The sequence below is a fragment of the Bos indicus genome, chromosome 2 (assembly GCF_029378745.1).
Source record: "Bos indicus isolate NIAB-ARS_2022 breed Sahiwal x Tharparkar chromosome 2, NIAB-ARS_B.indTharparkar_mat_pri_1.0, whole genome shotgun sequence".
In the NCBI taxonomy this organism is placed as follows: domain Eukaryota; kingdom Metazoa; phylum Chordata; class Mammalia; order Artiodactyla; family Bovidae; genus Bos; species Bos indicus.
Window position 1 is genome coordinate 46,266,892 of NC_091761.1, and position 260,409 is coordinate 46,527,300.

Sequence of the window (260,409 nt, forward strand, 5' to 3'; positions counted from 1 at the left end):
TCTTCTGCTTCTGTTAGGTCCATACCATTTCTGTCCTTTATTGTGCCCATCTTTGCATGAAATGTTCCTTTGGTATCTCTGATTTTCTTGAAGAGATCTCTAGTCTTTCCCATTCTGTTGTTTTCCTCTATTTCTTTGCATTGATCGCTTAAGAAGGCTTTCTTATCTCTTCTTGCTATTCTTTGGAACTCTGCATTCAGATGCTTATATCTTTCCTTTGCTCCTTTGCTTTTCGCTTCTCTTCTTTTCTCAGCTATTTGTAAGGCCTCCCCAGACAGCCATCTTGCTTTTTTACATTTCTTTTCCATGGGGGTGGTCTTGATCCCTGTCTCCTGTACAATGTCACGAACCTCATTCCATAGCTCATCAGGCACTCTATCTATCAGATCTAGGCCCTTAAATCTATTTTTCACTTCCACTTTATAATCATAAGGGATTTGATTTAGGTCATGCCTGAATAGTCTAGTGGTTTTCCCTACTTTCTTCAATTTAAGTCTGATTTTGGCAATAAGAAGTTCATGGTCTGAGCCACAGTCAGCTCCTGGTCTTGTTTTTGCTGACTGTATAGAGGTTCTCCATCTTTGGCTGCAAAGAACATAATCAATCTGATTTTGGTGTTGGCCATCTGGTGATGTCCATGTGTAGAGTCTTCTCTTGTGTTGTTGGAAGAGGGTGTTTGCTATGACCAGTGTGTTCTCTTGGGAAAACTCTATTAGTCTTTGCCCTGCTTCATTCTGTATTCCAAGGCTAAATTTGCCTGTTACTCCAGGTGTTTCTTGACTTCATATTTTTGCATTCCAGTCCCTTATAATGAAAAGGACATCTTTTCTGGGTGTTAGTTCTAAAAGGTCTTGTAGGTCTTCATAGAACCGTTCAACTTCAGCTTCTTCAGCGTTACTGGTTGGGGCACAGACTTGGATTACTGTGATATTGAATGTTTTGCCTTGGAAACAGACAGAGATCATTCTGTTGTGTTTGAGATTGCATCCAAGCACTGCATTTCGGACTCTTTTGTTGACCATGATGGCTACTCCATTTCTTCTGAGGGATTCCTGCCCGCAGTAGTAGATATAATGGTCATCTGAGTTAAATTCACACATTCCAGTCCATTTCAGTTCGCTGATTCCTAGAATGTCGACATTCACTCTTGCCAGCTCTTGTTTGACCACTTCCAATTTGCCTTGATTCATGGACCTGACATTCCAGGTTCCTATGCAATATTGCTCTTTACAGCATTGGACCTTGGTTCTATCACCAGTCACATCCATAGCTGGGTATTGTTTTTGCTTTGGCTCCATCCCTTCATTCTTTCTGGAGTTATTTGTCCACTGATCTCCAGTAGCGTATTGGGCACCTACCTACCTGGGGAGTTTCTCTTTCAGTATCCTATCATTTTGCCTGTTCATACTGTTCATGGGGTTCTCAAGGCAAGAATACTGAAGAGGTTTGCCATTCCCTTCTTCAGTGGACCACATTCTGTCAGATCTCTCCACCTGGACCCGCCCATCTTGGGTTGCCCCATGGGCATGGCTTAGTTTCATTGAGTTAGACAAGGCTGTGGTCCTAGTGTGATTAGATTGACTAGTTTCCTGTGAGTATGGTTTCAGTGTGCCTGCCCTCTTGCAACACCTACCGTCTTATTTGGGTTTCTCTTACCTTGGGCGTGGGATATCTCTTCACGGCTGCTCCAGCAAAGCGCAGCCAATGCTCCTTACCTTGGACAAGGGGATCTCCTCACCACTGCCCTTCCTGACCTTCAACGTGGGATAGCTCCTCTAGGCCCTCCTGTGCCCGCGCAGCCACGGTGTGGGGTTGGTCCTCCCAGCCACCACCCCTGGCCTCTGGCGTGGGTGCATGGGGTAGCTCCTCCGGCCCACTGCCCCTGGCCTCAGGCTTACCTGTATTATTATTATTTCTCAACATTACATTTTAAAATGCATTGATATTGGTATATTGATTCATTTATTTTTATTGCTTATAATTTTTGTGGTATGAATGAGTTCAGTGATTTTTAACAAAATAATCATGTATCCACCACCACACACAAAACATAGAACATTTCCAACACCCTGAAAAGCTTTCTCATGTCCTTTTACAGCCAGTTCCCTCCTCCACGCACAGACCTGAGCAAACGTTGATCTGCTGCCATTATAATTTTGTCTTTTCTAGAATTTCACAGAAACAAAATCATATAGTATGTTGTCTTTTATGTCTGCCTTATTTCGCCTAGCATGATGCTCTTTATATCCACCCAACACTGTCACATGTGCTGGTAGTTTGCTCCTTTCTATCTCTAAGTTGTATTTCACTGTAGGAATATATTTGAGATCTGTTTATCCATTGAGCAGTTCTTGGACAATATTTGCTGTAATTTTAATTTGCATTTTCCTGATTATTGACAGGATTGTTTAACAGTCATTTATCTATCTTCTAAGTGCTTGTCCAAGATTCTGGCCCAACATTCTATTAGGCAGAAATTCTTATTCATTTGAAGGAGTTCTTTACATATTCTGAATATAAGATCTTTGTTATCATTTTGATTGCCTTCTTTTTTCATTTCTTAATGGCATCTTTTGATGAATAGAAATCATCATTTTTTTTAAGTCAAATACATTGATCATTTCCCTTTTGGTTGATATGTTTGTATCCTGTTTAAAATATCTTTTCTGATCCCAACAACATTAAAATGCATTCCTTTGTTATCCTACACAAGCTGCATTGGTTCGTGTTTCATATTTAGATCTTTATGAACCTTAAAGTAATTTTTGTGTACAGTATGAGATAGGGGTTAACTATTTTCCTTTTTTTCCTTTATATTTGTATATTTATTTGGAAAAATATCTAGATAAACTAATATCACTTTTTGAAAAGCTTATCCTTCCCCAGCAGCTTATATGTCATGTATCATAAATTAAGTGTCCATACATACATTGTCCTTTCCAGACTTCATACTGAATCTTCTTATACATAAACTTTATGTGTCCTTCCATTTTTAAAGTTTCCTTAAGTTTCTCTCAGTAATATATAAATAGACATACACTGCCAAAGCCTTTGACTGTGTGGATCACAATAAACTGTATAAAATTCTGAAAGAGATGGGAATACCCTGATCTGCCTCTTGAGAAATCTGTATGCAGGTCAGGAAGCAATAGTTAGAACTGGACATGGAACAACAGACTGGTTCCAAATAGGAAAAGGAGTTCGTCAAGCCTGTATATTGTCACCCTGTTTATTTAACTTATATGCAGAGTACGTCATGAGAAACGCTGGACTGGAAGAAACACAAACTAGAATCAAGATTGCTGGGAGAAATATCAATAACCTCAGATATGCAGATGACACTACCCTTATGGCAGAAAGTGAGGAAGAACTAAAAAGCCTCTTGATGAAGGTGAAAGTGGAGAGTGAAAAAGTTGGCTTAAAGCTCAACATTCAGAAAACGAAGATCATGGCATTTGGTCTCACCACTTCATGGGAAATAGATGGGGAAACAGTGGAAACAGTGTCAGACTGTATTTTTATGGGCTCCAAAATTACTACAGATGGTGACTGCAGTCATGAAATTAAAAGATGCTTACTCCTTGGAAGGAAAGTTATGACCAACCTAGATAGCATATTCAAAAGCAGAGACATTACTTTGCCAACAAAGGTTCGTCTAGTCAAGGCTATGGTTTTTCCTGTGGTCATGTATGGATGTGAGAGTTGGACTGTGAAGAAGGCTGAGCAGCGAAGAATTGATGCTTTTGAACTGTGGTGTTGGAGAAGACTCTTGAGAGTCCCTTGCACTGCAAGGAGATCCAACCAGTCCATTCTAAAGGAGATCAGCCCTGGGAGTTCTTTGGAAGGAATGATGCTAAAGCTGAAACTCCAGTACTTTGGCCACCTCATGCGAAGAGTTGACTCATTGGAAAAGACTCTGATGCTGGGAGGGATTGGGGGCAGGAGGAGAAGGGGACGACAGAGGATGAGATGGCTGGATGGCATCACTGACTCGATGGATGTGAGTCTGAGTGAACTCCGGGAGTTGGTGAGGGACAGGGAGGCCTGGCGTGCTGCGATTCATGGGGTCGCAAAGAGTCGGACATGACTGAGCGACTGATATGATCTGATACATACACACATATGTATAGGGAATCTTTTACATTAATAATATGAATTAATATCATTTTGTGTAATAAAATTTTATGTAATAAAATTATATTAATTTGAATATAATAATTATGCTGCTGCTGCTGCTGCTGCTAAGTCGCTTCAGTCGTGTTTGACTGTGTGCAACCCCATAGATGGCAGCCCACCAGGCTCCCCCATCCCTGAGATTCTCCAGGCAAGAATACTGGAGTGGGTTGCCATTTCCTTCTCCATGCATGAAAGTGAAAAGTGAAAGTGAAGTCACTCAGTCATTTCCAACTCTTAGCAACCCCATGGACTGCAGCCCACCAGGCTTCTCCATCCATGGGATTTTCTAGGCAAGAGTACTGGAGTGGGGTGCCATTGCCTTCTCTGATAATAAATATATAATGATATATTATATATTTATATATATATAATGATAATATAATAAAAACCAAATAGTCTCATAGTAATTCATATTAATTAATCTTTCATAAGTTAAAATTACTAGGCAACTGGGTTGACTATTGTAAAGGTATTTAATTTCTTTTTTTTTTTAATTTTATTTTATTTTTAAACTTTACATAACTGTATTAGTTTTGCCAAATATCAAAATGAATCCGCCACAGGTATACATGTGTTCCCCATCCTGAACCTTCCTCCCTCCTCCTTCCCCATACCATCCCTCTGGGTCGTCCCAGTGCACTAGCCCCAAGCATCCAGTATCGTGCATCGAACCTGGACTGGCATCTCGTTTCATACATGATATTTTACATGTTTCAATGCCAGTCTCCCAAATCTTCCCACCCTCTCCCTCTCCCATAGAGTCCATAAGACTGTTCTATACATCAATGTCTCTTTTGCTGTCTCGTACACAGGGTTATTGTTACCATCTTTCTAAATTCCATATATATGTGTTATTATACTGTATTGGTGTTTTTCTTTCTGGCTTACTTCACTCTGTATAATAGGCTCCAGTTTCATCCACCTCATTAGAACTGATTCAAATGTATTCTTTTTAATGGCTGAGTAATACTCCATTGTGTATATGTACCACTGCTTTCTTATCCATTCATCTGCTGATGGACATCTAGGTTGCTTCCATGTCCTGGCTATTATAAACAGAGCTGCGATGAACATTGGGGTACACGTGTCTCTTTCCCTTCTGGTTTCCTCAGTGTGTATGCCCAGCAGTGGGATTGCTGGGTTGTATGGCAGTTCTATTTCCAGTTTTTTAAGGAATCTCCACACTGTTCTCCATAGTGGCTGTACTAGTTTGCATTCCCACCAACCGTGTAAGAGGGTTCCCTTTTCTCCACACCCTCTCCAGCATTGATTATTTGTAGACTTTTGGATCGCAGCCATTCTGACTGGTGTGAAATGGTACCTCATAGTGGTTTTGATTTGCACTTCTCTGATAATGAGTGATGTTGAGCATCTTTTCATGTGTTTGTTAGCCATCTGTATGTCTTCTTTGGAGAAATGTCTATTTAGTTCTTTGGCCCATTTTTTGATTGGGTCATTTATTTTTCTGGAGTTGAGGAAGGTAAACTTCCAAACTCATTCTATGAGGCCACCATCACCCTAATACCAAAACCTGACAAAGATCCCACAAAAAAAAAGAAAACTATAGGCCAATATCACTGATGAACATAGATGCAAAAATCCTTAACAAAATTCTAGCAATCAGAATCCAACAACACATTTAAAAGATCATACACCATGACCAAGTGGGCTTTATCCCAGGGATGCAAGGATTCTTCAATATTCGCAAATCAATCAATGTAATATACCACATTAACAAACTGAAAAATAAAAACCATATGATTATATCAATAGATGCAGAGAAAGCCTTTGACAAAATTCAACACCCATTTATGATAAAAACTCTCCAGAAAGCAGGAATAGAAGGAACATACGTCAACATAATAAAAGCTATATATGACAAACCCACAGCAAACATTATCCTCAATGGTAAAAAACTGAAAGCATTTCCTCTAAAGTCAGGAACAAGACAAGGGTGACCACTTTCACCATTACTATTCAACATAGTTTTGGAAGTTTTGGCCACAGCAATCAGAGCAGAAAAAGAAATAAAAGGAATCCAAATTGGAAAAGAAGAGGTATTTAATTTCTTTTGAGTTTCTTGCTTTTATATGGAAATAATTCATTTTTATACATTGACATTGACACATCAACATTGCTAAATTCATTTATATTCCAATAATTCATGTGTAGATATTTTGGCTTTCCTAATTATGTGGCCAGATCAAATACAAATATCAGTATGCTTAACTTATGCTCTAAATGCTATATACTTTATTTCTTTTTATTAGCTGGTTGAATTGCCAATACTTTGTTGAATAGAAGTTGTATGCCTATCTAAGAGAAAGCTTGCAACATTTCACCATTAAATATGTTTGCTTTAAGTATTTTGTAAACATTATTTATTAGACTAATTAATTTTTTTTCTATTCTTGATACAGTAAGAATTATTCATTTTGAACCATAAATGGATGCTGATTTCTATCAAATGGTATGTTGGAATGTCTATTGAGATGAATATATATCATTTCTCTTCTTTATTGTGTTAATTTGATGGATAACAATGACTGACTCTTGAATATTAAATCACCCTTGCATTACTGGAATAAGCCTAAATTGCTTGTGATATATTACACTTTTCATATGCTGCAGGATTTGGTTCATGAGTCAGACTGCCTGATTATTGTTCTTTTCTGTAATATCTTTGTTAGGTTTTGGAACCAGGGTTATGTTAACTTCATAATAAAAGTTGGGAAGACATTCTTTTTCTATGGAAAAGTTTGTGTAAGATTGATATTATTTATTCCTTAAATATTTGGTAAAATTCATGAGTGAAGTCAACTAAGCCTATAACTTCCTTTGGGGGCATAATTTTAATTACAAAATAAATATATTTAATGGTTAACAACAATTCAATCAGTTATTTCTTCTTGATTAAACTTTTGTTTTTTTTTCCCTAAAAATTTCTACATTTCATCCTAAATTTGCTCATAATACTCCCTTACTGTGGTTCTAATGTTTATAGGATTTATAGTGATGTCTCCACTTATGTCTGTTATTGTTCATTTTTGCCTTCTTTCATTTGTCTTCCTCAATCACATGAGGCATTTACAATTTTATAACCTTTTAAATGAATAATTTTTTCAGTTTTCTCAATGGTAGGCTTGTTCTCTTTTACTAGTTTCTTGTTTTATCTATTTTTCCCTTCATCTTGCTTTCTTTAGATTAAATTTGCTATTATCTTTCTGTAGTCTTGCTCCAAATATTTGAGGAGAAAAGGAAAGATATACCCATCAAATGTAGAGTTCCAAAGAATAGCAAGGAGAAATAAGAAAGTTTTCCTAAGTGAACAATGCAAAGAAATAGAGGAAAACAATAGAATGGGAAAGACTAGAGATCTCTGCAAGAAAATTAGAGATACCAACAGAACATTTCATGCAAAGATGGGCTCGATAAAGGACAGAAGGAGTATGAACCTAACAGAAGCAGAAAATATTAAAAAGAGGTGGCAAGAATATACAGAAGAACTAAATAAAAAAGATCTTCAAGACCAGATAACCACAATGGTGTGATCCCTCACCTAGAGCCAGACATCCTGGAGTATGAAGTCAAGTGGCCCCATCACTACAAACAAAGCTAGTGGAGGTGATGGAATTCCAGTTGAGCTATTTCAAATTCTAAAAGATGATGCTGTGAAAGTGCTGCATGCAATATGTCAGCAAATTTGGAAAACTCAGCAGTGGCCACAGGACTGGAAAAGGTCAGTTTTCATTCCAATTCCAAAGAAGGGCAGTATCAAAAAATGTTCAAACTAGTACACAATTGCACTCATTTCACATGCTAGCAAAGTAATGCTCAAAATTCTCCAAGCCAGGCTTCCTTCAACAGTAAGTGAACTGAGAACTTCCAGATGTTCAAGTTGGATTTAGCAAAAGCAGAGGCACCAGAGATCAAATTGCCAGCATTCATTGGATCATAGAAAAACTAAGAGAGTTCCAGAAAAACATCTACTTCTGCTTCATTGACTATGCCAAAGCCTTTGACTGTATAGATCACAACAAACTGGAAAATTCTTAAAGAGATGGGAATATCAGACCATCTCACCTGACTTCTGTCCTGTATGCAGGTCAAGAAGCAACAGTTAGACTAGAACATGGAATAACAGACTGGTTCCAAATTGGGAAAGGATTATATCAAGGCTGCATACTGTTACCCTGTTTATGTAACTAATATGCAGAATACATCATACAAAATGCCAGACTGGATGAAGCACAAGCTGAAATCAAGATTGCTGGGAGATATATCAATAACCTCAGATACGCAGATGACACCCCCTTATGGCAGACAGTGAAGTGGAACTAAAGAGCCTCTTGACGAAATTGAAAGAGGAGAGTGAAAAAGGTGGCTTGGGTTCAGGATGGGGAACACATGTATACCTGTGGCAGATTCATTTTGATATTTGGCAAAACTAAAACAATTTGTAAAGTTTAAAAATAAAATAAAATTAAAAATAAATAAATTAATTAATTAAAAAAAAAAAAAACTAAGATCATGATCATGGCATCCAGTCCCATCACTTCATGTCAAACAATGGCAATAGAGACAGACTTTATTTTCTTGGGCTCCAAAATCACTGCAGATGGTGACTGCAGCCGTGAAATTAAAAGACCCTTGTTCCTTGGAAGAAAAGCTATGACCAACCTAGACAGCACATTAAAAAGAAGAGACATTACTTTGCCAACAAAGGTCCACCTAGTCAAAGCTATGGTTTTTCCAGTAGACATGTATGGATGCAAAAGTTGGACCATAAGAATGCTGAACGCCGAAGAATGAATGTTTTTGAGCTGTGGTATTGGAGAAGACTCTTGAGAGTCCCTTAGACTTTAAGGAGATTAAACTAGTGAATCCTAAAGGAAATCAATCCTGACTATTCATTAGAAGGACTGATGTTGAAACTGAAGCTCAAATACTTTGGCTACCTGATGCTAGGAACCAACTTATTAGAAAAGACCCTGAAGCTGGGAAAGATTGAAGGCAGGAGGAGAAGGAGACGAAGAGTACGAGTTTGTTGGATAGCATCACTGACTCAATGGACATGAGTTTGAGCAAGCTCTGTGAGATGGTGAAGGACAGGGAAGCCATCATGCTGCAGTCCATGGAGTTGCAAAGAGTTGGAAAAGATTGAGCTACTGAACAACAACAAATATTTCAAAGTGCTACATATTTAAAACTTGCAAGTCACAAATAGTTATTGATGGAAATATACTACTTAGGAAAATTATATCTCTAAAATAATAATATTGGGTTAGCCAAAACATTCATTTGGGTTTTTCTATGATCTTATAGAACCAAATATTTTAGAATATTTATAAATCTGTGAGTTTTATATGACTGAAATTTACTAAAATATAAAGATGCCTAAATTAAAATATCATTGCATATATTTGGGTATGTGTTGGAATGAGAGTGTTTGAATAGATAAAAAATAAAATAAGGTCTAAATCATAATTATTATACATTTTCCAGAAAAATTAATTTTTACTTCTTTTCAGTACAATCATTAATTATATTGATATAATTAAGAAGTTATATAATTTATTTTCTACTCACAAATTTAAAGTTTTTATTGAAATATTATAGTTCTTAGGTGATTTTGAATTAATTTCAATTTGGAGAATTACTCTACTGAGACTAAGGCAACTGGAATTATTAATTGTCAGATTTAACCAAGAATTTTATATACACGTACATATATGTGTGTATATATATCATCTTTGAGTATTGCAATGAAGTTATATTCAATAGTTACTATTATAGCAAAAAAACATTAAATGTCATAATGTAAACATTATCACATAATTTGCAGAGTAAACTCAAGCTTCTTCCATCTTTTGCCCTATCCAGGCTTTCACCAGATTGGATGATGCTCACCCACACTGGGGAAGGTCACCTACTTTACTCATTCCACCAATTCAAATGGTAGTCCCTTGCTGAAACACTCTTACAGACAAATCCAGAAACAATATTTAACTAGCTATCTTGGCATCCCACAGTCCAATCAAGTTGACACACAAAATTAAGGATCATACTCTTATTGTACACATTCCTGGGGAAGAGTTGCGCAAAACCCTGCCCTCACTATTCAAGAAATGCAAGCATTCTCTAAGCCAATTAGGCTTCCTGCTTTGAATCTTTCAATCTTGATTAGTAGGATGCAAATTGTACATCGGGAGGGGTGAAAAGTGGGCCTGATTCACCCAAGCAATGATATTTGGAAATGACTTGACAGTGATCAGTTCATATTATTTACATGAATACTTACAGTCATTTACTTCATGTTCTCCTAATAATGGTTTTTGTTGCTTGAAATAAAAAGCAAACCACCAAACAGTAACAACAGTACTTATTCACAAATTAAAAGACTATTATTCAATGTACAGTGTTCCTTTAAACCGTCAGACTACATCAAAGAAAAAGAATCTGTTTAATGATGACATAAGTTTAAAACTCCTCTACCACATCACCAATTCAATGGACATGAATTTGAGCAAACTCTGGGAGATAGTGCAGGACAGAGGAGCCTGGAGTGCTGTAGTCCATGGGGACGCAGAGTCAGACACGACTTAGTGACTGAACAACAACAGCTGCTTCTTTATTTCCTTTTCTGGCAAGAACATAAAGGTGAGGCCTCAAACTTAGAATTCACCACAAACAATAGTATATACTGCTAGAATTTAATGGAATTGTTATTATATTTCCTTTTATACTTCTTTCTGTCTATATCAGGTATTAATGGTTTTCCATTTATGATATGTCACATAAAATTGCTTTAAAGAAATTCAAATAAAAAGATTAAATAAAAAGACTGAGCAGTTTGAAGGGTGATATGGAAAAAATCAAGGACATGTTTTGAGAATGACTGAAGTTTGGAAACACAGCCCAACTGAAGGGATCTGGGCAGTGGCCAGTTCAGTGGTTAGTCTAACCTAATCTTTATCACAGTCCTACGACTAACTTTCCCTACTTTCCAAATTTCCCTTCAAAAAACCTCAGTTTCTTTTATTAAAGCTTGTTGCCTTACTTTCATAAATTGCTTTCCCGATTTATCTGCTTTGGAGTTCTGTTAGACTTTGTCTAAGTTCTACGCATATCAAAGGCTGACTTTGTATATAACATAGCAAATTCTGCTATAGAATTGTTAGAAGTACAGACTCTCCAAAGTCACTCCCCAAAAGCAGACCCTTCTAAGGCAGTTTATTTTTAATGTATAAATTAGTCAAAGAAAAAATGATTTTAAGTGGTTTTGTGTGCATAAGGCCACCCTGTGATGCTAGATGAATCCCATCGTCCAGAAATAGCTTAGCTGCATCCCGGTCATTGTGAAACTCTCAAGCTTCATTTTAAGACAGGCACTAGGCTTTGAATGCACAGAAATTTTTGAAATGCAAGTGACTGCAGCCTCTATTTTTCCTAGTTACAAAAAGTTCTTCTGAAAGTGGCGCTTCTTTATACCCCTTGTATACAGTTTCTCCACATTCCTTCCACTCCCTCCCCACTTTTTTTTTTTTTTTGCTATGTTTTTATTGGATCTTACGTTCCTTATAGTCCTTCTGTTTTTCATTTGTGGTGATGAAATCAATAATTAGACTAGGATGTGAATCCAAATAAAGCTGTCTTCTTTTTAAATCTGAGAATAAAACCAACACTTTGTTTTCATTCCTATTCCTCAGCAGTCTTTAATTGCATTTCATCAGTGAAATTTTATCAGAATATTCAATGCTGATAACATGGCCAATCTTATTTTCAAAGTCAGGGCTTTTCATCTGGGCTGTGCTTGGCACTGCACTCTGCCTGATTTGGATTTTATTTAATTGATTTGGCTTCAACTGACACTGAGAGGCAAAGAAAAACAGCAATCAGCCTGCCATGAATTTGCCATGGGACCACATGCTGCTGCAGAAACAGCCATATAAACGTGCTAAAGGAAGACAAATTCACAGCAGGCAGATTACAGTGTGGTCCCCACGCACTATGGGCTTCCCGGGGAAAGGAAGCCGGAAGCAGGAGCATAGAATGAAGAAGGTGCCAGAGAGGGGTATGTGCATTCTTCCTGAGGTAATCCTCTTAAAAAAGCAGGACCCACTGCCCTTGTCTCACTAAAGGAAGGAAGGCAGCCTGACAAGGGAAACACAGTCCTGAGCTAGAAGGCATGAAGACTGGATCTGAGACCAAGTTCTGCCCCTGAATACAGTGTGTGGTTTAGAGTAAGGCAGGCAACACCCCTGAACCTTAGTTTCCTTTTCTCCAAATGGGAATAACAACTATGGCCATGAATAATTCTTAGCACATTGTGAAGATCAAATATAAAAATGTTTATGAGAATTGCCTTATGAAATATAAAACTTAACAAGAATATAAAATGGTCCAATTAATCATTATCTTAAAGTTATTATTAATAATAATAATAACAGTAAACACCTTCTCCTGAGTTGAGAAGTAGCAGTTAGTATTTAAGCAGTAGAAGTACAAAGATAAATGTATATGGCATTTAAATCTCAGAGGATCTTTTGGCACTTTCATTTTCAAATAGGGTTTCTTCATGATGGATCATTATTAGAGAGTTTCTCAGGGGAAAAACAATATTATTCATGGGAGAGATTGCCCAGGAGTAAGCTGATTTTAACATGCAAAATGGCTGTTTTTATGTATGGTTATAAAGACTCTTTAGTTCCTTCTCTAGATGTTCAGTGAATATTCCTCTTCCCAGAGATCCATTTACTTTCTGCATTTTAATAACAGTGCAGTTTTCTGAATAGTTTTACGATACCAGGAGTGTTAAGTACAAAATCAATAGAGGCATTTATGAAATCTAGACATGGATACCAATAAAACAGGAAAAAACAAGCAAGCTTAAAACAATAGGATATATACTATTCCCCAAAGGTTGTTGAACACTTAGTCCATAGGGCAGGTAGAAACAGAACCAGACAATAAAAGAAAACAAAACAAAACAAAACCATCTGTATAGAATAAACTAGGTTAGAGTGTTAGAAAACAGTTATGAGATGAACCACAATAATGCAGTACTGGTTTTTAAGTTACTTAAAAATTAAGTTGATGTTCAACTCATATAACATGATGTGTGTGTGTGTGTGTGTATGGAGAGAGAGAGACATGGTTGTATTCCATCTTTAGTGAGGCATTAATTGTTGCTTTTTTTTATGTCAGTCATAGTAATATTACAGTCTGGCTAATTTTAAAACACCAGAAAAAGTGAAAGTGTTAGTTGCTCAGTTGTGTCAGACTGTTTGCAACTCCATGGACTGTAGCCAACCAGACTCCTCTGTCCATGAAATTCTCCAGGCAATAATACTGGAGTGGGTAGACATTCCCTTCTCCAGGGGATCTTTCTGACCCAGGGATCAAACCTGGGTCTCCTGCATTGCAGGCAGATTCTTTAAAACAGACAAATACCCAAAAGAACAGATCCCTAAAACCATATGATTATTCATAAGCAGTATTTGCTTCAACCATTTTTACATAATAATATAGTTGTACCACCCTTCTTTAGTTACTGAGTCCATCCTTTCACAGTCAAATTTTCTGTATCCTAATGTTTTTAAAATACCGCTTGTAAACAAGTTTTGGCTTAAAAAACCAAAAATCTAGTCGGGTAATTTTTGTTTTATAATTGGAGCATTTAATCTACTTCATTTAATATAATTATTGATAAATGTGTACAGTTTTTTAACTTTACACTTTGAAATAATTATAGATTCATAAGATGTTGCAAAGACAGTACAGAAAGGATTCTTGTACATTTCATTCAGTTTGTAGCTTATATAATTAAACTATAAAGCCAAAGCAGGAACTTTACATTGGTGCAATGTGTGTACACAATATATAGTTTTATCACCTGTATAGGTTTATGTAACCAGTTGCAAACAAAACAGAACTGTCCCATGACCACAAAGGTTTCCTTCTCGCTACTCCTTTACAGTCACAGCCACCTTAAACCATGGCAAACACTAATCTACTTTCCGTCTTTATACATTTGTCATTTTGAGAATGTCATATAAGTGGAATCATGTACTGTGTAACCCTTATGAGATCTTATTTCAACAAGCATAATCCCCTTGATTCATGCAAATTATTACATGTATCAATAGTTTCTTCTTTTTATTGCTGAGTAGGACTCCATGGTTCACATATTGCTGAGGCCTGGCTTGGAGAATTTTGAGCATTACTTTACTAGCGTGTGAGATGAGTGCAATTGTGCGGTAGTTTGAGCATTCTTTGGCATTGCCTTTCTTTGGGATTGGAATGAAAACTGACCTTTTCCAGTCCTGTGGCCACTGCTGAGTTTTCCAAATTTGCTGACATATTGAATGCAGCACTTTCACAGCATCATCTTTCAGGATTTGAAAGAGCTCAACTGGAATTCCATCACCTCCACTAGCTTTGTTCGTAGTGATGCTTTCTAAGGCCCACTTGACTTCTCATTCCAGGATGTCTGGCTCTAGGTCAGTGATCACACCATCGTGATTATCTGGGTCATGAAGATCTTTTTTGTACACTTCTTCTGTGTGTTCTTGCCATCTCTTCTTAATATCTTCTGCTTCTGTTAGGTCTATACCATTTCTGTCCTTTATTGTGCCCATCTTCGCATGAAATGTTCCCTTGGTATCTCTAATTTTCTTGAAGAGATCTCTAGCCTTTCCCATTCTGTTGTTTTCCTCTATTTCTTTGCATTGATCACTTAAGAAGGCTTTCTTATCTCTTCTTGCTATTCTTTGGAACTCTGCATTCAGATGTTTATATCTTTCCTTTGCTCTTTTGCTTTTCACTTCTCTTCTTTTCACAGCTATTTGTAAGGCCTCCCCTGACAGCCGTCTTGCTTTTTTGCATTTCTTATCCACGGGGATGGTCTTGATCCCTGTCTCCTATACAATGTCACAAACCTCATTCCATAGCTCATCAGGCACTCTATCTAGCAGATCTAGACCCTTAAATCTATTTTTCACTTCCACTGTATAATCATAAGGGATTTGATTTAGGTCATACCTGAATGGTCTAGTCGTTTTCCCTACTTTCTTCAATTTAAGTCTGAATTTGGCAATAAGGAGTTCATGGTCTGAGCCACAGTCAGCTCCTGGTCTTGTTTTTGCTGACTGTATAGAGCTTCTCCATCTTTGGCTGCAAAGAATATAATCAATCTGAATTCGGTGTTGCCCATCTGGTGATGTCCATGTGTAGTCTTCTCTTGTGTTGTTGGAAGAGGGTGTTTGCTATGACCAGTGTGTTTTCTTGGCAAAACTCTATTAGTCTTTGCCCTGCTTCATTCTGTATTCCAAGGCCAAATTTGCCTGTTATTCCAGGTGTTTCTTGACTTCCTACTTTTGCATTCCAGTCCCCTATAATGAAAAGGACATCTTTTCTGGGTGTTAGTTCTAAAAGGTCTTGTAGGTCTTCATAGAACTGTTCAACTTCAGCTTCTTCAGCATTACTGGTTGGGGCACAGACTTGGATTACTGTGATATTGAATGGTTTGCCTTGGAAACAAACAGAGATCATTCTGTCGTTTTTGAGATTGCATCCAAGCACTGCATTTCGGACTCTTTTGTTGACCATGATGGCTACTCCATTTCTTCTGAGGGATTCCTGCCCGCAGTAGTAGATATAATGGTCATCTGAGTTAAATTCACCCATTCCAGTCCATTTGAGTTCGCTGATTCCTAGAATGTCGACGTTCACTCTTGCCATTTCCTGTTTGACCACTTCCAATTTGCCTTGATTCATGGACCTGACATTCCAGGTTCCTATGCAATATTGCTCTTTACAGCATCGGACCTTGCTTCTATCACCAGTCACATCCACAGCTGGGTATTGTTTTTGCTTTGGCTCCATCCCTTCATTCTTTCTGGAGTTATTTCTCCACTGATCTCCAGTAGCATATTGGGCACCTACTGACCTGGGGAGTTCCTCTTTCAGTATCCTATCATTTTGCCCTCAGCAATATATGAACCATGAACTTCCTGATGTTCAAGCTGGTTTTAGAAAAGGCAGAGGAACCAGAGATCAAATTGCCAATATCCGCTGGATCATGGAAAAAGCAAGAGAGTTCCAGAAAAACATCTATTTCTGCTTTATTGACTATGCCAAAGCCTTTGACTGTGTGGATCACAATAAACTGTGGCAAATTCTTCAAGAAATGGGAATACCAGACCACCTGATCTGCCTCTTGAGAAATCGTATGCAGGTCAGAAAGCAACAGTCAGAACTGGACATGGAACAACAGACTGGTTCCAAAATAGGAAAAGGAGTACGTCAAGGCTGTATATTGTCACCCTACTTATTTAACTTATACGCAGAGTACATCATGAGAAATGCTGGACTGGAAGAAACACAAGCTGGAATCAAGATTGCCAGGAGAAATATCAATAACCTCAGACATGCAGATGACACCACCCTTACGGCAGAAAGTGAAGAGGAACTAAAAAGCCTCTTGATGAAAGTGAAAGAGGAGAGTGAAAAAGTTGGCTTAAAGCTCAACATTCAGAAAACGAAGATCATGGCATCCGGTCCCATCACTTCACAGGAAATAGATGGGGAAACAGTGGAAACAGTGTCAGACTTTATTTTTCTGGGCTCCAAAATCACTGCAGATGGTGACTGCAGCCATGAAATTAAAAGACGCTTACTCCTTGGAAGGAAAGTTATGACCAACCTAGATAGCATATTCAAAAGCAGAGACATTACTTTGCCAACAAAGGTTCGTCTAGTCAAGGCTATGGTTTTTCCTGTGGTCATGTATGGATGTGAGAGTTGGACTGTGAAGAAGGCTGAGCGCCGAAGAATTGATGCTTTTGAACTGTGGTGTTGGAGAAGACTCTTGAGAATCTCTTGGACTGCAAGGAGATCCAACCAGTCCATTCTGAAGGAGATCAGCCCTGGGATTTCTTTGGAAGGAATGATGCTAAAGCTGAAACTCCAGTACTTTGGCCACCTCATGCGAAGAGTTGACTCATTGACAAAGACTCTGATGCTGGGAGGGATTGGGGGCAGGAGGAGAAGGGGACGACAGAGGATGAGATGGCTGGATGGCATCACCGACTCGATGGACGTGAGTCTGGGTGAACTCCAGGAGTTGGTGATGGACAGGGAGGCCTGGTGTGCTGCGATTCACGGGTCGCAAAGAGTCGGACACAACTGAGCAACTGAACTGATCTGAACTGAATGTCCAGTCATGTTGAACATCTTTTCATATGCTCACTTGCTATTCATATATCCTCTTGGTGAAAATGCCTCTTCATATCTATTGCCCATTTTCTAATTAGATTGTTTTACAGTTGAGTTTCCAGAGTTCTTCTGTATTCTAGATATGAGTTCTTTGTAAGATACATGGTTTGCAAATAGTTCTTCCCAGTCAGCAGCTTGTCTTTGCATCCTCTTCATGTTGTCTTTTGCATAGCAAAAGTTTTTAATTGTGATGAAAGGTAACGATTTTTGCCTTTTTTTCTTTTATGACCTTTTGGTGTCATGTCTAAGAACTCTTCCCAAGGCTCTAACTCCTAAATATTTTATCCTATGTTAACATCTACCCTCTATATTGTTTTATGTTTACGTTTAAACCTGTGATCAATCGCGTTAACTTCTGTATAAGGTTTAGGTTCATTTTTATTGGAGTGGGGGTGGACATATAATCCAACTGATTTAGCACCATTTGTTAAAAAAATAGGCTTCAAGTACTGAATTGCTTCTGTGTCTTTGTTAAACATCAATTGCCTGTATTTGTGTGGTCTCTAGATTCTCTATTCTATTTAATTGATATAAATATCAGCCCTATGCCCATACCAGACAGTCTTGATTATTCTAGCTATATAGTAAGTCTTGAAATCAGGTGGACTAATTTCTCTCACTTTATTCTTTATCAAAATTGTTCTAGTTGTTCAACTTTACCTGTCCAAGTAAAATTTGAAGCTACTGTATTACTTGCTTTTTACTATTTATCCTATCTGTTCGCATGTCTTTGTTTTATTTAGTTATTTATTTGCTTCTTTCCTTCTTCTTGGATTATTTTCTATTACTTTATCATCTCTCTCCATTAGCTTGGAAGTTATATGTATTTTTACTTCTTTTTCAGTGCTTACCCTAGAGACTTATAAAATACATTAATTGGTATTTTACCCTCTCCTTAGATAATAATGTGAGACTCTTAAAACACTTTACTTCATTCTCTCAGTTTACATGACATTGTTATAATTTAATTCTTTCTCTATATATTAAGTGACATAAAAGTATTACTTTTACACAGATAACACTAATTTATTGAATGATATATTTACCATTTTTGTTTCTCTTGGGAGTTTCTCCGAGCTTCCAGGTGGAGTCATTTTTCTTCTGTCTAAAGAAGAATACTCACTAATATTTCTTTCATTGTGGATCTGCTGGTGGAAAAGTATTTTTATTTTTGCTTAACTAAAAATGTTTTCACTTCACTTTAATTTTCTAAGCATAGCTTCTACAAGGTTGGTAGTTTATTTATTGGTTGTTAGTTTTTTTTTTTTTATTCAATCAGATATCAAGACTTTGAAGATTCTGTTATATGCTCTCAGCACTACTGTTGATCCTTTATGTTTACTTTGCTTTCTCACAACTGACAAGAATCTTGCCCTCACTTGATGTAAAGTTTGTTTGCCTTTTCTAATCAACAATTTTATTATTATGTAAAAAGATAATCCTTCTTTGTATTTATGCTGCCCAGGATTTTCAGGGCTATGTGATGTCTCTTTCATCAGTTTTCAAAAGCTATTCTCTTTTCAAATACTGTTCTTGCCCTGTTTTTGCTCTCCTTTTCTTTTGAGATTTCAATTACATATTTTTAACTTTCTTACTGTTTCTTCTCTTATTCTCTTTTCTGTTTATTCCATTCATTATTCTCTCCATGAGTCATTCTGTATAATTTATTCTGACTTATATTCCATCTCACCAATTCCTCCTTTGTTGCATCTAATCTGCAAATAAACCCATTCATTAAGTTCCAAATTTGAGTTACTGTATTTTGAAACTTAGAACTTCAATATGATTACTTTTCAAAGTTCCTATTTTTTTCCTGCCAGAATCCTCAGTCTTCTCTCTTTTCTCCTTGAACAATAAAAAGGGTAGTTATTTTTTTAAATTTATTTATTTTAATTGGAGGCCAATTACTTTACAGTATTGTAGTGGTTTTTGCCATACATTGACATGAATCAGCCATGGGTGTACATGTGTTCCCCATCCTGAACCCCAGTCGCACCTCCCTCCCCATCCCATCCCTCTGGGTCATTCCAGTGCACCAGCCCTGAGCACCCTGTCTCATGCTTTGAACCTGGACTGGTGATCTGTTTCACATATAATAATGTACATGTTTCAGTGCTATTCTCTCATATCATTTCACCCTTGCCTTCTCCCTGTCTCTGTCTTCTCTCTGTCTTCTCCTCTCTCTATCTTTGGACAGAGTCTAAAAGACTTTTCTCTACATCTGAGTTTCTTTTACTGTCTCGCATATAGGCTTATCATTACCATCTTTCTCAATTCCATATGTATGCATTAGTATACTGTATTGGTGTTTTTCTTTCTGACTTACTTCACTCTGTATAATAGGCTCCAGTTTCATCCACCTCATTAGAACTGATTCAAATGTGCTCTTTATAATGGCTAATATTCCATTGTGTTATGTATCACAGCTTTCTTATCCATTTGTCTGCTGATGGTATATCTAGGTTGCTTCCATGTCCTGGCTATTATAAACAGTGCTGTGATGAACACTGGGGTACACGTGTCTCTTTCAATTCTGGTTAAGGATAGTTATTTTAAATACCTATATCTGATAACATCAATATCTGGAATCCTGAAGATCTGTTTCTCTTATTTGGTATTTTCATTCACTTCTATTAAGGTTATCTTGTCTCTGCATATGTATTGATACTTTTTACTATGTACAAGACATTTTATTTGTAATATTGTTTGTATAAATAAATTGAGGACTAGGATGGTGTTACCTTCTATCAGAAAGTATTTGTGTTCACTTGTCAGTTGCCTGTTATCACCAGAATTCTGGGATCACGCTCAAAGGGATCTTAAAATGAGCTGCAGTTCCTCTGAGAACCTATTTATATTTAGTTTACCCTTTTTCTTAGGGTGCAGCCCTTTGGGCTTCCAAATAAGCAAGATCCATCCCGATTTGCCCCTCAACAGAACTTGGACTCTTTGCACTTTTAGCCTTTTAAACCTATCTAATGTGCCATTCAGCCTCTTACTTGCCCACGTAAACCATCAAAAATGGCCATAAACACTGGTTTCTATTCTCCACACATTCTTGACCTTATCTATTTTTACCCCTGGCTCATTGTCTACCTCCCTCTTAGAACTTCTAAGGTGCTGACCTTTCTCTCTGCACCGGTTATGATTCACACTCTCCCCTCTCTTTATGCTGATTATGGATGTTAAGGGGGAGGGGTCTCAACTTTTCTTGCCTCATATTTCTATGAGGAACTTCCTCCTCTTTTTCCCTGGGCCTCTCTCCTGAGTCCTTTCCTACACTCCCCTCTGGGAGGATGAGTGAGTCAGTGTGATGTGAGTTTGGGAGAAGCCTCCTGTGGGCTGTGCTCCCTTACCGAGCTGGCTGACTGTACAGAGAGGGCATTGTATTTTGCTCTCAGCCATGTGGGCTGTCCCCATCCCCGCAAAAGGAATTCCAGCAGTTTTGAGTGCTAGATTAAATCCATTATGGAAAGTAAAGAAAATATTAAATGCCCATTTGGCCACACAGTGAATTGTATTCTCTGATGCAACTTTGTTACAGAAAAAATTGTATTTTGGTCTCTTTTTTTTGTTTGGCTTCTATCTTCTTTTTCAATAGGTTCCAATCTCAGGAGGGGAAAAAATGGAGTGTTACTTATTGATTCCTTAAAAGCCTCTTAATGGCTATTCACCAAAAATCTCTCTCTTCTAACTCCTTTTGCAGTGGAAGATCTGCATCCTGATCTCCATCAGTGTGTGTCATCACCCCAGGGTCATGCCTGCAGCTTGAAGCATGATATTGAGACATCTAGCCATATGCTTTTCCCCTCCCATTGCCATATTCTGTTCACAGTCTGAGATTAATGACATGTTTAGAGTCACAGCAAACTGGAAACAATGAATGTGAAGGTATTTCCCCAAAGACACAGAGACTAGCAACATAAAATGGAACGAAAGCAACCTGACAACCTGTGTGTCCTGCCCACAGCTACAATATCAGAGTTTACCTTCTCTGAACAAAGTAACCAAATTATTAACTATAAATGACTTTTTTCTTTAACAGTATGTGGGTTTTTTAAAATAAAATAGCACACAGCCACCAGTGAGACCCGATGTCATCAAAGCCAAGGGACGTGTTTCCCCAACCCAGCCTGAACAATATGAACAGTAGTGCAGACTTCGTCTTTAAATCTGCAAACTGTGTTTATATAGACATAACCATAGGTGCAATTCCATTTATCTTAAAACTTTTCATAAGCTTTAATTTCTACCACCCACCCCCAACTTTTTTTTGCAAACGTCTGCTTGTTTGCAACTATTTCTGAGCCATAGCAGCATTCCAACAGAGTGCTTTGGCAACAGCCTCCATTGTGGTCAGCAGCTCTGTCTGCAGGTGGGATTTCTTAAAAGGAGTAGCATTTGCCTTATAGTGCTCCAGCAGCAAACAATGAAAACTTCCATGGGAATCAGATGGTCACAGAGCTTCATCCCTCTCTCTCCCTTCCCTTCCTCCATGCAATCAGGGAAGTCAAAGTCACTGATACACATTTCAGCAAGTATGTTACTCATAGCATGGCTAATACATAGATACAATCCCAATCACTAGGCCCTGAAACAGATTGTGAGAAACTCCACTGATTAAAGTGACTTCAGGACTAATAACCTGGGTGTTTTGAGTTGGAAGATTTGTTACAGGTTAAAACTATATCTCCCTGAAGTAGAGACATGCTTCAGGGCCATCATCTATGTATATGCATGTTTGGTGGAGTTCAGCTACAGAATTTGCCCAAAGACAACAAAGACATGGAAAAAATAAACATCTATCATTGCCTTAACTATAGTCAATGAAACAAAGCAAAACCAAACAAAAACAACCAAAAACTAAAACATAATCTTTTGGCAAAGCAGTAATTTCTGAATTAGGAGTCAGAGATAAGTAAGCAAAGAAGAACTAAACAGCCTCTTGATGAAAGTGAAAGGAGGAGCATTAAACAGTTGGCTTAAAATTCAACATTCAAAAAACTAATAAGCAAACTAGTACAGCCACTATGGAGAACAGTGTGGAGATTCCTTAAAAAACTGGAAATAGAACTGCCATACAACCCAGCAATCCCACTGCTGGGCATACACACTGAGGAAACCAGAAGGGAAAGAGACACATGTACCCCAATGTTCATCGCAGCACTGTTTATAATAGCCAGGACATGGAAGCAACCTAGATGTCCATCAGCAGATGAATGGATAAGAAAGCTGTGGTACATATACACAATGGAGTATCACTCAGCCATTAAAAAGAATACATTTGAATCAGTTCTAATGAGGTGGATGAAACTGGAGCCTATTATACAGAGTGAAGTAAGCCAGAAGGAAAAACACCAATACAGTATACTAACGTATAAATATGGAATTTAGAAAGATGGTAACAATAATCCGGTGTACGAGACAGCAAAAGAGACACTGATGTATAGAACAGTTTTATGGACTCTGTGGGAGAGGGAGAGGGTGGGAAGATTTGGGAGAATGACATTGAAACATGTAAAATATCATGTAAGAAACAAGTTGCCAGTCCATGTTCGATGCACGATACTGGATGCTTGGGGCTAGTGCACTGGGACGACCCAGAGGGATGGTATGGGGAGGGAGGAGGGAGAAGGGTTCAGGATGGGGAACACATGTATACCTGTGGCGGATTCATTTTGATATTTGGCAAAACTAATACAATTATGTAAAGTTTAAAAATAAAATAAAATTAAAAAAAAAACTAATAAGATCATGGCATCTGGTCCCATCACTTCATGGCAAATAGATGGGGAAACAATGGAAACAGTGACAGGCTTTATAACTGCAAGCACAAAATTAAAAGACACTTGCTCCTTGGAAGAAAAGCTATGACCAACCTAGATGGCATATTAAAACGCAGAGACATTACTTTGTCAACAAAGGTCCATCTAGTCAAAGCTATGGTTTTTCCAGTAGTCATGTATGGATGTGAGAAGTGGACTATAAGAAAGCTGAGCTCTGATGAATTGATGCTTTTGAACTGTGGTGTTGGAGAAGTCCCTTGGATTGCAGGGAGATCAAATCAATCAATCCTAAAGGAAATCAGTCATGGATATTCATTGGAAGCATTTATGCTGAAGCTGAAACTCCAACACTGTGGCCACCTGATGCAAAGAACTGACTCATTGGAAAAGACCCTGATGCTGGGAAAGAGTGAAGGCAGGAGGAGAAGGGGACAACAGAGGATGAGATGTTTGAATGGCATCACCGACTCGATGGACGTGAGTTTGAGCAAGCTCCAGGAGTTGGTGATCGACAGGGAGGCCTGGCGTGTTGTGGTCCATAGGGTCGCAGAGTTGGACACGGCTGAGCGACTGAATTGAATGCACATAAGAAAACAGAGGTAAAGAGACTTACAAGGTAAAAGTCATAATGAGCATTCTAAAATGTGAAATCTTGTCTGGCTAATCCAGGTTGAACAAAGTCACAATAAGAAATCAACCTAAATATCAAAAGAATTCTGTGTGAGTTAAGAAAATGAGATTATGGGGAAAAACTAGATGACTGACTAAAATTTAACATAACATCTCAAGATGTTGTCATCTTCAAACAACCTTCAAACACTAAAACAACCGAAGATGCTTCACTGAGTCAACATAAGTTTAAATAATTATCACACTGGAATCAAAAAGATGGAAAAGTCTGTGAAAATAGTGAAAACATGGGCCATGGGCTTTTTGTTTCTTCTTCAAAAAAAGTATTCTTTTATTAAGGATATTTTTACGTGAATCTAAAATACTTTTTGCAGTGTCAACCTCTCACTGCAAACATCTGTTTTCACTTTGAGGAACTGGGGACATTACCACCACCAGTGTACTCCAATGAAGGTCAAAGACTTCTACTTTAGATGAGCCACAGCTTTTAAAACTCACTTTAGGCAAAAGGGCATTTCTCAGAAGAAAAACATGCTGTTAGTTCTGACAAAGGCCTGTTTGTGAGGCTGCCTCCTGTTTGAATTGCCCCATAGTAAGACAGATGCTGGAAAGGGAAGTTCAAGAACCATTCTAATCCAGATCCACTTTTGGTTACTTCCTCTGCTTGCTTCCAGCACAGCTGCACAGAATAAAACAAAAAGAGGAAATGGGGACACCCAGACTGAATATTATTGCCTTCAGCAAAAGCCTTTAGAAAACCCCCTGAGGAACTTATGACATCACAGAGATGTGTCATCTTCCGTATGGAACTTTACTCCAAAAGCAGGATTTATGCAATTTCTTAATGAAGACACTTGTTGAAATACAGCTATCATGAAAGGCATTAACCTAAGAAAAAGGCAGCACTCAGGCAAAGTCCTTTCAAGAGTTAAAATGTTATTAACCAATTTTTCTTTTAACCAACCAAATAAACAATGGCAACTATAATCCCTTAACCTGTTCAAAGACTTCATCCCCATGGTATACTAAAAGGTACATTTAGTTTATCTCCTATTATTGAGAAAGAAATATAACCTCATACTGAATACCGCTCTGAATATGACAGTGCTCCAGACAATCAGGCCTTGAGGCCCAGAAAAATGTATTAAGGGCACAGTGCTATGGAAACAATTGCAGCCTTGAAACTGTGTCCCAGGGGTGTTACTGCTGTGGTTGTAATTAGTCTCAGGGAGGTGATAAGATCTTGAGTTTCTAGAAACTATAGAAAGGATACTTCTAAGAGATAAGAGAAAAATGGTGCAGAGGATGCTACGAGGCCACAAGAAAGTTAACTTTCCTGGGTCTCAACTTTCTGTTCTGAAAATGTGGGGAACCCAATTAATGACATGGTGACCTCTCCTCCAATCTGTAGAAAAATTTGCAGCAATGATTCCAGAACTAAGTGTGCACTTCTGTCGGATGAAGGCTTAGGTGGTCATACTTCAGTTGTCTGGTTTGCTTAAGACAGTCATAGGTTATGCAAGCTGTCTTAATATAATTATTTTTAAAATGCCTCCTTACACCTTTTGAAATGCCCCACTTTGGATGATTAATTATCCAATAGCTGTAGTAATAATAACTGTACTATAGGTTTTAATTTTTTCCCTAAAAATCATTAGGAATTATGAACATGTCTGGTTTTTCCTAAATTCACTGATTAAGGAAAAGATGGGAGTTGGGAGTTGGATTGGAAAACTTTTAAAATCTCCTTAAAAACAAGTGTTTTTTTTTTTGTAATTTTCAATCTTTTAATATAAATCAAAGATTCATACAGTCTTTTAAAAATAATGTTCAGGTTTCATTTACTTTGATTTAAGTTTATACAATCCCAGTGGGGGCTCTCTCTTTTTTCAAAGAATATTCTTATTGCACTCCTCTACGGAAAGCTTCCTTGTTTAGGGAATTGAGCAAAATACATACATCATTTTACCATCTGTAGGGTTGATAGCATTTAATTAGGAAAGCCATGCGTACCAAAGGACATTTTCAAAGCGGCACCTCAGGTAAAAGACCCCCTCCCCACCTCTGCCGCAACTAATGGTTCTGCTCATTTTATGCTCATTGCATTACAGAATTTCCCCTAGAGAATACTAAATTCAAATCGGATGCACAGATGCTCACAAATCAAGGTACTCCATGTACATACCTACAGCAATCATGAAGTAGTAAGTAGAAAGGAAACAAAGGAAGAAACACATGAGAAACTTAGAAAGCATTCATTTCTTGTCTCTCTTTCCCCTTTTCTCTTCTCATCTCCTTGGTCCTCTCATCTCCCCTCTGCCATTACTGCTGCCCATCACTATATTATTTTTCCTGTAACCTCTCAGTTGCCATAGACAGAGAGCTCTGCTCTCTGGCAGACAATCACAATTGAGTTAGTGAGGGACATGTATTTTCAGAGGCCAAAAGTCAATCTCTTTCTCTCTTCCTCTCTTTACAGTCATGGAACTTGCTCTCAGTAGACTGAGAAACAGAGCTCATAAACACCAAACATTGCTTTTTGGGGGCTATGGTTCAGCTAACAGAGAAATCGGCTTTATCTCTGGACAGAAGGGTTTCCTTTACAACACTGGTCCCCAGTTCCTTGCTCTTTGGACTTTTTCTCTCCAGATCACAGGCGTTGACCCAGGCTTGTTAGCCGAGGACCATTTAGGCTCATCTTCACCCAAATCCTAGGTCCCAACCACTGATTCCCAATCTTGACCCCAGTGAAAATGTGCTCACCTGCTTCTGCATCCCACCAAGCATCTAATTTCCTCCCAGGAATAGGAAATAAGCTATCCAGGCTGATGTGCCCGATAAGGACATTTACACCTTATCTACATTTATATTTTGATTAATAAAAAACCTTCCTTTCACAGAAGTTAGTCCTTCTTAAGTGAGAAATACTGCAAATATCTCAAGCAAATACACCTTTGAAAATTTTCCATCTCTCTGTATATTAGAGTGGATGTCACTATCTCATGAAAAACAGCCACAGTTCACCAACACTCTAATGAATGCTTTTTTTGGGGGAGGGCATATTATATTTCCTTCCATTCTCATTTCCCAGTTGAATTTTAAAAGACTTATTTGTTTTTATAAAACAAAATGATTTGCCTGTCATCTTTTTTTATGCAGCTTATAGAGAAATTATAAAAACCCATGTTTGTCCTCCATCATTCTTCACATTACATTATTTTACTCGTTAAGCAATACTTTAAAACATCCTAGATTTACTTTTTCTACTCCAGTTACAGCTAAGCATTTGTCTCAAGAGAGCCATTCTTCAGCTGCCTTATCTGTTTCTGAGACCCTTACTAGTAGATTCGGCTGTGTGGCCACACAAGGTAAGGTCATTCAAGCTCATCTTGTCAAACTTGTTATGACCCTGAGCTCTCACATCACAGAATTTCCTTTCGTGCATTCTTAGCAATTCCACACAACAGGGGATTTTAGCATCTGCTATGCAACATCATAGTCTCTAAATTGAGTGGGAGTTTCAACAGAATTTCCAGCATTGTAAAATTGTGGAGCATAATAATAAACAGACAAAGAAAACAGTGGCTCACCTCACTTATTCTACCTCAAGGCGGAAAATTCATAGCAAAAGGAAATAAAATCTTTTCTACCCATGGTAGGGGGTTGGTGACAGGAGTGTGTGAGACGGCATAAAAGCCACATTTCCTCTAGCCATTCAGAAAACATCTTTGTTTACCACTGTAGTGTTGCCAAGGAAACAGCAACTACTCATGACATCACGTCGAGATGGCTATCACAGATACGATAGCACTGCTGTTTAAATGTTACACTGATTCTTGTCTGTCTCTGTCTTTCCCATTCCCTAACAGAAAGGCAGAAGGATCACCAGTAGCCAAAGACTACAATAAAGGAGGAAAACCAGATTGTTGCCTATATTCAGCTACATGTGTACTTGTATATATATTTCTTTTTAGATCAATAGTGATGAATCAATTGTGCTTTGAGATAACAGTCAAAGTTCCTCACCTGCCATGACTTTCTGAAAAATCTCAAATAGGAAATAGTGGATTCTGTTGTCAATGCTAAAGAAGAAAGGGAAACATCCTGATCCTTTTATGAATCACCTCAAACCAGCCGGTCATATCTTTGTACAGTTTAGTTTAGTTCAGCCGCTCAGTCATGTCAGACTCTTTGCGACTCCATGGACTGCAACATGCCAGACTTCCCTGTTCATCACCAACTCCTGGAGCTTGCTCAAACTCATGTCCATTGAGTTGGTGATGCCATTCAAACATTTCATCCTCTGTTGTCCCCTTCTCCTCCCACCTTCAATCTTTCCTAGCATCAGGGTCTTTTTCAATGAGTCAGTTCTTCGCATCAGGTGGTCAAAGTGTTGGAGTTTCAGCTTCAGCATCAGTCCTTTCAATGAATATCCATGATTGATTTCCTTTAGGATTGACTGATTTGATCTCCTTGCAGTCTAAGGGACTCTCAGGAGTCTTATCCAACACCACAGTTCAAAAGCATCAATTCATCAGTGCTCAGCTTTCTTATAGTCCAGCTCTCACATCCATACATGACTACTGGAAAAACCATAGCTTTGACTAGATGGACCTTTGTCAGCAAAGTAATCTCTGCTTTTTAATATACTGTCTAGGTTTTTCATAGCTTTACTTCCAAGGAGCAAGCGTCTTTGAATTTTGTGGCTGCAGTCACCAACTGCAGTGATTTTGGAGCCCAAGAAAATAAAGTCTCTCACTGTTTCCACTGTTTCCCCATCTATTTGCTATGAAGAGATGGGACTGAATGCCATGAAGTGATGGAAGCAGATGCCATGATCTTAGATTTTTGAATGTTGAGTTTTAAGCCAGCTGTTTCACTCTCCTCTTTCACCTTCATCAAGAGGCTCTTTAGTTCCTCTTCGCTCTCTGCCAAAAGGGGTGGTGTTATCTGCATATCTCAGGTTATTGATATTTCTCCTAGCACTCAGTCTTGATTCCAGCTTGTGCTTCATTCAGCCCAGCATTTTGCACGATGTACTCTGCATATAAATTAAATAAGCAGGGTGACAATATGCAGCCTTGATGTACTCCTTTCTCAATTTTGAACCAGTCCATTGTTCCATGTCCAGTGTTAACTGTTGCCTCTTGACCTGCATACAGGTTTCTCACGAGGCAGGTGAGATGGTCTGATATTCCCATCTCTTTAAGAATCCTCCACAGTTTGTTGTGATCCACACAGTCAAAGGCTTTGGAATAATCAATGAAGCAGAAATAGATGTTTTTCTGGAATTCTCTGGGTTTTTCTATGATCCAACAAATGTTTCCAATTTGATCTTGGTTCCTCTGCCTTTTCTAAATCCAGCTTTAACATCTGGAAGTTGTTCATTTACTGTTGAAACCTGGCTGGGAGCATTTTGAGCATTACTTTGCTAGCATGTGAAATGAATACAATTGTGCAGTAGTTTGAATATTCCTTGGCACTGCCCTTTTTTGGGATTGGAATGAAAACTGACCTTTTCTAGGCCTGTGGCCTCTGCTGAATTTTCCAAATTTGCTGACATATTGAGTGCAGCACTTTCACAGCATCATCTTTTAGGATTTGAAATAGCTCAACTGGAATTCCATCACCTCCACTAGCTTTGTTTGTAGTGATGCTTCCTAAGGGCCACTTGACTTCATACTCCAGGATGTCTGGCTCTAGGTGAGGGATCACACCATACGGTTATCTGAATCATTGAAATCTTTTTTGTCTAGTTTTTCTGTGTATTCTTGCCACTTTTTCTTAATCTTCTGCTTCTGTTAGGTCCATCCCATTTCTGTCCTTTATTGTACCCATCTTTGCATGAAATGTTCCCTTGGTTTTTCTTGAAGAGATCTCTAGTCTTTCCTATTCTATTGTTTTCCTCTATTTCTTTGTACTGATCAGTTAGGAACATTTTATCTCTCCTCGCTATTTTTTGGAACTCTGTATTTAGATGGGTATATCTTTCCTTTACTTTAACAATATAAGTCCTTTAGCATTGACATATTTCAATCAAGTGTTCCTTTAGTTTATTTATTGATGGGTGACCATCTGCAAGCATCGATAAATAAATGTAGGTGCTGTGGATGTGGAAGCCTGGCTGGTGCATGGAGATTAGATGGCAGGGGATCATGGACAGGGCAGGGATACCAGTTTGTAGGCTATTACGATAACAGCTTTTGTGAAAGGTAATTGTGAACTAGGAGAATAAGTAAGGTGGAGTGTTAGTTGAATTTAGATATATTTCTTTTAGAACTCACAGAATATCCTTATGGATGGGATGTTGAATGTAAGAAAAAGAAAGAAGTCAAGGGAATTTCCAGACAACTTAGTGGTTAGTACTCCCTGCTTCCACTGCAGGAGGCACAGTTCCCATCCCTGCTCAGGGAACTAAGATCCCACATGCTGTATGGTACAGCCAAAGAAAAAAGAAAGAAAGAAAGAATTTCATTTAAAAATAACTTTTTAAAAAAGAATTTCATTAAAAAAGAAAGATTTTTTAAAGATCAAAATGACCTCAGGATCGTATTTGTATTTTAGCCCAAAAAACTAGAAGAGTGAAGTTGTCCTGTATATTGCAGGGAAAGACTAAGGGAGAATAGACTTGGAATAGGAAAGAAGACAAGTGTGTTTTGTGGGCATGATAATTTTGAGATGAGTATTCTATTTCAAAGTGGAGGTGTGTAAGTATTCCAAGCGGATAACTGAGGTGGCGTCCCATGGAGGGATCAGAACTGGAAAAGTCATCAGCTTATAAATAGAATCTTATAGCATCAGACTGGTACCCAAAGGTCTAATTTTAGCTGGCATCTCTTGAATCTTTACTGTGTGCCAGCAACTGTTCTGAGTGCCTTGCATGCATTGATTCATTTAACTCTAACAGCAATTCAATCCAATCAGGCAAATAAATACTTTTATTATCATTCTTTATAAATAAACTGAGAGCGAAGAGAGACTACGTAATGTGTCCCAAGCTGCATTGCTAGTAAATGTCAAAGCAGAATTTGAACCCCAGCACTCTTAATCCACAGTCTTGCTATTAACCATTATGCTACTCAAATATGTGATATGTTCCTGCTGAAAAGAATCTTACAACTTACAGAAATAAAAGTAGCACACATGAAAACACACTAAAGATTAATTAGGTACTAACCTATTTTGGCACTGACTATGAGGCAAAGGAGTTGAGAATATGTGTGAACTTCCAAGGCAATGGAACACAGCAGTAATTAGCTGCTTCATTCTGATTAAATTACACAATGGTGATCTGAAAGAATTTTGCAGGTTCCATAGATATCCAGTTTATAGTCATAGATTAGCTTCAGATCAGATCAGATCAGTCGTTCAGTTGTGTCCGACTCTTTGCGACTCCATGAATCGCAGCACACCAGGCCTCCCTGTCTATCACCAACTCCCGGAGTCCACTCAGACTCACGTCCATCGAGTCAGTGATGCCATCCAGCCATCTCATCCTCTGTCGTCCCCTTCTCCTCTTGCCCCCAGTCCCTCCCAGCATCAGAGTCTTTCCCAATGAGTCAACCCTTCGCATGAGCTGGCCAAAGTACTGGAATTTCAGCTTTAGCATCATTCCTTCCAAAGAAATCCCAGGACTGATCTCCTTCAGAATGGACTGGTTGGATCTCCTTGCAGTCCAAGGGACTCTCAAGAGTCTTCTCCAACACCACAGTTCAAAAGCATCAATTCTTCGGCGCTCAGCCTTCTTCACAGTCCAACTCTCACATCCATACATGACCACAGGAAAAACCATAGCCTTGACTAGACGAACTTTGTTGGCAAAGTAATGTCTCTGCTTTTGAATATACTATCTAGCTTAGTCACAGGTATTAACAAGCTTGTAATAGCTAATCATTTAGATATTGTGTACACCTTGTCATACTGCCTAACAGTTTTGTAAAATTTCCGTTATTTAAGTCTTTTGTAATCACCCTTCATAAATAGCAATGAAGAGTGCTACTTAAAGGTTCATTGTATTAACCCCTTTTCCTCTAAATAGACACTTATAGGCTATGTTCACTTCATTCTACATAATAAGCGAGAACTTAGGAGCTTCACAGGAATTTCAATTAACTCAACAGATATTTATGGAGCACCAAATTGAGACTGGTAATGTACTTAGCCCTGTGAGAATATCTTTGCCCCAAGATTTTGCAAGCTCTGTACCAACTTGTGCTGATTAATTTCTTTCCTTTGAATATAAAGCAGAGGTCTCTAAATTTCTGATGAGGAAACATTTCTATTTTCCTATGCAAAGATGACTAACTTCTAGACATCTGCTGTTTAATATTGCCTTTGCGAACAGTGCTGGAAGTTTGTGTTGTAAGAATAGACTCCCTAGAAACATTTTCTAGCTCAAAGAATTACTTGAACAGAGTAGTGTCAACAGTAGCAATGACTGTTTCTTTTGTATTCTAGGTCAGTGCTTAACATGGTCCATGGATCAATCCAGCCCATCACTTGTTGTTGCCTGGCCCACAAGCTAAAACTGGTTTTTCCATGTCTAAATAGTTGAAAAAATAGAAAGAAGAATATTTCATGATGTGGGAAAATTATATGAAATTCACATTTCAATATCCAAAAATAAAGTTTTATTGGGACATGCTCATCCATTTATTTACACATTGCCTATGGCTACGTTTGTACTATTCAGCAGTAGAGTAGAGTATTCGTGACAGAGATCATATGCCCTGCAGATGCTGGTCCTTTACAGAAAAAGTTTTTGCTAACCCCTGCTCTATATACTTGAAGAAAGAGTCAGAACATAATTTGGAATATAAAACAGTCATTCATTATTGTATTAATACTTCTGTCCTTGAAGATCATAACCCTATGTAGCAAAACCTAGTCAAAAGTACGAGGACTGTCTTTATCAATGAGCTAGAAAACAGAACAACATTGAAACAAACCAACAAATCGTCACATAGAAAAATTAATTTGATACAGTTCTGAGAGATGGCTTCCCCGGTAGCTCAGACAGTAAAGAATCCACCTACAGTGTGGGAAACCTGGGTTTGATCCCTGGGTTGGGAAGATCCCCTGGAGAAGGGAATGGCAACCCACTCCAGTATTCTAGCTGGGAGAATTCCATGGACAGAGAAGCCTGGCAAGCTACAGTCCATGGAGTTGCAAAGAGTCGAACATGACCAAGCGACTTTCACTTCACTTCTGACAGAGAGCCAAATTAGAGTTACCATGGCTGCTTTTTAATGACTTTTTATGTGTCTATTAAGAAGGCTCATTTCTAAAAATTTCCAGATGGAAAATTCCAGGTCTGAACACATATATTCATACTTGATATTTTTTTTCTGTAGAAGAATGTGGAGAAGAAGACTTTATGGTCTAAGGACAGAGCCCTTGGACTTAAAACAAAAGCAAGACGATTATTTTACGATTACATAAGGCTTTGACTTATCAAAATATTTTAAAATTTAACTATCTCATCATACACACAACTAAAGTTGGCAAATTAATTATAATTATCTTTTAGTTTGTTTGAAATGAGGAAACTGAGGCCCAGAGCATCATTGTTGTATAATTTTTTAAAAGCCATTGAAGTTAGAGTCAAAATCCCCTATCTTTTTCCCACTCAAGACTCCAAGCAACAGTGTCCCTTATCTGGAAACAGAAGTGAGAATCCCTGACCAAGCTAATCTCACTGGAATGTTTGTTGTAAGATCAAATTATATATATATATATATATATATAGGGCTGGGTTCGAGCCCTGGGTTGGGAAGATCCCCTGGAGAAGGAAATGGCAATCCACTCCAGTACTATTGCCTGGAAAATCGCATGGACAGAGGAGCCTGGTAGGCTACAGTCTATGGGGTCACAAAGAGTTGGACATGACTGAGCACACTCTGAAAACTCTGTAACATACTTTATAAAACGAAGTAGAAAAGAAAGAGAAGAAAAGAAAGTACTTTGCTTAGCTCATGTAACTCTTGGATAAGTGGGGGTATTCACCTATTTTCCAGTCTGTGTTTATCCCATTAGCCAAGGTTAATGGAGGTGAAAATAAAAATCATTTGCTATAGGAACCGATACTTTTGGTCATCAAATATTTTAAGCTTAGTTGGGATGAATTCCACACCAGAAGGACCTTTGCTTCACAACTGCATTGCTCTCATCTCTTTCCTCTAATAAGTAGAAAAACAAAAGCTTTATACCCACTTTAACAAATGCCAGCAATTCAAGATTTCCTTTTACAGCACATACATATGCTAATATCATGAGTGTTAACACCACAGTGTTCCAGATGCCACTCAATCTATGTATTATCTAATAAATTGCAAGTGTACTCTACTGAATAATATAATTGATAAAATCACCTTATCTTTGGACTACAGTGAATTGTTTGTGTGATGGTGTTGTTCTTCATTACATGCCTGAATGCACTCGTTAAGTTCAGAGTGAACAATAAGCCTAAAAAAGCACAAAGATGGTGCACCTGAACCAGCAGGAAGTCTACATTTCAACCACCCCAGAATCTGGCAGGTCTAACCCCTGAAAAGGAGCATGTTCCAAGCATTGTACCTACATTTCGTGCTCAAGAGGTGATTTAACTTTTTGGTTTTCAAAAAGTGAGGAGTGAGAGCTGAATATCCTTAATTATAAACATAAACCTAAGATGGGAAGGTTCTTAAATTCACAAGCTCATTTTCAAATTCATTTTCCCTCAAGCTGTGCATACACTTGCCTTAAAATAGCACCACATTCCTGGGAACTTCTGAGGCTCTTTCATTCTCTCTTTGCTGTCTGATAGTAAAGGATGTACCCAGCTAGTCTGACAAAGGGTCTGCACAAGGGTTGTGCAGCTTCATCCCTGTTGGAAAGAATTTCTGAGCCAGATTTGGCTGATGTAAAGGGTTTATTTTTCTGGGTTACCAAGTTTTAAACAAAATCCATTCACTAATTCATTCATCAAATACAAATTAAGCACCGGAATATCCCAGGCTCTGGGGATAAAAAGAGACAAATAGAATAGACCAGGTCTCTGTTCCCCTGATTCTCACATTAGTGGGAGTAGAAGGGGAAAGATAAACAATAAACAGAACATCTAGTATAATAGGTTTCATTATAATGAAATATAATATGGTATGATAAAGTGCTAGGGTGAAAACATGATGTGATAAGAGAGCAGGGTAGTTGGTGGAGCTGGAAATACCATGTTACATAGAGTGCTCCAGTCAACATTAATAACGTTCCCCAGTACTGCTGGTTGCCCTCTTTTTCCAGGAACACTAGAATGTTACACTTGCTCAGATTTCAAAAATTGACGATATGACTTACTTTGGCCCAAGAAATATGACTAGAAATGACATGTCACTGTCAGGCTGAAGATCTGGGGAGCCAGCGTGCAGTTCTCTGAGGTGTTTCCCCCTGCTGTGGCTGTGCTTTAGGTCTCATGTTGAAAGTGGCATTACAACTTCTAGTTTCGGGTCTCATATCTAAGAACTTTGGAAGCCACCAGTCCTTTCCACGCAAGAAAACAAGTTGGAAAAAATGAAAAATCAACAACTTTTCTTAGATCTAACAGAGAATTCAGGTCACAGGAAAAAAAAAAATTGCCCCCAAAGTTGGAGAGACAGACACGTGGATAGAATCACAACTTATGAGAATAAAAACCTGCAAGTAGAAACATCCACAGGAACCAATATTAGGATCATTTTCTGAGGCATGTCTTACTTTTTGCAACCCCTTATAGCCTGCCAGTCTTCTCTATCCATGGAATTATCCAGGGGAGAATACCGGAGTCAGCTGAGAAAACCTAAATAGTAATTGATGGAATTGCTCAATATGGACAAATGAAAAAGTCCAGGTTTAGTCTTAGGAGGATGACCCCTATACCTCTAGGAGCCCTACCAGCTTCTCACAGTGAAAATCACAGAAAAATTCCCTGATGCTTCCAGCAGGGGAAGAGGGAAAAGTAACTATTTTGAAGTAAACCCAGAGTACTCCGTTTTTATTAGCAAGACATGTCCTCAAGAGAAGCCATTTTACTAATAGTTTAATTATTAGTAAAAACTATTTTAACTCATAGTTAATCAACTTGAGTTTATCAGAACCTAACTGAGCTGGAATAAAGGAAATGCCCAATTCCAGCTCCCTCTAGCCTTTCTGCCTAAATTAATGGTGATGGGGATTGAAAAGCACTAGTGAAGGTCACAGCCCAAGGGCACAGGCTCAGACTCATTAAAACCTGGAAGTCAGAGTATAGAGCGATTGTATGCTTTTTCTCCCCCTGCCCCCACCACAATATCAATAGGGTTCCTGGGTAATAGGTAGATACTATGGAAAGAACTACGGGCCTCCGAATCTATTTAAGAAAAAGTCCCCAGTGAAACCCAAAGACAACAGGAGAGACTAAAACAAGGGCAACAGAGGAAATTTTAGCTTCTGACACCAACAGCTAGAGCAAACAAGAGACAGTCCAGCTTTTAAACAGCTACACACAAAACTCACAGTAAAAGCTATTTACCTCAGGACCTTTTATCTAGTACATCATGTCTGGTTTACAAGAGAAAATCATAGGGCATACTAAAAGACAAAAAATATATATAGTTTGAAGAGACAAAGAAAGCATCAGAACAGAAACAGACATGGCAGAAATGTTGGAATATTAGACCAGAGTTTAAAGCAGCTATTATTAAAATGTTAAAGGAATTGTGATATTAGAGAAGACTCTCTTGAGAGTCTTGGACAGCAAGCAGATCAAACCAGTCAATCCTAAAGGAAATCAACCCTGAATATTCATTGGGAGGACTGACGATGAAGCTGAAGCGCCAATACTTTGGCCACCTGATGTGAAACTCTTTGGAAAAGACCCTAATGCTGGGAATGATTGAAGTCAAAAGGAGAAGAGGGCGGTAGAGGATGAGATGGTTAGACAGCATCACTGACTCAATGGTTATAAATTTGAGCAAACTTCAGGAGATAATGAAGGACAGGAAAGCCTGGCATGCTGCAGTTCATGGGGTTGAAAAGATCAGACATGACTTAGTGACTGAACAACAATAAGGGAAGTATAATACAAAAATTCTACAATATGCAAGAACAGATGTATACTGTAAGCAGAGAGATGGAAGGAAATAAATGCTAGAAATCCCATCCTATTTACAATCCTGCTCATATTCAAGGGCTTATTCTTCCAAATAATCATACAGAGTGTACACATGAGGAGGTAAGACTTTGGGGGGCCAGCTCTGAATTCTGCCTACCACAGGGAGCAATTTGATGATGATTTGAAGCAGAGAAGGGAGAAGGACACTATCTGACTTATGTTTTACTCTTGTTTTTCAAACTTTAAACTTTTTATTTTGTATTGGGGTATAGCTGATTAACAATGTTGTGATAATTTCAGGTTAGCAAATGAGATGATAATATGCACGCCTGCGTATTAAGTCACTTCAGTTGTGACCGACTCTTCCCGACCCTATGGACTGTAGCCTGCCAGGCTTCTACGTCCATGAAATTCTCTAGGCAAGAATATTGACGTCCCCTCAGGTGGCACAGCTGGAAGGGGCGGAGCTGAGGCGGCAGTGGCTGAGAAGCCAGCGGTGGTGGTGGCGACAACCATGGTGGCTCTGGAGGCCGCAGTCCCAGTCCTCGCTTTGGCCCCATCCCCATCATGGTGACACTCGCTGAGCTGCTGGTGCTCCTGGCCACCCTCCTGGCCACGGCCTTGGGCTACTTCGTCAGCATTGACACGCATGCAGAGGAATGCTTCCTCAAGCAGGTTGCCTCGGGCACTAAGATGGGTCTCATCTTTGAGGTGGCCAAGGGCGGCTTCCTGAACATCGACATGGAGATTACAGAGCCTGATAATAAAGTAATTTATAAAGGAGACAGGGAGTCCAGTGGGAAATACACATTTGCTGCTTACATGGACGGAACATACAAGTTTTCTTTTAGCAATAGGATGTCCACCATGACTCCCAAAGATAGTGATGTTTACCACTGATATTGGGGAAGACCCCAAAGGACAAGACATGGAAACAGTAGCTCACAAGAACAAGCTAGAAGAAATGATTAATGAGCTGGCAGTGGAGATGACACTGTGAAGCATGAACAGGAATCCATGGAAGTTGGAGAGAGAATACACAGAGCAATCAATGACAACACAAGCTACAGAGTGGTCCTTTGGTCCTTCTTTGAAGTTCTTGTTCTAGTTACCACGACACTGGGACACATCTGCTACCTGAAAAGAGTCTTTGAAGTCTGGAGGGTTGTTTAAAAGCCTTTTCCCCATAATCCCAAATTCATAATTCACTGTTTACCAAACATCTTGGTCATAATAATGTCATTAGTTTCTGTGTTTTTATTTTCTGAACTGTATCTTCACAGCTTTTGTTTCTTTGTGATTAATAGATACTGGGGGAAAACACTTTTTTAGGAAAGCTATAGTGAAAATTTGACATTTGTTTGGCATAAATTCATATTTGAATTCTGCCTCCATTATTCAGGCCCTTCCAAAACTCAAACACTGTAAGCTGAATATAAGTGTAGAGTCCTTAGTTTTCTTTCCTTTTGTTTTCATGATAAAATGCAGTTTGTTCAGGATAGTACTTTACTGATAGTACTTTACTAAAATGACTGCATTCTTGGGATCCCTTATCCTGCAGTTCAAGTCATTAGAAAGATTCATTCTGTTGAGAAACAACAATCCGAATCTTGACATTTTCTACCCAGCTTGATGGCAGAGCTCTGTGAACTAGAGTATGTGACCAAATTGGTACTTTTACATTTTGTCTCTCTTGTTTTTGCCTTAAAGATAAGACTTAAACCAGCAACCTTTACCCCCCACCCCCAAAGTTTCACTTTGAACCTTAGAACTCAATCATCTCCACTTAAAATTGTGGCCACAAGCAACTAATAACCATTTTTTGGTTTCTGCCTAACCTTATAAGAAGTCTATTAAAGCCAGTTCTCTGCATGTTTCAGCAAATGGCAGCTCTTTTTGTTTCTATGCTGGCGCATCCACTTTCTCTACTCTTGGCATGTAGAAGATATGCATTCACGTAATTGGAAAAATCTGGATTTCCAATGCCTAAGGGTTAAAGCCTCTTGGATTTCTTTGCAGTGATATACAGCCACTATTTATTTTTGATCAGTGGCATTTTGGTCACTGTTTAATTAGGGTACTGAATATCACTGTCAGTACTAGGGTTTTTGTTTTTGTTTTTCTTGGGTCTTTCTTTTTTGGCACATGTGAATTTTGTTTTGTATAAAATGAAATGACTTTCTTTTGGTCTCTGATGATGGGTTTAAAATTCAAGAAGCATCTGGTTTTGGTGTGGGGATGATCCAGGATTATGTTGTGACTGATATATACTGGTTATTTGTACTTTTCTTTTTTTTTTTTTAATCTTTGCAAGGGGAAAACTATAAGTAACGAGTTTTGTATAATTAATTTAAACTTGTTACAGGTTTTCATGTTCAGGATAAACAATTTTTCAACCTTGGGTCAAAATATTTGCAAGTTTAAGGTGACTGGACTTTACCCTAGGACAATGGTTGCATGCCAATTGTGTGCATGTGTGTGTCCAAACACTTCAAAACTGAGTTAAAATATGCAAATTTAAAATTGGTTGTGTATCTGATCTGCCCCAGGTTCAGTAAATAAACAGTTCTTTTTAAAAACAACAACAGAAAAAAGAATATTGGAGTGGGTTGTCATGCCTTCTTCCAGCGGTCTTTTTGACCTAGGGGTCAAACCCACGTCTTATGTCTCCTGCATTGGCAGGAGTGTTCTTTACCACTGGTGCCACTTGGGAAGCCCACTAAATAATCAGTTCAACAATATATGCTCTAATTTTAACATAATGTCAAATAAAGACTGTATTTGTGTAGTTTTTAATGCTAAAATTTCACCATTTCAACTGTCTAGCCCAATAACCCCATTGGGCTATGACTATTTCCATCTAAAAGATAAAGGCTAAGGGGTCAAAAGGCAAAGATAGTACATCCCCACATGCCCAAGCACGTCCCCAAGTCTCCTTTCTCCTTTACAGTGGAACCCACAGAGACTTTAAACTTTTTAATAAGGGATATAGAGGGAGGATGTTGTCATAGGCTGGTTTCAAAGAAAACAAAACAAAAGTGTGATATTACCAGATGAAAACCCCCTTGCCTCCTTTTCCTGTGAAAATATCATGGAGATAGGAAGATCTGGGAGTTTGGTGCCAAACAGCTTATACCTATCAATAGCATAAACAACCTGATGGATCCTAAAGTAGTTTGCTCATTTCATCCATAATTGTCCAAATATTTGACCATTTTTTTCTTTACATCTATTAAAATTCCATATATTATGGGAAATTCTTCAAATTATTTATTTCCATTATGCTTTTGCTGGGTGATTTTTATGTGCCATGCTCTTAGGTACTTGTTTAGGTAATGTAGACTATAGTTGGAGCTAAAAACAGCTGGAAACATTTCTGGAATTGAGGAATTCCTTTAATTCTGAACAGCTACAAGAGAAATTATCTGTCTAGGAAGGAGAAAATGGAGCCTAATAAAGCTAAAAAACAAACACAAATATGTCTACCCAGAATGAAAGGAAGATTTCCATTGGGAAAATGCTCTCATAACTGGAAATTAGCCTTCTCTTTTTGACAGCTAACTACTGTACTTCAAAACATTTTCTTTAAGATGACTGGAATAATTATGGCTACAGCATCCTTCTGTAGGGAAATGGCTCATGGAGAGATAAAGACCGAGAGTAAGCAGGCTGAAATAGTCCTATCTAATTAAAACCTGTCATCTAATTAAACACATTCTCAGCAATAGGAGGGTCTCAAGCTAGTTTTCTGATAGGGAAATGGTGTTCCAAATCATGAGTCACACAATCAAATGTTCTCAGTAAACACCACCAATTAGCCTATATTTAGGCACAATTTCTCTTTTTATGGAAACAAGGACACCAATGTTTCTATATGCAAATTAAACAGAACACTATTCCTCTTACATAGAATGTCCCCTGAAAAATATGTTATTCCCTTTTCTTGTTGAATACATCCTGATGATCTTTGCAATATGTGAACATCAAATTATAAATGTAGGCAATAATGATCTATTTTTCCATGCTTTCTCCTTTTTGCCATTGTAAGAATGACTTCATTCTAGGACAATACCATGCAGCTCAAATTTTTAAACTTCCAAGTTCTGAAGACAACTGTGCTTCAATTTTGGCTTGTCGCACTGCAGCAGTCAAATCAAGTTTAAAATGTATGTACGTATAAGCAGCTTTGACATCAAGATATCATTTGACTATTACATTCATAGCACTGTGTTTTTCTAAGCATTGCCTATGTATCCACATATAAGGCACCAGGATTCAAACTCTGTTGAAAACAAACATTCTGAGATCATTTCCCACCACCAGCATCACTCCCATTATAATCTCCACTTCCCCCAAGGTTAATATGGGCTACTCCAAAGTGCAAGGCCCTGTGCTGTTCCTCTCATTGCCCCTCTCTTAATTACATGGTATCCTAGGCCCGCTTAACTTGTCCAAGTGTTTGCTATATTTTCTTTGCTGCAAGTGGCCCTAGCTACAAAGCTCTACCAAAAAGCACATAGGGGAACTAAATTCCAAATTCCAAAGCAATTATTCCTTCTTTGTGACTAAACAAAAGGCTACGACGTTAGTTACACAGAATTTTCCACTTGAGAAAGTGAAATTGAGCTTTTAACCTCCACTGGCCTGAGGGCCTAGCTTTGTAACCAGTCTGCTCCCATTGATGTTATGTTGCCTAGAGACAAATCAATCATATATGTTTGCATGTGTGCAAGAGGGAGATGGTCCTTAATGCTGTGGAATGTCAGCACTCCTGACTTTCCAGGAAAATGGTTGTATTCTCTGGTTCCATCAGAATCACATTCATGTAAAAATCTCAAATGTCTCCCCTTGTCAGAAAATGAGCTTATTACACCCCCCTCAGTGTTTCTCTCCTTTAGCAAGTAGAAAAATCTCAAAAGAAACCTTTTGGCTATATCCAAATCCCAATTTGCCTCATTTGTATTTTTGTCCATCGATACAAGGTGATGAAACTGAACTCTAGAACATATCTTGCATAAGGCCACGTTTTAGTTTGTGTCTATACTGTCTTTTCTTTATCCTACAAGTCGGTGTCCTTCCTCTTAGAAAGGAAGATCAAGCAAAGCTTAGCATAACACCTTTAATAAAGGATAAACTTACCCTACAGGGTGATTATGCAATGCCTTCTCCTGTATAAACAAAAACAACAATAAATATGTATCTATATATCTAGATAGATAGACAAATACAGACATCAATATATATCTGATTTACCCAGAGTTTACCTTAGATCTTTACCTATTATTTGGCTACATAGGCAAGAACTCTTGTTATTAAAATATCTAAATTGTCTACTTTTATTGATAAGAATCTTAAGGGATTGGCCTAAAATCCCATAACAGAGTAAGAATAAAGCAGGATTGGAAAGTAATTTTTACTATAGTTTATGTAATATTTGTCTTGCTGATCAATCTCACTTGTCAGGAGTTAATCAAGTACCTACCGTAAGAGCAAATAAATAATTGAATATGGAAAAAGATCACCTTAATTTAGAAAAAATAGTCATAGAAATTTAGCTATTATTTTGGTGATGAACACACACATAGATATGATAGATGGATAAGTAGATAGAGACAAACAGATAAAAGTATAAATCATATGATTGCTATAACATGCTATAATTAATTCCCTGCCTCTTTAGGAGATAAGATCCATTAGACAGAGAGATGGCCTACTAGAAGCCGAGGAATTTAGCAGAAACTCTTTTTCAGCCCCAAGATGATTCTCTAAATTAAACTTCCACAATAGACTGCATGGTTTGCTTTGCAACAGTTCACTAAGAAGCACAAGTAATAAAGACAGAACCAGTGGTCAAATCACAAGTGACAATGAGATGCTGTATCATTTCAAAGCAAATTTGTGCTGTTTTTAACATTTTTCCAGTCACACTTCTTGGTTTAATCTCTTGAATTCAGACACATCATGTTGACAATTCCACAAACCTTGTTCAGGTAGTAGATAATCTTATTGAACAGCAGATATTTTGTTTTCTGCATTTGATCTTCTAGTTTAATGAAGTGTGACATATTATCTGAGTGATGTCAAGTCTGTGAAATGTAAGGTGATATTTTTCTATTTAATGGCAAATGAAGTGGCATTATGTGATTGTTTACCTGCAACTTTTCCCCCTCCAAACAAGATTACTGGCTTGCTTACTCAAGGGTGGTAATGCTGTTTTAAAGACATCCTGATCGAGATTATGTACAAGGAGAACTGACCTTCAGTAAAGCATCAGAGCAGGCTCTGCACAGAAGAGACACAAACAAACATTCCACTGGAGAAGTTTGGGGAAATGACACCACTTTTTCCCATCTTTTAGTATCCACAGATTTGCCCCTGTAACTATGCTGTACTCTCCTTCTCCTTTGACCAATCCATCGCACATGGAGGCTTGGAATGGACTTGTTGCATGTGGTCTTGCCCCTTGTTCTTTAGTATTTCCATTGACTAGCCTGATGGTCCCAGAAGGAACATCAAAATCTTATGAAACAGAGCTAGTTTTCCAGTACATTAATGAGCTGCTGACATGCAGGCAACTATGTGGGCCTAGCTCAACCCCCCAAACAGGAGTAAGCACAGGTAAGATCACTAGAGATGCCTGGCCTATCCCTCTTGATTCCAAAAAACATGAAGAACAGATGGTTATTGTTGTATGCCACTCTGTGGTTATTTATTACACAGCACTGATTGTGGCAAGAGTTGAGTGATCCACCTGTGTATCTCTCAGTCCCTCCATATCCTTTAATAATTCATATCCTGGGCCTCACTCTGAGAGATCTTGTAATCAAACAAGAAAAAGAAATGTTCTTCAGCAGTGGCCATGCTCCCAGGATTGTGGGAAGATACACAGGAAAAACAACACATGGTCCATGTCCTCAGGAGTCTACAATGTCACTGAGAAATAAAATTCACATACTTACAACAAGAGATAATTATGATCAGTGCATCCTGACTGGGGACTTATATCAGTTTCACTGTACACCTTTATCAGAATGTGCAGGTTTTGGTGCACAGTTTATTGTGATCCACACAGTCAAAGGCATAGGCTTTGGCATAGTCAATAAAGCAGAAATCGATGTTTTTCTGGAACTCTCTTGCTTTTTCCATGATCCAGGGGATGTTGGCAACTTGATCTCTGGTTCCTCTGCCTTTTCTAAAACCAGCTTGAACATCTGGAAGTTCACAGTTCACGTATTGCTGAAGCCTGGCTTGGAGATTTTGAGCATTCCTTTACTAGTGTGTGAGATGAATGCAATTGTGTGATAGTTTGGGCATTCTTTGGTATTGCCTTTCTTTGGGATTGGAATGAAAACTGACCTTTTCCAATCCTGTGGCCACTGCTGAGTTTTCCAAATTTTCTGGTATATTGAGTGCAGCACTTTCACAGCATCATCTTTTAGGATTTGAAATAGCTCAAGTGGAATTCCATCACCTCCACTAGCTTTGTTTGTAGTGATACTTCGTAAGGCCCACTTGACTTCACATTCCAGGATGTCTGGCTCAGGTGAGTGATAACACAATCGTGATTATCTGTGTCATGAAGATCTTTTTTGTACAGTTCTTCTGTGTATTCTCGCCACCTCTTCTTAATATCTTCTGCTTCTGTTAGGTAGATACCATTTCTGCCCTTTAGTGAGCCCATCTTTGCATGAAATGTTCCCTTGGTATCTCTCATTTTCTTGAGGAGATCTCTAGTCTTTCCTATTCTATTGTTTTCCTCTATTTCCTTGCAGTGATCACTGAGGAAGGCTTTCTTATCTCTCCTTGCTATTCTTTGGAACTCTGCATTCAGATGCTTATATCTTTCCTTTTCTCCTTTGCTTTTCGCTTCTTTTCTTTTCACAGCTATTTGTAATGTCTCCCCAGACAGCCATTTTGCTTTTTTGCATTATTTTTCTTGGGGATGGTCTTGATCCCTGTCTCCTGTACAATGTCACGAACCTCCGTCCATAGTTCACCAGGCACTCTGTCTATCAGTTCTAGTCCCTTAAGTCTATTTCTCATGTTCACTGTATAATCATAACAGATTTGATTTGGGTCATACCTGAATGGTCTAGTGGTTTTCCCCACTGTCTTCATTTTAAGTCTGAATTTGGCAATAAGGAGTTCATGATCTGAGCCACAGTCAGCTCCCAGTCTTGTTTTTGTTGACTGTATAGAGCTTCTCCATCTTTGGCTGCAAAGAATAGAATCAATCTGATTTCAGTGTTGACCATCTGGTGATGTCCATGTGTAGAGCCTTCTCTTGTGTTGTTGGAAGAGGGTGTTTGCTATGACCAGTGTGTTCTCTTGGAAAAACTCTATTAGTCTTTGCCCTGTTTCATTCCATATTTCAAGGCCAAATTTGCCTGTTACTCCAGGTATTTCTTGACTTCCTACTTTCACATTCCAGTCCCCTATAATGAAAAGGACATCCTTTTTTGGGCATTAGTTCTAAAAGATCTTGTAGGTCCTCATAGAACCATTCAACTTCAGCTTCTTCGGTGTTACTGGTCAGGGCATAGACATGGATTACTGTGATACTGAATTGTTTGCCTTGGAAATAAACAGAGATCATTCTGTCGTTTTTGAGATTGCATCCAAGTACTGCATTTTGGACTCTTTTGTTGACTATGATGGCTACTCCATTTCTTCTAAGGGAATCCTGCCCACAGTAGTAGATATAATGGTCATCTGAGTTAAATTCACCCATTCCAGTCCATTTTAATTCGCTGATTCCTAGAATGTCGACATTCACTCTTGCCATCTCCTGTTTGACCACTTCCAATTTGCCTTGATTCATGGACCTAACATTCCAGGTTCCTATACAATATTGCTCTTTACAGCATCAGACCTTGCTTCTATCACCAGTCACATCCACAACTGGGTGTTGTTTTTGCTTTGGCTCCATCCCTTCATTCTTTCTGGAGTTATTTCTCCACTGATCTCCAGTAGCATAATTGGGCACCTACCAACCTGGGGAGTTCATGTTTCAGTGTCCTATCTTTTTGCCTTTTCATACTGTTCATGGGGTTCTCAAGGCAAGAATACTGAAATGGTTTGCATTCCCTTCTCCAGTGAACCACATTCTGTCAGACCTCTCCACTGTGACCTGTCCATCTTGGGTGGCCCCACACGGCATGGCTTAGTTAGACAAGCTTTGGTCCATGTGATCAGATTGGCTAGTTATCTGTGGTTTCAGTCTGTCTGCCCTCTGATGTCCTCTCTCAGCACCTATTTTCTTACTTAGGTTTCTCTTACTTTGGACATGGGGTATCTCTTCACGGCTGCTCCAGCAAAGCACAGCCACTGCTCCTTACCTTGGACATGGGGTAGCTCCTCTCGGCCGATGCCCCGACCTTGGACGTGGAGTAGCTCCTGCGCCATCTAGTCAAGGCTATGGTTTTTCCAGTGGTCATGTATGGATGTGAGAGTTGGACTATAAAGAAAACTGAGTGCCGAAGAATTGATGCTTTTGAACTGTGGTGTTGGAGAAGACTCTTGAGAGTCCCTTGGACTGCAAGGAGATCCAACGAGTCCATTCTAAAGCAGATCAGTCCTGGTGTTCATTGGAAAGAGTGATGTTGAAACTGAAACTCCAATATTTTGGCCACCTGATATGAAGAGCTGATTCATTTGAAAAGACCCTGATGTTGGGAAAGATTGACAGCAGGAGGATATGGGGACGACAGAGGATGAGGTGGTTGAAATGGACATGAGTTTGGGTAAACTCCAGGAGTTGGTGATGGAGAGGGAGGCCTGGCTTGCTGCGGTTCATGGGGTCGCAAAGAGTTGGAGACGACTGAGAGACTGAACTGAACTGACTAGATGAACCTTTGTTGGCAAAGTAATGTCTCTGCTTTTTAATATGCTGTCTAGGTTGGTCATAACTTTTCTTCCAAGAAGTAAGCATCTTTTAACTTCATGGCTGCAATCACCATCTGCAGTGATTTTGGAGCCCAAAAACGTCTACCACTGTTTCCACTGTTTCCCCATCTATTTGCCATAAAGTTATGGGACCAGATGTCATGATCTTCATTTTCTGAATGTTGAGCTTTAAGCCAACTTTTTCACTCTCCTCTTTCACTTTCATCAAAAGGCTCTTTAGTTCTACTTCATTTTCTACCATAAGTGTGGTGTCATCTGCACACCTGAGGTTATTGATATTTCTCCCGGCAATCTTGATTCCAGTTTGTCTTTCATTGAGCCCGACATTTTGCATGATGTATTCTGCATCATGCAGAATACATCATGAACCAGTCTGTTGTTCCATGTCCAGTTCTGTTGCTTCCTGTCCTGCATACACGTTTCTGAAGAGGCAGGTCAGGCGGTCTGGTACTCCCATCTCTTTCAGAAAGAGGGGTGCAAATCCAAGCAGAGAGAATGTTATGCACTCTAGAATGGAAATAGAAATTAATATACCATAGAAAGAATAGGGACTGATTGAGTGACCAAGGACTTCTTTAGTATTTACCATGTGCCAAATGCTAGTCTGAGTTCTTTATAAATATGAACAGTTATAGCAACATTATGAGAGATACTATCATCATTCTCTTTGCATAGTACAATCTGACCACAATGGAAGAATTTCAATACCCTCTAGTAAAGGATCTTGCATGAGACTAGTATTCAATAGAAAAAGTCTAAATGTCAAGAATAACTTTTCTTTGCAAAGAAATCTATAGTTACCAAAGTTGTTGTCCACTACCTTTAAATTAGACATTTTTTTTTTCTTGAGTGGCTATGGGTTGCAAAAAGGAAGATGGAAAAAATGTAAGAATGAAAGAGTATTATCTTTCCTTTATTCTAAATAAACCACTTTTTTTGTAATAAACCACTGTATTCTGTCAATTGTGGTTGGAATTTTGCTTTAATATAATATTAGTAAACTAGCTTGATTCTAATAAAATACATCTGTCATCTGGGAGAATGTATTCGTGCTTTATTCAATTTTTAAAGGCATGAGGGCATAATCTTCTCTTAGTAAGTGAGAACAATCTGGGGATTCTATTTTGAACCAAATTCCTAAGCCAGTTATAATAGTTATCTAAAGAGAAAATTGTTGCATGTGTTCCAAAGCTTTGCATTGAATTTCATGACATTCACCCATAGTTCAATGTCAATCAACGGAATTTTACCAAAACTCTACATATTACAAATACTCTGTAGGATGTAACTTTTCTTTCTAATGTAGTAGGTAGTATTTTTCCTCTATAAATAAACTCTCAAAATCATTCTAACTCCCTACTTTCCATTCTGAAAATCTCCAGACATGAATAGATACTTAATGCTCTGCTACACCATATTAAAGTTTGCATATTTAAAGTTTGCAAATTCAGACAGGTTTTATATATTTCTCTATTTTTACACAGTATGTTGTAATTCCAATCTCTTTGGGGGTGTAGGTTTGGACCCCACTACTGCCAAAGTCAGCTTTGCCTACTCTTTGACTAAGTAACTAAGGTTACTTTGAATAAGTAACCTATTCCCAAAAAGGACTTGAGATAGTCCATAATAAAGGCACAGGACCATTAGAACAAAAGACAATAAAATGTATCTAAATCAAGATGTAAATATGGTGGTTAAGGAATAAAGAGATAGAAGGTTTGAAAATTATAAATTAAATGTTTTCTGTGTGCAATTAAAATTTTTCCCCCAGGCATTTCCTGAGTCTGTATAGTTAGTGACTATCTCTTATAAATTATTTAAATACAAATTTCAGAACAATGTTAAATGAGAGTATATTGATGGAGCAAGGGGCTTTGGGCAGTCAGAGAAGCAGATCTCTTCTTGATAGTACTGGTGTTCCAGGCTTGCCTGGGCCAAAGTATATCACACATGCTTCCATCATGTACACTGCACAAATACAAGTCATAAATTCAACCCCCTCCCTGAAGAACACTCAGGTTTATAAGCAAATTCCATTTCTTTCTCTTCTTCTCAAGAAGGTTTATAATATATAATAATTAATAAGATTATTATAAAGATAACCTTGAATCCTTTCTAATTAATTTTAAAATTTAAATAATTCCAATTTTTAGATATTTTATTTTAGTAAAATAATTAGTTGCAGCAGAGCTAACAACTAATCAAAGATTTATATTATAATGTAACATATGGATATTTATGGCTTAAGCTAATTTCATGAACCATATAATTGTCAGAGTTGTCACCTCACTTTGAACACACAGACATAATATGTATACTTTTTAACCATTATCCTAAAAAATAGACTAGAATGAACAATATATTATATACCAATTACCATGGTCACATGTACTCTAAACAGTAACATCATCTGGAAATGGAATAAACATATGGTTGTCATGCTCTACAAGCTGTCAAATGTTGTCTCTCATTTGAGACCTGGAACAAATTAGTCATATTAACTATATAAGGGTGCCCACTTTCACCATTACTATTCAACATAGTTTTGGAAGTTTTGGCCACAGCAATCAGAGCAGAAAAAGAAATAAAAGGAATCCAAATTGGAAAAGAAGAAGTAAAACTCTCACTGTTTGCAGATGACATGATCCTCTACATAGAAAACCCTAAAGACTCCACCAGAAAATTACTAGAACTAATTAATGAATATAGTACAGTTGCAGGATATAAAATCAACACACAGAAATCCCTTGCATTCCTATACACTAATAATGAGAAAATAGAAAGAGAAATTAAGGAAACAATTCCATTCACCATTGAAACAAAAAGAATAAAATACTTAGGAATGTATCTACCTAAAGAAACTAAAGACCTATGTATAGAAAACTATAAAACACTGGTGAAAGAAATCAAAGAGGACACTAATAGATGGAGAAATATATCATGTTCATGGATTGGAAGAATCAATATAGTGAAAATGAGTATACTACCCAAAGCAATTTATAGATTGAATGCAATCCCTATCAAGCTACCAATGGTATTCTTCACAGAGCTAGAACAAATAATTTCACAATTTGTATGGAAATACAAAAAACCTCGAATAGCCAAAGCTATCTTGAGAAAGAAGAATGGAACTGGAGGAATCAACCTGCCTGACTTCAGGCTCTACTACAAAGCCATAGTCATCAAGACAGTATGGTACTGGCACAAAGACAGAAATATAGATCAATGGAACAAAATAGAAAGCCCAGAGATAAATCCACGCACATATGGACACCATATCTTTGACAAAGGAGGCAAGAATATACAATGGATTAAAGACAATCTCTTTAACAAGTGGTGCTGGGAAAACTGGTCAACCACTTGTAAAAGAATGAAACTAGAGCACCTTCTAACACCATACACAAAAATAAACTCAAAATGGATTAAAGATCTAAACCTAAGACCAGAAACTATAAAACTCCCAGAGGAGAACATAGGTAAAACACTCCGACAAACATCACAGCAGGATCCTCTATGACCCACCTCCCAGAATATTGGAAATAAAAGCAAAAATAAACAAATGGGACCTAATTAAACGCTTCTGCACAACAAAGGAAACTATAAGCAAGATGAAAAGACAGCCTTCAGAATGGGAGAAAATAATAGCAAATGAAGCAACAGACAAACAACTAATCTCAAAAATATACAAGCAACTCCTACAGCTCAATTCCAGAAAAATAAATGACCCAATCAAAAAATGGGCCAAAGAACTAGACATTTCTCCAAAGAAGACATACAGATGGCTAACAAACACATGAAAAGATGCTCAACATCACTCATTATCAAATAAATGCAAATCAAAACCACTATGAGGTACCATTTCACACCAGTCAGAATGGCTGCGACCAAAAGTCTACAAGCAATAAATGCTGGAGAGGGTGTGGAGAAAAGGGAACCCTCTTACACTGTTGGTAGGAATGCAAACTAGTACAGCCACTATGGAGAACGGTGTGGAGATTCCTTAAAAAACTGGAAATAGAACTGCCATACAACCCAGCAATCCCACTGCTGGGCATACACACTGAGGAAACCAGAACTGAAAGAGACACGTGTACCCCAGTGTTCATCACAGCCCTGTTTATAATAGCCAGGACATGGAAGCAACCTAGATGTCCATCAGCAGATGAATGGATAAGAAAGCAGTGGTACATATACACAATGGAGTATTACTCAGCCATTAAAAAGAATACATTTGAATCAGTTCTAATGAAGTGGATGAAACTGGAGCCTATTATACAGAGTGAAGTAAGCCAGAAAGAAAAACACCAATACAGTATACTAATGCATATATATGGAATTTAGAAAGATGGTAACAATAACCCTGTGTACAAGACAGCAAAAGAGACACTGATGTATAGAACAGTCTTTTGGACTCTGTGGGAGAGGGAGAGGGTGGGATGATTTGGGAGAATGGCATTGAAACATGTATAATATCATATATGAAACGAGTCGCCAGTCCAGGTTCAATGCACGATACTGGATGCTTGCGGCTGGTGCACTGGGACGACCCAGAGGGATGGTATGGGGAGGGATGAGGGAGGAGGGTTCAGGATGGGGAACACATGTATACCTGTGGCAGATTCATTTTGATATATGGCAAAACCAATACAATATTATCAAGTTAAATAAAATAAAATTTAAAAAAATAAATTAAAAATAAATAAAATAAATAAAATTAATAAGTTTAAAAAACAAAAAAATAAAAATAAAAAAATAAAAAGTTCCATATTTATTAGTAAGAATATCCACATTGAATGGGTGCAAAGTCATTGACTGTATCTTCTTAAAAGCTACGAAGTGAATTTTTAAAAAGCAAGCTGATATAGCTTTGCAGGACTCATGATTATGAATCTTCAGTAAATTCTAAGTTCTACAAGGCCACGAAAGGAGTTTATCTAATATTGCAACTGAGCACCTTAAGCATCAGAACCAATACAGTCACTAACATAAGTTAAATCTTTTTTAAGTAAATTAACATTATCGTAGGGCCCAACATTAAACAAAGTCTGCACCTGTCTAAAAAATGTTATCAAAGTAAATCAGAAACTAAGATGGTGCATGGATCAATACTAGCATATTTGATCAAATCCTCAAAATATTTTGAATGCGTGACCTGCTAAGAGTTACCCCAAAGTTTTCCTTTTCTAACAGAAAGCATGACATTAAAACGATGGTTCCCATGATTTTGTATTCATTATAGTGAAAAGTTTCAGTTCCATGAAAGTAGAAATATGTTTATTTCACTCACTTTTCCCATAAATACCTGCATCTGGTCCTTACCAGATGCTCAATAAATACCTGTTGAATTAATGATTATATAAATGAATAAAATCCACCCTTATTCTAATTTGAATGTCTCAGGTGTCTAATGATTATGATAAATCACTGATTTTGATCATTTTAAATTAGAATATAAGAATTAAAGTCAAGTCAAATCTAATCAGAGATCATGAAAAACATTGAATACAAAATGCCTATCTCACTTCTGGCATGATTTTTTTATTTTTACTTCTTTATAGTTGATAAGTTTATTTCTAGTCTTTTCTTTGCACATATACTTTGCATGTACACATATGGGATCTTGCAATCCAAACTGTTTAGTAACTTGATTTCTCATTTAACACTATTTTGTGTGTCTCCACTCCCTGGGCCCTTTTTAAATTTTTTTATTGAAATATAGTTGATTCACAATGTTGTGTGGAATGATTTTTCCCACTATCCAGTATACAACAGTGGGGACAGTTAGATCTTCCAATTGTGGAAGAGACTGTTTTCCATTTGTTGGATCTTGGGATATATATCTTTTCAGTCGCCCTCTCAAGAGTTTATTCCTTGTACCATGAAGAGCTTACAGATGCCAATATTATAAAAACAAGTTTAATAATTTCCATGGGGGGACATCTCTTTTGGCAATTTACAATAGAGACTTAATAATCCATGAGACTTGGCTAACCAAACTTTCCTGGAAACAGTCATCAAATATAATAGAAAACTGACTTATTCTTGCCAGTTCCATTCCGTTCCAGGAATAAACTCAAAAGTAAATTTTAAGTAAAGGTTCCCCAGTGGTATCCACTAACAATTAATCTAATTCTCTTTCATAAATAATGGAGAAATATCAGTCCCATAATCTTTTAAAAAGGTGAATATAGAACCAGAATCATAAAAACATAACAATTCTTAAAACGTGCCCAAATCCTAAACTTCTGTATTTTTTCCTTCCATCCTAATAGTCACCTGATTTCTATTCAAATATCTGGTAGGGAACCATAGCCAAACAAATCACTTTAGTTGTTTTTTTTTTTTTTTTTTTTCTTACTAATTATTCTAATTAAAGCACCAATGTGACAGCAGCAAAATAGATCTAAAAACAATGCTGTTACATGGACAGGGTTTCAAAGCACTAAAATATGTTTAATCCAAGGATTTGCATGTGGTCCCCCTTCCATCTGCTGCAAAAAATGAGTCCTCTGGTTGGAAATGACTCTGATAGAATAAATATCATTTGAGGCTCTGCCAGTACTGCAAACAATTACAAATTCTATCATGTGCTCTTCCTCCTTTCTCTCCAACCATGAGAGAAACTAGGATAGAAAGCAGGAAACACCCAACTGGGCTCCCTGTGAGGACACCTCTCCTTCTAGAATCAGACTAACAGCGACCGGCTCTGGCTACTGGGACATCAAACGTGAAGACACTGCTGTTGTGCAGAAAATAAATAAGCAGACATCAAAGATTTGTAGAAAATTTGATTAAGAAACATTCTCAGTCTTGCCACACAGCAGACACTGAACTACTGAAATGTATTGTGGCTAGAATCAAATACACAGACTTATTTTGCCTCTGAAATCTGTTACGTTGATACATACCCATCAATTTGGACACTGTAATGAAAAATTAACAAAACAATGACCCTTGCATGAACCTAGTCTTTGAATCAGAAACCTCATTCATATAAGAATTTCAAAGTATTTTTGTATTCAAGATACACATTTTGTATTAGAGTGAAAATTTAAATTCCTTAAAGAATTGAGAAGCAAATAAATGCCTAATCAAAAATAATTTGGGTCTGGTGAAATATCAAGGCAAATTGCTTCCTTACCCAAGAACATCATACTATAATTACTACATAATAAGAGTGTGAGGCAGGGGAAACAATAACTGTGCCTCATTCTTTCAACCATTCATTTAAGTTTGAAGATATTATCAGTGGGTGACCGAACTTCAAAAATACAGAAAAATACTCAACAATATTAGACTTGTATAGGCAAGTATCCAATAAAAGCCACTTGGATAAAAATATATTAAATACTTAAAACTGTAAAATCATTCGATGGAAAAGAAAAATCCATTCAGAAAATGAAGAACTTGAATAATTTATGTAATTTGGCCAAATACTACATTATTGCTCCAATTTCCACTTTGCTGGGGCTAATCTCTCTTGTCAGATTCTCTTGTCTCCCAGCATAGCTGTCATCATCACTCTCAAGTCTCTTGATCTTATCTAACAGAACAAGTAGAAAATATATTATACTATGTTCCTGGAAGCCTACAAGACCTTGAAGAATGGTATATTTCAGAGAAGAGACTGTTTAAAAAGGGGTCTTCATCCTAATTCTAACCTTGATTATCTAATTGTTACTAAAAACGACATTCACGATTTTCCCCCTACATTCTTTATTTACCTGTTACAAGTCACCAGCCACCTGGTATACAAGTCTAATATCAACCAGAAAACAGAGGCAATTAAGATAAGTGATCATAGCCCCCAGTTCTAATTAACCTGCCAATGTCACAAAGTCCAAATGCCAAATTTCCCCTTGGAAAACTCTGTAGAAATTTCGAAAGACTGAGTAGCTCAAGAGTCCTCTCTCTAGCCAATATCTGTTTTTTGTTTTGTTTTGTTTTGTTTTTCCTGATCAGCCAACCTTTTAACAACACAAGAGTGGTCACCAATAAATCTCAGATTGTAATTATTCACCAGCATTTCATAAGCCCTGGTTACTCCTTTCATACCATCAGATTCTTTGAAGTTTCGTGAGGGTCCATTTTTAATTTAGATGAAAGATTTCATTCTGTAGGTTTCTGAAACACACTGAGGAGAAGGACGTGTTCATTTACTCCTAGAGCCATTCCTCACTCACTTCTTTGTTTTGCAGGTGGTATTTAAATCACAGTATTTCTAGCTCTAAAGCAAGAGCAAGAAAAAAATCTCACCTGCTTCTATGCCTATAATTCAGAATCTGACTCATTTGAGTACCTACAGTACAGAGGGGTAGATCCTAGTATTAATTAGAGCCAACAACAACAAAATCAATCACACTAAGAGGACTCAAAATATGAACCCAAAGAAGTCAACTAGGCTCTGGGAAAAAAAGGACATCCCATAAAGCAGAGACGGTGACCTTCAGCCAACATCAATAGCACATCAACAGACAAGGGCGGTCCTAAGGGACATTGTTAAGATTAGCTGAGTGCTAAAACAGAATTTCTTGTTTCAATGTGGGCAGTTTTCTAACTCCTCTGGACCTTGACTCTGAATCTGCAACAGTTTCCCACTGGCTAATTCAGCCTTTGGGTCTCAGCTTACACATAACTTCTTTAATGAAATCTTTCCCCTCCCTCCAAACTTGATTAGCTCTTGTGTTATATGTTGCTATACTATTCCTGACTTCTTCATAATGTTCATTACAATTGAAATTATTTATAAAATTATCTGCTTAATTACTAGCTCTTCTGTTGGATTTAACATTCCAGAAGGTAGGACAAGGTCTATTTTGTTCCCTGACATACAGATGTCCAATATTTATTTATTTAATAATCAGCATTTGGAGACAGTATCAAGACTTACATACATAAAAACCTAGAATATTAGGCCTAGATCAGATTTTAAGTTGTAGCTGGTCCAACCTCTATTGCAACATGGGAATCCTCTCTCAAAGTGTATACTGATGATCAATATGCTTTACTCCTTAAACAATTCCATGAAGGTCAGTAAGTAACATGTGAGACATGGTATTCTACCACTTCTACTTACTAGAAATCACTCCTCAAGTGCTTCCTAAATTTTCCATTTGTCATTTCCAGTCTCAGAAGTAATTCAGAATAAAATCCATTCCTTTCTTTACACAAGAGTGCTTTAAATGTGGCAAAATAGCAAAAATGTGTTTCAATCAGTCTTCCTTCTTCCAGGCATAACTTTGGTTCTTCTAAATATTCCTAATACTATCTGATTTTGATTCTCTTCACAGTTCTTTTTCCTTTATACAGCTTGTGCCCCAATTTGACCAGATCCCACAACATTCCAAATGTGGTATGACCCAGGCAAAGAACAATGAAATCATTGTCTTCCTTGATCTGGACCCTATAATTTTATTAGTGCAGCTTAATTTTTGCATTGCTAGTGGTATCCTACTAACCATATTTTTAAAAAGTGAATTTTACTCAGCTCTTTACCAACTGAGCCATCAGGGGAGCCCTCTACTCAGCTCAGTACTGGCTTAACAAAACTGTAATATCGCTTAGTAAATTTAAGAGTTACTTTTCTTTGACATATGTGTCAGTATTGTATTAAATTCCCATTGCCTTGGGGAAGATTTATTATATAAGAGTATGTGGAAGTGTCTTAAGGCTTATCCCATAACAAGCATACATATATATATATGCATCTCCTTTTCCTTTTTTTGCCTCAAGACTCCACCAAACAAAACCAGGTCTTTCTGTGACAGTTGGTAATCACCCCAAATTGTTGAATCCTAAAGAACTGCCATGGTCTGCAAAAGGCAGCAATTGTTTTCATTTCAGTGTTGACACATTTTCCAGGCTTTTGAAAACCAAGTTGAAAAAGGATACACTGCATCAAGTCTCTGAGTCATCAGTGTCTATGGCTCCTTTAACTAGAGGAACCCTGGTGGTATCTCTGCCTTTCCACTCAACAAGAATCCTTCACACAGACCTACTCCTGCTCCCCATAAAGGCCACAGTGCTGTGAGCACAAAGAAACTGCCATATTCATGGTTTACTTCCTATTTCTTATCCACTCTCAAATTGCACTATTGTTAATTGCTCCAGAAAAATAGTGGGCTAAGAAAAAGTTCCTTCAAAGTTTTTCCATAAGATGTTATGCAAAAACTGCATGAATGATATTTTTGGCCAACCCAATATATTACCTTTCCTCTAACTTATTAAATGTCCATGTCTGTATACTTGCAACTATTGTGATGCATTTTTTTTAAACTGGATTCATATGGTTTTATATTATTATTTATTTTACAGTGTTCTAGGATAGAAATTATTTTCTATCAGGATTTTTGCACAGCGCTCTACTGTTTTCTAGGTTTCAATGTTTCTGTTGAAAAAATGCTAATACTTGAATTATATGATATTATTAGGTGATTAGAATAGGAAAAAGGAGTCCAGAATGGCAGTGGCTAAAAGGCAAAGAAGGGAAAAGCCCACAAAAATAGAACAAAGGAAAGTCTGAGGACCAGAGTGAGGACCTCAGGTAAAATAACAGCCCTCCTGGCTAGCCAATTTACGAGGGCAGGCTCAGGGAGAGGAGGAAGAAACAAAAAGAGGAGCCAAAATTGAGCGGGGGGCTTCTCTTCTTGTCTCTTGCGTCGGCCCGTCCTCATGCCTGCAGGATGTTGTTTCCTTTGCTTGCCAATAAAATTGAGCCATAACACCGGTCCACCTGTCACTTCCACTTTTTGCTGTGGTGAGACGGAACCAAGGAAATTATAAACTCCCCAGACACAATCATTCATGTTCAAACAATGCTCCCTTGTGAATGTACCCTGTTCTTGTTTCAAATGCAATACCTTATCTTACTAAGAACTTTACTTGTAGCTCTTTTGTATTTTAAGTTGTATTCTCTTTCTTTTATCAGATTTGCTTTCTCCAAGTCTCCATTTTCTACTTGTTCTTCTTGGTCTTTGCCTTCTACATTGGAGATTTTCAATGTTTGGTTTCCCATGGCCAGCAATTTATATTTAAGAGTAATAGCTTAACACTCTGGGAAAAAAAAAAAAAGCTGTGGATTGATGGCTTTTACCATGAGTGGTAAAGTGGAGACCATGCTATTTCACTTGAGAAGACCTAATGAGAGTTTTGTAAATCTCTTGTTTTGAACCAGTCTTTTGAGCCCAGAAAAGGAACTCCCTACATTACTTTTATTGATAAATTGTGCTGCCATCAGCATTCTGAGAGCCAAAAAGGAAAAAAGAGCTGGAAGACTCCCAGTACAGAATACAGACTTTCACTTAATCTTGTTCCCTATGTAGGGCCACACCCTGTGCTTAGTTTTGCTTGCTCTCCCTGAGTTAAGAGTCTCCCTACATGAGATCTGCCAAAAACAAAAACTTCATTTCCTCTGCTGAATGGGACTTGGGATTTAGCCTGGTCCTTAAATAGAACTTTCCACCAATCTTCATCAGAGAAGGCAATGGCACCCCACTCCAGTACTCTTGCCTGGAAAATCCCATGGGCGGAGGAGCCTGGTAGGCTGCAGTCCATGGGGTCACAAAGAGTCGGACACGACTGAGGGACTTCACTTTCACTTTCGTGCATTGGAGAAGGAAATGGCAACCCACTCCAGTGTTCTTGCCTGGAGAATCCCAGGGACGGGGGAGCCTGGTGGGCTGCCGTCTGTGGGGTCACACAGAGTTGGACACGACTGAAGTGACTTACCTTACCAATCTTCATGATTTGGGCCTCATCTCCTAAACCCAATGTAGACGTATCTGGTACCCCAAGCCCCTAACACTGGGATTATGTAGGTAAACTGGTTGTCCTGGTTTTGTATCTCCTCAATAAATCCCTCCTTTTCACATCTAGTTAATAAAATACTTACCGAGCTTTCCATTTTCCAAATGAATACTTTTTCCATATAAATGTTTCATACAGAGTTGGACATATTTTACTAAAAACATTAGCTGTTTATCTAAAATTCAAATTTAAACTGGGTATATTATATTTTATCCAGTAACCAAACATGGTGGAAAGAAGAGTAAAGAAGTGTTCGGAGTCCTGAATTTCCCACCTCACACTATGGAGAATCAAGAGATGGTATTTTGAATTTGATAGAACAGAAAGTTTTTAATATAATATTTAGAGTTAAGTAGTGTGAATAAAATCTTCAGCTAGTATAGCAGAAAAATGCTAATCATCTCTAAAGTTGGGAAATAAGAAAGGAAGTCAAACATTATGGCAACCACCAAAAGACCTAAAAGCAGGAATGATTGAATATGGTGGACACGACTGAAGCGACTTAGCAGCAGCTTAGCAGAAGGCTCAGGGAAGGTGGCTGCAATGACACATGGAGAAGATTATGGGTTTTCAATATCAGTCTTGTAGTACCTTTTGCTTTCTAATGCATGTTTTACTTAAATTTAAAAATTCAATTTGTTTTAAGAAATACATAAAGTGAATATGTATGCTTCTAATATAGATGCCTATAATAAATATCTACAGCGTTGACTTATGAACACTTTTAAATACATCTTAAATTGTGAAAAGTCAGAGTCAGAATAGCTAAAGTTTCAAAGAAAGAAGTCTATTGGAGAAATTAGATTTTCCCTTTTCCTAGTAAGAAGAGACATTTTCTTTCCCTAGGGAAAATGTTGACTATGAAAGCAAAATGCCCGGCAGGTGATAATAATCTTGCTTTCATGAAAGAGCAGTCAAGGAGAACACATTCATTTGTCTACTTCCACAGTTTGCTGCATTTACTGTCAGATATCTGAGCACTGTTCCCATTTTTAATAATGATTAAATAAGTAATTGTTTCATTAGTCTTCATCTTGGGGTTTACTACAATCTAGGTTTCATGAGTAAGCATACTAATTTGTCTGATTAATTTCCATCTAGCAGTAATTTTAGTTAATAAGAGTGATAAAGGCAATACACAGAAAATATAACATTTATGTAATTACTAACTAAAGTTATGAATATAAAATATGCAATTTCCAAAATAGAGAAGGATAAAAAATAATAATAATATATTTGCATAGCAACATTTAACAAACTTGATATATAATGTCTGGTCAGTGAATCTACTTTGAGTTAAACTGGTTGACCTCACACACACAAAATGCTGTTGTAACCTTCATGTTCAATACTGTAGGGTCTCTGATTGAGTTTCTCTGGTAATAAAATAAAATTACTCCATACGTTTGATGCTTGGGTTGGGAAGATCCCCTGGGGAAGGGAATGGCTACCCACTCTAGTACTCCGGCCTGGAGAATTCCATGGACTGTATAGTCCATGGGGTCACAAAGAGTCGGACAGGACTGTGCGACTTTCACTTGCCCTATACATCATGATCTTACAAATAATTGGCACGTTCTAGAGATAAAAAATTATTTTTATAGTCATCTAAATCTCTGGTTATTGAGGGCAGGAGGAAAAGGGGACGACAGAGGATGAGATGGCTGGATGGCATCACAGACTCGATGGACATGAGGTTGAGTGAACTCCAGGAGTTGGTGATGGACAGGGATGCCTGGCGTGCAGCGATTCATGGGATCACAAAGAGTCGGATATGACTGAGCGACTGACCTGAGCCTGAAATCTACGGTGGGGCTTCCTAGGTTGCGCTAGTGGCAAAGAATCTGCCGGCCAATGTAGGAAACATAAAAGACCCAGGTTCGATCCCTGGGTCAGGAATATCCCATGGAGGAGGGCATGACAACCCACTCCAATATTCTTGCCTGGAAAATCCTATGAACAGGGGAGCCTAGTGAGCTATAGTCTATAGGGTCACAGAGTCAGACACGACTGAAGCAACTAAGCTCAAATCTATGGTGAAAGTCACGCCTACAAAATATTGCAGCCAATTACCACAGAGTACACATAAAATCCACCCTAGTTCCATGCTGAATGCTTACTCTTCTCAGTTGTATTTACAAAAGTACGCCTCACCGAAAGAAAAGGAAATGATAGCAGTGCTGAACCTAAAACAAAAGTCAAGATTTGCATGAATTATTTATGATTAAGGTTATTTTCTACTTAAGATTCATAATATACTTTACCTTATTTTACAACAGAAAGAGAAATTATGGCTCAATTTACTAAAATAATTATAATCATAATCACATCTGCTCTTGAAGACTGTCAAATATCTCCAAAGTGCACTGCATACATTTCCTTTACTGGATTCCCTCTTTTATGAGTTAATTAAACAATTTCACAGCATTATTGTACAACTATTCTGCATGGCACACTGTTTGTACAGAACATTCCCTTTAATAGCCCTATTCTTCAAACAGATGTTCATTTAAAAATTTTTACAGATTTTGTTGGAAGAACAATTAGTGCATTTATCCTACTATGTTGTCACCTTTCTTTGGATTTTGAAGCACATCTATGTCTCTTATGGAAAACCCGATGTGATCAGCAATTTTAAAGGGAGGGACAAAAAACACCCTTTAGCAAATGTCTAGGGTCAGTGAGAGAAGGCAATGGCACCCCACTCCAGTACTCTTGCCTGGAAAATCCCATGGATGGAGGAGCCTGGTAGGCTGCAGTCCATGGGGTCGCTAAGAGTCGGACACGACTGAGCGACTTCACTTTCACTTTTCACTTTCATGCATTGGAGAAGGAAATGGCAACCCACTCCAGTGTTCTTGCCTGGAGAATCCCAGGGACGGGGAAGCCTGGTGGGCTGCCGTCTATGGGGTCGCACAGGGTCAGACACGACTGAAGTGACTTAGCAGCAGCAGCAGCAGGGTCAGTGAACAAGGGTATCAAAGCAAAGTACCCCCAAATGATGGCTATTCAAAGTTACCTTGGTATTAGAGAACAAAGTCATGAAGAACTTCTCTCAAAGGCATGGAAAAATAAAAATACATAATGGCACACTTCTCCAGTCTACTCATTTTGTTTTTATGAAATTTTACTTAGGCCCCCCAAGCAGACGGAATTCATTATAAACCAGAGTTAAAAGGACAGATTAAAGAAAAAGAAATGGATACAAGACCTCTGTAAATTTGTTTATCAAAAGACAACTAAATCAGTAATTCCTTAAGACTTGTTAAGACTTGTTTTCCTGCACAGTGTTATGAATTGGCTTATCTTACCTAAGGGCTTCCCTGATAGCTCAGTTGGTAAAGAATCCACCTACAATGTGGGAGATCTCGGTTCAATCCCTGGGTTGGGAGGATCCCCTGGAGAAGGGAAAGGCTACTCACTCTAGTATTCTGGCCTGGAGAATTCCATAGACTATATAGTCCATTGGGTCGCAAAAAGTCGGACATGACTGAGCAACTTGCAGTTTCAATTTCACTTTCATCTTACTTAAATATTTTAAAGGAAAGAGATGTCATCTACCATGTATTTTGAGGAGAAAATTTCCTTCCTTGCTTGACTCAAATCTAGTTTTACTGGCTTTGAGTTCTCTGGCCAGGTTTGCTTTATGCAATTTTTCTCAATGAATGCCTCCTCTCTGTCTTAACTGTTGCAAACAGTCAACTGTGTTCACCAGTGTAGATGCTGCATCTCATGTGAAAAAGGACTATTTTGTTTTCCTTCTGAGAGTAATCTTGCTGCATCATGTCAGAATCACACTCTTTTCACAGTAGTTTAAATAAACATTGGCACAGAAACATATTTTATCCTTTCTTTTGAACTATGGATTAATGTATTATGAACATCTATTTACCACTGTAAAAGTATAATGTGAATTCACTTAGGTGGAAATATAGTGTCAAGTAAAATGAGAGATCATTATATTTGCAGAGCTCTTCTTCTGTCTCTCTCTTTTTTTTTAACTAGAATTTGGTCCTATTGGAATAAGAAAACCTGGAAAGTTGAGGCATCACTAGGAATTTAAAATATGCTCACAAAATGAGCACCTCATTTTTAGGTTAAAAATGTGCAAAATATTAATTACTGGAAAGTTTTAGAATTGCTCCATAATATCCCAGTCTCCTCAGCAAATAAAGCAGAGTTTAAGTAATGAGTTTTGAATTGTTTATCTAGACCTAAGATCTCTATTAGAGACAGAACAACAAAAACAAAGATCTCTAAACAGGAATGGTCTCTAGGAACATTATTTTAAATCTTATGAGGTGCCATTTTGGGAAAGTAGAGTGGAATGATTAAGATCTGTGGATACAATGGGAGGGCATTTCTCACTGCCATGTTAGTTTGGGGCATTGAGTGATAGCGGAACATCATGTATATGGCACATTGCCAGAAGTGGTGTACTCCAGTCACTGCAAAGGGAGTCCATGTAGGCACTGTTTAGAATGACTGCAATTTGAAAACCACCTAAGATGTTCAAATTTTCATATAGCTATGTAATAAAATGCTCTTTGTACATGAAAATGATTATGTGTTTTTGCTTAGTAGCATTGAAGAATGATTACAATGTAAATCCTTAAGAGAAAAAAAATAAGTTTAGAAAAACCCATATGGATATCATGAACTCAGATCTATTTACACCCTAGTGGCTCAGATGGTAAAGAATCTCCCTCAATGCAGGAGACTCACGTTCAATCTCTGGATCGGGAAAAACCCCTGGAGAAAGGAATGGCAACCCACTCCATTCGTCTTGCCTGGAGAATTCCATGGCCAGAGGAGCCTGGAGGGCTACAGTCCATGAGGCTGCAAAGAATAGGACATGACTGAGTGACTAACACTTATGAACACCTGTTGTTCATACTAAGCAACTTAGTTCTCATCTAATCTCTCCCCTTACTTTCTACTAAACAAGATATTTTTGACACTACAGTGGTCACAAAGGTAATCTGCAGACATATACATAGACACGAACACTGAGCTTGTAGGTCAAGTATCAGGCTACATTATTACATTGCTTGTGTGTGTGTGTTTCATCTGAAATCCTTTTTGAAGTATAAACATTCATCCAGAAGGATTCAGTAAACATATGAATATGGTGATGAATTTTGATGAACTCTGGTGAGATAGTTACTATCTCAGTAACTATCACCCACATCAAAAAAGAAAATTTCCAACCTCATTCCTGCTGCCTCTCAGTCATTTCTACTTCCACTCAAGCTTAACCACTATCTGATTTAGAATACTTTGTCTTGCATCTTTTGCTCAATACTATTTTTTGTGACATTCTTCTGTGTTCTTGTATATAGTTCATTTATCTTTACAGCTATATAACATTTCATTTTATAAACATACCACCATTTATATACCCATTCTTCTACTAATGGACATGTGGGTTGTTTCTAGTATGTAACTTTTAAAAATAGTGCTGCTATGAACATAATTGTGACACAGACTGGTATCTCAAAGTTAAGCCACTCTTAAATGACTACTTAAATGGAACTTTACTAAGTCTCATTAAAAATTGGAGATATATATATGTATATGTGTGTTGTCATGGATTATGGATGATATGGATATATAATCTGTATTATTTTTCCTAATTTTAAGGGACATTCACATCTGTTTGGTTACTAATTTTTCTTTTTTGTAGTGTCCTAATCAGATTTTGGTATTAAAGTTGTTCTGGGTTCATATGTTAAGAAATCTTCCTCTCTATACTCTAGAGTCATTTTTTACAAGCTCATTCTTATTATAAATATTAATAAGTATTTATGAGGAAGTCATTTTGTCTTGAAGTTTTCTTGTGGGAAGTTTTAGTAACAATATATTCAATTTCTTCAAAACACATATGATCATTTACACTGTATCACTTCTGGTAAGTTGTTTTTCATAAAACTTTTCCATTTATTCTACATGGTAGATGCCTAAAGTTTTCTCAATATTGCCTTTCTAAATGTTTTAGTATCTATATTATCGACCATCTTTGTAATCTCTAACATTGGTAATATTTTTTCCTTTCGGTCAGCTTTGGTAAAGATTTATTGCTTTTATTAGTACTTTCAATAAATCAAATTTGGTTTGTTGATTTTTCTCTATTTTAAGTTTGTTTCCTTTTTCATTGATTTCTGATCTTATTTTTAGAATTTCCTTCTTTTCCTTTCTTTGGTTTGGATTTGCACTTTCCTGTGTTCTTCAGATGGAAGTTTGCATAATTCTTTTTCAGCCTTACTTCAAATACAAATATAAATACTGCTTTTCTTTTTATGTAATTTGTGTTTATGTTGGAGTTTAGCTAGTAAATCTTAACTACAAAAAAATTAGAATATTAACATTAGGTGCCATAATAGCTGATATTGCATTAAGTTATGCAACAAGTGTTTACTGAATGTCTGCTACACGCCAGGCGATAGGGACATGGTGGTGAATAACACACAGTGATACCACACCCTCATGGAGCTTATATTAACGGGGGATAGCAGGTAATAGTCACATAAACAAATATTCATTATCTGCCAGCTACTTTTAAATGGTTGTGACTTTCAAAAGTAAAAAGGATCAGGACAAACAGTAGGATGACAAAAGAAAAAAAAGATACCGTTAAGTATGTCAGAAGACAGGCATTATCATCTTACATAGAAGACAGTTAAATCACAAAGACCGTGTGAACACGTTTATAACCAACAGATGGATGGAGTCTCCAAATACGATATTTTTTCCACTTTATCAAGATTTTTTTCAGAGAGCCAGGCACTCTCTTAAGGGCTTCCTTCATTTATTTTAGGCACATATAGTCTAGGACTCAAAGATAGTTATAAACAGCAGATAACAGCAGGTATTTTCAATGAAGGTTTTAATAATTCAACTGGTCTTTTGGTAATGAGGCTAACATTCAAGGTTTGATTTGCAGAATCAAATGGTTATTACTGGAGGACATTCAGAGATTGTTTTATTTGAACTTATTATTTATAGATTGATCACAAGCAGGATGGAAGACAAATGTGTAAATGGTCAGTGTAAAGCTACAAGAGAAACAAAGGGAACACAATGTATATGCCTTAGAAAGCAACTGTATCTTTGCAGAAAAACTCACAGTATATAAATGAGCATTTCTCTCAGCCTTAAAATTGAAAATGCTGTTATCAGACATCCCTTTTCCTCGGTTTCTTAAATGGTTACTTACTTCAAGTTCCTTTTTATGCATTCCCTAAGTAAAGTCTCACAAATAAACAAAAGACACTGTATGAGCTCCATCTACAAACAAGCTCCAAGCAGGAATTTCAGCTGCTCTGTTGTTTGTTTCCCTTTGCTTCACTGCTCCTGGCTGACCCAAAGCCAGCCAGCCAGCCCCGCTTTGCCTTCAGCAGAAGAGACTGAACAAAGAAATCCCAGGACCCAAACTGTTCAAAAGATTTTCTGCATGTACTTCAGGGCCAGTGAATTTTCAAAAGCTGTGCTTTCGGCTTTTAAAACTAAGAAGGGCCGGGATGAGCACCAAACTGGATACTGTTGGGTTGCGAGAGAATGACAGTGACTGAAGGGAGAAAGCCTCCTCCAGAGACGTTCTGAAATGCGGAGAGGAAGACCTCCACCATAAGGAACATTTGCTGAAGGAAAAGTCAGATTTGGTGCTGGAAGGGTACACAACATGCTCACCTCTGTCAGATTCCGATTCCAGAGGTAACTAACCTGATCTGACAAACCACACCAATGGCCACAATCCCAGTTTCTGCTCTGACCGTTTGAGTTTCCGTTTGGTGAATGTTGTTTAAAAACCATCAACCCGACAGAAGAACTGTGCCTAATTAACACTCCCCTAATACCCCAGCAAACAGCAAACCTGCTGCGGGGGAAAAACGCATTCACACGTCCTTATCAAATTAAGGCCCCTAAAACGCTCCTAATTAGCTAAGATCAATTGATGTGACAGCAAAATGAATGTGTTTATACTGTCAGCTAAAGGTACAGTCAGAGAAGTGTCTAACGTATAAAGAAGCTGCTGGAGTCTTAAAGCAGTTAATAAAGGTTTGGGGCTGAGTGGATTTTATCAGTGACATGCAAAATCTGATGAAGATTTACCTTCGAAGCAGTAGACATCTCGGGGCATTGGAGTCCTTCTAATTATGATTATTCATTAAAACCTGAGTGGGGGAAATATATAGTTAATCAATAATGATCATGTAGACCTTGGTGCTTATTTGCAACCACACAGAAAAATGCACACACACTTCCAACAAAAGATGTGCTTCAGGCTGTCATTAGCAGGCTCTGTATGAGTTAGCTACATTTTCCGTGAAGCTTCCATGGGTCATGACTCTTCAGCAAACTTTTCTTTTTTTTCCTCTTTTAGGATTATGCTCAGTTGAGAACTTGAGACAAAAAAGTGGTACTTGCCAAATAACCCAGGTTGGAAGTCTGTGAATTAATTACCTGGTTTCCATTTCTCTCCAGTATTCTTATTTTGATTCTAAGAATACTGGGCAAGTTAGAACTGTCTTACTGATAACATAATGGATTATTAAGAGAGAAATGCCCACTTTGTGACAATCAGTAAAATGCAGTTTAAAGGAACAACAATTATACATACCATGACCTCCTTCAATTCTAGAACAAGTATCTTTCTTTTGTAATCGAGTTTTGGACAAGCTATACAGCAAAGACCAGCAGCTCCTCTGATTACAGCTGACCCTGGCTGAAACCATCTTCTGCAAAGATTCCACCTGATTTCTCCCCATGTCAGTGGACACAATGGGTACCATGGGCTCCCATGTGCGGATGGTGCGTTTGTTTACTTAGTGAAGTGTCTGGAGGCCTCTACTGGTGTTTAGGAAAACATCAACTGAGACAGAACAGTAACCCGAAAAGGATTCTAAGCAGATGAACCTCCTTTTCATGTCTAAAACTTCATTTCTATATTTTTTAGCACTCTTTCATTACTGAAAACACTGGTAAGCTGATTAGTATCATTTCCCAACATCACCTTTTCCAAGAGCGCTGTGTGGCTGTACAGCCTGTGTTCTCCTCTCTCTGGCAAATGCCATCATGTCCTGCCCATCCTGGCCGCACTAACTTATCTGCCTGAAGATTACTTTTTCACCCTCTGTCACTTTATATCATGTCTGAACTCCCTGTTCTCTGGAGATCAGGGCAGATTTTCCATCAAGCCAGCTGTTTGTCTTTTTTTTTAAAAAAAAAGCAAAACAATGTCTTTATAAATTAATGATATCCACGTAAGATGGGAGTAAAAAAAATCAGGTTCTGTTTTCATATCTGTTGTACGTCCAGTCTGGTAAAATGACAACTACATAAAAAACACAGTGAGAAGCTGCCAGAAAAGTGATTATAAAATTATTTATAAAACATATAGAAAGAAAGGAGGAGATTATCATTAATTGTGACTAGGCTATATGTCATGCTCTTTTAGGAATTTCCCCAAATATACCAATAATAAGAACATTTTCTTTCCACATTCAACAGCTTATGAAATTCTTTGTAATTTTTATGATACATAACCACAGTATTCTTCCACCAGTGAAAGAAGAGCACAGAAAAAGGGAAAAATTGAATCAAATAACACAAGCAGCAATCTTAATCACTATAAAGGACCTATGTATTTCAAAATTGAACCCAGGCAATTTGAAATATAGGAAAGGGAGATAATTCTATAGGTTAAATTGCCACATGTCTTATGTCTAGTTCTCTAAACAACAGAGCCTAATAGTAAGATTTTTCTGGAAGTTATTTTTTTAAGGGAGTACTCTTGGGAGTGACCAGCAGAAGAGATAGGAATAAGATGAAAAGCGAGATGCTAAACAAGGGATTGACTTCTGGTACACCCAGTCTCATTCTGATTTGGTAAGATCATACCAGGCTGCTATCTCCCACCTGGAGGCAAGATAGTGGGTATCTGGTACCTCTACCATTTGTGAAATGGCTATGGAACCCACAAGCCCTTCTGGATGAGGTGGCTCCGGGTGCCGAAAGGTTTTCAATACTGAGTCACTGTCATCAGTAACCACAGCAGCCTTCAAAGGGCTCCCCAGAGAACTGAGAGAGACATCCATAGAGTCTGCTACACTATGTGATGCTTTTGCAGCATTTATTGAGAACCAGTGTTCAGTCTTACATTAAACAGAGTTTTGTGACAGCCTGGTAAACCTAAAGGCTAATCAGATCTTTTAGGGAATGAAGACAGGGAAGGGGGTCAGAACAAGTCTCTCCAAAATGTGTTAGCTTTGGCACATGGACTATTTTGAGCTGAAGACAATCAAGACCCAGCAGATTCAGGAAAAACTTTTACATCTCCCGTAATTGCCTAAAAGGTGGCCTGGTCCAGGAAGAGAACTATCACCGGAAATAATTACAAAGACTCTGGGCTAGGTGTGGTAAGCTGGGGGAGCTGGGGAAGCTCAGCTGGGCCTGGAGATCAGATTCCTTTCTGTGTCCATTGTCTCTGCATGACAGGGCTACCGTTTACTCACCAAACATTTGTTCTTCCCATCTCCCTGTCTTCCTCTTCTTTGAAGTCCCAGATCCCTGCTCCCTCTCCTGAACTCAGAGCAACATACAAGCTTCAGTCGCCTGACTGACTGTGGGTCACATATTCTCATGAGAACCCAATATGTACATAACTAAATTTGTTTTCCTCCTGTTAATCTGTCCTTTGTTAATCTGATTAATAGGACAGCCTAAGAACAAATGGTAGAGGAAAAATTTTTTTTCTTCCTCTACAATATGCATGAAGATAAACTGTAATTATCTTGACAATTTCACCAACATATCTACAATTCCATTTTTCTATAAGATGATGAGTAACAAAGTTGATCTTTCTCATAAGAAATAACGGTAAGATTTTCTTTTAACAAAGAACATAAAACAGAATCTTCTAAAAAAAGTATAAAAAATAAAAAATTCTATCCATTAATGTTAGCTATACATCTATACTTTTAGCTAAGCAAGGGATTTTTAAGTTGTAGATATTTGGGGCAGCTTTTACTCTTTTGTAAAGATTTCAGAATATTCTAATTCCAATCTAATTTTACTGTCTTTATGTGTCAAAAAGTGAAAATATTAATATTATTTTTTATGGAAATTTAAGGTTTATAGAATTCATGGAATTTTAATTTGGTGCAAAAAGAAAGCTGAGACTTCACTTCTATCACTAATGTTTTGATAAGCAGATTTGCTAACTCATAGAAGCAGAAAAATGATATTCATTTCATAGTCACTTATTTATCTGCCATGATTGAACATGTATCACTTTAGATAACGCTGTAAAGGGTTTACGAATACACCCTCACAGTGTCTTAAATGCTGCATGAATCTGCACTCTTCTGAGCATGATGTTCACCTCTGTAGACCATTCTTCTAAACAGACACTAGACTATCCTGACTGTAGTTCACGACAAGATCATGGGTTGTCATGGATGTCTATAGCATTCATGGTGGATTCAAGAACACCTAGAATTCAGAACATATTCTATCAACTAGCTGTGTGATCTTGAATATGACACTTAATTCCTCCCAGGTGGAATTTCATTCATCCTCTATTTTTTTTTAAATTATATATGGATAACATCCAGAGTTATTGCAAAGATTAAAGTGTATATCTGATAAAATAGTACATATAACACCTTATCTTCTGCTCAAACACCATGAAAAGACATAAAATATACTTTCTAAAGGTCCAAAAATTATTTGAAAACAAAGAGTTTAATTGGTAAGCCCAAAGTTCTGAACAACTTTTGAAAAACAGAAAGTTCTTAGAGTTATCTTGAAAATCCAGTTTGAGGGAACACCAAGAGTTAGCAGATGGAAGGTACAGGAAATGTCCTGAGTAAAAGTTCCTCCTCTTGGCTTTACTATTAAAATATTTGAGGGCTTCCCTGGTGATTCAGTGGCAAAGTATCGGCCTGCCCTTGTGGGAGATGGTCTAGGAAGATCCCACATGCCTCAAGGCAATTAAGCCCCTGCTCCACAACTACAGATCCCATGCTCTAGAGTCTGGGAATCTCAATTACTGAGCCTATGCACCAACTCAACTTGCCTCAACCAGAGAAAAGCCCGAGAAGCAGTGAAGACTGAGCTCAGCCAAAAATAAATAAAATTATTAAAAAAAAATTTTTTTAATCTTGAGAAGGGTCATAGAGTGCAAAGTTTCAATAGTAGCTTATTTTGTAATAATGCTCCTATTCAGGTTATACTGTCACTTAACTTTGCACAAGAGCATCTGAGATCCTACTAAACATCTGATGCATTTCAGGACGTAGGATGGAGATAGAAACCACAGTGCTTGAGAGAAGGAAACATTTCAAATAAGGCTGTTTCAGAAAAGAGTAGCCCTGAAAATATTAATACAATTAAAATTACCTAAAAATTTAAAAATTTGCATTAATTTTTTTAGAAGCAAAGGAAAACAATTTTAAAATTTGAAATGCATGGAAGATTCAAGTTCTATTTATCAGAGAATGTAATAACTATTTTTTAAACAAATATTAGTTTGCAGTGATTACCTGTTTTAAATACCAAATTTAAGGTGTTATTGCATTCAGGGAATGAGGGACTGCATTGTGTGAAAATTGTCCAAGAGAAAGAGATGGCAGAGTCTCCTTGTGGTACCAGAGCCGGGTCAAAGACATTATTTGCATTCTTTTGTTCTTCAAACCCCATATTTCTTCAAATAATAGGGACTTACTTCCTCTTTTTCCATCCCCCTTAGAGAAACTAACCATTTAATAACCATCCTTTGTAAAAAGCTTTCACTTATAGGAAGAGGCAAATTAATTATTGCCACTTTGCATAACTGGTTCACCAAAGTTTAGGAAAGTTCAACCAGCAGGGGAAAAAAAGGAACAGGCTTAAGTATGTATCATGTTTGCATTCTTTATGATCTCTAAAGTTTTCCAATGGGGGAAAAAAGACCTTTTAAAATTGGTGTGGGAATAATAAAAAATTTTCTATAAAAGTTTTTGTTTTTATACTCAATGAAGGCTGAGCATAGAAGAACTGAAGCTTTTGAAGTGTGGTGCTGAAAAACACCCTTGAGAGTCCCTGGACAGCAAAGAGATCAAACCAGTCAATTCTAAAGGAAATCAAACCTGAATATTCATTGGAAGGACTGATGCTGAAGCTGAAGTTTCAATACTTTGGCCACCTGATGCGAACTGACTTACTGGGAAAGACCCTGACTCAGGAAAGATTGAGGGCAAGAGGAGAAGGGGGTGGCAGAGGATGAGATGCTTAGATAACATCACTGACTCAATGGACAAGAGTTTGAGCAAACTTCGGGAGATAGTGAAGGACAGGGAAGCCTAGTGTGCTTAAGTTCATAGCATCTTCAAGTTGGACATGACTTAACTACTGAACAACAAAAAAGGAAAAGAATCTGAAAAAGAACAGATATATACATACGTATAACAGAATCACTTTGCCATACGCCTGAAAGTAACACAACATTGTAAATCAACTATACCTCAATTAAAAAAAAAAATTTGTTTAATTTCAAGTTTTTTATTTAAATGAACTACTTGAATATTCATCCTTAAAGATCTGATCACAGTTTAATGCTGTAACATTTAATTACCTTCATTTTTGGGCCACTATAAATCAAGAGATTGTAATTCAAATGTATACTAATTTATTCTTGACCTTGAAGTTAATTACTACCATCAGAGGCTTTAATTATTGTTGGCAAAGTGGGAATATATCAAAAGAAGACTTGCTGAAACAAGAAATAGAAATGAGGTTTCTGGGCACTCAGAAGGTCTAGAAAAGTTGGTAAATGTATAGCCAAGTAATACTAAGGAAAACCTGACAAAGAAATAATAAGAAAAAATAAACTGTAGACCAATATCCATAATGAAAATGCATGCAAAAAATCTAAATAAAATTTTAGCAAGTTTAATCCAATAAATATAAAAAGTGTAATTCATTATGACTAAGTGAGATTTGGGCTAGACATGCAAAAATTAATCAAAGTACTTCATCAGATTAATAAACTTAGAAAAAACATACTATCATTTCACAAATGTATGAAAAACACTTGACAAAATCCAACACACATGACTAATTAAAAATTCCCAACAAACAATAAATAGAAAGGAACTTCCTAAACCTGACATAAAGCGTTTATGAAAAATCAGCAGCTAACATCTTATTTGGAGCTTCCTCGGTGGCTCAGCAGTAAAGAATCATCTGCAAAGCAGAAGCCGCAGGTTCAATCCCCAGGTCGGGAAGATCCCCTGAAGGAGGACATGGCAACTCAATCCAGTATTCTTGCCTGAAGAATCCCATGGACAGAGGAACCTGGCAGGCTACAGTCTATTGGGTTACAAAGAGTCGGGCATTACTGTCAGCAAATTAGCACGCATGCATGCAACATTTTATTTAGTTTGAGATTATGACTCATGAAAGAAAAAGGAAATGGTAACTTGGATCTCACAAAATTTTAAAACGAAGGCTCTTCAAAAGATATAGTTGGTTATTTTCAGTATTGTCCAAGATGAATTGGTCTCTTTCTTTCTGATCCAATCTCTTATTATCCACATAACACGAAAGATACCTCTACATGGTCTCTGAAAGGCAGGAAGAAAAAGACAGATTGTAGAGGTACCCTGGGGTTTGAGATTGGCTACCTGCATTTCTCACTGCCTTCAGTATATCTCAGAAAGGGCCCTGCAGAAGCCTCCAACCCAGAACTGCTAACAGGTACAGACCCTCCACTACACACACAAAATTCTCAAGAAAAGCCTATTCCTCCTAGTCAAAATACCAGAAAAAGTGTGGCATAACAGAACAAAAATGTTTGGCAATATCTACCCTGCTCAAGCCAAGCACACCAAAGGAAAATCCACTCCCCCTCGCACCATACACACACACACACACACACACACACACACACACACACACTTCCACACTTTCAGTTAGATCAAGAAGGGGGCTGATCTTTAATCCCCATATCCTCGACTACTTCACTTCCCTCACCCCAACACAAAGACTTCGAACAATGGTAGTTCAATTTCCCCACCCAGTGGTGCCAGCAGGGCCAAGCAAGGGGAGATCCTTCCAACTCTCACCTGGCTAAAACAGGCAAAATTTCTGATTCTCTTGCCAGACTGATGTCTGCACAGCTTTGTGGGGAGTTGATATTCACCTCTTGCCCAACAAAAGCAGAGGGTGCTTTGACTGCCCTGCCCAGGTGGTATCACTGAGGTCTAAATTTATTGGGAAGTAAGTCTCATTATCACTCTGCTTCACATCCCCACTCGACTGTCAATGGGTCCAACAGAGAACTGACATCAATAGGTGGAAAGAAGTGATGGGGAGAAGGTACGACTAGTCCCCTGCTGTCAGCTGGGATCTCTCAGAGGAAAACCTCAGTCTGAGCTAATGCCCCACCTGCACTGGTAAGGTGTCAGGGGGCCTGACGAAACTGCACTTCCACCCCACCCATCTGTCACAAAGCTTTGTGAATCAGTGTCCCACGTTTGCACAGTGCTAAACTGAATATGGAAAATAGATGGGGAAACAGTGGAAACAGTGTCAAACTTTATTTTGGGGGGCTCCAAAATCACTGCAGATGGTGACTGCAGCCATGATATTAAAAGATGCTTACTCCTTGGAAGGAAAGTTATGACCAACCTAGATAGCATATTCAAAAGCAGAGACATTACTTTGCCAACAAATGTCCGTCTAGTCAAGGCTATGGTTTTTCCAGTGGTCAGGTATGGATGTGAAAGTTGGACTGTGAAGAAAGCTGAGCACCAAAGAATTGATGCTTTTGAACTGTGGTGTTGGAGAAGACTCTTGAGAGTCCCTTGGACTGCAAGGAAATCCAACCAGTCCATCCTAAAGGAGATCAGTCCTGGGATTTCTTTGGAAGGAATGATGCTAAAGCTGAAACTCCAGTACTTTGGCCACCTCATGTGAAGAGTTGACTCATTGGAAAAGACTCTGATGCTGGGAGGGATTGGGAGCAGGAGGAGAAGGGGACAACAGAGGGTGAGATGGCTGGATGGCATCACCAACTCGATGGACATGAGTTTTGGTGAACTCTGGGATTTGGCGATGGACAGGGAGGCCTGGAATGCTGCAATTCATGGGGTCGCAAAGAGTTGAACACGACTGAGTGACTGAACTGAAATGAACTGAATGAACTGAATATATACACTCACTCAGCCCTTTTGCTACACCTCAGTGGAAGAATGCATACCAAAAAAGATGAAATAGAATTCAGAGTTTTATAATATACTATCCAAAATATCCAGGATACTCAAATGTCACTCATTCCACTGAGAACCAGAACAATCACAACCAGAATGAAAAAAGCCAACCAACAGATGCCAACATGAGATGAATCAGATGTTGGGATTATCTGGTAAGTATTTTAAAGCCATAAATATAAAAATACTTCAAAAACCATTGTGGAATTCTTCTGAAAGAAATGAAAAAAAAAAAACAGAATATCTTAACAATAAATAAAGATGCTATTAAGAAGCACCAAATGAAAATTTTAGAACTATAAAATATAGTAACTGATTTTTGTTTTTATCTTGCTGGATTCACTCAATATTAGAGTGCAGATGACAGATATAGAATCAATAAACTTGAGGACAGAACAATAAAACTTACCTAACTTAAATGTAAATTAGTACAGCGACTATGATGAACACTATGGAGGCTCCTAAATAAACTAAAAATAGAGCTACCATATGGCCCTGCAATCCCACGTCTGGGCATATATCCAGAGAAAAACATAAGCAGAAAGGATACTTGCACCCCTATGTTCATTGCAACACTGTTTACAATAAGCCAAGACATGGAAGCAACCTCAATGTCCATCAACAGAAGAATGGATAAAGAAGATGTGGTACATATATACAATGGAATATCACTCAGTCATTAAAAATGAAATAATGCCATTTGCAGCAACAAGGATGGCCCTAGAGATTGTCACACTGAGTGAAGTAAGTCAGAGGGAGAAAGGGAAATATTGTATGACACCCCTTATATGTGGAATCTAAAAATAAATGATACAAATGAACTTCTTACAAAACAGAAAGAGGAAAAATTATAACACCATTTCATGGGGTGCTTGATATATAGAGAAAACCTTTAAAAAATTCTTTAAAAAGTAGGGAAGTAAATGGAAGTAACATCTATACTTCACTTGAAGTAGTAAAACACTGATAAATGTTGACTATTTTAAGTTATGTATGTACACTACAATACCTAGAAAATCTACTAAAAAGCTACACAATATGTTATACTTTAAAACACAAGTGAAGCACCTAGGAAGGCAATAAAAGAGAATAGAGGAATAAGAGACAGAAGAAACAAAGATAAAACAAAGATATTGAAAGAAAGAAAGCAGATATAAAAATATGCATACAATATGAGTCAATTTATATGAATCACAGAATATACATATTTAAGGTATTTTCTGGATTCCCTGGTGGCTCAGGCCATAAAGAGTCAGCCTGCAATGCAGGAGGCCCAGGTTCGATCCCTGGGTCAGGAAGATTCCCCTGGAGAAGGAAATGGCAACCCACTCCAGTATTCTTGCCTGGAAAATCCCATGGAGAGTCGGACTTCACTTTCTTTCTTTCTTTTCTTCTAAGGTATTTTCTTACTCTCAAGACTAAGAAAAACTCATCTATTGTGATAGTTATCAGAATACTGGTTACATTTGTGGGGAGAGCACTGTATGGACTAGGAAGGGCTAAGAGAGACCCTTCCTGGGTAAATAGAATGTTCTATAAATTCATCTGAGTACAGTTTCTGTGTGTGTGTGTGTGTGTGTAAATTCATTGAGGCATAGACTTAAACTTCATCCACCTTACTTCATGTAGGGTGTAATACATTAAAAATATAACAAATTTAAAAGATGCAAAAATTTTTAAAGTTAAATAACTTGCCACAGTTTGTATCTTATCAAGAGATAGAAAGCACAGTGATTTAAACAGGAAAGTTTAATAGGAAGGATATTTACACTATAAAAGAATCACTATAAAATATAATAAAAATTTAAATGGTACCCTAGGACTGAGGAACATTATCAAGGAAAGACAATATTGAAAGAGGACCATCTCCCCAGGGTTGAGATTCTCCCCAAGGATGGGTTTTAATGACATCATTAGAGAAGGTATAGCTAAATCCACTGGATGGCAGAAAAGTGGTTTGCCAGGCCAGAGATGGTTTGCTGTCCTGAGCAAGCAGGAAGCACCCCTCTGGAGCCCAAGCAGGTACACGAGACACAGCTGGTGGCCAGCGTGTGGGCACAAGGTAGAGTGGAGCACCTGTGAGGTAGGTGGTCTGTGGCATGAGGTGTCCCTGACAGGAAGCCCACAAGAGACAAAGAGGGTAGTGTGTGAGCCACGAGAATTATGGTACTAGGGTGGGCAAGAGGACTGCATAGCAAGTGCCCATATTGAGAAGACTATGTGAAGGCGGTCACTGGCCACACTGGGGCTACACTGCGAGACCACCAAGAAGCCACGTGCATTCTGAACACAGGGCTAAACAGACAACCACTGGATGTCCTCACACCCACACCAGTGACCCCTGTGCTACAGCATGGAAACAGGGGACCTCGTTCTCCTGCCAAGTTCTATCACCCCCTACTAAGAATCCTTAACCTCATGCTCACTCTAAAGCAGAAATGGTTAGAGGAGCTCCATCTATCACTAAAGAACAAATATTGAAGAGTGAATTTGGAGCTGAGAGGCAATAAGCTGATAACTGATACAATATATATCATAAAAATAAATGAAATCTAGAATGAAAAAAGTAAATGAGATAATGCACGCAAAGCACTTGGCACCAGGCCAAGCATCACAGTGTATATACTGCATAAACTCTTATTATTATTAATGTTGCTCTGATGGTTATGACAATTTAATTTCAAATACATTTCAATTTGGGAAACAGGATAGAAGTAAACCAATAACAAAAAGTTTTCCTTTCATCCTATATATTGTGTATCATTAATTGTTAAAGTAACAAATACCCATTTTAAAAATTTTAAATTAGGTAGAAATGTATTGAGTGGAAAATACAGAATCTTTTACATTCCATCATCAATCGTTCAGAGCAAGATCACAGAGTAGAAGGACATGCACTCATCTTCTCCTGTAAGAACTCCAAAATAACAACTCACTGCTGAACAACTGTTGACTGGAGAATGTTGGATCCCATCAAAAAAAGATACCCCACATCCAAAGGCAAAGGAGAAGCCCCAGCAAGATGGTAGGAGGGGCAGAATCACATTCAGAATCAAACCCCATACCTTCCAGAGATGCTCAAAGGGCTCAAACAAAACCTTGTGTGCACCAGGACCCAGAGACGCTACAGAGACTGAGCCAGACCTGTGTTTGAGTCTGCTCAGAGGTATGGGTCAGCAGTGTTCTGCTGTAGGGGCAGGGGCTCTGTGTGCAGCTACCCGGTCACACAGCCTGTGGTATAAGCCCTCTTGGAGGTCACCATTAACTCCACCATAGAGCTGCCAAGCAGACATCCCAAAAACTGCGTAACAATTATACCAAAGAAATTCTTGCACTGTTAAGAAAGTTCTAGGACCCACAACAGATTTCCCAACTAGGGAATCTGGCAAAGAAACCCCCCAGGGAATTTGACTTTGGAAGCCAGTGAGATTTGGTTGGAGAAGGCAATGGCACCCCACTCCAGTACTCTTGCCGGGAGAATCCCATGGACGGAGGAGCCTGGTAGGCTGCAGTCCATGGGGTCATGAAGAGTCAGACACGACTGAGTGACTTCACTTTCACTTTTCACTTTCATGCATTGGAGAAGGAAATGGCAACCCACTCCAGTGTTCTTGCCTGGAGAATGCCAGGGATGGGGGAGCCTGGTGTGCTGCTGTCTATGGGGTTGCACAGAGTCAGACATGACTGAAGTGACTTAGCAGCAGCAGCAGGGATTTGGTTACAGAACTAACACAGGACTAGGGAAACAGACTCTTGGAGGGCACACACAAAACCTTGTGTGCACCAGGACCCAGAAGAAAGGAGCAGTTACCCCAGAAGAGACTGGGCCAGACTTGCGTGTGACTGTCCAGGAGTCTCCGGTGGAGGCGTGTGCCACTGGTGGCATGCTGCAGGGTCAGGGACACTGAGTGTGTCAGTGTGTGCATGGAGCCTTTTGAAGGAGGTCGCCATTATCTTCATTACCTCCACCATAGTTTGGTCTCAGGTCAAACAATAGGGACGAACAGAGCCCTGCCCATCAACAGAAAATTGGATTAAAGATTTACTGAGCATGGCCCTGCCCATCAGAACAAGACCCAGTTTCCTCCACAGTCAGTCTCTTCCATCAGGAAGCTTTGATAAGCCTCTTATCCTTATCCATAATAGGGAAGACAGAATGAAAACCACAATCACAGAAAACTAATCAAACTGATCACACGGACCAGAGGCTTGTCTAACTCAATGAAACTATGAGCCATGCTGTGTAGGGCCACCCAAGAAGAATGGGTCATGATGAAGAGTTCTGACAAAATGCAGTCCACTGGAGAAGGGAAAGGCAAACCACTTCAGTATTCTTGCCTTGAGATCCCCATGAACACTATGAAAAGGCAAAAAGATAGGACACTGAAACGTGAACTCCTCAGGTCGGTAGGTGCCCAATATGCTATTTGAGAAGAGTGGAGAAATAACTCCAGAAAGAATGAAGAGATGGAGCCAAAGCTAAAACAATGCCCAGTTGTGGATGTGACTGGGGATGGAAGTAAAGTCCGATGCTGTAAAGACTAATATTGCATAGGAACATGGAATGTTAGATCCATGAATCAAGGTATTAGAAGTGGTCAAAGAGGAGATGACAAGAGTGAACGTCAACATTTTAGGAATCAGCGAACTAAAATGGACTGGAATGGGCAAATTATATCTATATAATGGTACCATTATATCTACGGCTGTGGGCAAGAATCCCTTAGAAGAAATGGAGTAACCTTCCTAGTCAATAAAAGAGTCTGAAATGCAGATCTAAAAATTGACAGAATGATCTCTGTTCATTTCCAAGGCAAACCATTCAATATTACAGTAATCCAAGTCTATGCCCCAACCAGTAATGCTGAAGAAGCTGAAATTGAATGGTTCTATGAAGACCTACAAGACCTTCAAGAACTGACACTCAAAAAAGATGTCCTTTTCATCATAGGGGAGTGGAATGCAAAAGTAGGAAGTCAAGAGATGCCTGGAATAACAGGCAAATTTGGCCTTGGAGTACATAATGAAGCAAGAGAATGCACTGGTCATAGCAAACACTCTCTTCCAACAACAAAGAGAAAACTCTACACATGGACATCACCAGATGGCCAACACTGAAATCAGATTGCTTATATTCTTTGTGCCAAAGATGGAGATGCTCTATACAGTCAGCAAAAACAAGACTGGGAGCTGACTGTGGCTCAGATCATGAACTCCTTACTGCCAAATTCAAACTTAAATTGAAGAAAGTAAGGAAAACCACTAGACCATTCAGGTATGACCTAAATCAAATCCCTTAAATTATATAGTGGAAGTAACAAATAGATTCAAGGGATTAGACCTGAGAGTCAGAGTGCCTCAGGAACAATTGATGGAGGTTCGTGACATTGTAAAAGAGGCAGGGATCAAGACCATCCCCAAGAAAAAGAAATGCAAAAAGGCAAAATGGCTGTCTGAGGAGGCCTTACAAATAGCTGAGAGAAGATGAGAAGCTAAAGGCAAAGGGGAAGAGCAAAGATATACCCATTTGAATGCAGAGTTCAAAAGAATAGCAAGGAGAAATAAGAAAGCCTTTCTCAGTGATCAATGCAAAGAAGTAGATGAAAACAACAGAATGGGAAAGACTAGAGATCTCTTCAAGAAAATTAGAGACACCAAGGGAACATTTCATGCAAAGATGGGTACAATAAAGGACAGAAATGGCATGGACCTAACAGAAGCAGAAGATGTTAAGAAGAGGTGGCAAGAATACACTAAGGAACTATACAAAAAAGATCTTCATGACCCAGATAACCACCATGGCATGCTCACTCACCTAGACATCCAGGAATGCAAAGTCAAATGGGTATTAGGAAGCATCACTATGAACAAAGCTAGTGGAGGTGATGGCATTCCAGCTGAGCTATTTGAAATCCTAAAAGATGATGCTGTGATAATGCTACACTCAATATGCCAGCAAATCTGGAAAACTCAGCAGTGGCCACAGGACTGGAAAAGGTCAGTTTTCACTGCAATCCCAAAGATGGACAATGCCAAAGAATGTTCAAACTATGGCATGATTGCACTCATCTCACACGCTAGCAAAGTAATGCTCAAAATTATCCAAGCCAGGCTTCAACAGTACATGAACCATGAACTTCTAGATGTTCAAACTGGATTTAGAAAAGGCAGAGAAACCAGAGATCAAATTACCAACATCTATTGTATCATCAAAAAACCTAGAGAACTCCAGAAAAACATCTACTTCCACTTTATTGATTACACCAAAGCCTTTGAGTGTGTAGATCATAACAAACTGTGGAAAACTCTGTAAGAGATGGGAATACCAGACCACCTGACCTGCCTCCTGAGAAATCTGTATGCAGGTCAAGAAGCAACAGTTAGAACTGAACATGGAATAACAGACTGTTTCCAAAATGGGAAAGGAGTACATCAAGGCTGTATATTGTAACCCTGCTTATTTAACTTACATGCAGAATACATCATGGTCATGTGAAATGCTGGGCTGGGTGAAGCACAAGCTAGAATCAAGATTGCTGGGAGAAATATCAATAACCTCAGATATGCAGATGACACCACTCTTATGGCAGAAAGTGAAGAGGAACTAAAGAGCCTCCTGATAAAAGTGAAAGAAGAGAGTGAAAAAGTTGGCTTAAAGCTCAACATTCAGAAAACAAAGATCATGACATCCAGTCCCATCACTTCATGGCAAATAGATGGGGAAACAGTGGAAACAGTGTCAGACTTTATTTTTTTGGGCTCCAAAATCACTGTAGATGGTGACTGCAGCCATGAAATTAAAAGACGCTTACTCCTTAAAGGAAAGTTATGACCAACCTCGATAGCATATTCAAAAGCAGAGACATTACTTTGCTAACAAAGGTTCGTCTAGTCAAGGCTATGGTTTTTCCTGTGGTCATGTATGGATGTGAGAGTTGGACTGTGAAGAAGGCTGAGCGCCGAAGAATTGATGCTTTTGAACTGTGGTGTTGGAGAAGACTCTTGAGAGTCCTTTGGACTGCAAGGAGATCCAACCAGTCCATTCTGAAGGAGATCAGTCCTGGGATTTCTTTGGAAGGAATGATGCTAAAGCTGAAACTCCAGTACTTTGGCCACCTCATGCGAAGAGTTGACTCATTGGAAAAGACTCTGATGCTTGGAGGGATTGGGGGCAGGAGGAGAAGGGGACGACAGAGGATGAGATGGCTGGATGGCATCACTGACTCGATGGACGTGAGTCTAAGTGAACTCTGGGAGTTGGTGATGGGCAGGGAGGCCTGGCATGCTTCGACTCATGAGGTCGCAAAGAGTCAGACACGACTGAGCGACTGAACTGAACAGCAGATTGACAGTAAATTTTAGGTCCACTGAGTCAAATTACACAAAATTAGGGCTTGCATTTTTATATCTATTTTTCACATTTTTAAATTTTATTTTTTGGTAATTTTTTTTCGTTTTACAGGTTTTGGTCCATTATGGATTCAAAGTTTCTTTTATTTTTATTGGTTGCTTGATCGGCTTTTTTAATGATCTTTCACCATGGATAGTCTTGTGATAGTTGAGGATCCTGTTAAGATACAAGTTTTTATTCAGAAGTTCTGGAGCAGGGTCTGAGATTCTAATAAGAAAACTCTCAGGTTTTGCTGATGCTTCCAGTCCAAGGAGTAGCAGATATAGTAATTACTCTAGGGCAGGTTTGAGAATAGACAGTAGGAGAGTTAAGGGAGAAGCAGGGAAACTCAGGCAAGAGATGACGGAGCTTTAGATTAGAGTAGCAACCATAGTGGTGGTCAGAAGTGGTCAGATTGTAAGTTTCTATCTGAAAAGTAGAGCCCACAACATTTCCGGATGCATATAGGATGTGGAGTGTGAGAAGAGGTTAGAAGACAGGGATAACTATAAGGCTTGTGGCACAAACAAAGGAAGGAATTGGGTCACGCAGAGGTGGAGGGGCTGACAAAAGAGTCTAGGCTGGTAACTTTCATCTCAGCCACTTTCTAAAAATGGTCCACAGTCGTGGAAAATACTTAGAAGACAGATTTACCTCTTGGGTCCTTCTCTCTACAAAAACAAACACAGTAAGCCATGACATGTACAACTACTGTTTCAATTCCCCCAATCAACAGCAGTAGCAGCAGCAACAAGGGACTTGAAAAATCACTAAAATCAAAGATGTAAGGACAAAATAAATGCTGCAATTGAATGAGACACAGTGACCTGTTAACTCAGCTGCTTAATCAGAAAGGCAAGTGAACCAAATAATCCTGGCCTGAATCATCCGAGTCTCTCTCTCAGGTCTCATCAGTTTTCTCTGTGAGGGAGATGGTTAATTAGATTTTACAGTAAAAGATATGAATGAATCAACACTGTACTGAAACCTTATTAATGAATAATGAGGTCTGATTGAATGACATATGTTGTGCCAGGTGTGTGTGTGTGTGTGTGTGTGTGTGTGTGTGTGTTTATGAGGGCTAGGAAAAATGATGCCTGGAATGTCACACACTATTAACAAAGGTGACCTCTGGGGGAAAGGAGTGAAGTTGACAGGGAGGATGGGATAGGAAGGTGGGAATGGGCATCCTCTTTCTGAGATTCACCTTTGATTTATTTGAATTTTTCTATAACATACTACTTCTATAAGTTTCTGGACAAGATAAAGAAAGGACGGCCCAGAGGGATGGTATGGGGAGGGAGGAGGGAGGAGGGTTCGGGATGGGGAACACATGTATACCTGTGGCGGATTCATTTTGATATTTGGCAAAACTAATACAATTATGCAAAGTTTAAAAATAAAATAAAATTAGAGAAAAAAAAAAAAAAAGAAAATATTTGTCAGTCTCTCTACCTTCCTACCTCAACTTAAGAAAAATATAACAAGAACTTCTCTAACTCTAAATCTAACAATTTCCTAAAACATTTTGCTTACAGATATCCCTACAGGAATTTCCTTGAGCAATACACTGCTGAACAGATTAAACCACTAAAATGCTTGCAAATATATGCAATGTGTCCCTCTTTTCTTCATCTTATCTTTATCTCTACCAGACATCAACTCCCAAAATAATGAATACAAAAAGGCAAAAGGAACTTGAGGTTAAAATGGTACTTAAGGTTAAAATGGTTAAAAGATTTCTTCATGCAGCAAAAATAAGGAAGCTGAATGCATTTATGAACAACCATTAAGTCATTGTGTTGTAGTATTTTCACCAAACTCAACCTATACTTTACTGTAATAAATCTTTGTGCTGCATCACCAAATACTCTCTCCAACTATCTAGTTTTTAAAGCTTCTCAATATTCTTCCTCTCTTCTTAGGTACCTCTAAGGAGTATGCCTCACAATTTGCTCCATGGATTCAGGGAAGACCTTTACTTGGCTAAGATCAAAGCACTATGAACTAAGGAGTTTGATTCCCGTAGGTATCTGATTGCAAGCTGCATGTATAATCCTGCACTTTATAAATATAATGATCTTATAATAGACCTGCTGAGCATAAGTGGGCAGCTTAATGCACATGGCCTATGAATCTTCATATTAATTAATTTTGCTCCCAAACTGTGTGCAGTGGAAAGAACCAGATGGAGGTTAGAGTCTTAGCTCTACGGCTTACTGGGAGGACTTCAACAGTCACTTAACCTCTTTGTCAGTTTTCTTATCTATAAAGTGAGGATTAAAATATTTACTTCACAAAGTTGCCTTTGAGGCTTAGTGACATATAAAGAAACTTGTGAAACTTCTTACTCAATGCCAAGCACATAATAAGCCCACGGTAAATGCTTATTAATTTTAAACTGTGATCCAGAAAGGAAAGGCCTGTGAGATAACAGATCGTACTTTTGAGACTGCAAATAAGACAAACACTGGCCTTCCATGCAGGAAGAATAGAGTTGGCAACTACTTCTGTAGAGTGGGATGTGGGAAAGATTTTATGGTGCCTCTTGGCCTCCTTAAGAAACATCCTCTTTAGCTGGGCTCAATCAATGTGTCCCCTGGTAAAGATGAGTTATTAACTAGGTAACAAGTGAACAGAAGCTAGGTTTTTCTCCATAATGAATCCGCTCCACTTGCTGTGGCCTATGTTGAACTAAGAGTTGTGGTAGACAAAGGGCAGGAAAAGGCAATGGGCATGGAAGGATGAGTGGAAAGCAACTGAAAAAGCACTGGGCAAAGAAGGACATGGTTGAAAGCAACTGAAGCCAGGGGAAGAGAAACAAAAGAGGAAATTTGGGCTCATTTATCAGCCCCACTTAAGGACAAGCTGTGTCTATATTGTAACACCTGTAAGTCTGCATGCCAGGAATTCCACATGCAAAGAGGCCTGTTTGGGGTTTGGGGCATTCTGGCTCTGGCTCTCAGCCCTGCAAAGTCCGATAAAGTGCACCTGGCAACGTATGAGTTCTAGTCAAGGCAGGCGCAGGTGTGCTGCACTTAAACACGGTCCTGGAAATTTGCACTGAATTTGCCAAACTTCATCAGTTTGCAAGTTGGAACTGCTTTATCTTGCATAATGTTGATTCAAAAATGATAATTAATAGGCCTGGTTCTGCAGTGAAAAGAGGGGGAAAAAAGTTGAGAGAATAAACTCTGTCTTAAAGGAAGGATTCGAATAAGGCAATGGCAACTCACTCCAGTACTCTTGTCTGGAAAATCCCATGGGCGGAGGAGCCTGGTAGGCTGCAAGGGGTCGTGAAGGGTCAGACACGACTGAGCAACTTCACTTTCACTTTTCACTTTCATGCACTGGAGAAGGAAATGGCAACCCACTCCAGTGTTCTTGCCTGGAGAATCCCAGGGACGGGGGAGCCTGGTTGGCTGCCGTCTATGGGGTCGCACAGAATCAGACACAGCTGAAGCAACTTAGCAGCAGCAGCAGCAGCAAAGGAAGGATTAACTCTTTCCTGGAACTAGCTTTCCTGCCAGGCAGCAGCAGGGAATCATGTAAATAGGATCCAAATAGCATAGCATGAATGCACACTTAACTTTTACCATATGATTTTTACCTTAGATTCTCCTTGAGGTAATTTTGATATCATTAAATATCAAAAATCAAGGTAAGGGAAAGCTTACTCATAATCTGTTTACGTGGTACTAACTAGACACCAAGAATTGAAATAATAACTTCTGGATTTGGAGTATTTATTATCAACTCAGGGATTTGGCATAAATATCAGTAATAACAAAATAAGTATAATCCTGCCTATTAGGGTTGTTACAAAATTTCGATAGATAATGTTCCTAAGAGCTCCTAGTGCATTCCCCAACAGAGTATCAATTTTGCTTATTTTATGGCTAGAGTCAGGACTCATATAATAGTTTAGATGGATCATATGGTTCACTAACAATCAAATGATGTTCAAGTTCAGTGTATTTGCCCAACGGCAATGGGATTCCAAGGTGGCACCATGGTAAGAACCTGCTTGCCAATGCAGGAGACACAAAAGAAGTGGGTTTGATCCCTGACACAGGAAGATCCCCTGGAGAAGGAAATGGCAACCCACTTCAGTATTCTTCCCTGGAAAATCCTATGGACAGAGGAGCCTGGAGGGCTACAGTCGGGGGGGTGGGGGGTGGTGGCCAGTCACAAAAAGTAGGATGCAACTGAACATAAAAACACAGCAAGAGCAATATATAAATATTTTGGAAGAGCCGATGAGGAAAAAGGAATGGGGCTATCTGCTCTTAGCAGATAGAAAACGTGTGTCACAGGTCAATGCAGACTTCCATACCTACAAAGTATACTACAACTTCACTTAGAATACTTGCCATTAGTTACTAGGCGGAGAGATGACTCCCAATTCATGTAACAAGACACATATTTATTTCACTTGTAGAACACAGAACAAGGTACAATCAAAATAAACACATTAGATGTCCTCTTTCAGTCAAAATGAAATAACAAGGACTGGCTTTATATGTCAGCCTCAAACAAACAAACAAGAAACACAATATATAAACAATGGTTTTCAGACATTGGACCTTAGGATGCACAATGTAATTATCTCTGTGAAGGGGGAAATAAAAGGAGTAGCCCTATAAATACCCTAACATACTGCCTGAAAAGAGTTTCCAGGCTGCAGTGGAGGCAGAGGAGACCCAAATAGTCACCCTTAGTTGAGAGGACAACGTTGGGAGTCCAGAGAGACCAAGACACTGTAATTCACAGAGAAGAGTACTAGGGAAAAAAAAGTTACAGAGACTTAGCTCCAGACATCTGGAGAGGGTCCCTCTTAAGTCTTGAACTAAATACTGATCAGTGCATGCATATAAGGAAAGTACCTATAGCCAGGGAGAGAAGCACCCAGAAGGAGAGGGAAATCACTGAAGTACACCCAGGGATGGGACTTGTTTGCATTCCAGTTTATATTTCCACCAGGCAGAATAAGAAAATTTTGTAATCCATGGTAAAGGACTCAGAAGGGTTTTGTCTCAGTTGTTGCACAAAATTAGATTAAAGGCTACCTCAGTCTTACCTAACAAAGATTAAAAGCAAGAATCAGTGCCTTGGAAGGATCAAATGCTTCTCAACAATTTATCTGTGTCCTAGAATGAAATTCAAGGTTATTTGTAGGAATACAGAAAGATCTAGTTCCCAAAAAGAAACACTTACAATGTGTGACGTCCTGGAAAATATTATCAGGCGTGAAAAAGAAGCAAGAAAATAGCACCACAATGAAGAAAAAGACCAGCCAATTGAAACTGATGAAGGAATAACATAAATGACAGAATTTGTAGGTAAAGTGCAAGTCACTCAGTCATGTCTGACTCTTTGTGACTCCATGGACTGTATAGTCTGTGAAATTCTCCAGGCCAGAATTCTAGAGTAGGCAGGTGTTCCCTTCTCCAGGGGATCTTCCCAACCCAGGGATTGAACCGAGGTCTCCCACATTACAGGTGGATTCTTTACCAGCTGAGCCACCAGAAAAGTCACCAAGAAAATAGTTAAAGGTCAAATATTTATTATAATTCCATTCCATATATTCAGGAAGGCAGAGGAAAGCTTGAGATTATGGAAACATGGAAAATATTTTTTAAAACAGATCCAAATTGAACTTATACAGATAAAAACTGCACATAATTTATTGTTAAAATATCACACATTTAGCTAATAAGGCACAAGTAATGAACTGAAGGAGAAGGCAATGGCACCCCACTCCAGTACTCTTGCCTGGAAAATCCCATGGGTGGAGATGCCTGGTGGGCTGCAGTCCACGGGGTCGCTAAGAGTCGGACACTACTGAGCGACTTCACTTTCACTTTCACTTTTCACTTTCATGCATTGGAGAAGGAAATGGCAACCCACTCCAGTGTTCTTGGCTGGATAATCCCAGGGACAGGGGAGCCTGGTGGGCTGCTGTCTATGGGGTCGCACAGGGTCAGACACGACTGAAGCGACTTAGCAGCAGCAGCAGCAATGAACTGAAGGAACACATTACTATTGCTTTCTGGCTCATTTAAGTGTATATTTGCAGGTTCATTTTTCCATGACTTTCTCAGATCCCTCCTTGTACTGCAGAATGCTCCGAGGAAATCATTTAACTTTTTTTGAGTCTCACTTTCTTCATTTATACAATGGTGATAACACTGATCAAACAAAACACTGTGAGAGTCAGAAATAATCCATATAAGTTGTTGAACAGTAGTCTTAACAAAGATGTGTTTGTTGCTTCCTTTGCTTTTACATTAAAATCATAAGCAAAAATACAGTAAAACATGGAAACTACAAGGAATCAAAAATTGTCATTTATGTATTTTGAAAGATGTAAAACTATCTTTACTGTGGCATTTAAATTGTTATTGTAAATCATGATATATTCATGGAAAAGAATACAAAAATAAATATTTCACTCAATAAATTTTCATAAATTAAACACTAATGTACATACTATTCTGGCCAAAGAAATAGGAAATTGTAGACACCACAGAAAAGTTTCCCTAATAGCCCATACGTCTTGTCTTTATTCTTTCATCTTTCTCAAAAGTAATCACTATCTATCATTATCAGTTAGAATCACTGATTTCTAACATTATAATTTAATTTTGCCTGTATCTGAGTGTTACATAAACGGAACCTTACAATATATATTCCTTTATAACTGGTATTTTTCCATCAACACTGTGTTTAGGAAATGCATGCTTTACTTTGAGAAGTGTATGCCTAAGGCAGTATGGATGTGGAAAAAGAAAATAAGGCAAGAAAATAAATAAGAAATGGAATGAAATGTGTTACCATATTTCATCAAGCTACCAAGAAACATAATAGGCTGCTCAGCAGCTGAGTTAAGTTTCTGGCTTTATACCTTCTGTATAGGAATTGTAAGAATGAATCACACCTAGAACTGTTCAATGGAAGAAAGAACAGAGGGGGAATTTACCTTCTTAGATACTTTCCATTTCTTACTGTTCTAAGTTTTATTCATGAGCAACTAATTCTCCAGCACTAGTAAACTGTATTATCTGACCCTTTGACGGTCACTCAGGAAACCAGATAATGCCTAGGGATACAATATGTAGAACCTGAAGCTAAGGATTGATGTTTTTAACTAGTTTTAGAAAATTCCCAGACATTACTTCAGTATTGCTTCTGCACTATTCTCTATTTCTAGAATTCTAATGACATGCATGTGAGATCTTCTTAGTGTCTACTCTATGTCTTTGCCCATCTCTTCTTTTTCACACATTCTTTTGTTTCTCTGAGTCTCATTCTAGATATTTTATTCTGGCCTGTCCTCCAGTTACTATTTTTTTTCTTCAGCTGAATCTAATCTGCTTTTACTCTCACATGTTGAGTTCTCAATTTCGAATACATCTTCCAATTTTATAATTCTTAAAATTCTTAGAATTGTAAGAGTTACTAGGCTCTCCCCAAATCCACAATCTGGTCTTCGATCTCCTTGAAAGGATAGTTATTTTAATCACTATGTCTGACTGCTCAATTATTTGAGGCCATGAGGGTCTTTTCCTGTCGTCTATTTTTTTGTTGTTGTCTTATCATTTCATATGACTTGTAGCTTTAATTGAGGGTTGTGTATTGCACATAAAAATTTAAAAATTCTAGACCTATTAAGATGCCAATATACAGCAGACAGCAACCTATAAGCTGCTTAAAAATAAAATCTGGAGAGCAAATTAGAAAAAAAAACTCACAAAACCAGTACACTCTTATGAGGAAAACAAAACCATAGGCTCACTGAATGAACAGTTACTCTGGTACATTTTGTTTAATGCATCAGAGTAACACCCCTCCATTCAACTGTCCCTGGTAAGGTCTCTTGAAATCCCACTTTGTTGTATACCTTGGGCAGCTCTGTGCCAGCCTGTGCTCTTTTAACTAGACATTCTCCTCCAAATTCAGGCCCCCATAACTAAAATTACAGGGGAATTTACAGCACTATATTCCTCTTCTCATGTGGTGGGAGGGTAAGAGTTTCTTCATCCCCTTTTAAAAGATGATTTAAACTCTTTCATGCCATTTATTGGACAATTTATGGAAAGTTTTGAAGAGGTTCAGCGAATTCCATTAAATGAAACTTAAATCCAAAAGAATTCCTTCCCCCTAAAGGAGTTCCATAATATTTATTTGATTCTCACATCAATTAGTCTGTGAGTCACTACTTTTAAGAGGCAGTTTGGTTAGACATCTTATTTGGCCTTAATTTAATATCTTAACAGTAGGCTGTTGAGCTCAGTAATTACTACCTCAGTGGGATATACTTCTCCTTTGACTGCTCTAGATCATTCACAATAAGCAGGGTTGAAGGTCTGCATGCTGCTGTATCTACTGGTCTTAGATTCTCAGGCTTCATTTTACTGAAGGTTTGCATACTTTCCAAGAACACTGTTGTATTTGAGGTCTGAATAACTGAGTAAGAAGGCATTTCAGGGTGATATTCACGATAGTCAGAACCTAAATAAAAGAATTCAAGTGACTGGAAAGGCACAAAGGAACTAGATGAAGAAAAACCCCAAGTTTGAGAAAGGTTGGAATGTCACCATAATCTGGAAAACAAGTATGTCATACATCCTGATTCTTGGAATTAAGTCATTTTTTATGTGGACTATAAGCTGATCTCACGTATTTCACAGGTGAAGGTAAAATTAAGGAATGCTTAAAATGTGTGACTTGACTGTGTTAAAGCTGGTTTTTCTTGGCCCTTTTCCTAGTATCTTCAGTGCTGAGGCTAATGACTAAGGGAACACAGGGTGAGGGGGTAGTGAATAAGAGCTTGTAAAAGGAACTAAAGCTGAGAAATCTCCCAGTGAAAAACATGAACATCTTCAAGGAAGTACTGAATATCCTCCACATACCTACATCCTCTCAGGCATGACATTACCAACCATATCACAGAGGAGAGAGAAGTGTGAAAAAGGAGCAGAAACAACCCCCAAATATGTAGCCACTCCCTCGGGTCCTGGGTAGCTGATAAAACACAGTAACTACCAAACAAACTGCATTTTGCCACATTTCCAGCACCTAAAGGCTAACATCACACCATCTTCAGAAATAGAGAAACAAATTTAAATAATGAAAACAAGAAAGCTGTAACTATATCATGTACAATTCCTCTTGCTTTTCTTTGAAGTGTTTCCTCCATATATAAAATTTATGTAACTGTCAGTGGGGAAAATGCAACAGCAAAAGAACTCATAAACAAATGTTCATAGTGTTATAGGCTTATTCATAATATTTCCAAATTGGAAAAATCCTATACTTCAACAAGTAAATGGATAAACACATCATGTAGTACATTCACAAAATGGAATACTATGTAACAAAAAAGAGAGGAGGGAAGCATAAACTACAGATTTGTACCATGATATGTATGAATCTTAAAATTGGTACATGGAGTGAAATAAGCCAGAATAAAAGAGTACAAATGAGCTATCATTTATATAAAATTGTAGGAAAGGGAAAAAAATCCACATCTATACTGAGACAAAGAGATCAATGGCTACCTGGGACTAGAGTGGGGAGGCTTATAGAGATATATATATATATACACACACACACATATAGATTGTGGTGGTGGCTGTAAAAGTGTATGTGTGTTGTGTGCTAAGTCACTTCAGCTGTGTCCAACTCTGTGTGACCCCACGGATTATAGCCCACCAGGCTCTTCTGTCCATGGGATTCTCCAGGCAAGAATACTGGAGTGGGTTGCCAGGTTGTCCTTCTCCAATAAAAGTGTATCAGATCAGATCAGATCAGATCAGTTGCTCAGTCATGTTCGACTCTTTGCGGCCCCATGAATCGCAGCACACCAGGCCTCCTTGTCCATCACCAACTCCTGGAGTTCTCTGAGATTCACGTCCATCGAGTCAGTGATGCCATCCAGCCATCTCATCCTCTGTCGTCGCCTTCTCCTCCTGCCCCCAATCCCTCCCAGCATCAGAGTCTTTTCCAATGAGTCAAGTCTTCACATGAGGTGGCCAAAGTACTGGAGTTTCAGCTTTAGCATCATTCCTTCCAAAGAAATCCCAGGGCTGATCTCCTTCAGAATGGACTGGTTGGAAGTGTATACATTTGTTAAAACTCATTAAACTTCACATTTCAAAAAGGTATGAAAGTATATCTCAATAAAGTTGCTTTTATATTCAACTCAGATAAAACAAGGTTAAAACTTGAGTATTCTCTTTAAAATTTATTGACATATCAATAGGAATAGTTAAAAAAAAGTGCAGATCTAGTTAAAATATTTGTTGTGTAAAGCTACTGGGATGTTGTTTTACATGGAATTTTAATCCAAAGGTAAGGGGGAAATACCTTCTCCCTGCCAGACTCTACATGGATGAACAGTTCTTCCAAAAGGTAAGGAAAAAAAGACTCAGAACTCAAAGGAATAGTTATCAGAGAGACCGCCCTTCATTGTATACTAAAGATATTATTAAGCAATAATCAGATATTCACTCATTAGTTTCTCAGCCTTCTTCTAAGAAGGTCTCTTCCTCAAACTATTAAACATACTAGGCAACACTGAACACCAGCCCCACTTCCCATCTTAAAGGGGTGAACCAAACAGGTGCATCCAATCAGCTCTACAGACATTCATATACATATAGATATATATATATATATATATATAAAACATCTCTATAACACATTCATTCCTTTCACAAGGCTATAGCTTCTTTTGTTAGCGTAAGATAATTGCCAGCATGACATTCAAATGTAAAATTTTTCTTCACCAACTGGGACTTTGGGAGGTAAGTTTCTCCTGTTATCTGATAAAGATACTACCAAGTGGTAATATGAAAAAATTATCTCTAGCACAAAATATAAAGACTGCAATATCTCATTCTTTCATCACTCCTCTAGTTTAAATTTAAATAAATTACCTGGCAAGAATAGAACAGAGTAGGCCTTGCTGTACTGTGCTATTCCTTGTGGTCAGAGTTAGCAAACCACTTCAGTATTCCTGCCTTGAGAACCCCATGAACAGTATGAAAAGGCAAAATGATAGGACACTGAAAGAGGAAATCCCAAGGTCAGTAGGGGCCAATATGCTACTGGAGGTAAGTGGAGAAATAACTCTAGAAAGAATGAAGGGATGGAGCCAAAGCAAAAACAATACCAAGTTGTGGATGTGACTGGTGACAGCAGCAAGGTCCGATGCTGTAAAGAGCAATATCGCATAGGAACCTGGAATGTCAGGTCCATGAATCAAGGCAAATTGGAAGTGGTCAAACAGGAGATGGCAAGAGTGAACATCGACATTCTAGGAATCAGCGAACTCAAATGGACTGGAATGGGTGAACTTAACTCAGATGACCATTATATCTACTACTGTGGCAGGAATCCCTTAGAAGAAATGGAGTAGCCATCATGGTCAACAAAAGAGTCCGAAGTGCAGTACTTGGATGCAATCTCAAAAACGACAGAATGATCTCTGTCTGTTTCCAAGGCAAACCATTCAATATCACAGTAATTCAACCCTATGCCCCAACCGCTGAAGAAGCTGAAGTTGAACAGTTCTATGAAGACCTAAAAGACCTTTTAGAACTAACACCCAAAAAATATGTCCTTTTCATTATAGGGGACTGGAATGCAAAAGTAGGAAGTCAAGAAACACCTGGAGTAAAAGGCAAATTTGGCCTTGGAATATGGAATGAAGCAGGGCAAAGACTAATAGATTTTTGCCAAGAAAATGCACTGGTCATAGCAAACACCCTCTTTCAACAACACAAGAGAAGACTCTATACATGGACATCACCAGATGGTCGACACCGAAATCAGACTGATTATATTCTTTGCAGCCAGAGATGGAGAAGCTCTATACAGTCAACAAAAACAAGACCAGGAGCTGACTGTGGCTCAGTTCATGAAATTCTTATTGCCAAATTCAGACTGAAATTGAAGAAAGTAGGGAAAACCACTAGACCATTCAGGTATGACCTAAATCAAATCCCTTATGATTATACAGTGAAAGTGAGAAATATATTTAAGGGACTAGATTTGATAGACAGAGTGCCTGATGAACTATGGACAGAGGTTCATGACACTGTACAGGAGACAGGGATCAAGACCATCCCCATGGAAAAGAAATGCAAAAAAGCAAAATGGCTGTGTGGGGAGGCCTTACAAATAGCTGTGAAAAGAAGAGAAGCAAAAAGCAAAGGAGAAAAGGAAAGATATAAGCACCTGAATTCAGAGTTCCAAAGAATAGCAAGAAGAGATAAGAAAGCCTTCCTCAGCGACCAATGCCAAGAAATAGAGGAAAACAACAGAATGGGAAAGACTAGAGATCTCTTCAAGAAAATTAGAGATACCAAGGGAACATTTCATGCAAAGATGGGCTCGAAAAAGGACAGAAATGGTATGGACCTAACAGAAGCAGTAGATATTAAGAAGAGGTGGCAGGAATACACAGAAGAACTGTACAAAAAAAGATTTTCATGACCAAGATAATCATGATGGTGTGATCACTCAACTAGAGCCAGACATCCTGGAATGTGAAGTCAAGTGGGCCTTAGAAAGCATCACTACGAACAAAGCTAGTGGAGGTGATGGAATTCCAGTGGAGCTCTTTCAAATCCTGAAAAATGATGCTGTGAAAGTACTGCCCTCAATATGCCAGCAAACATCGAAAACTCAGCAGTGGCCACAGGACTGGAAAAGGTCAGTTTTCATTCCAATCCCAAAGAAAGGCAATGCCAAAGAATGTTCAAACTGCCGCACAATTGCACTCATCTCACAAGCTAGTAAAGTAATGCTCAAAATTCTCCAAGCCAGGCTTCAACAATACATGAACCGTGAACTTCCAGATGTTCAAGCTGGTTTTAGAAAAGGCAGAGGAACCAGAGATCAAATTGCCAACATCCTCTGGATCATGGAAAAAGCAAGAGAGTTCCAGAAAAACATCTATTTCTGCTTTATTGACTATGCCAAAGCCTTTGACTGTGTGGATCACAAGAAACTGTGGAAAATTCTGAAAGAGATGGGAATACCAGACCACCTGACCTGCCTCTTGAAAAACCTGTATGCAGGTCAGGAAGCAACAGTTAGAACTGGACATGGAACAACAGACTGGTTCCAAATAGGAAAAGGAATATATCAAGGCTGTATATTGTCACCCTGCTTATTTAACTTGTATGCAGAGTACATCATGAGAAAAGCTGGGCTTGCAGAAGCACAAGCTGGAATCAAGATTGCCAGGAGAAATATCAATAACCTCAGATATGCAGATGACACCACCCTTATGGCAGAAAGTGAAGAGGAACTCAAAAGCCTCTTGATGAAAGTGAAATTGGAGAGTGAAAAAGTTGGCTTAAAGCTCAATATTCAGAAAACGAAGATCTGGCATCTGGTCCCATCACTTCATGAGAAATAGATGGGGAAACAGTGGAAAAAGTGTCAGACTTTATTTTTGGGGGCTCCAAAATCACTGCAGATTGTGACTGCAGCCATGAAATTAAAAGACACTTACTTCTTGGAAGGAAAGTTATGACCAACCTAGATAGCATATTCAAAAGCAGAGACATTACTTTGCCAACAAAGGTTCGTCTAGTCAAGGCTATGGTTTTTCCTGTGGTCATGTATGGATGTGAGAGTTGGACTGTGAAGAAGGCTGAGCACCGAAGAATTGATGCTTTTGAACTGTGGTGTTGGAGAAGACTCTTGAGAGTCCCTTGGACTGCAAGGAGATCCAACCAGTCCCTTCTGAAGGAGATCAGCCCTGGGATTTCTTTGGAAGGAATGATGCTAAAGCTGAAACTCCAGTACTTTGGCCACCTCATGCGAAGAGTTGACTCATTGGAAAAGACTCTGATGCTGGGAGGGATTGTGGGCAGGAGGAGAAGGGGACGACAGAGGATGAGATGGCTGGATGGCATCACCGAGTTGATGGACATGAGTCTGAGTGAACTCCGGGAGTTGGTAATGGACAGGGAGGCCTCGCGTGCTGCAATTCATGGGGTAGCAAAGAGTCGGACACGACTGAGCGACTGAACTGAACTGAACTGAATATCAACTGAATGCTTTCTACACACCAATCAGTGTTCAACATACTCTACATCCACTAATACCTTTTGTATGCACAACCATAAGAAATTCTATTACAGTCAGTATTTTGTACAAGTTGAAAGCGGGATACAAAGAGGTGAAGTAAAATAACTTAACCTGAAGCTATACAATGGCTAAAGGAGGGATTCAAAATTAGGTAGTCTGTCTTCTGTTTCCACATTTTTAACCTCCACATGATACACTGCATTGTAATTAGTCAAATGGACAAGGCTCCTATCTGCCATTCAAGGGTGTCTCCATTCCTGCCATCTGTCTTTTTTTTTCTTTGTTTTTGTAGAATATGTGCTACCCCTAACTCAAAGGGCATGGCGCTCAGAAGCATAGTGATAACATATGAGTCTTCCAGGGCAGAAAGCTCACTGTCAATAAGAATCTCCAGACATAGTTCTGAAGGGGCCATTTTTCTTTTACTGCTAAGAGTTTCCAAAGAAAGACATTCTAGGTGATATAGTTATTTCTCTTTCTTTCCTTATAATCATAAATAAAAGGCTAAAGTGTGCAGATCTAATAGTGTGCTAAGTGTAACACTTTCATACTCTAGTTATTATAACATTTATTGCCTATTTTAGATGAAGAAATACATTTTGGAAGGCAAAAGAAGCTCTTCAGTATCTACTAAGTGGTAGAGCTCAGGTTTAAGACAATTTCTGTCTGAATCCAAAGCGCACACCTCTAACCACTAATCTGAAAAGGTGCAACAACATAACGTAATTCACTTCACAGAGAATTGTGACCCTATATGGGGATGACTCTAGGAGAATTTTAGGAGGAGGAGAGCACTTTGAATCTGGCTCATATTGCCATTTTTCCTACTTCAAAGAGCAAAAATCTCTGAGGTAATTATGAAGTGTCTCTCTCTCTTTTTTTTTTTTTTTAACAAATCCTTGATGACTATGATATTTAGAAAATGCTAGGATTAGGTACCTATTCCAGAACTTTCCCTACCTGAAAAGAAAGCACAAACAAATACCTGAAAAATATACTTGAGAATATTTAGCCAAAAGGATTTTTAGGCAGAAAGATGCTATATCTTTCTGCCCTCATATGCTCTCCACTGTCACTTACAAGATACTAGAATATTTTTTTATAAATATTAAATGAAAAAAGAATATAATTTTATTTGGCTCTAAATACTGACCAAAAAGGTTTTTGTTGCCAGATTGCTTTTCTTCCCTCATGATGTTTGATATATATATCAAGAAAAATACTATTTTACTTTAAAGACTATTACACATTTAAATAATAGAATTAAGTGAACAAATATTTATTATGAACACATCCTAATGACTTGTGTAGCTAAAAGAAAAATATTTTATCAATGGATATGAATGTAAAATATGGAGCATTTGATCCTTGAAAAATTTTGGCTTTGAGATAACTAAGATAGTTCATATCTTCAAAAATCTTTACATAGCCTTCATGACAGGGCAAAGTTTTTTTATCTTCCATTTCTGGCAATCTGTGATAAAATCATTCAAACTTTGAATCAATAACTATTTCACAGAGGAAAAACAAAAATCAAACGAACAATCTAATGAAGCAACTTAGAACACCAATGGGCACACGCAACAAAGTCTCAAAAAATTCCTGCCCTTTCTAGTAAAAAGACCAGGAAATGACTAGCAATACAGAAAACGTTTATGCAATAATTATCGTACTCAAACTAAAGACTACAAGAAAACCTAATCCCAACCCCAACCCACCAACACAAGATAACTGGGGAGCCTAGATTTTTACCTCATGTGGTTGTAACTAGGAATGGCTCCAACTCCCAGGGTTCTGATTCTGAGAAGCCTAAGTGGTAAGCAGGGCCCTTCATTCCCATCAACTGGTAACAAGTTCCCTTCTACTTGTGGTGTCAGTAGAAACCAAGTGAGGTAGAAGACCTGTGCTTCCCCCACACCAGTCAATAATCAGGTACACTTCTCAATGGGCTGGTGTCAAAGGAGGCCTAGTAGAAAATCAGGAATTCTACTACCACTAATTGCAATGAGGCCAACCTATCTCTGGTATCACCCACTGCTCTATGGTGTCAGTGTCAATGGAAACCAACAGTAAGCAGTAATAAAGTATCTTTGCCCTCCCCAGCCAGCGTGATATCATGAAAACCTAGTATAGAGTCAGAACTTCCAACCCTGTCCTGCAGTAATGAAGAATTTTTCCCCTGCTAGAGTGTCAAAAGAGGTTAGATGGGGAATTGGACTTCCACTCCCACTTGACAGTAATGAGGTAGCACCCCTCTTTCCCCACCAGCCCAGTGTTAAATGAAGTCAGCTAAAGCACACATTTAACTAAGATCCAGAGTCTCACAACATAATACTCAAAACATACAGTTATACTTAAAAATCATTTGGTATAATCAGAACCAGAAAAACTCAATTTGAATGAGAAATGGCAATCAACAGACACCAACACCAAGATGACACAGATGTTGTAATTATCTCACTAGGACTGTAAAGCAGCCATCATAAATATGCTTCAATAAGTAATTACAAACATGCTTGAAACAAATGAAAAAATATAATACCTTGGCAAAGAAATAGAAGACATTAAGAAGAATCAGTAACTAAACTAAAAAAAAGCACTAGATGAGCTCAATAGCAGAATGGAAATGACAAAGAAAAAAATCAGTGAGCTTGAAAATAAAACAATAGAAGTCCCCCAATCTGAACAACAGAGAGAAATGGACTGAAACAACAAGTGATCAAAACTTTAAAATGTATAGAGGTGAAGAAGACAGTAGTCGTTGCCAGGGATTAGGAATGTATGGGAGGTAGGGATGTGACTATAAAGAGGTTGTAACATGAGGAAGATCTTAGAAGTGATAGGATACTTCTATATCTTTATCGCATTGGTGGTTCCATGGAGCTACATGTGTGATAAGATGTCACAGAACTACACACACACACCACTATCAATTTACTAAATTTAATACTTTTCATTACTGTTCTTATTTATTTTTTCAGTAAAAAATTTCACAAGTGTAGTGGCCTTAAGCAATGGAATTTATTATCACACAGTTCTGGGTCACAAGTCTGGGCACAGCATGGCTCAGCTGATTTTTTACTCCTGGTTTCATGGAGCCTAAATCATGGTGCTGGCAGGTTGCATTCCTTCGAGAGGTTTTGGGTTAACTCCACTTTCAATCTCATGCAGGTTATTGGTAGAATTCAGTTCCTTGTGGTTGTAAGATGAAAACCTCTGCTTCCCTACTGGGTATTGGTAGGGGTCATTATTAATTTCCAGAGGTTACCTGTATTTCTTGGCTCATGGACTCCTTTCTTCATCGTCAAAGCCAGCAGTTGCAGGTCAAGTACTTCTCACTCTCCAAATGTCTCTGACCTTTCTCTCTGCTTTCATTTATCCTCTGTTTTCTTCTTTCCACCACATCTGATTTCAATTGGAGAAATTTTCTCTGCATTCAAGGGCTCAAGTGATTAGATTATGTCAAACTGGACAATCCAGGATAAATGTCCTTATTTTAAGATCCATAAACTTATGGCATTGGTATATTTCCTTCAAAGCAGTACCTGGGTTAGTGTTCAAATAATCAGGAGATGGGAATCTTGAGGAGACATTGCTAAAATTCTGCTTATCACAATTATGCAAAATATAACCATGGGAGGAAACTGGATAAAGGTTATATCGAATCTCTATGCCATTTTGGCAACTTTTTGTGAATTTATAATTACTTCAAAATGAAAAGTTTTTAAAATGCATAGAAGAAAACTAAAAGCAAAATAAATATATTTTCTATCAAAAAATATTTTCCACCACCAGAGGACCTACAGTGAAAGAAATACTAGGGAAGATCCTTAAAGTAGGAAAATTTTTATCTCAGTTGGAGATATGGAATTGCAGGAAACAAAGACACTTAAAAGGGTAAATATGTGAGGAAAATCTAAGTTAATATTAATTTTATAATACAGTAAAAATGACAGGCTAGGTTTAAAATATATATAGAATTGAAATGCACATCAAGAATAGCATAAAGAGAAGGAAGGACTTAAATGGAGTTCAAGTGTTTTAATATATTTACTTTTATATAATATATTTACTTATATATACTTTTATATAATTTTAATATATTGTTAGGAAGTTTAAAATGATTAAACTGAAGATGACACTAGAAAAGTTAAGGATGTATATTATAGTCTTTAGTGTAACCACTAAATGGGTGATGAAAGATTGTATTAACAAGCCGACAGAGACAAAGAAGTGGGAAAATAAAAGATTCTGCCACATTCACCCAAAAGATAACTAGAAAGGAGAAACCAGCAATGAATATTAGGTGGGACAAAGAGAAGATTCAAATATATCAACAAATACATTAAATGTAAGCAGGCCACATCTTCCAATTAAAAGGCAAAGACTGTAAGAACAGATAACAAAAAACTACACGCTGCTTAGAAGAAACACATTTAACGTAAAGAGACAAGTTGAAAGTAAAGGATGGAAAAAAAAATGCACATAAAGCTACTCTTCCACAAAAAAGACACCCTAATATAGCTATGTTAAAATCACACAAAAAAAGAGATTAAATAAAACTGATAGAGATATTTTATGATGTTGAAAGTGCCAATCTTCCCAGAAGATATAATTCTTAACATGTAGGTACTAATAGCATAACAAAATATGTTAAGTAAAAACTGGCAGAATTAATAAAATTTGGCAAATTCACAAGTGTGGTTAGAGATTTTATTAAGCATTTCTCAGTAACAAAATAGATTAAAATAAATCAGGAAGGATATAAAATATTTGAATTAGCACAACTAATAAACTTTATCTAATTCACATATGTATAATAACATTTAAGAACATTCATTTTAATGCCCACAGAACATTTTAAAAAATTGTACATATAAACCAAGCAGCTAGTCTTAAACTGCAAAAGATTGAAATCATACAATGTTCTTTTATTACAGTGGAATTAAGACTGAAATCTATAACAACATTAAAAATTAACTAGAAGATGGTTAAATGTTTGGAAACTAAGTAATACATTTGTAAAGAACACATGGGTCAAAAAAAGAAATTCCAATGAAAATTAGAAAATGTTTGGAAGTGAAAAAATAACTGAAATATGGTATATCAAAATTCACAGAGTACAGCAAAAACTTGTGCTTGAAGGAAAATTTATAGCTTTATTTGTATATATTAGGGGAAAATGTCAGGCTAAAAATCCAATAACATTTCTAGAGAAGTTAGAAATAGAAGAGTAAATGTTATCCTGCCTTTTTTTATTTGCAAATGTTTTAAATCCTTGAGTTTTCAAGCTAGAGCTTTCTAAATCCATATATTCTTTGAAGAGATGTCGTAATTGTTGGATTTAAAATGATAGGTGCCTCTAGGAGGAACTCACCATTAGTCAGTTTAGAGGGTTTAATCAAAACCCCTAATTTGTATTTGAAATTGTTGCTGCCATATTGTGAACCTGTTAACAGCATCTATATCTTAATGGAGATTTAATGTGGCTGTATTTTCTAGTTTGAAATGCTATTGTAAGTATTAATACATGTTTTTAAAGCTCTTATAAATCTGTAGATGAAAAGATCAATATAAATGCAAAAGCTTGGTTTTTCAAACCATTTACAATGTTCAGAATAAAAGAAAGAAGAGAAAAATTGAAATGTGAACTGAACCACAAAATTGGAGTGTTTTCTTTCCTCTCTTCATTTTTAAAACAAGCAAGGCTCAGAGTAATAAAAGATAAAGGTAGCTATAGAATTGGTTTTCCAACTCATGAACAGTAGTTCTAAAAATAAGCTAACTGGCTGAAGAAAGACATAGGAAGCTCTTAAATAAAACAAGTAACTAGTATTTTTCAATTTGATAATAATGAGAAAGTAGGTATCAAATTTGACCAAACTTTTCAGTGGATTTCTTATTATTCACTCACCAACTCATTCATTCAACCACACATAAATCCAAGAGATACTTGTTAACTCTGACAGGCACTGTAATAGTGCAGGAGATATAATGGTGAGCAGAGACGCGCTTTCTTTCCTCTTGGTTAGGAGAGAACGACATTAAAACAGTCAAATAAATAAATAAATAAGTACAGACTGAGATTCTCTCCTATGACAGAGAGGCACAGGGCATTTTGTGAGATTAACAGGACATTTGGTGTAGAGGGTATGAGAAAGCTCGCGCTAGAAGGTCTTATATGAGCATCAGTTTGTAAGATAGAGGTTGGTTAATTAGGTCAAAGAGAGAAGTGAAGGGGAAGAGCCTTCTGGGCAGAAGAAATAATACAAACAAAGGCTTCTGGTTGGTGTAAGGAACTGAATCAAGGCCAGTGCAGCCAAACAAAGAACATGAGGGGAGAGAAGGAAAGGGGGAAGCTGAACAGAGAGTGAAGAAGGTGGGATGGAAGTGTGGAGGTCAGCAGAGATTCCTGGAGTCTCAAAGGCCATCTTCAAGGTTTTTTCTCTCTCCTAATAGCAAAGCAAAACTGGGAATGGTTTTTACTTTCTTCAGATTGGCCAGGGCTTTAGCTTCCAAGGGGAGGCAATGTCCTTCCAAACATTGTTCCAAGCTCCAACCTACCATCTTCTCACATAAATGATGCAGAAGATCCCCATTGATCTCCTGGAACGGGGGAAGTGACACCTGTTAAAAAATACTGTACTAAACATATCATTTCCTTGCTAAAACCTGTCACTTCTCTTTGCCAAATCTACTTTTAATGATTCCTGCTTCTGCCAACCCATTATATGTACCGTCGCCTACACAAATCGTTCCTACTTTCTTCCACTTTTGGTCATGTTGCTCTTTGCTCCATGAATGTCATATGCAGCTTTCACCTAAACTGCAACTATCTTACACAACAAGCTCGAAGTTGCATCTCCCTTTTCTTTTGGACATTCCCACCCACAGCCAGGTCCTTCTGGCCTGCATTGCACACTCACTAAGCACACCCCATAAGCAAAGAAAGCTCTCAGGAAATTTGCAGAGCTGGAAGTGAGAAGCCACCAACGTGCATTGGAAAACGATGTTCCTGTAGGATGTGGTAGGAGTACTTTCAGCAGCTGCCACAACCATTTCATACTTTTGCTGTTGCACGTATTTCTACTTGTAATTCTTTTCTTCCAATTTTTATATTTTAAAAAGCTTACCCAGAGATTTTGCCTCTCCACAAGGACTTTCCTAATTGCACCAACGTAATGTGGTCTTTTCAGGCTGGAAGTTTCTGTGATTCTTATTGTGCATCATATTACAGTCTGCCTTGGATTATATTTATTTATATGTGGATTTCAATGATTGACTCCTGAAATTTGTGATCCCCACATTTCTTTTTTTTTTTTTCCTGCAAGGCCTAACAATATTTTGCCCATAGTAAGTGCTCAATAAATACTGGTTGGATTAAATTGTGTTCCACATTAAAAATGACTAAGCACAAAATGTACTTATGTTCTCCACCATGCAAGTGTTATAGTCAGCCTCTTGGGAAATGTTTGCTGGAACATCTCTTCTCCTTCTTTAATGAATTTTGATCTTACATCACATTTCAATGCCTTGGAGATACAAAAGACAAATATATCCTCATGTAATTTAAATGACAATCAGCGGGCTATTTTTTCCTTATTAATATACAGAATGTTGGTGGTCACAGCAGGTAACTGATGAGACTGATGTCAACGTCCTGATAATTGTCTGCCTGATTGCTCCCAGTCTGGGAGGCTGCATAATCACAGAAACAACAAGTGATTTGATCAGGACCGGGATAGTTCATCGATTGTCCTCAAGTGAGCTGGGTGTTGGCATTGGATGAGCTAACTGTGATATATCAGGGGAGCCCCTCAGGAAGAAATCAATATTAAGATTTCAAAATATTATAGAAAGGAACTACAGGAAGCTTCTATGAGATGCAATCCTAGGAGTACTTGGTGTCATGGAAGGAGACTTGATGCGATCAGTCATCACATCAGACTCTATTAATTGGGACTCCAGCCAAAGGCATTTAAAAAGGTTTGAGGATCCTAACAGATGACTCAGCCATTTGATTACTTTGACTTCCATGCTTCTCAACAGTTTTCTAAACAGTCTGAACTATATATTAACCAACTGTTAACAAAAATATTCTCCAAACAAAATCATTGTTTCTCCAATGGAATCATTGTTCATTCCATTCTCCAATGGAAATCATTGTTTCCATTACAGGATAGGGAAATATGCAGGTGACAAGGCCTTAGTAGTGATTAAAGGACATATTACTTTTGACAATGACTTTTAATACATAAAAATGTTGCACATATGTTGAAATTTTATCCTTCACTTGACAGCATTTTTAGATAAGCGACATTCGCACAATTAGGTAATCTACCTTGTGGGTTGAATATTCCCAAACTTTGGCATACAGGCTTTCCTTGCTCCAAGCTATTGCCATTCCTGTCTGGTTCTTTGGAGTCAATTTTACTTTTAATTTAAAACCTTTCAGTAGCCAGGTTTCTCCCCTTCCTTATACATTATGCTCACTGATTTATGACATCTAGGAGTTCAAGGAAAGCAAAAGGATACAGCAAAGTTCATACCTAACTGGTACTGCTGTGCTGATTTGGCACAAGAGCTTTCTGAACTTGGTAAGTGCTGAAAACTAATTTGTCCTCTGTGAAGCACCTTTATGAGTTCTTTGTAGTCCCCAATCTCTGAGGATCTCCAACATGCTATTCTTTCCCTAAAGATTAACACATTTCTACCCTTTTTCAGACTTTAAGAATACAGCAATACCATTAGCTTCTCTCAGCCAAAGTCCATTTGTTCTTCTAGATGGTCTTCTGAGTTAAGACTTCTTTTGCAAAAACACCAGGGAAAACTCACACATTCTCCCAACTAAGTCTGTAAGTACAATTATTTTCCAAAGGGTAGACACAGAAGCCAGCTTCTCATTTTACATATTTCTCACAGAAAGCAGAAGGCAGAGCCCAGTCCACAGTGTCTCCACCAAAATACATTAAGCTTTTCTAACAATTTCCTTTGACCAAGGGCTTGCAATTGTCCATTACCCACTGAACTATGGCTTGACAAGTCTTTGGTCAGGCTTCTCTCTTCCCTATATGTCCCTAAACTCTGGCTTACTTTGAAAGATTACTTAAGTACATGTGCTTTAACAGATCATTCTGAGAATCAGCTGATCATTTAGAGAAATATTTCCTGTTAAACTTCCCTGATTATGCTTTCTTCTCACCCCTACCAGTTACCCTGTCCCCCATAGAGTTCCTGCTAGTCCTGTTTTGTTGTTGTTCAGTGGCTAAATCGTGTCTGACTCATCGTGACTCCATAGACTGAGGGTTCCCTGCCCTTCACTATCTTCTGGAATTTGCTCAAACTCATGTCCATTAATTTGGTGATGCCATCCAACCACCTCATTCTTTCTTAACTCCCTCTCCTCCTGCCTTCAATCTTTCTCAGCATCAGGGTCATTTCCAATGAGTTGGCTCTTCCCATCAGGTGGCCAAAGTATTGGAGCTTCAACTTTAGTATCAGTCTTTCCAATGAAAGGTTGAATATTGATTGATGGTTTGATTTTCTTGCATCCAAGGGACTCTCAAGAGTCTTCTCCAGTACCACAGTTTGAAAGTATCAATTCTTTGGTGCTCAGCCTTCTTTATAGGCCAACTCTCATGTCTGTACATGACTACTGGAAAAACCACAGCTTTGACTATAAGGACCTTTGTCAGCAAAGCAATGTCTCTGCTTTTAGTACACTGTCTAGGTTTCTCATAGCTTTTCTTCCAAGGAGCAAACGTCTTCTAATTTCATGGTTGAAGTCAATGTCTGCAGTGATTTTGGAGCCCAAGAAAAGAAAATCTGTCACTGTTTCCACTTTTTCCCCATCTATTTGCCATGAAGTGATGGGGCCGTTGTTGAGTTTTAAGTCAGCTTTTTCATTCTCCTCTTTCACCTTCATCAAGAGGCTCTTCAGTTCCTCTTCACTCTCTGCCAATAGGGTGGTTTCATCTGTATATCTGAGATTATTGATATTTATCCCTGCAATCTTGATTCCAGCTTGTGATTCATCCAGACCAGCATTTCACATGATGTACTCTGCACATAAATTAAGTAAGCAGGGTGACAATATACAGTCTTAAAGTACTCCTTTCCCAATTTTGAACCAGTCTGTTGTTCCATGTCCAGTTCTAACTGTTGCTTCTTGATCTTCATACAGGTTTCTCAGGAGACAGGTAAGGTGGTCTGGTATTCCCATCTCTTTAAGAATTTTCCAGTTTGTTGTGATCCATACAGTTAAAGGCTTTTGAGTAGTCAATGAAACAGAAGTAGTGTTTTTATTTATTTATTTTTTTCCTTTCTGGAATTACCTTGTTTTCTCAATGATCCAGTGGATCTTTGAGATTTTGGCAATTTGATCTTTGGTTCCTCTGACTTTTCTAAATCCAGATTATACATTTGGAAGTTCTCAGTTCACATACTGAAATTTGCTCAAACTCATGTCCATTTAGTTGGTGATGCCATCCAACCATCTCATTCTCTGTCACCTTATCCTCCTGCCTTCAATCTTTCCCAACATCAGGGTCTTTTCCAATGAATCAGCTCTTCACATCAGGTGGCCAAAGTATTGGCACTTCAGCTTCAGCATCAGTTCTTCCAATGAATGTTCAGGGTTGATTTCCTTTACAATTGACTGGTTTGATCTCCTTGCAGTTCAAGGGACTCTCGAGAGTCTTCTCCAGCACCACAGTTCAAAAGTTTCAATTCTTTGGAGCTCAGCCTTCTTTATGGTCCAACTCTCACATCCATACATGACTGCTGGAAAAACCAGAGCACCACCTGGGAAGCCCAATTTGTAGGGTGCATCACTTCTTTTAAAGGAAGGACTTGATATGTATGTTTGGCTTAGTCAGTTCAGTCAGTTTAGTTCAGTCGCTCAGTTGTGTCAGACTCTGCGACCCCATGAATCGCAGCACACCAGGCCTTCCTGTCCATCACCAATTCCCAGAGTTCACTCAGACTCACGTCCATTGAGTCAGTGATGCCATCCAGCCATCTCACCCTCTGTCGTCCCCTTCTCCTCCTGCCCCCAATCCCTCCCAGCATCAATGGGAAATAGATGGGGAAACAGTAGAAACAGTGTCAGACTTTATTTTGGGGGGCTCCAAAATCACTACAGATGGTGACTGCAGCCATGAAATTAAAAGACGCTTACTCCTTGGAAGGAAAGTTATGACCAACCTAGATAGCATATTCAAAAGCAGAGACATTACTTTGCTAACAAAGGTCCATCTAGTCAAGGCTATGGTTTTTCCAGTGGTCATGTATGGATGTGAGAGTTGGACTGTGAAGAAAGCTGAAGAATTGATGCTTTTGAACTGTGGTGTTGGAGAAGACTCTTGAGTGTCCCTTGGACTGCAAGGAGATCCAACCAGTCCATTCTAAAGGAGATCAGCCCTGGGATTTCTTTGGAAGGAATGATGCTAAAGCTGAAACTCCAGTACTTTGGCCACCTCATGCAGTTAGTACATTGAAACATTATGATTTTACATATCATAAATTATGATTTTACATAATCATAAAAATTGTGATTTTACAACTGTGAGTTTTCCAGTTATAGGGCAGTGCATGGGGCAAACGTTGGAAGTAAAAAACTGTTCGAGAAAAAAAAGTGTGATTTTTTTTTCAGTTAAATCTTTGAAAAGTTCTAAGCATATGAATGCAAATTTCCCCATTATGTCTGATAGCACAGATTATTATATTAAGGAGAACATTTTTAGCTAAGTAATGTATACCCATCTTGTAATGTCCTTTTCAAAACTAAAATATCCCACCTAGTTAGGCAAAGGGCAGGTTATACAGAGCCCTAAACTCCAGGGTGAGAAGTCTGCATTTTATTCCCAGTGAGATGGAAGGTTTTGGATGATTTCCAACAAGGAATCCTCATAATTTACACTTTTAAAAGCTCCCTCTTGGCTCTTAGGGTGGAGAAAGAATGCTAGAAGGACAGGAATAGCAGTTAGGAATACAGTCTAGATAAAAGATGATGGCTATTTGGACACAGTGCAGCTACCAAGCAACTCAGAATGAATCTTTCGGGGGCCGAGGCTGAAGAAACTGTCAAGTCACACAAAAGGGCATACTTAAGTAGGGTGCATGCTTTTTGTTTTCTCTCACCTTTTTTGCTTTCACAGGGCACATATTCACCCATCTTCACCACATATTACCCCCAACTCCTGCCCTGGCTGTGGTCACCTTAGACTTCTTTCTCTCTTCAACAATTTTAATCTTGGCAACTGAGAAGACATTAACTTTGAGTATCAAGTACTCAAAAACTTTAGGTATAAAACACCGATCACCCTTTAACTTCAGAGAAAGTAGGCGAAAAGCACTACCACCTAGTGGTCATTGCACTGTTTGATATCTACCCTTCCTGGGTTCAAATTCTAGATCCAGTGATAATCAACTATGATCTCGGACAAGCTGCTGAAATCCTCTGTGCCTCAATCGCCTTATATGTAAAACAGGAATACCAACAGTACATATCTCACATGATTGTTACAAAGATTCCATGAGTTGACATTTACAAAGTGCTTAGAACTCTACCTAACACGTAATAATGCTACTTGGGTATTTGCTCTTATCATTTCTTACCTTTTACAGCTGCATGAGAAATAGATAAATAATGCCTGAAAAGCACTCAGCACAGGGGCTCACACATATAAAGTGAGCATCCAATGAATGCTCAACTATTATTACTTTGCTCAAATATGACACAAACCTTAGCAATGATCCTTTTTTTTTTTTTTTTTAACCTATCTTGCAGTTTCTATTTTCTTTTTCAGCCCCTATGAGGTCATCTATGCCTGTGCCTGTGTCTGCAATGAGTATATTTAACCTTGGAGCCAAGACAAAAGATACTGGAAAAGAGGCAGAAGACACAGGCTCATTTCCCAGTTTTTCTGCTTTATTTAAAAAATAGATAAAACTGCTTCTCTTAAGAGTTAGGTACCACATTTTTGAGACTCCAGCTGAGGTAAATTCGTTGAATAGGTCATTAATTTTAGCACTCTTACATGAAATGAAAGCAGTTTTAGAAAGTGTGCCTTTGTCTGGGTTAATTAGTAAATGAGAATATTGGGACTTTAGTGCATTTTTTTGCTTCAGCAATTCCTGTAATTATTTTTTTAGGTTCATGTTCCATATAAACTGTATTACAAAGATACTTTTAATACCCATTTTGTGATACAGGAATATTAGTAGTGTTCAAGATACATCAGGGGACGGAGGACAGTATAAGGGCTGTGTTGCTTAAAGAAAAGAAAGAAACTAAAGAGAAAGGAATTGAGGAAAAGAGATGAGGCTGTCAAAACGAGAAAGGACACAGTGAAGAGAGAACAGCACCAAAAGGAGGCTCCCTTAAGAGCCTGTTCCATTTTGCCATCTGACTCCCTGGATCCAAACCTCATTTTTATCATCTTAATGTTTATATTGTTAGTGACATCCTTGACTTCTGTAACTTCTGCAAGCCTCTTAAGGAATCTCTCCAATTATTGGAGTTTTTCACAGATCTTTAAAAGTATCTGGCAGCAAGATTATGTTACATGACAGTAAACAGATGCTTAGTCATGGAATGATGAGTACAGGTGCTAGGTGCTGCCTGAATCAGTGCAGAGTATATTTTTTTCCCTTCCTTTTGGTTTCAACCAATTTATTAGAATAAAATTGGCATCAGATGCCCAGATTAACATGTATACTGCCTCCTTTATTTGGCTGTAAAAAAAAAAAATTAGAGAATCCCTTCCGCTCACATCCCCATATTGTCTGCTGCTCCAGGTTAAACTGTAGTGTGATATGTATCCAACCTGCCTGGATGAGGGGAAGGCTCATTCTTGTGCGCAGTGTAGTGATGACTGTGCAAAATTACAAGAAGGTCAAGAAGAAACCTGGAAAGCACCCGAGGAAGATAGAGTTTTATAAAACTATATAAGGTCATTGAGTCAGAAGCAGTTTTCCTTGTTCCAGGACTATCTGGCTAGTTTGGGAATTAAGGTTTAGAGAGTAACAAAATCTGTATCAGATAATTTACATAGTCATTTTATCCATCCTTTGCTACCATGTTATAAAGTATCAAAAGCCCTATTTTACAGATTGGAAAACTGGTTCAGAGGAGTAAAATAACCAGCCTAAGGTGATGCTGCATGTTGGAGTATTTATAAAATTAAATACTCAAGACAAGTTTGAGTCTAAGATTATCCCTATACCTGTGTGATCAGCAAAGTGATTCCTGGTCTTAAGCACAGGCTTCAGAGAACCAGAACAGGTAGTATTACTCAGGCTGGTGGAATGTAACACAGAGAAAATGACATCACAGATGTTCCTATGTGTCACACACACTAGCTATTTAAGTGTTTGTAACAGAATCCTACTCCAATAGGATTTTAGATGCACATGGCAAAAGAAATCTAATCCTGCCTGGGGCCCAGAACTCCCTGGCAGCTGAGGGTGCAGGGGTTCTCCCCTAGGATCCTGGTGATGGACACAGTGCCTTGTCCTAGGATCCTTGAGGATCCTGAAGCAAAGATTGCTCTTGATTCCAAGAGTCTCCATATCCTACATCTGACCACCCTAGATGGTAAAAAGTGCTCTCTCACCAATCAATGTATCAACCAATCTCATACACACACATACATACACACAAACACACACACATCTCTCCTTCACATCTCTCTTAAGATTTCTTTGCTTCCTAATGTGCTGTGCTGTGCTTAGTCGATCAGTCATGTCTGACTCTTTGTGACCCCATGGACTGTAGCCCACCAGGCTCCTCTGTCCATGGGGATTTTCCAGGCAAGAATACTGGAATGGGTTGCCATGTCCTCCTCCAGGGAATCTTCCCAACCCAGGGATTGAACCCAGGTCTCCAGCATTGTAGGTGGATTCTTTACCATCTGAGCCACCAGGGAAGCCCTTCCTAATAGATTCTCTCAAGAGACTCCATGGAAGCTGGGATGGCTCCAGATCCATAGAACTATGCAGAGACATTTTTGATTATCACAACGACTCATGGGCACTTCTGATCTTTACTCTCATTTACTTCTGGCATAAGGATCAGAGATGCTAAATGTCCCCCAGTCTGTATAAACCCAAACCACACTCCCTGAGCAACAGTCCCTCTGAAGGAGCCCTGCACCCACATCTCCCTACCTTCCCTTCTTCCCACTTTTTAAATCAGTGCCCCATCCCCACCCAACAGCTCATTCCAGCAAGAGCCTTAAGGAAGAGGAGGGGAAATGGATTAACTTATCACCCAAGAAGATAACCTACTGTTCTGAGTTCTGACCTCTGCCGACCCAGGTTCTCCACTTTCTTGGTTCACAGAGAACTTTGCTTTTTGCTTAGCTTGCTGAATACTCTTTATTGGCAGCTACTCAGAAGGCCCCCATTTGAAAGTCCCAGCCTGTGGGGTTGATTTTTGCTGCCAAAAACAGCAGTTGTTGAAGTCAGCTACATATTGCTGGGTCATCCATAAGGGTTTTGCCTTTTTTTCCTATGTGGAAAACATGTGTTCTGCCAAAGTCATGCCTACCCCCAGCATGGGAGCTGACAGGATTCCATTTGCTTCTAGCATAGGGAGAACTGACCCCTATAAATTACATTCTTCAATAATGGCCTGGCCCAGAGAAATCTGGCATCACCCCCAAATCTTTCTCTTTCCAGACTCTTGTAAGCTAGACAAGAGGAAGGGGGAAGGAAGGAGAGCAGTCAGGAACAACTTCTCAGACTCTGACTCGAGCCCCTGGGTGGATGTGATGCTCCTTAGTATCATCCTTAGTAAGATGTGGAAAACTGCCTGGGAAAAATCTGGAGACAGGAACATCAGGGGTTCAGTGCTGACCTTGTTAAGTCTGAGAGGCCTGTTAGACTTACTTAAATGGAGATGTTCGATGGCAGTTTGGTCCGTGAGTTAGACTCCAGGGAGTGGCCAAGATTGAGATATACATTCGGGAGAGATGCACAGTTCTAAGTCTGTGGACTGAAGATGACCTAAAGAGAGAAACAAAAAGACATCTCAGTCTTAGCTGCAAGGTTTAGAACCACTGAGTACAAAATCATTACCGGGTTCTGAGTCTGGCAAATATTACTAACAGACTGTCTAGTTATGATGTCTAGTGTATGAAATTAACTACTGGAGTGTCAGTTTTACATATACCATTGCTGTTTCACAACCCTGAAGTAAAGAGTGAGATGGATATGATGGTGAGGTCATGGATGATTTTTAGTTTCTTTCTATATTGTTCAAATTCTCTACAATGAATGTGCAACAATTCTACTATGAGAAAAACACAATAAATATTTTAAACAGTAATAGCCTATATGTGGTGCACAGTGTACTGCAGTCGGTGATCATAAATTCATGCAAACTCCACCACATTATCAGGTGAACACCAGTGTAAGGGTGGGCATTCCTCCTGTAATTTTAAATGAATTATGTATATAAACGTTTATGATTTTAATGATCTAGAATAATGATGCCTTGGTAAAAGTGGTAAGACCAAGATGTCAGCACGATACTTTGGACATAATAAAAGCACATTTATTGAATAGACAAAAGGTCACAACTAAAAGTCACCCTACATGAGTCTATTAGCTTGAGGAGTTCACAGGCGTGTTCCTTACATTTCTCTGTATCTTTTCCAACTCTCCAAATGCAAAGGGATAGCAAAAATGTAATCAGGGAAAAAATTCTTGGCCACAACTCACATTCCAAAGGAAAAAATAACAACAACAAAATACCCAAGCAAAACCATCAAACCACATCCTGGTAAAAACTTCTCATGTGCCGCGAGGGCATCATCTGGTCCCCATCATTACCAGCTGTGACTTGAACAACCGGAAAAGGCCAGAATGTAGCAAGAGGAGCTAAAATGAAAGGCCCGTGACAAGGCTTTGAAGCTGAGTGTGTTCAGCAGCATTTGTAACTAAGGTGGCGACTAGAGAATTAAAGAAGGAACAGGAGGGCTCAGCCTAAGACGGAGTCACTAGAGCCTATTAATAAAGATGGGAGGAGTCTTTTCAGATCCAAATAAGAATGGCAATTTTCAGATCTATCACAAGAATGTTCTAGTTTTCATTCTGTTGATGTGAATTAATAGCCCACTTGGAGCAGTGTACATGCAGGTACTCAGGGAAATGGGACAGCAAAACTGAAGGACTTTATACCAAGTTGGAAAGAAATGACTCAATACTCTGAAACTGATATCAGCAAACTTAACCCTAACACCAATTTATCACTGCTATATCCTGGAGGCCAGTCCACAGAATCACAACTCCTAAGGATATAAATGTGTGATCAGATAAGTTAATCAAGATAAGCTTCTTACAGCAGAAACTTACATGCAGAGACTTACATGCTATGAGTCTCCCAGAGGGGTAAAACAGAACTGACATTTCCCTCAGTTCTTTGTTTATAAAAACTCTTACCCAGAGCATCCTAGACGAGTGATGTTCCAAAAAACACACTTGATAAATCCTTCTGAGCAGACATTAGGGTCACATAGGATTGATCAGGAAGAACTTTGTGGAAGTTGAAGCAGAGTTTCTAAACAGAGAGGTAAATAATTTGATGGAGAAATAAGAAGATAATTTAAACTGAAGAACCATACAATAGTTCAAAAATTAAATGTGTTTCTGAGGATGAGAACAAGCTATGTCCATGAAAGAGACATGGATTCCAAACTAGGTGTGGCTGAGACAGCTTTCTCTAAGAACTGCGCTGGTGCTGTTCAGTCACTAAGTTCATGTCTGACTCTGCAACCCCATGGACTGTAGCCCCCAAGGCTCCTCTGTCTGTGGGATTTCCCAGGCAGGAATACTAGAGTAGGGTGCCATTTCCTTCTCTGGGAGATCTTCCCAACCCAGGGATCAAACCGCCTCTTCTGCATTGCACAAATCCTAACAAATCAAGTAACTGGAAAAAGTCAACCAGCACTTTGAATTATAAAGAGGTCAAAAGTCAACCAGCACTTTGAATTATAAAGAGGTCAATGAGAAATGGAGGGTGAAGATTGAAGAATCTACTAATCTTATAGATAACATACCACAGAAGAGAATTCTTAATTTTAATAATTTTAAATTATTGTTTTGAATAATTTAAGAGTTGTCACAAATTTATAATGATCTACATATTTCAGAGCTAGTACATATTTAACTAGTTTTTATCAATTTGTCTCTTCTATAAGTTAGATTTGTCCCTTGGAAGACTGCATGCTTTATAAGACAAATTCACAGTACTGTTTAATGCATTTGTTCTTTCGAGAATTCAGAATTATCAACCTTAAGGCAGAAATCCTGCCAGTTATAATCCTATCCTCACAAGACATCATCAAAATGCTGATTCATACTTGACTAAATAAGCTGCATATTAATTACTCATTTCAGTGTCAGAGTATTCATTATATATTGCTTTTTCCAAAGGAGGGAAAGATAAGGAGATGCTGATGCTTCCAGGGCATTTCATTAAAATGCACAATGCAGCAAAAATAAGTTACTTTTGCCCTTTAAATGAATTATGTAGAACAAATCTGTGAAAGTAATAGTGAAACAAAAGGCTTCATCATTTGGAGCCAAAAGGATATTTTTAGTCTCCTCTCTTAAATGCTTTTGGTGGCTCAAATCTATACAAGCTATGCTATAGTTTCTCCAGTCTATACCTCATGTGGAACTATTATCTATGCCTCTAGTTCCTCAGTACATATCTCCTCTCACTTGTATGCTGCTGCTGCTGCTAAGTCGCTTCAGTCGTGTCCGACTCTGTGCGACCCCATAGACGGCAGCCCACCAGGCTCCGCCGTCCCTGGGATTCTCCAGGCAAGAACACTGGAGTGGGTTGCCATTTCCTTCTCCAATGCATGAAAGTGAAAAATGAAAGTGAAGTCACTCAGTCGTGCCCAACTCTTAGTGACCCCATGGACTGAAGCTTAGCAGGCTCCACCATCCATGGGATTTTCCAGGCAAGAGTACTGGAGTGGGGTGCCATTGCCTTCTCCTCTCACTTGTATAGTAGGTTTTAATAAAGTCTGAGGCTACAGGGTGAACCTGACATAGTGGAAACTCATCCTGGACTTGGTCTCTGCTCCCCTGCCGTGTTTCAGGTCTGCCAGAGCAAGTCTTATGTAAGAATGCAAATCATGCTCCATCTGGTTAAATAGTGCTGCATACAGCAGTGCTGTGTGGGCTTCTCTTGTGGCTCAGCTGATAAATAATCTGCCTGCAATGCAGGGGACCTGGGTTCAATCCCTGGGTTGGGAAGATCCCCTGAAGAAGGGAAAGGCTACCCACTCCAGTATTCTGACCTGCAGAATTCCATAGACTGTATAATCCATGAGGTCACAAAGAGTCGGACACGACTGAGCAACTTTAACACAGCATCCAGCTTGTCAGAAGCACTAAAATGGTAGACATTAGGCTGAGGATGGTTATAATTACAAGACTGAAGGGGAAAATGAGAATGAAGCTAATACTGTTTCTTTTTGGAGAACTAGAAAGACAGTACTCACCAAAGTTTCTCACCTTGATGTCAAGAATCCCTTAGAACCAGAACTCAAGCCACACTCCCTTGTAGGGTTTAGGCACAAATGGATATAGTGATATAATTTGATGGCCCAACGGTTTTCTGGATGCAGGCTGAAAAGTCTACTTGTAGGAAGCTTATGCTAAGGGAAAGGGTGAAGATGACCTGATCCTGTTACAAACGCTTAGTTATCAAAATGGAGGAGGTATCCTGGGTACATCCTGGCAAACACATTTCAGACCTGTCCCTGCTCTAGCCTTCTGGATACATGTATACATCCAAGAAAGCAAGATGGAGCTATAAGTGCTCATTAATTATTTATACTAATTTGTATAATACATCTATTGTGATCATACCCTGCCAGAACATTAGGCAAAGGGGTGAAAAATATCACCTTCCTCACTTCCTACGCCTCCACATTCTTCTGACACCAAACTGGTAGGTTTGGTGTTATGGAGTCTCATGTGTTCTTGGTGAATCAGCCCACCAGCTAACTGTGCAGAGCAGAGCACAGGGAGGGACTCGAATGGCCACTGAAGGAGTGTGGAGAAAGGGGACCCCCATGCCAGCAGAGGACATGCAGAGCTGTTTCAGGGAGGCACCATACACAGAACAGCAATTGGAGGACAAAACTGTCCAGTGTTACTGGGTGTGACCAGGGTGAAACTGCTGGGAGCCCATTTAAGATACCCCACAGAGAGTCCTGGAAATACTAGTGGGTGGGCAGGCAGGGAGCTGAAAATCCTCTGTCAACAGATGAGGAAGGCCAGCGAAACTAGTGAAATTTTAGCTTTTGCTATGAATGTGACCTCAAGGGTTTTTTCTAGCTGATGAGTCCTGGGAGAAATATGTGGCATGTGTGAATCTGAGAGGTTCCCTTGCTCATTTTCTAACATAGAATAGAGGTCTGCTAACTGCCATTCTAGGAGAATCAGTTTAAGAACTCAAAATAGCTGGTCAGATATACCAAATTTCTTGTTTTCTTTCATTTTTCAGACATAGGAAAGCATGGGAGTGGTGTGATCATCTTGGGCCAGAAAACAAGATGGAAGAAGAGAAGCAGAGAGGGAGAGAGGCAGCCCAGGAGTCGATGAGCAACCGTCTTGTATTAGGCTCTTGGCTGGGTTTCACTCATGGCCATTGTTTTAGTTGATTGTCCAACAAACAAACACACAAATCTGAATCAACTGTTACTATCAACATTTTACAGCAAATAACCATCTGGGTTGCAGGGGATAAAGTAACTTGTCCAAGATCACATAACTTTTAAGTGTTAAGAGTAAAAATTTGAATAAATGTCAATATGACATCAAAGTCCAGACCTGCACCCCCAAATATGAGCAAAGCAGCTTGATAGAAAAGACATTAAAATTTCTATTTCTTTTGGACTTATGCTTGTCAGGAGGGCCATGCTAGTCCAGATCCAGTAGTGACCCACCATACATGGTTCACAAAATATTCAAGGAAGAGGGACTGAAGATGACAGTTGGGGTGTCCATGGTCTGCACACTCATCCATTAGCTTTTACTGAATTATAATGCACTGCTGTTTATGGGGCCCAGAGAAGTCATTTATATCATGATGACACAATGGGTTCTGACTCAAAGTCAGGCCAAAAATAATTATGAAGCCTATTTGAGGTATCGATATCTAACATTATAAACATTGCCTTAATGTATGTTACATATTTTCATGTGAAACAAAATGATTTTGTCATTGATGAATATACAGTTTTAAAATATTATATGTTAATACATCATTATCTCACTTTTAAACTTTTCTCTTTGGGCGTAAATGGACATGATACATCAATTCAATAGTATGTATATACAATTTATAAACAAATACATTTATTCTTATTGAGGATCCATGTTCAAAAGGTCCAGTAGACTATGTTATCAAAAAAAAGTTTTTGTTGGGTGCTTTGAATATATATGAATATATACAGTATATAAAGTTTTTGAAAGCAATTTTAAAGAATAAATAGAACAATAAATACCAAACAAATAGGAGGTAAATGCCATACAGTAAGGGATGTTTGGGGAAGAGAAGATGGGAGATGCCTTAATTTTGTAAGACTGGAGCCATCAGAGGGTGACCATACATTTTCTTTAGCCTTGGCATATGCTTGTTTCCCCAACATCTCTTCCAGATCTTGGGCACCCCTTTTACTCTCAAAGTGATCTGGTTTGGATTATAAATTTTGTGGTCACCTTAATTATATAGAGAACTTTAAAATTTTTCATCTCACCCTATTTCTCTCACTTGCTCGCCTTTCTACCCTTGACTCAATTAAAAGCTTTTTCTCTTATTTTCGTGGCCAGCCCTATTGCCTGTATCCAATGGAGGCTATGCCAAGTTTATGTCATGACCTTCCTTCCTGGCTAAATACATTTTAGGTGGGAGTTCACTGGTTAAGAGTTGGCATTTTCACTGCTATGGGCCCAGGTTCGATTTCTAGTCAGGGAATTAAGATCCCACAAGCCACACAGCATGACCAAAAAACATTTTAGGTGCCTTCCTTCCTTCCCAGCTTATAAACATATTTAAGTCTTATAAAAATCTTAAAACAACAACAAAAAATAGAAACCAATCTCTCTTTGCATATTTTTTCCTATTTTATTTTAAAAATTCCCTAAAGGAAGTTCTTACTTGCCACATGTATTTCCTTCTACACCCAACACACTACAGTCATTGCTTTTTTACAGCTTCCCGATGACCACACCATTTCATACTATGTTCTCTACTTTCATTTGCAAAAAGCTAATGAGAGCTTCATTAGAGATTTGAGCAGGGATCTTAGCTCTTTAACCAAAGAATGGTCCTCTTTTACCTACTCAGCCAAAAGAGGAATGAATTGGTGACCTTCGCACGGCCACAACCACATAAGCCTCCCATCCAAAGGCATTTCCTTAGCCTCCCTTCCTCTGTATCTTTACGGGAATGTTTGGAGTAATTGATCAGATTTGCACCTTAGAAGTTTCTATTATTTTAGTACATTTCAAGACACCGGGCAGTATAGTATAAATGCTATGGAATTTGAAGTAAAAAAATCCGTGAATTCTGGTTCTGTCCCACAATACTGCTCAATGATCTCACTCAAGTCATTAGCTTCTCTGAACCTGATTTCATTGTCTATCAAATGGAATTGATGATACCTCATCACAGGCTGATTATCACTGTGAGTTGTGTTCAGTCACTCAGTTGTGTCCAACTCTTTGCAACCCCATGGACTACAGCTCGCCAGGCTCCTCTGTCCGTGGAATTTTCCAGGCAAGAATACTAGAGTAGGTTGCCTTTTGCTACTCCAGGGGATCTTCCTGATCCAGGGATCAAACGTGCAGCTCTTGCATTGGCAGGCAGATTCTTTACCACTGAGCCAGCTGGGAAGCCCAATCACTAAGAGTTAAGTTACTAAAGACTATGTTCTCATGGACACTGGCTCACGTTTGTGTTTGTTTGTTTTCTGTGGTCAAAGTTTTCAACTGCCTTGAATGGCACAATTCACTGAGTGGGCTGTGCTTTAATCAACACTAACTTGCAACTGAGTCAAAAGCACCGTAAGAGTCACTGTGACACAGTGTGTACTCTCCACGTACTCAAGTCTAGAGTCTTCAGGGCAATGACACCATCTGTTCCTATGAGAACTCAAGACAAATAAATATACTGGAACTTCTGGGTAGTGCCCAAGCTCTGATATAGTTTATGCTGAACATTTTTTTTTTCCTAATTCCATTTATATATTATGTAAACAAAAGGAAGAATGGTATGAACGAACGTAAGGGAAGAGTATAACAGAAAAATTTTGGAGCTACCACTAACTGCCTGACGAAGGAGCTAGAGTCCAGCCTGAGAAGGGTTACACTGACCCTCCCCCAGAGCCACAGGCAAGAGATAGTCAATGGCTGGTGGGGGAGGGGGTCCGAAGAACCCTCAGGGATCCATAAGAATCAGAGTCCACTATAAACACCTGCCAAGCTGATGGCACTTGGCACCTCACACAGAGTGCACACTGGTAAACAATGCTCCCTCTTCCTTCTCACCTCCCTCATGACCCAGCCTCCATAGGAATATGGAGCAGGAAGAATAGAAGTGTTTTGAAAAATAGCTGAACACACGACCATTCCTCAGTCACAGACTTTCCACCTGCAACTTACACAATCCCAAATTGGAGAAAGAGGAGTCACTTCAACTTAAAATCAAGTTGGGAGTTTTGATAATTATTTGGTTATTATTATACTTACTTATCTGAGTGTTGTGTTTTATGTCTGGTCACCAAGAGTGATCAGAAAAATCAAGGGACTGCTTAAGTTTTCACTCAAGGGGAAGGACTGTCTCAGGAAAAATATAAAAAGAGTCAACTAGAGGCAAAATAGACTAGTATAACTGGTTCATCAACTTCAGTCATTCCTCTCACTGAGACATCGGTTGTAGGCTGCCCCCCAAGCGGAAGGAAAGAAAAGAAAGTGAAAGTGAAGTCGCTCAGTCGTGTCCGACTCTTTGCAACCCCATGGACTGTAGCCTACCAGGCTCCTCCCTCCATGAGATTCTCCAGGCAAGAATACTGGAGTGGGTTACCATTTCCTTCTCCAGGGAATCTTCCCAACCCAGGGATCGAACCTGGGTCTCCAGTGTTTCAGGCAGATGCTTTAACCTCTGGGCCACCAGGGAAGCCTCAAGTGCACACCTTAAATACAAAGCTGACATGGCAAAGCCTTAGACTTGAGGAGCCCACGGCAATGGTCAACATTGCAAGCCAAGGCATAGCAGAAGAATCGTGGTCTGCCACGTTGACTGGAATTTAAAGTGTAACAGGTGCAAGAATTGAAAGTAAGGTCAGGACAGGAATTCTAGGAGATGGGGCAAAGAAAAAGGAATTTACAATTGGTTTTAAAGACTTAAGACTACCAAGAAGCCCCACATTTACACTGCCTTCCAGAAGCCTTTGGTGCCTAATCCAAACCTCTGCCTTGACACTGCCAAGCATACATTTGTTGATAAGCAAGCAGCATTGAAATCAGCTAGAGAGAGAAAAGAACTCTTTCTTCAGTTACAGTCTCAGAAGTTAACTTTTTTATCTCAACTTGGTTCTTTGAAGTGCAGGAGAAAAAGTTACTGAAAAGTTTCCATCCTCTGATAAACTACCAGGCAACTATCAACATGGAGTTAGCCTCATCTCAGAGTCACTGTATGCAGTGATTTACAGGCAGAATTCCAAGGGTGGGAGGAAGACAAGAGCCTCAGTGCTGTAGGCCAGGGAAGCAATGCTTTATAATCTACTGGACAAAGGATAAGTCATATTACAGAAAACATGGAACTGCAGAGATAAAAGCACATTCATTCCCTGGGGCCAGGAAATTGTAGAGCATTTATCCAGGAAGCTTAAAATGAGAGAATTTCCCTGAGCCCACTCCCTATATTTATCTTTCTTGTTCTGATCTTTCTGTCTTCATTTCTCATTTCCTATATCTTACTGACAGTTTTTAATAATCAATGTATATGGAGGTAAGACAGCATTTTGAATAAATTAAATATATATAATATTAGTTTAAGTATTACAAAATTATTTTTCTCTCTAAATAATTCCAAAGCTTCAACACATTCTATCTAAAAATAAAACAAAAACTCTTAATCCATAAAACCTTAACAAACCTAAATACAGACACCATAGTATGACAAACACTTTAATATAATGGCTAAGAATAAATCATTCTGATTGTAATTTTTGTTGCTGAGAAACTTCCATTGTCCACCCTTCTCTGTAAAATGGGAAATACTATTTTCCTCCTCATTAAATTTACTGTACTTAATGAAATCAATGGTGGTCACTTTCAGTTTAAAAATTCAATATCAATCAACACCTGTTTCCTTAAATCACCTCCCTACATTTATTTTGCAAGTCTTCATATTTGCAACACAGGGAATGAGTCATAGTTAGGCAATTATTTCTAGTTTTCAAAAAATCAGAACTTACTTGGGACAGAAGACCTCTTAGCCTACCCTAAACAGCCATTCTTAAACACCATTGTTTTGATCATTTCTCCTAAGTGTTGACTTTTAAAAAAATCTTTGATTTTTTAAATTCAATCTAGCTTGATTATTCTCATATTTGATTCCACTTAAAAATTCACTGTAAATTGTGGTTGAGCATTTCTATTTGGGAGAGACTGTACTAATGGCTTTACATGCACTAGCTCATGAACTCCCATAACCATCCTGTGGGAGTGGTATATCTGCATACAGCACGATCCTCCAACAGGGACAGAAGACCCTCAGCATCCACTATCCTGTACAGCCGCATGGAAAAGACTGAAATATGAAGTGTGGGAGGTCGTGGGGCAGAGTCCAGCAGGGCTCAGCTGTTCCCACAGAGAAGCCCAGCAGCTCCCAACATCCTGGTTCTGGAAGGCAGTCTGTGTGGTCAGAGCAGCTGTGAAGCACCCAGATGGTCCCTTTGTGCTGGCACCAAGGCCCTGAAGAAAGTGTTAGCAATATCCTTCCTGTCCTCCCTGCTGTTAAGACAAACACTTGGGTTTCTTTGCTGAGGTCCTTTCCTTCCTTCACATCCTAGTATTCCAGAGTTCAGGCTGACCTCTTTTATAGTTGGTCATTCTGCAACACTTAAAAAATTCCTGAGCTTAAATAAAGTGTACTTAATGCAGTAAGCATGACCCTTTCAAAATATGTGATGACTTAAGCTTTCTTTTATTAACTGTTATGGATTGAATTATGTCCCCCAAAAAGATATGTTAAAATTCTAACCCCTAGTACCTTAGAGTGTGACTTTATTTAGAAAGAGCATATTTATAGAGGCAACCAATTTAATATGAGGACTTGAGGGTGGATCCTGATCCAGTATGATTGATATCCTAACAAAAAGGGGAAATTTGGACACAGATAATATAACCAAGCAGTACCTTATGGGACCTTCCTGGAACAGACCCCACCCCCACGTCCTCTGCCTGCTGCTTCTTTGTAGAAAAACTGTAGTCTCCCAGGCCTCCCCTGAGTCACAAAATGTCTAGCTTAAGAATTCATGAGTGAAAGGATGTGAAAATGTAGTAACAAAAATAGGAGTTGGGCCAGGAGACCTGGGAAGAATTTAAACAGTAAATCAGCCATATGGCAGTCACAGAATCTTTGATTCCTTCCTGAAGTACCTAGATAACAGGATCTGATCTACATCTCTTGAATTATTTTACAGATGCTAAAACTCCCATCAAATAGGAGTTAACTATTTAATGATCATGAGCAATTAGTCCCCAGATCTACTGGGGCCTAACAATTGATAATGTTAACACCTGTGACATCATCCTGTTATTTCGCCCATCAACCAATCCGAGAACTGTGTGTGGGCTGATCACACACTCTTTCCCTCATCTTGGCTTTAAAAATGCTTTCCTGAAACCCTCAGGAAATTTGGGTCTTTTGAGCATGAAAGTGAAAGTTTCTCAGTCGTGTCTGACCCTTTGTGACTCCAAGGACTATACAGTCCCTGGAATTCTCCAGGCCAGAATAGTGGAGTGGGTAGCCTTTCCTTTCTCCAGGGGATCTTCACAACCCAGAGATGGAACCCAGGTCTCCTGCATTACAGGTGGATTCTTTACCAGCTGAGCCACAAGGGAGGCCTAAGGATACTTGGGTTGAGTAGCCTGTCCCTTCTCCAGCGGATCTTCCCAACCCAGGAATTAAACTGGGGTCTCCTGCATTGCAGGTGGATACTTTACCAACTGAGCTATCAGGGAAGCATGAGCCCACTTATTTCTCCTTGCCCTCAGACACCTTGATTTCAGGCTTCTAGCTTCCAGAACTATAAAACAATGTTTCTGTTGCTTTAAGCCACTTGCTTTGTGTTACTTTGTTAAGGCAGCCCTAACAAACTAACAAGTTAACCAAACCGATTTCTGGTTTTCTTGTTTTCCTTTCACACCACCCCCTCCGCCCCCTCCCATTATTATGGTAAGTTTGACTAGCTGCAGCTACATGGCTGTTCTGATTTTCTCTTTTATTAAATTATCTTTTCTCGGCATCAGAGATGGAATTTATTCTTACTTCCATTGCTGCTGCAAATGAAGCTCGAAAAAAGAGAAGAGTTCCACTATCAAAGGAGGTCCTCACTTTCATTGCAAGAGCTAAGGGAGTTTAGTGATCACATCCACAGACTGGCTCACACACTGCCTTAACATCGCAGCTTTAGCACAAAGGACGATTCTCCCTCCCCCACCCTCCAAATGAATGAGAGTTTAAATGACAAAAGTCTTTTCATTATTTGCCTGATAGCTCAGCCTCCGCCAGTACCATCTCGAATCTGCAGATGTGCTTGTCACTACATCCAGAGGAGAGCTGGGGATCTCTCTAGACTTCAGGGGTGATTCCAGCAGCAGTAAGATCCAACTCCACATTGTAAGCCGTACAACCTTAGGCATGTCCGTGTTCCCAGCTACACACAAATCTAAGTGAATTCATGATGCGGAGCACTCTTCCCATCCTTTCTAAGAACACTGGTGAAAATATGAAATCTTCTGTGGGGTAGAGGATGAAACCAATCTTATAGCCTTTAATTATAGTGCTGTTTTAAAAAATTTTTTGATTAATATCTTCTTCTGAGTCAAAATATTTATTATAAGACCTATCTCATAGGATGCTCTGAAATCATTCATGTATTCATCAGTTTATTATTTATTACTACATAAAATAAATAGCAACCGTTTATCAAGAGCTTACTGTGTGCCAGGCACTGTGCTAAGTGCTTTACTTTATCATTTTTACACCTAGGAACCACATAAGGGACGAACTATTATTACCTCATTTAATAGACAATGACATTTACCTGGCTCAATGGTCCGTACCCAAGTTCATAGGGTCAATGCTTAAAACCAAATTTCTGACTTCAGAGTCCACTACTCAGCTATTGAGCAGTGCTAATGAGTACTCAGCTATTGTGCTAAAAGGGCTTCCCTGGTGGCTTACCAGTAAAGAATCCTTCTGCCAAGGTAGGAGACAAGGTTCAATCCCTGGGTTGGGAAGATACCCTGGAGAAGGAAATGGCAACCCACGTCAGTATTCTTGCCTGGGACTGTCATGGACAGAGGAGCCTGGAGGGCTATAGTCCATGGGATCGCAAAGAGTCAGACAAAATTTAGCAACTAAACAACAACAACACTTGTGCTAAAAACAGAGAAGAATAAGATTTTTCTTTTAATGGCTATATTCCTTGTGGTCAAGGAGCTGACAGATGAGGGAACAAAAATGATAAGTAAGCACCTCAAAATCAGTGAGTCTGATAATGCCCATGAGCTTCCCACGTGGCTCAGTGGTAAAGAATTTACCAATCTCAATGGAAAAGGAGGAGACATGGGTTTGATCCCTGGGTCAGGATGATCCCCTGCATTCAACTCTTTGCAACACCATAGACTGTAGCCTGCCAGGCTCCTCTGTCCATGCAATTTTCAGGCAAGAATACTGGAATGGGTTGCCATTTCTTCCTCCAGTGGATCTTCCTGACCCAGGGATCAAACCCATGTCTCCTGTGTCTACTGCATTTGCAGGCAGATTCTTTACCACTGAGCCACCTGGGAAGCCCTTATGCTGATATAGCTCACATCAAAATCTCTTAATACACAATGATGTCAAGGACTCTTTCTATATGGTATTTGATTAACAAAAGGATCTTCAGAAGGAATATTCCAAATGATGACAGGACATAAGATGAATAAAACATCCACAATGTGCTGACTTGAAACTCAGATTGAAAGAATCTAATCTTGGCAAACTTGGGAAACAGTCATAACATGGTAGAGATGGTATGGTATAACTGCCTCCTCTTGCATAGTTGAAGCCTTCTAAAGAGGACAGGCTGTCTTTCCTCTCTGGCCTTCCTCTGTCTCAGGCAAATTCCAAATCCTCCTCCAGAGTCCCCTTGTCTACTGCAGCCCAAAAGAGCATGCGCTCCCAGTACTTAAGTTTTATTCAATTCTTGGCTTGTCTTTGGCCTGATTTCCTCAAGCTCCCCAAGGCTGAGGGTTACTGAGAAGTGCTGCCTTATCTATTTATCAGTCGTACGTAACCTCATGGCATTGTGTAGCTGAAACAGACCTTGGTGAGCATTCCCTTGAACCTGCTCCTTACTTTGACACTCTCAGCATTTATGCAATTAGTTTGCTCAGTTTAATTTGTATTTCTACAGTTGATGATTTGGTAGTATACTTAAGAATTTTTTTCTCTATGCATTTTCTCTCTCAACTAGACCACACAATCCTCAAGGCCAGGGGATGTATAAGCACAAAGGATCTTAAGTTTTACTGTTCCCTCCTATGGTTTTCAAGCCACGAGTGCTCAATAAATGTTTTCAAATGGAGAATCCAATATAGTAAAAGTAAGACAAATAAAGAAAGTAAAATCAGATGTCCTTTTTCTTTGTTTAATGAAGCAGTGCATTTACTTCTCAAAGCTTTTCTAAACTAATTAGAGAAAACTTCAAAACTGAGTTTGGACTCTGCTGATTCTGATAAGACAGTCTTAAATGATATCAATTCATATTAAACATCTATATATACGATATACCTGGTTACTGATAAAAGAAACCCACTCATAATTAAATAAGAAAAAACAAGATGGAAATCACCATGAGACTACAAGGCAAAAAGTCAGCTATGCTTCAGGACAAGGCCTCTGACACCTTCAGAAAGGCCTTCTACCCATCCTCTCTGCTCTGCACACATCCTTTATTCATCTCCAGCTCAGTCTCTCTCCTTCAGATAACCACAAAGGAAAAATAAGGTGGCCAGAATACACCTAGCTTACATGTTGTAAGTGCAGTCATGCCAAAAAGACTGAATTTTTTAATTCCAAATTTCCTAAGGGAAGGACTCTAATAGACCTAACCTGAGTCTTCTACCAACCTCTGGACCATGGCTAGAAAAAGACAGTCATGTCAAATTTTGATTTTTTCCATTCTAATGAGAAGAGTTTGCAGTTTCACTTATTGCTATTTTCACTTAATTGTATCAGGCAAGGTGTTTTCATATGTGAAAGTGAAAGTGAACTCGCTCAGTTGTGTCGACTCCTTGCGACCCCATGGGATCCTCCGTCCATGGGATGCTCCAAGCAAGAACACTGGAGTGGGTTGCCATTTCTTTCTCCAGGGATCTTCCCAACCCAGGGATGGAACCTGGGTCTCCCACACTGCAGGCAGACACTTTACCCTCATGCAAAGATGGGCTCGGTAAAGGGCAGAAATGGTATGGACTTAACAGAAGCAGAAGATATTAAAGAAGAGGTGGCAAGAATACACAGAAGAACTGTACAAAAAAGACCTTCACGACCAAGATAATCACGATGCTGTGATCACTTACCTAGAGCCAGACATCCTGGAATGTGAAGTCAAGTGGGCCTTCGGAAACATCACTACGAACAAAGCTAGTGGAAGTGATGGAATTCCAGTGGAGCTATTTCAAATCCTGAAAGATGATGCTGTGAAAGTGCTGCACTCAATATGCCAGCAAATTTGGAAAACTCAGCAGTGGCCACAGGACTGGAAAAGGTCAGTTTTCATTCCAATCCCAAAGAAAGGCAATGCCAAAGAATGCACAAACTACCACACAATTGCACTCATCTCACACGCTAGTAAAGTAATGCTCAAAATTCTCCAAGCCAGGCTTCAGCAGTACGTGAACCATGAACTTCCAGATGTTCAAGCTGGTTTTAGAAAAGGCAGAGGAACTAGAGATCAAATTGCCAACATCTGCTGGATCATCAAAAAACCAAGAGAGTTCCAGAAAAACATCTATTTCTGCTTTATTGACTATGCCAGAGCCTTTGGCTGTGTGGATCACAATAAACTGTGGAAAATTCTGAAAGAGATGGGAATACCAGACCACCTGACCTGCCTCTTGAGAAACCTGTATGCAGGTCAGGAAGCAACAGTTAGAACTGAACATGGAACAACAGACTGGTTCCAAATAGGAAAAGGAGTACATCAAGGCTGTATATTGTCACCCTGCTTATTTAACTTACACTCAGAGTACATCATGAGAAACGCTGGACTGGAAGAAGCACAAGAATCAAGATTGCCAGGAGAAATACCAATAACCTCAGATACGCAGATGACACCATCCTTATGGCAGAAAGTGAAGAGGTACTAAAAAGCCTCTTGATGAAAGTGAAAGAGGAGAGTGAAAAAGTTGGCTTAAAGCTCAACATTCAGAAAACTAAGATCATGGCATCTGGTCCCATCACTTCATGGGAAATAGATGGGGAAACAGTGGAAACAGTGTCAGACTTTATTTTTCTGGGCTCCAAAATCACTGCAGATGGTGATTGTAGCCGTGAAATTAAAAGACGCTTACTCCTTGGAAGGAAAGTTATGACCAATCAAGATAGCATATTCAAAAGCAGAGATACTACTTTGCCAACAAAGGTCCATTTAGTCAAGGCTATGGTTTTTTCCAGTGGTCATGTATGGATGTAAGAGTTGGACTGTGAAGAAATCTGAGTGCCGAAGTATTGATGCTTTTGAACTATGGTGCTGGAGAAGACTCTTATGGGTCCCTTGGACTGCAAGGAGATCCAACCAGTCCATCCTTAAGGAGACCAGTCTTGGGTGTTCATTGGAAGGACTGATGCTGAAGCTGAAACTCCAGTACTTTGGCTACCTGATTCGAAGATTGACTCATTGGAAAAGACTGATGCTGGGAGCGATTTGGGGCAGAAGGAGAAGGGGATCACAGAGGATGAGATGGTTGGGTGGCATCACTGACTCAATAGACATGAGTTTGAGTAAGCTCCAGGAGTTGGTGATGGGCAGGGAAGTCTGGTGTGCTGCAGTCCATGGGGTCACAGATTTGGACATGACTGAGAAACTGAACTGAACCATACTGAACTATTCAGTAAACATGTGCAAGCTATAATGAATGATCAGAAGTTTTATCTTTAACAGGCATCAATATTTTATTCATTTATTTAAATGTCTCCAAATCCTACCCCTAATTCAATTTGTCTTTTTTTTCTTTTGAAACCAGTTGATTGCTTAATGGATAATTTAACTTTTATAGAACCATAAAGTCTAATCCTGGGAGAATTACTAAATTCTCCAGAGAATTAGAGAATTCCAGTGGTGAAAATACAGTCAGAGAAAAAGATTTATAGTCTGCTCTTATGGTATAACATATAGAAACAACTATTGTGATATTTTCAAGTCCCCACAGCCAAGAGTTGTATAAGAGCCCAATGGAAATATCCCAGCAACCTAATGACCAATTCCAAGCAAATTCTAGGATTTTTTTTTTTTTACCTCATCCAACATATTTAAATAGTAAATTCCACAAAGTAGCACAGACAGAAAACATTAAGTACACAAGAGCCAATGTTCTTTGAGTGTGGAAAATTCTAGAATGAGAAATAAACTATCCTGTGTGAGACCAAGACAACATACAGGGGCAGGAAACTGCTAAATGTAACTCAGTGAGTGTTCTGCAGCAAGCTATTCATGGTGAACAGCGTGAACAAAACCTCTGGGTTCCAAATCTCCCCTTCCTGACAGAGACTTGTATCTATCTGCCCATTTATTATTTGGAGCAGGGATGACTGACTGTGGGACTCTCAAATCATGTATAATATAAAGAGACTGACTTCCCTCAGGCTTCCAGATTGTCAGGCAAGGCCATCCAGGGCACTTCGGCTTTAAAATCCAAACAGTCACTGAACAATAAAATACGTTACTATTGAATCCAGTCCAAGCGAGTCAAGGTCTCATTATACAGGCCCTCGGGGCTGAGAAGAGGCAGGAGAACAACGATGGAAATGCGGTTGCCATGGTGTCTCTGCTGCATCCCCTCCATTCATAGGGGTGGGACCGAGTCTCTCTGAATCAGTTTGGTGGCAAACATCTCTCCTTACCTTTCACAGAACTCGGATCAACAGTGAATGTGCCTGCATCTTGCACTGATCATTATAGCTCTATACTCTTCAGGTATCCTAAGTGATCATTTCGCAATTCTTGAACAGAGTTGGCTTCTTGCAGCTGAGAGCGCAAAGCAATTTTACCATGATGTATATGCAATTTTGACATATGAGATTAGGAGAGGGAAGTAAGCATAATCAGGAGCACAGAGCCACCAGCCACTGGGAGGAGGAAGATCAGGGTTCTCCTCCTAACTCTGTTACTAACTTACAGGTCAACCTTCAGAAAACTCCTCAGCTAGCTGAGATGTTTAGTTTCTTCCGTTTATCTAAGATATTGATTACAAGATGCACAGTTATTTAATTTATGACCGAGAAATAAAAACCAGAGCCATTTATGACTATAATACATCATGGAGTATAAAATGCATCCTGATTGAAGAGATATTAAAATATGAAAAATACATTTTAGAATCGGTAATAAAACAGCCTAATTGATGGGTGTCATAAAACAGATATTTCTGAAAGAGGTCCTCCCTGGTTGCTTGCTTGTTTAAAGAAATGACTATTGGAATGGCTGGCATCCTTTCTTTTTGCAGTTGCACTGAAGCAATTGAAAACAGCCGTAGGAAAGAGAGGAGCAAGGCTTTTAAGGAAAATGCACTTGCCTGCAGTTGTAAAGTGACTCTCAGGCATTTCAAAGTTAAATTCCCGGTCCATTCGAAACAAAGTCCAAAGTCAGGATTCTGTGAAAGGTCAATTCTCATTCCCTGTTTACCAACCAGCTTAGTCATCATTTTCATCTACCAGACTCTCTTCATTTCCAGCTTATTGATTAGTTATCTCTTCTTTCTTTCTCCCTCCCTTTTCTTTCTCTTCCTCTCATCCATCCATATTCATCAAGCACCTACTTTGTGCTTAATAAATAGCCAGGTCCTATGCTAAGTGCTCAGACACAACAGTGAATAAGAGGCGCAGTCTGAGCCCTCTTCAAGAAACACACCCATCTAGAGTGGGAGACAGTCACAGGAAAAGCAATTGCAATGCAGAGTAATAGGAGCACAGGCAGGACTCAGAAGATCGATATCCAAGCTGAGACCTGAAACACAATGAAAAGCATGCCCATTTACACGATAAACTCCCTCACACCAGAGGACTGCATGTTCCAGCTAACTGAATTCTAGTTAACTAGAATAACTCAAGAACGTATGACCTACATCCTCTGTTTTCTCCGGTAATCTAACCTTATTTTGCACTCCTCTCCAGGTTACCTTCTGCACTAGCCAATCAGCAGCCTCACTTCCCTGTGCCCTACACCTTCACTCCACTCTTTCAGTTGCCTAACGGGCTCTCTTCCATAGTCTTCCACCCAATTACACGTACGACTTACACAGTGCCTGTTAGGCAACTCTGCACAACTTTCTCAAGAGAAAACTTAGATGCAGACAGGTTTAGCAGCTAGCATGAGGTCACACAGCTGGTAAGTAGTCAAGCAGAATCCAAACCAGGCCCAACTGTTCCCCAAACCCCTCCTCTTTACACTATACCCCACTGGCACAGTATAGCCACAGGTCTTCTTTATTTCAAGGCCAAGCTCAAGTCTACCATGTCCATGAGATTTTCCTCTGATAGTTGCAGCCCATGCAGACCTTACTTTCCCTAGTCTTTCTGTGTTTATTCTCTGAAATTTGTTATAGACTTGACACTGTTTTTAAATGAACAAAATAATCTCCATAAAACTGTAAACAATTTATGGGAAGAAAGTGTATTTTATGATATCTTTGGGATTATCAATGTTATCATTTATATCAATGTTTGACATTCTCTAATGACAATGGGCTTTTCTCTTTTATATACATAGGTTAGAGGATTAGGATATTAGCTATTTGAGAGGACTCCTTAGGTGGGTTCCAGGTAAAGGACACTTCTGGTGATTTTGGGCTGTAGAAGAAGCTCTGAGAGACACCAGCCAACCTGCTTTTTATTCTTAATTCCACTTTCCCTCCAGGCAGTGTCATGAATTTTGGGAGCACTCACTGTAAACAGGAAATGAAAAAAACATAAAATCTGAGCTCTGAACTCCCTCCCTATGCAGTCAGACCAGAAAAGTATCCCTCTCTGAATGCAAATTAAACACAACTGAAGATGAGAAATTAGATTTTTCTACTGAAATTTCTTGGCACATGAATTCTCAAGTGGATAAGAGTTGACATGAATTACTGTTTTTATTCTCCCCCATACCTAAGTCACTTCCAGGGTGATCACAAAGCACTCAAAGGAGTGCATTCACCCCACCAGGCTGCCAATTGATCATTTAGTCCATTATTACATAACTTATTACCAGAAAGAGGCAAAAGCATAGAGCGGAACTTGATCCCTTATCATTATTTGCCTGACATTTATAGTACTTTTCTCCAGGCTCTGTGCAGAGAATATTTAACAAGCCACATTAACTTCCAGGCATCTAGAATTGTACAGTTGAAAACAAAGGAAGCAGAAGAAAGAACAGTAACGGTAAAAGGGCGGATAAGGGAATATCTCCAACAGGGTAAGAAAAGCAGATAAAAGTAAAATCAAATCCCAGAGAAGATGGAAGAGTATGTTCTAGCTACCTGGGAGTCATGGTACCATAAAGACCACAAAACAAAACTGCTGAGAGAGTTCCATTTGCCCTTTAGGCCAGAGCTCAATTTGCTGAATTGAATAAGGGACTTCAGGGCCTAGGAAATAAGAGCAAAAAGCATTTCCAATTTGCCATGCATGTTCTGAGTTGAAGGCAGAGGAAACAAGAGGAAATCTTTATGTGGACCCCAAGTAAAGTCTATTATCTAGTCATATGGACACAAACCACCTAGACTAGAGCACACAAATCACTGAAACTCCCTTCTTTTTCACTCAGAGAATAAAAGCCCAGAGTGACATCATATCCTTAGCTACCCAGGAATTTTACTGTAAAGATATCAGCCTTTGTCAGTTTTTACCAGGATAGGCTTTTCTCTAGAATGCTTATTTTCAGCATTTTAATTACCATTTCACATATAGATAACTACACACACATATCATATGACTTTGCATTGGACATGAAGACCTAGTTTAGAGGTTGCACATTTTTCACTGATCACATTTTCCTATATATTCTGGATGTGTCTCAAAGACTATCTCAACTTCCACTATCCCTCAAACACCTCATGATGGCCATGTAAGGTCTGCATCAGTTCATAAAGGTCTCTCTAATCACATGCAATTCTCATTACCAGGATACACTCTTTCCAAGTAAACGTCAAGAGAAAAGAGACAACCTGAAGAGATTTGGCAAAACTTCCCCCGTTATTATAAGAGATAAATGTTTCCTTTACTTCATTAATTCACATCTTTTGGCATAGAGAATGTGCATTACCCTTGCAGCTATCACCATCCTCAAAATATCTTGGAAAATTTGTGAAAAAGCTTAATGACTCATGCAAAGTTTCCCCAGCTGGCATCTACAACTTGCTAGAGCCATTGCTATCCAGATGAAAATTAAGCTGGACGATAAAATGGGAAAACATCACAAAATGCCTTGTAATCTCCAGATAAATTTGAGAGCAGCTTAATTTCCATTTGTCTAGGATTTAAGATGTTTACCATAAAGCTTTCCTTTGGGAATGGGAAACCAGACTTGCATGATAAATATTAACAATAGATATTTTATCTCAAAAGATGGTTGCATGTTATCCATTTTTTTTAACCATCCATATATCCCCCTTCAACAAATGCATGTGGAATATTTATTATGTGCTCTTCATATTTTAGAAGATATGTGCTCTTCATATTTTAGAAGATATGTGCTCTTCATGTTTTAGAAGATATAAACAAGAGCAAGTCATGCAGTGTCCACAAGGAACTTACAGTCTTCTTTAGGGAGAGAAGACACATATTAAAAAATGGTAATGATCAAAGACAAATAACTTTTAATAGCAAATATATACCTCCCTACTCAACTTTTTTCTTAGCTATATTCAGAGACAGTTTAGGGTCAAATGTCGTCTCTGGGTTCATGAATTCAATTCATTAGGGTGAATCCACTAGTATCCACTTTTAGAGTAATCTATTATTTACCATTTTTGCATGTCAGTTTATTGAAATGGAGACAAGAATGTACAAAGCACATTCATGGAACCATCAGTTTCTAGTTTCATCTGTGTAGAGAGTTTTAGAAGAATTAGTCTGAAAGGTGTGGTGTATCCACACTGGAAAGCACCTTAAAGGCGAGGTTCTGGCTAAGTTTAATTCAGTAGGCAGCAGCGGATACTGAAAGTTTTTAGACAGGACCAAAGCTTGAAAACTAACCCGTCATTATGAAATTTATCCATACACATATAAATTATGAAAATGAAAACTGAAAATCAGAGCAACCAGTTAGGAAGGTATTGTATTCTTCATCACTGGTGATGAAAGAATGAACTAAAATAACAAAGAGAAAAAAAAGTGAGTTCAACTTTGATCACCTTTAGTTTGAGTTTGAATCAATGAATCATCTTTCAGATGAAAATATGCAGCAAACCACTGAAAATGCAGGTCTAAGACAGGTCATTGCTGTGATTTAGGGTTTGAAGGTATTTTCCAAGAAGTGTTATTTTAATTCAAGTGACCAGATGGCAATCACTTAAAGAAAGACTATTGCTAGGGAGAGAAATGATAACTAAGAAGAAGGAGACCTTTATTTAGAAAGCAGGAAGAGGACCAAAGGGCAAGTCTTAAAAGTAGTAATAAAGAATCAGAGATGCATAGAAACACTTGACATCACAAAGTTCAACCAAAGTTTTGAGGTGTGTGTCTTAGTTTAATTGTGCTGCTGTAATAAAATACTATAGAATAGGTGGCTTAAACAACAAACATTTCTTTTTCACAGTTCTAGAGGCTGGAAGTCTAAGATCAGGGTACTGGAATGGATGGGTTCTTGGTGAGACCTTTCTTCCTAGTTTGCAGATGGCTGCCTTCTTGTATTCTCACCTGATGGAAAGAGAGATCATCTTTATCGTGTCTCTTGTTATGAGGGCACTGATCCCATTCATGAGGGCTCCATCCTCATCACCTAATTATTATTTCCCAAAGGTTCCATGTCCAAATACCACTGCACTGGGATTAGGGCTTCAATATTTGAATTTTGGAAATACACATTCAGCCCATCTCAATGTGGATGGCCAAGACATCTCATACTGCAGAAAGAGTCAAGAAGATAAGAACTAAGATTCTGTCTTCTGAGTTAGAGACTATGAGATGCTGGTGACCAATAAGAGCATAGTTTGAGCATAGTTGAGGTTGCAAGCCAGATTCCAAGAAGTGTGTGGTAGGTACAGACTATTTGCCAGCAAAGAAATGTAAAGAGGTGTTATCAGGGTCTTGCAGGGGAGGAGGTGTTTGCTATTTTGACTGCATGTTTTCTCAGTTTGTGGTTTTTTTTTTTTTTTTTTTTACTTAATGGCAACTTGAACATGTTTGTCAAATGGAGGGAGATGTCCAGAGATGCCTCTGAAGAACATATTGAAGCATAAAGGGAATAACCAGCAGAGCAAGATTCCAGGGGAAGCAGGAGGCCATGAGATCTAGGAGAATAGTAACAAAGGAGAAAGATGCCTCTTTCCTGAGATTTGAAAGCAAGAGTGAAAAATAGGTGAAGATGCTGAGAAATACTCAAGAGAAGTTTCCCTCACTCACTGTAGTCAAGTAGACTCAAGATACCTCTAGAGTCAGAGAATGAAGGCCAGCTCGGAGAACGTGCAGAAAGTTGAGGCAGTTTAGAAGCAGGACTCAGCAGTATGTGACAGGAACTAAAGAGAGAAGGCAAAAGTACTGTCCATAAGTATGGAAACGCCATTGCAGAAGAGCTAATGCATTTCATTTAAAACTCTGGGATCAGTTTTGTGACTTACTTTGACCAGTAACCTGTGAACAAGAAGTAAAAAACCCACAGTGACAAGGCAGGACTATTAGGCAGGCAGGCTACTGTTTCCCAGTGTTCTTTGTAGCTGGTTGGAATGGTACAAGGTCTGTGGGTCACGAAGATCAAGACCGACAGCATGAGTGTGGCTGGAATTCTTAGCCCTGAGGTTCACTCTGGATAGGGAGGCCACTGAGACTCAAAGCACAAAAGCTGGTGACCAGACAGTGTTTCTGTAACACGATACTGGGGGAGGTAAGTGCACAGAGTCAAGTCTGTGCTTCAGCCTTCTTAGACATATGGCTTACAGGCATAGGAAAATTCCTCATTCTGCTTGAGGTAGACCAGTCCGTGGTATCCAGACTAATCCAGGGAAGCATTGCTGCACCCATCCTCTAACATGAATCAGAAGGAACAGCAGGTTGGCTTCTGAATTGGCCCAGGAGAAGCTTCTACACTAAACATTGATCTTTGTTTCACCAACACAGCTCAGGCACAAACTCTAACTGTGTAGTTACTTCAGAGACAAAGCTACAGAGGACACTGAGGAACAGCAGAAAACAGTAGTGAGTAACTGTTTTAAAGTATCTAGAAACACAGTGTGACCAGGATTTTTGACCTTACAGGAAAGTTCCCCTATTCTCTCTGTACATGTGATCCAGAGCATTTTGTATAATATTCCTCTAAGTATGAGGACCTTGGTGCATACTTCAGTTAGATAAAGCTTCCCCCAATAAAGAAATATATTGTTTCATTAGTCTGGAATTCATTCAGTTGCCAATAACATTTTGATTTTCAGCTGAATAAACAATGAATTCAAGAGACTATTTAAATGTATGGTACACTTGAAAGAAGTCTTTTAGGACACAGCAGCCAAAGGTGTTTACTCTAAAATTAAAAAGATAAGATAACTCAGTTGAATTAGCCCATCTGGGGGATACATTTCTTCCCAAGGGAAACTACAAAGTTGTTCTTCACAAGCAGACGTCATTGTCCTGACACAATTAGACATTGGAAATCAGATAAAGTGTTAATGTATTTATCACTCTGAACTACAAATTCCTTCTAATAAACCCAATTACCCACTTAGATAACTTAAAATATGTGCTTTTTAAGGCAAATAATCTGTCATCAAGAAGTTATTGCATGCAAAGAATGCTATAAGAAAGAATGAAATTACAACAAATTTTTCTCTCCCCTGCTCTTTCCCTCAGGGCTCTCAGAGGTGGGGGCAGGCCCTCCTGCCCCTAAAGATGGTTGCCTTCCAAAGGCAGCCCTCAGGGCATGGCATGGATTAGAGGCTATAGCAGAAATTGTGCAAAGAACACAAGAGTCAGTGGGCTCCATTCTGCTCTGCAGGCATGATTTGGACTGATCCAGAGGCCAGAGGAGGTAGTTAAGGCCCAGACCTGCTGATGGTATGTTTATGATTACAAGAATTCTGGGGAAGGAAAATTGCTTGAAAATACTTCAAAAGATAAACCAATAGCAATTCACTGGGTCTGAAGGGGGACTGACTACATATCACACTTTCACAATCTGACTGATCAATCACAGGTCTCCAATAAGGACTATTCAATCCAACTTCCCACCTTGGCCCTTACTGTTTTGTCCATCAAAAGCAGCTCCTACCTGACTCAGGCACACTTTCAATTCTCAGCTCAGAACTTGGCACTTACCTAGTGCCTCCCTTGTCAACTCCAGCTCTCTACCCTCTCTTTCCCTCTGAAAACTCTACTATCTATTGTCTGCCACTCATGTGTCTCTTGGCTTCCCAGGTGGTGCTAGTGGCAAAGAACCCGCCTGCCAATGCAGGAGACATGAGAGAGGTGGCTTTGAGCCCTGGATCAGGAAAATCCCCTGGAGGAGGGCATGACAATCCACTCCAGTATTCTTGCCTGGAGAATCCCACAGACAGGGAAGCCTGGCAGGCTACACACAGTCCAGGGTCGCAAAGAGTCAGACACAACTAAAGCAATTTAGCACACATGCACAATGTATCTCTTGTTGATCCCACAAGGCACTCTAATGTTAATTTTCATAGGTAGCTTAATTGCACTGTGGCTGTTCAGCATCACAGACTTTGGCTTCACCAACAGGGATGCCAAATGCTACCTCTGGAGTCACTGAGTAGAGAACTGAAACTCCCCTGGGTTTCAGCATGGTGTAAAAACCCACAGTCCAATAAGTGCCCTCTTTGGTACATGGCTGAATCAAGCCAACCTCAGACACAGTGTGGTATGAAAAGGGACAGCAGAAAAGCAGGAGAGAAGCTCCATGAGCCACTGTCCTTCCGTAAATGTTTGAATTTTGTTACCCTCTGAGGAATGAATAAAGCTCAGTTCTGAACACAGCAGAACTTGGAAGGGCAGATATTTGCTGGAGGCATCCATGAGGTCAGACATGAAGGCCTGAGGATACCTGAGGTCACCTCTGAACATGACTCATACTTGCCAAAGGTTTGCTTCATCTCAGCCTTACTGTCATGGTGCTGCCATAACAAAAAAGAAGCATGGAGAACTGGCCTGACCACAAAGGTATGGTGGCCAGGCCTGTTGCTGGATTGATGACTCTGAGAAACAGAGTATAGAGAGGCGTGATCCAGTAAGAATTTTCTTACTAGAAACAGGGTAGATTCTTAAGAGCTGATGTGGTATATGCATGGCAGGCTCCTCTGCATTGACCATTCTTCAGGGACAACTAAGGAGACTGTCCACTCACTCATGTGCTTATTCACACGCACCCTCTACCTTGCTTGTGGGCTGGTTCCAAGCAAACTGACCTCAGTCAAGCTCTGGTCATCATCTGCAACACACCTTGAAGCTGTATTCCTGATTTTCATCCAGCTCAAGTGGACATGCCCACTCCTAAGACCAGATAAGCTTACTTCTTCTGACCCTCCATGGCCTTCAGCCTTAATTATGGAGACCTGGTCATCTTGCTTTCAATCGCAAGGTGCTACCAATGACCAGGGAAACTCAAACCCAGAAAAGACAAGACATGAGTCTGAACAGTACCAAATTTTATTCCAAGACTCCAAATGCTTCCAATGTGATCTTCCTGTAAGCTATCTGACCATGTGTTTGTGGAGTACCTAAAAATTTCTAATACAACAAAGCTATCAGAACTCTTGCAAAACAGAAATCCTTTAAAAACTGGGGGAAACATCCCTTTTATCTCAGTTTGCAACAAGACATCAAACACAAGTTAGCACCATTCTCTTAGGTATTCCTTCTTGGATTTTATTTTTAATGAGATATTTGGTATCAAAACATAGTTTAAAAGTCTAATACCCCATATCTGCAATTACTATTTTGAAAGGCAAAGCTTTTTCACTCAAAAATAGAAAAACTTCAGACCTCACATGGCATTAACCAGGTCTTCAAAGTTTGCTAAAATGAATGCTAAGAGCTTTTTTATGTCATATTTTGAATTCTCTATTGACCTGGAAACAGCAGAGAATTTATGCCCCTCATACCTCCTGAGGACTGACGGAGCTCTCAATCAGCAAGAATGGAAGAGGGAAAGCAGCATTCCACACCCCATAAGCTTTACAAATGAACCTATTCCTTGTCCAGTGGGATTTCTTTTGTCTACCTTGTAAAAGCCCTAAAATGAAGCCCTGTCCAGCTGTCCATGTTTGTTCTGTGTAAGACGACATCTAGCCCTCCTCCACTCACTCCCCTCCTCACAAAGCAAGAAAGGCCTCTTCATACCAACCCTATACTTTTGGAAAATGTCCCAGGCTCTCAGGACTCCAGAATAGTCCCTGTCTAACCAGCCCAAGCCTTTTTCTATGGCCATAAGATACAGCCCTGCCTTGAGAATCACCCAGTGAGACAAGCACAATTAGAACTGGTCTAGAAAATTTATTTAAAAACTATCCCTTCTCATTGTCATAAATTCAGTGAAATGATAGAGGTTGGGAGGACCCTGAAGACCTATGACTTCATCCCCTCATTTTATAGCCAAGCACTGTGGCAAGCAGCGGAAACCTGGCCTCAGTTGAAATCTTGGCTACAAAGGTTCAAAACCCTTTTTCAGAAACCCTTGTGGCAAACTGTGTTTTGAAGTTCTGAATTCAGGTAATGTTAGAAGGTGACAGAGTACATATACCATAAAACATCACACCGCCAATGGGTCAGCACTCCATAATCAAATATAGTAATATCTCTTCAAGAAACTTTGATATTCTACTTTTATGGGCTCAATGTGTCCCCTCAAAATTCATATGTTGAAGTCCCAACCCCCAGTACCTCAGAAATGACTGTGTTTGGAGGTAAGAGTCTTTAGAAAGGTAATTAAGTGAAAATGTGGTCATTTAGGATGGGTCCTAATGGGAAATAGATGGGGAAACAGTGGAAACAGTGTCAGAGTTTATTTGGGGGGGCTCCAAAATCACTGCAGATGGTGATTGCAGCCATGAAATTAAAACATGCTTACTCCTTGGAAGAAAAGTTATGACCAACCTAGATAGCATATTCAAAAGCAGAGACATTACTTTGCCAACAAAGGTTCGTCTAGTCAAGGTTATGGTTTTTTCAGTGGTCATGTATGGATGTGAGAGTTGGACTGTGAAGAAAGCTGAGCGTGAAAGAATTGATGCTTTTGAACTGTGGTGTTGGAGAAGACTCTTGAGAGTCCCTTGGACTGCAAGGAGATCCAACCAGTCCATTCTGAAGGAGATCAGCCCTGGGTGTTCTTTGGAAGGAATGATGCTAAAGCTGAAACTCCAGTACTTTGGCCACCTCATGCGAAGAGTTGACTCATTGGAAAAGAGTCTGATGCTGGGAGGGATTGGGGGCAGGAGAAGGGGACGACAGAGGATGAGATGGCTGGATAGCATCACTGACTCGATGGATGTGAGTCTGAGTGAACTCCGGGAGTTGGTGATGGACAGGGAGGCCTGGTGTGCTGCAGTTAATGGGGTCGTGAAGAGTCGTTCATGACTGAGCGACTGAACTGAACTGAACTTAATCCAGTATGACTGGTGTCACTATAGGAAGAGGAAATTAGGACACGGAAAGGCACAAAGGGAAGACCATGTGAAGACAGGGAAGACACAACCAACTGCTAGCCAAGAGAAATCTCAGAAGAAACCAACCCTTCCAATACCTTCATCTTAGACTTCTAGCCTCCAGAATTGTGAGGGAAAAGTTTTCTGTTGTTAAAGCCCATGGTACCTTGTTACCATAGTTATGGCAGTTCTGGCAAACTAATGCACTCACTAAGTAAGGATGGTCAATAACCCTGTCAGTTAAGGTCAGGTTCTACTCCCAAGTAAGTTATGAAAAACATTCCTATATTTTCAGAGCTTTTTTTGGCTTTCAGAAAAGAACAGAGTATGAGCCTGGCTGTTTGTGACTTCCAGCCAAGAGTCTGGAAGTCACAAACCTTTCTAAGAGTGTACATAGCAGTGGGCGACCCTTCCATGTCCTGAAAGCTACTTTACAGCCCTGCTGTCCATGCTTCCAAGCTGCCCTTTGAACAGGTTTCAGATAAATATGATTCTTGCCAATGAAATAACTCCTGTTACTCAAGGTCCCCCTGCAAGGAAATCCTGAATTAGCCTCTCACCAGGTCCTCCTAAGTTGGCTAAATGCTTCAGATTCTTTGAATTCTGTGGCCTTATTACCACTTCCATTTTAGCACTATTGGGAAGCTGACATCCTTTCCCTCTCTGTTATACCAACACTTTGGTTTGATTTCTACACTGAATCAAAAGAAAGGGGATCATCTCAGAGCTTCTGACAGGTAATAAGCACATATGTCTGTATGTAAGAGAAAAATAAACCATTTGAAAATAGCTTTATTTAACAACTAGCTGTCCTTCCCCCACTTTTCCAAATCCTTGATCAGGGCAAGCAGCCAGTTGCTAAATTTGACAGTTTATTATTTAGCAGTAAAAACAAGCTCAGTTACTAAGCTCTTTAAAGAAACATGAAGTACCATTTTTATTCCCAGATTTCCTTTTTTAGCCCTCACTGACTTTGTTTCTTGAGTTTCTCAATTTTTCCTCAACTGAATCATCCTGCTTTAAAATTATACCTTGCAAGGTCCTCACCAAGTCATAGAAAACTTTGAAAGACCAGCTTATTTCCTATTACATAGCTATATAACAAGAAGAAGAACAACAGTAATGATGACAATAATAATAGAAGTTAGCCATTAAGCTTTCCCAAACCAGACACTATTCTAACATATGCATATAATCCATTTAATGATCAGAAGTCTGCTGCTATTGTTATTATCATTCCCGTTTTATGGATGAAGAAACTGGGAAATAGAAAAGTAAAATAAATTGTGCAAGGTCATATTCTAATGAGTGAGAGAACCGAGACCTGAACCCAAGCATTCTGGCTATTCTTAGCCAATATCCCTGCACCTAGCCAGTTGTTCACATACAGTTGTTCATTTGTCCCATAGGCAAACATGGATAGCCTTATACATAATCTCTATGAGCAAATACTTTCAGCATATATACAATGTCCCTTTTTTGAAGACTTCATTTGTCTAGAGAATTTTTAGCTCATCACTTAAGTTGCTCAGTCATGTCTGACTCTGTGAACCCATGGACTGCAGTACACCAGGTTTTCCTGTCTATCACCAACTCCTGGAGCTTACTCAAACTCATGTCCATTGAGATGGTGATGCCATCCAACCACCTCATCCTGTTGTCCCCTTCTCCTCCTGCCTTCAAACTTTCCAAGCATCAGGGTCTTTTCTAATGAGTCAGTTCTTTGCATCAGGTGGCCAAAGTATTGGAGTTTCAGCTTTACCATCAGTCCTTCCAATGAATATTCAGGACTGATTTCCTTTAGAATGGACTGGTTAGATCTCCTTGCAGTCCTAGGAATTCTCAAGAGTCTTCCCTAACACAACAGTTCAAAAGCATCAATTCTTTGGTGCTCAGCTTTCCTTCTAGTCCAACTCTCAAATCTATACATGATTACTGGAAAAACCAAAGCTTTGACTAGACAGACCTTTGTTGGCAAAGTAATGTCTCTGCTTTTTAATATGCTGTCTAGGTTGGTCATAACTTTTCTTCCAAGGAGCAAGCGCCTTTTAAGTTCATGATGGCAGTCACCATCTGCAGTGATTTTGGAGCCCCCCCCCCCAAAAAAAATAAAACCTCTCACTGTTTCCATTGTTTTCCCATCCATTTGCCGTGAAGTGATGGGTCCAGATGCTAGGATCTTAGTTTTCTGAATGTTGAGTTTTAAGCCAACTTTTTCACTCTCCTCTTTCAGTTTCATCAAGAGGCTCTTTAGTTCTTCTTCACTCTCTGCCTTAAGGGTAGTGTCATCTGCATATCTGAGGTTATTGATATTTCTCCTGGCAATCTTGATTCCAGTTGTGCTTCATCCCGTCCAGCATTTCTCATGATGTACTCTGCATATAAGTTAAATAACTAGGGTGACAATATACAGCCTTGACGTACTTTTTTCCCGATTTGGAATCAGTCTGTTCCATGTCCAGGTCTAACTGTTGCTTCTTGACCTGCATACAGATTTCTCAGGAGGCAGGTCAGGTGGTCTGGTATTCACATCTCTTTCAGAATTTTCCACAGTTTGATGTGATCTGCACAGCCAAAGGCTATGGTGTATTCAATAAAGCAGAAGCAGATGTTTTTCTGGAACTCTCTTGCTTTTCTGACGATCCAACAGATGTTGGAAATTTGATCTCTGGTTCCTCTGCTTTTTCTAATACCAGCTTGAACATCTAGAAGTTCATGGTTCATGTACTGCTGAAGCCTGGCTTGGAGAATTTTGAACATTACTTTACTAGCGTGTGATATGAGTGCAATTGTGCAATAGTTTGAGCATTCTTTGGCATTGCCTTTCTTTGGGATTGGAATGAAAACTGACCTTTTCCAGTCCTGTGACCACTGTTGAGTTTTCCAGATTTGCTGGCATATTGAGTGCAGCACTTTCACAGCATCATCTTTTAGGATTTGGAATAGCTCAGCTGGAATTCCATCTCCTCCACTAGCTTTGTTTGTAGAGATGCTTTCTAAGGCCCACTTGACTTCACATCCAGGATGTCTGGCTCTAGGTGAGTGATCACACCAACGTGATTATCTGGGTCATAAAGATCTTTTTGTATAGTTCTTCTGTGTATTCTTGCCACCTCTCCTTAATATCTTCTGCTTCTGTTAGGTCTCTACCATTTCTGTCCTTTTTTGAGCCCATCTTTGCATGAAATGTTCCCTTGGCATCTCTAATTTTCTTGAAGAGATCTCTAGTCTTTCTCATTCTACTGTTTTCCTCTGTTTCTTTGCACTGATCACTGAGGAAGGCGTTATTATCTCTCCTTGTTATTCTTTGAAACTCTGCAATCAAATGGGTGTATCTTTCCTTTCCTCCTTTGCTTTTTGCTTCTCTTTTTTTCACAGCTATTTGTAAGGCCTCCTCAGACAACCATTTTCCCTTTCGGCATTTTCTTTTCCTTGAGAAGTTTTAGGTTTACGACAAAACTGGGGGGAAGGTACAGAGATCTCACACATATCCCCTGTATCCACACAAGTGTAGCCTCCCCCATTTACCACCCTCACTCACCAGAATGGTACATTGTTTACCAAGGCTGAACCTACACTGACATAACATAATCACCCACAGTCACTAGTTTATATCATGACCTATTCTTGGTGTTGTACATTGTATACACTATACAAATGTATAATGACATGTATCCACCACTGTAATTTATACAGAGTATTTTCACAGCTCTAAAAATCCTCTGTGCCCTATCTCTTCATCTCCCCCCTCCCCTGCCCCTGGCTACCACTGATCGTTCCCTTTTTTTTTTTTTTAATTTTTTCCATTGGTTTGATTTTCCAGAATGTCATATACTTTGAATCATACAGTATGTAGCCTTTTCAGACTTGCCTCTTTTATGTAATAATATACATAGGGTCTCAAAGAGTTGGACATGACTGAGGGACTGAGCACATGCATTTAAGATTCTTCCACATCTTTTCAGGACTTGATAGTTCAAGTTTTTTTAATGCTGAATAATGTTCCATTGCCTGGGTGTACCACAGCTTATTTATACATTTACCAACTGAAGGATACCTGGGTTGCTTCAGAAGTTGATCAATTATGAGCAAAGCTCCTACAAACATTTGTGTGCAGTTTCTGTGTGGACATAAGTTTTTAATTTCTTTTGGTAAATACCAAGAAGCCTAAATGCTGAATTGTATGGCAAAAATGTGTTTAATTTTATAAGAAACCATCAAACTGTCTTCCAAAGTGGTTGTATCATTTTGCATTCCCACCAGCAATATGTAAGAGTTTCTGTTGCTTCACATCCTCATCAGCATTTTATACTGTCAGTATTTCAGATTTTGGCCATTCTGATTAGTATACAATGACAGCTCATTCTTGTTTTAATTGCCATTTACCTAAAGGCATATGGTGTGGAAGATCTCTTCATATACTCATTTGCCATCTGTGTATCTTTTTTGGTGAGGTATTTGTTAAGGTCTTTGGCCCATTCTTTGAACAGGTCATTTGTTTTCTTATTGTTGAGTCCTATTTTGTGTATAGGGTCAATTGTGTTACTAGTATGGTTACTAGAAAGAGCATTGGACTGAAAAATTAAAACAAGGGTCTCATTCCATTGACTTATAACTTTGGAAAATCATTTATACACACAAAAGAAATTAAACAAGCATAAAGTCAGAAAAATTAAGGGCACAGTTGGGAAATGGAGAGAGACTGTTAAAGAGGATAGCCCAAAATTTGCTGAGCACAGACTACGAGTCAGAAATCTGTTACAGTACATAATGTCAATGCAAATCCTCTAACGTCTGTATGACGGGCTGAAAAATGGCCCATGAATATCTCTGTCCATTCCCTAATCCCTGGAAGCTCTGAATGTAATCTTGTTTGGGAAAAAAAGGTCTTTGTAGTTATAACTAAGTTATAACTTAGTGGTTATAACTCCTCTCCACATGAGGAGACCACCCTAGATTATGTGGCTGGGCCAAATCCAAGGGTAACTATCCTTATAAGAGACACACAGAAGATGCACATAGACGAGGAGAAAGCAATGTGACTAAAGAGGCAGAGACTGGAGTGACCCAGCCATAAATCAAGGAATACCAACAGTGACTAGACACTGGAAGAGGCAAGGAACAGAGTCTTCCTTGGAGCTTCTGGAAGGCACCTACCTACCAACACTGTGATTTCAGAATTCTGGCCTCCAGAACCATCAGAGAATAAAGTTATGTTATTTTAAGTCACCTGGTGTATGGTAATTTGTTACAGTACTTACAGGAAACAAACACAATAAGAGATATAAAAAAATGATTATCAAAGGGCTGGCAGGTACCACAAGCAGGCTACCTTAATATGCACTTAAGTATGCATATTTCCATTGAACAAGAAAGAAAATGAAGTCTCAGAGAATTCGCTCCTCTTGTTTATCTTGAAAGGCTAGTATGAATATTAAGTGAGATATTTACACATGACCTGTCATGTGTAAATAATGCTTGAGAACAATGCTTGAGAACGGTAAACACCACATCATAAAAGCTAGGATGATGATGATGATAATTAGGACTTTGACCATACAGGATGGGGAAAGGCACATTTTTATGGATCAAATAATGAAGGTAATACACATTAGAAAATTCCCTGGACAAGTATTTCTAGTCTTCAAAAATTATAATACTGGGACTCCCCTGGAGGTCCACTGGTTAAGACTCTGTGTTGCCAATATAGAGGACACAGGTTTGATCCCTGGTCAGGGAACTAGATCCTATATGCCACACAGCATAGCCACAAAGATTTTTTAAATTACAATGAAATACACATAATAAAATATAATTAAACCTTTTTCATGATTCTGAAGAATCAGGCAGCTCCTCAGTCTTCATTATGAATATTAATTATTACTGCATTGTCAAAGAAATAAAAAGATTTCTATTTGGAGCTGAAGAAACTAATAGTTATGGAGTGCTTACCATGTATTAGATATAGTACCAGTGCTTCCATAAGCATTAGCTGATACCAGTCAACTTCAAATTCTTTTTTGTTTAACTCTGTATGTGGTCAACAAGATAACAACCCAAATGAGCAAGGCACTTTCTGATAGCATTGGTATTATTCTATAATCAAACTGAAGAGTCTACTATTCAAGCATCAATAGACATACAATTGTAACAGTTCTGGGAAAGGTATTATTTGGGCACTTCATCCAATACATCTGGGGATGTAGCAAGTAATGAGTCAAGTCTCCTCTTCTAAAATGGACACATTTCCATTTGCACATTGATAAAAACGTTTTTATGGCCATTTAGACCTTCTCAAATATTCCCACTCTAATCAGTACTGACACAATGAAATTAGCCTAGGGGTTTCTCTTCACATGTGTCCTTTGAAACATTCATCTAAGCTGTATTTCTTTCCTTAAGACCTTGACATTTAAACAAAGAAAAAGCAAGCATGTAAACAAGCAAAATATTTTAATGGACCTGTTCAAGAAAGCTTTGCAGTGAAATCTGAAAAGTACAAGGGGAAAAAAAGTTCAGATTAATTAAAACCAAGCACTGTGGAAGAAAAGAAAGGTCACTAAAAGAAAAGTTAATCATGGACAAGGAAGCTAATGATTCTCTGGAGGAAACAATTGGGAAGAGGATCCAGAGTAATACATACAACATCCAATGCCCATAAATCTACATATATAGCATGAGGCATGAAAAAAGGGAATGCACAGGTTGATGCCAGGAGGAAATATAGCACTGCATTGTATTAAACATTAGCTTTTTTAAAACAAAAGTAGAACTTAACGGTTTCCAAGGGAGAAAAAGGGGGAGGAAGAGAGTTAGGGATCCACAGGCACACACTGGTATATTTAAAATGGATTAAAACAAATAGGGGTAGATCATGAAATCAAGACTCAGTAATTCCCCTTAAATTCTGAGGGATGAATGTTTTTACCTTAGTGGCAATAGAAGGGTACACTTGGTTCAAGGAAACACACCAGTTGAGAAGGAGAAAGATCACTGTTCATGTTAAGAAAGCATATGCTATAACAATTACATACTAACCATGTAATTAAATGAATGTTAATGTTAATATCTTGTCATTAAGTAAAAAAAAAAATCTTATTCTTGAGAGATGTATTCTGAACTACTTAGGTGTGAAGTGTTAGAATGTCTGCAATGTATTTCAAATGGTTCATTACAAGTGACTATCCACAGAGCACCGGGGTTGAGCTCCCTGCATCATAAGTAAATTCTCACAAGCTAATCTATTTCTATTATCCTCTAATAAAAAATAAATTAAAAAACAAGCAAAAAGTCCAGTAAAAAAACTGATATCCAAGGAAGAGAAAAAGATTTAAATGTGGACAGTTTTTGAATACAGATATAGGTATTCATATAATGCATGTTCATTATACACATCTTTCAACTTTTTTTGTAGGTTTAAAATTTTTTGAAATAAAAATTGGACAGAGAAAAGAAAATATTCATCTGAACTTACAACTCGAAACCCTAAAGACAATCCCCAGCTCATAAACTTGTTTTGTTTGACCAATATAGTATTTTCAGTTTTGTTTTAACAAATAAATATCATTTTAAGAACTAGGAGCTTCCATATAAAAATCTGGACTTCTGGGCTATTTTAAAATATAGGATTATCTGCCTGCCTTTCCTTATGGTAACAGCTAGCTGAAGAGGGTTCACTGTTGTCCACTGGGCATGATCACACCCCACTGTCCCCACCAAACCTGCTTCCCTCACTTCCAGTACTTTACTGGCCCCCATAAAGAGGTTGAGTTTGTTATCCCTCAGTACACAGCATAAACCTGATGAGAAAAGGAAAGGTGAAGACTACTGGTAAAACTAAAAGGAAAGTTGAATCCAAAAGGGCTGTGTAGAAAAGTACAGCCAAACAGAAAATAAAGGACCTTTTCCTAATTCCCCTGTCAGACTAGAAGACAGGCAAAATAAACCAATGGTGGGCCTTTGGCTCGCATTTGTAGTTATCAGGTCTTGGTACTGTGTACATCTGTGGACATGCTTTCCATCACCATAGTTGTCACACTGCTTGTATCACATCAGTGGGTTTGTCTTCTCCGCTAAACTGGGATTTTTTTTTGAAGGTAGTCTTATTTGTATCTTCACTTCTCCCAGGAAGCCATGACATTGGTAGGAGCTCTAGAAAGTTTTATAGGATGAGTGAAGGAATAAATGAATGAATGAAGTGGGTGCTATGTAAGCAATGAAGAAGAGGCAGTAATAATTCAGCTTAAAAAGAGATAGGTAAAAAAAAAAAAGAGAGATAGGTAGAGATGACAATACCTGAGGCAAATCTCCAAGATGAATCATAATAGTAAGTAATATGTACTATTTGAGAACTAACTGTTCTTGAGCATTACTCTAAACATTTTACATATCATTTAATCTTTGTAACAATCTACAAGACAGACACTATTATTACCTCCTTGTGACAGAAGAGGACACTAAGACAAAGGTGTTAAGTGACTTCTGTAATACTCTAAATGCAGGTATTATAATTTGGCTTCAGGATCTGCCTTTTAACCACTGAGCATGGATAATGTGTCGGCTCTCTCCAATGTCCTCCACATATTATCTCATTTAATTCTCATAGCCACAGAAGTCACTAGATGACATTCCAGTCAAAGGACAACATTAAGCAAAGTTATGGAGGTGGGGAACAAAAAAAAGCAGATACGCAGGTACTGGGAGTTACAAGCTGTTCAGTGTTCTGAATGTGATAAGCCCAAGACAGGTAAGATCATCCATGGGGCTGGATAACATCCTGGAAGGATATATGAAAGCTACTTGACGGTGTCCTGTCCAGAGGGGAACAACTGAGGGGTTTTCAGTAGAAGAGTGAAAGAGTCAGACTTCATTTCAGGTCAGTCAGTCTACCATGACATAGAGGGCCAGTTAGGCAATCACTGGTGTGCCACGTGAGAAATGATAAAGGCTGATGCTACAGCAGTCATAACAGGGGACAGATGGAAAACTTCAGTAGCCAGTTTTGCAACTGATTGGATGGAAGAGATCATGAAAAGGAATGGACTGAAGATGAATTTTTCAACCTGGGGACCAGGTGATAAATGGAAGAGCCACCAGCTACAAGGAGCCCCAGAGAAAACCAGGAGAGCCAGCACAGGTTCCGTAAGCACACACCAACCACTCATTTTATTTCTTCTTTGATAAAGCTGATAAGTGATAAATGAAGAAGATCCCAGATATGGCCTGTCTGGATTTTTACAAACTCTCAAAGTCTCTTTGTGAGTCCTTAAATACACCAACACGCTACCTTCCCAGGGTCCTTATGCAGAAGATGCTTCCTGGAGAGATTCAGAACCAGCCAGTTCCTCATTTCATTCATATCTTTACTTAGAAGTTTTCACTGACAGCCCTATATAAAAGAGCACTTTCACACCATCCCTCCTTTATTATTCCAATTACCTTGCTTGATTTTTCTTATTTAATAAATGCATGAACTTCCTATCTCCCTGCTCCTAGAATAAAACCCCATGAATGCAGTGATTTGTTTTTTCTCCTTGCTGTAGCCCTAGGCCTAGCATAGTACCTGGCACTTAGTAGATTTTTAATAAATTGTTATTGAATGAATTAATAAAAGAATGAATGGAATCCTTATAAATAAAGTTGTACATGTGAATAAAGAGATAGCACAGGAAAGTGAACCCAGAGAGCATTCATAAATAGATTCACACTAACATGAAGGGAGCTTCCCCCACAGAAATAACTAGCCTCTGTCCTTTCCTGACCCTGCACCAATCAATATTTCTATAGCAACAGCTTATATCCAGGCAAGAACGCATGCCTTTTCAACTTCCTTATATCATAACTAGAGGAATAATGACAGAATTCTTTTTAAAGAGCTTGAATGATAAAACAAGAGAAAAGTAAATATAAATAATCTACATTTAGGGACCATAAATTTAGGGAACCAACTGGACAATGGTATGTGGAAAAGGTATGAGAGATTGCAGATTTGAGTATTTTCATTGCTTACCTCATGTACCAACTAGATCACTAAAATATGTATTAAAGTCTTCCTGGGTGCCAAATACCATGCTAGACAGACACAGATGCATAAAATATGGTCCCTACTTTCAAGAAACTTAAAGCATATCTACAAACATAATGGTAGATATATATAAATATATCTGGACTTCTGGGCTATTATATAAAAATATTAGAAAAATTATATACATTTTATATAATTAGAAAAATTATATAAATTTTATATAATTAGAAAAATTATATAAATTTCATATAATGTACAGATTTCTGAACTTTTAGCAAAATAAAAAAGCTAATATTGGAGATGGAGAAAGAGGCAATTACTTCAGTCCAAGGAGAGATGATGATGCCTGAGCATGGTCTTAAAGCACATGCCCATACTGGGCAGGTAAAGAAAAGTGAGAAGTGGCATTCCAGGCAGAGGGAAGAGAAGGAGTAAAGACAGGGACATAACACATCCTAGCAAAACACTATTTCTAGAGCAGTCTGGGTGGTCTCCCAGCAGTACAAGTGGTAGAAACAACCAACGCTACCCTGCTCCCCAGCAGCCCCCACTGCAATTCTCCTTCTTTGCCCACCCTCTGGGGCCCTCATCTCCTCTATCTCTTGTTCACCAGTTGCAAGACTTGGGTTCAGGACTTGGAAAACAAGAAGGGTCCCCTTCTGCCTTTGGACCAAATTATCAGGGGTTTCAGTGGTGTTTTGGCAAAAAGGCAAGCTGATAGTAAAGCAGTTCTCTGTTCTGTTTTCCTATATGTTTATCTCCACAGAGTCCAAACACAGGGGGAGAGCTGAATGGATCAGTATTCCTCAGTCTCCAAGCCAATGTCTACCTAATGGTACCTCAATCCCGCCATTACTTTCAACACAAATATCTCAATGGTACTTGTGCAAATAAGGGAGAAAACATACAATGCTTTTACAGGCAAAAAGACAATATTTGAGTTTTTATAGGCAGGTAAAATTTACTAACAATGAAGCAAAACTTCACAAAAGTCACAAATTTTATTCCAAAAATGACTGTTCTAAAAATGGCTTCCAGATACCAGAAATGTTGAAACAGATGTTAGAGAACAAAGGCCAACAGAGCACCTGGTTAATAGTTAGAAGGAAAATATTAGCTGTCACTTTGCCAAGAATTAGCTTTGTGAATCATACCATGTCTAGTGTTCGGTGGCCCTGTACTCAGTGCCCACCAAGAAGCTTTGGCTCTATTGCATTGCTATGCATCTAAGATGTGCCTGACACACAGCTTAGTCAGACTTTGAACTATTCATAACTAGGGCATGTTTTTGCTTATTTGTTATTTTTAAATGCCAGACTCCTAAATAATTCTACCCTCAAACCACTGTCCCCTTGCTGACTTTTCTTTTGTTTATTTACTTGTTTGTTGCTGGGAGCTAAAGACCTAGAGCTGCCTGTGGCCCTCCCATATCTGTATTCTTTAAAAAGTGAAAAAACAAACAATTTTTAAAGAGTATTTCCTGTAGTTTCATCTAATTCTGGGTGGTAGACCTAGTTTCAATGGTTTTAATTTTGCCTTTAACATCCAAATGCTTTATAATCCAGGAATGAATATCAACTGGCAACTTTTTTCCCTATGTGGCTAGAGACCAAATCTATGTTTTTTAATATGCTGCTAATGTTATGCCTCAGATATATTTACAGTATTCATTTCATCAAATGCTGGACTCTCATTTCCAGAATTTTTTTTAATTCCATGTGTTCCTTCAGAAGACAGGAATAAACAATCTTGTAATACATGATGGTTCAATACAGTTAAAAGAGCTCTAGGCTATTTATAGCAATTAGACCATAAAGATGGAAACAAACCATATGTACATTTATTATGTCCATAAAATGTAACATATGGAAATGAATTCTGACAGCGATGGTGGAACTATTTGCATGTCACATGTCAGCATCTACCACGGGAACTGATGCATAGGACTTGTCACAATGCTTTCTTTTTGGATCAGGAAGGGTCAAACTGCCATAATAAATATCAGTTGTGGCTAACACTGAATGGCATCGGCATCTTAGGGACAGAGAGGAATGTTCTCTGATCTCACCCTCCTTAATCTTCAGCTCCTTCATGATAATGCCCAGGGGTGCAGAGGGCTGCATCACACTCAAGCCTCGTTCTACACTCCAAGACACTAGAAAAATCTTCTGCTTTGAAGTCTCTTGTGTCAATGGAAGCAAACTCTATGCCTGAGGACTAAGGTCTCAGCTATTATGTCAATGGCAGAAACATCAGTTAGTTGCAGCTTCTGCTTCACCTGGCAGAGTGGTGCCTGAGCCCAGGGCCCGGCCCAGTGAGGGAAGAAGCTTTGCTTCCGTGTCTTCATAGCCTACTGTGCAGACAGCACCATACCAGGTGCCAGAAAAGAAGGAAGAGAGGCAGTCAGAGAATCAGAAGATGTGGCCCACCCCCTGAGGGAGTTACAATGCAACTGAGAGATGAAATATACACACATAAAATAATTATAGTATAACCAAAATTTTGTTATTTATAATCTCTCACTGAATTTGAAGACGGGCAGAAGCTGATAACCACTGAGTGCAGTAAAATCTTGACTCATAATAATGGCTTTTGTTTAGCATTAAGTAGTGGGCGGGAACATTCAAAGGAGATCAGTGGTGCTTCATGGGAAGGGGAGATGGGGAAGCAGCAGGGCAAAGCTCCCAGCGGATGCAGGTGTGGGAGGTTAGAACCAGTAAAGCTCTCATAACGGAGGGGAGCACTTCTGGAGAAGGTACCTCCTGCCTCCAGGCTGAGGAGGGAAACAGATAAATGGAGGGGAGGTGGTGGAGGAGTTGAAAGATGCTCTCTAAACACATGATATAAAACCCACCTTCTTCCCTATGTGAGTGCTGCTATAATCTTCATTTCTCAGGCATACGCTGTGCAGTATACTTCATTCGACAGCATTGCAAAGCCTTGCTAATTCCTTCCTCACTGAAGTCTTGGGTGAGGAAGGAGCTGATGCTATTCATGTAGAGATGCTATTTAGTATATAATGGAAATAGCACAAAGCAATAAGCTAAACAGATGTTCAAATTCTACCTGCCCATTGGTGTCCCATTCAAATGACAACCTAATCCAAGAAGCCTCACCTTAAAATAAGTTCTCTTTCCTCTGAGCTTCTTTATTGTCCCATCTGTACCTTTTTTGGGGAGTTTTTACTACTACCCGTGGTACTCACTAATACTACTATGTGTAATCTTTCCTTCTAAATGCTACATATTTCTTGAAGACACGATGTATCTGAAACATCTTTCCTACTTCATATTACCTAGTACTGTGCTTGGATGTAGTAAATATATGCTGTATGAATAAGTAAGTTTATGAATGCTGAAATGATATAGTATGTATGATGTTTCTACACAGTGAAGGAACTTTGTGTAAACAGGTAAACAGTTTGGAGAGGAATTGGTCAGGTAAGGCATTGAGGCAGAGGTAACTTTTGAGCTGCTTCATAGACAAAATGGTAGACTTGGATTAATGTGGATCATGAACAGCATTCTAGGAGAGAAGGACAGTATTATTAGAAAAAGCACTGACCACCGTGATCCAAGGATGTAGCTGTGTATTTATAGTAATCCCCATTTGTCTCCCCCTGAGAGGGAAAAATGAAGCTCTATTCTTGCGTTAAAGCAAAATGAGGGACAAGGATAAGGAATGATGAAATTTACTAATTTGCCCTGGAAAAAAAATACACACACATACATTCATAACCTTCTTATGATAGGAGTGAAACATACACTGAAAACATAAGTCACATGTTACTAAGCAAATCCCAAGAGAACTATATGATGTCCTTGCAAAAGAACAACATCCATTCCTCATGTTTAGTTATTCCATTAATAGCTGGCAGAAATCTAGGACATTTACAGCAGCAAAACCAGAAGTTGCTCAAGTGTGAACAAATGATCTGCTGGACTAGACCAGTTTGTTAGAAATCCACTCAATTATATACTAAATGTTCAATTACTCAAGTATTTATTGAATCCCAAATGCACATAAAGCACTTGCTAAGCAATCTAGATCATACATATAAATTTAAGACAAGATCCTTGTCCTCAGAGAGATGACAGTCTAGTTTGAAAGATGGGAAATGTGTGATCAAAAACAAATCATAAATCAAAAATAAAATTTCTTACATCATAAATAAGGATTGATGTGACACCTGTTACATGTGAATGAAAGTAAACCACTTAGAAAGGACTTTCATAGAGAGTCAACCTCTGAGCTAAAGCACTTCATGGAAATGGTAGCCTTTGATCCAGGACTTAAAGGAGGATGTGGCTGCATGGAGTTTTAGAAAGGGCATTACAGATCAACAGCAAGGCATTAATACAAATACACAGGGCTATATAATTTATTTCTGGAGCACTAAATATTCAAAATCCCAGACTCATTGCAGTGGAAGGTAAATACAGAGAACAGGAAACAAAATAAGAACAATGGGTTGGAAAAAGATTGCATAAGGAGTGTTTTTGCTAGTCCCAAGGCCTTTGAACACACAAGACTTCCAACAGCTTGGGCAGTAACAGAGGTTTTCCCATGACTGGAATTTACCTGAGTTATTGAAAACAGCTGCTTGGTTTCTCTTGGGTAAATTTCCAGCTTATTACCTTGAAGTATGGATTGTTTTCATTTTTAAAAAAAAATCAAGACCATACAACATTAGATATCATGATATATTCCTTGAAGACTATGATATTATCTTTTAGATATTCAAACACAAGGAACTTCAATTTAGCCATACCAAGTTAATTTATTCTGTAAACAGTTAGCATAATCCTATAGCATTTTAGCAGCAAAACCAGAACCTCTGAAGTCGGTAAATGAGGGCTCGAGTATCAGCCATAATTTACATTTCCAGATTATAGTCACAGTAATGAAACCCTTTAGGATTATTAAAATGCATTTTGTACAGTGTATTTATTACTTGGCATTTCTTATTTATGACTCATAGAAAGGCAAACCTAAGTAAAATAAAACACAAACTATACTTTCATTAGAATAATGAGATACTATTCATTCTCTTATGCAAATACAATTTTATTAGGTTTTAAATGGTTGTGTTGGTTGGATTCTTGGGAGCAATGCTTTTCACTTTACCTATCTCAGAGGCCTTTCTTAAGCAAACTAATTTAGCATAAAGAAAATACTGTATATAGGTCTTGGAGCTAAACTATATTATTTAAAACACCTGGTGGGTAAAGGTTTTTTTGACGTGAAAGTACAAGGAGCAAATGATGCAAGCTTTTCTAACAGAATTACTAATGACCATACTAGGGCTAGCCGACTTGGTCTGACATTATCTTAAATAATTAAAAACCATCCTCGCTTAAGTCAGAATGAAGGCCTAGAGAAAAGAAATAACCATCCAGCCACATCACCCAATTATTACCATTTCCCACTTACACAAGGTAGCAGAACGTCCATTATGAATTTTTCACTCAGAAAACTGTTCTCATTCAAACTAGAGCAAATTACAAAACATGCCTTCTTTAGAGTGCTTCACTTTGTGATGGCCTGGCCTTCTCAACAGGACAAAAGTGACCTTCCTTTCAGAGTCTCTGATTCAATCATTCTTCTCCAGGGAGTGTTTCCTCAAGCCACACCATCTTGGAGTAGAAGAGGACCAATGCGATCACTTTATTCAGCCCTATTTAGTTATTTCTCTTACTGATAAGACCTCAGGGTATACAAAACTTCCCTGTATCAGTGTCAAGTCCTGGTTCTTTCAGAAAATTCCCTAGGGCCCCTGCTAGGAAAAGCAGCATCCTTTGTGGTATGGCTGATCCGAAGCCTCTGCCAGTTCGTATGGCTTCACTGTGCCAGGATCACGTCCACAGAAGTGGGGCAGGCCCTGGAGTCTACCTGTTGAGAATACACCTTCACCCCATCATTACCAGCACTGGGATGGCCATAGTCACATAGGACAAAAAAACATCTCTGTACTTCAATTTCTCACTGAAAAATAGAGATAAACATAATATTTACCTCAAATGATCGTCATGACAGATAATTCATATGGAGCTATGATAAATAAAAACTATTAGCATCATTGCTTGTTATGGCCTCCAGTCGGGCATCATCCATGAAGCTGAGTCAGGGAGGAATCTGATTACTTGACTCAGTAACTGTACTCAAAATTTTCCTTCCCTGACAGTCACCACCTCTGGACTAAACTTGGGCTCCATGTTTAGAGCTCAATGCTGGAATTTCTCAGCATTCCCTCTTTCAACAGGAGGATAAATTCTTTCTGTTTATTTAGAGAATCCTGGTATACCCTCCCAGCCAGCTTTGCTGGCATGCTTACTTGGCTCAGGCTCTCACACCGGAACCCTCAGTATGCTGACTGAAGCCAAAAATACTTAGGAAAGACTTCTGAAAAATAGTTGTCAGGTCATATGCACACAGTGATTGAGAACACTGACTAGTTAACAGCCTGCACTCTTGGGTCCAATGGCAGGCTCACCACTGTCGGCAGGAATCTTGAGCAAGTCACTTAACTTTTCAGTTTCTCCATCCTCATATTGGATAATGGTACTAACTGTACCAATTTCATAGGGTTGACATGACTATAAAAGATGTTAATATGTATAGTGCTTAGAATAATACCTAGCAAGTATTTTTAGAGCTCAATATAGAATGTTAACTCTGGTCACCTGTTATCTTTGTTATAAAACATGATCATGCAGAAGCTTGGAAGGTTAAGTCTGGCTTTGAATCCCAGCCATCCCACTTCCAAACTCTACAATCTTGGATGATGATGAGGATGATAACTAACATTTACTGAATTACATGTTGTTGTTCAGTTGATAAGTCATGTCCGAAGCTTTGAAATCCCAAGGACTACAGCATGCCAGGCCCCTCTGTCCTCCACCACCTCCCAGAGTTTGCTCAAATTCATGTCCATTGAGTCAGAGATGCTATCTAAACCATCTCATCCTCTGCCACTCCATTCTCTTTTTGCCTTCAATTTTTCCCAGCTTCAGGGTATTTTCCACTGAGTCAACTCTTTGTGTCAGGTGGTCAAAGTATTACAGCTTCAGCATCAGTCCTTCCAATGAATATTCAGGATTAATTTCCTTTAGGGCTGACTGGTTTGATCTCCTTGCTGTCCAAGGGACCCCCAAGCATCTTCTCCAGCACCACAGTTTGAAAGCATCAATTCTTTGGTGCTCAGCCTTCTTTATGGTTCAACTCCCACATCCATACGCAACTACTGGAAAAACCACAGCTTTGACTATACGAACTTTTGTTGGCAAAGTGATATCTCTGCTTTTTAATATGCTGTCTAGGTTATCATAGCTTTCCTTCCAAGAAGCAAGTGTCTTTTAATTTCATGGCTGCAGTCATCATCCACAGTGATTCTGGAGCTCAAGAAAAGAAAATCTGTCACTGTTTCCACTTTTCCCCTATTTGCCATGACGTTATGGGACTGGATGTCATGATCTTAGTGTTTTGAATACTGAGTTTCAAGCCAGCATTTACAAATAGCTGAGGGCAGAAGAGAAGCAAAAGGCAAGGGAAAGGGAAGGATAAATCCAACTGAACTACGCACCTACCAGTTTATGTATGTTATCTCATTTGTATTTCACTAACATGCTATAAGGTAAGTATTTTTATTATACCCACTTTCCAGATGAGCTAAGATCTAAAGGAATTTATAATCACCAAAAGATACAGAGCTGGCAAGCAGCAGAATGTCCTCATTCTGCTATTACCCTATCCCCTTAACCACTACACCATATTCCCTCTCCATGTTACATAATACCCACCTTGCCGGGTGTTAAGAGGATCAAAAATAACCTAAGTGGTCACGAACAGCAGCAATTATAATCAAAGTGCAAACCTTAATGTACTTCATGGGAAGCATAAGATATTTCTGTGAGCAGTGAGTGCCTGAGGCTTGAGGGGTTAAAGTGTTGAAAGCACACTACAGTTCTCAAGGAGAGAATGTTCAGAGCCGGGTAGGGTCCTTACAGACTCGCAGTGGGGGCAGGCCTGAAGCAGCACAGTCTCCGTGTGCTGATGAAAAGATCTGCCTCATGCTTCTAAAACAAGAAGTGCATCCACGGGCCCTCTAAACACCATCAAAAATGTCTTTTTCACATTCAGTGTGGTTTGCTGACACCACTCTGAAGGAACTGCAACACAGACTCCAGTATGCTCTGGGGACAACATCCTCTCCTTGGGACACACCCCTGCAGGTATTTGCCGTGTTTGGTTTCAACACTGTTTAAAACACACTGCGTGCATATGGGCTCAGTAGTGTCTGGCTCTTTGCCACCCCATGGACTGTAGCCTACAATTCTTTACCACTGTGCCACCTGGGAAGCCCTTAAAAGACATCAGCGGCCCTAAGATGGGTGGAGACAACATGAGTGCCCTGTGGAGGGCCAAAAAGCCAGGAAGCAGGATTCTGGGGAAAACATGCCTTGAATCAAAAATGCATAGTCCTTCTGAAATTTCTTGCTCGAGAGTTTATAAAGGGAATGGGTCCAGCCCTCCTCGTTTATAACAAGGAGAGCTCTATAGAGCCAGGGGCATAGATGAACAATTTTGTTTTGCTGCAAGTGTGTGGACTTAAACAAATGAGATTTTAGAGGCTTTATAAAAGCGGGGAAATGGAAAGAAAAACAGTATATGGAAAACTTAAAAGGTTGGGGAGGAAATATGATACTGGGGAGAGGGAACAAAGAAATCTAAAGGGAGGTTTGAAGCTTTGCTTGTAATCTGACAGTCTCATCTCCCCATGAAACACTATAGGAATATTTACCATTATTTTTGGTATGAACTTTTTATTTTCAGAAAAGTATGGGCACGGGGAAAGTCTGTGACCAACTTCCATTCAGCCCAGAGGTTGCTCAAGGGGACCCAGCAGTTAGGAGTCACTCAAAGTTCCTTGGCTGAATATTTTTATAAAAAAGAGGTGGAGTTGGGGGGGGGAAGGGACATCCAAGGCATGCCTAGTAAGGTGAACTGACCCACACATCTAGCAAATTCCCTTTGATGGCTATCTGGAAGACAGCAGGGCTTCTCCCGCAAAATCTCGTTCCAGGTTACTTACTGCATGTACAAAGAAAGCAAATTTCAGACCAAACTCAGCAACACTTCCTAACAATTACTACCAAGTGGCTTGTTGTTGCTAAGTCGCTAAGTTGTGTCCAACTCCTTTGTGACCCCAGAGACTGTAGCCCTCCAGGCTCCTCTGTCCATGGGATTTCTCAGGCAGGAAAACTGGAGTAGGTTGCCACTTCGTCCACCAGGGAATCTTCCCAACCCAGGGAGCAAACACGAGTCTCCTGCTTTGGCAGGCAGATTCTTTACCTGGGAAGCCCTTACCAAGTGGCTACAGAAAACACTGTAAACATGTCCTTGGAAGCTTGGTCCTATGGCTCCAGGCAACTCACACCCACCAAAGAAAGAGCTACTTGAGGCAAGTGGTGACACAATCACCCAGAATTCAGCTGAGCTTCTGTTTGGATCAAGTGCACCAGGTTTGAACAGAAGACACAGAAAAAGAATCGGAGCAGGGTGCCTCTTATTTCGCAGCAAGGGTGGAGCTCTCAGGGGCCTGGAAAATATTTCTAACTAACCCACATATCTGGCACATGGCACATTTCATCAATGAAATAAAATTTCCAGAAGTTCTTAACCTGCTCATGTAGACTGAGAAAGCAGTAGTTGAAGGTTTATACCCATGGCCTTCAGAAAGAGAAGTCCTGATTAGCCTTTCAAATGCTACCTGAGCAGCCTTCTGATGTGTACTCTGGATTAAGTTACTTCAAATATTAACTAGGCATGAATTAAAACTAATTTAGACTCTCTTATGCTCACATATTATGGTCCATGCTAGAGTATTTTGAAACTAAATTACCACCAGTGTAATAGCCCACTGTCTTTGGTTCTGCAGCTAGTAAATAGCCCAGCTGAAACAGAAGCTTCATACGACCCAAAACAAACATTTCTATCACTAAAAGGAGTTTATGGTCCAGGAAGAGAAACTGACATGCATACAGATAAAACAAAGGAATGAGAGGAACCAGCCTTACAAAGAGTTCAAAGAGTAAAATTGGTGTTTATGTTGCTTTAAAATCCCAGCCTGCTTTTGCAGTGAATAAGACACCTGGCTATTCGTTTAGAAAAAAATTTTCTGATTCTTCATCACATGATCCTCTAAATTCCAAACTATTGGCAATATGCACGAAAACATAAAATGTATAAATTCATTAATCCAACATAGTCCTCTTTCAACATTTGCTTTAATGAGATAATCACATATAAGAAATATAACTATGTACAAAGATGCCCACCACATCGGTATGTTAGCAAAAAATCGGAAACAGCTAAAAGTCGTCAATAAGGAATTGATTAAGCCAGTTAGTGTAACTGACTACAATGGACAACCAAGCATCCATCAAGCATATTGATGTACATCACTGCTGACATGGAAAGATGATCATAGTATGTTTTTGAGTGTTTATTAAGGCCAGTGGGGCAAAGGACAATATAGTCTGATAATCTGAATATAAAATTGGTACGCATGCATACATACCATGTGAAAGTTTACCTAATTATTAAGAATGACTTTCTCTGAATGATGGAATTCACAGGGAATTTTTCCTTCCTTTTGCTTTTGCAAATTGTTGGAATGTTTATGATGAGTTTATTTTTATAAGACTCACCAAGAGATACTATAGGCATGGCTGATAATACGGCTTATTACTCTGGGTTTATACTCTTTAAAACATAAATCCGTTCATGTCTTTCACCTGCTCCCAACATTTTAATAGCCTCCAACCAAATCTGCAATAAAACACAAATCTTTGTAAGGTCTAGCCCATGCCTGCCTTTCCAGCATTATCCTTCATCATTCCTCGCACCCCTACTCCCAGATCTTTGCCCTGCAGGCACACTGGCCATCACTCAACTCCTTCAGCACACTAGCCTCATGTCCCAGCCCACAGGAACAGCCCATGCTACTCCCTCTGTTGGGAAGACATAGTGACCCCCTCCACCTACCCAGCTCTTCCTTATAATCCAACATCAAGAGGCTGTCAATCCTTCGAGCAGGCCCTTTCTGACCTACAATCTAAATTCAATCTCCATTATATCTTCTTCTAAAAATGAGTACTCTTCCACCTCAGCTTGTATCACCAGACATGATTATACAGATATTAATGTATTTCTTTAAAGTCAGATTTCTTATTGAGCAATTAGCTTCAGGTAGGATCTCCAGGCAGAGAAAGCAATGGCACCGCACTCCAGTACTCTTGCCTGGAAAATCCCATGGACAGAGGAGCCTGGAAGGCTGTAGTCTATGGGGTTGCTAAGAGTCGGGCACGACTAAGCGACTTCACTTTCACTTTTCACTTTTATGCATTGGAAAAGGAAATGGCAACCCACGCCAATGTTCTTGCCTGGAGAATCCCAGGGACGGGGGAGCCTGGTGGGCTGCCATCTGTGGGGTTGCACAGAGTCGGACACGAATGAAGCGACTTGGCAGCAGCAGCAGGATCTCCAGGTGTGACCACTCTACTCTACCACCTGCCCAGGATCTGACACTTAGTAGAGACTCAATATAACTCTATTCAGTGGATAAACAAGCTGAAGAACAGGGTGGGTGGAACATGTGATTTTACATTTTGAAACAAAAATAACTCCTAGCATCTCTTATAGACTTTATAAGAAAGTAGTCTGCCCCCCCTTTTATTATTTACTCCTGATAAAATCCTATACAGTAGGTTATCATTATCCATGATTTGTAAAAAGATTAGAAGCTATTAAGTGATAAAACATAAATAAGAAAGTTTTTAAAAATACACAAATAATAAAAAATGTTGATGCTGTTCTTAAAACCAAGTTCAGTTCAGTTCAGTTGCTCAGTCGTGTCCGACTCTTTGCAACCCCATGAATTGCAGCATGCCAGGCCTCCCTGTCCATCACCAACTCCTGGAGTTCACTCAGACTCAGGTCCATCGAGTCGGTGATGCAATCCAGCCATCTCACCCTCTGTCGTCCCCTTCTCTTCCTGCCCCCAAACCCTCCCAGCATCAGTCTTTTCCAATGAGTCAACTCTTCACATCAGGTGGCCAAAGTACTGGAGTACTTTGTACTAAAGTACTAAAGTACTTTCAGCTTTAGCATCATTCCTTCCAAAGAAACCCCAGGACTGATCTCTTTTAGAATGGACTGGTTTGATCTCCTTGCAGTCCAAGGGACTCTCTAGAGTCTTCTCCAATACCACAGTTCAAAAGCATCAATTCTTTGGCGCTTAGCTTTCTTCACAGTCCAACTCTCACATCCATACATGATCACTGGAAAAACCATAGCATTCAGCTCTAAATCCAGGCCCTACAGCCTTCAGGAAGCTGGTTGAAAGTGGATAGCCCCACCTGAATCTGAAGGTAAGAGAGTGCCAGATGGAGAGACAAGTTTTATATTCAGACCCACCAGCAGAGTTTATAATAGATGACTTTCCTGACTACATTTTCAGATGACTAACCTGCTAAGCAGAACATCTACATATTGGAGCATTTGAGAAAAAGCTCTACAATCCTTGACAAATGTTTTTAACTTACAGATAAAAGTTCATAATTTGGAATTTGGTCATCCACCTGGCAGACATTAAACATCAATAAAAATTATATGTTCCACTTCTGGGTCTTAGCCTATGAAAACTGCTCACACATGCAATACACACATATACACACACACTTCACATACCTACCATCACACACTGTAGAAACATAACAACTGTTTTTCTATGAATTATCTCCTAAAGAACCATGGATAATACTCATCTACTAAGAAGAATAGCTACAGCAAACAATTCCTAAAAAGCATCTTAAGTAATACAATTTTCCAACTAAGCTTAAAATCATGTAATGGTACCTTCAATAAAAGAGAAATCACTCAAGAAGTCAAAGAGTAGTTGATTCTGCTAAGGAAAAGTTAAGAACACAAAGAATAACAAGCCACCTGTTTGCCTCCCTCCATTTTTTCTCTGTTATGTCCCAATTGTTGTTGCTGCTGATAAGATAGTTGGCAAAACTAATACAATTTGTAAAGTTTAAAAATAAAATTAAAAAAAATAAAAAAATATATATATAGTCTGAGAAAAATTCAATTTTAGAGGCCCAGAAATATTGGACAAATGTATGTTTTAATATTATATGTTTGAACAAGAACAGCAACTATGTTTATTCCAAATAACATTTAGTCTCTTCATTCTCACAGGGTTGGACTCTGAATTTTACTTTAGATTTCAAAAAGATCTGCTCTTTACAAGTAAGAAATTGGGGAATCCTTTCTGGAAAGACAAAAATTCAAGTGGAAAAGATTTGTCACTTAATTTATGACAGAAGTAGTTGCAAGTTGGCAACCATTATATTATTTCAGTATGAAAAAATTTATCATGTGATTAATTTTCCCCCAAATACCTAAGAAATAGCTAAGAAATTTAAATGTTTCACTAGAAACATCTTTCAAACACCCAGGTGCTGAATTTTCCATTTATGTCACTTAAATAAATGGCGTGTGTGTATGTTGTGTGCGTGTGTATACCAATATACCCAAAACATAATAAAAGTGAGCTGTAACTCTAGAAGCTACAGAAAGAAATTACTCCTCTGGAGATGAGATGTATATCAAAAATAAGTCAATTAATACCAGATATAATCTTTAATACTCCACAGACAGTTTATCTCATTCCTTATGGACTGGCATCTACTCATAAATGATATTTCCCATATGTCAGAGAGGAAAGCTCATGATGAAATGTTAATAGACTATAGTGTTTCAATCATTTATGGCTTCTTTTCTGGAAAAAAGGGAGGTCAGCATCATGATGAGGTTATTTGTGCAGAAGCCTTCTTTTTTCTAAGGTTTGGTTATCTTGCTTGAACTCAGTGTCAGCTGTGAACATCAGCAAAGTTTAAAGTTACTGAAATATTAATATTCAATATTTTTGTATTTCATGGTGATTACAATTGTACATAGGGAAAGATCAAACACCCTTGGAATTATTTTTCTTCTAAAAGAATTGCTGTAAATTTAGATTTTCTTTTGGTCCTGGAGTGAGCATTCTCTAGCAATCTCCATAGATTTCAATTTTGCCCCCAGACTGCTGGGGCCTCCAGGGAGATCAAGTAGCCTCAAAGGAGACCTGGAGCTCTTCGACTAATTTTGAACTCAAGATTACAGCTGCCACAACTCCCACCTCCCACCCCGTCAGCCCTGAGGAGCCAGGATACATTCAGGAAGAGTCTGTGAGAAATGGCAATCTTCCTCTATGGTACAGTTACATAAGGATGCCTTTTCATATCTGTGTGCCTCTAAAAATAAAAGGCACCAAATACTTGAACCACTAGGACATTCCCAAACTTGTGTTTCTAACTGGCCTAATATAGCCGTTCCTGTTCTGATGGTGAAATCAGTAAAAAGTAGTATAATCACAGTCTGTTAACAAAGGTACTGAGTCGTTTTTCATGCTGGGGCATCCTTGAGAAGGTCTCACCTAAGGAGATTGTGGCTGGCTGTGGCTGGCTGTGGCTGGCTGAGGCTGGAGCAGATTCAGCCACATGAGGTTTCTGACAGCCTGTCCTGGGGTGAGAGGCCAATCAGCCCATTCCCAGACAGACTTTGTTCTCACCAGCTCTCTGCTGAAACCTCTACTAGGCTGTTCCAGTAATTCAAGTTACTCAGCTCTCGAGTCAGTTCTGTTGGAGCAGTGGCCCAAGTTGCAAAACAGGTAATTTTTAAAAATATCTTCGTGGTAAAAGTATAAAAGGAATGGAATAAAAGGACTTTCATTTAAAAGCACTTATCAAGGGTTATAAAATGATAGAACTGGCTCAAACCCAACTCTGAATAAAGACAACTCTCCATTTCTACTAACTATCTCTAAGGAATGACAATCATCCACTAGATACTCAGAAAATTATTATACTTGATGGATAAAGACATATTAATTAACTAAAAAATAATTATGAGACATAACAAAGACAGATTTGAAGGGAAACTCAATAAACATTCTTTACGTGGCCTTGTACTACCCAGAAGTACTGCAAAATTGCATCTGGATACTTTGAAATGACACATTAATTAACATATATGTCTTCAGCACTAAACTGATAACTTGATGAAGTCAGGGACTATGACTATCTGGCTCACCACCATACTACCAGTGTCTAGCAAAGTGGCACACAGGGGGCACTCAATACATATTTGTTGGATAAATAAGTGAATGACTTTATGGTATAAAGAAACTTGTTATTCATAATAATAAGCACTGTATGGATGTAAATATCAATATCTCTTACACTGCTTTTAGCATCAAACCTATTTTATTTCTTTGTATTTATTTGAAAATCATTACATATTGTGGCAGAGAATTTTCTTCTTCTGGCCCCACGACCAGACTACATTCCCCAGTGCCCCTCCCCACCCCACCCCACCCCTCCATAGTTAGACAGCATCACTAGGCTGAGTTCCAGCCAATGAAATACAAGTAGAAGTGACATGCATCACCTCTAGGGCAATACAGTTGAGAGTGGATAAGTTTTCTCCACCTTCTCTTACTTCCCCCACATGTGTAGCTGAATCAGAGGAACACAAAGTCCTAGAAGACAGTAGAGCCACTTAAGAGAAGAAGTTTGATTTCCTGAGTGACGATATGGACCAGAGCCCTACATTCATCTGTATCAAACTATGAAACAAAACAAAGATCAACTTCTATTATATATTTTATATATATATTATACAGTTATTAGTCTATATTAACAATATATGCATGGATTAGGAAGAGAATGCTATTATTTATTAGGATGGTACATTCTCCCAAATATTATTTTAGAAAATTAATACATTTAGTATAAAACAGAAAACAGAAAAGTATTAGTAAGCAATCTTGGAAAAGATGAAATCCAAGTATCTTTCCTCCTTGGCATTTGCACCTATTCTATCTTCATTCTATTTTTACAAAATTAGTAAAGGGAATAAAATATTCTGGGAAATGGAAGTATGGATAATGTCAGTCTCAAATTCTCTGACTACAGATGCATACCATTGAGTTCTCTCATTATCTTCTAAGGCAAAAATAGAATTCCTTTCCTTAAAAGTTTTTTCACACCACTACATTCATATACCTGCCTATTGATAGTTATCTATTGAAATAATCTTTTTTTCTTCCAGGGTTTGGCAAAATTTTAATCAGCCCAAAGTAGCACTGGTGGCTCATGTACCACCATCAAATTCTAAGCACCATGCAAACTAGTTAAACTGGTTCCTTGTAAGTGTGTTTATCCCCAAATCATTACCTATCTGTTTTCCCATCATTATAGGTTGATGATATAGGAAAGAAAATCAACATAAAAATTTGAAAATCTTTAGGCTGGAAAAGATTTAGCTTGGCTCAGGCATAGATACACCTGTGTTCTCTTAGCTCCCTGGAACTATTCTTCTTACAAGGTAATCACCCCTCTCCTTTTCCCTATAGGAAACCAGATCTATACTTCAGAAGTCTCAAACATCAGTCTGAAGGTCCAATATAAAAAATTACCTCCCACATACAAGACCCTAAGGAAATTAAAAAAGAGAAATAAAGTTTATTTGGTTTGGGCCTATAGTTGATTTAAGTATAATCATCTAATCTCATTTTATTCTGCCCATGTGGCCAAGTATGTATTATCACAGGAGTTGTATGCTAGTATTTAAAAGATATCCTTCAATATCTTAAACAAAACATTGACAAGTAGTGGACCCCTTCTGTTAATGAAGTGATTATTACAGATAAAAGTTATACTTGCAGTTTAGAAAAGTCTGAAAGATAAATGTAAAATTTAATTGGAAACAGAGTTGGAATAAATGTCAAAATAATTAAACATCAACTTAAGAAATATAACTCAAGTTGAGAATATTCTTAGATTCTATTCTCTTATTTTCCTGATAACTCAGTAGAACCAAATTCCTACCATTTTGGGGCAAAACAAAACATTACCTGATAGACTAGCAAAATAAGCATAATGTCTTCTCCCTAAATAAACCTTCCTATTTCAATCTCCATACAAAGTGTGCTTTGCTATGGACCAGTGACCTTAAAAGGAAGCAATATCTGACTAGTATTCCATTGCTGTTTCATTTCATGGATAAATCACTCCAAGAATGGCATGAATATGTAGAGAATTCCTGGCATGCTACTTGCCATACACACTTTTAAAACTTTTGGAAGACTGGACCTAGAAGGCATATAAAATGCTCTGAGAGCAGTGTTCTATTTGCTGTGGACTAGAATTAACTCAAAATTTGATTGTTATTTAGACACCATGGAATTATGGTTAGGAGAAACTGGCTATAGACATTACCATATCCCCTGGGAGTACAAACCATCTCTACTCCACTTCCTGCCCACCCACACCCATCTTAAAAACACTCATGAGGATAAATCCCTCAGCCACTTACCTGCGTGAGGTTTTAGTTCCCCCATCAAGAATCTCTCAGTTGTAGGGACTACTGCATCTTCACCACTGGAGTCCTGCAGGCTGGTTTTACTTGGGGTTTTTGTTGTTGTTGTTGTTTAGTCATTTCTGACTTTCTATGACCCCATGGACTGTAGCCCGCCAGGCTTCTCTGTCCATGAGATTTCCCAGGCAAAAATACTGGAGCGGGTAGCCATTTCCTTCTCCAGGGGATCTTCCTGACCCAGGGATTGAACCCACGTCTCCTGCATTGGCAGGTAGATTCTTTTACCTGAGGCACCAGGGAATCCCTTTACTTGAGGTAGAAAAAGTCAAAGAAATCCCTAGAGTATCAAAGCTACAGAAGTCTTTGTATGTGTTTGGCTATTTGTTTGATATTGTTTTTCCTAAAAACTTAACAGGAACCTACCTGTTCAGCTAGTCCTTATGTTGTGGTGTCATGTCTGCACATGGAATATGAGGGAGGTTTCTTTCTCTTTTTTTGAGTCTAACTCTGCCGGTGCACGAAGGAACTGCAGGAGTAAGACAGCAAAGGGCTACTCTGAGTCCCCACCATGAAGGAACTGCAGGAGTAAGACAGCAAAGGGCTACTCTGAGTCCCCACCACGAAGGAACTGCAGGAGTAAGACAGCAAAGGGCTACTCTGAGTCCCCACCACGAAGGAACTGCAGGAGTAAGACAGCAAAGGGCTACTCTGAGTCCCCACCACGAAGGAACTGCAGGAGGAAGACAGCAAAGGGCTACTCTGAGTCCCCACCTGCCATGCGAGCACCCACGCTGGTCCACTTCCCACAAATGAAACTATCCCATGACTTCCACTGCTTCTCAGATCCAATCCTGACCTGAGGAAAGGAGGCTTGAGCAACTCCAGGCCTACATTCCACATTTCCGTCCAGAATGTGAAAATACCCTTGTTTTAAAATATACTACTTAAAGAGAGGTTCACGTCATGTAAAGTGAACAAAGCACATCACAAAATAACAGGTAACATATGATCCCATTAGTTTGCTAGGCTTGCTGTAACCAAGCACCACAGAGTAGTGAAACAGGAATGTATCGTCTCAGTGCTCTGGAGGCTGGAAGTCCAAGACCAAGGTGTTGGCAGGATTGGTTCCTTCTGAGAACTGGGTGAGAGAGAATCTGTTCCAGGCCTCTTCCCTAGCTTCTGGTTCTTTCCTGGAAATCTTAGGTTTCCTCAGCTTGTAGGAGCATCACCCTACTCTGCCTTCACCATCACATAGCTTTCTCCCTGTATGTATGGTTCTGTGTTCAAAGTTCCCCTTTTATGAGGACATCAGTCAGACTGGATTAAGGTTCTCTCTAATGACCTCATCTTAACTAATTACATCTGCAATGACTCTATTTCCAAATAAGGTCACATTCTGAGGTATGGTGGGTTAGGACTTCAACATATGGATTTTGAAGGGATAAAACTCAACCCATTACAGCAAATGAAAATGAAAAGATTCTATTTATGTATATAGTCATATGAGCATAGAGAAATGGATGGAAAGATATATAGAATATATAAACTGTTAAATTCTACTAACCAGCTGGAGGATTATCTGGGATTAAGGATTAGTTATTACTTATTTTATTATACTTTTAATATTACATCAACTATTAGAGTAGGCAATAATTTTATAATTAAAAATCCATTACAGATTAAATGTAAACTTAATAAAACATATTGCTGGCAAACAAATTTTCTCAAATTATTGCATTTCTCCTCTTTCTTTTAACCCATTTCTATAAAGTCTTAAAGTAATCATTCTATCTAAGAACCTAGGATGCAGAAGTCATATTTTGATGAGAAGAGGGAAAATCTGGATGATAACAAAGCCACTTAGTAGAAAAGTGGGGACAAGAGCTAAATATGAGAGATATGAGAAAGATGATTGCAGTAACAGATTGACAACTGAAAATCATTGGTCTGAAGGAAGAGGAGAGAAAAATTACAATATAAAAAGTATCCATGCATGAAAAAAGGAGTGGCTATCAAGACTGCTATATGTATCAAGACATGCTGTTACCATGTTGGATGAGTTGGGGATAGAAAATGAAACAGAGAACAAGAACAAAATAAAAAATTAAAAGACATGATCATAATGTGCTTTCCTGAATGTGAAAGGTATCTATAGGAGTCAGAATAATGTCCCCCACCAAAGACATGCACTCCCTAATCATTCAAAACCTCTGAATCTTATCTTTGTGACAAAGGGATCTTTAAACCTTGAGACAGAGAGAACAACCTGGTTTATCTGGATGGTTTCAATCTAATCTCATTAGGACTCACAAACAGAGAAATGTAGCACACTCATTTAGAGATGAAACAGAAGGAAGAGAGATTCCAAGCAGGGAAAGAACTTAACCCACCACTGCTGGCTTTGAAGACAGTGGAAGGGAGCCAAGAGCCAGAAAATACGAGTGGCCTCTGGAAGCTGGGAACAGCCCTCAACTGACAGCCAACAGGACAAAGAGTTTCACTCCCACAACCACAAGGGACTAAGTTCTCAATAACTTGAATGAGCAGAAAACAGATCCACCTATAGAATCTCCAGAAAGAAAGACAGAAGGCTATCAACACAGTGATTTTAGCCTAGGGAAACAGTGTTGGACTTCTGAGCTTTAGAAATACAGGATAATAAATTTGAGTTGTTTAAGGCCATTAAGTTTTTGGTAATTTGCTATGGGAGCAATGGCAAACTACACACCACCCTTATGGCAGAAAGTGAAGAGAAACTAAAAGCCTCTTGATGAAAGTGAAAGAGGAGAGTGAAAAAGTTGGCTTAAAGCTCAACATTCAGAAAATGAAGATCATGGCATCCGGTCCCATCACTTCATGGGAAATAGATTGGAAGACAGTGGAAATAGTGGCAGACTTTATTTTGGGGGGCTCCAAAATCACTGCAGATGGTGATTGCAGCCATGAAACTAAAAGACACTTACTGCTTGGAAGGAAAGTTATGACCAACCTAGATAGCATATTCAAAAGCAGAGACATGACTTTGCCAACAAAGGTCCGTCTAGTCAAGGCTACGGTTTTTCCTGTGGTCATGTATGGATGTGAGAGTTGGACTGTGAAGAAGGCTGAGCGCCGAAGAATTGATGCTTTTGAACTGTGGTGTTGGAGAAGACTCTTGAGAGTCCCTTGGACTGCAAGGAGATCCAACCAGTCCATTCTGAAGGAGATCAGCCCTGGGATTTCTTTGGAAGGAATGATGCTAAAGCTGAAACTCCAGTACTTTGGCCACCTCATGCGAAGAGTTGACTCATTGGAAAAGAGTCTGATGCTGAGAGGGATTGGGGGCAGGAGAAGGGGACGACAGAGGATGAGATGGCTGGATGGCATCACTGACTCAATGGACATGAGTCTGAGTGAATTCCAGGAGTTGGTGATGGACAGGGAGGCCTGGCGTGCTGTGATTCATGGGGTCGCAAAGAGTTGGACATGACTGAGTGACTGACCTGAACTGATAGGATATATAATTATAAATACTTAAATGATGACTTTTGAGTGTTCCCTCTATTCAAAGCACTGTGTACATTATGAACATTCAGCTCTTATCACTGATCCTCCTCTGTAGGTTGTGTAGTCCAACTGTCTTTTTTTTTAAATATCAGTGAATTAGAGTCAGGGAAACAAAAACATCTGCTCTCTGGAATCACAGGGTTTTGATCTGGCACTACTGCAACTTACTCAAAGTCTCACAATTGATAAGTGGCACAGCCAATATTCAAGATCTTAGAGTAATCTCTGTGACAAAAAAGTGCTATTTTTCTAGCAGTAGGGATAGACATCCCTGCTTTATTCCCATCTCTGCTCCTGCTTTCAAGGAGTGAATGCTTGGAGTCAGTCGTGCTATGAGCAGTGGTGGTGGTTTAGTCACTAAGTCATGTCCGACTCTGCGAACCCATGGACTGTAGCCTGACAGGCTCCTCTGTCCATGGCATTCTCCAGGCAAGAATACTGGAGCGGGTTGCCATTTCCTTCTCCAGGGGATCTTCCCAACCCAGGGACCGAACATTGCATTGCAGGCAGATTCCTTAACCTACTGAGTCACCAGGGAAGCCTACCATCAAGATGGAGTCTGCCCCCGAAAGGCTAGAGGACGTTCTAACTGAAGGTTCATTAAAACAGAAATTTTAGGCCAAATATTAAGGCAGTGCTGCGATAACCCAGGTCAGATTCCTCTTCCCAGAGACTCCTTCCTCTGAGTCTGTGCAGCATTTTCCCTCCAGCTCTTACAGCCTTCCTGCCTGCTAGCTTGTGTTAGAGCTGCTTACGCACATGCCTAATCCCTGAGTGTGGTTATGATTTACTGAGCAATACTCTGAACCAGACATGCAGCTAGATGATTTACCTGCATTATCTCATTTAATCCCCATTAACATCTATGTGATGTGTACTATAATTATTGACAATTTTGTATACAAAGAGTCTGAAGTCAAACAGATCTTGCAACGTACTCAAGGCCTCACAATTAATAAGTGGCACAGCCAATATTCAGGACCTGCTGTTTGTCTCCCAAGCCTGTACTCTTAACTTACAACAAAGCTTTTCAAGGATGAAAAAAAAAAAAAAAAAGTTTATTCACTGGCATATTCACTGAATCCCTGGGGCACAGAAAAGAATAAATATTTGAAGAGTGGAAGAAAAGGGGCCATGAGTGGGAAAATATCAGAAAGAAAATTCTGACTAATGAAGGACACCATCTCCTTAAAATATAGCTCACCATCTCTCCCAAATACTAAATAGGAATAATTAGAGGGAAATGTTCCTATATTTACCTCCTATTTATGGGAACTACCTAGTATATATTTATATTAAATGGAAAAAAAAATAATACATTCTAATTTTCATTTTTTATTACCAATGTACCAATCCGAAAAGCAAAAATAGAATATGATACTAAAATGGCTAGGAGAAAGTGCACAGCCTAAAGCGCCTGCTGGCCAGTGTCCTCTTGTAACTCCACAGCTGTAGATGTGAAGCCCCGTAAACCGCTGCAGTCTGATCACAAGGGGACCAGGTTGCCATGGCCTGCAGATGCGACTAAGCATACACACATCCTGCAAAGGTAGATGCTGATGCTTCAGGTAAAGGCATCACTGAATCCACAAGACATTTTGTTCTAACTACACATGTTCAGCATCTCTACCCTCTGCTCGATTACAAATTCCACGACAGTAGAAACAATATTGATTTGGTTCGTGGCTTCATTCCCAGCGCTTGGCCCAGGGCAAAGGCTCAATAACCGTTTATGGAATGAATCCATAAATGAGGGAATATCTCTAGACTGGCATCTAGTGGATTAATTAGCAAAACAAGAGAGCAGTGATTACATATATTAGTTTCTGAGTGGATTCTAATAATGGAACATATAATTTACCTACAATGATACTGTACCAGTTTTGACTAAAAGGTAAAGAAAATCCAAGTAAAAGTCAGGAAATTTTTTATCTGATGTCACAATAGGCTGGGAGGTTACAGAAGTTAAGGAGCTGGTTATTTGGCTCTTCAGCAACATCTTCAGGTGTTGGCTTCTTTCTGTTTGTGTCCTCTGCCGTCTCCAACATGCTGCCTGGTCCTCTGGCTACCTCCTCTCGTAATGACAGGACATTCAGAAGATTCAGCATCACCTCCTTACCCAGCTTCAACCAGAGACAATAAGTAACTGAAATTTCTTTTGTATTTATTCTAAGGATAAAAAAAAAAAAAAATCCTTCAAGTCCTGCCAACTGAAGTACACTCACAGGTCGAAATTACATTGCACATCTCATTCCGAAGCTTATCACCAAGAAGGTGGCTGGACTTGACAGAATCAGACTTACCAAGATTTACTCCCTGAGGACTGGAAAGGGCTGACTCTCCTACTGGTCATGGCCATCTGGCTACTAAACCAAACACATTTACTGTAGCAAGGAAGCAGTAAAGGAAATGGCGATTGAATACATTGCGACAAGAGTTCCAGCTTTGGACAATAAAAAGTCTAGATGGCCCTCTTTGGGCAGACCTCTAATTGCCAAGTCGATTCTCCAAACCTTCCTTTGCTGTTCTAAAGGTCAGCAGCCATGTTTCTGGCCAATAGCCTCTTTTCTCTGGCATAAATTTTGTCCTCAACAGAATTAGGAAACTGATTTTCGCTACTCTCAGGTCCTTCCCTTTTTAAAAAATCTAATTCCAATCTTCCTGGGGGGCTCCATATTCCTGACTGTTTAAGATCCGGTCCTGAATTCTGACTAATCATATATTTTGATGGGTAAAATTACCAAAACAAATCTGGATGATCCAAGAAACCTGTTGCAATGGACTGAATGTTTATGTCACCCCAAAATTCATATGTTGAAATCCTAACCCACAAAGCGATGGTATAAGGTACAAGACAGAGCCCTCATGAAAGAAAAAAGTGTCCTTATAAAAGAAACCCCAGAGAGATCCTTCTCCCTCTCCCACGTGATGTTACATTAAAAAGACAACCATCTAAATTAGAAGCAGGCCTTGGCCAGACACCAAATCTGCCAGAGTCTTGATCTTGGACTTCCCAATGCCAGGAATGTGAGAAATAAATTTCTGTTGTTTATAAGTTACCCACTCTGTGGTTTTTGTTATAGTGATAAGAATGGACTAATACATCATTCTAGAAATGTACTGAATCCTAAACTACCTCAACAGAGCAGGGTTTGGAGGGAGTATTAGGAGAATCAATCTTGTGTGACATGCCCCCTGCAACTGGTACAAACAGCACTGTTCTTTACCCAGACTATGCCCTCTAAAAGATCATTCTTACCCTTTATTTTTGAGATCTGGTATCTTCACCTTTGAGTAGATTATATGTCAAATATAGATTATATGTAAAACTATGCTAGTAAAGTAATACTCAAAATTCTCCAAGCCAGGCTTCAACAATACATAAACCGTGAATTTCCAGATGTTCAAGCTGGTTTTAGAAAAGGCAGAGGAACCAGGGATCAAATTGCCAACATCTGCTGGATCATCAAAAAAGCAAGAAAGTTCCAGAAAAACATCTATTTCTGCTTTATTGACTATATCAAAGCCTTTGACTGTGTGGATCACAACAAACTGTGGAAAATTCTGAAAGAGATGGAAATACCAGACTACCTGACCTGCCTCTTGAGAAACCTGTATGCAGGTCAGGAAGCAACAGTTAGAACTGGACATGGAACAACAGACTGGTTCCAAATAAGAAAAGGAGTATGTCAAGGCTGTACATTGTCACCCTGCTTATTTAACTTATATGCAGAGTACATCATGAGAAACACTGGGCTGGAAGAAGCACAAGCTGGAATCAAGATTGCCAGGAGAAATATCAATAACCTCAGATGCATTGCAGATGACACCACCCTTGTGGCAGAAAGTGAAGAGGAACTAAAAAGCCTCTTGATGAAAGTGAAATAGGAGAGTGAAAAAGTTGGCTTAAAGTTCAACATTCAGAAAACTAAGATCATGGCATCTGGTCCCATCACTTAATAGCAAATAGATGGGGAAACAATGGAAGCAATGAGAAACTTTATTTTGGGGTCTCCAAAATCACTGCAGATGGTGACTGCAGCCATGAAATTAAAAGACGCTTGCTCCTTGGAAGAAAAGCTATGACCAACCTAGACAGCATATTAAAAAGCAGAGACATTATTTTACCAACAGCAGTCTGTCTAGTCAAGGTTATGGTTTTTCCAGTGGTCATGTATGGATGTGAGAGTTAGACCATAAAGAAAGCTGAGCACCAAAGAACCGATGCTTTTGAACTGTGGTGTTGGAGAGGACTCTTGAGAGTCCCTTGGACTGCAAGGATATCCAACCAGTCCATCCTAAAGGAAATCAGTCCTGAATATTCATTGAAAGGACTGATGTTGAAGATGAAACTCCAATATTTTGGCCACCTGATGTGAAGAACTGACATTTGAAAAGACCCTGAGGCTGGGAAAGATTGAGGGTGGGAGGAGAAGGGGACGACAGGGATGAGATGGTTGGATGGCATCACCGACCCGATGGACATGAGTTTGAGTAAACTCCAGGAGTTGGTGATGGACAGGGAGGCCTGGCGTGCTGCAGTCCACGGGGTCACAGCAACCAAACTGACTAACTGACCCTTTATTTTTGAGATCTGGTATCTTCACTTTTGAGTAGCTTATATGTCCCCAGAGTTTGAGAACCTGAACCAAATTATGAAGTCTGCGCTTCTCATTTAGCAGCAGGAACAGCAGTGGTAAACAACCTGCCCGCCAATGCAGTAGATGCTAGAGATGCAAGTTTGATCCCTGGATTAGGAAGATCCCGTAGAGGAGGGCATGGCAACCCACTCCAGTATTCTTGCCTGGAGAATTCCATGGACAGAGGAGCCTAGTGGGCTACAGTCCATAGGATCTCAAAGAGTCACACATGACTGAAGAGACTGAGCACAACAACACACCAATAACAGCAGCTGAACACGTGAACTGTGAAAGATCCCTCAAAGATACCAAGTAAGACTTTCACTTCAGGCCTAATTGAATTCGGATTTCTAGGTATGTTTCCTGCCACAAGACAGGGAAAAAATGATTTCCATGCCACTCTTCAAATTATACACCAAGAGGAAGAGTAGACTAAGAAATTTATGCCCAAAATACAAAGTAAGAATAATAAAAGTAGCAGAGAGAGAGAGCAAAATGTGTGTGTGTGCTCAGACTCTCACGGGCTGAATTAAATGTGGCTGTGGGTTGCGGAGACGCCTTTGGACAGGCAAACAGGCTGTCAGTCCCGATTACCTCGCTGGGCCTCATTCTGTTACTTCAGGCCCTCTGCTGTCTGGCTCTGGAGCCCTGCATCAGCCAAGATCCTAGCCAGCTGAAGAAGATTGAGAGGCAGGCCTCGCACTTGAGCCTGGGAACTGTCACTCTGTTTCTCTTTAGACTTGTGACAGGATACGCCTTTCCAACGGGCTGTCAGTTTGATTCCTGACTTGCCAAAGCAGCTGTGTGCACAGAGGTCTTTAAAAAATCATAGATAAGCACCTGATCTAGTCCAACCACTGATGACAAAAAACTGCCATTGCTTTAGGGAAAAAAGAGAGAGAAGCATAAAAACAATTAACTGGCAAAATTTACTTACTTTGTGCAAAAAAGAAAAAAAAAGCAGTTGCTGTGGAAACTCACACATTAATACTATAAATAATCCATGCAGAAATGAATTTGAAATTAATTCTACTGGCTAAGTTAATGTGTTGAAAAAGCACACTGAGTTGGTAGGTTCCTTAGGCTTCCATTAGATTAAACAATATTGAAAGAAAAAAAAAAAGCTCTAACTGGTACCAACTCATCCTGTGAGCTGCAAAGCCAAGAATGTTTCGTTGCCCATGATATTTTCCCCAGGGTTAATATCCTTCTTACTTCAACTAGAGAGACATTTAAAAGATCAACTCGTGGATTAGCACCTGAACATATTATTTTTTACTGTTTTAATGTCAGGGACAGGGATGAAAGAATTTACTTCACTACGACTATAAAGATTTTTTAAACTCTGAAAGGAAAGAGAAAAATTCCCCACAGGGGCGTGATGAATGTATGGCTACAAATTCAACATCCTTTGATATCACCATTGCCTTGTTCTGCTGACCCACACACCAAAGGAGTTTGTTTTTCCAGTTTCCTCTCCCAAAATGGACATCAGGACTCCTACTTCTCAGCACTAATTCCCCATCCTTCAAAACAGAGCAGTCTGAAAATGCAGAGAGAGGCACATGTCCTTCCATAAGAAATGAACAGAAGTCTATGACATATGGGGATACCCAGCTGGCACTAGCAGTAAAAAATACCCACGTGACAACACAGGAGACATAAGAGACCCGGGTTCGATCCCTGGGTCTGGAAGATTCCCTGGAGGAGGGCATGGCAATCCTCTCCAGTACTCTTGCCTGAAGAATCCCATGCACAGAGGAGTCTGGCAGGCTACAGTTCGTGGGGTAACAAAGAGCTCGACGTGACTGGAGGAACTTAGCATGCAAGCACACACGATGCAGTATGTCTAGCTTCAAGTGATCAGGGAAGGAAGAGTGAGACTGGAAACCAGGCAGCCTCAGGAGTCTCCAGATGAAGTTGTCTGGATTGCCAGCACCACGGCACCCAGAAACCAACAACCTGATTTGACAGCTGTAGTCTGCTTTGGCTTCTTGTAATGGCTACCATTACAACTATCTGTATCCTTTCTGTGTGACTTTGAGCTCATTATAATTAGCCTCTCTCTGACTCAGTTTCTTCATCTGTAAAATAGGACAAGTAATAATACCTACATCAAAGGACTGCTGTAAAGATTAAATGAGCTAATTTTTACAAAGCATGTATAACAGAGCAAGGGAAGCACTATGTGAATACTAGCCTCTATTTTCATCCAGTAACATATAACTAGCTTAATCTTCTCTTTCTTTAATATTATTTACTTCCTACTGCAAATGATGAAGAAATTCCTATCATTCTATTTCCTTGCAACTGCCCTATTTTCCCTTTGATCTTAGTTATTACTTTCTTTACACCTTCAAATAAGACATTTTTATAGTACTGTGAATATATTCACATCTATTAGTTGATTTATCAGTTTTAAATAATACACATTGACTTCTGATACAAAAGAAACTCAGAAAACGTGTATGTGATAATTTCAGACTCACTGGGCCCACTCACAGTGAGGTGGACTTGAGTCAACACTCCCTTCGTCAGCTAATGTCCATATGGTCCCGCTTTGAGAGAGGTTCCATAGTGGCATTCTGGGTCCTCTAGAGACTAGCATTACCTCAGAGCTGATATTCAATAATCTCAACAATTTGTGTGTCTCTGTTTATCATATGTTTATTTATCCTGTTAAAGATGGGAGTTTTCTTTGGAGAAAGAACAAATAGCAATTGTGAGAACTTTATCTAGGTATCTATGACTGTATAATAAACAATCCATAAATTAAGAAGCTTAAAAAAACACATTATTATCACTCACATTTCTATAACGGAATGGGCTGCAGTGGATAGTTCTTTCTTAGAGTCTCCCACGCTTTATAGTCAGATAGAATTAGGGCTGGAGATATCTAAAAGTTTGACTGGGCTGAACATCCATGATGGCTTTTTTTTTTTTTTTTGACAGCTTTAATTTTTTAGCACTTTATTTTTTTTTTTATTTGATAAATTTAACGCCTTTTATTGCCATACCTCATTTTACTGTGCTTTGCTTTAGTGAGCTTTATAGATACATGGTTTTTTTTTTTTTTCCTTGTTAATTTTCTGTTTAGTTGATCTATCCATAAGTGCGAGTGGGGTATTAAAGTCTCCCACTATTATTGTGTTATTGTTAATTTCTCCTTTCATACTTGTTAGGATTTGTCTTACATACTGCGGTGCTCCCATGTTGGGTGGATATATATTTATAATTGTTATATCTTCTTCTTGGATTGATCCTTTGATCATTATGTAGTGACCTTCTTTGTCTCTTTTCACAGCCTTTGTTTTAAAGTCTAATTTATCTGATACGAGTATTGTGACTCCTGCTTTCTTTTGGTCCCAATTTGCATGGAAAATCTTTTTCCAGCCCTTCACTTTCAGTCTGTATGTGTCCCCTGTTTTGAGGTGGGTCTCTTGTAGACAACATATGTAGGGGTCTTGTTTTTGTATCCGTTCAGCCAGTCTTTGTCTTTTGGTTGGGGCATTCAACCCATTTACGTTTAAGGTAATTACTAATAAGTATGATCCCGTTGCCATTTACTTTATTGTTTTGGGTTCGAGTTTATACACCATTTTTGTGTTTCCTGTCTAGAGAATATCCTTTAGTATTTGTTGGAGAGCTGGTTTGGTGGTGCAGAATTCTCTCAGCTTTTGCTTGTCTGAAAAGCTTTTGATTTCTGCTTCATACTTGAATGAGATCCTTGCTGGGTACAATAATCTGGGCTGTAGGTTATTTTCTTTCATCATTTTAAGTATGTCTTGCCATTCCCTCCTGGCTTGAAGAGTTTCTATTGAAAGATCAGCTGTTATCCTTATGGGAATTCCCTTGTGTGTTATTTGTTGTTTTTCCCTTGCTGCTTTTAATATTTGTTCTTTGTGTTTGATCTTTGTTAATTTGATTAATATGTGTCTTGGGGTGTTTCTCCTTGGGTTTATCCTGTTTGGGACTCTCTGGGTTTCTTGGACTTAAGACTTAAGACTATACTTTCAGGGATCATTTCTATAGTTCGTTACTAGAGAAGTTTCTCTGATCGTGTAGAGCACCAGAAACCACGAGGCAGAGATGCAGCGTTTTCTCCTGAGCGTGAAGTTGGCGTTTGGTGCTGCTTGATACAGCTGCCATCGGCCGTTGATGATCGTTCTTCTCTCCCGTCTGGGAGAGTTAGAGGGAGAAAACGCCAGAAGAAAAAATCGAATCATAGGGGTTCCAGAAGAAGAAGACAAAAAGAAAGACCATGAGAAAATACTTAAGGAGATAATAGTTGAAAACTTCCCTAAAATGGGGAAGGAAATAATCACCCAAGTCCAAGAAACCCAGAGAGTCCCAAACAGGATAAACCCATGATGGCTTTTCATTCAACAGGCCTGTTTTTTAGTTTTCATAGCAAGGTGGCTTCACATTTCTTACCCCTTCACTAGCTTCCAAGAAGCCAGAAAGAAACTGCTAGGACACTTAAAAGGTACACCTGGAACTAAACGCAAGGGTACTTCTACCATATCCTATAGGTTAAAGCATTCACAGAACTCATCCAGGTTCAAGGAGCCAAGAAATGAGCTCTACTTCTTGATGGGGGAATATCCCCTCTCTGGGGGAGGTCATACTGCAGAGGGCATGTGGATTGGGAGATCTGCCACCCTGAAATGTGTGCAGTATCAAGACTCTCCTTCCCTCCAAGGGCTCAGGGTTTCTGAACTAACTTCCTCAGGAATATGAATGGACAGAGGCTATGACTCTTTTGGAGGCTAAAGTCAACCCTCTGCTCACCATATCTAAAGAGATTTTTTTAATCCTACAAAGAGGTTCTTAGAGGATTGCTGTATCTAATAATAATAAAACAGACAATCCTTTGGCAAAATTAATTAAGAATGAAGAAAAAAGACATACCAATGTTAGGAGTAAAAAGAGAGGAAAATGACAGCAAAGCTTTCTCAAATCAAAAAGGAGGTACTATGAAAAATGTCCTGCCAATAAAATGGAAAACACGGACAAAATAGAAAATTATTAGAAAACTATATAACTTACTATAGAAAACTCAATAATAGAAAAGCTTAATAATTTTATAACCATATAACAAATAGAACTAATAATTTAAAATCTCCATTATTATCTCCTCCAAAACCTTACTATAGTAGTTTTATAGGCAAGTTTTACCACAACTTCAAGGAACATATAATTCTAATATTATGCAAACTGTTCCAAAGAAATAGAAAAAAATAAGCAAAGTTCCCAACTCAATACTATAAAGCTAGAAACCTTGATATCAACAATGTATAAGATAATTCATAATAGGAAAATCATATACAAATCTCATTTGTAATACAGATGTAAAAATCCTAAATGGAATGTTAGAAAACAGTGTCAACAATACCATAAAAGTAATATATCATGACTAAACATTGTTCCAGGAATACACAGATTATTAAAATTTAGAACTGTACTAATATCATTTTCACATTAACAGATAAAAAGAGAAAAGCCATATAATCCTCTCAAAAGGTACAGAGAAGCATTCAGTAAAATCTAAACAACCTCTTAGCAAACTAAATATAGAGGAAGCTTCCTCAGTCTAAGGGGTACTTACTGCAAATCAGCAACACACACACTTAATAAAGCATTCTCCTTACAATTAGGAAACAGATAAGCATTATCTCTGTCACCACCCTTTCTCCACATCTCTAGGTCCCTTGGCCTATTAAGAGAAAAAGGAAAGGAATAAAGCGAAAGAAGGAAGTAATAAAGGAAGGGAAGAAGGACAAACGGGAGGAAGGGGGTGGGGGGGGGGAGGGGGGGAGGAAGGAAGGAAGAAATGTATTAAATTGCAACAGAAGAAAAAACTGTCACTACTCACAGAAAATATAACTGTCAGCATAGAAAAAATACAGTTAACTAGAATAACAAAATTTAGCAAAACAAAGAGATGGCTATAAGATCAACATAAAAAAATTTCTATAATCATGTAGAACCTAAAATGTGTATAACTTCTATGTAACTCCCCTAAAGAAACTCTCACAGATATGCAGACGGGACACCTATAAAGGGTATTCACAGTTCTGTCTATCAGTAGAAGAATAAACTATGACAGTCATATAATCAAATACTATACAGCAATTAAAATGAATGAACTAGGGCCATACGTATCAACACGGGTCAATCTAAAAACAGTGTGGCATGAAAAAGCAAGTTAGAAAAGAGTAGAGGTATGAACTTTAGTAAGTTAATTAGTCTGTCTGTAACTCAGCTTCCTTGCTTATAAAATGCCGACAACAGCACCCACATTCTAAGGTTAGTGTGTATAATATGCTCTAGGACAGTGCCTGAAAGACAGCAATCACTCAATAAGTGTTCACCATGATGATCATGATCATGATCATGATAATGCACATAGCTTTTAAACATGAAAACTATTTTATATATTGTTTATGGTTAAGTGCTAACTGAAGTCTCTCAGTCATGCCCGACTCTTTGCGACCCCATGGACTGTAGCCCACCAGGCTCCTCCGTCCATGGAATTCTCCAGGCAAGAGTACCGGAGTGGGGTACCATTGCCTTCTCCAGGAGATCTTCCTGACCCAGGGATTGAACCTGGGTCTCCCGCATTGTAGGCAGATGCTTTACTGTCTGAGTCACCAGGGAAGTCTGTTTATGGTTGATACATAGTAAAATTATAAAATAGAAATATCACAATAATAAATTAATGTTGGAAAAAGGAGAGAAGAAAAAGAAGTGGAATACATATATCTATAGCTGTATGTATTTGTCAACAAGACAGATCTGAAGTAAATATAGCAAAAAGGTAGTACTCTTGCCTGGAAAATCCCATGGATGGAGGAGTCTTGTAGGCTGCAGTCCATGGGGTCGCTAAGAGTCGGACATGACTGAAGCGACTAAGCAGCAGCAGCAACATATTTAAATCTAGGTGGTAGAGGTATCTGTAGCTTTGTTATCATTTTCTTTATTTCTGATATATTTGAAATATTTTATTAAAAATTCTAAGAAGAGAACTGAAACAAGGTATCTTAAGATGTGAACAGAAACACACTGCAGTTATGGGATAGTGAACGTTCTTTGTTTCTTAAATAGAGATTTCTATATTTTCCAAATTTTCTACAGTAAGAATATATTTCTTTTATAATTAGACAAAAAATAATTTAAAGCAAAAATAAAATCCTTTTACTATTGAAATCAAGGTCTGCTTCACCTAAATTACTCTTCATTTAGATGTCCTCTATTCAAAACCAAATCTCTATATGTTAAAAACTACATAACTTTAATAAGTAGAGCATTTTATTTGATTTATTGCATCAAAATTTATATCTACAAAATAAGCAACCTTTCCTAATTCACAAATAATTTATGGATCTTTTTCACCATCTTTATTGTTGTAAAATGTCATTCTCTATAAATTTCACATTGCTGATACTATGGGGAAAAGGTACTAAGGATCTCTGGATATATTCCTTAGAAAATCCACATAATGACACCATCAGAGATCTTCCCTAACCTCTTCTATTTGATGTTTCAAATATAAAAGTGCATCTAATTCTGAAAACAGAACTGATCTTCAGAGACCTTGTAATTTATCTTTTACCATGATTACAATTTCTAATCTAACCAGCAGCAGTTCAAATTGAACTCTGATCCAAATGATCAATAGCCGTGCGCAACCCATTAGATGTGCGAATATTAAATCGTCTTTGGATAAGGGTTGTCCAAATGAAAAGCATATAATTATCATCTATTAACATATATTGAAGCAAATAACACAAAAAATGCAAAATATGTCATACAACCTTTCAGAAGTCCAGTGACTATGATGCTAAGGTTAGATCTTTTATTTTACATACAGATTTCTACCAAATTATGATTTACACCTTTAAGTGTTTGTTATTAAAAAGGCCAGGCTTAAGACACAAAATGGATAATTTGTGAATAAAGAACATTTAATTTCTGATTCCATCCTTCTTCCTGTGTCTGTGCTTTCTTAACACAGAAGTTTTCCTACCAACTTGTAAGAAGTAGCCATGGTCAGTGAGTAAAAGGATAATTAAATGGGTTTGATAAAAAATAATTCCAAATATCTAGCTTACCTTTCATATTTTCCTTTGCATATAAAAAACCTATATAGTTACAGAAGCATAAAATTATACAAAGAACAGAACTTAAAGAAAAATGAGTCATATCTCCTATCTTGAGTATCAGAGAGAATGGCAATAAAATTTTCTAAACATCCCATGGTAGCTTCTTCCAATATTTAACAATGCAGATGTTGGAAACTTTTCTTTATGAAAACCTAAATCCCTAGTGTTTAAAGGTAAACCTAGAAAAGTAACCTTTTTATGGCATATTTCCCAGTCTCCTGTGCAGTTAGCTGAAGGTTCTGTGACTGTATAAGGATATAAGAAAGATGATATAAACTCCCTCCAGACCTGTCCTTCCGAACATCTCATGTGTGAGAATGGATGTCAGCTGAAACTACTGTGGTCATCATTTCACAATATATGTAAATCAAACCATCATGCTGTTTGCCTTCAACATATAGTGATGTATGTCGATTATTTTTTCAATAAAACTGGAAAAAAAACCTCTCAGGCATCTCTCCATTGCTGTGGTAATGTTCCAAATGCTGAAGCTGTGAGAAGCGGAAGCATCAGCCAGGGCCAAATCTAAACTTATAGTAAGCCTCTGAGGTTTCCGGGTATAGCCTGAAACTACATCATAGGCTAGCCTATTCAGGTTCAGACACTTACTGACCATCATTCTGGTTTGATCATGATGAGAAAAAACTTCCAGCATTCATTCCCATTTCCATTCTCTCCCACTAACAACCCCTGGCCCTTCTTTTCACTAATTCAGCATCCACATCCTATTCTCGTGGTCCCTAGATTTTTTCTCTCCCTCCATACTTACACAGGTTTAGCCATGGTCCTTCCTTCATTTGTCTCTGTTTTCCCTGAACCCTAACCTTTAGCTCTGAAACCTCATTCTTGCTTTTGGTTCAGAAGTGAGGTTGGGTGAGCTGTGCTTAGTTGTCTGTGTATCTCCAGGTGAGGAGGGAATAATTCCCTTTTCCTCATCCTCTTCCCATCATGCCATGGGATACGGAAGCCTTCTTGTGAGACACATTATGCAAGTTTTTAACCTGGGCAGGACCTGAAGGTCAGACAAGTTAGGTCTTTTGCTTCAACAGATTTCAGCCATGCTGGAGAGAGGAGCATGAAGCTCTCTTTTCTGGTCTTCTTGGGGGCAGGAGTAAGGCTGCCATCTAACACCACTGCCTTTACTTCTCTTATAATTGCTTACTTGGTGAAAGTATTTCCAAGAAAGCCTATTCAAAATACACAGAAATTGAAATAACATCCCCCTTCCAGTCCCTGTTTTACTCCTTTTACCTTTCTGAGTGATTGCTTGATGGGATTTCTTCCATTGTCTTTGCATTAGGGCTCCATTTTTTTTTTTTTTTTAATCTCTTTACACAGGAACCATTTCAACAGACCTGCCATGTAGAACTAGAGTCTTTCAAGCAAGATAAAGATTAACCTGACCTTTCTTACATCAATTAATCAATATTGTTACACCACAGATTTACCTTTTAACCTTGCTGTTTCCACAGTGCAATATCAAAGCATGATTTGTGAGCTTGCTCCACTTTATATATGGTTAAGAACAACCCTCTGTCTGTGTGCTTTGATAAAGTGTCAGAGCATAACGCAACACAAGAGGCTTTTATTGTCTTCATCAAGAATGGCTTTGTAAATCTAAAATGGGAGCAGCAATACCAGCAAAGCTGGTTGATTGAAATTAACTACTGGCCTCTGTTCACAGATTCATGATGCTGGAAAGACCATTGTCGGGGAATGCTCTCAAGGGTGGAATCATTTGATCTGAATTTCAGATAAGAATATGTGTCTGTTGCCAGTATCAATACCCTCCCCCTATCACTGAAGCTTATCCCCAAGAAAAACAAGAAGGGCTTGCTCCACTCTGTTCTGACCTAAAATTGCCACTTTCCTCTCTAGTTTAGCCTGTTTCATAGGTGAAGAATTTAGAGAAGGCAAGGATGCTGATGTATCTCAGAATCAAGACCTTTCATTGAATCCACTTCATGGCAAAGAACACTACCGCTGCTATGTCCTCTGTGAGATTCTGTAGACACAAAGACTTCCCACCAGACCATAACAATGTGTTTAAGTGCCTGTCTCATAAAAGAATTGTAGAATCTCTTTTTGCATATCATCCATCCCTTTGTTTTACACATATGAAACTGAGTCCCAGAAAATGACACATTTTAACCCAGGTTTCACAGGTATTTACCAGTAGACTCAGACCTTACAAACCAACAGAATTTCTCCCCTAAATGTCAAGCTGTCACATTAGTTCTTAAGAAAGCATTCAAATGTAGGATGATGTCTGCACACTTACCACTTCCTCCCAAGCCAATAATAAAACATCCTGTGGAGGTTGCACATTTCCTTGGGGCTTGCTTGTCAGTGCTCCATTTTTACCTGGCCATCTAGGCGTACCACCTTAAATCAGAAGAAAATCCATATTATAGTTCTGCCATTTACTAGCTCTATGACCTATGTTAAGATATTTAACCTGTATCTTACCGATCTCTTGGGTAAAATAAAATACCTCACGGGGCTGTCTGGAGGGTTGAAAGAATTAATACCTATAAAGCACTAAAAACAGTATCTGGCACATAATAAGCACCATATAAGCATGAATGTATTGGTCGCTTTAGTCATGTCCAACTCTTTGTGACCCAATGGACTGTAGCCCACCAGACTCCTCTGTCCACAGGGTTATCCCAGCAAGAATACTGGATCGGGTTGTCATTTCCTTCTCCAGAGGATCTTCCCGACCCAGGGACTGAACCCGAGTCTCCTGTGGCTCAAGTAAATATAGGCTTATATTATTCCTTCCATTCCTTTCTCAGATTATCTGGGGCATGACTCCACAGTTTTGTGATACTTTGTTCCTTCACAAATTCTATGTGTTTTATAATTCTTGACTCCATCATAGTGAACATACTGTAGAGCTCTTTCAGTTCATTTTGAACACAAATAAGGGGCACTGGAAAGAAGTGCCTTTATATATATATATATGGAAAAAACCCACTAACATCTATCACTGTACTCACATTCTGATTCTTTTTGGGTAATTCATAGACTTTAGCTACCTCATTTCCAGAACATGGTACCAAAGATCGTTGACTGAATTTCACTGTGCTTTCAACCCTTAAAGTTTGAGAACCACTGTGGAATGTCAATATCCAGTACCCTGTGAGCAGTGCACAAAGTACACTTCATTATGGCTTCTATGATGTGTCCAATAGAGAAGCAGTCAAGTTTTCTTTTAATAACAGAGAAGTACCTTTCTCTTGAACCTGGGTCTGACCAATCATTAAAATGTATCTGGTATAGTCAAGGAATGACCTTAGATCATGTGAGATTCCCAGCTATAACCACAGATTTGAGATGACTATCCTTGCTTCCTCACATTTAGCTAAATGAAAGTTCCTATTCCAAGGAAGTCTCTTAAACAATGTGTCTCTTAATAAATAAAGTGTCGATGATTCAAGTAGAAATTAATTTTTGGTACGAAATTTGAAATTATATGATATTTTAAATGATATGGAGGAAGGGTAAAATTAAGTGGAAATACCGTGTTTAAGCAAAAACAAGCTTAAACTTGCTCAGTTTACAAATTAAGGGTAATTGTTTAAGAATCCTAAAGACGTTACCCTCTTAGTGGTACCTGTCCATTATTTTTTTTGGCACCTAGTGAGGTGTGTGTGTGTAAATGGTATAATCCAATTGCACATCATAATTATTCGCCAAACTGAACTACAGTATATGAAAAGACAATACTACTCCCGTGCTTTTATTCACATGGGGAAATATAAGAATTTTGTTCAAAACAAAGCAGTAGCTCTGTTTTGTTTAGCAATTTATTTTTCTTTTTTATTGAATGGAGACACACATCATGAAAAGCCAGACTATCAATTCTGTTTAATATTTCCCCAAAACAAACCTATCAAGCATATTTTGCATGCCTGTATGCATGCTCAATCATGTTCAACTCTGTAAACCCATGACCGTAGCCTGCCAGGCTCCTCTGTCCATGGAATTTCCCAGGCAAAAATACTGGAGCGGGTTGCCCATTTCCACTCCAGGGGATCTTCCCAACCCAGGGATCAAACCCACATCTCCTTAATTGGCAGGTGAATGTTTTACCACTGAGCTACCTGGGAAGCCATATTCACAGCTTAACCTCCTTTACCACTGAAGCTTAAGGAGATATCCAGTATTGTACCCCTGGCCACTTTGGCATTGACCACAGCGGGACAAAGACTGAAGGAGACTGAAGTCCCAGCTGGACACAAAAGTCAGGTGATGCTAAGGTTTAGCTTCCATAACCTTCTTTCCTCTCTTTTGAGATTCTGCCTAGGGGAGGGTTTGTCATTCTAAGGACAGGGTTACCTTAGCAAATGAGCTCTGAGAACAATGAGCTTGAGGTTTAAAATAAAATTCAAGGATGTTCTTAATAAGGTTATATACTGTTAATCCATGGTTTTCTGCCAAGTAGTGTCTCAAATGCCTCTTTAGGGATTTATTCTACTTTAGAAGGATGGTGAATATAAATATTTAAGTATATGGAGACTTTGTCTTTGACCTAATGAAGTTTACAATTTGTTTAGATAGTAGTCTTAGAAATGTGATTATTATAGAATGGACAGACACTGGAATGCAAAAAAAAGCAATAAAGTCACATTTTTTTGTCTAATGGAGTTCTCAAAGATTAAAAGGCATGATAACCATTAGTGTGAGAGTGTAGAAATGGGCATTCTCATATATTACTGGAAGGAGTATAAATTGATCCTTTCTCTAAGGGAGGGAATTTGGCAATACACATTAAGAGCCAGAGAAGTGTATAAACACCAACCCATATGTTCCACTTCTAGAGAATAATCCTAAGGATGTAATTGGCCAAGAGCACAGAAATATATATTCAAGAGTCTACAGTTTATAAAAGTAGAAAATTAGAAAAAAAAAAAAAAAAAAAAACCAGAAGTATCCAGTAACAAGGATTATTTTAATCATGTACTTTTATACAGTGGATTGCTATATAGCTGACCCCATGACTATGGAGATGTACATCTGTCAATTTCAAAAGATATTTTTTAATGATTATTAAGTAAAAACAGCCCATTATAATTTAAACTGTAGTGCGATACTGCTATGAGATGAAAAGATAGTATATGGATAGGTATAAATTGAAGACATGTACTAAAATGTTTCCTGTTGTCTTTAAATACTGAGTATTCAGACAATTTTATTATTTATTTATGTTTCCTCATATCTCTACATTCAATATGCATTAGTTGAGTATAAGAAATAAAGATTGGGATATACTTTTGAAGGGAATTAATGGTATTTGGAGATATAATCATGTCATATTTATTTCAATTTACTTGGATTAAAATATTATTTCATTCCATTTGATTTGTATGTTATCATTAGGAACATTTAAGAAAAAGACTTTCCCTTGAAGATGGAAGAACTACAGAAAGAAGGAAAGGAGTTGGAGAGAAGAGAAGAGGTGTGGGGGAGGGAATGATTGAATTTAATGCAAAAGGCTTGAAACTGTCAGATCTAAGTTGAACTCCTGGCTATTACCCTTAAAGTTGTTTAAATTTGTAAAGACCACTTTAGTTCCTTAAGTTTCAAGATTTTTATCTGTAAATTGAGAGTCATAATAATATTCACAGGACCGTGATAAGGATCAGTAAGAGGCATAAGTCAAAATGGCTTGCTCAAAAACGTGATGTGATGAATGTAATGAATACCTACAGTGAACAGGTAATATATACTGGACACAGAGTTATGCACTTTAGTACGTTAGTACATATGTAATAATATGTCACAACAACCCTATCACACAGGCATCTTGTCTCCATTTTGTGGATGAGGAAATAGAGTTGTAAGGAATTTCAGAAGTCTGCTCAAAGCCAGAGAGCTAGAAAGAGACAGATGGAGATTGGCATGAAATTGTCCCAAATGGAAGCTTCATATTAGACAGTGATAAACTAGGACCTCAGTGCCCCCATCCCTTCCCCTCTCCCTCCTCTACTACCCCACTCCCTCTCTTCAATAAAGAGAAAAGTAGATCATTTAAATTCAAAGAATGCTGAGTTGTTCAAATTCACATAAAACTCATTTCACTCTACAAGCTAGTCTTGAAAACATTCAAGCCCAGAGGAAAGATAGCTGAAAGACATGCTGTTTCTTATACATTCATTATAAACTTCTCTTTCTGAAGTTAATTTTTTGTGTTTTATTTTTCATTGCAAATTTAATCTGATCCTGATACCCAAGTACCTACTGCTGCTGCTGCTGCTGCTGCTAAGTCACTTCAGTCGTGTCTGACTCTGTGCGACCCCATAGACGGCAGCCCATCAGGCTCCCCATCCCTGGGATTCTCCAGGCAAGAACACTGGAGTGGGTTGCCATTTCCTTCTCCAGTGCATGAAAGTGAAAAATGAAAGGGAAGTTGCTCAGTCGTGTCCGACTCTTCTCGACCCCATGGATTGCAGCCTACCAGGCTCCTCCGTCCATGGGACTGGAGTGGGGTGCCATTGCCTTCTCTGAGTACCCACTTCATTACCCTACAAATATTCTCAAATACAGCCACAAAGCATAACATTCTGGTTTTTCTTGTGTTGTTTTCTTTTACAACTCAGGCTGTGTTTTTTTAAAGTGGAAGACTTTTTTTCATCTCCAATCTGTTCAGAAATACTGATACCTCTAGAATATAGAAATCTGAACTCCAAAACAACATGATTTAAACTAAAAGACTTGATCCAAATCCTAAATATTCTCTGTGTAGTCTATCAATCTTTTCATTATATGCAATATGTAAATAAGGAAGGCTATGCATAATCATAATTCAGTGTTTCAAAAAAGTTGTTAGAAATCAGACAAATGACCAAGCACAATAACAACTAGCATGTACCATGAAATATAGCTATGACATTACTGTGGTAGTATATTAGGATCAAAGCCATTGCATAAGAACTGTAAGAACTCAGGTCAACAGTTCTCCCTAGTCTACAAACCCCACCATCACATGAACAATGGCAATGAGCATAATTATAAAGAAAATCAATCAAAATCCTTTAGGATACTTTGTATTTGGTTGCTTCTGATATGTAGGCTTCTGGAGAAGTATGTCCTATTTTTCTGCTACTTTACTCGTGTTCTTTATACCGTCTATAAGCCCCATCCTACGGTCCCTTACAATTTCTCATGTCAAAATTATTCTCTTTGACGTGGCATTTCTTTCTGAACTTATCCTATTGTGTCATGAACCAGATTTCTTCTTTCTCTGCACTCATGTAGCAAATTATGTCTTATGTTACTTGCCTTCTACTTACCCAACAGGCCTACAACCCCTTAGAGGGAAATTTGGGGACTTCTGAAAAACAATTCCATAGCATGAACCAAATATGACAGCATGTCCAGCAAGCAGTGGGGTGCTTAGTAGGTCACAAATAGCCTTGTTAATAATGCAGTCTTCTTCATTGTATACTTAGAAGGTTGTGTTTGTACCCAAAGGAAGAAAAGAATCTGTACACAAATAAAAGGAAAAGTCTTCTTAACCCCCAAAACCAGAGTCTCCTGCATGAGGAGAAAAGACGTTTTCAATATGCACAGAGGCCTGGAATCCAGAGTCAATCACTTCTTCCAAACTAATCACTTGAAAAGAGATTATCTGAGCTGAGCATAAGGAGGCCATGAATACCCTTAGATCATACAACTTCATACAACAAAATAAACATGAGGAAAAGAGCTCTGTAAGTACCAAGATTAAGTCTCCCAACAATGGCAAATCACTAATAACAGGCCTTTTGTTCCTTCTGCAAGCGGTCAAAAGTAATGAATAATAGAATGTTATGCCAAGTCAACTAGCAGCCAGTTCACGTGAGATCATTTAAAACAGGAGAAAATGATGCTTGAAAAGGTCCCTGATGAGATTTTGCTTTTTCCTAAGAGACTTCAGATAGCATTCTGCTGCAGCAATTTAAAAACCACTTTCCAAAATTGGGCACCCTCATTATCATGCATTATATTTGCACTCTTTACTTAGGTTGCTTTGAAATAGAATGACACCCAGTTGTGTTTTTTTACATTAAATGCACCTTCTCTCACATTTGATCTCTCCTTTGTGACAGTCATTTTATTTCACAGCAACCACATTTCTTTGTCTCTATTTCACTGACTGTGTAGTTTTCAAATGATGCAGACACGGCCATTTTGCCTGTTGTGGACAGAGAGAAACTGGAAGCTTGCCTGCCAGGCCCAGCTTCACCCAGCTAGTGCCAAAGTAAGTCAAACGGGGGCTCTGGGTTGGGTCATTTCCATCCAGGGTGAAAGAGACATACTGGAGAGTAAAACCTGCTGTTGTTGTTATTTACATTCTGGCTGTTGTTGTTATTTTAATTGAGTGAGATTATGTTGCAGACAGAAGGTTAATTTTGCCAGAGCTAAAAGGAGTGAGGTCATTCTATGAGCCCTTGGGTATAATGTCATCTCTAAACAGAAGATGCTGGTGCCTAAGGGTCAACTTCAGAGGCCTAGAAATAGAAGGAACCGGTATATAAACACTGCACTCTGAGAAAACATAATTGTGACTAAAGCATCCAATTCAAAGTAAAATATAGACACCAACTCAGGGTGTCAAAACTCCCCAGTACAGCTTTATCCTGAGTTGCAAAATAGCTTAGGCCTATTCCATTGGCTAATCTGGGCAAGAATTCATAGGAAAGAGGGGGAAATATATAGTAAAGTCTTACATATATTTTTATCCATTCAAATCTGCTATGCATGCATGCATGCTAAGTCACTTCAGTCATGTCTGACTCTGCAACCCTATGAAGAGTAGCCCACCAGGCTCTTCTGTCCATGGGATGCTCCAAGCAAGAATAGTGGAATGGGCTGCCATGCCCTCCTCCAGGGGATCTTCCTGACCCAGGGGATTGAACCCATGTCTCCTGCATCTCCTGCATTTGCAGGCAGATTCTTTACCACCATGCCACCTGAGAAGCCCTCAACTATGTTATATTATCATGTTAAATATAAATATCAAATGTATTACCATAATGCTACAGTACTTTCTATTCATAAATAATATGATAATGTCAATATACTTAGTAAACAAATATGGATGAAAATGGTTGGGATTACATTGGCAAGTGAACAATCAGAACTTACTTTATCATTTATACCATAACTCATTCATAGAATGTGAACTACATTGGCATTCCTCACCTACTGTGTAACCTAGTAACAAAAATCCAACAATTTTTTAAAAAGCAAAGAAAACTGGGGTTATTAATATATGTACATGATTCCTCTACTAGCATTAACAGCCTCTGAGGGAGTTGCTATGTTCTATAACATAGTATAGCAGTTGACTCATAAGTAATCAAGAAAAATTTAAATTTCTACTTTATTAAGCACATCAAAAGGGCTTCCCTGGTGGCTCAGAAGGTAGAGTCTGCCTGCACTGTGTGAGACCCAGGTTTGATTCCTGGGCCAGGAAGATCCCCTGGAGAAGGAAATGGCAAACCACTCCAGTATTCTTGCTTGGAAAATCCCATGGACAGAGGAGCCTGGCAGGCTACTCCACAGCCCATGGGGGCACAAAGAGTCTGACACGACTGAGCGACTTCACTTTCACACTTTCATTTTTGGGCTTCCCTGGTGACTCAGCTGGTAAAGAATCCGCCTGCAATGCATGAGACCTGGGTTCAATCCCTCGGTTGGAAAGATCCCCTGGAGAAGGGAAGGGCTGCCCACTCCAGTATTCTGGCCTGGAGAATTCCATGGACTGTATAGTCCATGGGGTTGCAAAGAGTCGGACACACTGAGCTAATTTCACTTTCACTACAAGACATCAAAAAAGTGTGTAATACATCTTATGATCATTTATATGAAATTATTAAAGCAAAATTATTACAGCAAGGGACCAGTTTCACCTGGAAAATCGATTAATGTAGAACACCTCGTTCTTCAATGATGCGTCACCATACTTTCATTGTCTTACATATTTAAGATAAATCAGGAGAATTCTGAAATGCTAAGGGAAGCGATTAGCCTAAGACATTCTTGAGGAGAAATGGAGTTTAAGGTTCTCAAATTAGAAAAGTGAAATCCTAAGAGTCCCCTTCAGGTGGATGTGAAGAGGGCATTAGGATGTCATAGGTCTCTGAATTGCTAGTCACCCCACCTTCCCTTTGGAAGACAGGCACCTGGGAGATCACTGAAGCAGGAGCCCTCCACTCTTGGCCAGGAGTTGGGGATCTGACCAGGAGATGGGGATCCATCATCACTGCAGTGGAACCCTGGACCAGAGAAATCAACAGGAAGCAAACCAGGGCCCTGAGAGAAAGTCCTGCTTTCTCCACTAGTTACTGCAGGAAAGAGGCAATTCTAGAGTTAATTTACTAATTCATCCAGGTATTAGAAAATGCATGAGAACTTCCCTGGTGGTGCAGTGAGTAAGAATCTGCCTATCAATGCAGGAGACATGGATTTAATTCCCTTGTCTGGAAAGATCCCACATGCCATGGAGAAGCTCAGCCCGTGTGCCACAACTACTGAGCCCACATTCTGCAAATATGAGTCCCACAAGTCTACAGGCTGTGTTCCTCAACAGGAGAAGCCACCACAAGGAGAAGCCCATATACTGTAACTGGAGAGTAGCCTCTGCTCACCCACCACAACTAGAGAAAGCCCTCACAAAAGCAACCAAGACCCAATGCAGCCCCAAAATAATAATGTGTGTTCTGTTGCTCAGTCATGTCTGACTCTTTGCAACCCCATGGACTGTAGCCCCCAGGCTCCTCTGTCCATGGAATTTCACAGGCAAGAATAGTGGAGTGGGTTGCCATTTCCTTCTCCAGGGAATATTCACGACCTAGGGATCAAACTCAGGTCTTCTGCATTGCAGGTAGATTAATTACCATCTGAGCTACCACAGGAGCCCAATAATAAATAAGTAAATAAAAGCAAGTTGGACAAAAAAAGAACATGGATCTCATACCATTCTCAAGTAGGAAGGATAAAATGAGAAGAACTAACAAAAATCTGATGAGTGTATACAATAATGACATTTATAATAATGGTTTTTACTGTTCCTAGGGACTTGACATGGTTCTTTTAAACTCATCCTCTAAACTTTAAAATAACCCTCCAACACAATAATAGGTATTATTGTATCCACTTGACAGAGAAAAAAACTGAAACTCAAAGAGATTAAACATTTTTGCCCAGGATCACATAACTAGTAAACTGAAAAATTAGGATTCAAACCAGCTCCATCTGACTATAAAATCCAGTAATGGTGAGATTACTCAGTAAGTGGCAAGGTGGAGATGTGAGTATCTTATATCCAGATCTCTGTGTTGCTCTCCTTCTTTAACTCTTCAGTATCAGTACACGAGCTCCAGTTTCTACATAGCAGGCCTAGTAGTCCAGGAATACTAGAATGGGAAGAACTCCTGAAGAGAAACAAAGATTCTTTGGCTTCAGGAGGGTCACAGTCCCCATGGAGAATCTGGTGAGTATTATGGTCCTGTGCTCCAGAAAGATATATGTACCTCAATTCTTGTTATTCACCAGGGTTACATTCTATACAGTCACCAGGAACACTGAATTAGCAAGTACTAAATTATACTTTGGCCACCTCATGTGAAGAGTTGACTCATTGGAAAAGACTCTGGGAGGGATTGGGGGCAGGAGGAGAAGGGAACGACAGAGGATGAGATGGTTGGATGGCATCACTGACTCGATGGTCATGAGTTTGGGTGAACTCCGGGAGTTGGTGATGGACAGGGAGGCCTGGTGTGCTGCAATTCATGGGGTCGCAAAGAGTTGGACACTACTGAGTGACTGAATTGAACTGAACTGAAATTATTACTATGGGATTTCTTTGGTGGCTCAGACGGTAAAGTGTCTGCCTACAATGCAGGAGACCCAGGTTTGACCCCTGGGTCAGGAAGATCCTCTGAAGAAGGAAATGGCAACCCACTTCAGTACTCTTGCCTGGAAAATCCCATGGACAGAGGAGCCTGGTAGTCTACAGTCCATGGGGTCACAAAGAGTCGGACACAACTGAGAGACTTCACTTCTTCAAACTATTACTAAGGGAAAGGCAGGGTTAGGTGTCTTTGAGCCTCTGGACACAACATCTTCACCAACCAATCCATACATAACCTTGTTTTCTGTGTGTTTCTGTTTAAAGACACCTTATTTAATACATATTGTTGATTCATTAGCAATGTAGTCACAGCCAGAACACTATAAGTCATGCCAGAATGAAGCTTATCTGCACATATATTTTCTTCATAAGACACAGCACAGCCTTCTTGCTCACAGGAACTCTAGACAACACTTTAGGGGTAATTTCAAATAGGAAAAATCACCCATGGAAAGCACAAAAATGTGGCACCAAACAGATTGTGGGAAAGACAAGTTAATAGTTTGAGCACTGAAACAAGGCAGCAGAGCTTCGCCTTGGCGGACCTTAGCTGGGAGTGCATGTTGGGCAGCTTCAAATGTGTGCTGCTCTGTGCATGTCTGCTAACAACTGCAAAAGCATTCTGAGTATTGATTTGGGGGCTACAATATTTTTACTGAGTAGGCAAATCCACATATACAGAATCCATAAATCATTAATGGGGATGGACCACATGAATGTAAGATTTCATATAATTCCAGAAGATATATGGACTGCACCCAGTCTAACCATCATCTTTTTTCCAAATGCTTGATCTAGAACAACTTGCTGTATACATCAGTTCTAGAATCCTGAATATTGGGAGAACACTTGAGCATGAAAACAAGCTATAGTTTTGAATAATAAAGAAAATGTCAACAAGATTCCTAAAACAAGTGATCCATGAATACACATTAATAAAATTGATTTTAAAAAATAAAGTGAACAAATAAACTTTGTTCATCTGAAAGTTCAGGGAGTGTATGATGTTTGCTTGTTACTGTATTAACTTTTAACATCACAAACATTATCTTCTGTTAGTTTTTACTCAATGTTTTAAAAAGATACTTCTGTGCTCTAAGAAAATGTCCACAAATAATCCCCAAGTGTAACATCCTTACTTAGAAAAACGGAACTAGGTTTTGATTAATAGTGAATTTTGGTGAGCTGAGCAAGCAGAAACACTAACAGTCTTTAACCTCGATCTCCCAAACAATGCATTATTATATACCAGTCAGTCGCACTCTCAACCCAAACAAGTTTGCCACTGTAAGTTCCAGAAACCAGACCATGAGCACATTCTGACAAAGGACCATGGAGAATGCAAAAATGAAAGCATTCACCCCGTGGGTCTCCAATCTCTACAGATATAGGAATAGAGCAAGAGAGAGTGCTAACATAAGTAACCAATTCATTTGCTCGGAACATATTTCTCTCTTTTTTCCCCATCCCCCTTCTCTCCAGTCAAGTGTTCAAATGTACACACACATGCACACACACACAGGCACATTACTCAAGCAGAAGTGTGAAGCTCTCTATCACCAATTTAACCTTCTGAAATCCTATGTATCTTTGATTTCTAGCTCTCTCTGTAAAGTCTCTTTTATCCCTTGCTGCTGCTGCTAAGCCGCTTCAGTCGTGTCCAACTCTGTACGACCCCATAGACAGCAGCCCACCAGGCTCCCCCATCCCTGGGATTCTCCAGGCACGAACTCTGGAGTGGGTTGCCATTTCCTTCTCCAATTCAGGAAAGTGAAAAGTGAAAGTGAAGTTGCTCAGTTGTGTCTGACTCTTAGCAACCCCATGGACTGCAGCCTACCAGGCTCCTCCATCCATGGGATTTTCCAGGCAAAAGTACTGGAGTAGGGTGCCATTGCCTTCTCCGTTTTATCCCTTAGCAATGTGTAATTTTTCCCTATTCTGACCATTTCAATCTCCACCTTATTGACCTTATTTTGTAAATATTTTCTGCTTACTTTAAACCAAATACAGAATGGCAAGACCAAGGAGAACAAGGCAAAATGCCTCATGCATACTGCTATATCCCAGAGGCCTGATATATCTCATTGCTGTATCTTAACAACTAGCATAATGCTAATCACCGACAAAGCAATCAATAAGTATATTTTGGATGAATGACGACAAATGAACAAGAATGAGTCAACTGCACAGTACGGTTACTCAGAAAGCATAAACATGGCCAATTATAAAGACCAAAAGTTCCAGTATAGTATAATTTGACTGCCTGCTGGATGGCATCACTGACTCGATGGACGTGAGTTTGAGTGAACTCTGGGAGTTGGTGATGGACAGGGAGGCCTGGCGTGCTGCAATTCATGGGGTCGCAAAGAGTCAGACACGACTGAGCGACTGATCTGATCTGAGACTTATGTTTATTATCAAGTTTCAATTGATGTGACCCTGAATTCATTCATTCAACATGCATTCAGTCAATATGTACTGAGTACCTGGTCAGGGTAAGGCTGTATGCTAGGAGTCATGATACAAGAATCAACAAAAACAGATATCAGGGCCCCTGCTTAAAATGTGGAGATGAATGGAATTGTTTCCTTAATTTCTCTTTCAGTTTTCTCATTATTAGTGTATAGGAATGCAAGGGATTTTTGTGTGTTGATTTTATATCCTGCAACTTTACTATAATCATTGATTAGTTCTAGTAATTTTCTTGAAACTGGAACCTATTATACAGAGTGAAGTAAGCCAGAAAGAAAAAGACCAATACAGTATACTAACGCATATATATGGAATTTAGAAAGATGGTAACAATAACCCTGTGTATGAGACTGCAAAAGAGACACCGATGTATAGATCAGTCTTATGGACTCTGTGGGAGAGGGAGAGGGTGGGGAGATTTGGGAGAATAGCATTGAAACATGTATAATATCATGTATGAAACGAGTCGCCAGTCCAGGTTCGATGCACGGTACTGGATGCTTGGGGCTGGTGCACTGGGACGACCCAGAGGGAGGGTGGGGAGGGAGGAGGGAGGAGGGTTCAGGATGGGGAGCACGGGTATACCTGTGGCGGATTCATTTTGATGTTTGGCAAAACTAATACAATATTGTAAAGTTTAGAAATGAAATAAAATTTTTAAAAAAATGTGGAGATGAACATAAAAATGCTTCAACTAGTGAGTGTCAATGAATTCAAAGCTATGTTCTCTGGACTATTCAAGAAACATTTGGATAAAACAGCCAGGAAATAAGAACCATGAATAAAGTTATTTCACTCTGGCTTTCTCTGAAGCCTGATCTGTAAGAAAGACACTCATACAGTACACGCCGGAAGGGGAGTGAGAACACCCCATCTGAGAAACCTGTGCCATTCTTTCAGCCCCAGTGCTGTTTATCTTGAAAATGAACCGTTCCTGGCCTTGCTCCAAGGCAAGCAATCCAATGATTCATTGAGGTTTTATTCTTTGGGGATCAGTTTTAAGCAGCAATGGCAAACAGGCTGTCCCAATAAAAACATGTCTTAAGGAAAGAAAGTCCCATATTTTTCTCCTAATAGACAGACATCTCATAAATTTTGGAGTTAAGAAATTCCTCTATTCAAGTGGCATGGCCTAGATTTCTAATAAACATGATGTCTGAGATGGAAAAGACAGGCCTGTGCTTTAAAACTAAAAATCCTCCTAAATCTAGATTTGAATTTAAGCTTAAAACATAATTTTGGAGTGAACGGAGAATGCATTAATATTCCCATATTAAAGGAGACTGAGATCAATCAGGACAAATGATGATACCAGCTTCACTGTTCTTCCTTCAGTGAGAATTTTCACAACCCTTCTCTGTCCTTATGCCCTTTCCATGCAAACTGAATTGATTGCTTAAGCTATAGAGTGAGACTCAAATGAATGGGCTGTCATAATGCAGGCTTCAAAAAATTAACAAATTGGATAGATATTGAATCTTTTTACAGCAAGATAAAACAGGTAAAAATCAGATATTGCTTCTTACAGTAAAAAGGGGGGAAAAAAAATAAGAGTATTACCTCTTACTTTAAACCAAAGAACCAATCTGAACAATTCCATTTTATGGCAAAATGTCATCCCTTTATAAAAAACAATAATAAAATAAACAAAATCTTATTTGATGTAGTATACAATATAACAATTTTTTGAAAAAATTTCATTCCCTTATATGACATTAAAATATTTTACCTCAACTAGATGACTTACAATTTTTTAAGATTAAATTCCTTGCTGTATTTACATTCTAAACCTGAATCAAAAATAGATGAAATAAAAATTTATTTATTATTTGTTTACTATTATAAAATATAACCTATTTACATATTAAAGATCAGTATTCCTGCATTTAATCACTTGAAATATGAATCTATAAAGATATTTAGTTCAGACAGTCTTTTTGGGATAAATATCAACCTATTTTTACTTATATTGATAAAATATATTCTACTTACATGAAAGTATATATAAAGCTATCATAACTATAAATATATTATGAAGCTATAAGAAATACTAGATAAAATATAAGTATTACTGGTAACTTTCAAGAACCCAAAATATTGCTATATATAAAACAATGAATCCCAAGGTCAAATATAAAACATTCTAGTAGGTTTCAACTTATCTCAAATGCTGTCCTAATAGTCTCCAATCAAGATTAATGTATTTAACTTAAAGAAAAATATAAACCCAGATGACAAAATACTTTTGACAAAAAGAAAAAGAAAGAAAAAAAAATCTCCAAAATCAAGATAGGTGTTAAAATGGTCAAAAGAAAGCCAAGAATCTCAAACATACTTGGACCTTCTATCACTCATTACTATAGAGGACAGAACCAAAAAATGGGCCTGACTGAAATAGAAGTCATTTATGAAAGTTTTTCTTATTGTGAGGCTCACTAAACTCACTAAAAGTTAGGTATTTGAGAAGGAAGTGTTTTGCTAGAGAAAGTTCAAAATTGGGTAATATCTCACTGGTATGAACCAACTTACATGTGACTTTCCTTGAAGGATAGGAAATTGATGAGACAGTCATTCAGGTTTCCTTTTAACTCTCAAAGTATATGGTAACATATTCCTTAAGATTACACAGAACAGTGGATCATTCAGCTCATTCCAGAATGGATATACACCAGAAGTGGAAAACAAATGCATTGAATTTCACTTCTAAAATTTCCTTGATATTACTATGCAGATTATTTATTTAAGTTTTCCAGATATTATCTTTTCTACCATTTTGCTTATATAAAAAGAGGGAAAACTGCTATCCAGATCTGAGGGTTTACTTTCACCATTTCATAGCCCACTTTTGGAATAATTAAGATAATCTACTACTTTGAGTGGCTACTATATACTCAAAGATTCTAACTCCTTTTAGTGACATTTTTAAAAGTCATGTTTAATGCAATGAGACCCTGTTCTCTTATATTTTTGCTACTATCTCTACAGTCATGTAAACTGGTCTTATAATGATACTCAAACTAGGTTTTGCTTGAACGGATCACACTTTAGTGATGGATGATAGGAAAGATTATTGCTCACTACCTAATGTTTGTACTTAGTAACATTCACTAATATTCATACCTCCTCTGTAAACCTTGTTCCATTTTTTAACATATAATTTATTTTGATAAAATATAGAAAACTGTCTCAATGATTCATGTTACTCATTACTTTAATAAATTATTCAACACAGAAATAACAAAACCTTTATGAAGTATAATCTAAATTGTACAAAACACATTAAAATTAATAAATAGATCACCTTTGATTTTTATTGTATTTATTCAATTGCTGCTAATTAGAGAAATGCCATTATTCAGACTACAGATTTCTGTCAAAATTCTATGGATTTTGGATTCTAAAAAAATCCATAGGAATTCTACATAAAACTATTCCTAACTTTAGATCCAGTGGCTGCTTTCCTCAATCTAACAATAATGAAGACTAAATTAATATTTCAATAACATGGAAGCTGAGGTTGCTGAAGATACAAACTTCAGTGGAGCTACCAATAAATATGAAAATTGTTTCCAAATTTTTAAGCATTTATTTAAATTCTTTTAGAATAACTCTGATTTTACATAGGGCTTCCCTGGTGGCTCAGACGGTAAAGTGTCCGCAATGTGGGAGACTCAGGTTCAATTCCTGGGTCAGGAAGATCCATTGGTGATTATTTAAAGGCAGATGATAGAAATTCAATTTAGATAGATTATACATTCCAAAGAGAAGAAAACATATTAGCTCTGAGCTCTATTTCAGACTGGGACCATAAAGAGAAACAAATGATGCATGATCAAATCATTCAGTCATCATTATTTTGTGCAGACCATCTTAAATTTGCTTGGGCTATAACATCTGCTGCTGCATACCAGGCAGAACCTAAAGTTTTGAGCCTCATACAATTTAACAGAAGTCAACTAGAAGCAGCTGTAACCTTCTAGGGTCTCTGGGACCAAAACACAGGCAAAACTGAAACCAAGATTTATCCAACCATGGCCTAGCTAAAACATGTGCTGCTGCTGCTGCTGCTAAGTCACTTCAGTCATGTCCGACTCTGTGTGACCCCATAGATGGCAGCCACTAGGCTCCCCCGTCCCTGGGATTCTCCAGGCAAGAACACTGGAGTGGGTTGCCATTTCCTTCTCCAATGCATGAAAGTGAAAAGTGAAAGTGAAGTCGTGTCTAACAACATACAAACAACCTATAATTCCATAGCTAAGAATCTACCCAAGGAATGATCACCTCCTCCAGAAGGCTTGGGTGTCACTGACTGAAGGGAAAAAAAAAAAAAAAAAGCATCATTTCATTATTTCCCTTGTTTAGCTTTTGTTTGTTTTTCCTCTGTCATGGAGGCAGCAAAAACAAATTATTTGGGGGAGCCAACTTGGCTGGCATAGCAGCTGCACCAGTAGAACACATCATGGTGCATGATGAGGTTGCCAAATGTTCATTGTTTAAATATGGCCCAATTTACTAGAGTCCAAGTTATAATTAGGTTTCTTCTTTGAATTTTAAAAGGAAAAAAGTGAAGACACAAACTCCTAATACATATAATTAAGACTAGCAGCCTTAACCTAACAGGTTTTTAGAGACACTCTTACTGTCATTCTAAATACAGGTTTCCTGCTGAGAGCATAATTACAGTTTTTGTTGCACTTCATACTGTCTACCTCCTAGAGAGTTTACACTGTTTGTTATTAAAAGAAGACCTTGTCATATTGTGAGCACCTCTGCATATAATGCCTCTTATTGTTGCTGCTTACCTTTTATCTACTCTTCTGGTGTGAAGAGGAGGGAAAATGGCTAATGAACTAGAGACTTAGTAAATTTTAACAAGTTGGAGTTAATACGGTGTTTTTCCCCCTCTCTTTCCATCTAAAGGAGAGCTGTCTCCTCAATTCGACACCCTTGCATTCTGAACCCATAGCTGCCTTTCTTTATTAGACCCATAAACCAAGTTGGAATGAAAAGCAAACCCACAGAATCCTAACTACCTAAGCTAGGAGGGTGGGAAATTCCATTTCAAATTAAATAGCACAGTTTTAATCCATTAAACCTTTAGACTACATTTATATTTAACACCAAGGTGGTAGCCAAACCTTTTCTACTGATTGACAGCAAGTGCTTTGAGCAGATCTGGAGTAGCAAAGTGCATTCAGTTTCCAAAGAGATTCTATAAAACCATAGTGCTTTTATTTATTTTTTTTTAAAGAATTTGACCTTCAGGAGACATTTATTGGTGCTCTGATAACTACATACTTCCAGACATTTAAACAGAATGGCAGCAAATGGATTTCTTCTTCTCCACAGTTACCATCCTCAGTATTAAAGATTCTATGCAGTACTGGCAGTTTTTTAAACCTGCTTTGCATGTCTCACCGGGCTGTGACATCTCATTATGTGTTATAACCTGCCCTGAGAAGTCTGCATCAAAAAAGACTACTTTGCAAGGTGGGATTATTTTTCACTACCATTCTTTAATCTGTTAAAGCTATTTAAGAATGAAACACATGGTTGTTCAAAAAACTCTAAAGCTTAAAAAGAAAAAATTCACAAATAAGAATATTGGATTAGACAGGATTTAACATTACTTTCTCCAAGGCACATTCAGCTATAATCATTCACTTGGGAGAAATAAAGTATTTCCAATGATGATCACATATAGCTAAATTTGAGTGTTTTTTAATATCCTGAAGCAAGAACTTGATTATGCTTTTCAACCAGCAACATTCCCTTTCTTTATGCCAGAAAGGTAAATTTCAATATTTTACTGTATAAAATAATTTAGTGGAATGGTAATGTAAACTATGAAACATAAGAATGGAAAAATCAAAGAGTAGTTGAAAAAAGGAAAGTACACTAACATATAGTGATTAAAAAAGTATTCCAAGACACAGTGATAAGTAAAAAAAACAAAACAGCAGAATAATATAGCCAGTGAAATTTAATAGCACTCAAACCCATGCTATTTACACAGGGACAGCTTTATATAGATATATAGATATAGATACATACGTAAAAGAAGGTCTGAAAGGATACACATTATATTGATAACACTGGTTACCTCTGGTAGAGCGAGTGAGACGAACTAACAGGCTAGATTCCTTTGCTATCGCTACTGTAATGAAGTACCACAAACACAATGGCTTAAAAAACAAGTGAATTCATTATCTTACAGTTCTAGAGGTCAGAGATTCAAAATCCATCTCATTAGACTAAAGTCAAGGTGCTGGAAGGGCTGATTCCTTCTGGGGGCTCTGGGGGGAGAATCTATTTCCTTGCCTTTTTTTAGCTTCTAGAGGCCACCTGCATTCCTTGACTTGTGGCCCCTTCCTTGAATAAATCCAATCTCTTGCTTCCATCATCACATCTACTATTAACTTTTTCCTCCTGCCTCCCTCCCATAAGGACTCCTGTCATTAGCTTGGGCCCATCTGGACAGCCCAAGACTATCTCCCCATCCCAAGGTTTTCAACCAAGTTCCTTTAGCCACGAAATGAGACTATCCACTGAACCCAGGATCAGAACATGGCCATCTCTGGGGAAGCCATTACTCTGCCTACCACAAAGACTAAAAGGACTTCAGTTTTCTGAACAGGGTTTAAATTGCACAATTAAAATGCATTTATGTATTAATCATATAATTTACATAACTTAAAGACAAGAAAGATAATTTCATTGCTCACTTTTAGAAATGTTTGAGGTAGTTAGAAAAGAAAAAAAATAATCACACGTCCTCTACGTATTTAGTTCTCTTTTTTCTTGCCCCTCCAAACTCCTATTCTTTCCCCTTCTACACTCTTTATTTCCTGGTTCTCCATCTATATTACAAGATTCATAATCACATTTCATATCCTCCCCTTGAAAATATTACCCAATCTAAATGGTGGCACAATTAGGCTAAGTATAACTACATACAGGATAAAGAATATGTCATTAAGGTATTAAAAAATGTCAATTCAGCCCCAACTGAAAGGAAATATGCAGAGAACGAGGGATACAGATATTAAAAGCCCTACCTCTTGGAGATTTCACTATCTAGTGAGAAAGACGGATATGCAAACAAACACAGTATCATATGAGGTGCATCATAGAAGAATGAACAGTGGGCTACAGAAACTTGGCAGAGAGAGAAATTAGTTCTCCATGAAGTGCCAAGTGATGATGGGAAGGAGAAAGGTTAGAGAAAAATTAGTGGAGGAGGGCCCATCTGACCTGGACCCGTCTGTCTCCACATTTTCCACTATGACCTGGATTGTCAGCCCTCAGCTCTGCTGAAGGCTCAAACATCTCTATAACTCTGGTCGATGCGGCATGTCTGCTGATGTTCAACTAACCTACATTCCACATCCTCTCCACTTGGGGTCTCAGAAACTCAGTGTTTTAGAAACGCTTAACTCCAGCAGTCCACACTGCCCCACTGAGTATAGTGGGTGACAGAGGAGCCTGCCAGGGAACTGACTGCCAGATTCCTAATTAAGACTCCCTTATATCCTTGCTGCTGCTGCTGCTGCTAAGTCGCTTCAGTCGTGTCCGACTCTGTGCGACCCCATAGACGGCAGCCCACCAGGCTCCCCTGTCCCTGGGATTCTCCAGGCAAAAACACTGGAGTGGGTTGCCATTTCCTTCTCCAAAGCATGAAATTGAAAAGTGAAAGTAAAGTCGCTCAGTCGTGTCCAACTCTTAGCGACCCCATGGACTGCAGCCTACCAGGCTCCTCCATCCATGGGATTTTCCAGGCAAGAGTACTGGAGTGGGGTGCCATTGCCTTCTCCGTTTATATCCTTAGGCTTCCTTATTTATCTGGATGGTTCAAATGGTAGAAGGGAAAAAAAAAGTTTGGACATCTGCCTTCTTCTACTTCTCTCTGTCTCACTCCTTCTCTTTCCCCATCTTTCCATTATAACTGCCTTCCATACTGGGCAGCAAGGACTTTGGCCAAGCTTTAATAGGCTATAATCTCCTCCAGACTTTCAGAGAAACTGTATCATATGTCTTCTTGTCTTGGTCTTAATATGCTAAAATTTTAGATAACTTCTAAGGCTGGCTTTAAGCCTACTGACCGGCTAAACATATGAAGTACTAGCTCCCTCCTGCCCTGTCTGTGTTGTTAAGTTTCCTGTATCCTTCTGAGGCAACAGGCTGTAAGGCAACATGATTTACTGGATGATGGATGACTCATGCAACCCATTCCAACTACCATCTAACAACATTAACTGTTCAAAAACTGAAATCTACATTTCCCAGACTCCCTTGTAGCCAGGGTTCTGGGTGAGATCTAGGTTCTGCCCATCGAATGCAAGGGTACACACTCTGTTTCACATTGAGCTCTATGGAGAGAGAGGTCAAGTGCAAGGCTGGTAGGAACCATGGCAATGAAAGCATGTTCTGGAGCTGGCAGCTGCTGAAGTAGCTCTCTGATTTGGCAATTTGTTGGTGCTAAATCACCACAAGTGGTAAAGTTCTGAAGCAGGCAGCTAGGCTGGTGGGGAGCTTCCTAACCAAGAAGGGGTACAACTCTCAGCAGCCTAGGGCTTTTGAAATCACTCCTGGAAGCAGATTCACCCTTTGCAACAATTCTTTAAGCTATCTTCACACTTAATGATTTGTCCTTGTAGTAGGTAGACCAGATTTTATTTTTATGCAATTAAGACTCCTGATTAGTATGTGTGTGTGAATGGGAGGAGAAGGTTCAAATGCTTTAATATTGGAAATATTGCCCCCAATCAGGCTAATTTAAGAGCCTAATGGGAGCCCAATATTAGTTGGGTGACTGACACTCCACTCGGGGTAAGGTAATGAATAAAAAAATCTTTCTTCAAACACAGTGTAATTTCATTTTTTTTGGCTTTTTCTTCTACCTGCCTCTATTCAAATTTTACAGACTTTGTACTTAAAGTCTCCATGCAAGGCCTCCTCACTTTATTACCCTTAGCCTATTTTGGGGGGTTTTGGGAGACGAAGGGGTTGGGGAACAATTCTAAGGGAATGGTTTATAAGACCTTTATTAGAGAGAGGTAGAGAGTCTTTCAGGGCTCTCCAATCTAGCCTTTACAGGAGACTCCATTTAGCTTCTTGTTTCTCAGAACGTTGTGATAAAATGCTAAAGTGACTGGTATCCACAAACTTCCACCACTCAAAGTTGGAACTCACCTTAGAGGTTATTCATGTCAAGCCCCCGTTTTGTTGATAAATATACCTATGTCCAAGACAATAGAACCAATAAGCGGAAGAGCCCAGAAGAAAACTCATATTTGCAGACACTGTTATTTTTACCACACCAGCTAAAGACCTGGATGAATGAATTTAAGAAAATAGTTCTAGTCAGTGGATTGAACTCTCTAGATGTCCATCCAGTCCACTTTACTCTGTTATAGATCCCACCTGATCCCTGTAAGCACTTGATTTTGTGAGTCCATTTAGAAGATTCTGACATAAAATATTTTAGTGAACAAAAACTCCTTTGGTAAATCAAATTACTTCTTCTCTATATTTAAATTTTGTTGTTTGATATAGATTCCACCTAGGAATGGGGCTTAGAACAAAGCAGAAATGGTGTAAAATATTTTAACATAATCTTGTATTTTTATCTATTACCAGCTTATAATTTAAAATGTACTGCATTTGCTCTTATGGATAGATCATTGCAAGAGCTCTCCAGAACTAAGAAGCTTTTCTTACTGAACCAGGCAGGTAATGCCCTCAACTGGTAAAATTCGCCTTGTCTTCCATCTGGAACAGCATCACCAGTTTTGTCATCCCCAAAGGCACCATTCTGACACATCTCATTAATTTTTACAGGGTCCTGACCTATAAGAATAAATGGTCTATGCTTCAATGTCTAAGTATGCACATAAAGAGAATAGAGTTTAACTTAAGTGCTATATATGTAATCTTGGGTCTAAGAAAAAAAAATATGCTGAAAAGATATAAATTTCTTGAGGAGATTATTTATTAAGCTTCCAAGAAAATACAGTGTAGCATAAAACACTCCAAATCTATTCAGAAGAAAAGTATAAAACACCACCAAGCATTATTGATACTTTAAGCATAATGTCATTATTCTAGCCCCTTCATGCTAGTGTATTCTTAGTTTATTTTAACTATACCTATCTGTGGATGGAAACCTAAAAAAAAGCACTTAAATAGTTCACAATCCTCTTCCCAGCGAGAACATTAAATCCTAGAATATTCCAAAAGTCAGAATGAAATAAAGTTGGTTCTGTGGCCATAATTAAATAACTGTTCATGAAAGAAAAGTATAACCAAACCACAATGACTCATATTAAAAACAGATACCAAAATTGAAAAAGAAAATACATATATATTCACAAATCAGAACCTTGCTGCAAAATATTAAGCATTTTTTCCAAATAATCTCTTTTCACAAACTGTAACAATTAAGCAAAGCAATCCACACTGCAATACCTATACTCTTCTAGAATTTTCATTCTGGAAGTGAGTCAAGAGAAAAGTGAAATAATAAAAGTTAAAATTTATTGAGTTTTTGCTAAATGCTAAGTGCTTTATATGAGTTATCTAATTTCATCCTCATAAGAACTATTATCATAACCATTTTGCTGATGATGGCAAAAAGGCTTGGGATATTTAAGTGAACCCTCCAAGTCTATGCAGATAATAAACTATGAATCCAGTCTTTCTTCTCCAGAGCCCAGGCTCAGAAACACTATCCTTGACTGCCACCACTGGGACAAGCTTCATTCTATAGGATTCTTCCAGAACAATAGCTATTTTAAGAAACATTCTGGTTTGAGGATTATAAGATTTATCAGAAAAGATCTAACAAAGTTTGAGTATTTTTGTATAGAAAAGCTTCCATTGGGCATAAAAATTCTTACAATTTGCTTTCACTGAAGATGGCACATAATATGAGGCCTCCAGGAATAGAGGTTAGAAGAACTACAGGAAGGTGAAACGTTGTTCATATACCCAAAATACTATTTATTAACCTCCAGGAAAACAAAGCTAGAAAGACAAAGCAGAATTTTTTCCCTTCTAAAATTGTATTTAAGTGATCCATTTCTATATTTTACTTTAAAATAATGGACAAATAATCATCAGCAAACATAGACTGTATTTCATTCTAGCTAGACATGCCCTCGGGTGGGTAAAATTGACATAAAACAGGACAAAAGTCACAAAAGCATGTTGAATTATAAAACAACTACCTCTATATCAACTGGTAAGTCAGTAGAATAAATATCTAATCACAATAGTCTTCTTTGGTTTCCAAAGATAGGAATCTAGAAGTGAAGTAAATGAAGAAGTGGTGGTAAGAATTAGACAATAGCCTTGTCAGAGCCACCAGCCCTTCATCAGGCTTCATAAAGTTCATGACATTGCCAGCCTGAAACCTGCCCCAGTGCAAGAAACTGGTCTGACCAGAAAATAACTGGGAGACTAGTTAGATCAGAATCCTTTCCTGAAATTCTCCTGATGATTCCTATTGCAGACATTCCCACCATAAAAATGGATAAAACAAAGTAAAAATCAAGTCTCTAATTCAATTTTGCTTCAAATGATAATTAATTCACAAGATTAGTCTGTCAGTTGAGTAAGTGTCCACTGTAATAAGTAGTAGCTTGGTGTCAGAAAGGAAAGGATATAGACTGCAGAATAAAAGCCGGGTTCAAATCCTGCCGTGACTACTAGGTAAATGTTTATTTATTTAAGTAATAAACTATCTGGGTTTCAGTTTGTATACCTGCAAAACAGTAAGAATGTCACAGTCTGTGAAAGATTAAATGAGAAAATGTGTGTAAAAAAATGGAATACAGTCCAGGGGACACATTAGACTCCTCTATAAACACAAGCTCATATTACTCATTGGTATCTAGTGTGCAGCACGATACTAGCAGTGTGGAGGAGCTAATACATGAACAAGATGTGGTTCTTGCCCTTAAAGAGCTTACCAGGTAGATTAAGAAACAAACCAGATACGAGAAAACAACTATTGATAAGCAGAGTAGAGTTTGTAATGGGACCAGATGGTTGTGGGGTAGAAGAGTTAAAGAAGACTGACGATGGGTGAATATGCTGACTGGGCCCAGAAGGCTGAGGAAGCATAAGGATGTGAGAACTTAGTACTTGGCTTTCATCTTCAAAACAAAAGACTCAATAAATAAAGGAACAGTGTTTGACACAAAGGAATTCTACACATGATGTTCTGAACTTTTGCTGTTCAAAGTACGGTTCACAGACCAACTGCACCGCACTTCAGAGTTTGCTAGATATGTAGAATCTGGGATCCCACCCTGGACCTACTAAACCAAAATCTGTATTTTACTATGATCCTGGGGGTGATTTGTCTTTACATTAAAGTTTAAGAAACACAGTTGTAAATCACAAGTAGATCTCCAAAACAATGAGAGATGTTTTATGTTTTATACTTAGGAAAGCACCAGCTTTAAGCTGCTTTTGAGATGATAAAAGTGAAAAGTGTTAGTCACTCAGTTGTGTCTGACTCTTTCAATCCCTTTGAGATGATAAATATTCTGGAACGTCCTCATTTATGGAGATGTAATATTTGCTCCTCAGGACTGTTAGGAGGATTAAAATAAACATATGTAAAACCTATGCTTTCTAATCCCCAAAGGGAAAAACTGTTTTTGTTTTTGTTTTTGTTTTCATCTCTGTATCCTTTACCGTTAGTGTAATTGTTCTATACATATTCCATATTCAATAACATTGTGTTAAATAAATGAATTAATGGGTCAGTCAAGAGGCTTTCAGACACTGTCAAGTACACTTGGAAATGAATAACTGTGGGACCATGGGTGAGACCTGTAGACTAAGCTAAGCTGAAACAGGGAAGCACTTTTCAGATTAAAATGTACACACTCATTTAGTCACAAGATGTTCCACCGTTAAAGAATTAAGAAAGGTAATACAATGGTGAAACTTAAGTTAAAAACGTATTTTGTCATAGCAAATTACATTTATCACTCATAATGACCTCAGTAACCTTATGTTAGTTTAATACCAAGTGTTCTGTGGCGATTCTGTTATTAGTTATAACACCAGTTTTCTCTTGACAGCTCAAACTATGTAATAAGTTAATGAGTTCATCTAAAGATTCAAGCCCATAGCTCAAAGCCTCTTTCTTCCATACCCTCAAGAAGCATACAGTCAAGTGAGGTTAGAGACATATGCAATTAACAATTAGAATAAAGAAAAGGTCTCAATGTAAGTTGTTCTAGAATGACAGGGGCAGTAACAAAGGAACTGCCCACTGCCTGACTGCTGAAGGGTTTCAGAGAGAAGGGACTGAGCTAAGACCTGAAGGATAAGCAGTGTGATGGGGGACTAATGGAGGCAGGGTACCACATGGAAGAGGAGAGAAAGGAGCCAGTTCAGGGAACCACCAAGTAGCTCAATATTTCTGAATTATAAAAAGAGACCGTAGCAGGAATAAAACAAAACAAGACTGGGACAACATCATGATGGCTTTTCATGCCACACACAAATTTTACTTTTGAGTCATTAAAAGAATTTGAGTAGGAAATCAATATGCTCATACTTTCATTTGGGATTAGCCAATTTGGCAGAAGTGAGTCTGATGGATTGGGAGAGAGTAGTCAGGGGAACATGAAATGCGACTAGAGATTGGCGGGTAAGTATAGAAATTAACACATTAGTTGATATGGTAGCTTGAACTGAGGCCATGATAGAATGGAGAAGAGAATGAAACAAATATGAAGAGGAATAATTAATTGAATTTGTAAACTGACTAAAACCGATGGTTTTCTAACGTCAAGAAAACTGAATTCATTTTCTGTTTTAGCATGTATACTTAACGTCCTATAAGAAACAAATTTTGTAATATAAGATAAAACTGGCAAGTGTAAACTTAGGCATAAGGTTGTACAGTGATGCCATCCACTAAATAAGGAATACAGGGTGAGAAATGATATTGAATGTTAGGGTTTTGATGCAGTGATTTTCAGAATTGGCTATCCACTGGATCAACATTGAGAGTTTTTCCAAAAACAGTGATCCTGTCTTCACATTCAAAACCTATTTGTCTAGAGTGGGAAAATACCATCCTAGTACAATACGCCTCTTGTTGATTCTCAACCCCGGCTGCACATTAGAACTTCCGTAAGTCTCATTTCTCAGAGGCTCTGATAAATTTATCTGAGGCCCTGACATGAGGTGTTTTTAAAAGCTCTCAGGTGATTCTTTTTTAACATGAGTCCAGAGTTGAACATTGTCAATTCTCCAAAGAAGAGATGTCCTATATTTTCCCCACTTAAAAAAAAAAAAAAAAAAAACCTTCCACTAAATCCACCCTTAACTATAACCATGTCTTTTATCTAACTTAGACTATGGAAGTCTGCTATAGTCTCCATCATCTTTTCTCTTCTTCTTCCTCTCTTCTATCCCTTGGGTTTTGATCAAGAAATGTCTATCATCTCAGTCTCCCCACCATCCTCATTCGGCTACTGAAGATAAAGATGAGAAAACCAACTCCCCTTCTCTAGAGGACCTTCTCTTTCATATCTCATCCATGTGAACTCTCTCTCACCTTGAAAATAAAAATGAAAAACCACCTCCCTCAAAGTTTGTTAACTCCTGAGAGAGAGTTAACATTATTTTCCTTCCCTTAAAAGCCAAACTTCTTTAATGATAAGGTCTCCTTAAGATCAGGACTGGTATAGGAATTCCTGACTATCTCCAATAACTAGAAAAGTGGGAAAATCTGAAGAGAAATACTCTGCTCCAGAAACTGCTCAGGTGCCAGAATAAGATCCTCTATTTTGTACCAAGCAGAATCAGAGGGGGAAATCCACCTTTTTTTTTTTTTTTTTTTTGTATAAAAGGAAAGACTTTTGTATATTACATAAGGACAAAGAATTGGTCCGAAAAGTATATACATTCTTGTAGTATAAAACTATAAAAGATAGGAAAGCAAGTTCCAGGCGTTTTCACACTACTCATAACTGTATTATTTGGTACAACTTGCTGCAATAGCTCTGGTGCAAAATCCATATAGTCCTAACAACACTGTAGGTCAACTATACTTTAATAAAACTTTAAAATATGTAGTCTGTGCTTATAAATTTGGTTCAACAATAGCTATGCACAACTGAAAGAGTAAATAAGAACTGAATTACTAGCAACTGTATAAAATGACTTTAGAATGAATTTACTAATAATGAAAGTAATTACATAACATATTGTCCTCAGTAGTTTCTGGGGACAATAAAAATGACACACTTATAAACAGCCAAATAGGTAAAAATGACAGTCATATTGGTTAAAGTAAATAAGAGTAACTCCAAGGATTAAAGATCTCACAAAAATGTCCACTCATCTCTCTTGAAAGAGGTAGCCGTGTCTCTCCTTTACTAGCCTTGAATGCTAAATCAATTGACTTAAATGAAGAGAGATACAAGATTGGGAATGTTATAGTGACATACTCTGCCCTACCTCACGCTGGCACCTAGGGGGATTTCAAGATCTTACTCTCTTTTCCACCACCACTGTTACCGTCATTCTCAACACATGTATAGGCAATTTCATTTTTAGCAAGTAGAGCTTAAATGTGTATCCAAGAGTATGGAGGAGCAAGTAAATCTCTGAGTGGAGAATGAAGAGAATAATACTAACTCTATCTTTTATCTCTCTGTGGAAAAGCCAAGAGGAAGATATAAGAAGAATAAGGAGAATGGCTTAGTTGGCTCTATGTTACTCTGAGGGAAGAATTCCTTGAGGCTCCTGCATGGTCTAATCCAGGTTACCAGGATAAAGAAGCAGATAGATTTGGCTAAGCAGCAAGATTTGAGCATTTTCCTGGAGCAGATCTGAATATACTACCTTGAAATCAAATGATTACAATGATTTATTTTCAAGGTATATATATATAAGGCCTTGTACATCTAAGTTCTCAAGTAACAATTACCATGACCTCCTGAAGGCCACAACTGAACACACACAGACCTGAAGGCCAACACAATTCTTTGCTTATTAACTGCTCAATCAATAATCATTTGCTAAAATGAAATTTTCTGGCCTTAGTTTGCTTGGTATGCCATGATTAGTAAAGCCTGTTTTTAAAATTTGTGAAAATAAATGAAAATACCCTTTGAAAAACTGAATACTGTATAAATGCAAGACTCCCCTACTATGAACCAGAATATAATACTATAACAGTCCTACTGTATGTACATCCCACCAGGCAGTATGCTTGTCAATTCACCAAGCTTCATTAAGAATCTAACAGATGGGCAATGTAAAAAATTGACATTGAAAGATCTTGGTCTTTGCCCTTTGGCATCCTGCCCTCAGGCCCATGGTATGGCCCTGATATCCATCTCTCCAAGAGACTACAGGAAATGCTTGTGTGGTCAAACTGGTTCTGCCATTGGTCTCATTCCAACCAAAGCTCATTAGTTTGACTTTTCCCTTTAGATTTGTGGGTTAGAGTTTTATTTGTTGCATAATAGAAGGCACTAGCAGCTTGTATTTTTCTCTACCCCTTGGCAATGAATCAGCAACATATCCATTACATTTTCTTTATTAAGTGGTAGTTCACTCTATGTCCTTAGACTTAGCTGTCATTCTAAGCATTAATTTCTCTAATTATAACAACACACTAGCTATGATAAAATGAAAATGAACTAATGTTCTAGCTTCAACTCTAAAAATCTAGACTTGTACTATCCAATATGGTACCTTCTAGACAAATGGCTGTTGAGTACTTGAAATATGACCAGTCTGAATATGATATGTGCTATAAGTGCAAAATGCACACCAGATTTCAAAAGTTTTAGTACAAAAGGAGAATCTTTTGAATCTCAGTAATTTTTAAAGTGATTATGTGCTGAAATGCTAATATTTTTATTATACTGAGTAAAATAAAACATAATCTGAAAATCAATGCCAACTGTTACCTTTCATTTTTTAGTGTGATAACTAGAAAATTTTAAATTATATTGGTGGCTTACTTCCACTGGACAGCTTTGATCTAGATGCTCAAAGAAACTTTCTAGAGATTTCCATTCCCAATGATTCTGAATGGTCTTGTTAATTTAATTAATTTGAATTCACTCTTTCTTACAGGCTTGTTTAAAAGTGTTTATTATCTTACTCTACAGTTGACAAGAATATAAAAGGTAAATTAAATAAAACTAACTAATGATCATTAATTATGTTTAAATGGTACTGACCTTGACCTTCCAAGAGCTTGGGAAGTCCTTTAAACACCTGCATTAGTAGCTTTGTGTCACGCCAAGTGATACCAAGTGCTGAACCATGAATATTCTAATGCTGTTCTTGCCTATAGGTGACTTCCTTGACCTATAGCTCCACTGACCACAATAAACAGAAGTGACACATAACCGCCCATGCACTGATATATGTGTTGTGCAAATGTCACAGCCCTTTTTTCTCCTCAAAACATTTTGAAATAAAAGAAATCAGAAAAGTAGATTTGTTCCTAGTACTTGTGATTTATTCTCAAACTCAGCTTTCAATATGTATGTACTGTAATGTATGCATGATGTAAGACCACCTCTTCAGATATCAGAGGTACTTTAAAAATGAATGACCACTGTACTTGTGGCCTATAAATTTTTCTTAAAGAAACTAAGATATATAATAAGAGATGAAAAAGTCTAACATAAAAAAAAAAAAAATACTATCACTGTGTCACTAGTTTCACCACTGAATAGAAAAGCAAGAATCATAAGAAAACAGCTCAACCATGAGAAAATAGCAACATCCTTCTGATCTGGAAGCAATATCTTCCATATTATATCAAGGGCTTTATTAAATATTGTTACTGAAACACAACATGTGCCCGACGCACAGTGAGGTCAGTCAGTTCAGTCACTCAGTCATGTCTGACTCTTTGCGACCCCATGAGCTGCAGTACGCCAGGCCTCCCTGTCCATCACCAACTCCCGGAGTCCACCCAAACCCATGTCCATTCAGTCTGTGATGCCATCCAACCTCATCCTCTGTCGTCCCCATCTCCTCCTGCCCATAATCCCTCCCAGCATCAGGGTCTTTTCCAATGAGTCAGCTCTTTGCATCAGGTGGCCAAAGTATTGGAATTTCAGCTTCAACATTAGTCCTACCAATGAACACCCAGGACTGATCTCCTTTAGAATAGACTGGTTGGCTCTCCTTGCAGTCCAAGGGACTCTCAAGAGTCTTCTCCAACACCACAGTTCAAAAGCATCAATTCTTCGGCGCTCAGCTTTCTTTACAGTCCAACTCTCACATCCCAATACCAAAATGTGGGAGTGTGGAACAACAAAGGTTTACTGGGGGCCATGCAAAGAGGTGGGTGGCTCAGGCCTTTAAAAACCCCAAACTCCCTGAAAGCTTTCAGCAAAGCTCTTTTATAGGAAAGGTGAGGCAGAGGTACAGGTAGTTGTTGCAACTTTTTAGTGTCAGATCCTTTGTTCTTGAGGTCAGGTCTCAGGCTCCTGTAAACTCCACCAAATGTTATTGTCTGTTCTGACAAGAAAGGGCCAGGTCCCAACACTCACCTGTTACCCTCTGAGGTCCAGTCCCAGCTAAGGGGAAGCAGATCTCAGGTGGTGGAACTCTGAGGCCCAGGTCCCCAGATTCTTCCAGCTAATGGCAGTGGCCATCTGCCTGGGTCACAATGTGTGGGAGCTGGTCCCAAGGGAGCCTGAGGAGCCTGAGGGCCAGTAGGTCCCTGAGTGAGCCAAGTGCCCAGGACCCTACTGGCCCTCAGGCTCCTCAGGCTCCCCCCTACTGGCCCTCAGGCTCCTCAGGCTCCCTTGGGACCAGCTCCCACACATTGTGACCCAGGCAGATGGCCACTGCCATTAGATCACAGAGGGAGAGATATGGAAGAAGTTCACCTCCACCTCAAGCCCTTGGCCCAGCAGCCTTGGCGAGAGTTCTGAAACCCTGCAGGACACAGCCCCCAGTCTGTTCTCTGGGCCCCCCAACTCACCCACTGGTCCAAGCCCAGGTGAGCTGGTGGGCCCCTGGGAGAAGGCCAGGATCCACCCCTTACCTCACTCTCCACCTGAGGACCACCACGCTGATGACTTTGAATGGGCTAACTAACACTTGCTCATTGACAGTTGTTTGCTTGGGGGAGGGGCCCACTGCAGCACCACCCAATGGCTGTGTAGGACCACTAACCAGTCCCATCACTTCATGGCAAACAGATGGGGAAACAATGGAAACAGAGACTGACTATTTTGGGGGGCTCCAAAATCACTGCAGATGTTGACTGTAGCCATGAAATTAATAAATGCTTGCTTTTTGGAAGAAAAGTTATGACCAATGTAGACAGCATATTAAAGAGCAGAGACATTACTTTGCCAACAAAGGTCCATCTAGCCAAGGCTATGGTTTTTCCATTAGTCATGTATGGGTGTGAGAGTTGGACTATAAAGAAAACTGAGGACTGAAGAATTGATGCTTTTAAACTGTGGTGTTGGAGAAGACTCTTGAGAGTCCCTTGGACTGCAAGGAGATCAAACCAGTCCATCCTAAAGGAAATCAATCCTGAATATTCATTGGAAGGACCGATGCTGAAGCTAAAACTCCAATACTTTGGCCACCTGATGCGAAGAACTGACTCTTTTGAAAAGACCCTGATGCTGGGATAGATTGAAGGCAGGAGGAGAAGCAGACAGAGGATGAGATGGTTGGATGGCATCACCAACTCGATAGACATGAGTTTGAGTAAGCTCCAGGAGTTGGTGGTGGACAGGGAAGCCTGGTGTGCTACAGTCCATGGGGTCGCAAAGAGTCCAATACAACTGAGTGATTGAACTAAACTGAACTGACAGTTGCTCACTTGGGGGAGGGGCTGCAGCACTAACCAATGGCTGAGCAGGATCATTAGTGGTCTCAGTAAACATTGCCTAGTAACAGCAGTAAGGAGTAATGCTGAGCACCAACAGCTGTGTACTAAGGGCTGCCCAAGGCTCAGTTCTATTATAGTATGACTGAGTCCAAAGGAAGTACAGGTCTAAGATGAGCCATTGGTGTAAGGAAATAGAAGGCTGTGGAATAACAGAGCATGAGAGAGAGAAAGAGAGAGGAAGCTGATAAAAAAAAAAAAAAAAAATAGGTGCAGTAGGAAAACTGTTCTGTGTAATTTTTCTACCCTTCACTAAGGAAGTGTACTCTATAGCTGTGATAGGATGCTCAAAAAGAAGAAACTTACTTTTCTTCACTACTTAATCTTTAAAGATACCCAGATTTTAAAAAAAAACAAAGAAGGAAATGAAGAGATAACTAAATATGGCTCAACATTTATGTACAGAAGCATTTAGTATTATTCTTAGTCCATTTTTAAGCTTCCCGTTTTCCAGATAGATAAACCAAAGCATTGAATTTAGTTGACTTGCCAAAATTAAAAATAGCCTGTAGAAATAAATTAATTTCCAATTGGTTTTTTAAAACTAATTTCTCAGGCAGTTCTTTCTCCCCACATCCTGACTGTAAAACTGCTGTTCTTAGGACAATATGAATGGCTTTTAAGACATCTAACATGAAGGAAACATTACAGAGTTCACTATATAGATGGTCCCTGAATCAAGTTCAACTTTTAAGACATAGTGCTACAGAATCATGCTAAACTCTTTCCCCAAACTGTGACTATTAAATAATAATGATACATCCTGTAAAACATTTTATAAAATGTATTCAACCACATACTTTTTAAAAATCAAAAGGGATATATCATAGACATTTTCTCTTAGTACTTTTTTTTTAATCTACATAGTTTGCTACTCTTATCAATGTGCCATAGTTTTCTCAACCACCACATCAGTGGCTTTTATTTAGGTTATAAACAATTTTTCATTACTATAAACAATACTATCGTACTATTCTTTGGCTTATCTTCTGCAACTTATATAAGGATTTCAGATGAATAAATTCCTAGAGGTAGGATTTCTGAGTTGGAAATTATTATATTTGGGGAGCTTTTTGCAGACACTAGGCCAATTAACATTCTCACCAGAAATAAATAAGAGGGCCCATTTCCCCATACTCTCACCAATTATCTAGAAAATGGGAAGATTAAAAATGAACTAAGGATAATACTAAATATTTCTGTACCAAAAAGTGTTTCAATGACATCTGACAGGAAAGGAAGAAAATATCTTGATTTTGACTTCATTTGGATTTGTTTGACAAATCAAAGTTGAGAGTCATCTTTTTTGAAGTTTACCTTTTATTCTCCACCTTCTTGTTTAATTGATCTTTCCTGATGCCATCTATTTAAAAAGAGGATAGCAATAATAAAATTCTCTGTCTTGAGGCTTACAGGGTATATTTGAAAGCACTCATCGGACTCTAGAAATTGACAAATATAATTCAGCACTGAATATACTATGAATTCCTGCATTTTTCTAACATCTTTGGTTTAGCCTTTCATCAAAGCAAAAATCAGTCTTATTCTATATAATGTTCCCTAGGAGTAAGAAACATTTTAATTTGGCCTGTATTCAGCAAAAATTCAAAACTTTCAATATTATCCAATTTAAAATTTTGACTCACTATATGATTTTCTCTTCAAACAATTTCTGTCTTTCATGAACATAGGTTCAAACCCAAAGAGAGATTAGTTTTATAAATTTATACTTCAAAGGGAGACAAACAAAAAAACAAGAGAAGTGCTTCAAGACTGCCATGGAAATTGACATTCCTACCGTGCATCTTAAGGACAACATGTGAGAGCTTTAGTAAAGCCTTTGAAGTTTTAAAATGCATCAAATTAAAAAACCACATCCATTTAGAAAAAAAAAAAAAAAAGAACTTTTCTGACGTTAATTCTGTCAACATCTCTTGGGGGGGAAAATGGCTTTTTTAAAGATATAAACACAGTTGGGGATAAAGATATTTTCTTTATACAGACTATCTAGAAATCTCACTGTTGGATATTATGTTAAGATAAAAGTAAAAGCAGATTTCTGCCAGTGGACATAACAGGAAGAGTGAGCTACAAAGAAAAAATTTTCCAATTACTAAAAACTGTAGTGCTTACAGAGTATCAAGTCTTGAAGATTTGAAGGCAACTTTAAAAGATAGCTAGTTCAACCACTTATCCACCTAAACACTTAAATCTTCTCCATGGGAGACTGGCCAAATGTTCATTCACTCAGTGTTTAAATACATGCAATGATAGAGAATGTATTACCTACTGGTGCAGCCCAACTAACCTCTGGGCAGTCAGGATGATTAGTAAGTCCTTCTTAGTATGTCCTTCTGAAATCTGTTTTCTTAGACTTAATATTTAATGATTCTACTTGCCGTTGTTGTTTAATTGCTCCGTCATGTCCAACTCTTTTGCAACCTTATAGACTGTAGCTCACCAGGTTCCCCTGTCCATGAAATTCCCAGGCAAGAATACGGGAGTGGGTTGCCATTTTCATCTCCAGGGGATATTCCCAATCCAGGGACTGAAACTGCATCTCCTGCATTGGCAGGTGAGTTCTTTACCACTGAGCTACCAGGGAAGCCCAACTCTACTTACAAAACGGCATTAAAGGGGAACTCTGGGCTGGCTAATTCTACATCTGTTCCCAACTCCCTCTTCCTTTCACCTTCCACCACCAGTTCAGTTCAGTCACTCAGTTGTGTCCGACTCTTTGTAACTCCATAGGCTGCAGCACACCAGGCTTCCCTGTTCATTACCAACTCCCGGAGCTTGCTCAAACTCATGTCCACTGAGTTCACCTCCACAATACAGGTGAAAAAACTATAAAACTCGCTTTTTCTGGTCTCCATTGAAGCTAACGATTGCCAGCTGAACTCAGCTATAGCTAATGAGACATGAGAAAAGTTTACATGGGGATTCTGGAAACGCTTTTTTCATCCATTCCCACTTCTTTCTGCCCTGAGCATAAACTGAATAAGCTATAAATGCTACTTGCAACCAGGAATCACAAACATTGGCCCTCATACTCCTGTATCACTGAACACTAGCAGCGACCTACCTTCCATGCTGACGGATTTTAACTCAGGGTCTTTGATGCTTACACCTAAAGACAATTCTATTTAGCACACATACCATATGGTCATACTGAAAAGTCAAATACTTGCTCCACTTGATAACACGCTGTATATTAACAGAGAGAAAATATTTAATTAACTGATTAAGCCCAGCCAGACTGGATATACTTTCATCTTCAGTTGTTAACAATCTAGAATGTATTTTAATATTATAATAATTTAAAACTACTAGTTAGAATACAGCTAAAAGTAAGAGAATTTAGTAAGTGAAAGTTAGAGATATTTTAATTCTGATAGACGACCACTGTAAGCAATTTATTCATTGTTTCTGGTCAATTCCTTCTCTTTTCTATCTTCTCTTTCTATTCTTCCCTTACCTTACCTCCAAGTTCACACTAAATTAAGATTTCTATACTCTGGAAAATCCTGATAGAATGATCCAATTTGCTTTCTCTCCCTTTTTTTTTTTTTCAAGTGTATCAGGAATGTTAGTTTTCCACAAATTACTTACAGTCATAGCTTAATCCCAAAAAGGACTGAATTTCAGCTTTCCCAAGATCATCAAATTTGAGCCTCAAGTTGCAATGTGGTTTAGAGATACTGATCTGCTATAATCTTTTTAGACTAACAGCAAAATGCCCCAGAAGAAATATGTCCCAAATTTGACCCACTTTTCCACTTTATTTAATGCATATTACCAATAATGCTATAAAATAATTAATGTAAGTAGTCTCTTGCAAGAATTAGAAAATGTCCCCCATAATTCACACCCAACTCAATCCTTTATAAGAAAGACTATAATTGTATTATAAAATGTTGATTTTATCAATTCCACTTCTGAATCAGTCACAGGATTGATCATTATCTCCCATCAACTTCAAAGGAAATTTCAAAGGATGACAGTACAGCAGTTAAGAGAATAAACTTTGGCAAAAGACCTTACTCTTGAATTTGAATCAGTGCCTTATGAACTGATTGATGTGGGGCAAATTACTTAACCCCACTTATACTCATCATCAGTAAAAAGAGAATAATTAAACCTATCTCAGGAGATTCAAGTTTAATCCCTGGGTCAGGAAGATCTCCTGGAGGGGGAAATGGCAACCCACCCCAATATTCTTGCCTGGAAAATTCCATAGAGGAGACTGACGGGCTACAGTCCATAGGGTCACAGAGTTGGACACGACTCAGCATCTGAGCGCACACATATCTCATAGGTTTATTATGGAGATAAATTTAAAATGTGTGTATGGGGGTGTATATCCCACACATATACATGGTTTAGCATCATCACTAGCACATAAGTGTTCAATAAATGGTTTGCTGTTATTATTCCTTAAAAAATTATTGGTATCCTTTGGTATCCTTTAGACCTCAATCACATTACTCTTTTTTGCTATCCTCATTTTCAACATTCTTTCTTTGGAATGGTGGAATGATTCAAAATCACGGAATATTTAGCATGAGTATATATTATTTCTGTATTTATATAACTTTATTTTTAAAAATCTCTGAACCATTGCCCATCCTTCCAGAGAAATAGAATCTACATGGTTTGGCAAGAGGTTTTAAAAAGTCAGAAAGAGTAAACACGTAGAAATAGAGCCCCTTAATGTTTACAGGTATGCCTAAGTTTGTGTTCTCCCAGGAAAATACCCTGAATCAAGGATTTAAGTACAAATAGCTTTTTGGGGAAATGCTGGGAATAATACTATGAAAGTAAGGAAGGGGGACAAAGAAGGATGCCTTATCAATCCAGCCACCACTGGAGGTGACTTGAGCTATATCTCACTGAGGAAACTCTAAGAGCCAGTGCAAAACATACACTTTCAAATTATGGCACTTTGGAGGACCAAGGGAGCTAAGGTATTTACCCCCAACTTTACGCCAGGCTTCCCTGTCTTTCACAAACTCCATGAGATGGTGAAGGGCAGGGAAGCCTGGCGTACTCCATTGGGTCACAAAGAGTTGGACACAACTGAACAACAACCTGAGGTCATCAGCCGAGGACAGCTCCCAGGGGTTGTTCATTCCCTGATACTTCTGTCCTGTCCATCATGGGTCACAGGCACAGCAGCATTCTATAGTGCTGGGGAAAAAGAAGCCAGACAGCAAAATGCCAACCCTGGGAGACAGAAGGCAGGAGGAGCCCACTGAATGATCAGAAGGATAGGAGGAAGGGGGCGCTGATGGTGTGTGCTTTGGGGCACCAAGCACCAAAACCAGAGGAACAAAAGCTAACACCTAGTCACACCTTGCAACAGGATAAATCCCACGAGTAAAAATACTACATGAAAGGAATCTGAGAAGAGGAAGCAAAAGGCTGACATTTTTTGTGGGACAGTAATGCTGGCAACACAAAAGAAAGTTGGACTTTTGGCTTTGGGGGCGTAGTATACATCTCAGTCCCAATCGATTTTATTTTGGTGCATTCCTACAAAGAAACTCATGGTGCTGTAAATCCTTTTCTTAGCTATATGGGCATAACTAGGCCTCTGGGTACATGTCTTTTATTTGGCTGGCTATTGTATACAGCAGTGGTCCCCAACCCATTTTAGCAGCAGGGTCAGGAAGCAATAGTTAGAACTGGACATGAAACAACAGACTGGTTCCAAACAAGAAAAGGAGTATATAAAGGCTGTATATTGTCACCCTGCTTATTTAACTTCTATGCAGAGTACATCATGAGAAATGCTGGGCTGGAAGAAGCACAAGCTGGAATAAGATTGCCGGGGGAAATACCAATAACCTCAGATATGCAGATGACACCACCCTTATGGCAGAAAGTGAAGAGGAACTAAAGAGCCTTGTGATGAAAGTGAAAGAGGAGAGTGAAAAAGTTGGCTTAAAGCTCAACATTCAGAAAATGAAGATCATGGCATCTGGTCCCATCACTTCATGGGAAATAGTTGCAGAAACAGTGGAAACAGTGTCAGACTTTATTTTTTTGGGCTCCAAAATCACTGCAGATGGTGACTGCAGCCATGAAACTAAAAGACGCTTACTCCTTGAAAGGAAAGTTATGACCAACCTAGATAGCATATTCAAAAGCAGAGATATTACTTTGCCAACAAAGGTCCGTCTAGTCAAGGCTATGGTTTTTCCAGTGGTCATGTATGGATGTGACAGTTGGACTGTGAAGAAAGCTGAGTGCCGAAGAATTAATGCTTTTGAACTGTGGTGTTGGAGAAGACTCTTGAGAGTCGTTTGGACTGCAAGGAGATCCAACCAGTCCATCCTAAAGGAAATCAATCCTGGGATTTCTTTGGAGGGAATGATGCTGAAGCTGAAACTCCAATACTTTGGCCACCTCATGCGAAGAGTTGACTCACTGGAAAAGACTCTGATGCTGGGAGGGATTGGGGGCAGGAGGAGAAGGGGATGACAGAGGATGAGATGGCTGGATGGCATCACCGACTTGATGCACATGAGTCTGATAAACTCCGGAAGTTGGTGATGGACAGGGAGGCCTGGCGTGCTGTGATTCATGGGGTCGCAAAGAGTCGGACACATCTGAGTGACTGAAATGAACTGAACTGAACTGAACTAATTTCATGGAAGACAATTTTTCCACGGATGGGGATGGAGGTGGTTGGGATGGTTTTGTGGTGATTCAAGCATACTTTTCTGTTACTATTTTATTGGATATATAATGAAATAATTATATAATGCAGAATCTGACAGGAAGCAGAGCTCAGGTGGTAATAAGAGTGATGGGGAGCAGCTGTATACACAGATGAAGCTTCACTCACTAGCCAGGTACCCACCTCCTACTGTGCAGCCCGGTTCCTCATACGCCACAGACCAATACTGGTGGGTGGCCCAGGGATTGGGGACCCCTGGTATTGAGCATATAGTACTTCCCAAAGCACTTCCAACCAAACTTTCCAGAGTCTCAAAAGAGGAAGACATTTTGGAGCTCCCCTTGAGAAGTAATCCTCCTTCTCTGAGGGAAATCTCAATAGTTCTAACCTCCACAGGTCCTTTGCTGAAACTTGGCTCACTGGCATGGCATTTTCTGCATCTTCCTGGTCTGCAACACAGAATGTGTTGGGTGCTGTCCTGCTCTATAGTGGAAACCCTGAGAGAGGCCTGGGGCCAGGAGGGCTGAGGTCCAGAGTCAAGGTGGAAGCTGATCTAAACTTGTGAGAAAGCTTGCAACACCTTCCTTCTCCTTTCCTGACTTCTTCTGCAAACATGTTTTAAGCACCTACTTTCTTCTCACATCTTTGGCAGAGTTTCAGTGGCTACTAAGCAAGCCAGAAGCTGAAACCCCTCTTAGAAGATCTGTCAATCAGCCCATCTGTGCTAAGGAGGTCCAAGCCCTAGATTCGATTCTCACCTCTGGATTGCAATTCATTTTCCAGTGTCTGAATGTCACAATCTACCTGCAACCTACCCCCGCTCCATTCCTCACCAGCTTATCAAGGGGGTGGGTACTGGAGAAACCTCAGTGGGGTCCTTCTCAGACAGAAGGGATGTTATTATCATTAGAGACGCTTGTGAAACATTTGCAAAGAGCTATTCAATAGCTTTTGTTGGGCTTCTTGGAAGCATGATTATACTTAGGGAATTTTAAGAACTTATTAGGACATTTTCATGTAAGAATTATGCCTTTGCTTTATACAGAAAACTTTTCCTTAGGAGTCATAATAATGATTCCCCTAACCTTCCATCTTTTATAACCCCTGTGACTGTGATATATTGGAATAAAGGTACCTCTGTAGGGAGCAATTCTCACTTCTAAAAAATGACTGCTGATGAATGTGAAGTTATCCTTATAGTTAAGTGTAAAATAGAAACATGTTTAAAAAGCTATGTCAAATTAACCTGGGGACATGCTGAAAAGAAAATCAATTAACCAATATGTTCTAGATCCTTCCCTAAACCATATGATTTCTTTATTTGTTATAGTGGGACTTTTCATCAGAAAACTAGATTTATGAATGAATACCTTTTGGAAATAGAAATGAATCTTTATCTCTTTGGGGTATCATTATCCTTGAAATATGATAATAAAGCTGAGACTGGTTTCACCAACAGAAACTCAATTCTACATTGTCCATACTAATGAAGGAAAACATTGCATGAGTTTTTGAGCACACAAACAACAAGAAAAAATAATTTATAGGAATTTCCAAATGAAGACATGGAAACAAGGTAAAGAGGAAGAGAGGGAAATAAGTTAGGATGCTCAACTTTGCCTTCATTATGTCAAGGAAACTAGTGCTATTTAAGAAGGCAAAGACAGTCCCTTCTCAGGGCCTTATTTGACTCACATTGTTTTCTAGATTTACACTGTTAGCGTAAATGGGAAATTCCAAGTAGGTAGAATACAGCAAACTTTTTAAAAACTACATTTCAGCAAGTCTTTACCTTTCACTTTACCATAACCTCCAAAAGTGAAAGTAAAAGTGAAGTCGCTCGTCGTGTCCAACTCTTAGCGACCCCATGGACTGCAGCCCACCAGGCTCCTCCGTCCATGGGATTTTCCAGGCAAGAGTACTGGAGTGGGGTGCCATCGCCTTCTCCAAAACCTCCAAAACTCCCTCTTATTCATAACCCTGCCCTGATTTAATCCTTCATGTATTCGGTCTGGTCTCTACAGACCTGTGATTTGGAACTCCCATCCAATATTTCCTCCACCCAACCAAACCATTTTATTTGCTATCCCAGAAAACTATTCACTCCATAATTCCACTCTCAAATAGCTTCTCACATTTTCTCTTTATCCAAATCCCATAAAACCCATTCATATGACAACCTCTTCACGAATAAGCTATCATATTTATAACTTATAAGCAGGAGTGCACTGGGAAATGTTTACTAATTGGCTCTCTCTAGAAGAGAGGGAGACACTTGATTTATAGTGTTTGCCAACTTCTGTGGGGTAAATTCACCTACCATGACCAATTTCAAAACTTGGAGCTGGAAAGGTGCCCACAATCAGCTCTTGAGAGCTGACAAGAGCTGGCTCCAGCACATTCATTTATTTAATCAGATTAGGTGGCCAAATCCGCACCACTTTGCAACAGTGCGGCAAGGTACTGTAGTTTCTTTTTAAGAGAGGTGAGAAACTGTTGTAGAAGCAGCACTGAGCAGAAACAGAACTGGGTTCGTTTGGCTCTGGGCTTCCCAGGTGGCACTGAAGAAGTGAAGTGAAGTTGCTCAGTCGTGTCTGACTCTTTGCAACCCCATGGACTGTAGCTTACCACGCTCCTCTGTCCATAGGATTCCCCAGGCAAGAGTACTAGAGTGGGTTGCCATTTCCTTCTCCAGGGAATCTTCCCGACCCAGGGATTGAACCCAGGTCTCCCACATTCTAGGCAGACGCTTTAACCTCTGAGCCACCAGAGAACCCAGGTGGCACTAGTGGTAAAGAATCTGCCTGCCAATGCAGCAGACAGGTTCAATCCCTGGGTCGGAAAGATCCCCTGAAGGAGGGCATGGCAATGCACTCCAGTACTCCTGCCTGGAGAACCCTATGGACAGAGGACCCTGGCGAGCTACAGTCCATAGGGTCACAAAGAGTCGGACGCAGCTGAAGGGACTCAGCACACAGGCACACCCGGGTTCTGGCTCTAGCTCTGCCATTATAAAACTGGATGACACTAAAGGCGCTTAACCACCCCGGGTCTCAGTTTTCTTTTCTATAAAATAACAAGCACACACTAAATAAACCCCTCCCACTAACGGGTCTATGATTCTATTCCATCCTTCATATAAGCATGTCTTTTATCACTTACCTCAACTGAAATAACTTGAGAATAAGCTATACCATAACATATATCTTCAATCCACCAAGCACAGTGCCTTGCCTTTAACTGGTGCTTCATAAATAGTTTAAGAATAACTGATTTTCTTAGGTAACACTGGCGGTAGCCTGGGTATGTGATAAGATAATGGAAAATAATGAGTTATGAGAAGTACTAGCCCAAGGAGGTAAGATTCGAGTGATTAATTTAAGGAATAATTTTCTCTATGAATATATATATTTTCCAGGCTGGCAATGAATGGATGGGAGGGGCCATATTCAGTTGCCCACCATGTCTACTCCTTCCTTCCCCTTTAGGGGCCACCTGAAACAAGCACCAAGCTGTCCTCATTTGACAGTGCTTCTTAGTGGAAAATTCTACTCTCCACCATCATCTTTCTACCCTCAATATCACACTAATCTAGGTTTTTAGCATTTTTTGCCATTATCATTTCCCCCTGTCATATATGGGCTTCCCTAGTGGCTCAGAAGTAAAACTTCCGCCTGCCAATCCAAGAGACATAGGTTAGATCATTGGGTTGGGAATATCCCAGAGAAGGGAATGTCAACCCACTCCAGTACTCTTGCCTGGAAAATTCCATGACAGAGAAGCCTGGTGGGCTAAAGTTCATGGGATTGCAAAAGAGTCAGTTACAACTTAGCGACTAAACAACAACAACAATTGTCATATATCTCTGCCAGATTTATCTCAGAGAAAATAGTCTCTTTTGCCAATTTCTTTCCATTTATCTCATAATATTACTTGTGAGCATAAAGAACTTGAACAATGGATGATTAGAGTACTATTATGAATACCTACATAGCAAAGTATGTCGATTAAAGTAAAATCGACATTCAACAAAATGATAAATGGGATCATTCTATTATAAGCTTTGTCCAAGACTCCAAAGTTATGACATAATAATGAGGTAAGAAGAGCCCGGTGCAGAACAGCTAAGACTACAGAACCACTTCTGTCATCATCTCCAACCAATAAAAATCTTTGAGTTGGAAGAATTGGAGAAAAATCCTTTGCTGAGTTATATACATGGTTGCTCCAAGGAAGAAAGACAACTTCTTTGCTTTAAGTCGAGTGAGAGTAAATTCAAGGGGATTCTTGGAGAGTTTGACAAGTATCTCTGAGAGTTAAAGGGAGTTTAAGTGTTGGCATAAGAAGGTGTGGCTAGACTGGCCTGAAAAAGCAATGAAGAGAGAAAGAGAAGACTCAAGTTTTCCATAGACAAGATGTGGGGCACACAAGAAGGGGCAAACCAATAGCCATCTTGAAAACACTGCCTAGAACATCCAGGTGAATCAAGAGATGGGCAGTCACCACAAGTCTAGGAAAAGAGGTCACAGTGTCAAAATCACATGCCTGAGGCATCACTTAACTCACATGAATTAGCTGCAGTTGATAGTTCCAGAGGGGGATCACCCTAAAATACTCCATGAAAGAGTCAGCTCTGACTATCTGGGAAGTCAAATCCGAATCCATCAGTAGGATCTCTCCTGCTTCATCCTAATCCAGTTCTGGAGGGGCCAGAAATGGCACACACACACTCTCTCTCTCTCCCCCTCTCCTCTCTCTCTTCCCCCAACCATCTCCCTCCTTTTTCCCACACTTCCAGTTCTTGGTTGGGTCCTCACTTGGGGTGGGAGAAAACTTAAAGAGGACAAGAAGTTCATATTATTAGATTATAATAAACTGTACTCTTTGAAGTTTTAGAGTTACTGCAAGACTATTACTTATCAGACAGTACCTTAAAAAGTTAGAGTTCTCAAAATTTCATCTAAGAACTGAAGGAAAAGCTACTCAACAGAATGTGTAAAAGAAACAGTGAGAAAAAAAAATGTTGCTTTAGGTGGTTTCTTTCTAGCAAGTCCACTATTTTAATATAAAAGTGGCAGACTTAAAGGGAAAAAGGAGCCTCCAACTCTTAAGCTCTTGAATGTTTCCAAAGCCACTCTGCAACACCTGGAGGCACTGGCTTGCCTGCTTCTAACCGAGCTATAAGCACCTACTTTCCAAGAAAAGCAAAAGCTTCTCAAGTGTTTTGTTCCTCTATCCTGTCGAATTACTGGTGTTAAAACTGTGTTTTTCCTACTGTTTTTAATCGCAAGTATACAATGTATTTCTAATCCCCTATTAAGTGGGCTAGTCCTAGGATTTCAAACACTGTTTATAACATTCCTTAAAGTCCAAAATCAGTGGTGGTACCCAACCCATTTGGAGACTGTTTTCCTGCAATATGTGCATACTCCAGCAGGGACTGTCCATGTAACCGCTAAGTTGCTGCTAAGTCGCTTCAGTCATGTCCGACTCTGTGCAACCCCACAGATGGCAGCCCACCAGGCTTCCCCGTCCCTGGGATTCTCCAGGCAAGAACACTGGAGTGGGTTGCCATTTCCTTCTCTGATGCATGAAAGTGAAAGTGAAGTCGCTCAGTTGCGTCCGACTCTAGCGACCCCATGGACTACAGCCCACCAGGCTCCTCCGTCCATGGGATTTTCCAGGCAAAAGTACTGGAGTGGGGTGCCATTGCTGTCCATGTAAGAGTAAAAGTAAAATCTTTATTGAAAACAATAACCTCTATGTAGAACTTCTATATGGCTCTCAAGTCTCTCAAAGGATGAGGAAGTTTTCTCTGAAGGTCTGGCATGGGAATAAGAGAAACTCCATATTCTTTCTGTATTAATTTGTCACGGTGTGTATAGTCACATACTCTGCATAGAAATGGCACAAGTAGAGACTTCCAGGCTGACTGTCTCTTGGGCTCCCTTCATACCACAAGTTGACAGAGTCAATAAAGATATATTCTAAGAATTATGAACCTGCCCATTATTTTTCTGGGAATAGCAGCCAAAGCCAATAGCAAAAAAATGACCCAATGCTGCCAGGATGGCAAGCATTCTTGACTACATTTCATGCCAATTATTTCTTCTCACATGACAAGTAGGAATTAATTCCCAACCCCTGACCTATATTTCACATATTTGGGTTTCAGACCAAAAGAAACACTTTCTATCATAAAAATGCTATGACAGTCTGCCACACAATGAGGAACCCCTGGGGGCTCCCAGCCAACAAATTTGGATTGAGTCTGCAAAACTTTTTTAGGGTAGAAAGGTGAGGTAGAGGAAAAAGAGGATAAGTGTCCTCCCTTTTTGAAAGGTCTTATTTATTGCAGTATCCTCCAGATTCAGAGTGGGAGAATGAAATGATGGAAATAGTAACCCCGTATCTACTTATCTCCATGATATCTCAAGCAGCAGCAGACCTTAGCTGTTTGCCCTCCTTCAAGTACATACTAACCATTTAAGTAAAACCTCCGAAAAAAGACCTCATGCATGCCTAAAATATTCCAAAGAAACAGAACTGGAACAGAGAAAACTCCAGACAAAAACCTTAGAGTGTGTGGCTTCTGTGAATGAGATATCTTGGCCAAAGGCACTTACCATAGTTGAGCAAGGATTTGACTTTGATGGTAAATGCCCACTAACTGGTTTCCCGGGAGCCTTAAAGTGTAATATCCTAAAGCATCCAGCATCTTCCCAGGGGCAACTTTTTCAAGGGAAGAGTCTAATTCTGAGAAGATTCCCAGTATGTTAAACTGAAGGAAATGCAATGAAGATACAGTCCTAATCCTCTAAAGCAGACCCCAAATGCAGAAAGTCGGATCACTAATCATTCTCAGATTATGGCCAAGTTCTAGATGGATATCAAGACCCAAAAAGATATAGTTTAATTCTCCAGGGTAAAAAGTCAAGACATAGGATTTTAAATGAAATCATTTTTGCCTCACAACCATATGAAGTACTTAAATAGTAAGTCAGTGTCAAATTCCATTGTTTCAACTTCAAAATCTTTTCTAGGCCTAATGAGAGAAGTATGAGGGACGGGACAGGAGGCATGTTGTATTTTTATTCAAAGTAAAGATTCAGTATCTTTCCGTACTCCCTCGATTTGATTATCCATTCATTTGGAAATACGTACTGAATAATTACTTTATTCCAGGTACTATGCAAATTATTAGAGTTGGAATTGTGAACAAGATAAACTCCTATCTTCATGAAAAAGCAGAAGAGAGGGGACAGTTGTATTTTGCACAATTTTGAACCGAAGTCCAGGGCCTGCCCTCTGACATATTTGGTTGATTAACCTTTGAAAAAAACGAGACTTCTCATCTTGGCTGTGCTGCTAACCTAATGTGGAATCTAACACAAGTCATAAATACTTCTGGCCTTCAATTTGCCATCTGTAAAATGGAGACAATGACACCTGTTTTAACAGTCACTATATACGGAGTTAAGACACCAAATTTTATAAAGCACTACATAAATAACTCATTTAATTGCAAATACTAGAAAACACCTGTAGTGAAAATAGTTGTTAAGAGTTAGCATTCTACTTGTTAACCAAATTCAAGTCTAACAATAAATACCTGCTGTCTGAAATGAGAGCCAAAACAGAGAAGTGGTGATTGTAAAACATTTGCACTCTGCATCTTGAGGAACATATGATACTGAATTCTGCACAAGGTTAGAAGCTAGAACATACTGTTTTGCAGCTTTATTTGAATTAATCACAAACTGTGTAAGAAAAAGAAACACATATTTTTCATCTAATACCTTTTGGAATTACAGAAAAACAAGAGATGTATGACAAATAGGATTTTTAAACATGCATATGATTTTCTTTAATGAACAAATACATTTATTTCCATGTCTCCAGGGAAAGAAGTTAGAGGAATAGCCCAAGATGTCTATCTTTGGTGTCTTTTTTTCTTTCCCACGCTCTACCCCTTCTCTTCACCAAAGGAAAGGAGCCAAGAATTGTGAGCAGGAGGTTTTTACATTCTCCCATAATTCAAATATATATTTTTTGACTGAATTGGGGGCAGTTACATCTTAAGCTTTGATCCAGAATGATCTCTTTCAGCTTCAGAGAGGATGATAAAAGGCAAATAAATATACAGTGGACAAACAATGGTAGTCACATAGAGAGAATTTTTTCTACATCTAATACATAAATGAGCCGGAATATTCTGTGGCTTTACTCTCTATGTGGGCTTCCCAGGTGGTTCAGTGGTAAAGAATCCGCCTGCCAATGCAAGAGACATGGGTTCGATCCTTGGTCTGGGAAAATCCCCTGGAGAGGTAAATGGCAAACCACTCCAGTATTTTTGCCTGGAAAAACCCCATGGACAGAGGAGCCTGGCAAGATACAGTCCATAGGGTTGCAAATAGTCGGACATGACTTAGCGACTGAACAACAACTGTTAGGTAGAAAATATATTTTTAACAGAGGATATATGCAAAAAATAACACAGAAGGCTCTCCTGGGTTCCTTACAGCAGCAAGTGCCTAAGGGTTCTTATTTTTAGACAAAGAGGACAATGGGTTTAAACCCATTGTCAAGGCAAACACACAAACCTGCCTCTGTGGGAGGAGTCAGTCACTGAATGTGTAAGCACAAGCAGCATGGGAGCTCACGGCAGCTCATCAAGATCGGCTGCTCTGTCTGTGGGTCCAGGCACACACATGGGAATGCTGCGAGCCTTTAGCAAACACACAGCTTTCCTCCCCACCTTTGGTGTGGTGGGACCGACTTCACCCAAGAGCATACTTCCTATCAAGCAGAAGGTTATCTTGATATGATGTGACTGATCACCTAGTTATTGTAGGCATGGCAGGGTAGCTTCAATGAGTAAACATTCTAAGACACTCTCCTTTCAGGAAAACATAGACAAGGTAGTGAGGGAAAGTCCCTTATAAGCTTAAATACTTAATAATTTCATGGGGTAAAAGTTTAATACCAGCTCCTTGCTGGCAGAAGTAAGAGAAGGGCAGAAATAGCCCCTGAGAAGCAATGGGAAAACCACACACCAAAAAAAAAAAAAAAAAATCAGAAAATTGCCCATTTGTTGTTATTATTCAGTTGCTAAGCTGTGTCCAATTTTTGCAACCCCATGGACTACAGCACCAGGCTTCCCTGTCCTTGACTATCTCTCAGAGTTTGCTCATGTCCATTGAGTCGGTGATGCTATCTAATCATCTCACCCTCTGACGCCCTCTTCTCTGGCCTTCAATCTTTCCCAGAATTTGCCCATTATAGAATGCAATTCTACACACTGGCAGAAGAGCTGCAGAGGAGTAAGTTTTCAGTAAAGATTTTCAAAAATTAACACTATCACTATGAAGACACCATAGAAACACAAGAAGGAGGAAAACATATGACAGTTGGACCATCACCAACTCATAGAAAATGTCTTATAGAAACATCAGCATAAAAAGAAAATATATCTTAACCCAAAACCATCTGATGGCTGAACTCTAGCTGCCTTGTAAACAGGATCTTTGTCTTTATTTTTCTCCCAGCAGCTGACTGCAATTTTGGTAGTTTAAATGAGCTGTAATTTTTCTACAGATGAAACCTATGTATTTGATGTTTGCATTTCTGACATCTCTCTTTAGCCATATAAGGCTCTGGTGAACACAAATACAAATAATAAGACACACACGTGCACACACTAAACATTGATATATATTTCCCATATCCAGATCTTGGGAGTGGGAACATAGTCTCTGATAATATAAAGTATTATCCTTCTTAAGGACAATTTGGGAGGGAGCAGTTATAAATATGGCAAAAGTTTGCGAAAATATATTTTTCAGTTGGTATTTCAGCTAGACAACAAGGGAAGTTAAGTTTGATTTACCTGCGCTAGATTTTAAATCTGTTGAATTCACCAGTTTACCCTGAGCCCATGACATATAGTAGGCACTGAAAATATTTTTGTTACACAAACAGTTATCAGCAAACCCACTGTCTAATTGAAGTTTTTCCTTAATCATTTGTATGTGTTGTTGTTCAGTCTTTAAAATCGTGTTCAACTCTTTGTGACACCACGGACTGTAGCCCGCCAGGCTCCTCTGTTCATGGGATTTTTTAGGCAAGAATACTGGAATGGGTTGCCATTTCCTTCTCCAGGGGATCTTCCCAATCCAGGGATCAAACTGGAGTTTCCTGCCTTGGCAGGTGATTCTTTACTGCTCAGCCACCAGGGAAGCCCAATCATCTATATAAACTAAAATACTTCCTGTTGTAATATTGTTAGTTGTGAGCTAATATAGAAAGAGCACTTAGATTTCATAAGTGTTAGGATTTCACACCCTTCTCTTCCCCAGCAGCAGCCAGGCTTCAGTCAATAATTGCATAGCGATATTTCAAGTCCTCATGTCTTAAGCTAACAAATAAAAGCAGCAGGATAAGAAGAAAATTTATTAAGTATTATTTGAAGAATACTTAAAGGATTGCCTGAAAGTAATTTTCTTTCACCATTTTACCACTGGTGTGATCTGAAATTGCCATTATCAATGTACTTATCGGGCTCAAAGCACTCAAATGCTCTGGTAAAACACAAGTGTGTCACAGACATAACCTGAATTTTCTCACACCTTAAATGAAGTTCTATTTAAAAGAATAATTTATGTTCCTGGCTTGCATATCCACTCATGATAGACAGGCCCTCAGGTCTTCAGCAACTCTCTCATTGCTCCAACCCACCCCCTGAAAACTCCTGTTCAACGTTTCTGGGTCCTCAGAGGTCCTCTCAGACCTGTTCCTAAAGAGTCCTATTCCCCCCAGCTCCTGCAGTGACCTTGACTGGGTTCACCCCAATTCCTGCAAGAACCTCAGTCCCTAACAGAGCCGTCCAGAAACCAGATTTGTGCCAGGGATGGTATCACAGCAAAGAACCTCGCACTTCCATTTTGATCCCAGGAGACTTCTACAGACTTCTCTCTTTCTCTCTCTCTAATTTCTCTTCAAATCTTAGTTACACCGCCTGTCCTCTCCACACAGCTCACATATGCTTCCAGAAAGCCTGGAGCACAGCTCCAGGTGACCAAATCCATGGTGCACTCTGACCAGCCCATCCTGACAGTCAAGGCTCTTTGCCAAGAACCCATCCAGCCTATCTCCTTCTCCCAAGACATTCCTCAGTGTTCATGCAAACGCATTCCTGGCAAGCACAAGACAAGCACTGCCAGACAAGCCTGAATTTCAATCTCACTTGAGACCACATCCACACATGAAAAAAAAAGAAGTAATAAATATTAAAACAATAACATCAATAAACATCTTCATGAAAAGTTAGATTGCTTTTTCCCATCTTTATTGAGATGTAATTGACAAATAGAAATTATATATATATATATTTAATGTGATGATTTGATACACATAAACACTGTGAGATGATTACCACAATCAAGCTAATTAACACATTCACATCCTCACATAATTTATTTGTGTGTGTGTGTGTATGTGGGTATGGTGAGAACACTTAACATCTACTCTCAGACAATTTCAATTGTGCAATACAGTATCATTAATTATAGTCACCATGCTATATATTAGATCCCCAGAACTTACTCATCTTACAACCGAAAGGTTGTTATAAGATGACCATTTGACAAACATCTTCCCATTCCCCCCACCCTCTGGCAACCACCATTCTAGTCTCTGTTTCTGTGAGTTGGATTTTTTTTTAAATCCATATATAAGTGAGATGATACAGTATTTATCATTCTGTGTCTGACTTATTTTCTCTAAGCATAATGTCCTCCAGATTCTGAGACCAGCTTACCCTGCAATAGACAGCAGATCTCTGAAATACAGGACAAATAAGATTTGATGAAAGGGGCAAAAGGTAAAGAGACACAAAGGCTCAAAATTTGAGAAGTTGGGGTACCTGCTGGGAGAGGAAAAATCTCAGGAGTAGGGTGTCTTTGGAACCAATGACCATGGGTAGCCTGAGGATATTGGGGACACCTGGTAGGCTGCAGTCCATGGGTTTGCTAGGAGTCGGATACGACTGAACGATTTCACTTTCATGCATTGGAGAAGGAAATGGCAACCCACTCCAGTGTTCTTGCCTGGAGAATCCCAGGGACAGGGGAGCCTGGTGGGCTGCCGTCTATGGGGTCGCACCAAGTCTGACACTACTGAAGCGACTTAGCAGCAGCAGCAGCAGCAGGTGGAAAGAGCTAAAATGGGAATGGAGGGACACTAGAGATAAACAGTATCAGGTCTCAGAGTTCCCGAGAGTCAGTCTTAGAAACAAATCTTTTCCAATGAAATTCCATGCAAACATTTATTTCACATATTTTTTTATCACTTTTCCTTGTAACTGGCATGGTTCCATTTCTGTATCCAGTCATAACATGAGTCTACATGACACCAACATCCAGCCAATTCAGCCATAATCAAAACTCCAGTTAACCAGCCAGCTGCTTTCTATACATGACGCCAAGCAATCAACTGGACTAACTTCTTCCCTGGAATAATGGACAAGACCAGATGTTTTGGCATGACATAAATGTTAAGTGCCAATTGGAAACAGGAGTGTTAGCTGTCATTTTACATAAAATCTTAAAATGATCCACCTTGTACTTTTCTCATGACTAGGACACAAACCTAACAAAGGTCTAAGATACTCATATACAAACACATGTACACACACAGGCTGAAAATGCTAAGGAGTGAGCATGTGTGTTACAGAACAAGTCAGAGGAATGGGGTGAGTAAACTATTTCACACAATCTCAGTTTTCAAACCCTTATTAAATGGGCCCATTTCCTGCCACTTTGTGCTCTTCCCTGTCCCGCTCTGCTCTCCATCTCAGGGTTCCAAAACAAAAACGGGTTTTTTTGTTTTGTTTCATTTTGCCATTGAGTTGTAGGAGTTCCTTATGTATTTTGGAAATTAACCCCTAATTTGATATATGGTTTGCAAATATTTTCTTCCATCCCACAAGTTGCCTTTTCACTCTGTTGATTGTATCCTTCGCTGTGCAAAAACTTCTTAGACCTTTGTAGTTCCATTTGTCTATTTTCTGCTTTTGTTCCCTGTGTTTTTGGTGTCATGTCCAAACAAATCATTGCCAAAGCCAATGTTATGAAGCTTCCCCCTTGCATTGTCTTCTACTTTTACAGGTTCAGATCTTACTTTCAAATATTTAATTCATTTTGAGTTTATTTTTATATATGGTGTAAGATAGTCCAATTTCATCCTTTTTCATGTGAATATCCAATTTTGTCAATATCATGTGTAGAAGAGACTATCCTTTCCTCACTGTATATACTTGGCACCCTTGTTGAAAATTAGTTGAACATATATGCATGGATTTATTTCTGGGCTCTCTGTTCCACTGATCTGTATGTCTGTCTTTATGGGAGTACCATGCTGTGTTTAATTACTGAAACTTGGTATTATATTTTGAAATTCAGGAAGTGTGATGCCTCCAGCTTTGTTCTTCTTCCTCAAGATTGATTTCACTATTCTGGGTCCTAAGTGATTCCATATGGATCTTAAAATTGTTTTATATATAAATATGCAAAAAATGTCATTCAGATTGGATAGAATTGGCATTAAATCTGTACATTGCTTTGCAAAGCATGAACATTTTTACAATACTAAGTCCTCCAAACCATGCTCACAGGATATCTTTCTATTTGTGTCTTTTTAAATTTCTTTCATCAGTATTTTATAGAAGTGGGTGTATAAGTCTTTCACCTCCCTAATTAAGTTTATCCCTAAGTATTTTATTCTTCTCAGTTGCTATTGCAAAGGGACTATTTTCCTAATTTCCTTTTAAAGCAGTTTGCTGTTAGTGTATAGAAATGCAACTTCTTTTTATATGTTTATTTTGTTTCTTGACACTTTATTGAATGTTCTACCAGTTTCTCTAATGCAGTCTTTAGAATTTTATATATATATATATATATATGATTATGTCACTTGCAAACAGGGACAATTTAATTTGTTCCTTTCTGATTTTGATGTTGTCTTTCAGTCATTAAGTCATGTCCAACTCTGTGACCCCATGGACTGTAGCCTACCAGATTCCTCTGTCCATGGGATTTCCCAGGCAAGAATACTGAAGTGGGTTGCCATTTCCTTCTCCAGGGGACCTTCTTGACCAAAGATCAAACCCGTATCCCCTGCATTGGCTTCTTTACCACTAAGCCATCACCTTTCTGATTTAGATGCTGTTTATTTTTCTTACCTGATTGCCCTTGCTATGACTTCCAGTACTTTGTTGAATAGAAGTGGTGAGAGTGGGCATCCTTGTTTTGTTCATAGTTTCAGGGGAAAAACTTTCAGCCATTCACTATTGAATGCCATGTTAGCTGTGGGCTTCTCATATATGGCCTTTTTTATGATGAGGTGATTTCCTTCTATTCCTTGTTTGTTGAGAGTTGTTGTTTGTTTTTTTTTTTTAAATCATGAAGAGATATTGAACTTGATCAAATATTTTCTGCATCTATTGAGATAATCATGTAACTTTTACCTTTTATTCTGTTTGCACAGTGTTTCATATTAACTGACTTTAGTAAGTTGAAATACTCTTCCATCCCAGAAATAAATTCCACTTGATCATGAGGTTTGAGCTTTTAATTTGTTTTTGAATTCATTTAGGTAGTATTTAGTTGAGGAGTTTTTCCGTATTCATTAGAAGTACAGGTCTGTAGTTTTTTAATGATGTCTTTATCTGACTTTGGTAGCAGAGTAATGCTGGTCTCATAAAGTAATTAATCCCTTCCTTTCAATTTCTGTAAGAGTTTTAAAAGGCATAAATTCTTCTTCAAATGTGTGGTAGAATTCACCAGTGAAGCCCCCAAGTCCTAAGCTTTTCTTGGTTGGGAGGTTTTTGACTATTAATTCAATCTCCACACTCATTATTGATCTGTTCAGACTTCCATTTCTTCATGATTCAGTCTTAGTAAGATGTATGTTTCCGGGAATTTATCTATTTCTTCTAGGTTGTTCAGTTTGTTGGTGTTCACAATAGTCTCTTCAGATTTTTATTTCTGTGGCATCAGTTGTAATGTATCCTCTTTCATTTCCAATTTTACTTGAGTCTTCTCTCTTTTTTCATTAGTCTCTAAATTATCAATTTTGTTTTTCTTTAAAAAACAAAATTTTCTTATTATCAATAATTTTATATTGCTTTTCTATTCTGTATTCTATTTATTTCTGCTTGAGTCTTTATCATTTCCTTCTTTCTGCTAATTTCAGGATTAGTTCTTTTTTTGCTAGTTTATTTGAGATCTTTCTTTTTTAATGTAAGCATTTATTACTAATAACTTCCCTTAGTACTGATTTTGGTGCATCCCATAGGCTTTAGTGTGCTGTATTTTCATCAGTCTCAAGGTATTTTCTAATTTCCCTTTTGATTTTTTCCTTTGACCCACTGGTGGTTGTTCAGGAATATGTTGTTTAATTTCCATTTATTTGTGGATTTTCCAGTTTTTATCTGTTATTGATTTCTAGTTTTATTCCACTATGGTCAGAAAGGTATTTAATATGATTTTAATCTTCTTAAATTCGTTAAGACCTGTTTTGTAACCTGACATGAAATACCCTGGAGAATATTCCATGTATGCATAAGGGGAATGTATATTCTGCTGCCACTGGGTAAAAATGTTCTCCAAGTGTTGATCAGTTCTATTTGGTTTATGCTGTTATTCAGATCTGCTGTTTCACTGTTTCCCTGATTTTATTTGTCTATCTGCATTCTCTTGCATATCATTAAGCTTCTTTAAGATGATTATTTTTAATTCTTTGTAAGATAATTTATAGATCTCCATTTCTTTGGAATTGGTTATTGGGGTTTTAGTATTTCCTTTGGTGCTGTCATGTTCGCCTGATTCTTATGATCCATGTAGCTTAGTGTTGGTGTCTATGCATTTGAAGGAGCAAACTCTCTTCCAGTCTTTATAGACTGGTTTTAGCAGATAAAGACCTTCTTCTGTTGGGTCCCTGGACTGATTGTATTGCCCCTAGAACTGCAGTTCAGTGGGGTTGGATCCAGGTCACATCACTGCTGCTAGTTCCACAGTGGGGTCCATGCTGTCAGACCTATTAGCCAGGGACTCAGGTGGAATGGGTCCTGTTTGGGCTCTGAGTGTACAAGACTGTTCACAGGACCATGTCATTAGGGCCAGCACTAGGACAAGGGTCCATTTCAGGGTCTGCAGCTGGATCCGCAGGCTTGTTAGAAGGTGCATGGACAACTATACTTCAATTAAAAAAACTTTTGTACATCAAAAGACACTGTCAAGAATAGGAAAAGACAACTCCAGAAGTGAAAGAAAACTGCATATTATACATCTCGCATGAGATTTATATCCATAACATAAGAACTCTTGCAACTTAACAATAGAAAGGTAAAATAATGTGATGGACAAAGTAATTGAATAAACATTTTTCCAAAGAAGATATAAAATGGCCAATAAGCACATAAAAAGATGCTTGACATGATGATTATTCATTAGAGAAATGTGTGTCCAACCATAATTAGATACCTCTTCACAGATACTAGGATGGCTATAATAAAAAAGACAGACACTAACAAGTATTGGTAAAGATATGGATAAATTTGAACCCTCATACACATTGATAACAGACACATAAAATATTGCGGCTACTTTAGAAAACAGTTTGGCAGTTCCTCAAAAAGTCAAACATAGACTTACCCCCTGATTCAGCAATTCCACTCATACTCCCAAGAAACAAAAATATTCAAAACTTTCACATGAATGCTTATAGCAGAACTATTCATAATAGCCAAAATGTGCAAACAGCACAGAAGTCTATCACCTGATGAAGAGATGCAGTGGTGGTTGTTGTTCAGTCGTCCGGTTGTGTCCGACTCTTTGCAACCCCATGGACTGCAGCATGGCAAGATTCCCTGTCCCTCACCATCTCCCCGAGTTTGCCCAGGTTCTGTTCACTGCATCAGTGATGCCATCTAGTCATCTCATCCTCTGATGCCCTCTTCTCTCTCTGCCCTCAATCTTTTCCTGCATGAGAGATTTTTCCAATGAGTCGTCTGTTCACATCATGAGCAAAATACTGGAGCTTCAGTTTCAGTATCAGTCCTTCCAATGAATATTCAGGATGTGGTATATCCATACAATGGAATATTATTCAGTTATAAAAAGAAATAAATACTAATACATACTACAACATCAATGAACCCTGAAAATATTAAGCTAGATGAAAGAAGGCAGACATAAAATGACTATATTATATGATTAATTTACTTGAAGTGTCCAGAATAGGCAAACTCATAAATATAAAAAGTAAATTGATAGTTTCCAGGGGTTGTATGGAAGAAGTAATGGAGAGTGACTGCTAACAGTAGGTGGTTTGTTTTCAGGGTGATGATAATGTTCTAAAATTAGTGATGGTTGCACAATTTTGTGTACATCTAATAAACACTGAATTTTGCAGTTTAGGAAGATGAACTTCATGGTATGTAGATTATAGCTCAAAAAAAATGCTATCAAATTTTTTTAAAGCCTGCACAAAAGCTTTTAAGTTTAATTAGGTCCCATTTGTTTACAAAAATATCAAAAATTTTATTTGGTACATAAGCTTCTCAAGAAGCTACTGTAAGATGCACTCCTCTAATAAAAGAGAGTAAACTAAAAAGAAAGAAACATAGGAACAAGGGACATAATATAAGAAAGAGGAGGCCCGTGAAGGAAAATCCCAGGATGACACTGTGCTATAGAGCTAGAGAGCAACTGGGATAAGACTGGAGCAGGTAAAAGGTATCAGGAGAGATTTATTCCAAAAGATGAATGTGATAGAACCCTAAAAGGCCTGAAAATTTTGAGATGAAATTTTCAAAATCAGGGAAGAGTTTGGTCTAAGTTAAGAGATAAAATCATAGACAAATAAAAAAATAAAAACAATAAAACCTGACTTCAGGGAGATTAAAATGTTGTTTGGAAAAGGAAAAGTGATCATGGTACACTACTTGGCTCATCCATGAGTAATAAATAACATACTCAAAAATATAAAGGTATAAATATACCTTGATTACTGATCTAATCAGTCATGTTAGGGGGCAGGGAGGACCAGAAAAGGACTAAAGTATGGTCAAAGCAAGCAGCTGAAAAGCATTAATCCTCATCCTCCAGAGTGGTAAGTCAAAACATAATGCTAAAAATATTTTCCACGTAAAGTCTCTTTCCCTTGACTTTGTAAGTACTCATACTTTCTTTGTGTTCCTATAGTTGGAGCACAATGTTGACCATATTAAAGATGCAAGGAAAATATTTTATGGTAAATCATTACCTGATTGTTTATTTGAAGAGGGACTATATACCAATGCTAAAACATTTGATATTAACTTTATTTAAAAGGTTCCTCAGAAGCAGTTCTGGAGTGAATAAAATATATTTTGAAAGTAGATGTTAAAACCTAGAACTACCTTTTTCAATTCTGCTTATGGTATTCTCTTCACAGAAGAATTACAGTAAAATATATAAGAAAACATAAGCTTTAAATATAATTAAAAGATTGTATCATCTGACCATGTTTTCTGGTGGATAGTCAAAAAAAGAAAAAGAAACAATTCAGTATGAAAGCTACTAAAAATCTCACTATTCTTTCTATTTACAAGCATTTGTTTGTATCAAACACATTTGCATCTTCACCTTTCTTTATATGGAAGCCCAGAATCCAACAATTTAAGACCATGGAAAGACTGTAGGAGAATAGCCCATGCACTAGAATTCTGAGTGCAATGGCTATCTGAATCTTCCTGTTTCTCTATCATCAAATCCTCTGAAAAGCCTTAGTTGTTATCTCTCACTGCCCCCCAGAGCTTTCTAACTTTCTTCCCTTACAAATAAAAAGTCTCCAGAGATGTGAAAGATAAGGTATAAGCCTAATCAAAGGAAGACTGATTACTTTTTTGACATTCTGTAAAAAGAGCAATCGCATCTTAAGCAGCTAAAAAGCTTTATTTATTCATTTTTAAAATAAACCTGTTTATTGGATCATTTGACTTTAACAACTCCTTTGATTTAGAGAGGCAAGTTCATTATAATGGGTATATAGAAATTCATGTCAAAGAGAAATATATTAAGAATCATGGTTAAAAATTGGAATTGGCCAATATCAAATTTTTTTCTATTAATCTTAAGATTTTTCTTTTGTGGAACATTTTAAATACTATTTAACACTAACTTATTGTGACTGGGGATTTGAACCATTTTTTCATGATAGCAAAAGCTGCCACAGAACAGAAAAATCCTCCCAGTATACCATTCCATATAACATTGGGAAACCGTAACAACTTCTGAAAAAGCAAAGAATTTACATATTGTTTCCTAGAAAAATATCCCAAGATGAATAATAATAGGGAGCAGTTTTATTTGAAAATTCAAGACACTTTCAAAGATAAATAAAATGTTAAGATCATAATCCTTTACAGAGTTTTAAGCTATCACATTCACATGTATGCACATTTACATCATTTTGAATGGCATTAATATGCTCATAAAAAGGCAGTACTCTCTTTAAGGGCGATTTAGATACTAAGGTTTGCACTGAATCAAAGCTAAAACAACATACCAAAGTAAAATTCTAAGAGAAGCTGTTTTTAAGCAAGTAGAATTGAAAGGCAATAAGTATTCATCTATTAGGAAGTTAAACATATAAATCTTCTTATGTGAAGTCAGAAGACTAAAGATGCTTTTCATTTACCTATACCAGTGACACATTATTAAGGAAGTTGGTATAATAGATATACTTTCTGACTCTTCCTGCCAACTGTCTGCCAGAGAGAAAGGTAATGAATGGCTTTTTGGACCTGTTATTCCATCTAAAATAAGGAAAGCAATACATTTGAAAATTCTAAGACTTTGTAAAGATTGTAGAAGAAATGGACTCCACATTTCATGACATTTTTCCACCATAGTTGATGTACAGTTGAAAGAACAACCTAATTCAGAGGATCTTTGTGATTCTTTTATTTACCATTGCTTGAGAATTACTGGACTACTCATATATGTGCTGCTCTGGTCATTAATTTGCTGGCTATTCTCTTCTATCATAAATTCTGGGGTATTCATTGGTCTTTAATAGCAGTATGTCAACAAATAAGAATCATCTTCCAACTCCATCAGTATATACGCAAACACTTTGTCTTCAAGCCAAAATGGAGATTAAAAAAGGATGGATTCACCACACCACCCTCTGTGTTAAAAACTGATTAAAAAATCAGACAAAATTTAGGAAACAAAGACTTACAAGCATTAGAGAAGAGGCAGTATAAGACTGTGACCTGAGAGGAGGAAAACATGCAATGGAACCTCAACGTTCATCAGCTTACTTAACCCAGAGCCAAGCAGTCTTCCTGAGCTGAAGACGCAGAGATCAGACTTCAGGTAAACCAAGAAAGTTAGAACTTGTGGAACATAATACTTCAGAGAAAGTAGCTACAAACAAAAGAAGTCCAGAGATCTGCAGCGGGGTCCACTTGAGACTTTGGCTACCTATCTGTGCATACATCTGCAGAAAAGGGTCACAGTTACAGAAACAACCACAAGAAAGGCAGTCAGAAAAACCCCTGTGAGTCACAGAGGGGTCACAGGAATAGTTCATCTCCCCTTAAGCCCGAATGGAACATACACACACACACACACACACACACACAGCATCAAGTAGAATTCTCAGAAGGGTACTGCATGTCAAGGCACAATGTAATCAAATTACTGGAAAACTAATGATAAAAAGAAAATCTTAAAATTGTGCAGGAAAAATAAGACACTGTGACATATTACCTACAGGGCTTTAAAGAAAAAATAATACCAGACTCTGAGGCCAAATACATTGGAAAAAGGGGGAAAAAAAAAAAAAGCACTGTATACGTATAGTTCTTGATCAAGGGAAAATAGCTTTCAAAAACAATGAATAAATATGTATTTTAAATGAATAAAAGTGAAGAATTAATCACCAACAGATTCACCAATAGAGCAACACTCCAAAAATGGTAAAGGAAGTTTTTTAGGCATACTTAAAATAAAACAAGATAGGAAGTTGAAACTTCACAAAAGACAGAATAAAGCCATAAATGATAAATATGCAGAGGAATGTAAAAGAAAAAATTCTTAGTTAAAACTCCACAAAAGAAAGAATAAAGCCATAAATGATAAATATGCAGAGGAATGTAAAAGAAAAAATTCTTACTTTTAACCTATCTGAAAAATATAATTGACTAAGGATCATAAGAGACTACTACAAGCAACTATACACCAATAAAATGGACAACCTGGAAGAAATGGTCAAATTCTTAGAAAAGTATAACATTCTAAGACTGAACCAGAAAGAAACAAAAAACATGAACAGACCAATCCCAAGCACTGAAATCAAAACTGTGATTAAAAATCTTCAAACAAGCAAAAGCCCAGGGCCAGATGGCTTCACAGGTGAATCCTACCAAAAATAGAATGAGCTAACACTTACCCTGCTCAAATTTGTCCAGAAAATTGCAGAGGGTGGAAAACTCCCAAACTCATTCTATGAGGCCACCATCACCCTGATACCAAAACCAAACAAAGAACTACAAAAAAAGAAAACTACAGGCCAATATCACTAATGAACATAGATGCAAAAATCTTCAACAAAATTCTAGCAAACAGAATTCAACAACACATTAAAACGATTATACTTCATGATCAAGTGGGCTTTATCCCAGGGATGCAATATATGCAATCAACATATGCGAATCAATCAATGTAATACATCATATTAACAAACTGAAAGATAAAAACCATATGATCATCTCAATAGACACAGCAAAAGCTTTCAATAAAATTCAACACCCATTTATAATTTAAAAAAAGCTCTCCAGAAAGTAGGTATAGATGGAACCTACCTCAACATAACAAAGTCCATTTATGACCAAAGTACAGCAAATGTTATTCTCTTTTTTTTTTTAATTTTATTTTATTTTTAAACTTCACATAATTGTATTAGTTTTGCCAAATATCAAAATGAATCCGCCACAGGTATACATGTGTTCCCCATCCTGAACCCTCCTCCCTCCTCCCTCCCCATACCATCCCTCTGGGTCGTCCCAGTGCACTAGCCCCAAGCATCCAGTATCAAATGTTATTCTCAATGGTGAAAAACTGAAAGCATTTCTTCTAAGATGAGGAACAAGACAAGGGTGCCCAATCTCACCTCTACTATTCAACATAGCTTTGGAAGTCCCAGCCACAGAAGTCAGAGAAGAAAAAGAAATAAAAGGAATCCAGATTGGAAAAGAAGTAAAACGCTCACTCTTTGCAGATGACATGATATTATACATAGAAAACCCTAAAGATACTGTCAGAAAATTACCGGAGCTAATGAATGAATTTAGTAAAGTCACAGAATATAAAATTAATACACAGAAATCCCTTGCATTCCTATACACTAACAATGAAAAAACAGAAAGAGAAATTAAGGAAAAATATCCCATTCACCACTGCAGCAAAACAAATAAAATACCTACCTAAAGAGACAAAAGACTGGTGTGCAGAAAATTACAAGACACTGATGAAAGAAATCAAAGACAACACAAACTGAGAGAGAGATATACCATGTTCTTGGATTGGAAGCATCAATATTGTAAAAATAACCATACTACCCAAAGCAATATACAAATTCAATGCAATCTCTATCAAACTACCAATTTTTCACAGAACTAGAACAAAAAATTTTACAATTTTTATGGAAACACAAAAGATCCTGAATAGCCAAAGCAATCTTGAGAAAGAAGAATGGAATTGGAGGAATCAACCTTCCTGACTTCTGACTATACTACAAAGCTACAGTCATCGGGACAGTATGGTATTGGCACAAAAACAGAAATATAGACCAACGGAATAAGATAGAAAGCCCAGAAATAAACCTATGCACCATGGTCACCCTATCTTTGACAAAGGAGGTAAGAATATACTATGGAGAAAAGACGGTCTCTTCAATAAGTGGTGCTGGGAAAGCTGAAGAGCTATCGTGTAAAAGAATGAAATTAGAACACCATATGCAAAAATTAACTGTAAATGGATTCAAGAATTAAATGTAAGGCCAGAAACTATAAAGATCTTAGAGAAAAACATAGGAAGTACATTCTTTGACATAAATCACAGCAAGATCCTTTTTGACCCACCTCCTAGAGTAATGGAAATAAAAACAAAAATAAACAAGTGGGACCTAATTAGATTTAAAAGCTTCGGTGCAGCAAAGGAAACTATAAACAAACTGAAAAGACAGCTCTCAGAATGGGAGAAAATAATTGCAAATGAAGCAACTGACAAAGGATTACCTTCCAATATATAAGCAGTTCATACAGCTCAGTATCAGAAAAACAAGAAGCCCAGTCAAAAGATGGGCATAAACAAGACATTTCTGCAAGGAAGACATACAGATTGGCCAATAAACACATGAAAAGATGGTCAACATTGCTGATTATTAGAGAAATGCAAATCAAAACTACAATGAGGTGTCACCTCACACCAATCAGAATGCCCATCATCAAAAAAAAAACCTACAAACACTAAATGCAGGAGAGGATGTGGAGAAAGGGAACCCTACTGCACTGTTGATAGGAAAATAAATTGATACAGCCACCATGGAGAATAGTATGGAGATTCCTTAACGAACTAGAAATAAAACTACCATATGATCCCCAATCCCACTACTGGCCATATACCCTGAGAAAACCACAATTCAAAAAGACACATGTACCCCAATGTTCATTGAAGCACTATTTACAAAAGCCAGGACATGGAAGCAACATGTTCACTGACAGATGAATGAACAAAGAAGATGCAGTACATATCCTATTCAGCCACACAAAGGAATTAATTTGAGTTAGCTATAGCAAGGTAGATGAACCTAGAGCCTATTACACAGTGAAGTTAAGTCAGAAAGAGAAAAATAAATAAATAGCATATATTAAAGCATGTATATGGAATCTAGAAAAATACTACTGACGAACCTATAAACAGGGAAGAAATGGAAATGGAGACATAGAGAATGGACTTGTGGACACAGCGGGAGAAGGAGAGGGTGGACAAATTGAGAAAGTAGCATTGACAGATAAACACTACCGTGTGTAAAAATAGGCAACTAGTGGGAAGCCACGATATAACACAAGGAGTTCCGCCTGGTGCGGGACGGGAGGGGGAAAGGAGGTTCAGCAGTTTGTGTGTGTATATATATACATATATATGTAAAACTATGATTGACTCGCATTGTTGTATGGCAGAAACCAACACAAATTGCAAAACAATTATCCTCCAATTAAATTTTTTTTAAATAAAATTGTTACAAACATGAAATAATTATATAAAAAATACATATAATTGCCTGCTTAAAGCACAACTGGTAACATTATACTTTGGGATTTACAGCAATTGTGGAAGTAAAATATATAACAATAGCACAAAGGATAAAGAGATAGAAGTATACTGCTTAAGGTTCTTATACTACATGTGAAAAGGTACAATATCATTTGAAAGCAGACTGTGAGAAGTTGAAGGTACATATTGTTAACCCAAAAGAGACCAATACAAAACAAAACAAAGAGGTATAATTCAACAATGTAAATAAAATATAATTATTAAAAATAGTCAATTAATCTCAGGAATTAAAGGAAGGGCAAAAGGAAAAATGAACAAAGAACAGGTGGGGCAAATACAAAATAAACAGCACGATGGCAAATTCAAATGCAACCATATGAATAATGACAATAGTTTAAGCATTCCAATTAAAAAGCAGAGATTGCCATATTGACCCCCCACAAACGACTGCAAAACTGTTTAAATAAAAGGCATCAGTTCGGTTCAGACACTCAGTTGTGTCCAACTCTTTGCGACCCGATGAATTGCAGCACACCAGGCCTCCCTGTCCATCACCAACTCCCGGGGTCCACCCAAACCCATGTCCATTGAGTCGGTGATGGCATCCAACCATCTCATCCTGTCATCCCCTTCTCCTCCTGCCCTCAATCTTTCCCAGCATCAGGGTCTTTTCAAATGAGTCAACTCTCCGCATCAGGTGGCCAAAGTATTGGAGTTTCAGCTTCAACATCAGCCCCTCCAATGAACACCCAGGACTGATCTCCTTTAGGATGGACTGGTTGGATATCCTTGCAGTTCAAGGGACTCTCAAGAGTCTTCTCCAACCCCACAGTTCAAAAACATCAATTCTTAGGTGCTCAGCTTTCTTTATAGTCCAACTCTCACATCCATACATGACCACTGGAAAAACCATAGCCTTGACTAGACGAACCTTTGTTGGCAAAGTCATGTCTCTGCTTTTTAATATGCTATCTAGGTTGGTCTTTCCTTCCAAGGAGCAAGCATCTTTTAATTTCATGGCTGCAATCACCATCTGCAGTGATTTTGGAGCCCAGAAAAATAAAATCAGCCACTGTTTCCACTGTTTCCCCATCTATTTGCCATGAAGTGATGGGACCAGATGCCACAATCTTAGTTTTCTGAATGTTGAGTTTTAAGCCAACTTTTTCACTCTCTTCTTTCACTTTAATCAAGAGGCTCTTTAGTTCTTCTTCACTTTATGCCATAAGGGTAGTGTCATCAAAGGCATAGATAGCTTAAAAGCAAAAAGGATGGACAAACATATAACATGCTAATACTAATCCAAAGAAAAGTTGAGTGATAATATGAGACAAAGTATACTTCAGAACAAAAAACATTATCATGAATAAACAAGGACATTTCACAATGATAGAGGGGTTAATTCATCAAGAGGCTATAAGAATCCTAAATGTGTACATAACTATTAACAGAATTTCAAAATACAAAATGTAAATCTGAAAGGTGACAAACAAATCTTAATTATAGTTGGAGACTGACATCTCTCAGAAATTAACAGAATAAAGATTCAGAAAGTCTGAAGAACACAGAAAATTTGAACAAGGTTATCAACTAACCTGACCTAAAAAATAAATAAATAAAACACTATATTCAACAATAGGCTTCCCAGTGGTAAGGAATCCGCCTGCCAATTAGGGAGACACAAGACACACGGGTTTGATCCCTGGATCAGGAAGATGCCCTGGAGTAGGAAATGGCAACCCACTCCAGTATTCTTGCCTGGGAAATCCCATGGGCAGAGGAGCCTAGCAGGCTACAGTCCAGGGAGTCGCAAAGAGTCAGACATGACTGAGCTTACACACACATACACACACACACTCTCAACAACAGCAGAAAGCACAAACTTTTCAAGCACATGCTGCACATTCACCAAATTAGATCCTGTTCAGGGGTCATAAAGTGTCTCAATAAACTTAGGAGAATTGAAAAGATACAGAGTATGTTCTTTGTATATCAAAGAGTTAAACTAGAAATTGATAGGGGCTATATTATGGGAAATCCCCAATTATTTGAAAATCAAACAACACACTTCATGAATAAAGTAGTAAGGAAAAACAGGAAAAAAATTAACCAAATAATCAAAGCAATAAAAATTTATGGAATGCAGCTGAAGCACAGTTTAGAGGAGAAAATATAGCGAATGCTAATATTGGAAAAGAAAGGTCTCAAATCAATTATTTAAGTTTCTACTAGAAAAAGAATGGAAAATTAAACCCAAAGTAAGTGGGGGAAAGTAATAAAGAGCAGAAATCCATGGTATTGAAAACAGAAAAACAGTACAAAAACAATGAAACCAAAAACTATTCCTAGGAGAAGAGTCAATGAAATTGATACACCTCTAGTCAGACTAATCAGGAAAAAAAAAAAGACACAAACTACCAAATAATTAGGGGCACAATTACATTTTCTAAGAGATTAAAATGCAGATGCCTGTCCCTGAAAGTTTATAATCTAGGTGATAAGACAAGCTATATGTACATAAAACAAGGAGCAATCTTACATCAATAGCAATAATAAACAACAACAACCAATCACTTATTAAATGCCAGGTACAGTTCTAAGTACTTTAAATATATCAAGTCATTCAACCATCACAACCCTAACAGGTAGACACCAGTATTAATCCTACACTATAGATTTTAACTTTATACATTTGATCAATAGAGATACAATGAAGGTAGATAAGATAATTGAGTACTTTAAAAATAGGAGAAGAAAACAGGATTGTAGTGGCCTTGGGAATTTCTTATGGAGAAGATAACGCTTGAACTAGCTCTTGTTCTATGCTGATGATTACCAAGTTTTTCACAATAGATATCACAATCTCACATTAGCAGAGAGTTAGTATTTCCGCAGAGCTGCTGCTAAGTTGCTTCAGTCGTGTCCGACTCTGTGCGACCCCACAGATGGCAGCCCACCAGGCTCCCCTGTCCCTGGGATTCTCCAGGCAAGAACACTGGAGTGGCTTGCCATTTCCTTCTCCAATGCATGAAAGTGAAAAGTGAAAGTGAAGTCGCTTAGTCGTTTCCAACTCTTAGCGACCCCATGGTCTGCAGCCTACAAGGCTCCTCCATCCATGGGATTTTCCAGGCAAGAGTACTGGAGTGGGGTGCCATTTCCGCAGAGCAGTAGAAATCAATTCTCCAGCTGTTTCAATTGACATTTATTGAGCACGTACTATGTTTCCTGCTGTGGGATCACAGAAGTGGATAAAAGAAGGACATCTATTGAGTATGTGTATTCAATATACACCATATCGCTGGATGTCATTGGGTTGTAATCCTCACGTTCAAAAAGCTTGTAATCTAGTTAGCTGTGTGTGTGTGTGTGTGCGCGCGCATGCACGCATGTGTGCATATGTGCATGTGTAAACCAATCAGAAAGTAGCTGAGCTTGGGTTACAATCATGAGCTCCCTTGAGTATTATTCTCTGGTGCAGTTTCCTAGTTTCCTGCTTTCACAGCAGATTAGTGTGAATTACCCAGAGATACATCTTAAAGGAAATGCCTTGGAGCTGAATCCTGAAAAGCAGGGAGACAGGGCATACCAGCATGTATTAACAGGGTGAGAAAGGCTCAGATGAGAACAAGCATAATCTGCTTAGCTAACAGTAGGTAATGTCAGAAGACAGCTGAAGATAAAACTGACCATGTAAAGGGGGCAAAAGGGATACAAACTGGGGCATGAAAATTAACTTAAATCCCACATTTTTGTTGAGAATACAGGCTTAGTAGATTTCATCCCCAAATTCTAATTAAATCATTCTGTTTTACTTAGGCAGGAAAAGGGGCATAAATACAAGAGGAAATTCCCAAAACAATGGAGTAAAGGTTTCAATGATCATTTTATATGCATGTGACTTTCTTGGAATTCAAGAAATATCAATACAAATTAAAACAGAGAAAAAAATTGACCTGATCCAAGATTCTATATATTTTTCTAAAGACAAAAGCTTCTTCAAGCAATGAGCAAGCATGCATCACTGATGCCTTCCAACATCATCAAACTGTAAAGAAAACAGGAACCTTATGTCGGAGTAGGATAATCACTGATATTCCCAGGGGCTGGTGAAGGGCCTGCTCTACTCAAATGACAGGGTACTGGGCTTTCAGCATGTCCAGGGGATACTCCCACTGCAATCGGTCAGCAGATTAGCAAATGATCTTAGTGACAGGAACACACAGTCCAGGAGCACAGCCTTACCCCTCATTGATGGTTCAGATCACCTAGTGCAACCTCGCTCTCCTCTCTGGCTCCCTCTAATGGCCCCAAATACCAAGTAAACAACTTCACCATATCTGTATCTAAATTTGGATACACGTATCAAGTTTGGGTGCTAGATGAGCCTAATTAAGTGCTTTGCAGAAGTGTGAAGTTACCTCTTAAAATGGAAGAAACTAAAAAGAAGGAAATCACTAGTGGTGGTTCTGACCCAATCGCTGCCCCTATTGAAGTTTCATAAGATCACAGTGGAAGGCACAATCTACCATAAACCGAAGAGCTCTGTGTTAACAGCAGGAAACCAAAACTCATCTCACAACCCCTCCCCCACTAATTCAGCATCTCTTCCACAGATTCCAATATCCTCATGTTGCTATATATCGCCACCTAGCGTCCAGAGACTGATATTAACATTATTATTTAGTCGCTGTGCTGTGCTGTGCTTAGTTGCTCAGTCATGACCAATTCTTTGGAAAAGACCCCCATGTCAGGAAAAACTGAAAGCAAAAGAAGAAGAGGGTGACAGAGGATAAGATAGTTGGATGGCATCATAAACTCAATGCACATGAGTTTGAGCTAACTCCAGCAGATAGTGAAGGACAAGGAAGCCTGGCGTGCTGCAGTTCACAGGGTCGCAAAGAGTTAGCCACGACTTAGCGACTGAACAAAGTCGTGTCCAACTCTTTTGTGACCCCATGGACTGTAGCCCACCAAGCTCCTCTGTCCACAGCTAAGCCCAAAGGTGTCATTTTTCTGCAGTTGCCTTCCCAGGGTTTCCTGTTAGATTTGGCTGTTCAGTACATCAGGAATCCTAGGGTGATTCCTCATTCTACCCCAGGGTATACTCGTGAAAGTGTAATTTTGGATTTATTTTATTGAGTTAAACCCCATTTTGTATATTATCCTCAAGTACTTTGAAACTGCAAATAATTCCTCAAGATAACTCTTTCTCAACACTTAGCATGTATCTCACTCCCCCCTTTCCTTCTTATGCTTCTTCTTCATTGGGCCATGGACTCTCTCTATGTAGTCTATACATTTTAATAGCATCATTTGCTGCATGATTATAATTGGCAAGAGAGGGCTGTATCAGAAATGCATCAGGATTGTTTGTGAGTGGCTTTCATTTTTGCGATTCAGGCTTTCCCTCCTTTTAGTCCCACAACCACACAGTAGGAGAAAGAGATATTAATGAACAATCAAAAATCAAAAGAGTAACAGACTATCACAGAAATGAAAAATAATTTCAAGGATTAGTTAAGAGGCCCTATTTCCCTCCAAGCAGTCTTTAGAGTATAAGCCCAAGCAAGCCATTTCTAGACAGGAAATATAAACATTTTGAAGATGTGAGCTTTCAGTTAGCAATAACTCTCTGAAACCATTTTTAGACCTACATTTTTTTTGAACCAGACTTTTTCCATATCAGGCAAAATAGAAGGTTCAGGTGTAGAAATATAAACACGAACAATGTCCTTAGTTTGCTTTGAGTTAAATTTGCCAGACTGCCATGCAATATCTAAGTCCTACTTATACTAACAAATTATGCACTGTTTATCTGAAACTCAAATGTAACCGTGAGTCCTATATTTTATCAGTCAACCCTATATGAAGTAAACTAAAAGATCTAGTTGGGGAAAATAACTAGGCTCTTAGCAGAACCAGAGTCATTTTTATGGAAAAGGTGCTTTGCGGGGGGGGGGGGGGGGGGGGGGGGGGGATTCAAAGACCAATACCAAAGCAGAGGCCCAATGTTGTAAGCATTCAAATAATATTTTGCATTTATTTAATACTTTAAAATTTATAAAACATTTCATAAATTTTGTGTTACCTGGGTCCTCCTCATGACAGCCCTTATGTGGGCGTTTTTATGCCTATTTCAAGGCTCACAGATGTTAAGGCACCATCATGCTGATCTATACGGACTTTACGAAGAAGACAGAACTTGAATCCAAGTCCCTGAGTATGGTGCAGTGTTCACAAATAAAGACAATGTTCACATGGACAGCACACAAGCCTTTCAATCCCTCAGCTGCAGATAAAAATTAAATATCTGGCAAACCCAGCATAAAATTAACATTGTAACGTAAGGTCAGGAAAAGGAAAAGATATTCTAAATGAGTCACTGAGCTGCCTTATATACTTTGTGGACTCCAGTTTGGCTTTTTAAACCACATACACTGACTTTGCTTCCCCAAGTACAAAGAAACATTGTTCTCTAGATGTACTTTTATTCGCATGTGCCCAAAATTTCCAAATCTCCAACCACTTCTCTTTGTAAGTCATTCATATGTCCTAGGGGTCTTTAATAAAAATCACAGGAAAATCCAACTCTGTTTAACTTACGGTTCATTTTCCCTAGACCTATACCCTGAAAATTTAGACGTTCTTGTAATAATTCTTTTAGCTGTTAATGATCAGGGCCGTTTTTAAATTGTAGAGTAGCGGCAGCTAGTGTTCACAATGCGTATTGCACTTCTCCCCAGCACAGTTCTATCTTTTACTTGTGGTCCTCAAATTCCAGTGTTCATAAAAAACAAAAGTTCCCTGAAGGGTTAAAACATAGTTTCCTTAGCCTCATAGATTTGGATTCTATATATAGATGGGGTATGTACATTATGCAAGGCCCAATGCTACCGTCTCTTTTCTACCTCCTGGTGAATCTCATTCAAGAGAACTTTATTGTATATATGAATCACTATGAATCTTGTTAAAACACAGATCCTGCGGCAACAATTTTGGGTTGGAGCCAGAGACTCTGCCTTTTTAACAAGCTCCCAGGTAGCATTATACCCTCATTTCAAATCGAAGCATTTCCACTTTCTCTATGTAGCTAGATCATCACAGCCTGAATCCTAAGTTTACAAAATGTGACTTATGGATGCTTCTCACTCAGTGTTTAATCAGATTTTGCTTAAATCTTCTCACTCCTATTCTCTGCTCTGACTTTATGCTTTAAGTCCTAAAATACAGCCACCATCACCTCAAAAAGAAGTAGCTCAGAACAAAACAGGCCAACATCCTGAGTCCCACATAAATCCATGCCTGTTCCTTTCTAGACCAAACCATTTCCTGGTACCAGATAGAGAGGAGGGCCTAGGCAGCATCATCACCCCTGATAAGCCTGTGCACATATATATGGGAACCACAGCTCCTTACCACATTATCATCTCCCTATGAGGATGGAGTGCAAAGATGATGACGAGTGATGATGACAAACAATGATGAGGAGGAAGATGATATCAGCTAACATTTATTGCACACTTGCTAAGTGCCAGGCACTGTGCTAAACTCTTTACAGGGACTGTATGTATGTATGTATCATACAATCTCATATCTTCACATGGACTATCTTTACATGGATTATCTCATATACATCATGTATGTCTATGAAATAGATAATATTGTCTCCACTGTAATGATGAGGAGAGAGACAGAGAAGAGCACATAGGCGACTTTCATATTTAATATCACAATTAAAGTCCAGTGACAGCATGTATAAATCACATTCAAGCTGAAAAACAAAATATTAAATTGAGGGCTCTTCCTCCCTTATGTCCTAGAGACAAATAACATTCACTCTGTAACATTTCTCTATAATATCCACATATCACCACCTAGCAATGGATAGCTGGAGCATACAAGGGGTTTCCAGGAAAATCCTGAGTTTTTAGAAATGGCCAAAACTATGCCTGTCTTTGCATTGACTGAGGAAGGCTTTCTTATCTCTTCTTGCTATTCTTTGGAACTCAGCATTCAGATGCTTATATCTTTCCTTTTCTCCTTTGCTTTTCGCTCTCCTCTTTTCACAGCTATTTGTAAGGCCTCCCCAGACAGCCATTTTGCTTTTTTGCATTTCTTTTCCATGGGGATGGTCTTGATCCCTGTCTCCTGTACAATGTCACGAACCTCGGTCCATAGTTCATCAGGCACTCTATCTATCAGATCTAGGCCCTTAAAACTATTTCTCACTTCCACTGTATAACCATAAGGGGTTTGATTTAGGTCATACCTGAATGGTCTAGTGGTTTTCCCTACTTTCTTCAATTTAAGTCTGAACTTGGTAATAAGAAGTTCATGATAGAATGGGAAAGAGTAGAGATCTCTTCAAGAAAATTAGAGATACCAAGGGAATATTTCATGCAAAGATGGGCTCGATAAAGGACAGAAATGGTATGGACCTAACAGAAGCAGAAGATATTAAGAAGAGGTGGCAAGAATACACAGAAGAACTGTACAAAAAAGATCTTCACAACCCAGATAATCAAGATGATGTGATCACTGACCTAGAGCCAGACATCCTGGAATGTGAAGTCAGGTAGGCCTTAGAAAGCATCACTACGAACAAAGCTAGAGGAGGTCATGGAATTCCAGTTGAGCTATTTCAAATCCTGAAAGATAATGCTGTGAAAGTGCTGCACTCAATATGCCAGCAAATTTGGAAAACTCAGCAGTGGCCACAGGACTGGAAAAGGTCAGTTTTCATTCCAATCCCAAAGAAAAGCAATGCCAAAGAATGCTCAAACTACCGCACAATTACACTCATCTCACATGCTAATAAAGTAATGCTCAAAATTCTCCAAGCCAGGCTTCAGCAATATGTGAACCGTGAACTTCCTGATGTTCAAGATGGTTTTAGAAAAGGCAGAGGAACCAGAGATCAAATTGCCAACATCCACTGGATCATGGAAAAAGCAAGAGAGTTCCAGAAAAAACATCTATTTCTGCTTTATTGACTATGCCAAAGCCTTTGACTGTGTGGATCACAAGAAACTGTGGAAAATTCTGAAAGAGATGGGAATACCAGACCACCTGACCTGCCTCTTGAGAAATTTCTATGCAGGTCAGGAAGCAACAGTTAGAACTGGACATGGAACAACAGACTGGTTCCAAATAGGAAAAGGAGTACGTCAAGGCTGTATATTGTCACCCTGCTTCTTTAACTTATATGCAGAGTATATCATGAGAAACACTGCGCTGGAAGAAGCACAAGCTGGAATCAAGATTGCCGGGAGAAATATCAATAACCTCAGATATGCAGATGACACCACCCTTATGGCAGAAAGTGAAGAGGAACTCAAAAGCCTCTTGATGAAAGTGAAAGTAGAGAGTGAAAAAGTTGGCTTAAAGCTCAACATTCAGAAAATAAAGATCATGGCATCTTGTCCCATCACTTCATGGGAAATAGATGAGGAAACAGTGGAAACAGTGTCAGACTTTATTTTTATGGGCTCCAAAATCACTGCAGATGGTGACTGCGGCCATGAAATTAAAAGACGCTCACTCCTTGGAAGGAAAGTTATGACCAACCTAGATAGCATATTCAAAAGCAGAGACAATACTTTGCCAACAAAGGTCCGTCTAGTCAAGGCTATGATTTTTCCTGTGGTCATGTATGGATGTGAGAGTTGGACTGTGAAGAAAGCTCTGCGCCGAAGAATTGATGCTTTTGAACTGTGGTGTTGGAGAAGACTCTTGAGAATCCCTTGGACTGCAAGGAGGTCCAACCAGTCCATTCTGAAGATCAGCCCTGGGATTTCTTTGGAAGGAATGATTCTAAAGCTGAAACTACAGTACTTTGGCCACCTCATGCAAAGAGTTGACTCATTGGAAAAGACTCTGATGCTGGGAGGGATCAGGGGCAGGAGGAGAAGGGGACGACAGAGGATGAGATGGCTGGATGGCATCACTGACTCGATGGACGTGAGTCTGAGTGAACTCTGGGAGTTGGTGATGGACAGGGAGGCCTGGCGTGCTGTGATTCATGGGGTCGCAAAGAGTCGGACACAACTGAGCGACTGAACTGAACTGAACTGATGCCTGTTTTAATGTATCAAACACTAAAGAGCTATTATAGTAGATACAGGCAACTTAAAAATATGTGTTCTCAATAGTTGCATTCCATAACCAAATCAAAGAATAAAAACCAAGTATTCACACATTTTTTCTTTTATTCATACCATTTTTTAATTTATATCATTATCCTTTTTTACTCGTTATCTTCTTGCAACCAGCTAATAGTTCCATGCACCCTTTAAAAAAAAATAACACAGAATATTGTATCTAAACTTCTAATGTGCTTTAGATATGCATGGCTGAGCAGAAAATAT

The 260,409-nt window shown here is 38.7% G+C and overlaps 1 long non-coding RNA gene, 1 other non-coding gene and 1 pseudogene across 3 annotated transcripts; 2 read left to right on the plus strand and 1 right to left on the minus strand.

Annotated features, from left to right (window-relative positions):
- The first annotated feature begins 37,539 nt into the window (after nucleotides 1–37,539).
- On the plus strand, nucleotides 37,540–38,184 carry LOC139176364 (transmembrane emp24 domain-containing protein 2 pseudogene; annotated as a pseudogene).
- Nucleotides 38,185–61,521: 23,337 nt separating this feature from the next.
- On the minus strand, nucleotides 61,522–217,786 carry LOC139176366 (uncharacterized). 2 transcript variants are annotated; one of them, XR_011560781.1, is made up of 5 exons: nucleotides 217,611–217,786; nucleotides 186,955–187,058; nucleotides 112,333–112,449; nucleotides 66,796–66,857; nucleotides 61,522–63,522 (listed from the first exon to the last, which is right to left on the minus strand). It is a non-coding gene; the product is annotated as an uncharacterized lncRNA (long non-coding RNA). The 2 variants fall into 2 exon arrangements; XR_011560780.1 differs by lacking the exons at nucleotides 186,955–187,058; nucleotides 217,611–217,786 and adding an exon at nucleotides 113,887–114,318.
- Nucleotides 180,510–180,720, plus strand: LOC139179295 (small nucleolar RNA U3). The gene has a single exon (XR_011563659.1). It is a non-coding gene; the product is annotated as a small nucleolar RNA U3 (small nucleolar RNA).
- Nucleotides 217,787–260,409: the final 42,623 nt, after the last annotated feature.